At 40.4% G+C, this 224392-nt stretch overlaps 1 protein-coding gene across 2 annotated transcripts; it reads right to left on the bottom strand.

The window, feature by feature from the left end:
* Window positions 1-7356: 7356 nt before the first annotated feature.
* PTPRO (protein tyrosine phosphatase receptor type O) lies at window positions 7357-218302 on the bottom strand. 2 transcript variants are annotated; one of them, XM_059682293.1, is made up of 27 exons: window positions 217789-218302; window positions 106524-106797; window positions 97730-97888; window positions 95703-95855; window positions 93038-93481; window positions 91056-91217; window positions 87492-87688; window positions 78714-78834; window positions 78173-78366; window positions 77135-77246; window positions 72672-72823; window positions 71380-71500; window positions 55716-55855; window positions 53672-53804; window positions 51667-51787; window positions 44760-44828; window positions 42404-42487; window positions 37652-37687; window positions 33920-34001; window positions 25028-25118; window positions 23855-23931; window positions 23157-23291; window positions 22814-22936; window positions 19731-19885; window positions 15663-15798; window positions 10878-10997; window positions 7357-9598 (listed from the first exon to the last, which is right to left on the bottom strand). In XM_059682293.1, the coding sequence occupies exons 1-26, from the start codon at window positions 217861-217863 to the stop codon at window positions 10893-10895; spliced, it is 3651 nt and encodes a 1216-aa protein (XP_059538276.1). In that variant the 5' UTR covers window positions 217864-218302; the 3' UTR covers window positions 7357-9598; window positions 10878-10892. The 2 variants fall into 2 exon arrangements, with proteins under 2 accessions (XP_059538276.1, XP_059538275.1); XM_059682292.1 differs by lacking the exon at window positions 42404-42487.
* Between the last annotated feature and the right edge of the window lie 6090 nt (window positions 218303-224392).

Raw genomic sequence — 224392 nt, 5'->3', positions numbered from 1 at the left:
TGTTTTTTGGGGTGGAGGGGGTTACAGTTATCAGAAAAAAACCCCAAACCCTATCTTTTAAATTTATTGATTTTTTTTTTTTGAGAGAGAGAAATGTCAATCCATTGTTCCACTTATTTGTGCATTCATTGGTTGATTCTTGTATGTGCCCTGACCAGGGATTGGACTTATAAATTAGACGATTCTCTAACCAACTAAGCTACCCAGCCAGGGCCAAAACTTTCTTCTAATACCCAAATGTTCAGGTTTATCTCATCACAATGTAAAAGAAAGGTTATAAAATGAAAAGCTAGCAAAATTCCAGTAAGATAAAAGGAAATACTAAGAACTACACTGTTAGACTCTGAATTGGCGTAAGATATGGCTATCAGGGGCTCTGAGGCAGCTGAGGTACCTACTGAATCTGAATTTCTGTATCAATGGGGATATTTGAATCGCTGAGCTGCTGCCTGAAGAGCCTGAGGCTCATTACCTTTACCTGGTGCTGGGCTGAGGTGGGCAGTGAACCAGGGCTCCTGCCAGGCCCAGATGGTCCTGATCTGGGCTAGTCCCAGGGCTCTGTCCTTCCTGACTTTAGTCCCAGGCACGTGGCCCAATTCCTGCTGCCTTTTGGGGGCTGCCCTAGGTCGCCCTTGGCAGCAGTCCTGTCCCTCAAACCTGGCTGTGAGAGGAACACAGTTTCTCTGACTTCAGTCATTCCTGTCCCTACAAATGAACACACAGTCTCAGGTCATGGAAAAGTAAGGAATCACGCACATACGCACACATGATGATAAATTAGTACCTGTAATTCTTTCGCAGCTGTCTCATTTTAACATTTCTTCCTCTTAGCTGGTAATACATTAGGCAGTGGTTCTCAACCTTCCTAATGCCGCAACCCTTTAATACAGTTCCTCATGTTGTGGTGACCCCCAACCATAAAATTGTTTTCGTTGCTACTTCATAACTGTAATTTTGCTACTGTTATGAATCGTAATGTAAATATCTGATATGCAGGATGTATTTTCATTGTTACAAATTGAACATAATTAAAGCATAGTGATTAATCACAAAAACAATATGTAATTATATATGTGTTTTCCGATGGTCTTAGGCGACCCCTGTGAAAGGGTCGTTCGACCCCCAAAGGGGTCGCGACCCACAGGTTGAGAACCGCTGACATAAGGCCTTCTGCCCTCCCATCTATTCTCAAAGGAAGGGGAACAAGAACTGAACTCGTGTGCTGAGAAGTATCACAGGTACCCCCACTTTTACAGATGAAGGAATAGAAGCTCGGATATAAGGAGCTTATACAAAGTCACGGAGTAAGTGGGACAACTCAATTTAGATTCAATGCTCTTGAACTTCTATAGAGCCTACCAATCTCTCCTCTCAGATATCATAGGTTAGTGTGTGAAAAAATTTTAAGCAGAACACATTTTTTAAACATGAAATTTTTACATAGTGTCCCACTGTATAAGTTAGGTAAAATCAGAGTTTCTGTCATTGAAGGGGCAGAGCCTCATGGGAAATCATTGGTCCTTCTCCCCAGGTGGCCTCCCGTGAAGGCCCTCCAGGCCCATGAAGGTAGATGGGGAGCTGACCATCCATGGCAACATCAGACCCAGAAATGCAGTTCTCGGTCTCAACAGCCACTGACAGCTGTGGGGGATTTCAGAGGCTGGCCACCGCTTCAAAGCACCACCTGGTGTAGACAAGAAAATTACCTTTGGACGTCTTCTCGGAGGTCCACATTTATGCTTTGAAATAAAAATCATATAAAATACTAATAAATCAGGGCCAAAAATTAGCTGATCCTGGTGCCAATCTTCCCCGTGATAGCCAGGCCAGACCAGGAACAGACATGCATTTGCTCTGTGTTAATCTGCTTGTGGCTTATTCAGTAAACATGACAATGGCGGGGTCTCCAGCTCCTCGAAGGCTCATGCTAGTGATGAATGCGAGAGGCAGAGCTGTGGGACCACAGGCTAAGGCAGTGGCCACGGCCTGCAGTCCAGCTTACAAAATGCAGCCCTATGCAAGGTGAGGTCTGGAGTAGTAACAACTGTAGCAACCCAGCATCCCGCAGCCGTAAGTGAAAACACATTTTTACATTAGGAAACCAGCACAGAGAAGTTAAGTTTATTGCCTCTTCTCTACAACCAATCTTCCAGGGCAGCATTTAGACATTTGGGTAATTCATTTCATTTGTCTTGCAGCAATAGAAAAAAATAGGGAAATGAGTTCTCATTTTATGCCTTGGTGACAGCGCAATGGATTTACAAAATGCAAATTAAAATAGCGATCTGGCATTGCTTGGATGCTTCCCACTTCTTTCAGCATTCGTTAGATTGAGGAGTTGCCCGTAACTCACTCCATCAGACGTGTGCAGGGGAGGCCGTTCGGACCGCGTTGCTGACTCCAGGTTTGGCAGCTCTTAGCAGGGAAGGTGGTTACCGCTATACTGGGGAGCAGGCCTCATGGACGGCGTGCTCCATGATCGTTAGTGTGCCCGGGGGGATCCCGTGTGAAACGGGCATGCTCACTCTGGGGATGTCTTGGTGCTGGAATGAGTGGGAAGGAGTGGTGGTCTAATCGCACCGAGAGAGACTCAGAGAACCCTGCATCATTTATGTATTCCATGCCGACGCTGCCTGCCCTCCGCGAGTGCTTCACACAACCAGTTCTGCGTTTTACCACAACTCCACGAGGCAGATATGCCTTTTCTTTTCTTTTTGTGGGAGATGGCAGGTGACTTCTCAAGGAAACACACCTCAGTGTCAAAGCACAGGCTGCTGTGACTCAAAAGTCTGTGCTTTTCTGTGATGTCACCCTGCACCCCCAAACCACCAAGCACCACGGCAAGGGCTTTACACGTCACCCCAGTGCAACCCTGTGGAGGAATCGCTTCTTATTCCCCCTTCGAACAAGGACACCCGTGCGCAGAGGGATTCAATGGTGCTCACTGAATGTGACTCAGGCCCTGGCACTGCTTTGCTGGGAAACCCTCTAGCACGGCTCATGAGCACGAGACACGAAACTCACACAGAGTCCAAGCAGAAAGCCAGGCCGGGGCAGCCCAGGCCTCTGGGTTAGAGGGTCTGCTCCTGCTTTGACACCACTTGCCTGAGACACAGAGTCCACGCTGGGTCACAGGCTGCACCTGCTTTCTATTCTGAGGTCTGAGATGGGGGGGGCGGGGATAAGGAGGGATGGAGTTTCAGGCGTCACCATGAAGAAACTGAGCCAGTCCCGCTCTGGGACCAGCTTCAGATGCTCTTATGAAATTTCTTCAAAGATCCCAAGATGGCCCTTGGAGACGGTGGGAGGTTTGCTTGTACCAGGGAGCCATGTAATATAATACGTTACTCCACGTATTGTTTTCAGCCTCTGACACATTATCTGTTTTATCTTCTTAAAGCCCTATGAGAAAGCTGCCATCACTAAGCCCATTTCACAGATGAGATGACTGAGTCTCAACCAGGAGCAGAGTCTTCTAAACCGCTCTGCTGTGCACCGCTGCTGGGCCCTGCGCTGTACTGCTGCCCACATTCATTGGTTAAGGGAGGACATGACCTAGTTCGGTTTTGAACATGAAGGAACCCTTCCAAGACCATTCTGTTTTGTATTTGTAGTGGTGGCAGCTAACTGTTCCTAGTTGAAGCAGCCCTTGGATTTGTGGTGTTCTTAGACCTGCTTGTGTCAGCTGCTCTGAGCTCCTATCCACTGCCCTGGAATTCACCGTCACACACACAAGCCAAAGACCTGGCCAGCTCAGCAGCAGCCACATGCCAAGCCTCCTGGCCTCCTGGCCGTTGGGCTTTTATTGATGGGAAACCACTGTGGGGCCTATTGTTCATAGGAATCCGGGACTGATTCAGAGCCAATAGCCTTGCATAAGACTAAGACATCCTAGTGAGTTTCTTAAGTAATGGTCTTATTACGGGGTTTGGAAAGAGACATGAAAAAGAAAAAAAAGAGAGAGAGAGAAGGAGAGATCCAACTTGGAGGAAATCCACTTCTGGAGAAGCCTGCATTTATTTTAATAGAAAAGTTTATTTATTCAAAGAACCATCATTGTTCTGTGGCTTTTCCTGAGTCCTTGTTCGCATTGTGGGTTACCCTGACGCTGATCAGTTTCAACGCTCACCTGTTCTCTGGGAATTTTATTGGATAGTCACACACCACTGCCCCGAAGAACTCCCACCGTCCCCGAGACCGAACCTAGTTGTAAAGGTGTCCTTTAGCTGCCGGATTAGTTAAGGGCAGAATGACAGCCGGAGCTGGCAAGACCAGCATCTCAGTGCCAACACGACAGGAATGTGTTCCTTAATCACGTCATGGCTCAGCAGGCAGCTCTTCCTCCTGCAGGTGACTCAGGGACCCAGCTCCTTCCATCTTTTTGGCACCACCATCTCTGTGGGGGGGTGGGAGGGTGGGAGAGGAGGGGCCAGGCTGTGAAGTCTTACTCTAGCTTACCTTCCACTTGCCAGAAGTAAGTGCAAGTGGCTGGGAGAGGTGGCCCCAATGGGCGCTGTTACAGTCACAGTAAACCCAGGGGGGTCTGCAGAGTAACACATGAGCATCTGGGGAGGCTGGAAAGAAGTTGTCTCTCTGGTGTCAGCGAGGAAGAAAAGCCCCATCAGGCAGGGCTGACGGTTTGGTCATCCGCAGGGCCCGGTGCTTGGGAGGTGGGTGTTCTGCGAGTGGGTGCTGACGGCAGGAATGAGTGCATCACTGGTGTCCTTTAATGCGGCTCCGTAGTCTTTCACACTTGACTGTGGCAGGACGGCCTTTCCTGGACCTTCCAGAAGAAACTCGCCGTCCTTCTCTCAGGCCTCCATGGGATGCTTTGTGTGTTTCTGTCGCGGCAGCTGCAACACTTTGTCGCTCGTGGTTTCACTTCTGATTTCCCTATGAGGATGCTAACTCCTTAAAGCTAGGACCCGGTCTCACCCATCTTCATACCCCAGCCCCTCTTACTTTCTTAGAGGGTTAGAAATGTAATATTTCTAGCATTGAAAATGACCCTCTCTATTAAACACATTACCTAAAATGAAGCTGTCCTATTTTAGTTCATCAGTGGGAACTATGGATGAGAAGCAGCATGAAGTGGGGAAAAGCGATATTTTGGCTAGACAGAGCTAGGTGGGTACCCCCAGTGGCTGTTATAATTTACTTAACCCAACTGCCTCTTCATTTCTTCTCCTGCTAAAAGGCTACTCTTAAGAAATTAAGAGAATATGCACATAAAGAGCGTACTGAATTTGGAGAAAAATACACACCCACCATTTCTCCCCTGGGAATCAGGTGTAAATGCTAAAAAGAAAACCAGGCCTCTGTTTAAAGCTCTGGGCAGCTTTACTTTGATTATTAAATTTCATGCCCTGGGCAGTGGCATGCTCACAGCACCTGCCCTTTTACCAAAATGGGAAGTAGATTTGGGCTTCAGCCGATAGCCCAGCGGTTCTCAACCTGTGGGTCGCGACCCCTTTGGCGGTTGAACGACCCTTTCACAGGGGTCGCCTAAGGCCATCCTGCATATCAGATATTTACATTATGATTCATAACAGTAGCAACATTACAGTGATGAAGTAGCAACGAAAATAATTTTATGGTTGGGTCACAGCATGAGGAACTGTATTTAAAGGGCCAGAAGGTTGAGAACCACTGCTAGGATAGCCCATGAGAAGCATGAACACACAGCCTCAATGTTAGGTCCTTGGCTGCGTAGACAGGAGGAAATGCTCTCTGACAAATGAGGGGATGAGCTGCCCTGTGAGGTGGCAGTTCCACACCCTGGACGTGCGCAGTAGGAAAGAATCAGCCATCTGCCAGGGGTGTGCTTTGAGTAGGAGGTGGAATTTCTCATCAAGGAAGAGGCACTGAATCTTGGAAAAGACTTTTTTTTGTCCTTCCAAAAACAGCAACGAAACTCTGATTCCATCACACATTTTAAATAATCAGTACATAGCACCACTTGTGCTTCTAGTGCCTAGTATATTGCAAGTGGTGAGGAGTTCTTTCATTGGTGGATGGATTCACTCACTCACCATGCTTAGGTAAACAAACATTTGGACGGTGACTGACCGGCTGAATGGATGATTTCCTCATTAACACCCTCACTTTTCCCACATGCTGTCACTACGACTTGTCGTTTTCCACATCCCTCATGGTTCTAGTGACCCTGTCCTGGACAACCTTCAGTTTGTTCAGGTCCCTCCAGAGCTAAGCATTTAAGGGAGTGACACCGGGATCAGGCCTCGTGATGAGCATCAGTTGAAACAGAACACAAAGTCCTGCTGTTCTGGCAGGCCGGGCACCAGCGATGTCCTGGCTTACGTTTCCTTCACAGGCATCCGCACGGGGCTGTTAGGAAGCCAGGGGCAGAAGTTTGCCGTTTTTGCACGTGTTGTGTTTTTGTTTCTTTATCACCCCTTTGGCCAACGTGGGTGTTGTGTTGCGTCCTAGGTATGGCCCCTGGGCTCTGAGCTCGTGCCAAGTACCAGACCAGCGATCTGTGAGCTAGGAAACGAGCCAGCTCATTTGAAGCGCATGACATCACGTTTCCTGAGGCGGAGAGGAAGGCCTCCTTGCTAGAAAGCAGGGAGGATTTTGGCTCTTAGAGATTGGATTCAGTAACCTGAACTCGTTGGCGAAGGCCCAAGCCTCTAGCAAGCAGCTATCATATGGTCTGCAAAAAATCCAGATCCAGGGCCTCCCGCCCCGACTCTCCCCGTTGTCACCGCGGCCTTCTTTCAGAAACGCAAGCCTCTGGAGGGGCAGGGACAGCTTTTAGAAAAAGAGAGACACTATAAAATCTGATTAAACGTTTTAGAAGAGGTTAGATAGATTTTGATAAGAGATTTTTTGCAATCTTACTAACTTTTGTCATTTTAAATTTAGGGCAGTAGGGGCAATGCCGACTTCATAGTGGAAAATTGTAAAGCCTGAATTAGCATTCTGTCCAAAAAAAAAAAAATTGCAGTCCTCTACCACTTTCTTTCCCTTTCAAGTTGAGTAAAATCGTATAATGTGCAGTGCTGGCTCCGTTGGTGTTAACTATTCAATTTGTACATCGATTCTCATGGTAGTTTCTCTGTTAACTTCAGAAATTGGCTCTGTACCACGTAGACTGTTAGAAGCCGCGTGGGCCAGTGCCTCTGTGTTCAGTAAAAACAGTACGGAGATGATTTTAAAAAAGTAATTCCTAATATAGAGGCCCCCCAGCCGCCCCTCTGAATGCTTATCATTGAGTCCTGGGGTGGAAATTAAGCTGCTTAGAGTGGCCGTAGGAGCCATGAAAGAACAAGCTACAAAGTGCCGTTGGGGGGTTATTACATTTGATACTCTTTACACTCTCAGAATACGGAGCTGTTTTTAGTTTTTTCAAAAGTTTATTGACTGAGACTCAGGAGAGAGGAGTTCCAAAGTCAAGATTAAAACCCCAGGCTTCTGGCAGACCTCTGCTTCCTCACCACCCACTCACAAACGGGGGGGTGCAGTGTGCCCGTGCGGGGACAGTGACGGACGGAGAGCCTGAGGAACAGGACCCGGGAACGTGCTTGCGTGTGACCCTCCTGTCATCATCTAAACTCCGAGTCCTCGGTCTAAGTCTGGATACTTCATCTTCTCTTTTGGGAAAACCGATCTGGTACTATTTGATCCCTCCCCGAAGGGGTGCTGGAGAAAAACATGAAATATTGATGACGTGCCTTAAGTTTCAGGGGAAGGAATGTTCCCGCTTACGGAAATTGGAAATGGATTCCGGCACACCCACGCGGCTTATCGGCTCAGCCAAGGTGGCACACTTCCCTCCGGGCCTGTCTGTGTGTGAAAAATCTAGCCTTTCTTTAGCGGTGTGTGCACCTGAGCATGGAGCGATGCCTTATTCACGTGTCCAAGAAGGAAAGAGAGGGGCGAGGTGAGAAGAGGCGGTGGCGCAGCGAGGCAAGGAGGGGAGGAAGGGAGGCGAGTGTAACTGACAAGCCTGGGAGCCCGAGCTGCTAACCTGCAGGGCGTGGGCACCCCTGCGGTTAACCTGAACCTCGCTGGCCAGGACTCGCTGAGAACTGGGCCAAGCTCTGCTGTGGCCAGGTCCTCTCGGTGACAAGACGGTGGGGTGCAGAGCTGTTCACTTGGCACCCTTCACCATCCCCAAGGTCACTGATAAAATATTAAGCTGATCCTATGCTCACGGCTCCATGAAGATGATCAGGAATGGAGGGAGGCCAGGGCGAGGGGCACTGATCCCATACGCAGAGAGGGGCAAAGCCTGGCCAGGCCACGCGGGCAGGCTCGCTCCGGCCACACCACCACGAGGAAGCAGCCGGCGTGTGTTTCCTCTCCCTCAGAAGGTTTTCCTTTGCACACCGTCAGCCCTGATTCCTCGGGGACACAACGGAACAGGCCCCACGGTGCCATCTGTGTCCATTCTGACAGCGTTCATGTCACAATACACAATCATGGAATTCTACAAAATCTAAAGAGTGGGATAAAATGTTACTGGTTACACTGATTAAAACGAAACTGACAACAACAACAACAAAAACCCCCAGAAAACAAAAAGAAATCTCTGTTGATATTCACAGTGACACCTGACAATTAAAAAAAAAAAAGTGGCGGCCAAATAATTGTCCTAGCGCGCTGCAGTTCATTGCCATGTTTTCAGAAATCCCCAGCGGTCTGGGGGAAAGAAAGTGCGGTTTTCACATCCTATGTAGTTCTCACAGAAGTCGCTCCCCGTGTATGAACAAAAAAACAAAAACAATGCAGAGACTAGGCACCAAGCTTGCTCAGACCGCGGCGGAGTCTGAAGAGTCAGACTTCCGACTCTTCGAATCAGATCTGGTTTGTGGCAAAGGAACCTGGCTGGCGACATTAGTCCCAGGGGGCCAAGGAAGAAACACTTGACTATTAATACGGAAGAAAACCATCAAGAACTAGAACAATTAAGAATTAAATATTTTTTTCTACTCTACTTTGAAGCTGAATTCCAGCTTTTCGTATTTGGAAAAGATAGGTGGCTGATCTCTGGGTAGAACTGCTCTCTCTTCCCAGGTCCACCCTCCCTGCTCCTGATCCCATAGCTCAACATTGGGGTGCAGGTATCGCTGGTTCAATTTTCTTGAAGTAGAATCACCATTTCTTTATATGTGGCCATGCCTCTTTCTCACAATGAGGTATAATTTTAGACTAGCAATGCCTTTCCTTCGTGGGCTATGGGCTTGATCAATTGTGTGAGCAGGAAACAATTCAACGTTCTGATAAAATCATACACAGGCGAAAATCATTGCACTTGGAAACAGCAACAACAAGCTCAGCCCGACCAGAGAGGGGCCAGCAAAACTCTCGGGAAGGGGCTGTGCTTCCTGCCCTGGGCAGAGCGTCCGGACCTCTGGGTGTTCTGTCGAATTTGGTTTGTTATTAAATGTCCAGAAGTGAAAGAGTCCAAAAGACACTGTAGGCTCCTTAAGGCTAAGTCTTCCCGGTGCTTCTACGAGATACAGGATCTCCTTGGCCACATATTACAAAGCAGGGGCTCCTCTTAGCAAAATGGCTAGCAGGGGCCCCCAAAACTCTGGAAGCAAGGGAGGATGGGCGCACACCGTGTCCTGTCCTGTGAATGAGAGAGGGAAACAGTAAGCAGGCTGGGAGGGCAAAGCTGCCAATCAACAGCCCTGTGGCCGGAAGTACAGCCCCTTCCTCCCACTCTACCGCTTGCTCTCATTACATTCACCCCACAGCCTGGGCAGACGGGTGTGCAGCTTTCTCTGTGTAATTCCTACTTTCTGTGAATCTGAACCTCTTTCCCTCTACCTGCAAACTTGTTTCTCTCTCTCTCTCTCTCTCTCTCTCTCTCTCTCTCTCTCTCTCTCTCCTTATTCTTCTTTAAAAAATACACTTTTATTGATTTCACAGAGGAAGAAAGTGGGAGAGAGGGATAGGAACATCAATGATGAGAGAGAACCATTGATCGGCTGCCTCCTGCATACCCCACATTGGGTATCAAGCCTGCAACCCAGGCATGTGCCCTGACCAGGAATCTAATTGTGACCTCCTGGTTCATAGGTTGATGCTCAACCATTGAGCTACAATGGCCAGGCTCTCTTTCCTTATTCTTTATCCTTCCTGCCTCTTTGTGCTTTCTGTCTCTTTCTTGGTGGATATAAAGGCACGATGCTAGTCCAATCTTGCTACCCAGTGGTCCATATGCTACTTCTTCCACATTTCTCCCACAATGCACCCTGTCCTCTCCCACCCAGTCCGTGGTCCTGCCCGCTTTTGTACATTCTGACACAGTTCACACTCTGCTTACTGAGTTGAATGGGCAGATTACTTGTTACTTGAGCCAATTACTTACACAACTAAAATCTGACCTTCTAGTCAAAATTGGAGCACATGACATTGAATATGTTACTAATGTATTCAGGATGTTCTCAAGTAAGTGCTTATAATGGGTAAGATCAAGGTGTTTCTAGACTCTGCTATCCTGAACTACTGTCAATATTTTCTTCTTTGGGGTGTTCACTCCACCTCATGTCTTCTTTGTAGTCCCTTTATGACCCTTTTGTAATCAATAAACTACTTGCACAAAATGTCTACATAAATAGGGTGGATGATTATATCCTGATGTTATAGGCACAGAGCCAAAATCAGTAATTTAAGGTTCAGGGTGGAAGGGATGGAGGTCAAATCATCATGAGCTGCTGAAGTGCCGTCATGTCACGCCCACCAACCAAGGCCCACTGAAGCGCTAAGATCTGCTACAGTGCCTGCCTCTCCCTGCGCCCACCTTCCCTGACCACCTCTGTGGGGTCAGAGTCAGACAAGTGGCTGCTGCTGCCGTTCGCTGTAGCCCATCATGTCCCTCCCACGAAGGGCACTTCCCGACTTACTGCTCCGGATTCTGACTAGGACTTGCTGACATTCTCGTAGATGACGTCACTGATGCAGAACTGCTGCTTCTTCTTCGTCCATATCAGCTGCACACACTGATGGATGAAAATGTACTGCTCCTGCAGCAGAAGTCAGGACACGTGTCAGAGCAAGATGTTGTTGTACAAATATGTGCAAAGATAGTATGTTGATACTATGACAGTGTTAAATATTATGACCTCATGTCAAAGGAACAAATTTTTATTAAGTAGGAGACAATTTTATAACTAGAAAATCCAAGGGAATCAACTGAAAAAATATTTTGAATAATAATAGAGCTAAAGGCAATAAATATTCAATGTCTATATGATGGACTATTTTGAAAAAAAAAGTCTATTACCTCTTAATATATCAAAATAAATTCCAAGAAGTTTAATAAATTAAACTTACAAAAATATAAAGGAAAATATAGGTTAATGCCTCTCTGATTACTTTATGAAAGGGCTTTCTAAACTTCAAAGCCATGGAATAAATTAGAAATAAAACTTTCAACCTACTGTATGTTTTTTTAAAGTGAAAAGTCATTTCATTATGAATACAGATCCTATATAATAAAAGGCTAATATGCAAATCGACCGAATGGCAGTTGCTATGATGCGCACTGACCACCAGGGGGCAGATACTCAATGCAGGAGCTGCCCCCTGGTGATCAGTGTGCTCCCACAGGGGGAGCGCCACGCAACCAGAAGCCTGGTGAGTGCAGAGGTGGTGGCAGGAGCCTCTCCCGCCTCCGCAGCAGTGCTAAGGACTGCTGAGGGTTCCCGACCTGTGAGAGGGTGCAGGCCAGGCTGAGGGACCCCCCCCCCCCAAGTGCATGAATGTTGTGCACTGGGCCTCTAGTAATAGTAATAAAGTGGAAAATAATCTAATTTTATAACCTATACAAAGAAGAATGGTTTAAATAATCAATGGTATGTCTATAATAAAATATCCAGTCTTTAAAATGAAATTTATATAATTTATTTAATTTTGGGCAATTTGGTATAATACACATAGGAAATATTAAGTGAAAAAGCAGAATTTAAAATTAGCATATGGACACATAGCCTGTGGGCATAATTGTGTGAAAGTTATACTTGAAGGAAGGCGGGATGAAATGTGCTGAAATATTGAGAGTTGCTGTCTTTGTAACATAAAATCAAGATAACCTCGTGATCTTTCTCCTTTTTCTTTATTGCCCAGACTTTCTCCGTAAGGAATAGCATTAGAAATAACCTTTCCATCAGAACCAGTCAAGATGTCCCTAGGATCTTGAGCATTTTGTATGACAACTTTAAACAAAGGGTAAGGTTAAGACTTTGAACCTCACTGGGTTGATTCTTCAGCCTCACCTGTGTTTTTCAACGAGATTGGGAGAAAATATAGGCCCTTATTTAGTGGTAGTATCTCATTAATAACTGAGCTACCCGCCTCTCCTTATTGTACATCACTCTGGCTTCCAGGGCTGTGTCAGCACTGGGCATAATAAAGCAGAGACCTGGTCACCTGGTTTCTCAACCCAGAACTGACCAGTGGCCAAGCTTTGCCTAAAAAAAAAAAAAAAAAAGGAGCCAGACCACAGGAAAAGTAAATAAAGACTATTTATGGGCAGGTCCCTGAGGTCCCTGAGAAATCTAAGCTCTGATCAGGACAGGCTACAAAAGCAAAGCCCTACCTGACCTCCAGCGGAAGCCCATTAGAGGAAAATCAAACAAAGCATTTGATAAAAATAGAAGAGAGCCCCAGGGAGGCGCATGTTCTCCACACGGCCCACTTCACGCTTGGAAGCATTGCCCAGATTTGCCATATCACAGAATGTGTGCTTCACGGCAACAGCAATTCCTGAGCGTTGTCATTCACAGGTTACAGACGAGGAGTGGAGCTTGAGAGACAAAGTGAGTTGTGCAGTGGCCATGCGGGACCCAGGCCTTCTCCAGGGGGCTGGCCTGACAACCCTACTCTCTTTACCCTTTGCTGCTCTGTGGAGCGGCCATGGGAGGGGGTGGCGGGTGCGGGGAGGTTGGTCAGGTGAGAAAGGGGAAGAGGGCATGTTAACAATAGCCCACGCCACAGGTTGTGTGCATCTGAGGACCTGACCCACATAATCAGTTATGTCTGCTCTTTGTATTTATTTGTTTTTAGGGGAGAGGACAGCATCTCACCCCAGCCTGACTGGGGCTATGCACCTTCTGCTTTTATGGGGGGCTGAAAGTACACTGGGGCCTTGACTTACGAGTTTAATTCGTTCGGTGACGGAGCTCGTAACTCAAATTACTCATATGTCAAATCAAAAGTGAACGAGTGAGACACGTGATGCTGGGCTGATGTGGCGTTCATTGTGATGTTCGCTGCGCCAACTAGCGGTGGCGTATCTGAAGCTGGCTCGTAACCCGAATTTTAGCTCGCAACTCAAAGCAAAAAATTGGCCGAGAGACGGCTCATATCTTGAAAAACTCGTTAGTCGGGACACTCGTAAGTCAAGGCCTCATTGTACTTAACTTTATTTCAGCTATTTTTAGAAGGGGGTTGGGTAATAGAATCCAGGTGATGGGAAGTAATGGGATTCTAGTACACAATATATGCAGGTGGTCGATAGATATACACAGAGCCAGAAATCAGCTGGGGATCATTCCGGCCTATTGAAAACCATCAGTGTCACAGGGTGCCCCAGGATGAGAAAGCTCAGAAAATCGTGTTCCACTCTGCTCTTTACTCACAGCAGCAAAGTAGAAGGGAGCGGGACTGGGCTGTGAATGGGCTCAAGGAGGATGTTAGGAAAATCCTAACATTGAAAATACAGGTCGCATCGCAAAGAGGGCCACCACGAGGAAACACAAAGGGAAGGGGACAAGATGTTGCAACATAAATAAACAACTGAACTGGAGAAGACCTGCTGCAAAATCCCGAGGGAACTCCAGAATGAAGCTGGAACAGCTGGGGAAAATCAGTAACCTGTGGTGACCTCGCCTCTTTTGCTGACTTTGCATTTTCCCACCAGAGTTCAGGGAAGGGATATCGTCCTTAAAAAAGACTGTTTCCCTAGAGATGGCAACCTAAAATGCTGCTGTAAACAAAGAAGCCAAACATCCAAAGTTTGGGGCAAGAAAGTTAGGGGGGGAAGCAACATTTTCTCAGCCTTGCAGAGAGGCACATGGCCGACCTAGTGTTGCGTGATTACCACACCTGGAGAAAGATCCTGGCGTGGAATCAGATGGAGGGTCTGCCGGGGGAAGGTAGTATTTAAAAAGGGATTAAGGTCCTGTACTGGGAAAGTCAAAAGCAAACAGGCTATAATCAAAGTCTATAAAGTTCTAAAAGCTATAAATTAGGTCACTGTGGCAGACAATTGATCAAATCCAAAATACTTAAAATAAGGAGCCGCCCTTTGAAGCTGGGGATTAATACACACATGGGGAGTTATAATCACATACTAGGATATATAAATTTATGGAGGTGAAAGCCAAAACTATGGACCGATCCATGAAGCACTGTTTACTCATTAGGTAGCAGGCTTCTCTGGGAAATGAGGGCCTTTAAACAAGGCCACATTCATGTCCCCACAGCAGTGGAATCCAAGGCAGCAGGGTTGGGGCAGGAGTGGGTAAGGAAGTGAGGACACATACATGAGGACTTGCTCATCACGTGTGAGAGCTGAATGTGAATGGGCTGCTTTTCCGCAGTGGCATGATCCTGCTTTGGCTCAGAAAGAAACACACTGGAACGATTGTGCCAAGCCTTGCTCCGATGGGAGTGGGGATGCAGGAGAGAAGTCAAAGGGATGGTGAAGGAGAAACCCCCACAAGCCTTGAGACCTAAGCCATTACTGCAGGCTTTTGGGTTATACTGACATCTAGTGGTGATTCACATGAGAAGCACCAGGAAGACCAAGGCTGCATTCAATTCCTTGGAACTTGAGTAAGAAGTCTGGCCAGGATGTGTTCTACTCTGATCCACCCACACAAAGGCCTTCAAAAAAAAGAGATGACTCTACACCTGAAGCTGAGAAGCTTCGGGTATGGCTGGGTGACTAGGACTGTGCACAAGCGACGGTGCTTGCTTTTTGAGGCCCACGCAGGTGCACACCCACTGTGGCTGTGAGGTGGTGCGAGTCTGTCTGCTGACCCCAGGCTGCCACTCCAGCCCTTGGGCATTCCCAGACTTCCGGGAGGAGGGGAGCTGGGGGGGGTGGGGGGGAGGGGGAGGAGGGATGGATGTTTCTAGGCATGCTGCCATGTTGTTACAATGCTAAAGCCATTCATTTAAGTCAAGGGTAATGGACTTGTGGTAGTTTGGAAATCCTTAAAATCATAAGGGGGACAGAAAGTGTGAGTCCAATCCCTGATCATTATCTAAAGTGAACTGGGACAGAGACTCACATGGTGGACAAACTAGTGACAAACTTTTGAATGAAATCTAGCATTTCAAACACAGGTGAAATCACATCAGTCCCACAGCGTCCACTCAGTGGCATGGCCCCAGATGGCTGCCCCAAACTCTCACTCTGTTCAAAGAGGCCTTCGTCTGTTACGGATAGATCCACGTGCTCTGAGTTACAAAGGGCACATGGCACTAATAGAAGCGCAGGCACTGCACACTGAACGGATTTTAGAAACGAATATCTGTTTCTCCTGGACCGTGAAGCAGTTTGAATGCGCACAATAAGACGCTGGAAATAGCAGATGCAAGACTGAAACAGGAGGTGAAGTAGTAGGAAGTTTTTTTCAGTCAAGGTCAAATTTATAGATCCCTGTTGATTACATCCCTACCTCTGTCTGTACCATGGACATCCGGTATGACCTCATTTCTGACACCAGCCCTAAGATGTCCACAAACTCGTGCTCCCGAATGTGCTGCAAGAGCCTGTCCAGGGCGATGAACGTTCCCGTCCGGCCGACGCCAGCGCTGCAAGAGTGTGCAGACGGCAGGTTACTCACACAGTGCTTCCACACGGGGGGTGGGGTGGGGGACAAACTGGCGATCAAAAAACAAAACAGGTAGCAAAAAAAGAGAAGACTAAACTCCTGAGAATGTTTTCCACTTCATTTTAACCGTGCAATTGTGGTCGGTGTGTCTTCTAATATCACATTTGACTATCACTGCTGCTGCTCTTAAAGAGGTATGGGTCTGGTCCGGCCAGAGTGGCTCAGTTGGTTGAGCATCATCCTGGGCACCGAAAGGTTGCCGCTTCAGTTCTTCATCAGGGCATATACCTGGGTTTCGGGTTCGATCCCTGGTTGGGGCATGTATGAAAGCAACCACTCAATGTTTCTTCTCTCTCTCTCTCTCTCTCTCTCTCTCTCTCTCTCTCTCTCTCTCCTTTCCTCTCTCTTTAAGAATGTCCTCAGGTGAGGATTAAGGAAAAAAAGAGGTATGGGTCTGCACTAGTCTGGGCCACACCTCTCTCCTCCACCAGGAGCTCTCTGCTTCCTGAGAAAGGTAAGAAGTGCCCATGGGCCTGGCGAGAGAGCTGGTTCCTTCCCTCGGGGAACTCAACACATAAACAATTTCAGTCTTCTGAGCAGCCACAGAATTAAGCCTCACACCCAGCTCAGAAGTCTAGCTGAGATGCCCACTCCTCACCTCCAGCTCTGGGGCCAGACCAATTTTTGTGCCTTAAACCCTGGGTTGAGTTCACCATTCCAGACTTTCCTTACAGCACATCTCCCTTCCAGTGAGTTCTAGCCTGCTTCCATCCCCCAGTAATCTTTTAGGTAGTTGCCTCCAAATCAAATTTAATATTTGGACCCTATTCATTACAGCCCCCAAATCCTAGAGGGAAGTGGAGTGATTTGTGCTGACCAATTGCCCAGCACAGTTGTACATGTTAAGTCAGCCCTTCTTTTCTTCCAGTCATGCAGACTGTAGGGCCAAGAGTTTTCAAAGTCTGAATTATCATATGTGAGAAAAGAGGAAGCCAAAATTGATTTCTATGCAGAACTGGCTAGGAGAGAAATCCAACAGTAAAAGCCTGTAGCTCAGAGCCCTAGTTTGCTTTTTGTACTGGACGACCCTGCTCACCCAGGACTTATCTTACATTCTGCCCCTGGGTGAACACCTGTAAAGTCACATCCAGAGTTGTCCCAGCTGCCTGCTGTGAAAGAAACTGTGAGTTTGACCACATGGTTGAGCAGCTTCATTTTCGGCTCTTGGAAGGAACCATTGTGAGACTAGATCATTTTCATTTGGTGAAGCAAAGTTTTTAACCTGTGAATGCCGATGGTGGACTGATAGCAAGGGTCCTCTCCCTGGTCAGAAACTTGATAGCCTTCGAAGCATTTTTCTGTCCAGGGAGACACATCACATGCTTCTCTCTCTTTCTCTCTTTCTCTCTCTCCCTCTCTCTCTCTCTCCCTCTCTCTCTCTCTACCTACTCATTCTAGTTCACAGAGGCCCTGGTGCCAGGTAGGTCCAGGATTATAGATCTACTAGAGGCCTGGTGCACAAAAATTTGTGCACTCGGGGGGGGGGGTGTGGGTCCCTCAGCCTGGCCTGTGCCCTCTCACAGTCTGGGACACCTCGGGGGATGTCCACCTGCTGGCTTAGGCCCGCTCCCCAGGGGATCCACCCTAAGCTGGCAGTCAGACATCCCTCTGGCAGCCAGAAACCCTCAGGGGATGTCCACTTTCCAGCAGGGAGCAGGCCTAAGCTGCAGTCAGACATCCTTAGTGATGCTGAGAAGGTGGGAGAGGCTCCCACCACCACCACTGTGCTGACAGCAATCAGCCTGGCTTGTGGCTGAGCAGAGCTCCCCCTGTGGGAGCGCACTGACCACCAGGGGGCAGCTCCTGCATTGAGCGTCTGCCCCCTGGTGGTCAGTGTGTGTCATAGTGACCAGTGATTCCCAGTTGTTCTGCTATTAGGGTCAATTTTCATATTACCCTTTTATTATATAGGATAGAGGCCTGGTGCAGGGGTGGGGGTTGGCTGGTTTGCCCTGAAGGGTGTCCTGGATTAGGGTGGGGGGTCCCACTGGGGTGCCTGGCCAGCCTGGGTGAGGGGCTGATGGCTGTTTGCAGGCTGGCCAAGTCCCCCAGCAAGGACCCTCACCCTATGGGGGTGTGGCCAGCCTGGGTGAGGGGCTGAGGGCTGTTTTCAGGCTGGCCACACCCCCTTCAGGGTGGAGATCCCTGCTGGGGTGCCTGGCCAGCCTGGGTGAGGGGCTGATGGCTGTTTTCAGGCTGGCCACACCCCCTGGCAACCCAAGCTCCCAGCCTCTCCTTTTTTTGCAGGTATCTGGGATTTATTTATCTTCTATAATTGAAACTTTGTAGCCTTGAGCAGAACCCAGGTCTGGCTGGAAATGTGGGTTGCCCCTGGCAACCCAGGCTCCCAGCCCCTTCTTGAGTGGATGCCAGGGTGGCTGTAAGCAGGTATCTGGGATTTATTTATCTTCTATAATTAAAACTTTTTAGCCTTGAGCAGAGTCCAGGACCAGCCAGGGCAGGTGGGAAGCTTGGCTTCCTCCATCACTGGGGGCAACCCAAGCCTCCTGCTCACTCCAGCTCCATGGCTGCCATCATCTTAGTTGGGTTAATTTGCATAGTCACTCTGATTGGCTGGTGGGCATGGCTTGTGGGTGTAGTGGAGTGATGCAGTAATGGTTAATTTGCATATTTCTCTTTTATTAGTGTAGATTTGCTTAGGCTGACATGGCTGCCAGTGCTTCCTCTAACATATTTATCTTACTTCTATCTCTGATATACAATATGAGCATATTTATAGCCCCTGCTCTTCAGAGATTGCATACAAATTTTACTAAAATATGTCACACCAATGGATTTTGGTGAAGCTTTGCTCACTTGGTAGGAATAAAGCTTAAATCAAAGATAATTCTTCTGATAAGGAATTAGCAGGGTCCTCGATTTTTGCTAATACAGTAGGTCATAAGGACCCCTTTCATTTGAACTATCTGGAAATTTAAAGGCAATCTTGAAAAGCAACATAGCAACTCTGTTTATTTCAATGAGCTGAACATTCTCATTTCTCCTTTCCCTCACCTGGCTTTTATGTCTGTTTATATTATTCTGGGCTGTGGTTAGCTATTTTTAACTTGACCTTGCATTTGGCCATGTTATAAACCATCAGAGTCCTTGACAGGATAAGGTAAGACCATGCAGTGCTTAAAGTCATGGCCATGGAGAATGCCTGAACCCTAACTCCTCCAGGTTTGAGTTGCATGAACTTGTGTGAACCCCTTAACCTCTCTACTCCTCAGCTTTTTTCATTCTAAAAGGAGAATAATAATATCTATCTTAGAGGATATAAATGGCTATATTACAAGTAAATATCATGTCTAGGAAGACCTGAGTTAATCATAAAATTTTTTAAAAAATCATAATTCATTTTATTAATTCAATCTGATCAGCAGTTAATGGACGGGTGGACTTTTTCTTTCTTTTTTTAATTTTAGTTTTGTTAAGCATTCTATTATTTATTTATTTTTCTTTTTACAAATTTTTATTGTTGAAAGTATTACAGATGTCCTTTTTTTCTCTCATGACCCCTTCTAGTGTCCCGACCCCACCCCCAGCCTTCACCACCCTATTGTCTGTGTCCATAGATAATGCATAAACGCATATAAATTATTTGGTTAATCTTCTCCTCCCTTTTGCCCCGCCCCCCACCCCCCCCCACCAGCCCTTTCCCTCTGAGATTCATCAGTCTGTTTCATGCTTTTATATCTCTGGACCTATTTTGTTCGTTAGTTTATTTTGTTCATTAGATTCCACAGATGAGCAAGATCATGTGATACTTGTCTTTCTCTGACTGGCTTATTTCCCTTAAACAAAACCAAGTTCATGGTGCTTAACAGAAACTGCATTTGATGACGTTACCTGCAGTGCACGATCATGGGGCTTCTGCTCTTGGTAGCTTGCTGTCGGACCACGTGCACAAACTGCAGGATGCTTTCTGCTGCGTTGGCTGTGGGCACACCGTGATCAGGCCACGCAGTGTAGTTAAAATGCGTCACGTCCTGCATCTCGTCAGCCTTTAGGAGAAAAGGCAAAGCAAGCATGAATCTCGCAGCCCCCTGGCAGGAGGGCCCAGGCGGCCACTGCAGCTCACACGTGAATGGCACAGGAAGGTAAAACCACATTCCCCTCCTGGTCTGAACACTTCCCTTTCCAGATCTGAGCATTGTGTCTGGCACAAAGCAGGATCTGGAAAAAACATACTCATGTACAAAGCTTCAAATAGTAGGATAAATGGGCTAATCCAGGCCTGTGTAGAGATAAGAGTTTAAGCAGATTAGGGTTTGCATCCTAGCAATTTAGCAACTGCATCGGCTTTGGCCAATGAGTTAAACACTGTGGAAGGTGCTCTTGGTGCCCCTTGGGTCCCCCTTCCCAGCCGCTGCCAGCAGCATAGAGCTGCACCCTTCTCAGAGTTGTCCTCCATCCGGGGGAGCTGCCTTTCTCAAAAATGCCCAAGACCTTGTGTTCTACTGCTCCAGGCATTCTGCAGCTAACTGGTGGCTGATAACGGGGTACAAAAAGCCAGCCCCATTATGGCAGGTGGAACAACTAAGTCTACGGTGCCATTCATTCCCCAACACCCTCCCTGGGACCTGGCTGACGCTAGACTTCAGCTGAACTCCTAGCTGTGTGAGACTTCTTCCTTGTTCTGTCCTATCCTGCGTTCCTTGTTCCCTAAATCACCTATTTAACAACCCCGGTCTTGGTCTTTGATACTAGGAGGCTTGACCCAAGGCAAACTCACCGACACACTGTTCTCATATCTAAAAAGGGTCTTTTCAGATGTTGCAGGATAACCTCACCTGTAACAGGGCTGTTGTGGGGATGCAGTGTGCTCATGTTTGTGAAGGATGGTACCTGTGAGCTACCATTATCGTCACCTGCCATCATTCCTGCCATCACTGCAGCAGCCCAGGGTAGTCAGACGGTTGGTTCTGGGAATCCTTGTATGTGGAAATGTTTTGTATATTTGTCCTGTTCAGATTAACTGATAGGTCAACTCTACAGGTGTGGACAAAAGTATGTTTATTGTGACATTCTTTTGAGTTAATAGAGCTACTGCAATAATTATAACCTGCATGCCTTTTTCCATATGAACAACTGTAAACCTATTTTTGCCCACCCCTGTATTGTTCCCTCTGAACTGAGCAAATGTCAATTAGGATGTGGAGCCTTCAAATGTCACTCTTTTTAGTCCCACTAACTTATCAGCATAAAGATTTATTTTGCTCTTGTTATCAATCTTCCAAACCCAGGCCTCACAAGGAACTAATTCATCCCCCTTCCCTCAAACTTGGTCAGAGCCCAGCACCCACTGAGTGGATGAAATACTCTACCATCATTTGGACGAGTTTGGCCTGACTGTGAGTTTGGAACTAAAGTTTAGGTTCAGGTATTAAAGAGAAATGAATTCTAAAGAGTCAGTGGTCTTGGGCGGAGTAAAATTTGTATAAATAGAAATAAATGCATAAATGAAGTGGATAAACAGATATGTAATAAGATGTGTGTAAATATAACAAAATCAGCACTTACTAGACCCTCTGTCCCCTCGGCACCTAAGGCCATACACCCCCAGCTGTACGCAGAGCCTCCCTCACTGCAGGCTCTGTCCTAGACACACGGAGCCGGAAGTCTGCAAAATGCTGGCTGCCATTGCTGCTGTCTACAATAAGTATGGCAAGAAAGTAACCCAAGCATAATAAAATGTGCATCATTATTCAACACCATGAGGGTTTAAAGATACTCAATCACTAGATACTTTTAGTTGCCCAGAAAAGTTCATGAAAATGCTCATTCTTTTCAAATGCGGATGGCAGGCTTAGCACAAAGATTTGAACAGTGTTACATATTACAGTTGATCTGAAAATGTATGCAGCTAAAATAGTCAAGATCCTTCAAAAATAGGAAGCACTTAAATCAGTCTCTAGCAGCAAGGCAGGGACTTGGTATCAGGGTGACCCCTGCCAGCTGAACAGCAAGGCACACACCAAGGAAGTGAAGGGGTTAGTGCTGTTGTTTTTTTCTCCAATTCTTACTCAGTTCATGTCAAGTTTGAATACAGCAGGGATGTATTCTGCGGATGATGTCTGTACCTCGCCTGCACATGAACCTACTGCACATGCTCCAAGCCTGTCCTTAGAGAGGTGGCAGGAGGAACAGACTGTGCTGACATCCTAGCAATCAGAAATCAATGGCATTTCAAAAGAGATGTGGGACCATGATTAATAATGTCCTGAAGTGCCCTAGCCGGTTTGGCTCAGTGGATAGAGTGTTGGCCTGCAGACTGAAGGCCTCCAGGTTGAATTCTGCTCAAGGGCACATGCCTGGGTTGCGGGCTTGATCCCCAGTAGGGGGTGTGCAGGAGGCAGCCAATCAATGATTCTCTCTCCTCATAGATATTTCTATCTCGCTCTCCCTCTCCCTTCCTCTCTGAAATCAATAAAATAAAAATGCCCTGAACTACCTTTGAAATAATAAAAACCAAACCAGAACAAAATAAGGGGAAAACAAAACAAAGCAAAAACTAAACTACTACTAAATCATGGTTTAAGTGTTTAATTTAAAATGTAAATATGCCTTGCATATGCTAATTATACTCACATATGGTTAGTATAAGTCATGAGAGCATGCCCCTCCTCAGTCAGGCCTGGGAGCAAGGCCCACATGTCTTCTATTGCCCTGGATAACCTGCCATGGGCAGGGCAGTCTCTCCCCATCCCCTCAGGCCCTGCAGGCCAGCATTGCATCCCACCAGGCTCCATGACATGGGGAACAAGGATATTGAACGTGGGCTTTTCCTCTTGAAGGAAGCAGTGTTGCAAAGCCTGAAGTGCTCATGATCTTGTTTGATGGTGGGTTGGTCTCCTGACACCTGGGGGTGGGGGGAGGGGGAGGTTCCCTCAGCCTGGGGACAGCATCTGAACTTGTGCTTGGTGACTTACATAGATGATCCGGAAGTGTCTGCAGGCCCAGTCATCCTGCTCTTCCTCCGAGATCATCTCCACGGTGATGTCTCCGTAAGTGATGGGCTCTTCCGTGAACGGCCAGTAATGGTCACATTTCACCTGAGGTGGAAACCACACAACAGGATCAAACAAACAAGCCGGGGGAGGCATGAAGTCTGTGCTCTTTTAGGGAAAACGAAAGCACTTGTGTCTGAAGAAGTGTGCGTGACACTGTGAGGTGATAGGAAGCAAGAGCAGGCTCTGTGCGGGTAAGCACTCCATTCGCGGCGTGGCTGGTGCGGGTCTTCCTGCTGAGTGGGACAGTCCTGTAGGCACTTACCCTCCTTTTCTCATTGCACTGAGTGAGCATGACAATAATCTGAGACTTCTGCTGTAGGACCATCTTCCAGAAGTCATTTCTGGTTTCAGGCAGTGGCCCCTGTGTGGCGATATACTCCTGGGATGAGTTGTATCCCTGAAAGGTAAGTGACAGAGTTGTCACCTAAGGAACCAAGGCCGTTCTGCATAAATTGGGAAACAACTGAAAATGTACTGGCGATAAACCTGGCAACGGATCTCAGACCTCTGTACCGTGTTCCCCTGTTCCCATGGAAGAGGTCGTCAGAGTGACTGACTGTATAGGTCAGTGTGATTTTAAGCATGATCCTTGGGAAGCCTATAAAATCACACCCTCACTTTCTAAAATGATAACTACAATCTTTATAGATATTTTAAAACACAGGTGCTCAGGGGGAGCCCTTTGAGTTTGGCTGCCAAAAATATTTAAACACGAGAAAGATGATCTTTAATGTAATGACCTACTGTTTTCACTCGTCCTTTATAAGGAAATATGAACATAATTAATCTCTGGGATTCTTTGTTTCCTATTGTCTATTCTGAGATGGAATAATGGAAACTGTTCTCTAGTAGAATAGCTTTCTTTTAAACTGTTCGACGCATCCCTGTATCCCTGATGGGTTTTCCTCAGCCTGCGCTGGAATTTGGATGCCTGGTTTACTTTTTATTTCTTTTACTTACAGGAATGTAGTTGGCATTGATGTAGTCTGCTCCTTCCTCTTCATTCATGGAGATTAATCGCACTCGGCTAAAGTCATCTGTACAGAATCAGAAGAAAGGAAATGTTAAAAATTAGGGTGGAAGGAAGAATTGTCTAGATCCCGTCTTCCCAATATCAAGTCAAAATTATCAGTGACAGAGTAGGGAGATAAAGCTGGTCTTAGCTTGACATGTTAGCCATATCTCAATTTCAGTTTCTCGTTTAAACAAATATATAAATTTCTCTCCATCACTATTTTCTCCCACCAGCTCTCCTGTCCTTCGAAGAATTAGACCCATCTCTTGGGGGAGATTGTGCAGAATATTTACAGAAACTAAAAAATTTGGTAGATTGTATGGAAGGCTACATACAGCATGTATCCTAACTATGTGATTGCCATTTCACATAGTGACATCCTAGAATGCATTACCTTTGGGACACCTAGAAGAGAAAAGGGGGTTGCATGGGCTTTTTGTGAATGGAATTCAAATGAGAAAAGTAAATTCTGAAATGTGTACAGATGTAAGGTGTTATAATGATAATGCTGCATAAGATTATCCAGAAACCTTATTAAGGAAAAAATTATTTTTCTAGAGCTTTTCCACCCTCTTTTTTCTACTTTTCTATCCTGTCTTGGCTCCCTCTGGAGTATAGCAGAGAGGAAAGTTAAATCTATATTGGAATATATTTTAATTGTCCTGTTAGTTCTTCATTTTACTTTTTCTTTGAATGTTGCTTTTATTAAAAAATGCTAAGCAACAACAGAACTTGCCAGAAGTTAAAAAGAGGAGGCATTTTAACACACCGAGCTCCCTTTCCATTTGCCGCCTTCCATTACCAATGAATTGACAGAATTCATTTTATAAGAGCACAGGTTATTTTATTCCTAATTTGGCTAAGACATTTGATCACTAAAGGGCAAAATGGTCAGTCTTTCCTGTTCAGATGCAATTCATTTAAAAGCTTAATGATCACATCTTCCTACACACGATAGGATCAAATGACATCAGAGCACGGATTCGATCAGAGATGGCCTTGAAGATCCAGACCACAGCTGGGTCTGGCCAGAGATTGGTGAAACTGATTAATTTGCATTTAATCATCCTTCGACCTTTGAAAGATATGAGTCAGACCGGCACTATTGACAATCTTACATGGTAGGATGTTTGTATAACGATTTTTACATCGGTTCAGTGGAAGGTCTGCAGCAAAGTGTGGAATATCCAGTCCAATCAATTTCAACTCCTGTAAGTGACAGAGAATAGATTTGAGATTTCCATACATACATGGTGTGGATTGGATGTTCACTTTAGACCATTCTTCACTCCAGCCTATAACAGAATCATCACACCCCCTTTGCCATATGAAGCTTCAGAGCTCCCTTTTGGGATAGAACATACTTCTCCACCCCACTCTTGTCTACCTGCTTTGGCCAATGAACTTGGGTAGAATCATGTTCAATAAGAAGCTTTAAATGTGCTTGTTTGGTTTGGTTTACCCTCTTGTATTTCTGCCATCTGCTGTGAAAAGAACATGAGTAGGGAAGCTACAAGTCCCTAAGTGAGGAGACATGTGAAACAGTCCTGACACTGACCCATGGCTGGAAGCAGAACTGTCCCTGCTATTCCACAGACCTGCAGTGAGAAAATTAATTGTTGCTGTAGGTCACTGAGATTTTGATGTTGTTTTGTATATAATAGCATTATTGCAGAAACAGCTGACTAATACAATACATACATATCTTGGATAACCTGGTGATCATTTGGAGAAGGTAAGGATTATATGCATAATTCTCTGGGTGTGGAAAATCTGAAAACAAGTTTGAAAAGAAATCCATTTCAGATTTTAGGAGGTATATAGTAACTAAAATGTATGCAATTTGCACAAATATTTCCTATTCTCTGAGGAAATGTCAGTATTTCTCTTTTAGGCAATGAGCCTTAGAGACAGTGGTAAAAGAAAGAATGAGGAACAATGAAGGAGTATTTTCCATGTAACAAGATGTTGGATTGACAGGTACTTATAAATATACTAGAAGCCCGGTGCACAAATTTGTGCACAGGGGGTGGTGGTGGTGGTGGTGGGGGTGTCCCTTGGCCTGGCTGGCAATAGGGGCTGATTGGGGCTGGCCGGCCGGAGGAAGGGAACGTGGGAGGTTGGCTGTGGGAGCACACTGACCATCAGGGGACGGCTCCTGCATTGAGTGTCTGCCCCCTGGTGGTCAGTGCATGTCATAGCGAGCGGTCGACTGGTTGTTCGGTCATTCAGTCACTTAGGCTTTTATATATATATAGACTAGAGGCCCAGTGCATGGATTTGTGCACATTGAAAGGAAATTAATTAGAAGGTGGCTGGCAGGGCGGGACTGGGCAAGATGGGCTTAACAGGCCCTGGAGCCAACCTCCCATGGTCCCTCTCCAGCTGGCCACACCTGGGGTGGCTCCAGGGCTCATAGGGTGTCTGTGGAGTGAGCAGGGTCCCTCAGGCAGGTGGGGTCCCTCAGGCTGACCTGCGGGGATTGGGCTGAAATCTAAAACGGGCAGTCCAACATCCCCTGAGGGGTCCTGGAATGTGAGAGGGTACTCTGCAAAGTTGCTGTCACTTGGTAGCTCCTGTGTTGAGGGTCTGCCCCCTGGTGGTCATTGCATATCATACCTATGGGCCAGTCAGCCGGCCAACCGATTGGCTGGTCACTTAGCCTTTTATATATATAGATGGTAAAGAAACCTCAAAAATAAGGATGAATCAGTAGTGGGTAAGTGGAACCTGCAGTGAAAATAAGAACATCCAAATATCTGCCTGTGTGTGTCAGTATTCCCATAAATTCTATATCAGAAGGTGAATTGATAGAGCGATTTTTCTATAAACTGACAACCATCACACCTCAAAAAGTTATGCTACTGGACAGATGATTTCTAAGCTGTTTTGTCCTGTGTTTGGTAGGAAACAAGGGTTGTTGTCAAACCACTTAGATTTCCCTAGGGGCATCATTCATGCTGTGGTCTGTGTGAACTATGCTCCCTGGAATTGTATAGGCAAGACCAATGCAGCATACCTACTTATACCACTCAACAAATTTGCGGGAAATATTAGTAAACAGGGTGTGTAGCCATCTATAAGTGGGATTATCTATATAGTAATGCACTTTTTTATAAGACTATTAACTGAGCAACAGAGAAACCACTTGTACATTTTATTTACTCATATAGGATGTTAATATTGCAAACAAGTTTTACTTGTCATAATTATTCCCAATTATTCTTTCAATCATAAACTGGAGGAATACTTCTCAGAGAGAAGAGTTTTGAGAGTCTTTGAAAGACTTTCAAAGGGAGTTGGACACATTTGATGACATTTTGAGAGACTGAACAATGATCTCTCTTTCATGAATTTTGTCTTGATTCCAGTGCTCTTTGCAAAGCATATGCTTCTGAATCCAGTTCTTGAAGCTCCCGGGGCTTCCACATATGAAGTTCAGTGTGTGTGCTTAATGGCGTTGGGAGGCAAGCCTGTGGCCCACAAGGATGAACCTACCAAAATTGTCCAGATTTCTCGGTTCCTCTGCTCCCATCATACTATAACTTTTCTAGCTCACAGAATCTCAAGCTTTTTTTTTTTTTTTTTTTTTAACCTACATTGAAGCATTGTAAAGACAAACTATTGGTATACTAACTTTGATCCTCAATTCACAAAATTAGTTTTTCTATCTTAATCAAAACCCTTGCTTGCCAAATGCCTTTAAATGTCACTGTTATTACTGGTTTTTTCATTTTCAAGGGTTTTCAAATCATTCTTGTAAGAAATGAAACCTGGTTTTAGCAACTTCAACTAAATCAGTGTTAGGTTAGGTCCTTTTGGCAGCTATATGCTCATTTAAATGATGCTTCCGTTGTTTATTTTGGAAATCTACCTCCTTTAAAGAGTGCCTTTATAGCCTGGCCGGTGTGTCTCAGTGGTTGACCCATGCATCAGGAGGTTACCGGTTCCATTTCCAGTCAGGGCACATGCTTGGGTTGTGGGGATTGTATAGGAGGCAGCTGATCAATGTTTCTCTCTCATCAATGTTTCTATCTCTCTCTATCTCCCTTCCTTTCTCTCTAAAAATCAATAAAACCATTTTTTTTTAAAATAGCACCTTTATAGATAGCTTGTCAAAACATCTGGCTCATGTTGGGGCCCTGGAAAATTAGTTCAATTCTCGTTCACATCAGTTTAATTATTTGTAAGATAAGGCTAATAATTTCTCCACACCTCACTGGTATACAGTGACCACCAAATGGAATGATTAAACCCAACATATTAATGCAGCACTATGGATAATGGTTGTGAAATGTGTCTGTTTGCCTGGCCCCACAATTCTCCATCCTTTGCCATTTATACTAACAGACCAGCAACTCTTTCCCCAAGTCCCCTGCTTTGAGGACAGACTGATAAGCCACAGGAAAGGGCGTCAGATACGAAAGAAATGGTGGAAACAGATTGCGGCAGAGAGCTGGGGCACATATGGACGCTGAGTAGCTGATAGAACTTTAATTGTGAGTTGCCTCCCTGCGGTAAATGCCCTAAGTTGATAAGAGAGGTTTAATTGGCTGAACACTGTGAATGTAAATTGCCAGAGCTGAATTGCAGCAAAGCAGGAACCGCATGTACACACAACAGGCTCGCAATCTTTTGAAATTCAGCCTGTCGCTAAGTGGAAAATGGAACACACAGTTTCCAGCTCAGTAGCTTTGCAGTTATTTTCTTTCTAACCATATGGAATCTCCAGAGGCTTAAAGCTCCAGAAAGTCAAAGTATGAGGGGATGGCCTGAAACCAGCATAAATCATTTTTGAATTTTCTCTTGCTAGTTTTGACTCTAATATAATTTATCAGCGTGAGTTTGTTTTTTTCTAGGCCACAGAGTCACCATATGAATGGTGGTCCCCCCAGAAGATATGTCCACATCGTAACCCCCAGGACGTGTGAATGTGGCCTTATTTGGAAGGAGGGTGTTTGCAGATGTAATTACGTTAAGGATCATGAGACAAGTCCTTTTTGCATTAACCAGGTGGGCCCTAAATCTAATGACAAGTGTTCTTATGAAAGGGAGGCGAGAAGGACATATGAAGGTGGAGGCACAGATGTGAGTTAGGCAGCTGCAAGCCAAGGAATGCCTGGAGCCACCAGAAATAGAAGATTCTCCTTTGCAGCCTTCAGAGGGAGCATGGCCCTGCTAACACTTTGATTTTGGACTTCTGGCCTCTAGAATTGTGAGAGAATAAATTTCTGTTGCTTACAGCCACCAAGATTATGGTAATTTGTTATGGCAACCCTAGGAAACCAATAGAGCCACCAAGGCCCAATGGAAGTCCATCCTCTGTGGCTGTGTTAGAAGCCCGCACGTCTTGAAAAGCAAAGCAGTGTATGTGCACGGTGCTAGTTGTATCTCTCCAATCTCTGCGTTGTCATCACACGGCGGTCTCCTTGTGTCTGAATTGTCGCATAGCTGTCTTTTCATAAGGACTTCCACCCTACTGTAGTAAGACCTCATCTTAACTAATTATATCCACAAATGACCCTCTTTCCAAATAAGGAAGAATGGGGTGCAGCAGTGATGGGAGTCTTGGGCAGGTGATGGAAGATGGCTAAGAAGAAAGTCAACCTCAGGAGTGTCTAGCAATTGCTACCAGGGCTTTGGGCTCAAAGATGGGATTTAGGGACAACACTCCAATCACTGGACACATTACTGTTACAGGCACTTGGGAACAGAGGAAATTAGAAATGAGAGGAAAGAAAACTCAGGTCTGGAGCAATGTATGATCCCTGGTGTTGGAGAGGGTTCAAGGCAACATTTTTCAACAAGAACTGCAGGTAGGTCTCTAGTGAACTGGACTGAAACACGGGTAAGAACAGTGCAAATGAAAGCTACTCCCAAAAATCAGAGGCCATCCCTTGTGGACTATATGAGAAGTAAAGTAGTTTTGCTTTTATCTTTGTAGACACACATTCCACTAGCATCCCAATCAAACACAAAGCACAGAAAAATAATGACAGAATGAGCAGTAGGAGGTATGTTTCGTGGGCTCTCAAATTTCAAGCTCTAAAGCCTGGCTCTTCAAAACCTTCTCCAACTGAGACATAAGAAATGAGGAATTGAATCTAATCCCTGGTTCCCAAACTTCCCTAAGAAAAGATGTATATTTTTTGTTAGAAGGATAATCAGTCTTTCTAGTAGATGCAAAAATAAGATGCATAGTGAAGAGTAATTTATTCAGTGAATGCAAATTAGCAACTTGTATAGTTTCATGTATGACTTATGGATGTATTGGTTGTATATATAAATCTAGACATTAGTTTCAATTTGCATAATGCTTATAAGTGATGAAATTTCTCTATATGGGTGTGCTCTTTCAATGTCAGAATCAAAATGAATTATACAACTATTCAGCATTAATATAAACAGAACAAATAACTGTCCAGCCAATGGATTTAGCTAGACCAGCTGACTGAGCCATCTTAACACCCGCTCGGGTTTCCATTACAGAGGAAACATTTTTGTCCCTTAAACCTCAATTAACTATCAACCTCAGGAAAATTTGAGGGCTGCCATGTGGAAGGTCCAACATGCAACCTGAAGTCAGGTATGGGAGCACAATGTGTCTATGAAAGTAGAGGAAGAGACGATGAGGATGTAGGGTGGGTAGAGTTGGGAACTGGCAATATCTGGGAGGCTCTCAAATGAAAAAGGAAGTGAGCCGGACTAGTGGGTCACTGCTTGAGCAAATGTTAGCCCAAAACAAACAATCTGAGCTTGTGATTTACATAAATCAGACTTCTGGAGAGTAATTTGCATTTTCTCACCATGCCAAGACACCAAATAAATTATATATATATCAGGACTTGACACCCAATGAATTACATATATGACCAATAATACTCTAAGAACAAAGATATATGGGGAAAAAAACTTCATAATAACTAAAAATACTAAACACTCCTTCCAATCATGGTGTGATGGTTAATTTGATGTGTCAGCTTGGCAAGGTTATAGCACCAAGTTTCTTGGTCAGACATCAAGTCCAGATGTCCTGTGTAAGTATTTTTTTAGATGTGATTAACATGTCAATCAGGAGTAGACTTTGAGAAAGCAGATTAGCCTCCAAAATGTGGGTGGATCTTATCTAGTAAATCAAAGGCCTTAAGAGGAAAGATGGAAGTCCCCGGAGGAGGAAGGAATTCTGCTTCCAGACTTCAGACTTGAGCGGCAACATCACCTCTTCCCCAGGTCCCCAGCCTGCCCTGCAGATTTCACACTTGCTAGCTCTGGCAGTCATGTGAGCCAATTTCTTAAAATAAATCTCTCCATCTCAATTTCTCTAAATCCTATTATATCTATCTATCTATCTATCTATCTATCTATCTATCTATCTATCTATCATCTATCTATCTATCTATTCCATTTCTCTGCAGAATCCTGACTATCACAGGTGAGTATTAAAGCTTGGATGTATCCATACCTCACATTTAGTCCAGTGTTCTCAGGGGACTACTATTATCTTGGGACAATTCTTTGCTGTGTGAGACTGTCCCACTTATTAAAGAACATTTAGCATCCCTGTTTCTCTCCCCACTAAATACCACTAGTAGGTTACTCCCAAGCCATATGACAACCAAAAAACAAAAACAAAAACATCACCACCACCAACAAAAAGAACACTCCTACACATCCGCAAACCCTGCCTGGGGAACTGCCTGGTACTGGCCCCATTGAGAATCACTGATTCAGTGAAGCCTACCATTTTATAGATGAAGAAACTCAGGTGATGACAAATTTGATTTTTTCAATATTAATTAGTGGCAAAATGGTAGGGAGGATCCAGGTTTTTGAATTCTCAGTTTAGTACATTCCTATATCCTTTATAAATTCTATGAGATAAGCCTAGATGTGTTTAACATCAAAAGCCCTCAACATATTAAAAAGTGAGCATTTAGCACATAAAATTTACAATTCTACTTCTCACATTTTTGAAGCATCTGCAGCTGGGATCTAATCCCTCACTGTTTAGTTATCCCAGTGTCCTTGCTTTGAAAATAACGGTCTCCTTTGATTTAGCTTAGTGCTTCCAGTAAGAGCTGCTCTATTCTTAGGTGATTCTGCCCTCCTTGGCTGTGGTTGGTTTGAGTGGACATCATGACCTAGGCCAACCAATCAGAATCATCCCCTGTTAATTTGCAAAATATGAACAAGAGAGTCAAGTGTTCCCATTGGAAACCATGGAAACTATACAATAAGACATAGAGGTTTTTGGTGGCCATGTTTGCCATAGAGACAGAGGTTGGCTTACAGTGGAAGAAAGTGAAGCCAAGACAGAGAGAGAAGCAGAAGTGAGAAATAAAAAGAGGTCTCTGCAGGGGCGTGGCCTCTAGTTCCAATCATACTTTTGACAGGGCTGCTTCCCTGCCCTCCTGGTTCAGCTACTCATTCTTCCCTTTGATCACATGACATAACTTAGCATCCTTGGAATGAATTCCATTTTCCTTTGGTCTAAACTAGTTTGGATTGTGTTCCTGTCATGGACAACTAAAAGAATCTTTTCTCTTTACAAAAAATAAAAGACTAATTGAATTTTTAAAATAATAATGCATTTTAGAAGCACAGTAATAGTTATACCAAAGTTTGACAGGAGGTACTCCTCATCCTCCCAGCAAAGGCAGGGATGTAGCTGTGTCACTAAGGCCATATAATCTTGTAGAAATTAAGAGGTTGTGGCTTCAATGAGGTTGAAAGTGTACCTACATCATAATCTTCATCATTAGAACTATCTAGCTATTTATATTTTCTAAGTTTGGGCTTATGTTTTCTTATAAAACCCTCCTCCTTTCATTGATATACATTCTGAAATGACATCCTCACCATAGATCTCCAATTCAAATGGGATTTCTGCTCTTTGAGATACAGCGTTTGGTACAACATCTATAATTTCTTATGCACCTGCACGCAATGGCTAACTGAACCAGGCTCTATGTGGAATTTCTCATGACACAGGTGGTAGTTAGGGGCTTTGTATCTGATAACATCTGAAGTTCTCATCCTTATTGTCCCTGTTAGAATTTCCACACCAGGATTCCCCATTTCTTGCAGACCAAAGCTGTCCTTGGCTGATGGGTGGAAAGAAGAAATTAATATGAATAATGAGGAGGAAGGAACTACATTCTACAACCTGCTATTTCACAGGAAAGAGCACCTTTAAGGCTTTAAAAAAAATCCACAGTATTTAGAAAAGTCACTTTGTTTTTCCATTTTCTCTGACTCCCCTGAATCCTGGACCCCCCGTAGAAAGCTGAAGATGTGCCCGTCCAGACTGTGCTATGTGCTGTGAAACGCATGGGAAGAGAACATGAGGACCAGTGATAGTCCTCACACTGCTGGGACCCAGGCTTACTCATTCCCATGCGCTCTGACACATGGTCTTGGACTCAAACAAATATGTGTGCCTCAGAAATAGGAGGGGCTGACAACTCTTTTCTTTCACACAAACCATGTCTAATTCTCCCCAACTTCTCCAAGAAAAGGAAAGAAAACTTCACAAGGAAATATTAAGTAGAATGCCAAGAGTCCTATAGGCAGAAGAGCCCCACCGCAGACTCTTAAATGCCCATAAGACAAACAGGTCCATTTCACCCACCATACGGCCCAAGTGGCATGAGAGACACACTAAAAATCCCCTGAAAGTGAAATTCTGTTTCCAATTTCAGTTGTCAGCTTGCTTTCCCCTGAAGTCTCAAGCACTTCCATTGATTTTCAATGGAAGCTTCTCCCATAACCACGTTTGTTCACCTCAGTGCCTGCATCCCCTTTCCTTCATCTGTCCCCCCAGTCCTGACCTAGTATAAGAGCTGACATCCTACCTCTGGACCTGCAGATCAGACACTCCTGAGCCCATCCTGTTTATGATGTAACCTAATTCCAGGCGCTGCCCAGTGAGCAGGGACAGGACACCAACCCAAACCTACCAGTCCCCTTGCCCCATCTACCAGAAGGCAGGGTCTGCTTTATTCACTCACCTCGAATTGAAGAGAAAATTTATAGTCAGAGTCTTTGGCCATATCCCTGATGTAGGCGTCAAAGTCGTCCAGTTGAACCGGGCTTTGTCAAACACAAAGAGAAGTATGTTTTTAAAAACCCTATTGATAGGTATTGTTTAACACCTTACTTCTTAAACATGAACACTTTTCTTGGAGAAAATAGTTTTGCTTCTCAAAGGTTAGCACGCTGTTTTTTTTTTGTTGTTTGTTTTTTGATTAAAGTTACCAGTCCCTACTATATTGTAATTAAAAAGAGAGCCATCTATATGAAACATCCTTGAGAAAGGAGATATCTTTAGATTTTCAATTTACTCCAGCAGTAAAATAGTATATACCTGAAAACTCACACACATACTCATATGTGTGGTTTCTAGAAAATTCTGGTTTATGGGAAAAAAAATACGGATTAGACCCTGCAGACTTGTAGGAGTTATGGTTTTACTTTACTTTCTGTGTGATCTTGGAGAGTTTACCTAACTCTTCTGAGATTCAGCATTCTCAGCTATAGAATACTATTATCATACCACCTCACAAGGTTGCACACCATATGTTAAAGAACCTTGACAGTTTAAAGAAGCTTTACAAGTATAAGGAATTGGGCTGCTGATTATGCTGTCTCCTCAGGACAGAGGCAGGATTGTTGGTGGAACAATAGATCCAGAGAGCTGCCAGGGTCTCACTTTGAGAGCCATGCTTAGAGGTTTGCATATCTATCAAATGATATGCAGGTTCAGAGGTACCATCTAATAAGACATCCGAGCATCTGTAGCAAAGGTTGTCGCCTCTTCTCTTGTTTGTTTTTTTTTTAAAAAAATAAGCATTATGGCTTATATCCTGTAGGTTTTTTTAAAATATATTTTTATTGTTGATAGTATTATAGACATCTCCCATTCCCCCCCTTCCCCCCCTCTTCTCAGCCCCTATCCAGCACCCCATGGCTTCACTGCCCTATTGCCCATGTCCATGGGCTATGCATATAAGTGTATAAGTTCTTTGGTTTATCTCTTCTCATCTCCCCGAACTCCATATCGAGGCATGCCAGGCTGTTACATGCCTCCCTGCTCCAGGTCTTATTTTGTTGGTCAATTCATGCTCATTGGAGTCTACAAATAAGTGAGATCACGTGATATTTGTCTTTCTCAGATTGTCTTATTTCACTTGGCATAATATTTTCCAGGTCCATCCATGCCGTCTCCAATAGTTTTCTATAGCTGCTTACTGCACCTGTGCTCTACCTAGACTGACCAAGCTTCTGCAGCATGCTGTCCTCTGCCACCTACCCCAAGCCTTCTACTCTGTCAGGGTCCACATAGTTGCCCTTTCTTTGAGTCTTGTTGCAAGTTACTCAGCTTATGTCATCTACCTGTGGCCTTGTATCTTCATAGCAAATACACAGTTCTTAATAGCCATTTGTTTAAAGTTGTTGATTAGCTAATCTGATAGTTAACTTATTTTACTAGATTTTAAAGGCCATTATACCTCCCAGATGATACATTTAAACTTTAATGGTTTTTCTTAATAATAATAACAACACTAATGAGTTATATACACCTAAAATATTTACGTATGTTATCTTGTTTGATTGATGGTAAGATAGACATGGCCAACATTACCCCATGCTCCAGATGAGAGAGTCAAGGCTAAGAGAATCAAGGGAGTAGTCCAAGACCACATGACCACTGAGCCGTACAACTCTGACTGGAACCCAGAGAGAATGATTCCTGGTTAAAAGCGTTTGTACTTCAAACTTGCCATCCATCCCCCAAAATGGCTAAATGTGTGAGCATCAATAGAAACACCAAGTCAGAGAAAATAGTTCGGCGTTAGAAAAAGCAGAAGCAGGAAAAAGAAGGAAAAGAGAGAGACAGAGAAAGAACCAGAAACATCAGGGAGAGGATGATGAGGAGAAGGATGAGAAAAAGAAAGCTGGGAGGGAGCAGAGATGAGCAGGACAAAGATTTAGAGGGAAAGGGGGGAAGGAGAAGGTGCAGGAAAGGAGTGATGGGACGAAGATGAGTGCAGATGGAAAAGGAGAGCCAAAGGGATATGGTGGTTGGGGGCATTTGGGGTGAAAGAGGAAAAGTAAAAAGAAAGTAAATAGAAAGTTGGGGGGAGGGTAGAAAGCACCCCAATATATGGCTTTTGGAGAAGGAGATCGGATTAGAGAGAAAACGAGAAGAGGGAATGAGGAAGCTGGTTTGATGCAATGTTTTGGCTTGTGGGCAGTTTCCACCACCCCTAAACTCTACCCAAACTTCTGTCCACATCCTGGCTTCTCATTCTCCTCTCTGCCTGGGCCTTGGGAGGAGCAAACCCTGATGGCGTCTCTCTTTTTGGTTCTGAGACCCTGTCTATTAACTGTTCTAGCCTATGCCTCTCTATCTCATGTAACAACCCAATAGATAATTTGGACAACAAAGTCTTTCTGTTTCTGTCAAGTCATTCCTTCCCGGTGACAGTACCTCTCCTCTCTTCAGGCCAGTCTTGTGTCTCCTACATCACTTGGTATATGCCAATGGACGCATACTGATTTGAAATAGATTTAGGAAAAAATTATTCAGTTATTTACATGTGCTAAAATATGATGTCACTCAAGGCTATATAGAAATATTTTTGCATCAACTTTTCTTTTGTATTATGTGCTCTGTGACTTTGTCCTCATTGGCATAGATGTCATAGATCTGGCTGGAACCCCTAATTGCCTCAGATTAATTCAACAATATTCTGTCCTGGGCAAGTATCAAGGATGAGCTCTATTTATAGATGTTCCACTCTTTAGATGCACAGTTTAAGTGAAGGCCTGGAGGTGAACATCTAATTAGGCTTTTGAAATCAACTGATGGTTAATTTTCACCCATCAGAATCTTAATTCTTATGACTTAACAGTTCAGTAGCTAAGGAAAACCACAGGCTAGCAAGAGCAATTGTCTTTTTCTATTTATTACAAAGCTTTCCTGAGGCAGCACTTCCCAAAGCATTTATTATAACATCAAATCTAGTACAAGCCTCTCTGCAATAAGCACAGAGCTTCCAAGTACAAAATGACAAAGGCTTTTGTACAATTTTGATGTGGCTAAAAGTTAATTTTTTTCTAGATTTAGAGAAACATTTCCTTCAGCAAGACTTTGATAATTCCTAACAACCCATTCTTTCTCAGATTTCATTTGGTGATAATATTTTTTATTCCTGATATGGTTTCTGTGATACACCCACCTACTTAGTAGTCACTCCATCCATATGTGTAAACACACCAACACATACTATCTTAGCTATTTTAATACACAATTGCCTCTTTTTTTTAAAAAATCATTGTAAGAGTTTATTTGAGCCAAAATGAGGATATATATGCCTGGGAACAAGATCCCAAATGCTCCTCGCTACTTTCTTAAGCATCCCTTCTATTTGAAAGTAAACAATCTTTTTAACTTGTAATGTTAACACCATTATGAAGAACATTTTTAAAGAAAATACTTTAAAATGAAATAGTAAGAAAAACTTACTGTATTACATACTTAAAAATTGCTAAGAGACTAGACTTTAAGTGTGCTCACCACAAAAAGAAAATGATAATTATGTTACAGATGGAGATGCTAGCTAATGCGAGAGTGGTAATCATATTGCAATATATAAATCTGTCAAGTCAATACATTATACACCTTAAACATGCACAATGTTAAATATCAATTATATATCAATAACGAAAACACTTACTTAGTCAGTTTTCTCTTCTTTAAACCATTTTTACTCCTGAGAATTAAAAAAAAAGAGACAAATTTATCTGGGCGAAAGAATTGATTAACATAATGATTAAACTTGAAAAATTTTAAATAATTACATCAAGCGCCTCAATTTTATTTAATTTTCACTAAACATATCTCAGATTTGTTTAATTACTTTTCCTTAAATGAGAACATAATGATAATAATTTCAGAGTCATTTAAAAAAACTCTATTAGATTACAGGAACATACCTATACTTTATATTCAATATTTGCCAGAAACAGAAATCTGGAAATATATAATTTCTTGCTACTGGTGATTAAGTTGCTAAAGTCATTTTGTAAATACATAAAAATACCAACCGCCTGGATTCTCCAAGTTCTATAGGTAAGAAGCAAAAAACCAGGGAATAACAGTGAGGAATAATGGTGGGAGGGAGGACATGTTGGTCTCTTAATTAAAACTAAAATAGCTTTTCTGAACATTTTTGCTGGGCATGTGAATTTGTGCTACCAGTGTTGGCTTGTGTCTTATATAATTCTATTATGGCATTGTTTATATTCAATTATAAACTAGCTTTTAAGCTGTTTGAGGAATTGAACCAATTACCTGGTTGTTCTTAATTCATTACTAGTTTGTAAGTTCAACACAAGGTATGCTTCAGTTAATTACAAGGGGGTACTTTAGGGGAATAGTTTTCAATCAACAAGTAAGATAACTGACTTAGTAGCTAATGCTAAGATAGTCTGCTGAAGCACTTCATTATTATATTTTAATTTCTTACATAAGTAATACCAGGTATGATTGTGAGCAAATACGTTTTATAAGTATTTTCAAGGATCTTTGAAAATTGATGGTAGCAACCAAACTTTCAGAAAATAAACAATTTATACTAAATAACTTGGTGCCAAAATATTTATTTACATGAGAATTATGCATGCTTGGATACCTCCATTTCCAGAAGGCCTTCAGCAGAATAAAGCACTAGTTTCTCTGCTTGCACAGCGCTTTACTCGCGGGGCATTTCTCACATTGTCTGACTGTCTGTCCATCAGACTGCTAGTCTGGCTGCTTGACTATTCCTTCCCGCAGAGCTGAGCACAGTTATTGGAACACATAGTGGGTGTTAAATAAATGCTGATTTAATTCAGTTAAAACAAACAACTTTGCTATGTCACCCTGACCATTTTACTTAATGATTCAATTAAGAATTTGATACTTGGACTCCTGAGGTCCCATTGGAGAAATGGGACTTTCGGATGGAGAGAAAATAAGGCAGGACAGAAAATGTAGGGAAATGTCAGTAAGGCAAGTGGTATTTATGGTTTCAGGTAGGTTTTATTCTTTCCCAATTCTGAGTGAAGACAATCCATTCAATAATTTATGTCCTCATCCTCTCTTTGTCTTCTATACTTGGGATTTAAAGGGAATAAACATTCTAGTTTTTACTTTGCCTCTCCCTTATCCCCTCAAAACCCCACTTTAATACTGGCAGAGCTGTACCATATAAGCATTTGGAAACCTAAAGAAATGTCCCTTGAATAATATCCTACTCAGAGCTTGCAATGGTAATTCAGCTAACTTTAGGAATACCACATTTACTTCATGTAGCAGAATGTTAGCATAGATAACTAATGGTTCTGGCAAAGTTAGGAGGCTGCCAACATATTTTACGATTGGGAGTGAATTTTTTTTAAAAGAAAGAAACCTTTCCTTACCAAACAGACTGTAAGGGAACTGGGGAAGAAACAAGTGTATGTGGGAGGGTGACACTGAATAAATTCAGTGCTGAAATATTAAGCTGCTACTATTCACAGCTGTGCAGAAATCTGACTCATGGGGGAGAGGCACTGGTGTTTCTTTCAATCTCATTCATTGATTGAATGAACTTTAAACGCATGTGAAATTCTACCACATGCTTTAAGATGACTCACTGTCATACTCTGATCATCATAATTGTAGGTCTTCACAATTGTGTACAACTCTCATTGTTACACCTAGGTTTTGTTGAATTTCTATAGCTACCCTAAGGCTGTGGGACATGACCAAAGGACTGAATTATGAGACTCCACAGCAATACTGATATAATTATCCAACATTTGTAATTGCTGTGTTCATTCTAAGACTAACCTCACGGGAAATTCATTTTTAAGCATGTAAGTTAAGGCTTTGCTAACAATGTTAACTTCAGCACATTATGGAAAAAGCTAGTGTGTGTGTGCATGTTACAATGAACATGTTGGGTGATGCTTAGGGTATCATCCCATTGCAAAAGATTTTATGAATAACTGACAATAACCACCAGAAATATGGTATATGTCCATATAGAATGACACACTTCTTTTAATTTTTCCCTATCATTTATGTTAGGTAAGGTTCAATACCCCAATGATTTCAAGAAGCTAAGCTGCATTCTTGGTAAGTCCTTCATGGTATGACAGTCTTATAAAGCTAGCCAAATTGGAATTCATTGCAAAGAAGAATATAAAGCAATGACAGAGTATGGGATTCATGATAATTAAAAACAAATCCCTCCCCAAAGTCTAGACATTCCCAATTTCATAATCACTACTTACTTTCTCATGAGCTAAATGGAAATCACTCCCAAATCTTAAGAAAAGGTCTTTATATTACATCATCCTCTGAGTAGAGCATGCAATAACCATGAGCAAAGCTGAGCATTTTAAAGTAAATGTTACTTCATGCTTAGAATGTCAACAACTGTGGAGGACTTAGAACAGGCAGATGCATAGTCAGGAACAGTATGAGGGTGAATATGGAAGTAAGAAAAAAGAGGGTAATAACACTGAATCCAGACAGACGATCTGAGATCATGAACGTCAGAAATCATGGCAGAATACAATCCTTAACTAAGCCAACTGATCACAGGGGTTCAGCCCCGAATCTGTGAGCATCCTGGGAAAAGATTCCAGCGACACTATGAGAAAGAGAATTGATTTCCACACGAACCACTAGAGACATCAGGAGGATTTTAGAAAACCAATAGGATCATATCTTCTCGTGAAGTGGACAGTTTAGAGAAGAAGCTGGGCAGTGTGTTAGGTGGGGAGTGAGTTATTAGATGAAAAGGAGCAAACAGCAGGGAATTCGGGCAGCTTTCTGAGTACTGAGATAAGTTGGAGAAGGGACCATGAATTTTACTTCGATATTTGGCATGGCACAAACCTCAGGCTGAAAGCATAGATTATGATCAGTATATTTTTATTGATTGATCTGTGTGTGTGCAGTTTACTGAAAGTGACAGAAAGCATGGGGCTCTATGTTTTGCCTTCTGTTCTTGCCTGGAGAGAACCATTTCCTATTTCAGGATTGTTTTTCTACAAACTACTGAAGGGTATTTACCCCTAACTTGGGTCTCATGTTATTTGATTAGTACTGTAAATAGTGGACCTTGAAGGGTTGCTGAAATTTGATCTTGTGTTCACCAGAGGGACCTATTAAAAAAGACATGCAAGCCCTGGCTGGGTAGCTCAGATGGTTAGAGCATCGTCCAGATACACCAAGATTGGGAGTTCAATCACTGGTCAGGGCACACACAAGAATCAACCAACGAATGCATCAATAAGTGGAACAGCAAATCAATGTCTCTTTCTCTCTAAAATCAATAAAAAGTTATATATATATAACTTTTTATATATATATATATATATATATATAAAAGACATGCAAATAAGCATAGGCCCGCCTGATATAAGCTTAAAATGAATGGTGGAAAATGAGAAAAATCAAAGAATTAAGCAAGGGACACATTCGTATAAAGCCACATTCTAGTGCACTACTGTGACTTTCTGCGACCTTTTATCTTAACTTATATGCCATTTCTAAAAAAGTAACAGTTTACATGGAGGTATGGCATGACACTCAGGTACCAGTCATTCAAGAACAGTAGCTTATCAAGTGCTTAATTAATCTTCTTCTACCTATATTTCCATATCTCTAAAATGGGCTGACAATATCCTCTGCAGAGTAATGACAATGAAATAAGAAAGCCCTAGATGGTTTGGTTCAGTGGATAGAGCATCAGCCTGCAGACTGAAGGGTCCTGGGTTCAATTCCAGCCAAGGGCACATGCCTGCGTTGCGGGTTCGATCCCCAGTGGGGGGCATGCAGGAGGCAGCCAATTAATGATTCTCTCTCATCATTGATGTTTCACTCTCTCCCTGTCCCTTCTTCTCTGAAATCAATAAAAGAAATATTAAAATAATAATAAATAAATAAATAAATAAATAAATAAATAAATAAATAAGACAGTTATACAAAGAGGCTTGAACATGGTCATTTGCCCCATATTCATTAGGTTAGCATTCTTATACAAAAAAACCACGTGGAGGCGCCAAATGAGGGGGTAGTGCTCTGGGTTTCTCTACCTCAATGCATTTCTTCCTTCTTGGGAATATGGAGCTCTGCAATGGATGGAGATGGGAGGGAAACGGAAAGCATCATTTATCAAGATGAGAGGCCATTGGATTGCCTCGGGAAGAAACGAATGACGGGTAGTGCGTGGACGGAAAGCGTGCCAGAACATCGCAAGAAGAAAATTGAATCGGGAAACGTTTTTGTCAGCATCTCGGTACCATTCACTGTTTTAATTCATTTCACTGATGAATAATTTTAGATGCTGCCAACACATAAAATAATTTTTTTCTGTTTTGTTTACTCCCCAAAAGCTAACTTTTAAAGGCTGTGTTAGGTAAATAGTAAAAATAAAATAAAAATCACTTACCAAGGATTAATATAAAATGCCAAAAGATAATCAGTCCAAAGACATGAAGGTAGCAGGGTTAGGAAAGCAAATATACTCCTACGCCTGTGAGCATTAATAGATAAAGATGTAAAGGTGAAGAAGTGGCAAGAGTTAGTAAGATAAATTGTGAACAGACATCAGTACATTATTCACTGGAATCAAGTAAAATGAGCACCTTAATTATAATGAAATATCATTCCGTTCTGTGAAATTTAAACCTGAGGGCTGAAGTGCTATAAAATTGTCAAAATCAGTTTCATTCACACACAGCCTCTTATTGTAATCAGATTTCTTTTCTAACGTATTTTGTGTTAATTAGTCTGCTATTAGGTGATTGCATTTCGCATTCAGTGGAATGAAGCGCTTAAATGCCTCATTAGTTATCTCAAGTCTTCCTCTTGGGTATTACCCTTGCAGTGCATAACTAAGTCTATTTTAAGGAACCTGTAAAACATCATTTGGCAGCTGTGGGAGGGAATATAAATGGTGAGTTTACATGTACCGGTCCCGGTGAAGACTCAACGCTTTCGGGACACTTTCCTGTCAAGCGGCATTTTTAGTGCATTACTGTGGCTTTCTACGTTAATTTTATTTTAACTTATACGCCGTTTCTAAAAAGTAACCCTTAGCACGGAGGTGGGGCATGACACTCAGGTGCCATTCATTCAGGAACAGTAGCCCAGTCTGTGAGCTTAACCAGTACTCAGCGGAGTGGGAGCAAAACTACTGAGTTTCACTTTAATTCTTTTTCAGACTGTTGGTCTAAAATGCATGGTTTGAAACCAATTTCAAATATTCCAACCAGTTGTAACATAGAACATTCATTAATGCAGGTTTAAAAATATCGTATGGTTGCATCGATAGCTATTCTGAGAATTAGGGGGCAATGCTGTCGCCTTGTCACTTTAGTTTTTACAAATCTGCACTGAGATAGCTATGCTCAGCCTGAAAATGCTGGGCCTGGAAAACCTGTCTTTGCCAAGAGTTGAGAATTTTCTTGATTTTATAGAAAAGTCCTGAAGTGAAGTCTCTTTTGCCTCAGTTCTCCCGTAACGGGTCTCCCATATTTTAGAAGCTGTGACTGGTTGTGCAGTCAATACACAGCTCTCCTGGGTCATGTGTACAAATGAATCATTTCCAACTTGAGCCGCTCACCACCGCTCTGTGACTGGACCATTTTTAAGGATGGGCCAGGCGGCAAACAAGTATCAGGGCATTAGTCTCTTCATCTTACAAAATGTGGTAATATATTTGAACAAAATGTCTCCTAACTTTTCACCATCAAGGGTTTATGAATTTCTCTCTCTTCACCATTGGATTAGTCATATTCAAATAGCAAAATTCCATTCGGGCTAAAATTTAAAAATAACACAAAAGCATCCTATTCCAACTAGACTTTCAACCAGAGTGGGCCTCAAGTAGATAGGTGCCCACTCAGGGAGGTAGAGTTGATATTTTAAATAGAACCCTCCCTCCCTCATTGATTCTGTAGAGTAAAATTTCCAGTATCACATATTGATTTCTTTCAGATTAATCATTTGGGGGGATTAGTAAAAGCAGAACAAAGATCACTTACCAAGAATTAATATGAAATGTCTGTATGGTTGCTTGCACAAAAGCCAAACTAGCTCATGTAAGCAGCGCTGGCTATAGTAAATGGTTACTTAATTAGCCGTTTCATTGGGTATTGATTGCCACGTATCGTTAATTCTCACGTATCATTGTTAAGTACAATGTCAACCAATTGAATCCCCTGAAAGTGCTTTCTTAATTCTCAAAATACCTCCTCCCTCCAGGTCCTAAATACTGAAGAATAAAGAAAAATGATGCCATGTTTTCTCATGGAACTTTCTTGGCTTTGATATTTATTTACCCTTAAGTGGGAGTCGAGGGCCCTGGGCTGTATACTTCTCCTTGATGTTTGAACAGAGGTGGTGGTTCATGTCCCCAGGCACTGAGAGGTGAGTGTAAGTAGAGATGCTGTCTGTGCCACATGCTTCAGTGGGGTTTCTTGTCATGCCGCCAGCCCCCACTTGTTCAGTGTAAGCCCTTCTTGGGCACAGTAATGGGCTACTTGCCTATCTGATCATTTAGTCCTTTGTTTAATATAGTAAATACAGAGCAGATTGACACGTTGGCTACTTCATAATTGTATTAAACTAATTTATACCAATATACTCTGTGCAGATCTAACCTTTGAAAGTCCACTGTCAGAGAAATTATGAAAAAGGATAAACAGACAAAAACATTTATCCCCTGAAGATAGTAAAACACAGTTTCGAGCACAAACAGCGTAGCTAAGCGGTCTGGAGGCTTGTTCTGAAAGAATACGCACCAGTTGTACGGAAGCTTTCCATCCCTCTCCAAGGACGCAAAATTGACAAAAGTTCCCGCTCCACACTCCCTGTATGAAAGGAATCACAAGATCAAAGTGACTGCTTGACGGAGCACTCTTTTACCGCGACATATGAGTCTTTACGGTTCATCATCATAATGTTACATTTTATAAAGCTATAATGAGTTCTATGGGTTTCTCTTTGCATGAAATGTGAAATAGAAAGATAAAGCAAAACAAAACAATTTTTCACGAGGTCACACATCCCCACAGCAAGCTGAGGCCAAAAGGTTTCAGTTCACAATCCTTTCCAAAGGGCACTCAGGATCCTAAATAAATCTTTGAACTATTTGTGATTTAATATTTTTTACAAAGTAAGTTATAGCAACTGTTCTAGATAAAATGAAGGTTTCTTTCTGTTTGTTTGTTTGTTTTTGTTTTTAGCAAATATTCTTCACAGGGTTTTGTTTTTTATAGCATAACTAGGGGCCCGGTGCACGAAATTCGTGCACTGGGTGTGTGTGTGTGTGGGGGGGGGGTCCCTCAGCCCAGCCTGCCCCCTCTCACATACTGGAAGCCCTCAGGCGTTGACTGCTATCACCCTCCAATCGCAGGATCGGCCCCTTGTCCAGGCCTGATGCCTCTGACAGAGGCGTCAGGCCTGGGCAGGGGACCCTCATTTCCCCCCATCACTGGTTCTGCCCCCAGCCCAGGCCTGATGCCTCTGGCCCAGGCATCAGGCCTTGGCAGGGGACCCCCAGACCCCTCCGATTGCTGGCTCTGCCCCTTGCCCAGGCCTGATGCCTCGGCCAGAGGCGTAGACCCCCATCACCCTCCGATCGCCTGATCGGCCCCTTGCCCAGGCCTGACGCCTCCACCAGAGGTGTCAGGCTTGGACAGGGGACCCCATCTCCCCCCGATCACTGGCTCTGACCCCCGCCCAGGCCTGAGGCCTCTGGCCCAGGAATCATGCCTGGGTAGGGGACCCCCATCTCCCTCTGATCGCTTGCTCCACCCCCCCGCCCAAGCCTGATGCCTCTGACCCAGGCTTCAGGCCTGGGCAAGGGGACCATCATATCCCCCCAATCCCCGGCTCAGCCCCCCGCCCAGGCCTGATGCCTCGGCCAGAGGAGTTGACCCTCATCACCCTCCGATCACCAATCACCGGATCGGCCCCTTGACCAGGCCTGAGGCCTCCGGCAGAGGTGTCAGGCCTGGGCAGGGGTCCCCCAGCTCCCCGTGGTTGCAGGCTCCGCCCCTGCCCAGGCCTAACGCCTCTGGCCTAGGCGTCCGGCCCCGGCAGCGGGGACCCGCAGTGGCAGCGGCCCCGCGATCGTGGGCTCCGCTTTAGGCCCAGGCAAAGGACCCCTAGCTCCTGGGACTGCCAGCTTCAACCGTGCCCAGCTCCCATCGCTGGCTCCACCCCTACTTCCTGCTATCACTGGCCAGGGCGGAAAAGGCGCCTGATTCTCTGATCATGGCTGGGGGGCAGGGCAAAGGCGGCCTCAGGGCCGCCTTTGCCCTGCCCCCCAGCTCTTAGCTCCCCCCTGGGTTTCCAATCACTGTCAGTGGCAGGGGGCTTCTTCCTGCTTTCCCTTTCGCCTCCCTGCATTGTGCCTACATATGCAAATTAACCGCCATCTTGTTGGCAGTTAACTGCCAATCTTAGTTGGCAGTTAACTGCCAATCTTAGTTGGCAGTTAATTTGCATATAGCCCTGATTAGCCAATGAAAAGGGTAGCTCGTACGCCAATTACCATTTTTCTCTTTTATTAGTGTTGATGATTCCCTCTCTATAATGATGGTAGATCAAGGTGTATTGTTTCCTTCCACCAAAATTTTCCCCTCATGCTGTGGTCCCCATTGTATTCATCACTTGAGATGAGAGTAAAAGAAGGATACATATTAAAACAGATTTCCTGTGCAGAGCCTCTTATCCAGAATGTTGCTCATTAGTCTGTCAGTAGAAAATACTGTTAACCTTTTTTCTAGAATTGGAGTAAAAGGGTAAACATATTCTCATGCCTTCTCCATCTTTTGCTTAATATCATGCATCAATAATGTAGCTCACTGGGGCTCATGCATCTCATTTTCCCTCTCCATGAAATTGGTGGACTTATTCAGAATTGAAGCAGAAATTTTGACATTACTGGCACAACATGCTAATTCAGCTATTTTACTGTTCTTATCAGATGTTCTAAGAATAGTTTTCTTCTTTTGAAAAATACACAACTATATTATATCATACTAGAGGCCCAGTGCACAAAAATTTGTGCACTCGGGGGCAGGGGTGTCCCTCAGCCCAGCCTGTGTCCTCTCGCAGTCTGGGACCCCTCAGGGGATGACCACCTGCTGGCTTAGGCCCGCTCCCCGGGGGATTGGGCCTAAGATGGCAATCAGACATCCCTCTGGCAGCCCAGCAGCCCTTGGGGGATGTCCACTAGCCAGGGGGGAGCAGGCCTAAACTGCAGTCGGACATCCTTAGCGCTGCTGAGGAGGCAGGAGAGGCTCCCACCACCACTGCTGTACTGGCAGCCATCAGCCTGGCTTGTGGCTGAGCAGAGCTCCTCCCATGTGAGAGCAACCTGACCACCAGAGAGTAGGCCCTGCATTGAGAGTGTGCCCCCTGGTGGTCAGTGTGTGTCATAGTGACCAATCATTCCCAGTCTTTCTGCTGTTAGGGTCAGTTTGCATATTACCCTTTTACTATATAGGATAGAGGCCTGGTGCACGGGTGATGGCCGGCTGGTTTGCCCTGAAGGGTGTCCTGGATCAGGGTGGGGGTCCCACTTGGGTGCCTGGCCAGCCTGGATGAGGGGATGATGGCTGTTGTCAGCTGGTCACACCCCCTTCAGGGTGGAAGTCCCTACTGGGGTGCCTGGCCAGCCTGGATGAGGGGATGATGGCTGTTTGCAGCTGGTCACACCCCATTCAGGGTGGGGGTCCCCACTGGGGTGCCTGACCAGTCTGGGTGAGGGGCTGAGGGCCGTTTTCAGGCTGGCGGGTGACTGAAGCTCCCAACCTCTCCTTTTTTTCTTTTTATTATGGGATTTATTTACCTTCGATGGCTGTCACTGGAGCTGAGAGCTGGCTTTAGCTCTGAGGCTCGGCTCCAGCTCTGAGACCTCAGCTGCTGAAAGCAGGTATCTGGGTTTGTTTGGGTTCTATAATTGTAACACTGTTGCAGTCCTGCTTGCTCCAGCTCTGATGGCTGAAAGCAGGTTTCTGGGGATTGTTTAGCTTCTATAATTGTAACATTGTTTCTTCGAGTGCAAGCTCAGAGGCCGGCAGCAGCAGGCGGGGAAACTTGGCTTCCTCCATCACTGGAGCAGGCAAGCCTCCTGTTCGCTTCAGCTGCCTGGCTGCTGGCCGCCATCTTGGTTGGCAGTTAATTTGCTATCGCCCTGATTAGCCAGTGGGAAGGGTAGTGAAGTTACGGTTAATTACCATGTTTCTCTATTATTAGATAGGATTGTATTTTAAATTACACATCAATTGACTTTCCTTTGTCCATTTCCTATAATATATAGGAATTTATTTACATTTAACTTAGAAGAAATTTTTTTTACCCTCAAATTCAGGGGTTATTAAACTGGGTTCTAAGGATGGAATTTAGGGCTCTATGAAGATATATTTAGTAGTTTCTTCATTATTAGAGTAAGTAACAAGTCACAATAATATCATCAGTACTTGTGAGATTTGCTAATAACAGAAATTGCCAATATTTTTCTACAATGGCTTTTCTGCAGGTATTGAAATACTGTCTTTATCACTGTGGTGAAATATGAGAATTACTGTACACTTACTAAATATTGTTACCTAATGCATTAATAAAGAAGCACACAACACATTTGTTCTTTTACATACTTTGATGACCATATTTTAACATAATTAGTTTCTTTTTCAATCCTATGTATTTTATTTTATGCACTTAAAAAGAAAGCATCATTCTTGGAAGAGAGCCACAGCATCCTCAAACTTCCAGCAGATCATGGCACAAAAAATATTAAGAACCTCTGTCCTAATAACCAGCTGGCGGAAGTAGAACCACTTGTCCTAAATTTTTTTTGCTGTTTGCAGCATTGAGGATGCTCCTGCAATAACACCCTCATTAATACCACTACCCCCATTACCACATTACTGCCCCCTCCGCTATTGCTATTACGAGCTAGCATTTGTTGCACACTCCCTATGAGTTGAGTATTATGCTGTGCTATTATTGCATTATTGCTCCTCACTATCCACTAATGTAGGGGTTCTTGTCCCCTTCTTTATTTAAAAATGCAATTTTATTTATTTCAGAGAGGAAGGGAAGGGAAACATCAATGACAAGAGAGAATCATTGATCAGAGGCCACCTGCACACCCCCTACTGGGGATCAAGCCTGTGACCTCCTGGTTCATAGGTCAATGCTTAACCACTGAACCAGACCAGCCAGGCAGATATCCTCTTCTTGATATGCCTTGGCCTCCTCACTTTTAGTTTTCCTTTCATTCCACTGGATGTCTCGTGTCAGTTGCTCTTGCTGCTACCCTTTTTTTTCTCCATGAAAATCTTAATACTAGATTATTCTGGTGCTTAATCCAGAGATTTCTTTTCTAATTTCCACTTCTTGGATTTCATCCCCTCTACAGCTTTAACACCATGTATATACTAACAACTCCCAAATTTATATCTTCAATCCAGACTTCTCTTTTGAACACCAGACTTTTATGCTCCTACTCCACACCTGCACTTGCAGTCATCTCCAGCGTAACGTTCCCAAGCTAAAGTCTTGATGTCCCTCCTCCAAAACCCTTTCATGTGGAATCCTATCTCAGTTTATGACAATTCCATCTTTTTGGTTGGTAGGGCCCAAAACCTTGGAGTTATGCTTGACTCCTTTCATATTCATCCAAAATGCAATTTGTTAGAAAATCCTATTGCCTCTCTTTTCAAAATATATCTGGAATCTGATCATTTTCCCCTACCCACCATTACTACTCCTATGGGTTGAACTACTACCGTCTCGCTCTTGCCTGGATTATGGTCATGGCTGCCTCAGTTCTCAGGCCTGCTTTTGTCCTTGCCTTATTACAGCCTGTTCTACATAAAAGTCACAATGAAAATTTTAAAATGTAAGTCAGGTATTTTTAATCTCCGCTTAAATTCTGGAATGGCTGCCCATTTACTCAAAGTAAAGGCCGAAGTCTTTACGACTGTTTATGAAACCCTATATGATCTGACATCACCTCCTGCTGCTCCTCCATGCATTTCCGCTGCTTTAGCTACTCTTGACATCCAGCTAGTCTTTGAACCTGCTAGTTGTGCTCCTGCCTCCTCTCTTGGGTGCACACTTCCCCCAGATACCACATGATTAACTCTCTCATGTTCAAGTCTTTTCTTACATGTCACCCTTTCAGTGAGATCTACCTCCCTCCCAGAGCTCCTGTCCTCATATTCCCCAAACAGGTACTGCCAATCTCTCTTACTCTGCTTTATTATTTTTCTGTTACTGTCTGCTAACATATAACCTAATCTTTTAACTTTTACCTTTAGTATTTATTGTCTATCTTTTTCACCAGAAGACAAGCTGCCTGTTTTGTATACTGTCATATTCCAAGCACCCGGAGGAGTCGAACACAAAACAGGTGTCCAATGACACTTGTTAAATGAATGGATAAAGTTTCTGTGGGCTCCCCAGGGACACATAGGTTGTAAATCAAGATTTGACCCTAAGAAGTATGATTTCAGAACTTCATGTTCTAGCCACAGTGCTGTGCCACTACCCTCACTATCCTTCTAAGATTTGTTCTAATGCCAACATTAAGAAGCTTGATTTTTATATTCTTGACTAATCTCTTTTCTTTACTTTCATGTTATTCCATTTTTATATCCTTCCTAATGCAAGTCAGTTCATACCTTTCAATGTATTTATTTATCTACAAGTCTCCAGCTAGGCTCTAAGTTCCTCATGGACAGCTTGGATGCTTGGATATCTGATTTTTCTTTGACTATGCCATACATTTATTTAAGAATAGGTGAATGATAGAACTCTGAGAAAGAAGGATGTTGATTGATGACAAGTCAGCCAACTAACATTGGGCAAATATACATTTGAATAAAATTCCCCAAACCCCCAAACCTGTTAGTACTAAACTAGGTAACTGGTTGTGTGTGTGTGTGTGTGTGTGTGTGTGTATTTTAAGAGAACTTATAATTGTTTTGATAATGTACAGACCACATTGTTCTTGACAATGTGCTCTGATAAGAAATGCATCAGTGATCAAAGGAATAGGGAATCATCAAAATCATAAATCAAAAGGCTTTTCTAACTGCAAGAGAAATGAAACCGCCTGCAACTCTGAATAATATGAACAAAAATGATGGGGGACTTTTAATGAACCTAATCACAAACTCTACAAATAATTTATCATAAGACAGCTTCAACAGAACTAATGAGGAAGGGGATTTTTTCTTTCTTGTGGTCTCCACATATATTAAACTTATTTTATCAATCATTCTGAGTAGTTATAGATTTTTCTTTTACTCCAAAACAACTTTGAAATTATCCAAATGTAATGTATGGGCCACTTAAAATGACAAGATCCATAGATAAGAGGTCTGATTTTGTGTAAACCAACAATGTTTGGCTTTACCTTTCCAATGGTAATGTTTTCTAAAATCATATTAAAAGTCTTCTTAGAAATCATGACAATAGTATGATAAAGGCTGGGGGGGGGGCAGCAGTGAAGGGAGTCAATAGGGGGAAAAAGGAGGACATCGGTAATAATTTCAATAATAAAGATAAATTTAAAGAAGTCTACATGAAATAGAAGCAGACAACTTACTGCTATAAAAGCATACATGTATAATAAATAAAATGATGTAAAGGCTATGGGTAAAAGATTAACCAAACTTAACTTACCTAGCCATCTGCAGATGCTTTCTCCTGAGAATGATCAGGGTGACCAGCAGCAGTCCAATTAGCAGGGTGCTAAGAATGGCCAGCACTGAGATGACTACCACATTGGGATTCATCACTGTAACTAAACAGATACACCATACATTTCAGTTACAGCTTCCGTTACATGGACACCAACTGAACCCACTCATGGTTTTCCATCTGATTTTGAGAGCTATGGACTTGTGACAACAACAACAGGAACAATGATATTTCTCCAACCTGACAATAACCTCTTCCTGGTCAACTACAAGTTAGTGGATTGATCAAAAGTATTTAAGGCCTACATTCTGGATGTTCTATAAAGGGAAATGATAAACTGTAATTCCTGTGATATAGTTTAAATTCATTGGAAGCCATTATCATGTATTTTCATTCTTTAACTTTTTCAGAAGCTTGCAAACTCCTATTTTACACCCACGACTTTAAAGTCGGAAAGCACCACTGTCTATTTCACTCACAACTAATAATGTATATGAAAAAGGCATTAGCGAGCTGCCATCTGCTACAGCACTTAACACATCGCTAGAAGCAGGCATTCTGATGATCTGTAACCATATGCTGAGAGGTTTTCCATCTGTACAACTCAAGAGATTAAACCTTTTCATAAGTTGTAGGGCCCCTGAGAACAGAGGTTGTGTCCCTTTCATATACTTTATGTGATGATCGGTCTATAATGGCACTACACATTGCCTAGCTCATCACACTTCATGGGAGAGCAAGGTATTAAAGGTAGGAATTTATACCAAATGTTTTATAAAACTACTAACAGTGGGCCAGAGGAGAAGACAAGAATGATACCATCCTCTGTACTGATCATAACATCACAAAACTGGCTGGCATATACAATCTCTAAGTCTCTGGGTGTTGCCACTTCCCATTTGGGACAATGTGGCTCCAGTTCATGGGCAGAGTACTTGAGCAGAAAGAACAGTAGACTCATGGTCAGAAGAGCTGATTCAAGTTCACTTGACTACTAATTGCCATTTGGGGAGGCTGTTTTATCTGTCTCTCTGGACCTCATTATCCTCACTAACAAATAAGTTTAATAATATCAACTGCTTCTGGCTTGTTGTAGAGATGACAAGGAGTAATGAACAATAAGTTACATTTAGAAGAGTGTAAAAGGATATTAAAGTGAGATACTATTGATATGATATACTTATTAGGTCTATTTTTTCCCTCTCTTCTGAAAAAAGAAAAATTTAAAAATCCAAAGAAAACAAACCAAAAAAGCCTACATTATTCATCATTGGATACAGTGGCTAAATATATGATAAATGTCACAGAAATGAAAATGGATCCAGTAAAGGGTAATGTGATAAGAAGAGTGGTTTTATTACAGGCAGTTTCATGGGAGATCTCAGATTGTAGAATCAGACTCCAACAAAGAGGGGAATAAAACGGATAACTCAGAAAAAGAATAAGGAAACAGCATTATTTTAGACCTTTCATTATTTTTAAATTTCCCCACTCATAGTTTCTGCTTGATTGGAAACTTTTCTGCTCTGGCCCAGAAATTGAGTCTTGCCATGATTTGACAGCTAATGGCCAAAGCTGAACTAGATGAACCGGAGTTGGTTAGGGTACTGTGGCTACCACTGAAGAGGATAGTGACATTGATACCAACTAGCATTTAGACAGCACGTGCCAGGATTTTATGTCCTTTATTTCTAAGCCTCAAAACAGCTCAACAAGGTACATATTATTATTCTAGCTTGACGGATGAATAAACAAAGGTTCAGATATAGGAAATATCCTCCCCTAAATCACATAGGTATCGAAATTAAGCACTCCCTGATCTCAAAGCTTGGAATTTTTCAATAGAACAAGCATGGGTTCCATGAAAAGGATATATATATATATATATATATATATATATATATATATATATATATATGAAACATACAAAAATTTTGGAAAGATATAACTTTTAAAGACACCAGATCCCCCTATTGCATGTAGTTACCCATTGTTGAGACGGCTATAAATGTGGGGACACTGGGGCTGTCGTGGCTAAAGCTGGTGACACTACAGTTGTAGGCAGTGGCAGGAAGAAGGCTGGAGATGGTCACAACATGAGAAGAAACAGAAATCGGTTCCTGGAGATGCAGAAAATTAAATAAATGTTATGTAACCTTCATTTATTTTGATTTTTAAATTTTTCATAGTTGAGCTGGTAATGGAGGGACAGAGTAAAAAATTTAAAAGACGAGAAAGGATAGCAGTGAAAAATAAGTTATAAACAATGCTACAGGGAACATAACTTCACAATTATGGGAACATAAGTATATGTTTGCAAATACACATGTATGTATGTATATATATTTTCATATTCATGGCAATTAGATTGCTGGGTCAAAAGTTGTGTATTTTTAATTTTGAAAGTGTCCTCCATAGACATTTCCAAGTTATCTACCTACTATCAATGTCTGACAATGCCTGTTTCCCTACCTACCTCTAACATAGCATACTGGCAAACTTTGAGCTTTTCCAATCTTATTAGTGGAAACTATACCTCACTGTAATTTTATTTTGCATTTCTTTCTCCATGAGAGAAGGTTGACCATCTTTTCATATGTTTAAGAGACTTTTGTGTTTATATTCTGTGAAATCTTTGTTTTGGGTTGTTGGTCTTTATCTTTTTTACTTGTGGTACTTCTTTGTATATTAAGGACACCCTCCCCCTTCCCTTTGTCTGCATTCTCAGCTTTTAAGTAGCATCCACCAAAGGCATAGTGATTTTGCATTCTCAAAAATATTTAATATTAACTTATTCTATGCAGAATAAGTTGTTAATTTGGTGAGCCAATAGTCAGACTAGTGACAAGTATTACTGCACAAAATAAAAAGATGAGCCAGTAAAACAAGGACCTGAAAACTACTGCCTAAAGAGATGAAAGGCATCAGCACTATTTCCCACTCCCATCTCTCACTATCCTATAAAAGAGTGCTTCTAAGAAAAGACTTGCTAACAAGACTCAGTTATAGGAAGTAGCAGCCTACCCCTTGTTTTCGTAAAGAAAATATCACTGCAGTTCTAGAGAAGAAAAAAAAACCCCACTCCTGGCAGAGCAGTGGTTTTCAAAAAGGATTCTTAGAATGGAAAAAAAAAAAAGATTCGCCTGTCCAGTAGAGATAAAAAAGAGATAAGTTAGTAGAAGTCAATATCAAAAGGGAAAAGGAATAAAGCAAATTATCTTAACACTCAGTTGAGTATTAAAAAGATTTATACTCCCAGAAATCTTTTTTTTCAATCTCAAGAATTTCATTATTTTAAAAGCATCAATTATTCACTGTATTTCATGATATGCCTCACACTTTCCATTTTCCTTCCATGTCTGACTGTAAAATATTTTTGAGCTGTCAGACAACTCAGTGCTCATCATATTTGCTGTCTGTGATTCTAAAGCTTTAACAATCACCTCACCCATCCTACATTTTCCCAAACAAAATTACCTTCCTTCCTTACTAACTAGAGATGGACCCTTCTGTTCATTTTTCTTAGTAATATGCATCTCTCTTGTGGCACTTGTTTTAATTTCATTATTTCTAGAATAATGAACTATCCACAACTGTATGAAAACATTTTTTGAAGGCAGGTATTAATTCTGCCATTTGTGTTCCATACAGTGACCTTCACAAAATTGGAATCAGTTCATGTTTATTAAATTATGTTTTCCATGGCAGTGTCTTCATCCTCTCAATGGATTTAATATCCAAAAGGAAAAGTGAACCCCCTTAATCCTTCAGTCTGAACCAGAGGGGCTAAGGTTTAGGGACAAAAGAGAAGTTCAAAGTTGAAAAGAAACTTGGCAATTTGGCAACTTGGTTCTACAACCTACTTTGGGCTTGTTCTGAGCATATTGTTAATGTCTCTCACTGAAACACAAAACCATAAATGCAGTGTTTTCATTTTCTATCGGTCTAAGAAAGCAAAGGTGTTCATTTTGCTCAGCTAATTAGCCTTAATCAAAGGTAACTCAGAGAAGGAAGAGGAGCGTGTACGGTACCTGCAGTTTTGTTTCCTGACCAGAGCCAACTTGTTGACAGAAGACTTCAAAGAAATCAGCTACCCCCTCTTCCACCCACAGCAGAGTCACCGAAGTCTGGGTTTTATTCACTGCAAAGAGTGATTTTGGAGGAGCTGGTTCTGAGCAAAGGAAAAGTTTAAAAATGTTTAATTAAATGTAATGTATTCTTTCTTCTTTCACTGATCAGCAAGATAAAATGGCCACACACAAAAATCCAAATATAGGTAGTTAAGAGCGCCATGAAGATTTTACATTTCTTTTGAAATATCTCCTTTCACCAAGACAGTCATCTTAACTGCCTTTTTCCCTCTTCTATTTTATACTTCTCTTTTTGGAACAGTTCTGTTTCCTACTTCAGGTTTATTACAGACATCATCTATTAATAGTTTTTATGTCATCTACACTGGCGTTAGCATGGCCCTGATCATCCAGAGCTTTATGGGTAAGAAACAAGCACCTATACTCATAAGGCTGAGAAAATGAAAGTGATGTGTGTGTTCCCTACTAAGGAAAAGATTCAGTCTTGTGGTTAGTCAACAGCTTGCCCTCCTTTCTCTTGAGACTATTTAAAATAATTTAGTTAGGAATGATTTCTTGAAGTGATAGTCAACATTAAAAAGGGTAAAGCTAACTAGATGATAAGATTTCTTGGTTAAAGAAAAAGATTGATGAAACAGAAACAGACCCACAGCTACAGAGAACAGACTGATGATCGCCAGAGGGGAGGGGAGGCTAGGGGACTGGATGAAAAAGGTGAAGGGATTGAGAAATACAGATTGGTAGTCACAAAGCGTCATGGGAATGCAAAGTACAGTATGGGAAATATAATCAATAATATTGTAATAACTATGTATGGTGAAAGATGGGAACTGGAAATAACAGTGGGAACACATTTTCAAGTATATGATTGTTTAACCATTATGCTGTACACCTAAAACTAATACAAAATAATATTAAATGTAAACTGTAATTGAAAAAAAATTAAAAAAGAAAAATACCAATGGAAAGGGACTAGGTAGTTAATAAGTTGTTAGTGAACTGATTTCTTTATCTTATTCTTTTAATCATGATCAATAAATTAATTCATTAGTCATGTAAGCTGTGCTGTCCAGGCCCCTTCATGCTCATTTTCAGTAATGGAATCACTGACTTGTTGGCTTGAGACCAACCCCTGCCTGTTCCCAGTTCTAGGAAGTGGTCTGCTGTCTTGTTCCCCAATTCCTGAATCTCTGCTGAACCCCTCCCTGCGCCGCTGTCCTTGGGGCATTGCCTTTCCTTTGATGACATTCTGCATACAAAGGGCTATGTCTGAACCCAAGTTCTTAAACCAGGGTCCCTGTGACCTGCTGTCAGACTGCCTTGACCTTGCTTGCTTGGACATATCATATCTTGCTGTTGGGTTTACGTAACAGCATACTCTGCCCACCTGGGTGTCCCTGACAGACAACTGCTCCCACTTTTTGCTTGGATTTCCTTTTATGATCAGCCCCACTCTCCTAAGTCGGTCTCCAGTTCTTAGGTTTTAGAAGAGCTTGAAAAATCCCTGGAAGCCTTTCACTCCTTTGACAAGTGAATGTCTTTGTGTGGGAAGGTTTAGGCTTTCTTTGTAGAATATCATCATCATGGTCCTGTCCGGAACCCAAGAAGTATTTCAGAATCATTCTTGACATAATCTATTGCAGGTAACCTAAATTTGTGTCCAACTAAAAAGAAGTCTTTGTCCTTTCCAGAGTCAACTTGACAAGGGCAGGGAGAAGAGTTGAAGGAGGAAAGAGATGAGTTAGTCTTGGAAAAGAATAATTTACAATAGATGTCAGGAGCCCTTTCTCAATTGCAATGAATTGCCTACTCTTCCAGATACTGTATTGTCTCACTTTCTTTCTGATGAAGATTGTTGATAAACAGAGACCAACTTCCAGTTCCCACACTGCTAATAGGGTTATGAGTCAGAGAATAAATCCTCCAGTGATTCTGACTTGGGTAGAACTTGGACCTTTGAAAGCAAGTGTGAGGTTGTCTGGGGGTAGGTATGAATTACTTGTTAGGCTGAGCCTGGGTTATTTCTCTAGAAAAATTATACACCACTGAACTGCTCCTCAGAGTGTGTCTATTGGACAATGATTAAAATCCCTAGGACACCTCTTTATACATTTTTCTCATAGGTAGATAACATTAGTTTAGTTATCTGATATGAACATTGCCCAAATCCTTACTAATCTCCAGATCTGCCTTTTTTACACATGTATTTCCAATCTGTGCTTAATAAATATCTCATTATTACCTCAAACTCCATATGATAAAAATGGAACCTGAAGTCCTCGCCTTCTCACAAATCAATTCTAATTTCAAACTACTCCTGATTCTCTCAGGAGTACCACCATTCATTCAATCATCTAAGATAACTATATTGAGGCTCTCTTGCTGCTCTGTGCCAGACAGCACATCTTTTAATAATTGTTGTCATTTATTCCTTTTATCTATTCTTTTCATTATGTTGCAGGCTTTGTCATCACACATATCAGTCATTACAGTATCCTTTACTCCTTTTCCCCGCTTCTAGTTGGCTTTTTCTTCATTTGTCAATGACGGCTTAAGTCATTTCAAAACACCACTTTGCTCACGTTAAATCCTACCTGTGCCATGATCAATTGTGATCAATATCTATTGTGTCAAATCCAAATAGGCCAAGTGTTACGGCAGCCTTAGCAAACAAACTAATACAGTCTCTTATTGTTCAAAATATCAAATATAGCCTCGCTCATAAAGGAGAGGAATAGGCATACATTGTTCATGTTATCAAGAGTAAATGAGTTTTAAGATAATATATACAACAACACTTTATATAATATAAAGAGTCATGTAGATATTAGTTATAGAACATCTGATTACCATTTTCTATCTCTTTAAATCTCATTTTAAATATTAACTTATTCAAAATTGCCCTGATCCATAACACCAGCTTCCCTTTTGGTTAAAATAATTTCAGAGTCTATGATATATATTTTTACTTTATTGTCTAAAGTTTTACATATGTCTCCTTTTCCCCCAATTGATCCCCCCAACCCCGCCCAGTCATTCCCACCCCGGCAAGCCCCTTCCACCAGAGTCTATGATATTTGATGTGAGAATCTATGGATGTGGGTAATATAGACTATTTTTACAAAATACGGTATAGATGCAGGGTTTGCTTTTCAGTACTCTCTAAAAGCTTTCTACCATTGCTGCTGTTGCAGTGAACTATTTGGCCCTCTCCCTTTCCTCCTCTTCCCTCTTCGTCAATGCCTCTCCTATATGAGTTGGGAATCCAAGCTAATTTTATAAAGGGATCAAGTACAGTGCACAGACCACAGGCAGAATGGAAAGCTGAAAAGCTACCTCTACCATTTAATTTAGATTGGATTAGGAGGGGCTCAAGCTGTTGCACAGGCTCTCTGGAGAGTGAAGGTGACCTTGAGTGTCGGCTCTAGCAGCAAATCTCTTATTTCCTAGAGAATTCCAAAGGGAGCCAGGTGTAATATTTAGCCTTAGAGCAGAGTAGAATGCATTTATTGTCTAAAATCCATCTTTCCCAGACAGTTATTACATTGTTTCTTATTTTAATGTGACCCATTAGTTTAGCTGCTGATAGGGTGATGTGAATGAGGTCAAGATTATATCCATAAGGGTCAACTAGATTCATTCTGCTTACATTTCATACCTCTAAACTTGATGAGTCATTTTACAAATGCAGAACATTGGTGATAAGGGAAATTTAATAGAAAAACATTCTAAAAAATGATCAGTGGTGGCAAAATCTATTTTTAACCCTCAGCCTCACTGATAGCAATTTGCTAGTATCCTAGAATACAAACAATAGTCTTTAACATCTTTACCATATGTCTTTAAAATCTATTTTTATTTTCTTCAATGCAGGCAGTTCTACCTTAAGCAGAATAAGCTTATAAAGTTGGCCAAAAAAAAGCATCTGTGACTTAAGATGTAAACTGCATAAATTATGTTCAACTTAGTCAAAACATCTAAAAAAGAAAGCACTAATTTGAAAGAAGAAAAAAGAGATAGGTAAATTAATGAGAGTGAATTAAGATCGACATGCAATAAAATCAAGAAGAAGAAAAATCATACTAAAAAGCAAGAAACCTTTGTTAAACTACAGTTTAGTAGGCCAATTCTCTTGTTGACTTTGGGTAATTCTCTTCCTAGGTACATTTAATAAGTAGACCACTTAAAAACAACATTGGAAAATTTTAAAAAAAATTCAGGCAAATATTTAGCATTAAACTATAATTAGGCCCTATTCATAAACAAAACAAAATTTTAATTTGCTCAGGAATTAGAAATACCTGTCATTTCCATTACATTTTAAATAAATTCTTTATGGCTTAATAATAGCAAATGTAATATTCCCTTCTGTGAATCACTGAGTGTATTTATGGTTTTACCAGCTTACGTAAATTAAGATTGCTAGATTTGCTCAGAAAAAGCTCTCATTTAACTTTACTTAGTTTAGAAACAAAATTTCTGACTTCCTCTTTTTTGGTTCCAGAGATATGTGTTTATACTCAGCCTTTTTATTTAGTTAGGAGTTACATATTGCACAATTCTTAGGACAAAATCATTGCTCTTATGTATCATTAACCTTTTGCCTTAACTCTGAACTCATGCATGAATTAAGTTCTAAAACTTGAAGGAACATTAAAGACCAGTTAGTCCAGACCCTCATTTTATAGATGAGGCAGCTGAACTCCAGAGGGCCTGGGCCACTTTTCTAAGGTAACACAGTTTATCCCTGAGAGCCACAACTGGAATCCAAACCTCTGTACCCCTAGCTAAGGGCCCTTCATACTTCTAACCTCCTCCCCCCAAACATGGGTGTTTTCCATTCATTTCCATGTAACTGGGGATAATGAAGCCTCCTGAAAAGTTCCCTTGCCCAGAAGACCTACTTATCCAGACTGGGCACTTGCTTATTATGTACATAAATCAGTGCAAAATATCAGTCACTGCCCTATGAGTCCACCATCCAGATTCCTCTAACCTATTCAGAAGAAACTTGTGAAACATGCAAGTCATTTTTTGCTGGGCAGGAGAAACACTTTTAAGGAAGTACATAAGTTGTGTGGCTTAGCTGTGGGCAGCTGGCAAATTGCAGTGAAACCCCAAAGGCTGCAGTGGAAAATGGGAGAGATAAATGAAGAAGAGGCATCAGTCAGCCTCAGGTGCAGGAATGGAGCCATGGAACAGTGACATGCCTGACAGCCTAACGCAGAAAACAATGCTTGCATGGGGCTGCTGGCCCTGCGGGTCTATACAAGAGGAGTAGCACAGCAGTGATCCTCTGCAAAGAAGTCAATAGGAAAACCTTCCACAAACTCCCATCATCACCATCATCCTACTCATCTGCCCTATTAATGCCTATATATGCTATCATTCATCATCTTACTACATATTCATCCAGGTTATGGCCACCTCCTCCACTGATACCTTGGACCATGTCTTCTGGCCCAGGCAAGGATATCACTTGAACACAGCGGTTCTCAACCTGTGGGTCGCGACCCCTTTGGTGGCCAAACGACCCTTTCACAGGGGTCGCCTAAGACCATCCTGCATATCAGATATTTACATTATGATTCATAACAGTAGAAACATTACAGTTATGAAGTAGCAACAAAAATAATTTTATGGTTGGGTCACAACATGAGGAACTATATTTAAAGGGCCAGAAGGTTGAGAACCACTGCTCTAACAAGTTTCACCCCAACTATTCTGTATCATCAATTCTTCCTGTTCTGTTGAATCACCCTAATCAGTGCATGGACAAGCTGTTTCCGCTATTTAAGGAAATAAGAAACACAAACAAAGCAAAACCCAACCAAACAAATTAATACTCTTGGATACTTTCAGCTCCTGCTCATTTTCTCTCCTTTTTACAATAATACTCCTCACAAGTTTTGTTATTCCAGCTATCTTTAGTTTTTCCCCTTTCACACTCTCTTGAAATCCTTTTAATTATTTTTTTCTCACCACTCCATCCAAATGCCTCCTCCTCAAATCACCAGTGACTTCTGGGTTGTGAAGATCAATGGTCATTTCTTATCTTGACTTATCAGCAGGCTTGACAAGTTGACCACTGTACTCACTGAAGCACTTCCTTTGCTTGGCGCTTAGCACATCACATTTTTCTGGCCCTTATTTCCCTGGCCACTCCTCAGAATTTTTTGCTGGTTCCTGTTCACCACTTCCACTTCTTCAGGATAGAGTGCCCCTGGCCTTAGTCCTTGGACAGCATTCTTTTTTCTTTATTCATTCCTCAATAACCTCATCCGTTTGGTTTCCTGAAATTTGTATTTCCAATCCTAAAGACTCCAAGCTCCAGTGCCTACTGAGTATCTGCTCTTTAATGTTTAACTGACACCTTCAAATGATGACACACCCAGAACCTGAACTTCTGATTTTCCCCCCAAACCTGCCTCTGCCATAAGATTTACCAGCTCAATAAGTAGTACCTCTGTCCTTACAAAATAAAATTTCTATCACCTGCATGACTACCATCCTGATCCAAGCAAGTCTAATATCATATCTGGATACATGAAATAGCCTCCTAACTTTAAGGTGATCATGTAATTTATCGAAAGTGTCCAAATTAGCCCTGGCCTCTTTGGCTCAGTGGATAAAATGTCAGCCTGCGGACTGAAGGGTCCCAGGTTTGATTCAGTCAGGGCACATGCCTGGGTTGCGGGCTCGATCCCCAGTAGGGGGTGTGCGGGAGGCAACCAAGCAACAATTCTTTCTCATCATTGATGTTTCTATCTCTCTCTTCCTCTCCCTTCCTCTCTAAAATCAATAAAAATATTTTTAAAAGTGTCCATATTAAAATAGTTTGGGGAAGAAAAAGGATTGCTAAAGAGGTCAATGGGGATGGACAATCATCTTGTCTAGCTGCCTTTACCCTTAGCCCTGAACAGCCAACCCCCCTCCCCCCCCACCCCAAAGAGATCCTGTAAAACTTACCAGGTCATATGACTTCTCTGCTGAAACCATCCAAAGCAGTGCCATCTTACTCTGAGTCGAATGTTTTTTCCACGACCCTTCGTTATCTGCCCCTTTTTACATCTTGGCTCTTTGATTTACGACTCTTCTGTTTACTTCACTTCAGCCACACTGCCTCCCTGACATGTCTTTGAACTTGCCAAGCACACCGGTCCTTCTGTAGCTTTGCACTGTGGTTCCCTCTGCCCCGACAGAATCTCCTCCCGTTACACACAAGGCTCACTCCTTCCTCCAGGTTTTCACTGAAATATCACCTTTATAGTGCAACTTACCCTATTCCTCCCCTCCTACAAAAATTGCACCCCCTAGTCCCCATAACACTTCCCCCTTCTTGGCTTCATTTGTAATCAACTTATCACCTTTGGATATCTTATATTTATCATCCCTTTTTCTTCACTAGATAAGGGTAGAAGTTTTTTTTGTCATTTATTTCTGTGTCCTCTGCACATAGAATAGTGCATAGCACATAGTAAATTCTTTTTTAAAAAATACATTTCATTGATTTTTTACAGAGAGGAAGGGAGAAGAACAGAGAGGTAGAAACATCAATGAGAGAGAAACATTGATCAGCCGCCTCCTGCACACCTCCTACTGGGGATGTGCCTGGAACCAAGTTACATGCCCTTGACCGGAATCGAACCTGGGACCTTTCAGTCCGCAGGCCGACGCTCTATCCCCTGAGCCAAACCGGTTAGGGCTAAATTCTTAATAAGTATTTGTTGACTGACAGAATGAATTCATTTTTTAAACAGTATAGTACCTTAAATATTTTATTAGTTTCTTTTAACTAACTGGCAGCATATAGTATATATTCTTCCTTCGTCCCTTCCTTCTCTCTGTGTTCCATTGACACAATTTATTCTCATTCTTATTTTATTAAATATATTTTCTTTCTTTTTTGTGGGGTTAACGAGGATAATAAGTTATTCACTTAGTAGGAGAGAATTTAAGAAAAGCATGGGTGGATAGGGAGAGGAGAGGAACTTTAACTTCAGTACACTGTGACTCACAGCACTTTACTCACTTCTTACCAAATATGAGAACTGTGTATTTCCAAGCAACTATACCCAAAATTGTAAACTCAATGGCTTCAACATAATAATAAACAGATTTTCTCAACTGGGAGTGAGACCATAAAGGTTAGTACGTGTGATGACTGGGCTTTTATACAGTTAGAAATGACATTTCATCCAATTGTGTGTAATTATTTATAATCTGAAATATTATGAGAGAAAGTAACAGATTCTAATATTCCCCAAATTCCTAACATCTGAAAGTCTTTGAATTTTTTGGCCTATAGTCCAATTATGTTTTACAGATTCTTAATTTATATAAAATCTTTCATGACTGAGGTTAAAAAAAATCAAGCCAATGTCATTAATATCCAAGTTCTAAAACAGGAACCCACACAGATGGGTGTGTGTCTCCTCCCTGTTCTGTTAAATGTGTTAATAGAAAATGGAAGTTTTTATTTTAAAATAAAACCCACCCAAATGCAGGAAATCACAAGCAACAGATGGATATAAAGTACTGGATCACTGTTTCTAGACGCAGGCTCAACAGTATGTGGTGGGTCAAATTTCTCAAGGTTCAAGCTTGCTCAAATGAGGACATTGTACTAAATTACAAATCTCTCCCAGCACTAAAGTTACTTACTTCCTTATCTTGAACCTGCCTGAGCACAGCTATGATCAGGGTAAGGCAGACGTTTGGCAATGGTGGTGTAGACAGTCTTGTCTTTTGGCTTCCTCTGTTCCCATGGGCTGTTTCTCCTGTCTCTCTTGCTGGCTTCTCCTCCTCTGCTCAGTTTCTAAGTGCTGGGGTGCATCTTCTATGCTAGACCCAGGGCTTCTCTCCTCTATTTCTGCCTACTACTTGGTGATCTTATCCAGACACCCCCAAATTTCTATTTCCAGCCTAGAAGTCTCTCCTGATATCCTTGTATCAATAATCTCCTTACTTGACAATGGCACTTGGATGTTTTCTCAATATTTTTATTTCCAAGGAAGAAACCTTGATTCTCATCTTACCCCAAGTTTACTTCTCTAGATTTTCCAGTCTTTTCAATCTCAGCAAATTGTAACACCATCCACCATAGATGCTCAAGAGCAAAGCCCAGTATTCATTCTTAATTTCCCTGTCTCTCATTTCTTATTTTCACTCCTTCATAAAGTCCTGTGAACAAAACCTCCAAAAATAGCACCTGAATGTTGTCCACTTTTCTCATCTCTATTACTACCACTTTGGTCAAAGACACCATCATTTCCCATGGCACTTGTTTGATTTAGAATGCTGTTTCTTTTGTTTTGTTTTTAAATATGTTTTTTAATTGATATTAGAGATAGAGGAAGAGAAAGGGATAGAGACATCGATGAGAGAAAACACCAATCTGTTGCCTCCTACTTTGCGGGCTAGGGATTGAGCCCGCAAAGTAGGTATGTGCCCTGACCAGGAATCAAATCTGTGACCTCTTGTTTCATAAGTCGATGCTCAACCTCTGAGCAACGCCATCCAGGCTAGAATGCTGTCTTTAAAGATAAGGACAAATAGTCCCTTGATTGGTCTCCCCACCTTCATTATTGACCCAACCATCCTTTCTCCCTTGAACAACTAGAGGGATTATTTTAAATATGTCAGAATATTATTTTTAAATTCTCTAAGTAGCTTCATATTGCACTCAAAATAAAATCTCAGCTGTATGCCTTACAAGTCCTGTATAATCTGGCCTCTGCCTATTCCCTCTACCTAGCTTGCTCTGTCCCAACCTTCTCATGGCAGATACTTTCTTGTTGTTCAGATATGTGCTCATTGCTTCCTCAAAGAAAGTTGTGTTTTCTTTAATTACACAATTGCCCTGTACCACACTATCCCATTGTAATGCTCTATAAAGTACTTATTGTTATCTCTCCTTTTATTGGATCATAAGCATGTTGTGAATAGCAAGTGAAAAAGTCCTTCAGGTTCATTACTACAAGTACGCTGGCATCTGGACATTGCTGAGAAGGTTGTCAGTACATATTTGTTAAGTGAATGAATGAATGGCTATTCTATTACCAGAGACCTATTTTGTGGTATGTCCAACAATTCTCATTCCTGTTTCTCTTCTTGTCTTGTTTATCTGGAGTTTCAGATAGATTTATAAAGACTAGAAGTTGTGACTGGTTGCTGGTTGAAGCCACAGTTGCAATGCAGACCAGTGAGTTCTTGTGAATTAACAAGTCCTAGTGAAGATTTGATTGACACATTTATTGATCTCCAAAGGGAGCTATCATCACGTACCATTAGAGGAACCATGAAGCTTCTGGCAACCTAAAATTCTTAATGGGATGACTGGCTCAAAGCCCTGCAAACAGCACTACTATTGGTACATGCCTTCTGATGCTTAGCTATACTAATAAAAGGGTAATATGCTAATTAGACCGGGAGACCTTCCAGGAGACCTTCCAGACGTCCTTCTGGACAAAGCCATGGTTGTGGGGCTGAGGCAGAGGCAGTTAGGGGCAATCAGGCCAGTGTGGGGGGGGGCAGTAGGGGCCAAGCAGGCTGGCATGGGGGGCAGTTGGGGGCAATATGGCTGGCGGTGGGGCAGTTGGGGGTGAGCAGGCCGACAGTGGGGGGCGGTTGGGGGTGAGCAGGCTGGCAGGAGGGGTAGTTGGGGGTGATCACTCTGGCAGGTGAGGGGCAGTTAGGGGTGATCGGGCTGGAAGGGGTGCAGTTGGGGGCAATCAGGCCAGCAGGCAGAGTGGTTAGGGGCAATCAGGCAGGCAGACAGGTGAGTGGTTAGGAACCAGCAGTCCTAGATTACAAGAGGGATGTCCGACTGCCGGTTTAGGCCCAATTGTGAGAGGACATCCTCTGAGGAGTCCCCGAGTGGAGAGGGTGCGGGCCGGGCTGAGGGACACCCACCCCCGTGCACAAATTTCATGCACCAGGCCACTAGTCCTATATAATAAAAGGCTAATATGCAAATAGACCAAACGGCAGAACGACCGGTTGCTATGACATGCACTGACCACCAGTGGGCAGACTCTCAATGCAGGAGCTGCCCCCTGGTGGTCAGTGTGCTCCCACAGGGGGAGCGCCATTCAGCCAGAAGGCAGGCTTACACTGGCGAGTGCAGTGGCGGTGGTGGGAGCCTCTCCTGCCTCTGCCGCAGTGCTAAGGATATTTGACTGATGGCTAGCAGGACTAAACTGTCAGTTGGACAACCCTCAAGGGCTCCTGGGCAGCGAGAGGGCGCTGGCTGGGCTCAGGGATCCCTCCCTCGCAGTGCATGAATTTCGTGCACTGGGCCTCTAGTTGATGACATAATAATTGAAAATTCTTGGCAATTGTTTTGAAGGTTCTTTATCCTTACACATGCCACCTTGAATTAATTTATATTGTACTGGGTTCATTAATAGTTTGATTTCTTTATATATCTAATCTTGTCCTCCTTAATAGCAAGTAGAATGACTCCAAACAGGCCTCTGTCACAGAGAAATTGAATTAGGATTGTTAACCCAACCAATTTTGGTCTAGGTTCAGTAACAGCATTCTGATTCACACAAGCCCTCAAAATCTGGGTGCTGAAATTATATTTTTCTGTAAAGTAAAATTAATTTGACTTTCATGTATACCAAGTAAATGCTTTAAAGAAACATAAAATGACAAGCATCAAAGTTTTGTAAAAGAAAACATAATTTCAATTTAATTATTACAAAAGCAAAATGTTTTCATTTCTCTGAAAGGTGAAACTTATTTTGGTTAAATATTAATTGGAATACTATTTTCAATTTTGAGGTTGGCAATTTCAATTCAATTCATTCAGTATCTATTGAGCATCTACAGTAGGAAAGGCATTGTGTTACAGGAAATTGAAAGAACTTATAAAATACAGTAATGTGATGAGTAGAATAAAAAATAGACAAATGAATAGAAAGTAAGGTTATTTAGTTTTTAGGGTGGAGGAAGGGAAGGCTGAGAATAGGTACATTATATACAGACAATCTGGCTTTCAGAAAGAAAAAATAGAGGCAGTATACTATAAAGGCAATATTAAAATATCAACAAGGAAAAGCTTATTGGTTCTAAGGGTTCTGACTCACTAGAAATAATTTCTGTGGGAACTTGCCTTTCATTCTTGAAAAATTTAAAGAACTTTCTAAGCTAGTTTAAATAGCCCTGTCTGTTAACAGAGAGCTATGGAGGCCCAAAACCTCATGATAAGTTTGGGAAACTATCATGGTTTTTACTCAGACTCCAATGTAGTGTGAGTATAATTGTCCCGGTTTATGACTTTAACCCATACTTGCTTCATAGATCATCCTAAATAATAAAAGCCTAATATGCTAAGTGTCCAGTCATCTGGTAGGCCATTCAACCAATCAAAGCATAATATGCTAATGATATGCTAAGGCCTCTCAACCGCTCATTATGATGTGCACTGACCACCAGGGGGTAAAGAGTTGACTGGTCGATCAGTTACTATGACATGCACTGACCACCACGGGGCAGACACACTGACCAGTAGGTTAGCTTGCTGCTGGGGTCCAGCTGATGGGAACTGAGCGAGACAGGCCAGACACACCCTGGAGTCTTCCTGTGGTCTCTCCCCATCTGGCCAACCTCCTATGTCCCTCCCTGTCCCTGATCGTGCATTGATGGGGTCCTTAGGTCTGGCCTGCGCCCTCTTGCAATCTGGGCTGAGGGACACCCCCGCCCCCAGTGAAGTGCACTGGATCTCTAGCCCATAATGTCATATAAAAGTGACAGTGAAGCATGCAACAGGTCCACTGAATGCTATTTTGGTAAGAGTACCTCTGAACTTGCACTTTAAGAGAGACTAATAAATCAAATGAGTTGGGTACAGCAGCTAGGCCCTGAGAATCACAGCTACTGGTAATGATACAGCTTGGGGAAAGAAAGGCATGGGGAACGTGAGCATAATCTTTAAATAGTTACACTTTTCCAGAAATGAATTTTAAACTGACATTTATACATGGGCAAATTTTCAGGTAATGGTTGGAATTGACAGAGAGGCTATTTTTTTCTTAATAGGAAGATCATGAAATGCTGGTAACTGGTGATAGCCACATTTTTAGAATTCAAGTGTAGACTGCTAGGGAAGAAGAGCAAATTGCCTGTAGTGCCCAAAATTGAACTCTACCAGAGTCTCAATAGGCAAAGTACTGCCCCCCCCCCCGGAGGGTACTTTTGAAATTTACAGAAATGTTTTTATAGTTACAACAGAAGTTAACTGGACTTTTGTGAGCAGGACACAGAAATGCTAGATGTCCTGCAATGATGAAGAAAGCTCCGAACAGAAAAATTGTCCATATCCAACGTACCATGTGACTTTCTAATGTCACACCAGAATAAATCCATTATAAATATACTTGCAACTACTTTACCATGTAATATTGGATTTTTTTTCAAGGAGTTAAAATAACTTAGAAGAAAGCTGTCAGCAAGAAGGATATTCAAGCGGAATTAAGAAGTGATCTCAAAATTATGTAACAATTGACTTTTTCTGCCCATAGTGTTTATTCAATATGTTATGTATTTCCAACTACCTATTTAAGTTTAAAGGGTTTCAGTGCAAGAATTTAGTTTTGGGTTGCCAAATATAAGACAAAAAATTTAAGACTTAGTGCAATGAATTACAGAGAATACAACTATTGGGTAAACTAAGGAAATATTACGCTTTGTTTTCTTGGGAATATTCTAGGAGTCTTCTAAATGTCAGCCATGCTACTCATGGTATTTAAGCTGCTAACAAAAATACCCTGGATCCATATTAACTTTAGCTGCATGTATGAATATATGCAATAACAGTGATTATTTGAGACTCATGAATACACTCAGACACAGCTTAAAATCAGCAGACATCTGAAACAGTGATATCAGTGAGTTATGTTAAGTGCTTTAAAATGTTTTGCCATTTTATATATTTTAATTTTTAAAAAACAAAATAAGATCTCTGCTGTGAAAATTACATATTGAATTGGAATGCATTTATTTTGGGGGTCAGTACTCTTAAACTGATACTGTCCCTTGAGGTTTACCATACAACTTTTTGCTAATCCATCCTCTTTTGCCTGCTGCTGGTTATAGGATGATCATCTCTGAAGTCCCTTAAACTATTAGAAACTAAATGAATATATCAATGCATGGTACATTGTTGAATATAGAAGATGTGTTTATGTTGCACAGGGTCATATCTTAGTTGTGTTTCATAATATGGAAAATTATTTTGATACTACACTACACAATAAGTTTTAGCTCATTTTCAAGAATATCATACTTTCCTCATTTCCCCTCATCCACAGCCTATTATTTTTCTTGGCACGTTATTTCTACTTTAATTAAGGTATTTCCCTCTTTCTTTTATCAGATGAAAATATATCTAGTCTCTTATTACTTCTCTTAATTTTAGGTTTTATTCTATCTGTACTTATGCTTGCTCAGTTATTTATAACTAATCAATATAAACTTGTTCACTTCTTCATTTATTTGTATACTTATATGGAATAACTACTGATCCTTTTACTTCTTGTAAACTCCAACTTATTCATATTAATAATGTGTAGTCATCAAGTGATTTCATTATGATTTTTTTTAAGAGCTGTATCTGAACATATACATAGGGAATCCATATCAATTTATTATAAACTAGAGGCCCGGTGTGTGCACTTCGTATACCAGTGGGGTCCCTTGGTCTGGCTTGCAGGATTGGGCCAAAACCAGCTCTCTGACATCCCCCAAGGAGTCCCAGATTGTGAGAGGGCACAGGCCAGGCCTAGGGATCCCACAGGTGCATGATCAGGGCCGGAGAGGGACATAGGAAGTTGGCCAGCTGGGAAGGGGCCGTGGGAAGGCTCCAGGCGTGTCCAGCCCATCTCACTCAGTCCCAATCGGCTGAATCCCAGCAGCAAGCTAACCTACTGGTCAGAGTGTCTGCCCCCTGGTGGTCAGTGCATGTCATAGTGACTGGTTGACTGGTTGACTATCTGCCCCCTGGTGGTCAGTGCACATCATAGCGAGCAGTTGAGTGTCCTTAGCATATCATTAACATATTACGCTTTGATTGGTTGAACGGCCAACCGGATGACTGGACACAGCATATTAGGCTTTTATTATATAGGATTATTTTATTTTATCTTGATTTTATATTAAAATTAAGACGTTATATGAAATTTTAAAATATCAATACATGGGTTATTTTTCTTATGCATTTAATTGTAGATATTAAAGAGAGCATTACATAATAGTGATATGAAAAGGAAATGGCTTCTGATGGGTTGAGTACACTGCGCTAGATAATCTCAAAGAACCTTCCATCTTTAAATCCTGAGACTCCTTAGATTCTCTAAGCTTACTATGACTGATGGACACTCCTATCTCCCAATACAGTAAGCACTGCACTCACAGAAACTTATACTAAGATGAACATACTCTTCCGTTAGTATAAATGACTATTTTTCACTTCTAAAAGAGAGTGAACTGTTGTTTTGTGATTTCCCTGAGTTGAAAAGACCATGCTAAACCAAGAAATGCAAATACTAGTTTCCCCAGCATAATCACTTTCACACTCACACCTGTGCACTCATCTCACCTAGCTTGACAAGGCGGAGCATGGAGGTATTACTTCCTCTTTCAGTGCAAGCAGTTACAGAGAGATTGTAGATATCTCCTGGAGGCAGGCTGAGAATTGCAGTCATGACATTGCGTGTTACCTGCAAGATCATCAAAATCGAGGGTTTAACCTTCTGATCAACTTGAACTATAATACCATTCTAAACAATTACAGGACTGTCACAGATATGGCCTCTCTGTTCTGTGCTGCAATCTACAAGTGATTACAACCTTATGAATAAGTTATTTTCTCTAAAAATGATATAAATCCCTGATCTGAGCCAAATGCAAAGTAGCTCTAAATACGCATAATACATATCAGAGCATTTTTGCAATCGATTCCCTTGTCTGGAACAGGTATCACTCTGATATTTCCCCTCGTATTCACAGCAAATTTTATAAAAGGTAAATGCTGGGCTGTTCCTGATAGGAATACTTCTCAGCCCTGGAACACTCAGAAGAAACCTAGCCCCTGCTGGATACTTGGCTTCTTAATTGAAGACTGTATTTCCCAGAACCTCCCTGTAGCTAGAGGAAAGCATGTGATCCAATTCTGATCAATGGATTGTAAATAAAAGTCATGTGGGCAACGTATAGTTTCATTCACACTGTGTAGGTACCGGGCTTTCATGGCCTGTCTTTCCTGCACAGGTGATTCTAATGATAATGAAGGGTCACTTGTACAGATGAGGATGACATAGAGTCACAGCTGGAGCAACAGAGAGAGAGAATCTGAACCCTGGATGTTCCTTTATGGTACAGAAGAGGTGCCCTGTTAGTCTTGGGCTAGCATGAGAGACACATAAACGTTGATTTTCTTTGAGCCACTATATATTTTTTTAATTGAAGTCATTTACTCTTTACCCTAACTAATACAATGTCAAAAAGCTTATTATACCAGGAGAAAAGAAATCAGCATTACTAACATACCCAAATATTTAGGTGTTGGGGGATATAAGGACAAAATATTGAAATTTGTTAACTATGGTTTTCTTGAAAATGTTTAACATCCTGAAGAAAACACTCAAATCATAACACTCATAAGTGAAATTAATAGTTACAACTATTTCAGCTAACTAGTAAAGATTAAAAAGTAAGCTCTATAAAAAAAGGAATTTAATTTTTGTTCACGGTCCTATCTCCAGAGCATAAAACAATGCCAACGGGCATACAAACATTGGTTTAATGTCTCAGTACATTTTGCTTAATGGTTGTCCATAGTTTATGCAAATGAATGTTCAGATGCCCATGCTGGGATTCAAAGAAACATACGCTCTTTTTAATTTTCTTCTTTCCTTCTGCAACAACCATCCAATGCAGCATTCTAGAATGGGAGAGGTCAGTGGTGTCATCCCCATATGTCCAACGGATATATAACAGGCTGTTGAAATATTCCACAGAAGTGATTTCTGGAGCAACTGGGGCTATAAGGTAGAAAAGAAGAACACTTTAGTGTAAAAGATTACTAACAATTAACATGCTTATTCATACAGCATGAAATCCCATGTAAAGTTAAAGAACTAAAATTCACACCATATGATGGCCCTGGATAGACCTGGGACTCCCAGTACCACAGGGATATACTACAAGGTGGGCATTTGTTTCCTGGGACCTCACCTTACAGCTCAGACACAAGACAGCTCCATCTGAACCTGAGGGTATCAAGGTCTTTTATGTAAATACCAGTTACAAAATTCCTAAAATGTTCACTTGTTTGGGTACGCTTGTTGCATCAATTAATTAGTCATTAGGCGTTGGTGAACTTATTTTCAAGGAAGTATTGGAAGCTCTGGGGTTCTATAAAGATACGTCTTTTTTTGGTTATGACACAGCCAAGGTGCTTATGGGAGTAGGGGACAGTGGGAGTAGTGGGACAGAAAAGAAATACCGTTTCCATAAAACACAAGGCAACATCATTGACAGTGTTTTAGTCCAGTGCTTTGCAGAAAGTAACCTTTTAATAAATGCCTGTGGAAGGATTTTTTTTATCATAATGCAAAGTTAAAGTCTAGCACTAAGTTTATTAACGTATTTTATATTTTGATACATTTAAACTTTAAGAAAATTTCCAATTGGGAAGATGAGCTCATCATAAGCTTTATAATATATGACCCGTGAAAGCCTATCTCCATTATTTTTAAAGTAACTGATAATTCTGAAGATTTGAAAAGACAAATAAACAGCTGAATTTAAATTCCACGTGAATGGTGGTTTAAAGACAGGCAAGTTTTCTGTTCCATGATGCAGCAAAAACCAACTAAAATATTTGGAGGAGAATTTCTACAAACCATAAAGAATTATCTTCTTTAATTTGCTACTGATACTCAACACAAACATTCAGCACTAATGATGCTTTGAAATAATCCGCTGTCAAGATTTGTAGTATATAGAGTAAAAAACACATTTCTGTGTCATGTGAAATAGCAGTAGCATTTCTATATATTTGACAATAAAATCATGAAATATCAACAATGTATCTTAGCAAATAGCACAAACCCACATCATATTTCAGAATATCCTAATAAAGGATATGGACCCTGGCTTCTTTGTGGCCTCTTAATATATTCCCAATACTTCATTATATGCAACGGCCTATACTTATGTTTCTTCAAAGAATATTTTTTCATGTTCTAATTATCATGAGGAACACATTTAAAATTTCAAACCCAGAAGCACATATCCCTCTCACAGGTACAAGGTCTTCAGATTTTTGTGCTCCGTGTTGTTGCTTTAAAATCCAGCATAGTACTGAAGCACCACAAGATGTCACTATCTGTTTAGTAAGCATTGTTTGGTACACCAGCGTAATTATGAACTTGACTTGCAGAGGAAATAAGTTGCCTAACAGAGAGTAGACTTGAGGTCCTGATAAATCACACCTTATTAAAATATTTTTTTCCTGTTTCCTTTTATACTGCACAATTTGGCAGTTTGGGTCACAATGGAAAAGCATAGGAAAGTGAAGTTTGTGATCCTTATTTGCTTTAAAATGAAACGAGAGAAGAAAAAATGAGAAAAAAAAATAAGTTAGCTACCATTATGTTTGAATAGTGATTTACATTAGGTAATTTAAGCCTCACACTATCCTGTGGGGTGTTGTTATGTCCACATTATAGATGTTGAGAACTGAGACCTGTATCAGATAAGACTATGGACCGCCAATGTGAGCACAACTTAATAGTTTGTCCCAGGAAAAGATAGGAAACTACCAAAGATCAATTTCTTGAAGATAATAGACTGCCCACTTAGGCAAGTAGCTTGCTGATTAATCACAGTTTACCTATCCAGACTTGCTTTGTCAACCTAATTGTTACATCATGACCTTTGCCCAATCCCAGTCGCTTTCCGGTTTTGAAAGGCACACCAACCACTTGGGTCCAGAACTATGAATCCTATGAATGTTTCATGTCCCATGTGCCCTATGAGATGCTGCAATGACTGCAAGGTGGGTTCCGCCTCCCTGTGTGAGGTCTAATGCCCTGAGCTTGGCTCTCTTAGTCAGGTGTGAGGTAATATTCCGAGTGTTACCAATGAGAAAATAGAAGTCTAGGATCACTGAGATAATTCTAAAGCCAGAAATTAGCAGAGCCAGGTCTGTTCAATCAAATGTTCAGATGGGAAGTCTGGGCTTTTTCCAGTCCAGATATGGCTGGCTGAGAAGAGAAGAATACTCTCAGGGTGTTAATCCCAATAAAGTTAAACTGTATAAGTTATTAATAAAATGAAGTTTAATTATAATTAAACATGTAATTATTGATAAAGTCAACAGCATAACACAAAGCTTCTTAAATAATTGGTATTACCCCCTTTTTTTGAGCCAATGGGGAGTGCTAGACATTGGCTAGTAAGGAAAAGTGATGAACTATATAAGTAAATTGTGTAAGAATTCACATAGGATAAATTTCTTTCTTTTGTTTTTGAATTTATAAATTTCAATTGAACAAAGCTAGATGTCCAGTGAGGAAAACATTTTGCCAAAATTATTCTTCATCTAAAAATATTTTTTCTCTTTTCTTTTCTCAGTACAACTCTAATTACAGTATTAGAGTCCACCCAAAAGTTCCTGAAAAATCTTAATTCAAACAACCAGGGTTAATGTCTCTTTTATGAATTTCCCCTTTTCATTGTCACCTCTGATCACTTTTACCATCTCTGCTCTATGATGATAAACTACACAATTTAAAGCTCTGAGATCTAATATGAACAATTTTTGAAAGTTACTTAAACTTTGTACCATGTATTTTGCTAAGCAGCTTATTTAATTGAGAAACAATCATCTATACCAGCAGTTCTCAACCTGTGGGTCATGACCCCTTTGGCGGTTGAACAACCCTTTCACAGAGGTCACCTAAGACCATCCTGCATATCAGATATTCACATTATGATACTTAACAGTAGCAACATTACAGTTATGAAGTAACAAAGAAAATAATTTTATGGTTGGGTCACAACATGAGGAACTGTATTTAAAGGTCCAGAAGGTTGAGAACCACTGATCTATACTAATAAAAGGGTAATATGTTAATTAGACCAGATGTCTTCTAGACATCCTTCTGGACAAAGCCACGGTGGCGGGGGCAGAGGCAGAGGCAGTTAGGGGGTGACCAGGCCAGCAGGGGAGGGCAGTTAGGGGAAATCAAGCTGGCAGGGGAGTAGTTAGGGGGCAATTAGGCCAGCAGGGGAGCAGTTAGAGGGAAATCAGGCTGGCAGGCAGAGGCGGTTAGGGGCAATTAGGCAGGCAGGCAGGCGAGCAGTTAGAAGCCAGCGGTCCTGATTGCAAGAGGGATGTCTGACTGCCAGTTTAGGGATTGGGCCTACACCGGCAGTCGGACATCCCCTGAGGAGTCCCGGATTGGAGAGGGTGCAGGCCAGGCTGAGGGACATCCCCTCCCTGCATGAATTTTTTGCACCGGGCCTCTAGTCTCTATATATAAAAGCCCAAGCAACTGAATGATCAGTCATCTGGTTGCTATTATGCTCACTGACCACCAGGGGGCAGATGCTCAATACAGGAGCTGCCCCCTGGTGGTCAGTGCGCTCCCATAGCCAACCTCCTTCGGCTGGCCAACCTCCCCTTGGCCGGCCAGTCCTCTCCCCGCCTCCATCAGCCCTGATTGCTGACCAGACCGAGGGACCCCACCTATGCACGAATTCATACACCGGGCCTCTAGTAGATAATAACAGAGAATAGATACTAGCATCATCCCAATTTTTCACATTAAAAAACCACCAAGGCTTAGAAAAGTTGATTGCTCAAGGTCATATATGGCATCCAACAGAGGTGTGATTCAAACCCAGGTCTACCTGTCTCCACAGGCTTTTAACTCCTGCAGTGGACAACACTGCAGTCAGCCTGGGCTTTAAAAATGTCATAATTAATAATGACATGGAGGCCCTCTAGCAAATACAGCCATCAAACGGGCAAAGGCAATTGGATGCAGTGTGAAGCACATCTCTTTTCTGATCAATTTCAAACAGGGGCACACTATTCAAGGGCAGTGACTCAGAGTAAAAATGAATCAAGGGCAGGAACTCAGGATAAAAATAATACTTTAATTTTTAAAGGCCATTATTTAAACAAATAATGATTTTCCAGACTCAGGCATATGATCTCCCATGACACCGGGGCTGTCACTCCTGAGCGAGTGACCGGCACTTTCTGGAGATGTGTCTCTTCAGAACCTTCTGCAGATGGTGCTCTCTCCTCAGGAAACCGCGCCCTGCACACCACTCACCTGTTATGAAGCTGATGGTGGAACTGTCACAACAGCTCAATTCCGGGTCTCCCCAGGTCACCATGGTCACTCGGAAGTTGTAGTACCACGCTGGCAACAGATTAGCTATTCGCTAAAAAAAGCAAGGGGACCAAAGACAAAGGGGAAAAATCATATTTTTTTGAGTAGAATTGTTTGTATTTGGCCATGAAAAGAACTAATAAATAATTTTTATTTTATATTCTGTGCCTTGTTGTATTCACAAAATTTTCCACTAAAAGCACACACAACCACCTCTTTTTGTAATGAGGTGAGGTGTAAATAAAAAGCTATACAAAAATATAATGGAATTTAAAAAGTGGTTCAAAGGTATAGAGTCAGATGCTTCCAATATTGGTTTCATTTTGCAGTTTCCTAAGTTATATTACACAAGTGAAATAGTACTTATTTGCAAGTGACTGTAGATACACGCCTCCCTATTTCAAGCCAAATGACCTTTCATAACTCTGTATCTTCTCAGGTTGGACCATAGGCATGTGCCCTTGATGGGTGACAATTATGAATCATCAACTGGGTAGAGGGCAATTGTGTACTTCATGTGTGAACTGCAGGGAAACTGCACTTCTAAAATTATTTAAGGTTTAGAGAGAGCAGTCTTTACCCGCTCTCTAATGGCCTAACACTATAAGTACTTAACTGTTTTGTAGATGTCAAGAATCATCATCATGACAGTTAAGCAGTGTCAACTAATTATTAAATGAAAGGTAATCTCCTGTGTTTTTCTCCCCAGGAGCAGGAAGAAACAATAAGCACTCGGTAGCTCTACTAAAATATGGATTAACAAATAAACTAGGGGTGAAAGCCAGTTGCACACAATTCTTTCTCTCTCTCTCAAAACAACTAAAAACAATCCTAAAAACAACCAAAAAAACCCTTAAGAATAGCAAACTGTGTATATTTACAAAATGGTCTAATTTACAGATACCTTTTCCTGACATTAGGTACATATCGGCACATCTATTTACACAGGGAGGTGACAGATGGCTCAGGAAAGATTACCACAGATGCAGTTAAGGAGGTGGTCGCTGCTATTTCATAGTAGGTTGTCCACTCCGATGTCATTGTTGCGGGGTTGAAATAAAACATTTCAACCACATATTTTCTGAACACTCCTAAGTATGGTCTGTTCCAGCTCAAAACCACTGCTGTTGGGCCCAAGGGGTAGAGCATTAAATCCTTTATTCCAGTTGGAACTAAGAGGAAGGAGGAGAGGGGAGTGAAAAAAGAAAGCCAAGAAGGAATGTTTAATATCATAGCAACGGCTTCAAATGTCTACTTTATAACTAAGGTTTTTGCTCTTCTGATACCATCATTGAAAACTAAACATATTTGCCTCTGATTCCCACCCCACCCCCTCAAATAATAAATGCTAAGGATGCCCTCCAGCTATACAATTTCAATAGTTTACGATTCTGAAGGTAGGATATTGGGTGAACAAGAATGAGCCTCCCATATATGATGATAATGAGTTGAGCTTGGACATTGCACCCCTCCAAACAATATCTTGATAATGTTATTATTCTTGTACCTGGTGACTTACCAATGGCAAATGTCACAGGATCTGAAGGTGGTCCAATCAAAGGGCCTTTTCTTAGGTACATCACAACCTGGTATTGGGCACCAGGAACCAGATTTTCAATAATAGGTTTGCTTGAGTTCACCTTTAAACCAAACAGCCAATAAGATTTCTTTAGAGCTGAGCTTTTAGAATGTGACACAGAGGCTAAAATTGTATTCAGAGACTCTTTGTGGAACCACAGATGCCTTTGAAATCCAGAACCCTTTATTCATGCCCAGGAAGGTCAGATTTCAAAATTAGGATGATTTATAGTTTATGTGAACACTGAAGGAGGCCCAGAACATTCTGATTCTACGCCTGGATTTAATAAGCCCCGTGAAATGCTTTATACCCATCAGTGTTAATTGTAACTATGTACACAAGAGACACATAAACCTCTAACCATAATCAAATCAGCAATACCGTAAGGAGAGTCTGACATTCTAAATTGTAGTGTCACCCGATGGCATACGAAGATCAGTACAGGAATGCCTTTAGTCCCTTGTCACTGAGAAGCATATAATATCTAATTATAGAGATGGAAATGACTTCAGAAATTAGCTAGTCCAAATCTCTTAATAGATTAAGAAAGTAACGTGAGAGAATGCCCAAGGTCACATATTTAGATTCAGTGCTGGGACTAGAAGCCTAGTGTGTGACCTCTAATCCACACTACAGGCGAGTCACGGCTGAGCATAGAGATACAGCGGAAGTTTTTTTTATTTTATTTAAATTCTTTATTGTTGAAAGTGTTACATATGTCTCCTTTGTAATATGTCTTACATTGTCTTACATTGACCTCTCCCTGCCTGCTCCTACTCTCCAGTACATGCCCTCACCCCCCTACTGTCTGTGTCCATTGGTTATGCTTTATACTAGTACATGCATACAAGTCCTTTGGTTAATCTCTCACCCCAACCCGCCACCCTCCCCACATACACTCCCCTGCCTTCCCTTTGAGGTTTGTTGGTCTGTTCAATGCTTCTATGTCTCTGTGTCTATTTTGTTCATTAGTTTACTAGAGGCCCAGTGCATGAAATGCATGCACGGGGTGGGGGGTGGTATCCCTCAGCCCAGCCTGTGCCCTCTCACAATCCAGGACCCCTTGGGTACGGTTCCTAGGCTTGGTTGGTGATCAGGGCCTATCCCGCCCCCGCTGCTGCCACTGCTTGTCATCTGTGTGGCACTGCTCCTCCTCCCCACTACTGGTCACCTTCCTCTGCGGAGGACAGGTGTGGGGTGCAATAGCTTAGCTGGCTTGGGCTTCCTTCCCTCTGCGGGGTGATCACTGGCCGGCCCCACACACCTGTCACAGCATCGCTGGCCAGTGGCCTGGGCTCCCTCTGTGGGGCGATCAGTTGCAGGGCTCTGGGCTCTGTGATCGATTGCCCAGCAGAGAAAGGCCCTGCCCACCCAGCAGGGGCTCCACAATTGATTGCTGTGCAGAGGGTGGCCTGTACCTCCCTCTTTGGGGCAATCGATCATGGAGTCCCCACCATTGATCGCCCCACAGAGGGTGGCTTGGGCCTCCTTCTGCCTGGCGATGGGGCAATGGCGGGGCCCCTGACCAATCGCATCGCATCCGCCTTGTCTGGCCTGACGCCAGTGCGTGTCATAGCGTGATCATCCAAAATGTCATCCGACGGTCATTCTGCTGTTTGGTCAATTTGTATATTGTGCTTTTATTATTATAGATGTTGTCCATTATATTCCACAAATGAGTGAAGTTCTTTACAAAGCTATTGTGACTCCATGAAATAATGTTGTCAAGAACATTTCTTATTAGATGACTTCCTCTTTAAAAAAAAAAAAAGCTCTTGATTACATAACAAAAAACATATAGAGAAAAATAGTGAAAACAGATAATATGCGCCTATTTAAATTCAATGTTGGTGTGCATAATGATTGATGATTATGAAGTATGCTTTAGTGCTTCTGATGTTGACAGTCTTGCTTAATGGAGAGAACACAGGTATTCTGTTCAGACTGCCTGAGATCAAATCCTGACTTGATCCTTCATAAACATGGGAATTAATTGATAATTTTAATTTTAAAATAATTTTTACCCTGTTTTCCTCATTGACAAAGTATAAACTTTACTATTATATATCTCATAGAGTTCTAAGGATATTTAAGACAGAATATTAAAAAAGTTGACTCTTATTACTCATCAAATTTTTGGCCTCTAGGGTACATAAAATGGTAAAATTGCTGCAAAGGTGCTTAAATAAATGGAAAACAATATTGTTGACGCCTTACCTATGCCATAGTTTGCCAAAGTCTCATCACAATTTTAAGAATAAATATACGTTTAGTGATATAATACAAAGTAAAACCTTCCCAATACCAGAAACTGGTTCTACCCAGCAGAAATTGTACAACTTATATTGGCACAACTTGCTCTACACATAGGTGCCCCCACAGCATGCCCAAATTTATTTTCAATTAATTTGATCAAAATAAGGTTAAACTGAATTAATGTTAGCATTTCTATCTTTCCTTTTCTATTTACACATTATTTACTAGTATATCAGGGTTTCTTGCCCAGGTTTTAGAATTCACTTCTGCTGGAAGCCATCTAGACAAGGCCAGTCAACTAGATATCATCATTTGATAGAGCATTTATTGAAGAGATAAGGTATGAATAAGAACATGTATATTACACACAACTAAGCTATACTTTTTTATTTCTGTAAAATACATCTTAAACAGTAAAACTAATACTATTTGCTCACTGTAAAAATTATTCACATTGTAGGAAAGTAAATAAATTGGAAGTCTTACTGTCCTCCTTGCACCATTTCCAACATCTCAGTGGGCAATCTTCCAGACCTTCCTTGGTACATACATCCATAAATAATATGCTATTGAACCGTATAGGTGTCATATTATCAACATGGCTCCAAACTTTTCTTTTAAATTTCACAACACATTCTAGACATACTACCATACCTATGAATGCTGACCTAGTTCATTCCTCACTTGTTAAGCACATCAGAATAACACAGGACATAAAAAGTGTACATTGTGCCCTGACTGGTTTGGCTCAGTGGATAGCCTGCAGACTCAAGGGTCCCAGGTTCGATTCCGGTCAAGGGCATGTACCTTGGTTGCAGGCACATACCCAGTGGGGAGTGTGCAGGAGGAGCTGATCGATGTTTCTCTCTCATCGATGTTTCTAACTCTCTATCCCTCTCCCTTCCTCTCTGTAAAAAACCAATAAAATATATACTTAAAAAAGTGTACATTGTTTCAGGGTGCTGTTAAAGTTCCTTTGGTTTGATAATATTTTAGTCAGTAGTTGATTCTGACTATTCAAATGAGTACCTAGAATCACAGTCACTTAAATGTCATAAAAATGAATTTTTCCTAAGAAAATTATACATTTGAAGATTACTTGTAATTTATCAATTTTTAATTAAAATGAATGGCTATAGCTGGGCACTTTGAAATACCCATAAAAAGGCTTATGCTTTTGGATTGGACAATAGCCCTTTGGAAGGATTCTCCCAGCCCACTGGTGCCCTCAGAACCAATGTGAGAATAACCATGTGAATGTAGTAGTTTCAGGGACAACTTGAAATTATACTTTTAAAATAAAAGCATATATATATATATATATATATATATATATATATATATATCATAATACTAAAAAATAACTAGAGTAATGATATTGCAAATGACCTTAACAAATCATAAACACCAATCCCATCCCCAATTTTTGAATATTTGCTACCACCCTATATCTACACTTCTGTCCCTCCATGCCTTCTTATTTATCCTAGACCTTCTTATCTTCTTGGGGGTGGCTTGGAGGTAGGAAGAGGAAATGCTCCTTATTAAATAATTTTTTTATTCTCTAGAGGATCATTTCATACCCCTCCCCCAATTTCCACCCCATCTTTGCATTCCAATATTTCCTCTCTCCCACTCCTGACTAGCTTAGTCCTCACTGCAGAGAATTATATTGAGCCTAATGTTTCTCTAACTAGTCACCTTCTCAGCTAAAGAAATGGGAGGAAAGATGGACTAGACAATATAAGAAATACTCAATAAACTCAAATAATAGGTTGAAGTAGATGGTGGTGAGGGGTCCTTTGAGTCTGAAATGATCTTATTTCTACATTATGTAATCCTAGTCCACTAGTTCTTTTCTATATATTTGTTACAATTACTCAGGTTTTTCTGTGGAGAAACCATAGAATTGCTCTATCTCCCTCCCTTGATTAAAAAAATCCAGTTAGGTTTGTGTAATAATAAAAGCTAACAATTCTTTGCACACTTCTATTCCAAGAACTGCATTAAGCATACAAGCTTTGATCTTTAGTACAACTCTATGAGGTAGGATATGTTTCTCCTTATATTACAGATTAAGACACAAAGACAAAGAGATGAAGAAAGTTGCCTAGGGACTCATAGCTGGTAACTTAAAATCAAGTCTGATACTGGATTCGAAGCTTTTAGTCACTACTTTTGACCTTGTCAGGATGAGCAGTGAGGGTGACCCCCCACCTAGTGTAGCACATGTAATCCAACTGAAACAGCATTGGCCTGGAGGTCAGACCACTTAAGTCCTGGTCTCAACTCTAACACTAATCAGTGTGTAACTTTAGGCAGGTCCCTTAAATAGTTGGCCTTGTAGCTCTACCATTTCTTCATTTATAAAGCCAACAGACTGATTTTTCTGTCTTCTGACTTTGTCATTTAGTTATACATTCCTATAAATTGTCAAAAAACACTTATGGACCAAGGCACATCACATATAAAATATATATACATACATATATTGTATGATGCTTCTTAAGTCTGAAATTTATGATTGTGTGTGAGTCTTTGGAGAAAATGCCAAAATCACATTTGACTTCAGAGAATTGACTGGGCCCTTTCTGTAACACCAATTGAGCACTGACTTTATGTTAAACATATATTCATTTATTAATGAACTAGAGGCCCGGTGCACAAAAATTTGTGCTCTGGGGGTGGGGGGGTGGGGAGGGGGGATCCCTCAGCCCGGCCTGTGCCCTCTCGCAGTCTGGGACCCCTTGGGATATAACGACCTGCTGGCTTAGGCCTGCTCCCAGGTGGCAGAGGGCAGGCCCAATCCCTAGGTGCAGCCCCGGGTCAGGCTCAGAGCAGGGCCGATTGGGGAGTTGGGACGCCGCCCCCTGTCATGCACAGAGCAGGGCAGATCGGGAGGTTGCGATGCCACCCTTAGTCACGCTCAGGGTAGGGCCAATTGGGGGGTTGGGGCACTGCCCTCTGTCACACTCAAGGCAGGGTCAATGGGGAGGTTGCGGCGCCACCCCCTGTCACTCACAGAGTAGGTCCGATAGGGGAGTTGGGGCACCGCCCCCTGTCACACACAGAGTAGGGCCGATCAGGGGGTTGGGGTGCCGCCACTCTCACACTCAGGGCAGGGCTGATGGGGAGGTTATGGCTCTACCCCTTCACACACAGAGCAGGGCCGATCAGGGGGTTGGGGCGCCGCACCCTGTCACACACAGAGCCACAGGGCGATCATGGGGTTGGGGAGCTCGCCCTATCAGGCACAGAGCAGGGCTGATCAGGAGGTTGTGGCCCTGCCCCCTGTCACACACAGAGCCACAGGGCGATCAGGGGGTTTGGGCGCTGCCCCTTGTCATGCTGATCTCGGTGCCGGGAGGCTTCTCGGCTCCGCTGATCCGGGTGCTGGGAGGCATATTACCCTTTTACTATATAGGATAGAGGCCTAGTGGACGGGTGGGGGCCGGCTGGTTTTCCCTGAAGGGTGTCCTGGATCAGGGTGGGGGTCCCCACTGGGGTGCCTGGCCAGCCTGGGTGAGGGGATGATGGCTGTTTGCAGCTGGTCACACACCCTTCAGGGTGGGGGTCCCCACTGTGGTGCCTGGCAGTCTGGGTGAGGGGCTGAGGGCTGTTTTCAGGCTGGCGGGTGACTGAAGCTCCCAACCGCTCCTTTTTTTCTTTTTTTTAATTCTGGGCCAGCTTTAGCTTTGAGGCTTGGCTCTAGCTCTTAGACCTCCACTGCTGAAAGCAGGTTTCTGGCCTTTGTTTACCTTCTGTATTTGAAACAATGTTGGGATCCTGCTGGCTGAAGCCTGACAGACTAAAGCAGGTTTCTGGGGTTTTGTTTAGCTTCTATATTTGTAACATAGTTGCTTAGAGTTGCAGCTCAGAGGCCTGCAGCGGCAGGTGGGGAACGTTGGAGTCCTTCGTCACTGAAGCAAGCAAGCCTCATGTTCACTTTAAGCTGCCTGGCTGCCGGCCGCCATCTTGGCTGGAAGTTAATTTGCATATTGCCCTGATTAGCCAATGGGAAGGGTAGTGGTCGTATGCTAATTACCATGTTTCTCTTTTATTAGATCAGATAGCCTAAATGGATGTTAGGAGAGATATATCACAAAACTCCTTTTCCCATGTACAGTCACATAGAAACACATACATGGAACAAAAAAAAACCCGATATGAAGAACATATATGAAATGAGGACAAATTTAATTAAATTAAAACAATGTACCTACATGGAAGACCAGATGTTGAGCTTTGCGAACTTAAGGTTCAAGTCAAATTTGTTTTATTCCTAACATCTCACCCAGGATCCACCTACCACAAAAATCAGTGGAGTTGTAGGAGGAATAGGGACACGAGCAGAGAATCTCATGGATAATCTAGATGAGATATAAAGTAATGATCCTATGGTACAGTTGATGGTAGAGGCAAAATAGGGAGAATGAAACTGTAAAATAGTGAAATGTTACATTAATTGTGAATATGTGTTTGTCTTTAAAATCACACTTATTTTCGAGCTGTATTTTGATTTTTCTATTTAATGTAGTCACAGAACTACTGAATATAAAACTAAAGAAATATTGTTATTATTTTCTTTATGGATACTGATTGCTTTAGAACCAAGCCCAAGCCAGATGGATTCTGGTGAGAATGTCTTCTGGATTCCTTTGATCAATGGTCACGTGATTGTAGGTTGGTTTTTGAGACTTTATGAACTGATGTTTACTTATCTGAAAATGTGTGTGTGTGTGTGTGTGTGTGTGTGTGTGTGTGTGTGTGTGTGGTGGGATAATGGATGATGGGGGTGTAACAATAACAAAATCCTCAAAACATTCTTGTAGTAATTGAAATAACACCTAGCACAATGGTTTAGTTCCCACTCTCTATTTTAAATATTGGTCTCCTTGCCTATAATCTTTAATAGTTTCATGTTTGCACTTCACAAGGTGCTATCAAAGTGCACTTAGACAAGCCCTTTCTGGAACATTTATAATGTATACTATCTACCTACACTTCTAACCTTCTGTTTCCATGTGAAAAATACATAATTTGCATATTAGTTGGGGCAAGGAAGAATGTACCTTGGAGCAGTCAAGTTCTAGGTCACGTTCTGTAAGAGAAAAACATTTTCTATCAATGCCCAGCGTCAATCATCTTCGGTGTGCTCAGGGAGGAAAGCTTATAAGCTGCTCAGTGAGCAATGATGACTAGTTAATTGGTTCAGCATATTTACTCCTTAATTTAATTCCAGTCAAGAGGTGGCCTCAGCTTTAAGTGTGGGCTTATCTCGGCACACAAAGGCTTTCTAGTGCTCCAAAGACTACAGCTCCTGAATTCATCTTATCAATTAAAAAATTCTCCCTTTTTTCACTAATGCCTGACTTTTGTGGCATAAATGGAAGCATCCCAAATAGCTTTCATATAATAGGCATCTTTTTTGAGTATTATATTTCCAGTGTACTCCGCATGAATTGATACTTTTTTTCTTTTGCCTTTAGGGAGGTAAATATTGTGTTTTGTAAGATAGCAAGAAACAGTAAATTTGATCTAGTGAAATAATAAAAGGGAATAAGTAATAAAATGTAGTACTAAAACCAGGTTTTAGGAAAATGCTATTGGGCTCCAGCTCCTGGTAGGTATTCAGGACGTGGGAGAGCGAGGCCTGCTCTCAGCCGCTCTGCTTGGCTTCATTCAGGACTGCGGACAGGTGTGTGTACACAGCTGGGAGCCGCTCCCAGAACTGCTGATCTGCTCACTGTCTCCACCTGCCCTCTCTTGTGCTCAGCTAACTCCTAACAGCCTACAAAACTCTTCTCAGTTGTGATTATTGAGTTTTTTCCTTTATATCCTTTTAATTTTTGAATTATTTTTTCTTCAGTGAGCATGCATTACTTTTATACTTAAAATAACAAGGAAAAAAAGAGAGAGAGAGAAAACAAAAGAAACAAAATCTGCCCCAAACCCCCTCTCTGGTTGTCCACTCCCCTGGTGGAAAATTTTCTCACCAGTTTCCAAATCCTCTCTCTTCAGTGCATATTTACTCAGGCCCTGCTCCTCTCTGAACTCATCGCTTTCTGAGAACGGCTTCCTGGTCATTTTCAGCCTAGGCCTTGTTTTATACTCTGCAGTAATTCTATGTTCAGTTATCCATTGTTCTCACTAGATTATAAGCTCTGCAAGAGCAGGACGCATAAAAATTTCTAGGTCCCCAACATCTATCCTAGTACCTGGTACATCATAGGTGCTCAGTAAATTCTCCTGCACGAGGAATGATAGAGAAAGGAGACAGCCACCCTCAGAGGGAAAAGGAAGATGACTACGACCCAAGAGCCATGCACACTCATTCCCCGCTCCTGCCCGGGCTCACAGAGAACCAGAGACCTGAGCCCAGCTTCCCCCGTGGCCTCCCGCTCTGCCTGCGAGGCTGCGCTGCAGCAGGTGAGTGAGCCCACAGCCAATCCCTTCCTTTACCTGCGTGCAGTACTGTTTTTCTAGCCTCTGGCTCTCCTTTTGTTTCTGGCAGGTGAGGGACACCACAGACACGATGGTGCCATTGTAGTTCTCTTGGGAGGACGTCCAGGACATCAAGGCGGTGGTTGAGCTTAAAACATGGACACTCACATGTTGGGGCTTCTCAGTGAGCGCCTCCATCCACTCTCCCGAAGGACCTGAAGGTTTCAAAGGAGAGCACAGGCACAGGTCACCCTGAGATGGTTGAGACAAAAGGCTGGTTTTAAAAATCATGTTGTTTCCACTTTGCCCTAAAAAAGATATTCCAAGTAAGATTGGCGCCTGGCCCTGCCGGCGTGGCTCATTGGTTGAGCGTTGACCTATGAATCAGGTTATAGTTCCATTCCCGGTCAGGGTTGTGGGCTTGATCCCAGTGAAGGGCGTGCAGGAAGCAGCCAATCAATGATTCTCATATTGATGTTTCTATCTCTCTCACCCTCTACCTTTCTCTAGTCTATATAATTAATAAAAATATATTTTTAAAACACATATTTAAAAAAAGATTGGCAGCCTAACTGGTCTTGATATTGTCTGCCCAGCTACAGCCTGGCACTGTATCCCTCATCGTTGACCTAAACAGCAGCCACAGCAGCAAAAATACCCTAGTGAGCGATAGAAGCTTCATTTCCATTATGTGCATGTGAGTTAATTCTGGAAAATACTTCCCTGGAGCGAATTCACTTCTCTTTTAACAAAGAGTGGATGTAGCAATGTGACATGTCATCAGTGTTTATAATTTCTTTGTTGCTAGGATCTTTGGTCTCTAGAAATAATTACTTTGAGATTCAAACTAGCTTCTCCTATAGTTGTGTAAAAAAAAAAAATCCAAATTTGGTAACAGTAGGATGGAAGAGGCAGGGGGTGACTATATTAGAGAAGAAATAGGCAACAGGCTGGTTCAATTATAGAAGCTGGCTAAAACCTGGGGATAATTTGTGGACACGATGGGTTCTTCATGATAAAATATCTCCATAGAATTGCCCCCATTAGCTTCATTCTCTTGGGTTTCTAAAGGGGTGATTAGCACTGTGCCTGACTCATAGGAAGGACTCCAGAATTATTTAGGTGATTATTACCTACAGAGATTCCCTACTGCAATTCCAATGTGGAACTTCCTTTTATTTGCTTAGGAACTATTTCCCCATTCCTTCATAGAAAGCTGTCTTCCTAGGCTGGAACCCAGGTTAGGAGAGGGATGCTAGTCTCAGGTTCACCATAACTGGGGCAGGGGAAAAAACAATCATGATCACGGCAAAGAGATATGGCATGCATTACCTACTAGGCTCGATTTTGAGTCTACTAGTATATGTGTTTATAAATTTAATCCCTTAATTTCCATAACAAACCTGTGAGACAAGTACGAGTATTAATCTCAGTTTCAGACAAGGTAGCTAAGGCAAAGGGAGGGTAAATGAGCTGGCATTCACACACAGAAAGTCTGGTTCTAAAACCCACGCAGTGGCGCAATAAATATTCGTTGAATGTACAACAGAATTAATAAATAGGCAAATAGCATAATCCCAGGCTAGGATTTAATAGTTTGGTGCCAGAAGCAAGATGTATACACAAATAAAATAAATCTAGAAAAATACCACACTCGTGTTGTGTGCTATGAAACAGTAGAAACTCAGGGAAGGGAAGAGCCAGCATGGCCAGAATAGTTGAGGGAGTTTTCTGGAAGCCGTTTACACTTGCAGGGGACCCTATGAGCAGATAAGGAAATGTTTGGGTTAATGGAACATTGTTAGCCTCATGGGAAGAACTGAATAGTAAACCTTGTTCGTATTCTCAAGGGATGTCATGTCAAAGATCTCCCATCGTGGGAAGCCGCGGAAGGCAACTGTGACTCTTCTTTCTGCAGGCCTTATGGATCTTTCAGGCCTCTACCAGGGGCAACATTTTTAGTTTCTTAAGTAAAAGTTTATATGGGGCATTGTCCACATGTTTAAGCTACTAAATAAACTGATTTCTTCCCTCTGCCCTCCTCCTGTTGCCCCCGCCCCCCCACTTTTGAGGATTATTTGACGAAGGTGGTATTTTGCCTTTGCAGATGATGATAAAGTATATGGTGGTCATTCTCTTTGGAGAGCAATGTTTACCCTTCCCTTCTGTTTCTTCTTTCTGCTGATAAGAGGCACATTAACGTCCCGATGAGCTACAATTGATTTTTAGCCTCTAAATTTCTGGTAAATAGAGTCAGATTACATAAAAATGTTACAAACATGCACCATTTGTGCAACTTTTATTTCATTTATTTATTTTTTAAAATAGATTTTTATTAATTTCAGAGAGCAAGGGAGAGGGGGAGAGAGATAGAAACATCAATAATGAGAGAGTCATTGATTGGCTGCCTCCTGCAAGCCTCCTACTGGGAACTGAGCCCTTGATCAAAATAGAACCTGGGATTCTTCAGTGCTCAGGCCAACACTCTATCCACTGAGCCAAACCAACTAGAGCTTTGTGCAGCTTCTAGAGGCTACTTATTGCTCTGCTATTATTTTTTTTTTATAATCCTCACCTGAGGATATTTTTCCCCATTGATTTTTAGAGAGAGTGGAAGGGAGGATGGGGAAGGAAGGAGAGAGAGAGAGAACCAAAAAGAGAGAGAGAAAGAGGTGAGAGAGACACATTGATTGGTTACCTCCCTGAGCCGGGGATTGAGCCTGCAACCCAGGTATGTGCCCTTGACCAGGAGTTGAACCCAAGACCCTTTGATTCATGGGCCAATGCTCTAACCACTGAGAAAAAAAATGAGCCAGAGCTTTGCTATTACTTTTTATGGAATCAGTAGAAGCCATTCTGAGACATAACATTGGGCCTTTTAGGATGCTCTAGCTTTGTCTTTTTGTGCCAACTTTATGGTGACTTACTAAACTTCAACCTTTGTCTGTCTTTTGTGCTCTATAAGCTCAACATTCTAATGAGACTTTTCACACAGTCCAACAATATCAATTGTCATTACAACCTTAAACAAAAGTCATATTTCACAAACTGTTGTTCATGTCCTTTGAGAGTTTATTGTGCCTAGTGTGAAAGGTCAGCTTAATAAATGTACAATTAGCCCTAGCTGGCCTGGCTCAGTGGATAGAGCATCAGTCTGTAGACTGAAGGGTCCTAGGTTCTATTCCAGTCAAGGGCACATGCCCCAGTTGCCAGCTCAATCCCCAGTAGGGGGTGTTCAGGAGGCAGCCAATCAATGATTCTCTCTCATCATTGATGTTTCTGTCTCTCCCTCCCTCTCCCTTCCTCTCTCTGAAATAAATAAAAATATATTAAAAAAAATAAATGTGCAATGACTGCAATAATAAAAAAAGTCCTTAAGTTAAATCTGTAGGTTTGTGACTACTAAACATACATATATTTCCTCTGCTCTCAACATTTCATGGATTTGAGACTCTCTTGACCTTGAAGAATTCTCAGGGTCTCCAAGGTTTGATGAATAATTGATGCCTGAGCATCATTAATCTCACCAGTTCAATTGTTCTAGCTCCCCTGTAAGTGTAAAACTGTTTCTTTGGTACTTACTGATATAAAAACTGAGGGATTTTGCTGACTGACTTTTTCGAGTTTCACAAGATCCTGAGGAACTAAAGGTTGTCACAGATAACTTATATTTCCCAGGCTCCTTCAGTTCTGTAACAAATTCGTGTGCTTCTTCAGCGACTGTCAAATGTTCAGTAAAGTTTTCTAAATCATACATAAAAAGAGAAGATATATAAATGGAAAACTGGGAAGGCCTTGACTACAGACAAGTTAATTCATTAAAAATGTATTTTTGTATATTGTCTCCTTCCTTTTGTCAAATTCAATTGTACTTCTAAGCTAAAGGTACAATAATAAAAAGACGACAAAGGGTTCGAATTGATTTTCACAATAGTTTTAAATAACCAAACTACAATATGGTGTCCAAATCAATAAAATGGGGGTGAGTATACACAGTGTATTTTTAAGTATGGTTTCCCAACAAAACTACATTCACAAAATAGAAATAGAATGTTAGAAAATAGCAATAATTAACTTTGTCACCCAGATATAAGGGCTAAAAAGTAACCAGCAACAAATACCCTGTATGTTCCTTGCGGTAGCATTAAATATCCAGAAATGCCTTATAATATTTAATCATTTCTAACTAGAAATAATGATTTAAAAATTATTTCTAGTTAGAAATAACTCCTGTGGATATATTTTCTGACACTTGTAATATTTTTCTTTTATCTGTTTGCTTCTAGAACTTTTAAAAATAAAAAATAATTTTTATATTGCTTCAAAGTCTGTCCCTGCTGTTTATGACTTCCTTTGAAGTTATCATCAGTTGGTGATTTTAATAGCGTTCCACAGAACACAGTGCAGTGAGATAACAGCACATTTGAACCTTTACAGAAATAGGTATTAAAAAAGAATTCTGAGTCACAAGACCCTATTTTCCATAGGATATATTGAGGAACAGACAAATAAAAGCTAGAATAAGGAAGCTTAAAAAAACCCCACAAGTGATTCCAGGTGACTGTTACAACTTTTGACTCAGATAATTGGAAATGACTAAGGATTTCAGTGTTATACAGTCTAGAGGAATCCACAGATTTTGTATCTCATTCTACTAAATGAAATAGGGGTTAACAATATGTCATATATAAAATGACATGACCTTAATGTCCTAATCTGCAAATAAAGTTGTCATTGTTACTTCAAATTTTGACAACTTGGCAACCTTAACAACCCCTACTATGAGACTGGAAGGCATACAATGAAGTATGTTACTGTACAAACAAGACAAACAATGAATAACTATAATAAGCTACCAAACTACAGTTTAAATATTATTCGTGACTCAAATGTACTGAATGCCATGGCGTTGCTTTTTATAAATTAGTGGGCTAAAATATAAAGAACGACTCTAGGATGCTGGATAAGTGAATACAATCGATAATATGTTAGCTATAGTGAAAATACCAATTGCTGTGCATTTTCTGTTTTACTACCAGCTTCTCTTTGGAAAGATACGAGTGGTGTTGCGACCAGGGCAGCACATGCAAGGGAAATAATAGCTAGGGGAGCCGGCACAGGCTTGAAACTCTTGGGAAAATAGCCATTTTGTCAGAAAGATTCTTTTGCTGCATGCTTCAAAAACTAATGAAAACAGAAAATGTCTCCAGACTATTTTATAATTTGTGATGATGGTTAGACCTTTAGTTCAAAGTCATCCCAATATAAGGTTTCCTTTAGTAACCTGGGCCTGGGAAATGGGCAGTGGAACGTGTACAGTGGCCAGTTCTTGCAACTTAGGAACTGACCAAACCTGCGGATTCTCATCTGATGTGTTCGTTTTGTTTCCTAGTCTCAGTTCACACTGGATGCTTAATTACATTCCTGCCTCTCTCTATCATTTCTCTTTCGCTATTAACTGTCTCCCATCAGCCTTTCTTCCTAAACTTAAATTTGAGAATGTTTCCATTTCCTTCCCTTGGATTGTATCACTTCTTACTCCCTCTGATTTCCTGGTGCTTTACCTTCTCTTTCTATGTGAATATGGAACCCATCAAAGGCAGTGGGTGGCTTTGGTGGCAACCAACTGAGTATCATTTGCACCGGGAAAGAGGAGAAGGAGCCTGACGTTGGCTTCTCGGTCTCGCTGAGTGTGTCGTTATTTTCATATCCCAGAGGAAGCACCCTGGCAAAGCCATCTCCGCTTTCCGGAGTTGCAGATGCGCTGCCCCACCAATATGGCTGGGGTGTAGTTTCATAGTCACTGCTGTTAACATCAGGCCAACCAGAGGAAATGTTGCCAGAGGGAATTTCAGGAGTTTCATCTGTAAAATGGAAGAGTTTGTCTCTTCCCATGGTATCGTGTGGCCTCATGAAGGATTCCTCTGGGAAACTGCCACTCTGTTCTTCCCAATTGTTTTTGTTCAAGTTTATAATATGAACCGAGATGTTTCGAGGTGGATAAGGGGCTGTAAGAGAAAGATACATTTTTTAAAATTTTTTCAAGTAATTTTTAAACTCTATTATAGTGAATTCATAATCTATTAACGAGATGGATTTACAAAATAAAGTTTAGTTTAACTTCTATATTTCTATGTTCTCATTTATAACAAGAACAATTGTGGTTTCCAGTACACATACATCTAAGATTTTGTGAGTGATGGTTTGACATTTGTATACCACTAGTCACAAACTAGTATACCACCAGTTACTTTAACTTGTGATAAACTATGCTTGTCCAAGTGGTAATTTATGGCTTTACTCCTCACCTCTCTAAAATGAAAAATATGAGCACAAGATGTGTTTATGAATTATGGAAGGATACTTTTCTAGAAGTAGAAAATTATGAAGGCACATTGCATGGTCTTTACCTGCAATAATTTCCACCTATTGTTCAAATAGCAGCTGAAATATCACCTCTTCCATGAATGTCTAATGAAAGTTAATCTCTCCTTCCTTTGGGCTGTTATATAACGTTATACCTCGTTTATAACATTCATTGCACGTTGCCTTATGGGACATCTACAGAACATCTACCATTTTTGAGAACAGGAAACCTTTCTCACCAGTCTCTGTCTTTCTCTTAGTACTTAGAACAACTCCCAGGTAAAAGGATCTCAATGAATGTTTCTTTACTTGAATTGAATAATTAAAAATACAAATAGAATCTTAGATGTTGACATGAGTTAAATTGCATAGTTTCCTTGTCTTGGCCTAATTAATGAGAATCATGACAACTTACAATTTTGGATTGGAAGGGCCTCAGAGGTGATCTCATATAAGCCATTCCCAATGTTCATATGAATGGACCCTCTAGCATTCCTACTGAGTACTTAGGCATGTCAGGCACAGACAACTACGTTGTCTAATTATATTAGACACTTATGTTGGTATTGGTAATGGATATTTAGTAGGTGCACATTTGTTTTAACCATCTATTCGTCCACCCATCCATTCATTTCTCTATCCATCCACACATCCATCCATCATCAATGCATCCATCCCATAATAGTGTTGTATATTAGTTACACTACTAAAGTTAAACACTACAAGTTTTAGATACATCTGAATCCCAATATTCTCCTTTAATAATCTAAATATCTGTACTCAAACATCTTCCATCTGTTTTTCTGCTATATGGGCATATAGAATAAGTAATGTCTACTTGATCCAGTTAAGTTATTTAATTCTAACTTTTGGTTGGATCGTGTACATTTTAATTTAAAGTTTATACATCTCTGATTACATTGACATATTTTAGAGTTTCCTTATTGAATATTTTGCTAGTTTCCTTTTACACTGATAGAAAATTTGTTTTAGATTATTTAAATACTTTTAAAAATTATTTATTTATTTATTTTTTTAAAATATATTTTATTGATTTTTTACAGAGAGGAAGGGAGAGAGATAGAGAGCTAGAAACATCGACGAGAGAGAAACATCGATCAGCTGCCTCCTGCACATCTCCTACTGGGGATGTGCCCGAAACCCAGGCACATGCCCTTGACCGGAATCGAACCCGGGACCTTTCAGTCCACAGGCCGATGCTCTATCCACTGAGCCAAACCAGTTTCGGCAAAAAATTATTTATTTTTAAAATACATTTTTATTGATTTCAGAGAGGGAGAGGGAGAGAGATAGAAACATCAATGATGAGAGAGAATTATTGATTGGCTGCCTCCTGCATGCCCCCTACTGGGGACTGAGGCCACAACCCTGTTATGTGCCCTTGACTGGAATCAAACCTAGGACTCTTTTGTCTGGAGGCTGATGCTCTATCCACTGAGCCAAATCGGCTAAAGCTGTTTTAGATTATTAAAAATATATATTTAGCCTAACTGGTTTGGCTCAGTGGATAGAGCTCATCTTGCGGACTCAAGGGTCCCGGGTTCGATTCCGGTTAAAGGCATGTACTTTTGTTGCGGGCATATCCCCAGTGGGGAGTGTGCAGGAGGCAGCTGATCGATGTTTCTCTCTCATTGATGTTTCTGACTCTCTATCCCTCTCCCTTCCTCTCGGTAAAAAATCAATAAAATATATTTAAAGTATTTGTCTATTTATTTATTTATTTATTTATTTATTTATTTTCTTAGCTCTGGAACAGCATTTTTCTTAGAATGATAAAAAGTACACATAAAACATATAACTTATTACTTTTCTTTTCAGTAAATATAAATTTTCAGAACTTACCAGTTCTATGCTGTTTGGGTTCATGACTGACACCACTGTACTCCACAAGAGTACTTTTATTAAAAGTTGCCTCAGATACCAGCTGAAAGGTGATATTACTATAACATATTCCTGGCAGCCAATGATTAAATACTGTTTTTCCCTTAAAGAAATCTGGGAAGAGAAAAAAATCAATTATATTAAAATATTGAGCTTCTAAGTGACACACACTTTTAGGAAGTTGTAATCAAAATGATTAAATATCAATAAATAGTATTTCCTTCAACTTCTAGCATGGAAAGTAATAAAAATTTGGCATAAGGTTAGAGATGAAAATTTGAATTTTTAGAGTCAGCCCTGAAAAAATTTTTGTGCAAGAATTGTATATAACTGAAGTTGAATTTTGATCCAAGGAACACTTGGTGTATTAAGTAGAGAACATGTATAGAAGTTGTGGAGATTAGGTTTACATTAGCTATTTACTTTAAGATGAAAATGAAAGGTATTTTGCCACTTTATGACTTTGAAAAAAGTAATTTTGCAAGAAATGTTTTCTCTAGGCTCACTTGTAAAAACTAGTCTATTTTAAAAGCAGAACGTTTTTATCTGATAGTTGCAGACAGAACCTGCTAAAAAAAGTAAGAATTTAGATTTAATTTGGCAAACATTAAAGAAAATAACAAATTTAGAAATCCAGTCTAAGTTAGAAAGAAATGAGAAAAAGAAATTAAAAACACCACTAATGAAATTAAAAGCCAAAAATAATTTTAAAGTTAATTAAAAAAAGAGACCATATTCACTTATTTTTAAACTCATGGCTTTTAACTCAGCAAAAGTTCTAGTGACAGCTTGTACTTGCATGTAATAATAAACAAATAAGGCCCCATTTATTAATTTGCAGATAATCTGTTTTCATTGAAAATAAAGAATGCAATAACTTGCGGGATCTATGTTTATGCTTATTTAAATATTTTAAAGTTTTAAAAAACTGAAAAATGCACTATGTATGTTATAAAGAGTGCCTCACTTAAAAAAGAAGTCTATGGAAGAAAGGAATTTTTAAAAGCAGCAAGTTAAAATGATATCTTTCTGGACACCATAGACACCATGACCTATGTGCTTCAATATGCATTACCCCCTCACCAATACATGTTCTCAATTATAGCCAGTCAACTTTGACACCATCATTTAAGCCCTGGCAGAGAATTGTTATAGTCTTGTGTCCTGAATATATATATATAAAATCCTTACCTGAGGATATTTTTCCATTGATTTTTTTTTTTTTTTTTTTTTTTTTTAGAGAGAGTGGGAGAGGGAAAGACAGAGAGAAATATTGATATTAGAGAAACACATTGATTGGTTGCCTCCTGCTCATGCCCAGACCAGGACCTGAACCAGGGAGGAGCCTGCAACCAAGGTTCGTGCCCTTGATGGGAATCAAACTCAGGACCCTTTGTTGTGCAGGCTGACTATCCACTGAGCCACACCGGCTAAGGTATGTCCTGAGTATTTAAGTTTCTTCACTTCGATTCACCTTCAGTGAAGCTGAACGCCCTCTCTCCCTCCTTCTCTCTCTCTCTCTCTCTCTCTCTCTCTCTCTCTCTTTCTCTCTCTCTCTCTCTCTCTCTCTCTCTCTCTCTCTCTCCCCCCCCCTCTCTCCATCCTTTTCCCCCCACCTTCTAGCCCACCAAAGTCTACTGAGAATTTGGCTTGGTTCTTTTAAAATTATTAATTCCCCTGGGCTCTCTTCTTTCTCTCTTCTCCCCACAGGAAATAAATTCATGTTACCTTTGGCAAGAATAACATGTAAGTGACAATAATTTGAGTATTTCTTATGCTTATGCATGAAACATGACTTTAATGAACCAGATATTCTAAGACTCCTCATCACAAGATTGTCATGAATCAATAACTATTTTAATGATTTATTTATGGTCAAATAGTGAACTATAAAATATATTTAGAGCAAGAGTGAAGACCATTTGGCAAAAATCATGTAAAGAGTAATAATCAGTCATCATTTATTCATTCTTCCTTTTGCCTCTTACCTTTATATAACATTGTCCGGAAGTCTTTACCTTCCCAATAGCTTATGTTCACTCTTGTGAAGACATTATATTTTTCTGGATAATGAATTTCAAAGAGGACTCCTGTTTCAGGTGAAGGTTTATAGTCATATATTGAAACACTAGTTACAGGTAGAGGTTCTGCAGAAAAAGAGTAAATGAAGAAAGGGAAATGGCGCAAAAGGGCGAAAGGCCATTATCCATACTTGGGAGTACCAAGGAGTGTGCCTATCAAAACTTTACACACATTTTTATCACCTGCAAGCACGAAATTCCTCAGTACACATGAGCTGAGTGTTCTCCTTAGCAGTAATTAATAAAGTACATTTTATAGTGTTTCCTGCCTTTCAAATAACTTTGATATTTATTTTTTCCATTTGCCTGAATCTAAGAACAAACAAAACATAAAAATAATAACTCAGAACCTTCAATTTACTTGTAAAAGAAAATTTAACAAGTGTGTGGCAGAATCTACATCTCCGGATTCCTAGTTCATTTTTCTTTACCCCCAAGCCAATAAAATTTGATATTAATAACAGAGCAATAACAGAAAATACATTTGACTCTGACCAAGGGTAAATGCTTACATGAGCATTTATTTCTTTGTGTAAACTTAGCACTTATCTTTCTATGTTGAGTATAAGATTGCAAACCATCCTAAGTTGTGATAATTAGAGTTTATGGTGTTTATCAAACTACTCTTTCTATGGAAGTTTTAAGTATGTTTATTCCTATTTTGTTCAAGCTGTTAATTCATCACAAAACATTTTAAATGCTTATTTTTTTTTTAAAAAAAACTGTGGTTGGTGTATGTCTGTATTTCCTCTGCATCCCTCTCTTCAGCAAAAGCTTTGTAAAATGAGAGTTCCCCCATACAGCTAAAGGAACTATTGGGTAATTTTTACTTGAATAAAATTTATTCAAGAAAAATTTAAAAATAACTTGGTTTGTAGTCAATTATTGCATTATAGAGAAAAAAACCCAACTTTGGTTCAAAGTTTTAAAAATACAGAGGAATTTTAGACATAACCTACAACGAAAGGAAAGCAATAGCCTTAATTTAAATTTTACATTTTTTAAAATTTCAGTTTAATTAACATAGGAAACCAAAGAAGACTTAGTTCATTTGACAAGTAATTTATGGAATTCCTACTTTGCCTCAGCATGTAGCTAAATAACTTCCCTTTCGTTCCTCGGGATCTTAACCTGCTTTTGCTTTGCTTTTGATTGAAGAGACCCAGGAAGGACTGAAGTCACATGCTAAAGCTATGATTTTCCCTGGCATTTTCTTAAAAAAAACAAGCCAACATCTATAAACCTGTAAAGAGGCCTTTAGATTGCAGCATGCATTGTGCTCATTTCAATGTAGACTATGAGCTATATTCTCTGTTAAAATGTTTCTGTTTTATCTTTGCCCCCAACCCTGGTCTCCCCACTAACGGTAGCAGTTACAGAATGAACTCACTTCAGTGTCATGTAAACAAACAAAAACGCCCTCCCTCCTGAAGACTGTTTCCCGTAGATTAATCCCAAAGAAGTCTGGAGCCCTCTGAAGGTGTTTCTTTCAGCCCAGTCTAATTACTAACCCGGGGATCTACCAAGCCCAGCTATTGGCTCTGCATCTGAGAGAAACAAAATGAAAGCTCTCCGCAGAAAGCCGCCACAGAGCAGTAACTCTTCCATTGCTGCACTCCTGTTTCACATCCTCACCGGGATTCTGTCCACTGAGCAGAGGAGATGGGGGTCCACACAGTCTTTCCTGACCTGAGATATGAAGTCTGCACATCAAAGTACATGCAAACTTTGAAATTCAAGGTGCACATGAGGATTAGAGCACAGATATTTTATTTTGTGATTTGTTGGGCTGCAAGCCACTTGAATCTTAAACTAAGAGAATTTTGTAAATGCCCACATACATGTTTGCTTCTTATATTTCTCTCAGCTTCAGCACAAGTGACTCAGGTCAGTTGTCTATTCTGAAGTCCAAGCCCAGGCATTACTGACCCATATTCAATCCAAGAATTATTGCTTCCAATGGAACTCAAATGCATTCTTTAAAAATATTTTACTATCTTATTATTATTATAAAGTAATGGTTATTATTATTATAAAGAGCCATAAACCAGAGCTGATATTACTGTGTGTTTTTCAGTGATGACAAGGTTAAATCTTGATTTAATTCTTTACTCCTTTCTCTGTAGACACACTCTCATTTCTTGTCTTAGAATCCAGGCTGTACTAGACAGAGAAATTGAGTTATTAGCCAATGTAAATTATTTTTAACATTTATTTGTTCGTAGTTTGAGGTCTAACCTCTTCAGCAAAGTATTCTAGGTTGTTTCCAATTTTCCTAGTCACCCTTTCTGTTACTCAGCTTGTGATCTTAACTCCTTGCAGTTCACAGGTGTGCCATGCTATGCATGCTTCCACTCTGCACATAATTCCCTTTCCCTCTGTAACACTTTACATTCTCTATTCATTTGACAAATTTTCATTAATTTTTCAATGATTGTATGTTTCTGTGGTATCTCTCCAATGTTCTTTAAGAAGGCGAGGCACTCTCTCTTACATCATTCATGCATAGCATTTATCATATCTTGTAATGGCTTGTTTTCCACTTTAGTATACCACCTTTGAGTGTGGGTATTTTTTTTTTTATTATTGCTTAAAGTATTACAAAGGGTATTACATATGTATCCATTTTATCCCCCCGCCCTAGACAGTCCCCTAGCCTCCCCTATCACCCAGTGTCTTATGTCCATTGGTTATGCTTATATGCATGCATACAAGTCCTTTAGTTGATCTCTTACCCCCCTACCTCCTGCCCCCCAACCCTCCCCGGCCTTCCCGCTGCAGTTTGACAATCTGTTTGAGGCAGCTCTGCCTCTGTATCTATTATTGTTCAAAAGTTTATAATGGTCTCTATTGTCCATGAATGAGTGAGATCATGTGGTATTTTTCCTTTATTGACTGGCTTATTTCACTTAGCATAATGCTCTCCAGTTCCATCCATGACGTTGTGCCGGGAGCCGGTCCATGCTTGCTGTTTCAAGGGACCTGGCATATATGGCATACGGTTCTTAATATGTTTGCTCACCTTCTTGGCGCTGTGTTTTAACCAAAGTCACCTCTCTGAGAAAGGTTGAATCCCCAGGTAGGGATTTTCCCCTGAAGTTAGGGAGGGAATAAAACCCCTCAACTAAGTGCCAGGTGGGTAATTAATCCCTTTAACTACGAACAATCATGCTTAAACTACATAATCTTTTCTCCCTGGAATGGAGATAAGAAACGCCCTAACCTTTGTAATAGAGATTGATAGGATTGAATCAACTGGTATAAATACAGTTGTAACAAGACAGAAAGACTCAGAACTTAGAACAGAATCAAGAAGACAGAACCTACTCGGAGCCTAGAGACAGAGCCTAGCGGGAGAACATGGCAAGGGATCCTGGACTGAACCTGACTACAGAGATTGGCAGGAGAACCTGACTGGAACCTGGACACTGAACCTGACTGGAGAGCCTGGACAGAACCTGGCTGGAGAACCTAGCGAGGGAACATGGCTACAGAACCTCGCTGGAGATCCGAAGCAGAACCTCTCTGGAGATCCGGGCTAGAGATCCTGGCTAGGCTGCTGATCAACTGAACGCTGTCTCCGTGTCCTTCCTTCTTCGCCGACTCCGTCTACGCCTTTGGGAACCCCTGGACCTGCTGGGGTTGGACCCCGGCAACGTTGCAAATGGTAAGAGTTCCTTCCTTTTTACAGCAGCATAGTATTCCATCGTGTAGATGTACCACAGTTTTCTGAGTGTGGGTATTTTTATTGATTTTTATTTCTCTGGCACCTAGGACATGGCATCGAGAATGTAAGCAATAAATAAGGCAGAAGCTCATGAATTATTTTTATATATAGTAGAGGATTTGGGTAGAATTTCATATTTGTAGAGTGTTCGTGTGTGTGTTCTGCAGTATTTGAAACCACTATCTTCAGGACTACTAGCTGAGGAGACATTTCCCCAATCTCTGAACAATTGTTCTTATGTACCACTTGATCTATTGAGAAATGAATTCTTCTCTCTAAAGTGAGCACAACATACTGAAAGTTCTCAATCAGTTAAATATTAATCAGATGTCAGAGCCTAAGGGTTGTGAAACTCTTGAACTGGCCTAACAATCTGTTTGTGCTAAATTTATTCTTTGCCATGTTTCTCAGCTTTCTCAGAGAACGGCCAGACTCAGAACAACTACAGAGAAATATCAAAGGACTGCCCAAGGGCCAGTCCTTTGTCATTGCTTATTTCGTCAAGACAGTAAATGACTGCAACAAAGGTCCCGTTTTATTCTCAAGAGCAATGTGTCAATTCTGTGAGTAGACACTACAAATGTTTCCTCAACTTTTAAGGAAAGCTTCTCATTAGAAAAAATAAAGATGGCAAAATTATACCACCAACTAACAAATAATGATCATTTTAGAGCTCAAAATCAATCTTAGTCAACATGTATTTGAATTCCCTCTTTTTTTTGAGGAGAAAGCTGAACCCCAAATGTTACCTCATGCCTAATGTCATAGAAATATTTGTGCATCAATACACAGTTTTTATATTCCCAACCTATGACCCCTTTCGAAATCTGAGATGATGTAATTGAGCCTTTAAAAATGGGACAGAAGAGGAGAGACGGAAACCATATTTAGTTTTACTTTTTAGAAATCAATGCCAGTTTCCTTTTCTGCTTTATGATGTAGAAAGCTGCAAGTCAATCTCATTTCCTGACACCCAACAACAAGAAGAAAAAGCAAAATAATTCATGAGATCATAACTTTCCTGGCATCTCTCAGAGAGGTGAGATTGCAAGGCAACCAAACCAAGTAAATTGCAGAGTGACAAGCCCTCTGAGGACAGAAAGGACACAAGGTTTTAGCTAGTGGAGCATGGTAGGAAGAGTTCAAGCAGAAAAGAAGAAAGCAACTAAGATTTCAATGAATTAATAAGGATGCATATGTTCTCAATGACAGTTTAGAACTGCTCTGTCCAGGAAGTTAGTTACTAACCACTTACAGCTATTTAAATTACACTTATGAAAGAATCATTCAAAATGAAATAAAATTTAAAATTAGTGGCTACTGTACTGGATAATGCAGATATAAAACATTCCCATCTCCCCAGAGTTCTAGGACAGTGCTGGTTTAGAATGACCAGGAGTCCCAGACACAAGTTGAGTCCATGGTGTCTCTCCAGCTCTTCTCATGGGCCTTTATCAGGTGCTCATGAGAAATACTGAGGGCAAGAGAGCCACCCTCTGAGGCACAGGCATGTAGATGATGATTGGGCTACTTAAAGATCTGGGAGAAACCCTTTCTTAATTCCCAGGACCTTTCTTGAATACAAAACAGAAGCCTTAAGGCATTAGGGAGGGGCAGAAAGATCTTTCCCTCCCAGTTTTCAGTCAAAGATACCCCATTTTAAAAGATATCATTTCCAGGAGAGGGGCAGAAACTCTCTTGGACTCACTGTTCATGCACTGATACAGAGTCGAGTTCTGCTACCAGGGAGAGGAAGGAAGGTCTCTAACTCAAGACCTTCCCCAGCTTTAAGGTAGACTTTGGAGGCAAGGGTTAGGGATGCTAAGAATGCCTTACTTAGGGTCACAGGGTCTGCTTAAGGCTGAGGCTGGACCAAGAGAACCAAATCCTCCCCTACTCCCACCAAAATCTTAGCACTAGTGAGAAGCCACAGCAATCCATTGTTAGGGGAGGGGCAAAATCATGGAGCCCTTCTGTGGTGCAGGTGGGTGGGGCTCCCTGAACCCCAAGTCTATAACTGGAGACTGAGAAATCCCCAGGACCACTACTGGCACTCCCTCTGGAGGACTTTGAAATCCGCAAGCTAATGGTGGCTAATGCCTTAAACCCAGTTCAACTGAATTGACTCACCCCCACACTAACAGCTTGGCATTTCGGTAGGGTTAAACTTAACATTGTGAATAATTACATTAAGCATAAATGCTCTAAACTTGTATTATCAAAACTGGTAGCTGTTACCTACATAAGGCTATTGAGCACTCAAAATGAAGCTAGTGTAACTGAGAAAGCACATTTTAAATTTTATTTCATTTTAATTAATTTTTGTTTAAAATGAAAAAAAGCGTTATTTTGTTTGTATGTTGATTATGTTAAAATAATATTATTAACACAATGGATTATATTACGTTATTAAAATTAAGTTCACCTTTTCAAAAAGTGTTTACATTTTTCTACCTGAAAATTTATGGCTGTGTGATTAACATCCTATTTTTATTGGACAGTGCTGGTCTAACCACTTCAATTAAAAGGCAGAGACTTTCCAGGTTGGAATAAAGCAAGAGCCAACTCTATGCAGTCCACAAGAAACCTGCTAACATATAAAGACTTAAGTAGATTGACAGTAAAAATGAAACAGGTATACCATGACAATACTTAGTAAAAGAAAACTGAAAAGACTATATTAGTATCAGACAAAATAGACTTCAACACACAGCACATTACTTCGGATAAAGAGGGACACTGCAAACCATGGAATGCTCAGCTCAACAAGGAGACATAGTAATCCTAAAAGTGTTTGCACCTACAACATAACAACAGAGCATCAAAATATGTAACGCATAAACTAAGAGAAGTGGGAGGAGAAATAGACAAACCCGCAGAGGTAGGTGGAGAATTTCCCACTCCTCTATCAAGCATTGTTAGTCCAAGTAGACAGAAAATCAAGAAGGATATAGAAGATTTGAATAGTTAAACTGACCGAAGTGCTCACAGCATATACACCAATATCCACCATATTTGGGACCATAAAACAAATCTCAATAAACATCAAGTAATTGAAATCACACAAGTAATGGATCACACAGCATTTACTTAAGAATCACTAAAAAGATCTCTGCAAAATTGCTAAATTTTTGGTCATTCAATAGCACACTTCTAAGCCCACATGCCAAAGATGAAATCACAAAGGAAAATAGAAAATATTTTAAACAGAGCTCACTGCAGTTGCTAAAATTTCAATGAGATATTCTAGAAATATTCTAATCAAATACTTACTTAACAAGTTTCTTTATGAGCCATTAGCTGAAGGGTGACTCCTCCAGCTTTGTCTAATAAGAAATGGCCAAGGGCATGCTAATGAATGTTGAGTCAGCAAGTCCCTATCGTTTTATTTTGCTTTGTGTTTTAATCTTTTTTTTCCCCTGGTTCTTCCTCTTGCTGTTTGCTTAACTAAATTGAATTTAGTATTTACTGATCACCTATTAAGCATAAGGTTCATGCTAGATGCTTATGAAATTACTAGAGGCCTGGTGCATGAAATTTGTGCACAGGTAGGGTTCCTAGGCCTGGCCAGGGATCAAGGTCGATCAGGGCCTTTCTTCCCCCTGGCTGCCAGCCACCGGCTGGGGCCTTCCTTTGTTCCGCACCTCCCCCTGGTGGTCAGCACACATCATAGCGGGCGGTCGAACTCCTGGTCTGTAGAACTCCCAAGGAAACAATTTGCATATTAGCCTTTTATTATATAGGATGAACATGAGTAAGCCAAAGCTGCTGATTTCAAGGTGTTGTATTATAGGTATTATATATCTAGATCTGATGCCTGGACCTACTAACTACCAATTCACCTTTTCTGGAACTTGTTTAAGACAGCATTTTACCAGGCAAATGCTACCTTTGATTCAACTAGGTCCTAGATTAGTTCATTATATCTGTAAACCTTGAAGGTCTTGGGTCTGCGCCATTCCTAATTTTTAGGACTCAATATGGATCTTGGGACTCTGCCAAGTAAAACTTTAAAAAAGTTTTTTATAGACATGTTAAAAATATGTCCCCTAGCTTGATTCTGAGTTCTTGCTTCTTGGTGTTTCTCTACTTTATCCCAAATGAAAATATCACTATTTCTTTTTCCTTAACTATTGACAGAATTATCACATGTATTTGGTACTTTAAAAATTGCAGCCACCAAAATATTTGTGGTGAAGAACAATGAGCAAAAAGAATTTTGTTGAGCTATTAAATTACTCTAGTGATAAACTGTACCATATAATATATAACAGCTTTTTTCCACACCTCAACATATACAGTAGAATTGCATATTAATTTGAGATTAGGTATTAAAGTCAGAGTAAAGTGAACATCACATATAGTTAAAGCCAATCCTAAAAATTTCCTAATATCAGCACTAACTTTTTAAGGCACGGGCCACTGAAGGTTAAAATGCCAGTGATTTTTTCCCCCTGGCATTTTTCTTGGGCACTGGATGCCAAGGCTATAGTAAGGTGGGGAATAGTGACTGATAAATAATGGTATCTTTTTCTCTCTCTCAGCTAGAAATGTAAAATAGAATTTGAGCAGGCTAACTATGAGTATAAATTAATGTCTCAAAAACCAAATTGCTTAATATGAGAATAAATGTTATGGAAGACAAATAGCTTAATTATGATCATACTCTTTTAAGTTACATAGTAGAAAATTACATGGTCCAATTATGAATCTAAAATTGTCATTCAGTCTTAAAATACCTCATTAAGGCTTACTTTCTTTTAGTTTTAAACACTTTTTAATCAAAATATAATAGTGAAACTTTATCAAACTGTAGTAAGAAACTGTATTCTTAATATAAAGCAGAACTTTGAATTTTTGTGATTTGCCTTCCCTTGAGCTTGCCATTCTGCGCTGATTTCTCTTTTAATTAGAACCCTGTGAGAATACAGACAAAGAAGAAACTCAAAGGACAATATTACACATGATGCTTACTTGTTAACACAGTGATTGATCTGGTTGGCTTGGTAACCGCATGTCCATTTACCACTACCAGAGTGATGATATAATAAAGGCCATGATAAGTGGCCTTAAAGATAACAGGAGGAGGCAAAGTGCTGTTGAATTGCTCAAATTCGAAGAAGTAATTTTTTGATTCACCAGTAATCTTCACAACATACACAGATGATGGGCTCGTGACATCTGAAGCTTCTAAAGAGACAATGATGCTATTATCATCTTGAACAGTTACATGAAGTGTTGTAGCGTTCTGTTTAAGGAAAGAGAAAACACAGAAATGGAGGTCAAATTCAGATCAGCAATAAAATTATACTGAGATAATTTTTCCAAAACGAATGTGGTCAGCATTACTTTGTAAAATAGAGTTACACCGTATACAGGGAAAGGCAGAAAGAGAGGTTAGCTCTCTTCTGTCTCATGATTTCTCAGGGTTTTACTTTGAGGATTCTTTTTCATTGAAAAGCTGCTTCCAGTTCATGGGTTGTGTTATGTAATAAACACAAGATACACATCATGGAAATGAGTACATAATGAATGAATAAAATCATCGTGGCATTCAAATTCCAGAGAGGCCCTTGGTCTCGGCTCTGCTGGAGGAGATCTATTTTCCTTTGGAGGGGGAAATGCTGTGGCAGTCCTAGGAGCATTCTAGAAGAATGTCTCAAGGCAGCAAACTCCTCCCTCCCTTCTCACCTGTCAGCTCTAAATAATAAAAGCCAGCACTAAGACACCTGTGGTAATCCTCCTCATTAAAGGTTAGCCAGGCCTTGAAATAGAAGCTAAGATGCTCTTTGAAGAAGAGACCAGACTGAGGATCCACAGCATATATGGGAATGTCAGCCGGTAGAGGAGTGAAAGCTTTGCTTCAAGTCTCCAGGTAAATATTTATGGACAGCGTTTGGAAAAGCATTTGTGTAGTTCGTTTTACTATTTCTTCCAGATTTCCCCCCTACACTCCACAGGCAGGACCAGTCCTTCGGCTCTATGGTCTCAAGCAAGACTCATATACTTTGTACCACTTGCTGCTTTGTTTTGAATTTATCTTCTGGGTATGCAGTAGCCTGAGCTCTGAACCTTCTATGAACGTGGGACAGAAAAATTGCTGAAACTTGTTAAGGACTCACACAGACCAGATGCTAACTAAGCCAGGCAGTCCATAAACACGGTCATCTCATTAAGTATTCAAATAGCCTCATAAGATGCCATTATTATTTTCATTCTTAGCTCATAGTGGAGGAAACTGAGGCTCAGAAAGATTAAGTCACTTGACCAAGGTCACACTTCTTGTTTGAGCTCTTAACCACTGATTTACACGAATCAAAACTGAGTTCCATTATTGTTCCACATACATGTTTGCCTTCCCCTTTTGACACATTGTGTTTGACACACGGTTTACACTTATAAATGTTAGTTAAATGAATGGGGAAAATTGCTAATTGCATTAACTATAGGTGGGCATCTGCCTCTTAGAATTCATCTACTTATTAATTTTGGTACCACACATATTGTCAGAAGACACATCAACTGTACAGTACCTAGCAGTACCATAAATGAGACTATATAGACCTAAACAATGTATGACTATTTTTCTCCTTGTTCACTTTTTTTAGAAATCTAGTTCTTTTTTTTTCTTTATTGATTAAGGTATTACATATGTGTCCTTATTGCCCCATTGACCCCCCAACCCCCCACTTATGCCCTCACCCCCCTGTTGTCTGTGTCCATTGGTTAGGCTTATATGCATGCATACAAGTCCTTTGGTTGATCTCTCCTCCTTACCCCAACCCTTCCCTACCTAGAAATCTAGTTCTTACACGTCCTAGTACTTTAATGAGTATCTTGCTATGAACAGTTTGATTCTATGTCAATATTTAATAGACTTAATTGTGTTCATGATAGTCTAAGCACCCTAGACCCTAAGTCCTCTAAGGGCACGGACTGTATCTTATTTCTAGCTGCATATGTAGCTCCAGGACACACTGGGATTGCCCCCACTGCTGACAACGTGCACTCCCACATGCATGCGCAGCCGACCAGCAAGCTGGACTCGCAGTCATCCCCTGACACGTGCTAGGTGCTTTGTGACCTGGGTAATCCTTAACATTTTTAAATGTCCCTTTATCCACACATGTCATCCTCAGACATATGGGTAGGTTTTTAATATTGAGTTCTGTACTTGTTGGGGGAGGTCATGGAGAGGATGTGACCTCTGGTGACCCGAGAGCGGGAACCCTCTCCATCCCTTCCCCTTTCCTTGGAATGTGCATTCAGCTTATCTTTCGGTTCCCAGAAGCTGCCCCATGCTTACAGCATTGAGACAGAAATGTGGTGTTGAGACCATCTTAATGGTATATATGACTGACCCCACTGAAGGCCTCTTGTGTTCAGTATGACTGAACCCCTTTAAGGACTCCATGTAAATCTTTAGGATTTGGCGGGCTGTAAGAAGATCTACTCATCTTGTGTGGTCTAAGACAAGCTTCTTAAAGGTAAGACCCTTGCTTTTGAAACCTGTCACTCACCAGTCTGGGTAGTCTGCCTTTCTTCCATTTCTTCCTGCCCTCCCTGTACAGGGCTGGTTTCCCATCACACCTGGGAGGTTCCTGACCAGTTTGCAATCCAAGAGTATTTTGGGGCCAAATATAAAATGTAGCCCATTCTATACAGTCATGCACTGCACGATGATGTTTTGGTCAACAACAGACCAAGTATCTGATGGTGGTCCCATCTATAATAATAAAAGATTAATATGCTAATTAGACAGGACATCCTTCCGGACGTCCTTCCGGATGACCTTCTGGACAAAGCCGGGCTGTGAGGGAAGCCCGGGTCCCAGGTGCCAGAGGGAAGCTGGTGCTGGCAGCTGGGGGAAGGAAGACCTACTCTTGCATGAATTTTGTGCATCAGGCCTCTAGTAATATTATAATGGAGTTGAAAAACTATTGTCTAATGTAGGCTGTAGTTGTGTTGTGGTAGCCTTTGTAACATTGTAAGGCCTCAACATATTACTTATGCAGTAGTGTTTACACCACTACTGCATAAAAGTACAGCACACACAATTATGTACAATACATAGTACTTGATCATGATAATTAACAACTATGTTGCTGATTTATGTATATATTATAGTCTACATTTTATCATTATTTTAGGGTGTACTCTTCCTTTTTTAAATATTTTTTTTATATATTTTAGAAAAGAAGGGAGAGGAGGAGAGAGATGGAAACATCAATGATGAGAGAGAATCATTGATTGGCTGCCTCCTATACATGCCACACTGGGAATCAGGCTCGAAACCTGGGCATGTGCCCTGACTGGGAATCAAACTGTGACCTCCTGGTTCATAGGTTGATGCTCAACCACTGAGCCATGCCGGCTGGGATAGGGTGTACTCTTCCTACTTATAAAAACGTTTGCTATAGAACAGTATGCTGTGTAACACCAGCAGCAGCCTCACACACTGTGCTTGATTTACTCTGGTATTGTTTTGTACAGTAACATGCTGTACAGGCGTGTAGCCCAGGAGCAATAGGTTATACCACATAGGCTAGGTGTGCAATAGGCTAGACCATTGAAAACTGTAGGAGGGTACTCTGATATTTGGCTAGCAACAAAATTGCCTAATGACAATTATTTCTTCTGGTCATTAAGTGATGGGTGGCTCGCTGGCCAGTGGCCTGGGTGGACTGAGAGGCTAAACCAAGCACTGAATATACAAGAACGCTGAAGTCTGGCCTTTATTCATCATTTATTATAGGAGTTGATTAGCTCAGAAAACAATAAGTTTACAAGCATCATATTTATATTTATTAAGAACTTTTCACTCCATATTTTAACAGCCAATATCTGAAAGAATATTTATGGTAATAGAAAGAATAGATTCAATTTTGTAAAGTGTTTAAGAAATATATGCCTAACGTGTCCTGATGCTTTGTAGATAGTGAATCTTCCAGGGAAAGGAGCCAATCTTCCCAAATCAAAGGACAGCTTGGAGATTATTGTTATCAGCCGTGAAAATCAGCATTGGCCCCTGGCTCCCAGGTTGCTAAAAATAAATCAGGTGGGCTAATCAGATTCAGCCAGTGGCACTAATGAGAAGAAGACAGCAGGCCAAGTGTGATCTAGGCAGTGGGCCTAAAAGAAATGTCATCATGCTATTCTTCTCTGGCCCCTTTGCTCCAGCTTTTTTCTAGAATCTTTATTTAGGAGAAAATTCTGAATATATGCTGCAGGCATGTAATCCCTGATGAGATGTAGAACAAGAAGGAAGAGTTAAAAGTAACAGAAATGGATCTGACAAAATTAGGCAAGGCCAACACTGATTTATTTGTTGAATTAAAAAAATATTTAAAACTTTTTTCCCCCTGAGACTGGGTAATAGTGTTATTGCTTGTACTCTACAGTGAAAATAGTTCCATTAAAATTTCCTTTGCATAACAAACTTTAATATAGAAATTTCTCCGGTCCAACACCCTCATTTCACACTTGAGAGGTCAGTGGTGCAAATCAATGTCAGGACAAGGTCTGGGATCCACATGTCATTCGTACGACTCTTTCCTGAACTGTTTGAGGCAGTGAGAAGGGCCTGGTGTGCTTGGCTGCAGTGAAGGAGGAGGAGCCAGGAGCTTGCTACCTGTTCCATAGCCTGGAGGCTACAGAACCTACTGAGACAGAGTGGGCAGCACTTAAGAGGAGAAAAATACAGGATGAGTCTTTAGGGTTTGGGACAAGGAAGAGGACAGGCCACAGATACATACCAGTCAGAAATCCCAAGAAGTCCTCCAACATCCCTGACAAATGTAATGACTATTATCTATTGACTAGAGGCCCAGTGCACAAAATTCATGCATAGGTAGGGTCCCTAGCAGTTGCCGGCTGCCAGCCAGGGCCTTCTCCAGCTGCCGGCTGCTGGCTGCTGGCTGGGGCCTCCCTTCATTCAGCACCACCCCTGGTGGTCAGAGAGCATCATAGGGAGTGACTGAACTTCCCGTTGGTTGAACTCCCAAGGGGACACTTTGCATATTAGGCTTTTTTAATATATATAGATAACCTAATCTGGACCAGGCTTTGCACTGGAAATTTTATGTGTGTTATTTTCTTTTATTCCTTATAATAGTCTTCAGACACAAGTGTTACTCTCCCCATTTTATTCAGAGAGGTTAAACAATGGGCTTAAGAGCACAGCAGTAAACTTGGCATCAGAGAGCCTGAGTGTCTATTTCTTTTCTGCAATTACTTATTACCTGTGAGTGCTTGGGGAAGCCCAAGGACCTCCTAATTTCATCTTCTTAATTTATGAAAGAGTGGTCATTCCTATAACTCATGGGATTTTTATAAAGACTAAATGGCTTTTATAAAAATGATAACAGTATGAACTCAATACATATTAGTTGTATTTCAAAGGTGATTGTTTTAGTTAAGTCTCAAATCACTCACTTTAATTATAGAGGTTGTATACACTTTTATTGTACTAACTTCAAAACACTACAAAATTCTTAATTATGTCCACTGGATATTTTATTCACACAACATTGGAGAGCTGTCCATTCGTTAATTCAACAAGGAACCAACATTAGCTAAGTGCTAATTAGTGGGAAGGAGCTTTCTCCTCTAGTTTCAAGTATGTATGGATGCCAAGCTGGAGACACCAGTATCTATTATTTCTGTCCCATGAAGATCAGCTGCTGGAGGGAGAGGTCCTGATTTCCATCATCCTAAGGCCCAGCCACTGTGCAGTGTGGGGACATGAGTGAATAAATCTTGGCTTATGGTTTAAGTTTTTGAAGCTGGACTTTCACACTCGCAGCCAAAGATGCTGGTCAGTACAAGAGAATTTTTCAGTGCTGTAGACATAAAGGGAAGGAACCAATTAATTCTGCTTCTGCAGTTGGGTCTGAGGGAAGGCTTCTGAGTGGAAATAATGCTTGAAAAATACTCAGGAGTTTCCCAGGGGAACAAAGATCAGGACAGTAATCTGGAGAAGGGGAAAGAGACCCCACAGTCTGCCGGAGTGGCTGGATAGTGGTAGGATGCTCAGAGGAAAGGGTTGATAGCCCCCTCCATGATGTGCCTAGTTAAAGAATTTGGGTATTGTTTAGGCCAAAAGAAATCATGAATTGTTTCAAAGCAGGAAAGTGACATAATTAGCTAGATCACAGTTTAGAAAGAACAATATAGTTAGGAGTATGGGCCAGTAGAGCTAGGAATTGGCGGGCTGGGCCCATCGAAGGCCAGGAGACAGTAAGGAGGCCTTGGAACAGTTCAGGTGAGACATGATGAGAGCCTGAGCAAGTGCTGGGTGCACCCAACCTGCCTGCGTGACGTGCCTCTAGAACAGCGGTTCTCAACCTGTGGGTTGCGACCCCTTTGGGGGTCGAAAGACCCTTTCACAGGGGTTGCCTAAATACATCCTGCATATCAGATATTTACATTATGATTTCTAACAGTAGCAAAATTACAGTTATGAAGTAGCAACGAAAATAATTTTATGGTTGGTGGTCACCACAACATGAGGAACTGTATTAAAGGGTTGTGGCATTAGGAAGGTTGAGAACCACTGCTCTAGAACCTTACCAGTGCTCCAGCTGGCAACCCAATCAATGATTAGACTTATTAGAGGGCATTTCAGAAGGAACACTTAGAAAATTCTGTTGTGCTAAGGTTACCACATAAGATGTAATGGGATGCTCAATTTTTTTGAATGGTAATATTAACGATGTCCGGTGCTTACATAGCACTACAGATAGCGATGATCCTCTGCAGACATTATGTAATTCACCCACTTAACCTCCTGTCTCTCTCCCAGGAAACCTTTTGCAGCAAGATATTAATTCTTTTCAGTTCCTTCAGGAAAAGCCAAGTCCCAGAGCTGCCCTGTCAGGGAAGGGTTCCTCCTGGCACTTTCTTAGAATTATTCACAGTCTCTTTCAAAGATTGTCAGAGCAGAATTTGGATGTGAATCTCAAAGGCTAAAAATGGCTCCCTGAATCTTCCGTTTTATATGCAATTGTTCTTCAGATATGTTTTGAGCAACAGCTGTGTATCAGGAACTTTGCAGGACACTGGGGATGCAATTCTGTTTGGAAGTAAAGAGAAAGACAGGTCTAATGCGACTTTGTCCTTTCTAGAATTGTATCTGATCAATAATAATAAGGATGATGGTAAGCGTGACGATATAATAAAGACCATTAACTTATGTGGTGTTATTATGTGCTGCCAGGAACTGCTGGGTACCTCATACACCACGCCGTTGATAAATGCTTGCTAAATAAGTATGTTCACAATCTGCAGTGTAATGCCAGACTCCTGTATACATGTCCTAAGTGTATCTTTTCAGGGAGAGTGTGTCAGTTCTCTCCCTTTGCCTGAGTCCACATTCACGCCAGCTCTGCCTTTCATGTTTGATGTGCTCAGATACATTCATTTCTGTCTTAAGAGTTTCATAATGCAGAGCCCTCATCTCTTATGCCTCTCGTTTGGTAAAAGGGTCCGAACTCACATGTCTGGCAGGTGATGTACATGTGAGAAGCAGTCAAGTTTGAGAGGATTGAATGATGGAATAGTTAGCAAATGGGAGGTAGCTGCATTGTCTAAAAGCCTCGTTAAAATGCTCAGTTACAACAAAATAAAGCTATATTGGCCAAAGAAAAAACACATTTACGGGCAAGCCTCAGCCCATAGGCTGTTACATTACAACCTTTGCATTTTTTTGCATTGTCATTTCCTTGATCAAATAGCTCATCTTAAGACTTTCAGCTTCCTACTCTTTTGTTCTGCCCAGCCAGAGTGCAGAATGATAACTAAATTCTGTTACTCATGCAACATTAATTTAGAGTAAATACAAAGGATGTTTCCTTATCAAGTTGCTATATGTGTGTGTAAAATTATATATATATATAATATTTTATATCTAAACTAATAAAAGAGAAAAATGGTAATTGGCGTACGACGATACCCTTTTCATTGGCTAATCAGGGCTATATGCAAATTAACTGCCAACTATGATTGGCAGTTAACTGCCAACTAAGATTGGCAGTTAACTGCCAACTAAGATTGGCAGTTAACTGCCAACAAGATGGTGGTTAATTTGCATATGTAGGCACAATGCAGGGAGGCGAAAGGGAAAGCAGGAAGAAGCCCCCTGCCACTGACAGTGATCGGAAACCCAGGGGGGAGCTAAGAGATGGGGGGCAGGGCAAAGGCGGCCCTGGGGCCGCCTTTGCCCTGCCCCCCAGCCATGATTGGAGAATCAGGCGCCTTTGCCGCCCTGGCCAGTGATAGCAGGAAGTAGGGGTGGAGCCAGCGATGGGAGCTGGGCACGGTTGAAGCTGGCAGTCCCAGGAGCTAGGGGTCCCTTGCCTGGGCCTAAAGCGGAGCCCACAATCGCGGGGCTGCTGCAGCTGCGGGTCCCCGCTGCCCGGGCCGGACGCCTCAGCCAGAGGCGTTAGGCCTGGGCAGGGGCGGAGCCTGCAACCGCGGGGAGCTGGGGGTCCCCTGCCCAGGTCTGACACCTCTGCCGGAGGCCTCAGGCCTGGTCAAAGGGCCGATCCGGTGATTGGTGATCGGAGGGTGATGAGGGTCAACTCCTCTGGCCAAGGCATCAGGCCTGGGCGGGGGGTGGAGCAAGCGATCAGAGGGAGATGGGGGTCCCCTGCCCAGGCATGATTCCTGGGCCAGGGGCCTCAGACCTGGGCAGGGGCCAGAGCCAGTGATCGGGGGGAGATGGGGGTCCCCTGTCCAAGCCTGACACCTCTGGCGGAGGCGTCAGGCCTGGGCAAGGGGCCGATCAGGTGATCGGAGGGTGATGGGGGTCTACGCCTCTGTCAGAGGCGTCAGGCCTGGGCAAGGGGCCGATCCTGCGATTGGAGGGTGATGGGGGTCAACGCCTGAGGGCTCCCAGTATGTGAGAGGGGGCAGGCTGGTCTGAGGGACACTCCCCACACACACACACACACCCAGTGCACGAATTTCGTGCACCGGGCCCCTAGTATATATATATATATATATATATATATATATATATATATATATATATATATATATATAAAATGGGAGTCAGTCCCGGGTCCTGGCTGCCCATGGCGGAAGTCAATCCTGGTTCCTGAGGGCCTGCAGCGGGAGTCTGTCCTGGGTCGTGGTGCAGTTGTGGGAGGGAGCTGTGAGCCCTGGCCGCCTGCGGTGCGGTGGTGGGAGGGAGCTGTGGGAACAGAGCCATGCTGTCATCGGACTGGCCTCTGGGTCCCTCTCCCTGCCTGCAGGCTCCGGGGACCCAGGGCCATGCTGCCATCGGACTGGCCTTTTGGTTTCTTCCCCAGCCCACAGGCTCTGGGGAACCAGAGCCATGCTGTGATCTGGGAATCTTGGTCCCTCCCCCGCCTGCAGGCTCCGGGGAACCAGAGCCATACTACGATGGAACTGGATCCTACCTGAGGGGTCCCAGATTGTGAGAGCGTGCAGGCTGGGCTGAGAGACACCCCCTGAGTGCACGAATTTTCATGCACTGGGCCTCTAGTTTATAATAATAAAAGCATAATATGCTAATTAGACCAGACGACCTTCCGGATAAAGCCAGGGCTGCAAGGGAAGCCCAGGTCCCGGGTGCTAGAGGGAAGCTGGTACTGGCAGCCGGGTAAAAGAAGGCCTACTCTTGCATGCATTTCATTTATTGGGCTTCTAGTTATTATATAAATATAAATATAAATATAAATATAAATAAATATAAATATAAATATAAATATATAAATATAAATATATGCATATGTATTAATGCAGTAATTATGTTAGATTTCCAATATGGATTTGGGATGGAAGCTCTGCAGAACTCTTAATTCTGAAGATTAAACAAAACATGCTTGAGGGAAGACTTTAACCTGTCATTTTTAATTGAAAAGAAACTGTTGTGAGGAAAAAATGCGCCAAGATATTGTGACATATAGGATGATAATATTAACTGTATGTAACATTTTATATTTCATAAAGCACTTTCAAATACATTTTTCTCATTTGATCCTCAAAACATTCTATTAAGTTATTATCTCACTTCACAGATGAAAACACCAAGGTACAAAGAAATTAAATGGGTTTCTCAAGGCTTCTCTATTATAACATGGGGGAGCTGGCACTCAAGGCAATTTTTCAACTATACATGTTATGACTCTATTACTCTGCAGTCCCCAGACTGTAAGATCCTGGAGCCAAACTGATTTCCCAAATGATACCTTTCATATCTGTACTTAATTGATGGTGAGCTCCCTCAGCACAAAGCATGACTTATTTCTCTAGGATATGGTTGATAGATGCTCAGAAAATGAGATATCGGGAAAATATAAATTTGGAGCTAGAAAGAAATTTTGGAGATAGTCAAATCTGGGTTCAAATTCCCCAGGTAGTCTCTCATTTTAATTCCCTTAGCCTCACTTACTTGAGATAAATTATGGAAATACTAAAGCCTATTATGGTGAAGTTTTTGTGGGGGAACAAACAAGATTATCTGTGTATATTTCCTAGCCCAATGTGTGGTATCTAGTAGATCCGCCAAAAAGAATAGCTAACTGTTGTGACCAAATTTATGACCTATGGTTTTTCATTTATTTTCTTTGGGACATATAAATACTAGAAATTGTATCTTTTTAGGTCACGAACGCCATAATTCATATATCATTCAATAACCATTCATTTATTTAGTAATCAGTATTACCCGCCCTGTTTGTGGCATTCTGAACAAGAGCAGCAGGCATTTCTTTTGCTGTTATGCCTGTGTGTATCATGCCTGTGCCATATGCCTGAGCTAACCTGTTTGACTAAAGGTTACCATGGGAACAATTTCTGGGACCAACTGTGCTGAGAAGTTCAGGGACCTGTGAAGCTGTGCCTGGCTGATGATTGACTTGGGAGGAGGAGGGCCCACCCTCCAGGAAAGCACAAAATACATTTGTTCTCCACAGTTCAATGGTCTGGCAAATTCCAAAAACATGCAACATTTTTCTGGCTTAATGTGTTATGAAAAATAGGGGTTCCTGACAGGTTAATTCTGCCTGTGGAACAAGTGCTATTTTCATAAAATGAAGCACTGACGAACATAATTTTGCCTGATTTAAAAAAAAAATTCCCCATCCCCCTTTTCTATCCTTTGTAGTATTTATAGTTTTGCAGTATTTATAGTTTTACTTCGGAAAGATACTTGTAAAAATGTAGCTGTCCCACTTCTTGAAAGATACTGTGGAAGATGATGGTGCTAATCATTTATTTGAGAATGGATGAGTTCAGTCAAATTTCCCCACAGGCACGAAGTGTCTCTCCGACTGTGACACCAGTTAATTAAAAATCCTGATGAGAGCTGACAGAGAGTGCAGTCTCTTACCAACCATGCAGTTCTCAGCATATTGAGGCATGTCCCTTGTGACCTTTTGTAAGCACTGAGCTTTCACTCCCCTTCTTGTTGAGTTGTTAACGTCATCAACAACAACACTGTCAGACCTTTAAAGCAAATAGCTTCTTGTATCTTCCACCATCACTGGAATTTGATGATTTCTCCTAGGAGGCTGATCCCTCCATGCAGGATAAATGAAAGCCCAGATGTTAAGGGAGATGAAATGCAATATTTTACGTACAGGCTTTGCTCAATGTTGACCTTCAAGAAGTTCTCAAAAATTGAGTGCCTACTGTGTGCCTGATGCTAAGGATATAATGGTTAAGAAAAGAAATTTGGTCCCTGTCCCAGTAATGTGGGTAGTCTACAAGAACAGAGAGGAAACACACCATGATAAATGATTAAATAATAATGAGTGAAAAAAAGGCATTGTTAAGAAGTGCATGATGATAAAAGCTGGTCTAGCAGGAGGATCTAACCTAGAGGAAGAAAGAGACTATACAGGTAGCCTTTGGCGACAGTAAGAGCTGGCCTGGTGATGAGTTGGAGAAAGAATAGGATCTCTGAGGAACAGTGTATATGAAGACCTGGGGGGGGGGTGCAGAAAGCATAATGCATTTGAGAAACCAGAATAACCTCAGAATGGCCAATAGTGGAGATGAGATCATGGGATGCTTTGTAGAGCCTTCTACAAAAGTTGAGGCTTATTGTTAATGGCTATGGGAAGCCACTTGCGGGCTATTAAGCAGGGGAGTAAAATGATCAGATTTGCATTCTTTAATGGAAGAAACAATTATTATGTTAACTGTTGGCTCCCAAATTCCCACTGGGGAGAACTTTTGATGAAAAAATGCATGATAACGAACCACTTAGAATAGAAGTGAGCACTGACGGTGTGAGCAGAAGGATCAAGGCCAACAAAAACACACACCACCAAATTAGTTACAAATTAGTATTCAAGTTACAGAGAAAAATGGCTTTATTCCAGAAACTAGGGGGGCGGGGAGAGAGAAGAGGAAAGAGGCTAGAAAAGAACATGGAGAGAAGAGCCAGCAAGATGGTGTGATGTCGGGATAGAGAAGGAACAGTCAGCTAATGGAAATATCCAGATGGTGAGGAGGTCAAAGAGCATTTAAAACTGGAAATGCCTAATGTTCCATTGGAAGTGCATTTTGAATAGCAAACGCTTCTCCACCTCCTTAAACCCCAGTCTGCACTAGTGTTTGCTACACTCACAAATGCTCTGTGTGAGTGGATCACGTGTGAACTTTGCTGAAGCTGCTGAGATTCATACCCATGTGTTAGGGCACAGAAGCTATATTTGTGAGATTTGGAGCCTGAGGGAAGAGGGAATTGTGAGAGCGAAAACCTCTCCAAGTTGACAAAAACCCCAAGGGTATTTGAACTTCCATTAGAGATGGAAAGGGATTTAAAGCCCATTTTATTTAGGTCTCAAGGGAGCAGGAAAATCAAGAAGCTAGTTGGTGATGAGAGGCAGAAGTAGGTGTGATTGGAGTCTGCTAAGAGAGAAATGATGGTGGATAGGACCAGGTATCAGAAGAAATTTACAGGGTATAATCCTCAGAACTCAGTGAATTGAGATTTGATTGGTTGTGGTGTTGATTTTGTTCATACACACTTACCATTCTCCTCCTCCACCTCCTCATCATCCTCATGATCATATATAGAAAAGGTGGCAGGTGAGCAGATATTAACAGGATAGGAATAGGGGTGATATGTATCATTAGTTTGTTCAGTTTGATATGTAATGAGTATGAGATGCTTGTGAGATATCCAAGTGTAGATGCTAAGTAAGGTGATGAGTTATATGTGTTCAGAATTCAGAAGGGTGGTCTGGACCTAATATTCGAAAGAGATTGACTCAGAGATGGTTAGCTGGAGCCCTGGGAAGTGAGGAGATACCATAGTGTGGTAATACAATTGCTATTATCAATAGAATTTACTTGTATTAAACATCTATTTTGTGTTAAAAACTTTTTGTCATTACTTCAATCAATCTTCTTAAAAACCCTCTAAAATAGATATTATTATTATTACTTGCATTTTCATTTTAGTAATTGAGCCTCAGAAAGATTAAGTAACACACCCAAGGTCACATAGCTTTTAAGTAGCTTTTAATTTTAACTCCAGTGAGTTAAATCCATAATTCTCAGATTCCAAAGTTTGCATTCACATTGATGCTACTCTGCTCTAAAACCACCATGAACTGGGCTTCAGAGTATTATTCTTTTGCAACCATGAGGCATGAATGTCCCTTTAAGATCATTCGTCTTTATCACGTGAGGGGTTACAGGACATTCTGGTATGATGGAAAGAACAGTGACTTAAAACAAATAGAATTCCATCCCATACAGACTACCACTTAGAGCCCTCTCTGGACCTCAGTTTCCTCATCTATAAAATCAAAAATAATGTCTACCTCACAAGGGTGTTATGAGACTAAAATGAAAAAAAAAATGAAATTAAGATACATGACTTATGTTATGCCTTGCACATATTAAGCTTAATTTTGATGGTTTTAAAAAAGTGGAAATTGCATTTAATAATTTGGCTAAGGAAGCTCTTGTTTAGCTGCATTGCAAAGCTTTCTGAATATCATAGGAAACCTAATAGACAATAAAATAAATTTGATTTCATTTGTGTATGAACTCTCAACATCATAACAAATCTCTAAAATAATAATCATGCAATATTTTAATGTGCAGCCTTCAGGAATAGTGGTAGGTCTGATTTATTGTTACCTGAACTATTAGAAATGTAACTAAATTAGAAATATTATTTTTCATTGTCTTATTAAAATAATTTCTAAACTAGTCTAAGTCTTCTATTTCTCCCTGATTTGAAATAATGAATTATGAAGAGTAACATAATTATGAGGGTACAGGATCTTGGTAAAGCAATAAAATTATGAAAATGGGATTATAAATAATAAGGGGCATAAAATTTAGGGTAATTTTTTTTTGCTTATTAGATTATAGAACACACATAGGCAAGTTATTAGCATCTCTTAGATAGTTTTCTCATCTGTAAAACGAGGTCAATACATTTCCAACTATATTGGATATTTTTTGTAAACTACCTAGCACAGCTGGGTACATTCTAAGTGCCCGATGAAAACACAGTTCTGATCATGTGAATGTACTGGGTGGGGGAGGGGAAGTCACTGAGGTTATTTTATTTATGCCAAATAAAAAACAGATTCTTTAGCTTGACACTCAAACCCCTCCTCAATCTGTCGTCAGTAACCATCCCCACTTATCTGCCACTACTTCTCTGTCAGGAACCCCATGAACCCCACAAACTAGTCAAACTGCCCACTCCATATGCCCCAACTCTTCCCTGCTCTGTGCTTCTATTTAAGTATTCCTTCTGCCTGAAATATCTCCTCCCCCATTTCAGATATCCAATTCTGCCTGTCACTGCATCTCTATCAAATGCCACCTCCTTTGAGAAGCCTGTATGACCACAGAAAGAACCAGTTTCCTATAGCCCCACAGCCCTCTGTCTAAATCTCTCCCAGGACACATCACTGCACGTGGGATCATACAAATCTAGCAACAGGCAGATTGCTCTTAAACTAAGAGGTGGAAATAATTTTAAATAGCTCTTCACTCTTACCAAGCTCCTGCTTGCCTCACATTAAGTATTTATAACATCGACTTAAACCATTGGAAGTTAACATTTTGCATATGCACCTCCATTTCACAGTGTTAACTTTAAGTTGTCATCATTGCTTAATTTCCACAGCTTGAGTAATGTGTTCAGCCAGCACTGATGCCATTTTGAATTACAAGAAGGCTGGAACAACAATCTGATATTTATGTTTTATAAATGAAGCTCAAAAATACCTCTGTCTTTGGGAACAGCTGTAAAGGGACAGAATGCAATTTACTGCACCGAGTGAAAGGATGCCATTCTTTGGGAAAGGGTGGCATTTATAGAAATCAGGCTTTGGCATTCGGTAAGGAAGTATCACTACTTTTACTTGACATACTGCACTTACTGTTCATTGGCATTTCATCATTAAACATTTGCCTATTGCCCTGTGCAAGATATATTTTAAAAGGTGAAACAATAGAAATATTTGCACCATTGAAATGAATTTAAGAAGTGGTTCTTACCATTAGAAAATATTGATGGTATAGACTCTAACTGTAGTGGTGAAAATTTTCCATAGGATTCTTTACATAAATGTTTAAATCTCTTTTCACACCTTTGCCTGTTATTTTAAAGTTTCTGTTCTTAAAGGCAGCAGCTGTTCTTGGTGGCCTGAAACAGGTACTTTATGACGATTTGCAATAATCGACACTGTTGACATTGAATGATCTTTATTTATAAAGCTTTTATTCAAGTCATAATAAAGACTTAATTAATTAGCATGCAGTGCTTTGCCAGTAACGGAGTGTGGGATTCTTATGACTTTAAAATCAATGTCAATGTGCTTTTAAGTTCTGAAACATGCCTTTCCTATCTTGACTACCCTGAAATACAATACTTATAATCAACATTAATTGTCAACTTGCTAACTACTCTATTTCCATTTCCTCCTCCCTGAATAGGACTCCCCTTCTCCCTTCTTCTATACCTCTCCCCCCCCCCTCTTTGTATTGCTTCTCATAGTCTCCTTTGTGCTATGTTTAGTTAGTTTTGTATATAGATTTCCTGGTAGATCTTAACCCCCTACGGACAAAGAACCAGATCTCATTTATTGTCTATCATAAGTTCTAACACAATACTTTCTATTGGGAATTTAATAAATATTTGTAAACGTAAATCCATCCACCTACTTTACATTTATTTAGCCTTTCACTACATATTCTGACTGTGTGCATCAAGCCTATTCATATATATATATATATATATATATATATATATATATATATATATATATATATATATATATTACAGAAAGGAAGGGGAGGAAGAGATAGAAACTTCAGCGATGAGAGGGTATCATTTATTATCTGCCTCCTGCGCGCCCCCTACTGGGGATTGAGCCCACAACCTGAGCATGTGCCCTGACCAGGAATTGAACCGTGACCTCCTGGTTCATGGGTTGATGCTCAATCACTTAGTCCCACTGGCTAGGCAGCGTCCAGCCTATTCTTATGTGTCAGAGTATATATTATGATAACTCAGTTCCTGGATTATTAGTGCAAAGTCATATCACTGTATTATAAAAATAAAAGAATACTTGGCCAAACAAAGAGAGATATTAGGGAAAGGCAAGGAGGTAACTAGGTAGAGAGAAGGAATTCAATGAAGAGGAAAGACTAAAGGAATGTAAAGAAAGAATGAGTGGGAGAAAAGTTATAAATTGGGAATAAGAGTTATAGTGAAGGATAAAACATAACAGAATAAGACTGACATTTTGTATCTTTGTTGTTCATCACTCTACCTATTATTTAATACCGGATGGAGGAAAATGTCAGGTTAAATTTTTAATAATATCTCAATTGTTTCCTTATCCACAGTCCATCTTCCTTTTTTTCTCTTATGACAATGTTGTAATTTGTTTCTGACTTGCTGAGGATACATTCTTAAAGACTCATAGATAAACCATTAATAAATCATATGTTACTATGGGAACTAATAGAGGTTTGATCACCTAACTGCTCATGTAGAGGCCTTTCACCCACTTGGCTAAGAGGGTGCTGTGGAGATTCAAGACTGAACTTCTGGACCCCTTTCAATTCATAACTTTAAAGAACTGTGACTTAATAAATGCTGCACCTATGAGTAATTTCTAAGAATATTAAGAGGTGCGTGCCAGATTTCCTTTTAGGTCATAAGTATCCTGGATCTGTTTTCTTCAAAAGGACAATTTCTCCCGAGCCTTTTCCATTAGCTTAAGCTTCGAGGAAGCAGATGGTGGGACATTTACTGGAAGAATTCAATAATACTTTATGATAATTCAATACAATATTTTCCAAATCTATTGCTACATAATTTATAGCAAATATGATTAATTATATACATTTAGTACATAACAATATGATTCTCTGTTTCATTGGAATAAGAAACACCATTAACCTGATACATTTGTTTAGCTGATTAATGTGTCTGCTTCTTCGTGAATTCCCTTTAGCATTCATAGTGGGAAAGTGATTTTCAGTTCTCAGGTAATTATAATTAAGCCCATACAAACTGCTATAATTAGAGAAAAGAATGATATCAATAGTGATAGCTAGCATATATTACATGCCTAATATATCCCAGGGTTTGTTCTAGGTATTTTAGATTACTTATGCCTAAACCTGAAAACACTATTTAGAGTTTATTATTATTATTTTAGCAATATCTAGGAGCCTGTAGAGTAGGAATTTAAATAGGAGTCATTCAAACAACAATTTGGTCTTTATTTTAAAATGTTTTTCAATTACTCTTTACACTCAATATTATTGTGTATTAGTTTCAGGTAGCATAGTGGTTAGACAATCAAAACTTACAAAGTATCCCACTAAAATTTGTAATGCTTACTTGGTGTCAGGTACCAGAGCATGATAGTGAGCAGGGAGCCTGTTTCAGCTCTCAGGGAGGTTAATTCTAAATGAGCACTAACATGGAGAAGCATCAAATATTATGACAAGAAGCACGGAGCACTCCAGTGGTAAGAACACCTTTACCTGGTGATGGTGAAGTTGATGCTTAAAAGATGAGCAGGACTCAGCTGGGGAAGAGGCTGCATGTGGGGGACGTTTCAGGCAAGAGGCATGGGGAGCAGCAGTGGGTTCACGGACAGAGGACAGCACAGCTCCTTCGAGGACCAGAGAGGACCTTGAAGGTCACGTCCAGGTGTTTGGGCGCTACCTTGGTGCAGCTACAGTGTTCTAAGCATGATGGCCATGATTATATTTTCTTTTGAGAACAAAAGAACTAGTGGTAGGATGGAGCCCTGATTTGGGGAGGGCAAAAACGAAGCAGATAATCAATCAAGAGGCCGTAGCAATAATGGAGGCAAGACTTCCGGATTTCCCAGGGGTGAAAGAGATGAGGAGGACAACGAGAGAGCATTAAGTAAGTATTAATAGAATCCCAACAGTGATCACAGTGGGAAGGAGCCTTGGAAATTGCTATCCAAACTTCTTAACACAGATAAAGAAACCCAAGTCCCAGAGGTGGAAAGAGGCCTGCCTAGGGGTGTCTGGCTGGTCAGAGAAAGACTTGTTAAATGCAGGCCTTCTTGAACCCACTCCAGTGATATTTTCGTTACGATGATTTGCCTTCCCAAACTTGCTAAATCAATGATTTCCCTTCTGTCGTAAGAAATAGAGCTCACTTAGGTGGGCTTTCTGTGCACGCTGTAGAGGCACTTAGATGAAGGGTCAGTTACTTTTCAAGAGGCAATGAAGACTGCCTTCAGACTGACTTTTTTTTTTATAACAAATGAAGAAATTAAAAGCAAGAGACGAAGAGGTGTGTGTGTGTGTGCGTGTGCGTGTGTGTGTGTGTGTGTGTGTTTTAATTTTACTGCATTTAGCCACAAACATATATAATACAATTTATTATATTGTAAGAGAAGTACCTTAAATTCTTAAAGTGCTTTAGATTTGGGCTTTTTAAACTTAAAAGGCATATGAATTCAGGAGGTCTGGGCTGTGGCCTGAGGTTCTGCATTTCTAATAGCCCCTGGTGGAAGCTAACGCCCTGGTCCACAGAACTCACTCTGAGGAGCAAGGCCTTCCTTTGCAGTTTTCACTCACAGGTGCAGGAATGAAGACAGCAAGGCCCTGAGACATGAAAGCTAAGCTGGGCCTGAGCAAGTCAGTTCCTTTAACTGGGAGGAGTTGCAGAGTGAAAACAGGTGGCTGAGAGAACAAGATAACATTCTGATAAGCCACTGGGAAGCCAGCGTCAGCAGAGGATGGCTTCCCCACGGGAGAAGCACATCGATGAGACTCAGAGAAGCGTTAGTCTTGCGCCACCGCAGTTGACAAATCTTGACACCCTGGTGTCACCCTACGGCCACTAGACTGAGTTTGGTGCCTGCCTTGATGACCTGGTTAACCATTCACCACGTTTAGCCTTAGTTTTACTTAATTTTATGTTTCAATTTTTTAAAATTTATGTTTAGAATTATTCAGAGATGGTGATAAAAACAATATGCATGGAAATTGTTACATAGTAGGTGTTCAAAAGAATTAGAGGAATGTGTGTTTGAAAGTTATGTGTGTGACTCTTTCAAGCCTTGGATCTAAATATTATTTTTCTCACCCCAGGCTTGGATAATTCATGAAGCCACTTCCATATCGAGCAGTTCAATGTGGCTGTTTTCACATGGAAACGGTGTATTAAAGAGTCAGAAAAGAGGGTTGCGCCTGTCCATTTCTGGGGTTGTGTGGTGTGCGAATCATATTTAGATCTAGAAAGAGCAGCAGTAGTTAATAAACTCCATGTAGCAGAGGCAGAAAGCTTGCACTTTAAGAACTAAAATTTCATTGAACAATTATTGACAGGAAGACTTAAAATTTATGCACTTAGTGTAACAGCGAGGTTTCTGAGCAGCAGTCACATCCTTACCATCAACACAAGAAAAGTGCTGAGGTAGCAAAGCAGGGTGGGATCTGAATTAGGACCAGGAAAGAGTTGTTTCTCTGAGCTACTTCTTTCTGAGGGTTTCCAACACCACGGAGAGGAAAATATGGTAAATAAGCTACTGCATAAAAGTCCTGCATTGTCTAGGGCAGGGGTGGGGATTGTCCTGCCCACCGGCCTATGAAATCATTTGGTCTAGGGGCATTAGGGATGAGTTCATTAAATGTCTGACCAAATCTAGCAGGCTAATTTTTAAGTTGATAATTTTGTATGGCCCATGAATGATGATATAAATACCCAAATGACCCTTGGCAGAAAAAGGTTCCCCACTCTTGGTCTAGGGTGTTGCTTAGTAATTCACTGCAATCCAATAATCAGAGGGAGTGTTCTGAATGCAGGGTACTGTCATGGGGTTGTAGGAGACACAAGGTAAAAAAAAGATGCAACATTGCTCAGAGAGCTTGCAAATATAGCAGGGGACATAAGACACGGACACAAATATGTAACATGACATGAACAATAAGAGAAGGGAACTAAACAAGAGAGATTATATTCAGCTGAAAGAATCAAAGAATGTTTCATACAGGAAGTGGTATTTTCTTGAATTGTAGGCATTAAATTTAAAATTAGAAAGGATCCTGGCAGTAATTTAGTTTGATCCTCCGGGCTGGTGAAAATAGTGAGACAAGCTGACTAGAGGCAGACAGTATTAAGTATAAGGCCCATTCGGGTAAGTTCAGGTTTTATTCAGTGATATCACATGGCATGTGAGAAGAAGCAATGAGAGACAAAGCAAAAGGCTAGATTAGAGGAAATGAAGAAGAGTCTTGACTACCAGGCTAAGAATTTGAAAATTGCTAATAGGAAACCATTCAACAGGTGTCGGGTGAGAACCTACTGTGCGAGTCTGTATACAAGGGCAGGCAAACAAGGCCAATTCCCCATCCTAACTAGCCTTCCTTCAACATCAGTGCTTTCTGCTAGGCAGGGTAGGATAGAATAGGCAAAACCATAGCCCCAGATGGATTCTTTTAAATAAGATCTCATAAAGAAAACTCCTAGTATTAAAAAACAACAACCATCCTTTTTAACATATGCTGTAACCAAGTTACGTTAGGATGCGCTGAGCTGGGAAGGGCATATGTACGTAATGTTTGGCATTTCAATATCTCACAGGCTAAATAAATGAGATACAGATCATATGTTTCAGAGTAGTTCTACGTTGCTATAATACTGGTGCAGGTTTGTGATTCTGTTATGGTCACCACAACTAAACACAATTCGGAATTTTTGAAAACGGAATCATTCTTTATCTCAATGACAACGGAAACAATTTTCACTTGATTCTGGGAGGCAGCTCAATCGGAATTGTACTTTGAAATAAAATAAATATTCCCTGTGAAGCCTGACACGAAATCCACAATTTCTCCCTCATAAATGGAAATCCTTTTGAAATGAGCCTGATGTAAGATATTGAACCATTAGTTTCAAAAGAACCATCAGTCCAATGTATCTAAAACTGTCCTTTTTGTTTGAAGACAATAAGATGCAAACCACTTACGTAGATGGCAAATTTAGCTCTCAAAAACTTTGCTTTCAAGAGCTTGTGTGTGTGTGTGTGTGTGTGTGTGTGTGTGTGTGTGTGTGTAAAATAATAATTACAAGGCATAGTTTTGTGACAAAGTCCAGAATCAACTTTTAAATGCATCCATCAGGAATTTCACTAAGAACTGGTTAGTTGTCTTTAAGTTTAATAATTCCATCATTGGGTCTACTTACTCCTAGAGCTAATTTTGTGTCAGTGCTGCCTTGCTTACCCAAACCTCCATCTTTCTTGGTGGAGATCAATTCAGATCAGTGAAGGCTGGTGGTAAAATAGTTCATCATAAATGCAGGAGCATTCAAAGCTAAGGTGACAAATTCCCACCGAGCTTCATTCACATTGCATTGCCTTTTTATTCTCTGCAAATGGGCTGGGATTGAGCAATAAATTCCTGCTGTGATTTTGTTTGTTTAATTTAACCACAATTTTGGAAATTAATACTCATTATTTTATGACATTTATACTTTTTACAGCCTTTCTTTCTTGCAACCCATTCACAAAGAGTAGAGCATGGACATTTGTTGTTATCCTATTTCATTTTTGTGGTAAGAACCAACTTTTTAAAAAATTCTTTATTGTTTAGAGTACTACAGGAGTCTCCTTTTCCCCCCATTGACCTCTCCCCAGAAGTTCCCACCCCACAGCACATGCCCTCACCTGCCTATTGTCTGTGTCCAGGGGTTATGCTTATATGCATGCATACGAGTCCTTTGGCTGATTTCTTGTCACTCCCCCGCCCCCCACCCCGCCTTCCCTCTGAAATTTGATGGTCTGTCCGATGCTTCTATGTCTCTGGATTTATTTTTGTTCATCACTTTATGTTGTTCATTATATTCCACAAATGAGTGAAATCATGTGATATTTATCTTTCTCTGACTGGCTTATTTCTCTTAGCATAATGCTCTCCAGTTCCATCTATGCTGTTGCAAATGGTAAGAGTTCCTTCTTTTTTACAGTAGTATAGTATTCCATTGTGTAGATGTACCCCAATTTTTTAATCCACTCATCTGCTGAAGGGCACTTAGGCTGTTTACAAATCTTGACTATTATAAATTGTGCTGCTATGAACATAGGGGTGCATATATCCTTTCTGATTGGTGTTTCTGATTTCTTGAGATATATTCCTAGAAGTGGGATCACTGGGTCAAATGGGAGTTCCACTTTTAATTTTTTGAGGAAACTCCACAGTGGCTGCACCAGTCTGCATTCCCACCAGCAGTGCATGAGGGTTCCTTTTTCTCCACATCCTCGCCAGCACTTGTCGTTTGTTGATTTGTTGATGATAGCCATTCTGACAGGTGTGAGATGGTACCTCATTGTCATTTTTATTTGCATCTCTCAGATGATTAGTGACTTTCAGCATGTTTTCATATGTATCTTGGCCTTTTTTATGTCCACTTTCAAAAAGTGTCTATTTAGATCATTTGCCCATTTTTTGATTGGATTGTTTATCTCCCTTTTGTTAAGATGTATGAGTCCCCTGTAAATTTTGGAGATTAGACCCTTATTAGATATAACATTGGCAAATATTTTCTCCCAGGCATTGGGTTTTCTTGTTTTGTTTATGGTTTCTTTTGCTGTGCAGGAGCTTTTTATTTTTATGTAGTCCTATTTTTTATTTTCTCCTTATTTTACATTAGAGGTTGCAAATGAGGCATGGTAAAGATATTGCTAGGGCATATGTCTGATATTTCGCTGCCTGTGGATTCTTCTAAGATTTTTATGGTTTCCCGTCTTTTATCTCATCTTTGATCCATTTTGAGTTTATTTTTGTGTGTGGTGTAACTTTCGATCCATTGGGCTGGATCCCTAAAACCTTATTCTTTCCAGGCAGTCCTCTGCTGGGGGCCTGATGACTCACGGGCTGCATGTAGGTTGCAAGAAGCTAATATGAAAGGAGTCACTGGAGGTTGGGCCCCTCCTTGTGTGCCAACATGCAGGGAAGGGGGTTGAAAATCCCAAGCATGAGTAGTGTCCTTGAGTAATGTAAGTGTTACTTTCTGGGTTTTGTCTCTGATGATAAGAAAAAGAAAGGGGGAAGAGCAACTTGGACTGCTCGCTCCGAGCTTGCTTACGTAGGTGAGTGCTTTCCTTAAACACTTGCCACTGGTGCAGTGAGATGGGTCTTTGCCTACTTTGGCTTTGGACCCCAGGAAAAAGGAGAGGAAGGAAGGACTGCTGGCAGCTCCTGCTTTGAGTACCTCACCTCCCACCCCCATCTCTTTGGTGGGTGGGACAAAGGACTAATTGGTTTTGAAAGGTGTATTTTTCTGATTCTGCTTCAACTAATAATTTCCTTCACCCTGACCTGAAGATTTTAATTAGAGAGGTGAGGGTATATTAGTGAAATTTTAACCTCAACATAAAACATGATTTTTAATACAAATCCAAAACTTTAAAGGAAAAGCTTGGGATTATTAATCCCTTTTCAAATGAAAGAGCACTAGGATAATCTACTGAGGAAGTGCATGGCTATTTTGCCTTGTTGTAAACAGATTAATACCATATTAAAAAGGTACTAGCGCGCTAAGTATTTTGCCATTTAAAAAACCGATGCATTTAGTACTTTTTATTAATATCCTACACTTCCTACTTTACAAATATCAATTTCATAAGTGCTCTCTGTCCTAGAAGAAATAAATTAATCTAAATTGGATTTGGTTGATACATTTCAGTTGAGCTGTTTCTGTCCTCCCTATTTTGACATTTAGCTGAGTTTTTTCCTAGACATGCCAAGGGCCTGCCCTAGGGAGACAAGGATTAATTAATAAAGAACTTATGGGCATAGGATTATTAGTTATAAAAGGGGAAAATGGACACATTACTTAGATATAACTCCATTCAATGTTAGGGTAAGCCAGATGAAATTGCTGATATTTAAGAAAATTCATCTTTAAACTAAATACTTTGAAAATAAAACCAAATAACATCAACCCTTCCATTTCTAGACAATAAATGCTTGTTAGGTACCTACATTTTGTCATGTCCTAAGGCTGTGTACTTCATTTATGGAGGTTCTAATGTAGCCACTTATCAAAGCATATAGAGGTACAGTGATACACCTTGAATTAAAATATGAAAATATTGATAAATGATCAATTTAAAAATAGTAACCCATTCTATGAGCGCTAATATTTTAATAAAAGAAATACATGATCATGGTACAAAAATGAGGGTATCTAGATAAGAAAATATTAACAACAAAGGAAAAAATATCCATCATAAATTTGTCATCTGGAAGTAACTGTTTTTACACTTCCTGACTCACTATGTTATTGTTCGTTAATAAAAATGGGGTCATACTTCTTTCTAACTTTGACATGTCTCTGTTTTTCTTAATTAGTCTATGGGAAAGAAAGATCTCTGCACATGCTTAAATATTCTCTGCTAATATTCATTTAAGATGACTCTACAGTATTCCACTTTTGTGTACTTGAAACTTCAGAGTGTTTGCTTCTTACAGAGCCCACAATGAGATAAGCAGTCCCATGCTCCTCAGTCATTATCACTCAGAGAGTGGTCTATGGAACAATGCCAGTCTGAAAACTGTTTATTAATCATCTGTGACAAAGTAAGCACACCAATTAAGGGTAAGCATTGAAATTGTTTATAACAATTTGTCATAGTGGGCTGTGTCTGCTGTCATGTGATAATCATAAATAAATTGGGACCTGTATTTTATATGCCTGCTCTAACTTAATTTAAATTTTCATACATTTATTCTTTTTTCATTTCAAAAGGGTTTATTTTTTTACTGGCTCTTTGTTTCTTTTTTTAAATCTTTATTGTTGAGAGTATTACAGATGTTCTCCCTTTTTCCTCCCATTACCTTCCTCTACCCAGTTCCTGCCTGTGGACCAATATTTTCATAAAAAATAAATGTATGCAAAAATAAATGTATACAGTTATACATTTTTTAAAAAATATATTTTATTGATTTTTTACAGAGAGGAAGGGAGAGAGATAGAGAGCCAGAAACATTGATGAGAGAGAAACATCGATTAGCTGCCTCCTGCACATCTCCCACTGGGGATGTGCCCGCAACCCAGGTACATGCCCTTGACCGGAATCGAACCTGGGACCCCTCAGTCTGCAGGCCGACGCTCTATCCACTGAGCCAAACCGGTTTCGGCATATACATTTATTTTTGATGAAAGTATTGGTGCACATAGATTGGGAGTTGTTCCTTTAGCACAGATAGTTTAAAAAGAAAAAGAAATCTATATAATATGATTAGAACATCTGGGCCCAGAAATCACAGCCTGAGCCAACGGCTAGCTGACAGGAATGCTTTCAATGATATGGCAACTAAAAGTTGGGGGAGTATTTGGGGACACATGCTGTGCTCTCCATGGAGGGCATGGCTATTTCTTCTAACCTTGGATACCTGGTTACCACAGACCAATCTTTCTCAAAAATTCTGGGTCAGGAGAGAGAAGACAAAGTGGTGATAGAGCAGTGGGAACTATCGGGAAAAGAAAATTTGATAGAGTTACAGAGGCATTTTACAGAGAGGTTGCCAAGAAGAAAAATAGATGCTTGCTAATTCACTTACTAAGGAACTACAGTTAACCTTAGACAAACTTCCAAAAGATCAACAGATTTATATCCCATGCGGTGCAAAGCTGCATTGAGATTGACTTAATAAATACGTTCTTTTTGAAAGGATGACAGAATACTAACCAAGTGAGGCTGCATGACCCATATGTCATGTCAGTTCAGTTATGCAAAGATTCTTATAGGTTTTCCTCGCTTTAATTTTCAGTATAGATGAAAATTGCATTTTGTAAAACTATCCCAAATTATATAAATTCATCTGACTTTCTATTATGAGTCATTATTTGAATGGCATTTTTCACATACTTTTGAAAAATCTGTAATATGTTTGATCATTACAATTACTCTTATTCTTTGATAGTTGGGAAGGCCTAGTACCCCATATGAGCTCCCTGTCTACTGTTATGGTTATGGGAGATGCTCCATTTATTACAGTGACTGAAAAGCTGAACAGAGTGTCTCGGCTTTTGGAAGTAAAGTTAGAGAGAAACTAGCGACTCTGGCATCTTTGGGAGCTTTATAGAAAGAGACCCTTATGAAGAGAGGATGAGAGCTAGGGCTGTGTCCTACAACACAGCTGCTAATGCTTCTTTGCAAAATTCCTGTTCTTTTGAAATTGACTGTGTGGTTCTTAACATGTAAAAGGACATAATTATAGATGCATGGTAATTCATTTAATCAAATTCTTATTTTTATTTACTTAGGCTGCTTCACATTTTCACCATGATAATTAGTGATAACACTGGACATCCCTTTAGCTTTATGTTTGCACACATTCAATAGCTCTTTTAAATTTCAAAATATTTTTTGACATTTACTTGGTTGAAATTTTAAAAGTTAAGAGAAATCAACTCAGTTTTGTCAGCTTGTCAAAAGACTACTATAAATTAAATGTTTCACTCACCATAATAGCACCTACAAAAACTGGAAAAAATTCCCATGTATAGATGTGTAATACTTTCTATATGTCTGTAGAAAATGCTTGATGCTCAAATGTATTTTCAGACCCCAGACAAAAGCATTAAGTTTTCTCCTTTTCTCCAGGGAATATTGATCTTTGCTACTTTACTATTCACCTTGAGAGAAAATAAAGCACTTACTTGCCCTGTTTCTTTATCTTTATTTATATGTTGTATGCCACCAAAATTAATTTATTTTTAGTGTTACCTTTTTGTTTGTGAATCAAAACCAAAATGCTGAATAAAGACCTACATTTATTTTGAAATGTGATGTGAAATGAGAATTTAATGCATTTGAACATAAGGTTTCTCATTTGGGTCTCCACTGAATTTTACATTGTAAAGCAATAATTTTTAAGTTGTTGAAAGTGGTCTAGCAGTTGTTCTAATATTTGGTATGATTTGTGAAAGAAGTGAAAGAGATAATTCTGTGAAGGACATTTTGCTGGATTACTCACTTTCAAATAAGCAATCATTTTGCATGCTGGGTAAAAAGAAGGACCTGGGATATAGGCACACACAGAATTCAGTGGCTGCCCTGGGATTCAGAGACCAAGTACATATTTAGCGAAGGGAGGAGTTTTGCAGGATTTTGAAATGTAAGATACAGGAAAACATTTGGTCTTGAAAAGAGAAAAGAAGTTGCTGAGCTCAAGACCACAATGAATATTAATATAAATGAACTAATGATGCTCGAGTGACCACAGAATATTAGCTGAGGTTGCTGTGTGGTCATCTGCAGCGGGAATATGGAGAGAGACTAGAATGCTCTTCTAAGCTGAGAAAGCAGGTTTCAAAGAAATGATTAAGCAAGAGTAGCAAATAGTTATCGAAATACTATCTTGTCTTTTTGGTTAAGATTTCAAAACGCTGCACAAAGTTTTTTTAATCTTAATATTTTTCTAAAATAAGAAGCCAACTATACAAGAAATCACCCTTTGAAAAACCATGAGTCTCTTATTGTTTTCATTTGCTTTTATAGTCACATCCATAGAAAACCTATTTCATTGAACTATAACAATTATTAGAACCATTAACATTATAATTGCCTCTTAAAATAACTATAGGTATCTCTTAGCTTGGCAATTAGGTTATCCATCCACTTAACTATTTTAATTATAAAAGCAGGTTATTTGACGTAGCTTCTTAAAATCTTTGAAAAATTGAAGTGAGAGTAAAACGAAGTACTTCATGATATTTTGAATGGAGAGAAATAATTAAGTGGTATGGCTTTCCAAAAGGTAAAATTTTGGAAGGCAAAATCTTTCAATGTGAGTGAAATAACTAATCCTTTCTGAGATGATGAGGGTGACAGTCATTCCTCTTTCAAACCCAGCTCCATTCTTTTGGAGACAAAAGGCAAAGTGTTATTGGAACCCAGTTTCAGTTTTTAGAGTCTAACATTGTGATGGCTGTGTCTTACAGTCCAGGCAGTGTCCCTGAGGGAAATATCCATGTCTTTTTTAGTCAAGGACCACTTTTTTCTCTAAGTGATCTTTCCACTCCAGTCCTTCTTTGGGATAGTTTATCCCTATTCATAACTTGGAATAAGGACTACATTTCCCAGCTTTCCTTGCAGCAAGGCATGGCATGTGACTAAATTCCATTCCATGCTATATAAGCAGATATGTTATTGATCTTTTAGAGCGAGCATGAGAGAGAAACATTGATTTGTTGTTCCACTTATTTATGCATTCATTGATTGATTCTTGTAAGTGTCCTGACTAAGGATGGAACCTGCAACCTTGGCATATATGGGTGATGCTCTAACAATCTGATATACCTAGCCAGGGCCCATTTATTTATATTTTTTAAAAAATCGATGTGAGAGTGAAACATTGATCAGCTGTTTCCTGCACGCCTCCTACTGGGGATCTAGCTCACACCCCAGGCATGTGCCCTGATAACCTACTGGTGCATGGGACGATGCCCAACTGACTGAGTTACACCAGCCCCCTAGGGGGTATACTGTTTTTAGACATTGAGAAGTTTCCTTAAAAGACAAGCAGCATGCAGCCATTGTATTTCCCTATCCCCTTCCTCTACTTAGCTGTTTAGAATATAGAGTGATGGCTGAAGTTTCATCTTGAACCATCAACAAATGGATCATACCCTAATGATAGCAAGTAGGAAGATGAAGGTTTTCTTGTTTTTGATACCACAAAGCATTTTAGCTTGAAAGAAATACTCAGAATGTATTTCAGATTTGAAAATTGTGCTTTGAAAAAAGAGACAAAAATGAGAAAGGTAAGGAATTGCATTAAATAAATAAAATTTAAGTTAAAACATATATATATATATATATATATATATATATATATATATATATATATATATTTATCTTCAGAGCAGGTAAATTGTACCATCTAGTTTAAAAGGTTGGGATAATCCAACATCTTGATGGAAGGCTATTTGAAAGTTCATTTACACTCTCATTAGTACCTTGGGTCTATCCTAATATATAAAAAGCCAGGGGCTGTCACGACCAAAACAACTGGACGGACAACTGAACAGCAGGCTGCGTGGGGTGACCAGGCCGGCAGGGGGGTTAGTGAGGGACGACCAAATGACTGAACAGCAGGCTGCATGGGGCAACCAGGCCAGCAGGGGGGACAGTTGGGGTGACCAGGCCAGCAGGGGGGACAGTTAGGGGCAACCAGGCTGGTGGTGGGGGCAGTTGGAGATGACCAGGCTGGCAGAGGGGGCAGTTAGGGGCAATCAGGCAGGCAGGCAGGTGAGCAGTTAGGAGCCAGCAGTCCCAGATTGTGAGAGGGATGTCTGACTGCCGGTTAAGGCCCAATACCCAGGATTGGGCCTAAACTGGCAGTTGGACATCCCCCAAGGGGTCCTGGATTGGAGAGGATGCAGGCTGGGCTGAGTGGGCCCCCCCCCCCCCCCCGCCATACCCCCTGCCCTGTGTATGAATTTCATGCACTGGGCCTCTAGTTTTCATATATAATCCTTTTGTAAGAAACTGAATTATGTAAGTAAGGTTCTATATTTTCAATTGATCACTAATTCTTTTCTAAGTTGAATACAAAATAAGAAGACATCCTATTCCCAAAGATGGAAAGTAAAGCCATGCATGATCCAGTTGCCTTCCCCTGACTTTTTCAGACAATGCTGAACAGAGTGAAAGTGCTAAGGACCATTGTATTGTAATTCTCAAGCACTCCTGCAATAGAACCACCTGTAGTAATAATCATTTGCAGTAATTTGATAGTTATCAAGGGGTTCAGTTTTCCTGCCTCCTCCCACTTTCATAACAAAGAAAGGGCAGCAGGCCCAGAAATCATATAAATTTAATAGAAAATTTATGAGAATTTCTGAATCAGACCAGATTCAGAATTTCCAATATCTGTTTTTCCAGAAAGCAAGGTTAGAGAATAAAGGAGAATGAAACCCACAGTTTTTGTACTATTCTACCACATAAGCATTTTAAAACCTAAGGCACAAAACCAAATTAAGAATAGCTTTTCTGTGGGATAAAGTTAGCACTATGTTCAAGAGACACAAAAATTTTAAGATCAGTTTTCTGACCCAGTACAAAGTGTCAAAGAAATACTAAAAAAAAATTTCACTAAGCTGAAAAAGAACTTTAGTTCAAAACAGCCCACAAAGTGCTAAACAGTAGTAATAGTACTAACAACAACAACAACAACTTTAAATACCCAATAAAGACTATCCGATTTGCAAATAAAAATACATAGATTTAAGACAGTTTTATATTCATTGTTTACCTGAATTTAAATTTAACTGGGAGTTTGATGTATTGTCTAACCACCTTAACTCCAAATCCATATACATTTAGATGAAATATTTGAACTCCAAGGATAAAGACAACTCTAGAAATTAACAAGGAAAGGAGTGGAGAACCCTAACAAGCTACCACAATGGAGTGACTCAGATTGGCGTTAGACTTCTCTTCTGAAACAGGAGGCTGTGTTTGGCAAGATGCTAGAGAGTTCAGGCAAAGGACTGGAGACCTAAGGTTCAGTACTAGCCCAAGTGTCATGTAAATTTGTGGGTGAAATGAATTACTCTACAATAAAAATCAAACTTCTGTTTAAGACCATTCTAAATGATGAAACATTGAGAGCATTTCAATTAAAACCAGGAATTAGAAAATTAAGACTATTATCACCATTAGTTTGCATTATACATACATGCATTAAAAATGAGACACTGTAATTAAAAAGTATAAATATTGCAAAGAAAGAGGTAAAGCTAAAAATTTTCTTGGTATGATTGTCTAAGAAAAAATTCCAAGATAAATAATTTTAAAACTACAAAACTAATACGAGAGTTTAATACAGCAATTATAAATAAGACATGCAAACACTAATAGTGTTTCTGTGTATCAGCAGGATCCAATTAGAAAATTTAATGGAATTTGAGATCTCATTAAAGGTTAAAAAGCAATGAAAAAATTTAGGACTAAGCATATATTGTGCATGTCTTTTAAAAAGAAAATTAAAAATGGAGTGAAATATTATAAAGACTTTGGTAAAGGAAAAACACACTATTCTTTAGTATGGAAGAGATAATCATTTTCATGTCATCAGTTTTCATCAAATTAATTTATAAGTTCATTGCATGGACAGTCAAAATGCAGCTTCCTCAAAAGAAACTTCATAGCCCTAACTGGTTTGGCTCAGTGGATAGAGTGTTAGCCCGTGGACTGAAGGGTCCCAGGTTCGATTCCGGTCAAGGGCGTATACCTTGGTTGCGGGCACATCCCAGGTGTGGGGTGTGCAGGAGGCAGCTGATCAATATTTCTCTCTCATCGATGTTTCTAACTCTCTATCCCTCTCCCTACCTCTCTGTAAAAAAGTCAATAGAAAGAAAATATTAAAAAAAATAAACTTTATAGAACTTAAGAAGCTGATTCTATATATTTCTTGGGAGGAGTAAATGCATAAAAGTGACAAATATTTTGAAAAAAGATGACACTGTCATTTATCAGCCTCAATGCTATAAAGGTACAGTCATTAGAACAATGTGGTATTTGTAAAAGAAGGAACAAGTTAAACACTGAAATGAAACCAAGGATTTATAAAGACACCCATGTATATATGAAAATCTATTTTAAAATAAAGTTATTAATTCAACTCAGTGAAAGAAGTAGTGGCTAATACAATCTTACCGTAGCCTCTGGTCATTGGGAAACACACAGCAGTGAAATGACTGCAGCTTCAGGAAAAGACTACCTGATGCCTAAAGAAGAGAGACCGATGTAGCCCTCCAGCCTGTGAGGTGGCACACATCTGCATTAAATGGCCAGAATCAGGGAGGCCCAGCTCACTTCACCGTTACACTTGAGCAGTCTTGGTCTGGCAACCACTCCCTAAATACTCCACAGCTATTTCCTAAATACACACCTTCTTAACATCTGTCGATGTTTCTTCTGGCCACAATGCTCTCCTGTTTCTTCATCTGGGAATATTCTCTGTACTGGTATCTTTCAATCCTCAGCTCAGATGTTTTCTCTTCTGGGATATTTTCCTTAGCTTTTCAGAAGAAATCAAGTTCCCTCTCATGCACCCATTATTTTTTCTTTATATAACAACTACTAGAGGCCTGATGCACAAAATTCGTGCAAAGGGCTCAGCCCTCGAAGCCATGGCAGCTGCCTGGGCCCTGGCTTTGTCTGGAAAGTCATCCGGATGGTCATTCAGCTGTCCGGTCTAATTAGCATATTACACTTTTATTATTATAGATGGGTTGATCACCATCTTCAGACTTGTTTTATTCGGTATACATGTCTTCCCAGAAACTGCATGCTCCTTAAGGATCAAAGGCGTTTTATTTCCCAGAGTTTATTTCTTCTTGGAACAACACACAGTAGTTACTAAATCTTTTTAAACGATGAATAAATATTCATTTAAAGTGCATCCTTATTATTTTCATGAATACTTACAAATTGATTCCACTGTTCTTAACAGATATATTCCTACTTAAGACATAGTCCTATAACATGGAATGTTAAATATTTTTTTAAAATGGGACATTTTCACCATCAATCAATGTCATTTTTTAAAAAATTTCCATCTTCATATTCTAGTGGGAAAGCCTCAAGAAAGAAACTACCTTGTCAAATGTGTGAATTTTGATGTTCTATAAATACAAGATATAAAGTAGAATGTCTCTATATAAATAAGATATTTCCCTGAAAAGATAATATGTATGCTACATTTCATATTCTTGCAATACTTATTTGAGAATATTTAGTTACAACTTAAAGTGTCAGGAAAATGCCGATAATTGGAAACACTGTCCTGCAGGTCACAGGTGCGTGCCCTTGTAGACTGCATGGCTCATTAGCCTGTCATATCTTAAAAGGTTAATGAATTCCCCATGATGATCAGACTTTTCTCTTAACTTGTGCCCTTAAATTCTTAGCTGGAAGAAAAGTGAAAGCAGAAAGACAGATGGAACTACAATAAGTTCTCTCCCTGGCCTCATCTCCTATCATCAGTATTCATGGCATTGACTCTGAGTCACCTAAGAATGTTCGAGAAGTAATTAGAATATTGATAGGCAAAAGCAAAAAATGTGACCGAACTTATGATTATCCTGTTATAGTAGGTCCTCGGGTTACGTCAGAGATCCGTTCCTACAGCATGATGTAATGCAATTTTTGCCGTAAGTCGGAACCCACCTACATAAGCAGCTATGTCACTCACATGGAGCACATATACAGCAGTAATGAAGTGAAACAATAAAAAAATTTAAGAGAAAGATAACAATTCCTGACCTTTACTTGTGGTAAATAAATAATAAAAAACATAAAGCACATATGTACATACATTGAAAAGATGGAACTTTTTTTTAAATAAATAAATGGGAGATGGCAATGTAACCACGAAATGACATACGTCGAGTCCGACGTAACCCAAGGACTGTCTTGTACTCGCCTTTTCCAGGGTGATGCTAAAAGCAAAGAAGCACCTCTAAAACTAAATAAACCAGAGATGTCATGCACACCTGGAAAACAAACCAAAAAAGCCCTTTAAGTCCCCCAAATGATATGATAGGTCTTAATGAATCAAAACGTTTGCATTCGTCTTAAGCAAGTACTAAAATCAGGTTTATAGACAGAATGCTGAATAATATCTAATTTTCCAAAACTATTTAAAAGTGCTCAGCTATTTCTAGCTATTTTTTCCCCACAGGCTTGTCTAATATTGGTTTAAATATAACCGACCTCAGTTTACATTTCTAAAAGAAAAAAAATAATTAAAAATGAAAAAGATTTCAGGTTACAAGCTAATTCATGTTTTTTCATTTTACTTCTTTCATATTAACACTTTGCAAAGCATACATTTAAAAGATAACCAATAGTCTGACTGGCCAGCATGGCTCAGTGGTTGAGCATCGGCCTATGAACCAAGAGGTCACAGTTCAATTTCCGGACAGGGCACATGCCTGGGTTGTGGGCTCAACCCCCCAGTGTGGGGTGTGCAGGAGGCAGCTGACCAATGACTCTCATCATTGAGGTTTCTCTCTCTCTCTCTCTCTCTCTCTCTCTCTCTCTCTCTCTCTCTTCCTCCTCTCTGAAATCAATAAGAAATATCTATATATATATAAGCCTAAGTGACGACCAACCATCCAACTGCCTGGTATCTATTACACACACTGTCCACCAGGGGGCAGGCTTAATGCAGAAGCAGAAACCACAAGACTGTGTACATAGCCCACAAAAGGGTGCACCTAGAGTGTTCACCTCAGGTGATTGGGGAGGCTGAGCCACTGGGCCCTATAGGACACCTACTACACAAGGCCACTCTATCAACTCAAGGAGACTTAGCAGCTACCCAATACATAGAAACAAACACAGGGAAGCAGCCAAAATGCAGAGAGAAAGAAACATGTCACAAATGAAATAAATGGAAGAAAGCAAACTACTAGATATAGAGTTCAAAGGCACAGTTATAAGGTTATTTCTTCAAATAGGTTTTCAATATCTTGCTCTCTCAGACTACCCCTTTTTGTAGCAACTTAAACTAACTTCACATACAAAAGGAAATGTAAAAATGCTACTTGTTCTAAAATAGCCAACAACAGAGGACTAGTTGAATAATTACAGCATAGCTATAATTTAGAATATGAATCAGGCATTAAAAGCTATGTTTTTAGGAAAGCAATACCATATATTTCCCCATACATACATAAATTATTTGTGAAAGGTCTAAACCTGTATGGCACCCTAGCCGGTTTTGCTCAGTGGGTAGAGCACTGGCCTGTGGACTGAAGGGTCCTGGGTTCAATTCTTGTCAAGGGTACATGCCCAGGTTGCGGGCTTGATCCTCAGTGTGGGGCGTGCAGGAGGCAGCCCATCTGGCACCCCCATAATTTTGGATGTTGGTACACTTGAAGTTGTCCCAGAGGCTTTTTACACTATCTTCATATTTTTTTATTCTTTTTTCTTTTTGCTCTTCTGGTTGGATGTTTTTTGCTTCCTCATATTTAAAATCATTGATTTGATACTCAGGATCCTCTAATCTACTGTTGAATCCCTGTATATCATTCTTTATTTCAGTCAGTGTATGCTTAATTTCTGACTGGTCTTTTTCCTTTTTTTTTTTTTTCCATTCTCACTAAGATCCTTGAAAGTCCCTTGGAGGTTTCTAGAAGATTCTTGAGTAACCAGGTCAATTGACTGTGGGGACCAGCTGTGATTATAGTGGGAAAGATGCTGTGCAGGAGACACCCTTATGGAGCAGGACTTGCTTCAGTGGGGCTTTGGTGCTCACTGAGTCTGCCCTTTGAGTGTGTCACTTATGGATGCGAAGAGTTGCAATCTGTTATGGTCTGACACTGACCACTGGATACACTGGCTCTTGGGTTACCAGGGAGGTACAAAGTCAGTCACTGCCTCAGGTGATACAGCAGGAGCTACAGAGAGAGCTGTAGATTCCTCCTCTTTGAATGGGGTTTGGAAGTGCCCAGCTGTGAAGCAAGGCAGGTGCTGGTGCAGAGTCTCAGGCCTTTTATTGATAGGGTTGAGGCTCCCTGACCCAGTTGCAGCTTGTTTAACAGGTTTTAGCCTGAGAAAGGACAGGCCATTCATATGCAAAAGCTGCTGCGCACAGCTTGGATGGGGTTGTAAATTGGGTGGGGCGGGGTCTTAGGGAATCACTAGGGCGGAGCAAATAGAATTGGCTGCCAGTCAGCCCTGCAACAGGGGAGGTCCCAGAATGGGAACAATGACCACTGTGAGCACCTCCACCTGGAAGAAAGCTGCCTGTAAGTTCCTGCCCTGATGCCAGACATTCCAGTTCCTCGTCGTATGTGCCTGGGTCGCCCAGAGCCTCATCCGGCACTGGAGCTCAGGGGAAGTGGGAGCTTGTAAGTTCAGTTTGTGGTGTCATCCTTTTAAGATGAGAAGCTGGGTCTCCAGCAGCCTGTGTGTCACTCAGCCCCAATCCGCGCTGGTTTTTACAGTCCATAGTTCTTACTGCCTGTGGGGACTTCTTTTCCCAGCTCTGGGACCCTGGGCTGGGCGTCTGGTGTGGGGCTGGGACCCCTTGCTCCTTCAGGCGGCTTCCACAGAGGCAATCTCCCTCCCAATTAAAAAAGCGGCCCACGTGGTGCCAGACCAGCCCTTTCTGCACCCCCACACCTCCTGCCAGTCTCAGTGTGCTTTCTTCTTTACGTCTCTAGTTGTAGCACTTCCATTCAGCCAGCTTTCCGGTGGTTCTGGATGATGGTTGTTCTGTATTTTAGTTGTAATTTTGATGTGGTTTTGGGAGGCGGCGAGTACAGGCGTTTGCCTGCGCTGCCCTCTTGGTTCTCCCCAAGCTAGATTTTGACCCTAAGCAATGTGATGTTTGAACTTCATACTAGATATTACAAGGCTTTAAACATTGCAGTCCTCCAGTAAATGATATCATAAATAATATAATAAATTATTGATAGATACAGACTCTAAAATAAACACTCTGACACCCCTGTGATACAGAATGACACACTCTTTTATTTTTGCTTCCTTCTTCCCTACCTGGCCCAGGCAATGAAATAACAACCTGTTGGCAAATTGAGCCTGCCATTTCTTGGTCTCTCAGTCATCTCTCTAGGACCACAGCATTTAGGACCTTAGTGCCATTCAGGCACGAATTGTATGATATTGTATCTTTTAGTGTCCACTGTATAACTTCGTTAGGTGAGCCTCTTTTCTTTCTTCTCTCTCTTTTTAAAAAATACTTTTAGTATAAGGAGTGATAATGTTCTAGCCAGCGAGCTAGCAGCTAGGATGAATCAAACAGAGCCACAGCTTTCAGAGCTTAGGAGATGCAGGGATATGAATAAGTTCAATAAAATACCAGAGATACTAGTACAATGATGCAAGATAGGGGTGGAACGGGTATTGTGGTTCTATTGCAGAACTCATCATTTTTAGAGGAAGCGTTTAAAGGTAAACTGATGTGATGTCTGGAATTTGCTTTATAATACTCTAGTAACAATATCTAGATGAAAGAGGGATAGCTAAGTGAGACAATAATAACAACATTTGGTAACCGCTAAAACTGGGTAATCAATACATTATGTTATTGTTTCTATAATGTTATGTTATTGTTAACATTTATTGAATGCTTGCCATGTGGCATATACTAAGTATTTTTACTGTACAAACTCATTCAATTTTCACAACTACCTTGTGAGGTAGGAACTATTATTGTACCCACTTTACGTGCGAGGAAACTGACCAAGTGTTTCAGTAAGTAGGGGGGTCTGACCCTACAATTTAGTTGTTTAACCACTGTGTTATATTGTCTCTCAGCGTAGGGTAATTATTATAGCATAGTGTATAATGACAGTCATTGACTATTTTTAGACCCCGAGCTAAATACTTTACATACAATATTCAATTAATCCCTGTAAAAAACATGAGGATTTAAGTGTTAGAATCCTTTCCATGGTGGTGTGGATTGGTCCGGAAATGTGTTAAAATGGGAAAGAAGGAAATGATGCCTGAGCCAAGTTTTTAAAAAGGAAAGGCTATCTTCCCAAATGAAAAGGATGTGATCCCATCCCAGGCAGAGTGGGAGAATCCTAACCAGGTGCACCTGGTTGATTCAGACGTTTGTTGCAGTGGAGGGGGAGGAGGTGTGAGGTGGCTGGTACAAGAGTTGAGGAAGGTTAGATATTCAGGCGTACCTGGGGTCTGGTGGCTCTCAGGGCATGGTAGACAATTGGAACTTGTTCCAAATGTTGATTAAAAAAAACCACAGTTCTAAAAATTATGAAAGAGCCAGGTTAGAAGCAGGAACGTGACAATATCAGACTTAAATTTTTAAAAATCAGCTAAGGAGCCCTGAAGAGTGTGACTTTGAGAGGGCAATGTTCAATGAGTATCTGGCTCGGTTTATTGAATGGATGCTGGAATGCGCATTTATTAATCTGAATAAATTCTGCTCAATATTGGATTATTTCTCTTTTCTCTGAAGACACAAATGAAACAAACCACATTATCTTTCTCTTTTTCCTGTGCCCTTTCTCTCTCGTGAACACAGTGCTGCTTAAATGATATGCTCTCAGAGGGCATTATATCAATGTGATGCACCAAGTAACTTTATACCACAGTTTATTAATTATAAGAAAATATTCCCATAGGTCAAACTTTGAGGTCACCACTCTTTATCCTGTGACATGGATGAGATGAACTTCACCTGAACTGTTAGAAAAATGATTTTCTTTAGCTTTGGTTAAATATTTGGCTGCATTGCTCATGTGTAATGACAATATTTATTTCTGGGGATCTTGAAAAAGGGGGTAAGCAACTGAATTGCTTCATCCTCTGGTATGTACTCTTTTCTGACAGTTTAGAGATGCTATTTTTAATGGACCACTCTAGTACTACATTGACCGTTCTCTAAAACTCCCGAGTCTGAAAAATTAGACCACATCACTTAGTCCCTTTCTTATCACTACTGAAGCATCTTAAGATGATAAATGAACTTGTTGGCATGCATGAATGGAAAGGAGGTTTTTCTCAAGAAGCACATGAATACCTGCTAAAAATTACAGCTGATCTGTGCCTATTTGTTCTATGATTCAGATTCACCTTTGTCCTTTCAAGATTCCATCTATTTTGATTCATTTACTCTAGCTTGAAAATCTGATTTAATATGCATCAGTAATGTTCTAAATTTTACATTGTAGAAAATGTGTTATCTGACATGCAAGATTTTACTCTTGAAGCTTTCTGAGGTATCACAATATTTCTACATTGTTATAGCAATATTTGATACTTTTGTGATTGGTCCCTACAATCGCTGCTGCTGAAGACCCTATCAGCATGACCAACCACATGTTGACTTCAGGAAGCTCATGATCCAAGCCAGAAAAAAGAAAAGGACAACAGCAGTTGATCCAGGCACTTGGTACACTCAACAGACACATAATGAAGCCCATCTCTGTGCTAGATTCTAGGAATCTGGCAGTAAATACAATGGATGTTATAACATGAAGAGCTTGGAATGACTCAGTACGTTCACGTTACAACAAGTAGAGAGGCTGTCCGCACTTAATCTCCTTGCCTGAGCTACTTAAAGTTCTTGTCCATGAGGACGTCTGTGGGCTCGTGCCTGAATGAAAACCAACACACTGCTGCCATCATTGAGAGTCTTATTAAGCAATTAAAATTAAGAGTGTGCATTGTGATGCAAGTCATTCTGGCACAAGCTCCTTATCCCCCCCATGCACATGATACCAAGGTCCTTATGCTGCAGACTAGTAGGAAACAATTTGCAAATGGGCAGCCAAGCTTCTCACCTCATTTTGCATTGCATTGCTCTGCACTATAGTCCTACCTGGTTGAGAGCTACCAGCTGTAGACTCAATTCACAAAGGCTGTAATTTGAGTGCATACTTAAGGAAAGTCTCTAACCCTTAGTGTGAAAGGCCAAAGAATCGCCATTTAGAGTAGACTTTGGGAGCAGCACAGACACAAAAGAGAATGTGGGGCAGACCAGTGTTCCTGTCCTCCAATTGCATCCCTTGAATCACACTGGTTAAGACTCTATCTGTTTCTTTGTGAAAAGGAACTCGAGTGTGATCAATACGTACTACGTACTTGTTAGAGTAGTTTCTCAAGTATAATACGCCTACACATCTCCTGGGGACCTTGTTAAGAATGCGACCCTGATTTAGCAAGTCTGGGGCAAGCCCTAGTTTGTACATTTTTAACAAGCTTCCAGGCAATTCCAATGCTGCTGGACAGGAGCCACACTGAGTAGTGAGGCTTGGTGTTTGTGTTGTTTACAGTTCATTGCATACATCATTACAGCTGATTGGGTTCAGTCATTCTCAGTATGTGCCTTGGCTGTTTTCATTAAGATATGAATTAAAGATTCTTTATCTAACGGTTGTATTCAAGATGATTCTATTCAGGATTATTAAAAATGTGTAAATAAATGCAGATAATTCACACATTTATAATTGATTTCAGAGAGGAAGGGAGAGGGAGAGAGAGAAAGAAACATCAATGATGAGAAAGAATCATTGATCGACTGCCTCCTGCACATCCCACACTGGGGATCGAGCCGACGACCTGGGCATGTGCCCTGACTAGGAATCGAACCATGACCTCCTGGTTCATAGGCCGACGCTCAACCACTGAGCCACGCCGGCCAGGCCACTACCTTCTTTCTTGATATCTTATACCTCACACAGGCATTATTCATTCCTTTTACTGGTGCTGGATGCCGGGGTCCAGCCCCAGCGGGTCCAGGGGTCCCCAAAGGTGTGGACGGAGTTGGCGAAGAAGGAAGGACATGGAGACAGCGTTCAGTTGATCAGCAGCCTAGCCAGGATCTCCAGCCAAGTTCTGGTTCGGATCTCCAGCCAGGTTCTGTCCAGGTCCAGCCAGGTTCAGTCACCAGGTTCTAGTCAGGTTCTCTTGCCATGTTCTATAGTCAGGTTCAGTCCAGGATCTTTTGCCATGTTCTCTCCAGCGAAGTTCTTCTGTCTGTAGGTTCTGTGTAGGTTCTGTCTGTAGGTTCTCTCTTCTTAGTTCTGTCTCCTGAGTTCTGTCTCTTGCTGTCTTGTTACATCTATATTTATACCAGTTGATTCAATCCTATCAATCTCTATTACAAAGGTTAGGGTGTTTCTTATCTCCATTCCAGGGAGTAAAGATTATGTAGCTTAAGCATGATTGTTCATAGTTAAAGTGATTAATTACCCTCCTGGCACTTAGTTAAGAGGTTTTATTCCCTCCCTAACTTCAGGGGAAAATCCCTACCTGGGGAAACAACCTTTCTCAGAGACCTTGGTTAAAACACATAGTGCCAAGAAGGTGAGCAAACATATTAAGAACAGTATGCCATATATGCCAGGTCCCTTGAAACAGCAAGCATGGACTGGCTCCTGGCAGCTGGATAGGTTTGCATTTGGTTGACTGTGTAGAACTGAAGCCCTGACCTTTCCCAGAAAGTTGTCCAGATAGTTCCTCAAAGCAGGGGAGTCCTGTGGCTCTCAGGAAGGCACACATAGGGCTGAGGTGAATAAGAATCAGAGAATCTTACAATTATGCCCAATCAGTATAAGTGTGTATAGACAGGAACTTAATGTAAAATTTATACTTCTAGCCACTTCTCCACATCTCCTCACACACAATATTGATTTTATATTACTATTTGGCTCAGACCAACCAGTGACACAAGGGCAAATTCACAAAGGTAATGAAGAGAACGCCAGGGAGCTCAAGTGTTATTGTTTATAAACTTAGAGAAAAATCTGCAAAACTCAAATGAGTCATGGATAAGAACACATTAGCTGCAAAAAAAAAAAAAAAAAAGGAAGTGGTAAAGCATTCCAGGTATATAAACTACTCATCTCCTAGCAGAGGGCTAGCAATAAAAATCCTGGGAAATTGGATTAACAGAGAGGAGCCATGACTTAGCTTGATCATAAATCATGGCATGTGAGAAATGTTAAGTAAGCTTGAGACTCATGATTCATTCATTCGTTCAACATCGTGACAAGGACATGGCACTGGGAAAGGTTTCAGAGTCATAAGTCTGTGCCTTCTAGTTCCACTCAATCAAATTTGTTCAATGAATATGAGCTAGCACTGTGTGTGTGCAGGAGATACAAATATAAATAAGAAACAGTCCCCGGGCTCAAGTGGTCCACTGCTATGGGACTGACAGACAAATAAAGTAGGAGATTAAAATATACGAGAAGTGCCCTAGCCAGGTTGGCTCGGTCGATAGAGCATTAGCCTGTGGAGCAAAGGGTCCTGGGTTCCATTCTGGTTAAGGACACGTAAGTAGGTTGCAGGCTCCTTCCTGGCCTGGACCCTGGTCAGGGCACATGCAGGAGGCAACCAATCGATGTGTTTCTCTCACATCGATATTTCTCTCAGTTTTTCCTTCTCTCTTCCACTCTCTCTAAAAATCAAAGGAAAATGATCCTCGAGTGAGGATTAAAAAAAAAATTAAAATATATGAGAAGTATTACTTGCCCCATATCTGACTTGTACAAGCCCTGAATTTAAATAGGAGACTTTTGTTGAAATTCTGATTATACAAAAAACTCTTTAGCATGGTAGAGATTTTTTTCCTTGTGATTGTTACCTGTTGATATAATTGTGATTTTCTGTAGTAAAAAAGGAGACATTTGCTCTTACCTTCACAATAGCCTTTTAATATTGGAGGCTGGCTACCATAATTATATTTAGATAGTCTTCGAACTACACACCTATTCATTTTTTTCAAAAAATAATAGACATATATAGTTAATCATAACATATTACATGGCTTATATAATCAATAGAGTGTATAATAAATTCATTTCACCCAATTAAAATGCTGATTTATATAAGAGCAAGTAGAGAGAGAAGGAAAAGCTGGGGACAATGTGAAAACAAATGTTGCTTACTTTTTCTCTTGGTTACCTGGGAGAATGCAAAGAGGGCATAAGGGCATTTTGTCGTGGGGCAGTTAGATGTGTTGGCAAAGAAAACCATTTAGGGATTTTCCAAAAATCGGAGAAAATCGGAGTGTTTTTTGTGTGAAGTGTACAGAGCAGCTGTCTCTGTCTTTGCCTTTCCATCTTAGCTCCACCAGCTCTTCGCCATTTTTCTCATTAAGACGTCTCGCCCAAAATGCTTGCTAGTTTTCACATCATCTTGGTGGAATTAGCTTTTGAGCTTATTCTTGAAGAAATTAATGGGCAGTATTGGCCTCACACTCTCCATGGTAACATTATAGGCTTAAAAAATAATTAGGTAGATTTAGGCTAATTTAGCATACAAAAACAAGTACACATTCAGTCATTTGGAAAATGTATTAGAGGACTACATTTCCTTTGGGGGGGGGGCGGTGGGGGGGGGGGAATCACATCCATTTCCTCCTTTCTTTTGTGCTTTTTAAAATAAAATGTGAGTCTCTGGCCAAAGCGATTGTGAGGAAGAGAAGCCATCCTGAAAGGTAATTTACAAATGTGACTGAAGCAGCTTAAATAAATTAAAATCTAAAATAAATACTGCCAAAAGGATGAATCAGACCATTAGGACTCAGGATACTCAACCGAAATGGCACACCTCCAACAGAACAAACATACGTGCTCAGTTTATCAGGGTAAAATAAAATTTCTGTGTAGGACTGAGTTAGGGCGAAGGAGAATAAAGGGGGAGAGAAAGGAGCTGTCTTCTGCACCGGGACCTAGCTATTCTGATTGAGAGTGAGCACTGACTGAAGGCCTGCCGGATGGGACCCTTGCAGATTCTGAATGCTTTGCTACTCCAAGGCCTGCATAACAGCAGCCTTGGTGTCATTGTGATAAATGAATCTACATCTGCATTTTAACAAGATTTCTAAATCTCATTCATATGGAATTTAAGTTTGAGGGGTACACCTATAATGCAAACAGAACAACATTTCCCAAATGTATGTCACAAAGTGTTCAGTTACTTCTGGGTACCAGTATTTTATCAAGGGACCAAGGAGATCCTCATGATCAGACAAGTCTGATCATAAATAGTGAACTAAATAAATATCTGTACAAAGGCAGATGGGGTAAAGGTCAATTGTTTCCCTTCTAATTATTTTGCAATTTACATTTCATACTTATTAGATAAATGAAAATATTTAGCATGTTGATGCTTAAACTTTATTTTTTAACATGTTACTTGACCCTGTTAGTTATTTTAATTTTATTAATTTAGCTGTTGAACACTTTACTCAAATGAAATATTTTTGCCACCTAAAATAATCATTTAAAGTAAAAAAAATTTTAAGTCTCAAAAAGACTGGGATTTAAGAATCTATTAGTATATTCTTATTCAAAGCAGATAGTCATCCACTGTAAAAATCACACACACTCATTAGTTGATTAATTGCGTCAAGGACATTTGTCTATAGGCCTGTTATTTCTATAAGTACTAGTGGTGTTTTATAAAATGTAATACTATTTCTAGTAATTAATGGCTAGCACTTGAAAGCTTAAATCTTTCAGGAGAATGTAAAGACCATCAAATGTTCATTTACAAGAAGATACAGAATAAAACATTGTCCAAAACAATTACTTTGGGTTGCTTATTGTCATTTTCTTTTAATGACTCAACCAGTTATAAATAGGATGAAAAAAAAGTGATAGGCATGATAATTAAAGGTTTTCTTTATCCCGCAATGACCAGCAGCTAAACTAATGCTTTAACAAACAGAAAAAAAACATTCTTGGTGACTTATCCAATGACCCCATGATACCCTTTCTGACAGCGAAACATTTCATTTTATAGCACTTAAACAGCCAGGTTATAGAACTGTTAATAAAAAAGTCTTATTTATCTTGAAATATGTGTAAAATGTTGTAGCTGACATTGTACATTGGTTTAAGGACCTCTAAAACACTGGAGAAAAAAAAGTCCGATTTCTAAAGATTGGCTTTCAAAAGGAACAGTATCCCTTAGGGCAAGAAATAATAACACTCAGTGCTTTAAAATATTGTAAAGCATTTTTCAAATGCTATTTTCATTAGAAAATCTGGTATTTCCAGATTAAAGATTCATGGTTTTCACCATATGTGACTGACCCTAAAAACATGGCAATTTTGCTGACAGGCGGAGCTGACTAGGGTTCTGGGAGGGAAAACAATAAAGATGGTAGCCAATGGTCTTGGCAAAGCATCCAACATGCCCCTCTCAGAGGCTCGATGGCCCTCTCTTTTCTCATTCCGTGATAACTATTTAAGTTGTTTTTAGATTTATTGAAGCAAACTGCTTGGCCAATCTAACTTATTTCCCCACAAATTGTGGTAGGGCTAGGTTAAATTAAATAAAATGACCCAAAATAACGTCCTGAGTCTTTGTGGTAAATCATAGACTATGTGAGGATTAAGATGTTTTTTTAAAATGTCATAATATGAAATCACTTTCCAAGTAGGTTGTATTCTGATTGGCTAATTTAAACATCATAGCAGTAATTGGTATTGTCCTTCAGACTCTCCATCTTAAACTCTTAAATTCTAAATGTACCCACCAAGCTCTTAGGTCAGGGTTGACTATGCTGAAGTGTCATGTTCAGACTTGGGAATGATATGGGTTGTATTAAAATATTGAGTATCGATATAGTCACTGTTGATTACATTGAGATCCTAGAGCCTCGATACTTTGCTTTCGGCTTCCCCAAAGACATTCACACTTTTTCTGTTACCTTTCCAAGGGTAAGACATATATATGCCCAGGAGGAGCAAGGAAAGATGAAAAAGTAGGACTGCTTTCTCTGAAGCAAACTTGATTCGGTCACTAGGGAAAAAGAACTGCAAGTAACTCTATTTCATTTTTACATGAAACATAGCATTATGCGTTATGCATAGACAATGGAAGAAAATATCCAAAAAAGGTAGGCAAATAGTTAACTTGGACCATGTATACTTATCTGAATATGCCAATTAAGAGGCGGTGGGATTAAAAACCTGAATAATTGCTTTGACGCTGGAAGTAAAGATTTATCCTGAATGACCAACATCATCTTTCCTTTTTAAACTAATTTCTTAATAACGGAATGACCTAAAGGGCATTCATTATCTTTAAGATACAGATCAAATATCACTTTTAATAATAATCAACTTCACATTTCTCATAGCAGTTTACTTCCTCAGACTTTAATTTAGTGAGCTAACATTTTCTCATTACCAAAATATGCATAAATGTCCATGCAATTCCTTTAAGAAGTCAATTGCAGAGCATCCTGATCTCTGCTTAGAAACTCAGCTGTCAGGGACACATAACTTCTGTGTGCTTGGCTTTAAACTGCTATCTTTTCAATTCTATCATCAAATATGAAGAGCTTATGAGATGTGGAAATCAATAATAAACCACTCCTTCAGTAAGGAACCTGTGGCTTCCTCACCTTGAATGATCCTATATTCCAACCTCCTCACTGCAATATTCTCTGTCACATGCTTACATTTCTGTCCAGATGCAATAATCTATACTAATAAAAGAGAAAAATAGTAATTGGCGTACGACGATACCCTTTTCATTGGCTAATCAGGGCTATATGCAAATTAACTGCCAACTATGATTGGCAGTTAACTGCCAACAAGATGGCGGTTAATTTGCATATGTAGGCACAATGCAGGGAGGCGAAAGGGAAAGCAGGAAGAAGCCCCGCGCCACTGACAGTGATCGGAAACCCAGGGGGGAACTAAGAGCTGGGGGGCAGGGCAAAGGCGGCCCTGGGGCCGCCTTTGCCCTGCCCCCCAGCCATGATCGGAGAATCAGGTGCCTTTTCCGCCCTGGCCAGTGATAGCAGGAAGTAGGAGTGGAGCCAGCGATGGGAGCTGGGCACGGTCGAAGCTGGCAGTCCCAGGAGCTAGGGGTCCCTTGCCTGGGCCTAAAGCGAAGCCCACGATCGCGGGGCCGCTACAGCTGTGGGTCCCCGCTGCCCGGGCCGGACGCCTAGGCCAGAGGCGTCAGGCCTGGGCAAGGGGCCGATCCTGCGATTGGAGGGTGATGGGGGTCAACACCTGAGGGCTTCCCAGTATGTGAGAGGGGGCAGGCTAGGCTGAGGGACACTCCCCCCCCCACACACCCAGTGCACGAATTTCGTGCACCAGGCCCCTAGTATTTTTATAATTTGCAGGACTTTCCATTAATGATGATGATAGGCAGGTTGAACCTCATTTACAGACTACCACTATTTACATAGGATAATTTATCCTTGCATTTATACCTGGAAAATATTAGAGAAATCCATTTTTACCAGAAGTATATGCAACTTAAATTACATAGAATATATAAGATCATATTGAACTTCTACTTGGTTTTTCTAGCATAGTTTTGCTTCTTCCACTCTCAGTTTTTTTCTCTTTATAGAAAGAATAAAAAAACACGTGTCTTTATAAGTTACAAAGGAGTGATTTACACAGAATCACTTTTGTATGTTTGGGTCATGAAAATACCTTGAATATTTATGGAAAGCAAATGATACATAATAAATAATGCATATTATTATGTTGATATTATTATTATCTCAGTTTAATTAATGAATAGATACTGATACCTGTGTTTACATTAAAATCAAACTAAGCAAGAATAATTACCTTAGCGAATCTCTCATAATGCAATGTTATTTATGAACCTTGTTAACAATTTCAAAACCATTAGCATTACCCTTACCCCTCCTCCCAAGATGTAACCTAGCTGCTTAGTTGCTTCTTCAAAGACAGTCTTCAGGTACTATATGTATTGTTTCCAATGCAGACCATTGTTATTTTTCCAAATTTTAGATGTATAATTAAAAGCTTCCCCCCAACCTATGCCGCTCAGAATCCATGCACCCTTGTTCTTAGGGGGCATTAAACATACCTCAAACTGGAGGGTATATGGGGAGTGGGGTGACCTGGGCTCAGGGATACTCCACCCCTCCAGGCTTCATCCTGAAGGAAGGCGGTCCTTACACTTCAGAGGCTGTGATAAAAAGGCAAGTTCACAGTCCTGTCTTTGCTTGGTGCAAAATGTCCTCCTAAAGAGGATGCTCCTCGAGGCTGAGAAACTTGGCTTAATCACATCGTCCCACAGTCCTGCCCCCTTGGCCCCAAGGCCCCTCCCCAACCTTCTCCCAGGTACCACTCACCCAGGCCCCAGCCCACTTCTGAAACCAACAACCTCTTGTCACCCAGCCATATCCCATCAGCAAGGCCTTTGCATTCATTGTATCCAATACCTGGGCCTTCTTCCTTCCTTCTCCTTTCTGGATCCACCCTTCCCACAACTCCCCAGAGCAGATCCCCTTTATAGTTCTTCCAGCTCTCTAGTTTTCCCTCGAAGCACTAGCCCAGCTCACAATCCCAGCAGATAGTATTTGCTGCCCCTCACATAATTATCAAAATGCTAAATTTGATTATAACTCTTTAAGTCCAAAACTTCTATACAAATACAATGCAACAGGAGCCACCATATGGAATGTAAAACACTGCACATTTATTTAAAAATGCTCTTAGCCATCAGTAAGAAAAAAATCTTGATTACTACATTAGGGTACTGAGACTCAGAATAATTTGCCATGGCTACACATTAAGAAAATGAGTGAGAAAAACTTGATTCAAATTCAGGACTATCTATCTTTGCACACTTTTTTCTTTCCTCCAGACACACTGATTTACAATGGTAATGTGTTCAATAAAAAGTCTATTGATATAATTATGCATCTGTGAAAAAAATGGTTAGGGAGTTTAACAATTTTGTGACAATTCTGATTAACACTTGCTCTCATCTATATACATAAAAGCATAATATGCAAAGTGTCCCCTTGGGAGTTTGACCGACCAGGAGTTTGATTGCTTGCTATGACATGCGCTAACCACCAGAGGGTGGCACAAAATGAAGGAAGGCCCCGGCTGACAGCCGGCAGCAACTAGGGACCCTACCTGTGCACAAATTTTGTGCACTGGGCCTCTATATCAAATAAAGGCCAATGATCTCATATTTAGGGAACTGTTTTTCTTATGTATGCTCATTAGATGTGTTTATTGATTTGATACTTCTTGTGTCAAATTGTGCCATTTTTATGCAAGCATTATTTTCTTATGGGGTACATCTTCTTTTCCCCTTCTTTCAATCTGTCATCTCTCTTTTTTCATTATCCTTTAACTGGTCACTCTGGTGTACCTTAACCACACAGGCATTACCGTGAGACTCTCTCTTCTACTATATTTTCCTAAACTTGCTGAATCTGGTGGTCCCTAATCTGAGAGTAAGAGGGAGAGGAACAACCTTCTATAAGCTAGTTGATTCCCATGGTTGTCACTATAATAATCATTACTTTTACACTCTTGTCTACTATTTATAAGAAGTATTGATGTTGCATTGACAAATGAAAGCAAATACTCTCTTGGCTTGTGCCGTTTCTTAATTCAAAGTGCCAGGGAAACCTCCAGCATAAACCCCGTAGCACAGCATGAATCTATGTCAACTGGCAATACCTCTGAGCCCTTTGTTGTCAGGCGTCTCAAAACTGGAACATCTTAGGGAAAGAAAATTGGCAGAGAGAGACAAGGCCAGGCTTTGCAATCAGCTAAGTGTTTTGACACAGTTGTGATACTGACTGGCTGACTTCCACCAGGCTCTTTTTTTCCTTCGATGGATTCTAATGAGAGTTTGACTTAGATACATCTAACTTATTATTATTAAAGTATTATTTTAAAATAATAATTTCAGGAGCTTAATATAGAAACTCCATTTATTAAAAAAAAAAAGTCAGGAAGTGGAAATATAATTGTATTATCCTCAACTTTATTGAGAGTCTTCTAGTCACAGGGCACTCTGTTAGGTAGGTAAGTCCTTGAAAGACAAGGTGGCCTTATTTATCTATTGAGTTTTAGAATCTGGCTGGGGAGATTAGGCAAACATATAAAAAGAAAAACATAAGTACAAAGTAACACAGGTCAAAAGACGTCTGACAAATAGCGAGAAGTGGTAAGCATTCATTTAGAATGGGTAAGCATCACAAAAGGTTGAGTTTTCAGAAAAGATTTTCTAAGGGGAACCAGGACTTACATTTAACCTTGAAGCAAAAGGAGGCAAGATATTCATAATAATAGCAAGTACCATTTATTGGAAACTTAGTTCTTTATAAGTATCTAATGCTCTTAACCACCCAAGGAGGTTGATATTAATATTGCCATTTTGCAGGTAATAACAACAACAACACAAACGTGGGGCTAAGAGAAATTACAGTGCGCTTTATCACTTATAAAATGGAAAATAAGGTGCATTTTCTTTTATTTTCACACCTCAGAGATCATGTTTGTGAAGAAACAATCTACATAGCAAATTTGACTTCCATCAAGGTTAAAGCACTTTCTCAAGATAACATAAAGAAAGAATGGAACCTCCCATGACTTATCCACTTGGCCATTTTATCAAACACATCACATCATTGATCTTAGTTGAGGGGGGTTACTTGACAATGCAGACTTTCATAGAGTATAAAAATAAAAATGACCACATTTATCTCTCCTTTTCTAGTCTGGGATAATGAAAGGAGAATAGCAATGATTCTAGCAGAGACCTGTAATCACTAACATCAGTAAAAATCCCTCCCCGCCCCTCCCCCTCCCCCAGCCCCACCAGAGAGAAGCATCCAGGCATATCCAAAGGAGGGAAATAGATATGGTTCATATAAAATATGTATTCTTTCTTGGAGATAATCATGTCTCAATCTTAGAGACTAAAATTAAAGAATGATAAAAGAGAATACTTAAGAAAATAATCTTGAGCTAGAGTCCTAGATTTTAAAAAGATTAAATTCATCCTTTTTATCAAATGCCTCATCCCATCCCATCAGTGCCTACTCTCTCTCTCATCATTTAATGTTCTTATCTTGTAGAAGCACTCAACTTTGAAATTGCTAGGAGGGCACAGTGGATGAGGCTGATAAATAAATAGATTGTTTCAAGCCTCAAACACAAAGATCAAAGAAAAATTTGAAGGCAGGGTCACCTACATGTTTTCCCTTTTAGTTTGTGTTTTCCCTTCATTCTTCTTGAAATTCTGCTACCTGAAGGGGAAAGAATGCATCGTCTGCTTTTTTGGTGTCTCTCATGGGGCCCAGTATTGCCCAAAGACTAATATTTTGGAGTGCTTTTGGATTAGATACTATACTAACTTTTAGGGATTCAATCAATCAGATTGGGTGATCAACTGAATTGGGAAAAGAAACTAGTAACTTTGCGTTTATGTACAAAGTGAGTTTCCATGAGACTGGAAATACATTGGATTATGAATAGAGGGAGGGCATCCTAGGGTAGACTAACATTTGTCCTTAGATTTTTCTAAATAATGCTGAGTCCAAAAATAGCACTAGATTGGAGGTTAGAATATAACTTTACATTAACTGAGAGATGAAGCTTATCTTAAGGTAAATGTAGAGAAACAGTGGCATTCTAATTCCTATGATCCCAAAGATCCTGAAAATCACTCAGACTGGGACTGAATTAAAAGCATAAATAACAGTGGCTATAAACTACGTTACGTATCCAAGTTGCTGAGTTTTTCCACATCTTTGTTTTAGCTTCTATTTTCATCAGGATAATATCATGTAATCTCTATACCACTTTGGTGACTAGGAAAACAAATAAGGAAAGTGAAATATTGTACTATATTACTTTATGTTGATGCAAAATTGTTCTCATACTGTGATTTTTAAAGTCCTTATCCTGTAAGCAGAGAGTCAGAAAGTGAACAGAATATTATAATGATCCTTTCTCAGACTCATCATTTATGTGGCCTTCTGTGCACTCTCTATGAGCACAATTACATCAGGACACTTTGAATTGATAACATTTATTTTTTTCTGTGACCTGATTTCAAAGCCTTGAGGAGAAAGTCATAAGTAAACTTAACCTAAGACTATGTCATTATTATCTTTGCTTAACCAAGGAGGTTCACTGAAGAAAAAAGCATATAAAATAGCCTAATCAGAAAGTGAGCAAAGAGGCTATAATGCCAAAAGAAGATTAAAAATCAGCATCTAAATCACTTTTTAAAATGACAGTATTTCAAGGTGAATATTGGATGTAAAACTACAAGAAAAATTGATGATGATCAAAGCATGCTCTTGTACTAAAGTTTCTGTGTTCAAGATTAACTTGGTTGTTCCAGAAACACAAAATTTTATTTGAAGTTTCATGGCCCTTCTGGGCTTACAGAAGCCATTTCCCTGAAGTGTCCTTAACATGTGTTGTGCAATTTATTTTCACAACATCCATGTGCTATGACTGCATACCCAGTGGCCAGAAGATTGATTGTGTATGTAATTCTGAAAATTACAAATCAAACCATCCTCTGAGTTATAAATAGTGAGTTTTATGGTTAAAGAGTACTACAAAGGATCAGGGGACCCCTGAATTCTGGTCCCAACACTGTCACAAATTTCTTATGGTATGGTAAGCAAAAGACAACCCAACTGTACTAGAGATTAAAATAAAATAATTAAATTATACAATAAAAATTAAATATATTAATATCAAATGATGTTTCCTTTAGCAACTATACAGAAATTGTGGGGAAGCATGGGACTTGGTTGGAAAGTCTGTAAGGAGGATTCTCTTGGGGGTTCCTTGGCGAAGATGGCAGCCCCTGCCTTGACTTTTCCAAATAAGTCCGAGCCCCTGGGTGTTTTGCTGGAATCTCTATGTTTAGTCTTTAAACCTGACCTTGTAGAAGCATGTGCTTTCTCAAGGATACTTACCCTGCTGATTGTGTCTAGAAGTTAATTTTAGGTCAAGCTGTTGTTACAATAAAAGCCTAAGGAGGCAGGTGAACAGGGCTGTTTTGGTGCCTCCTGCCAAGCAGTCCCTTAGCCCCTCTTTCATAGAAACATGTATCAGAGTAATCCATTCATCCAATCCATTCATCCATTGCTCAGGGTCTGCTGATCAGTCCCAGCAAGAAATATGTGGAATTTGCACTTGATCCTACAATTGTCAGTATCATATTCATATCTCTCACACTTTTTCACTGTACCTCATGTCTTGCTCCTTCGGTTCTGCTCTACTGGTAAGACTGTATATATAGTTCCATCAATCTTGATGAAATGGAGCAGTTCATTATTAACTTATCTTCTAGTATGAAAGAAAAAGCTTGTGGTTGGTTCAGGATATATGATTTAAAATAGTGACAATTAATTGACTTTCAATAAATTAAAAATGAGAAAGTCACTTTAGAATCCTTTATTTTTTTTTCTTTATCATCACCTGAGGATATATCTACTGATGAGAGAGAGAGAGAGAGAGAGAGAGAGAGAGAGAGAGAGAGACAGACAGACATCTATGATCTTTTGCCTCTCGTAGGCACCCCAACCAGGGATGGAACCTGCTTATGTGCCCCGACCGGGAATCAAGCCAGCTACCCTTCGGCATAAGGGATGACAGGACAACATTCCAACCAACTGAGCCACATCAGCCAGGGAAATCCTTTATTTTTTTTTAAGTGCAGTTTAGTTAAATGAGAATAAAGATCATCTTGGATAATGGTTTACCAATTTTTTTTTCACCAAACAGAGTACTGTTGATTTTCTTCTCTTGTGGATTCTAAATTATTAGACATTTTGTCTACTTATAGAATGTAATATAAAATTTAGCAATCAAAATATATATAAAACTATAAAAATGATAAAATATAAATTGTCAATATTAATTTTATGAGGTAGATAATCTTTGCAGACACTACATTGCATTTGATGCATATACTTAGTACTGAGTATGCCAGTGTAGGCTTTTTTTGTTACATATATTCACACCAATCTTATTATTTGAGTGATTTTGAAACTATTCTTCACTTAGCTTACCATTTATGTTTCCCTTGGTTTGAATCCACTATTATAACCACTTTCTTTCATCCTATATGTCAATAGTTAGAATAACTATTTGGTTGGTGATAATGAAATAACAGACATCAGAATCTCTGAGAGGTTAGCACTCCCATATTCACTGCAGCACTATTCACAATAGCCAAGATAGGACATGACCATCAACAAATGAATAAAACAAGAAAATGTGTCATATATATGCTATGGAATACTATTTAACCATAAAAAAGGAAATTCTGAAATGTGCAAAAACATTTTGAGCACCATAGGCTAAGTGAAATAAGCCAGACATGGAAAGGCAAGTACTACATGATTCCACTTATATGATACATCTAAAATAGATTCAAAAAATGAAACATTGAAATGGTAGTTACCATTCCTATAAGGAGGGTAAAATGGGGCATTTTAACCAGCAGGCATAAAGTTTCAGTTACATGAAATGAATAAGCTCTAGGTCTGCTATGGAACCTTGTACCTATAGTCAACAATAACATGTTGTAAGAAGATAGATCTCATCTTGTGTTCTTACTACAATAACATTTTTTTAAAAATTCAGACATAGAGAAAATATCAGTATTTAGCATCTTGATTGTCTAGAATATTTTTATATATTTATTTATATGCATTTGAATTGTTATCAAATGGGAACATGATATTTAAATGTCTATGTAAATTCAGCAATTTACATAGAAAACTCTCATTCCTCCAAGAGTATCCAAAGGCTTCAGATGGGAAGCACTACTCTAAGGCATAGTCTTGTGGGCAGTTTCTTCAGAGAGGGGCTCAGAATTCTGTAGCTGAAAATCTCAGTAAGTAGAGGTAAATTTCATAAGAATCTTATACCCCAAGGAGGAATTCCTATTGCATTTTCTCATTGTTGTGGCTAAACCTTTTCATTTAAGTTCCCAAAGCTCCTTTCATGCCCAAAATTAAAGACAGAATTCAGTCAAACAAATACAAAACCCCCATCTGGGCATCAACGTAATCTTGACAATTCTTTCACTTCACATTGAAAGAAAATGTGAGGCCATTTCTGTGTTTAAGAAGCATGACCCATAATTAGGTTTCAATGAAATAATAAGATATAATTTATACCCTAATGAATTTTAATTAATTTTTAATTAAATATAGGAAATTGAATATTAAAAAAAAATACATAATTATTGTTGGCAAGGAGAGCAAACATGCAATAGATTTTGCTTTTCAGTCAACCCTGCAGGATATGTCTAAGTCTATGCCTTAGAGCAGTGCTTCCCATCTGAAGCCTTTGGACATACTCTTGGAGGAATGAGTTTTCTATGTAAATTGCTGAATTTACATAGACATTTAAATATCATGTTCCCATTTGATAACAATTCAAATGCATATAAATAAATATGTAATGCAAAAAGAAGAGCCATTGAACCAGTCTAGTGAAATCTGACCTATGAAACATTTTATAGTTCATTTAAAGAAATAATTTTGAATGTTTAGTGAATTCTCAGTTATTTGCCTATAGATATCTACTTTATATTTTGTGCATACCAATTTTGTCATCCTTGGTTGATTAATTAAACTATGAGAAGATGATGTACGCTGAAGCAATGCAAACTCATTTTATCATTAGCCTAATCTATATATACTTTTCATGTCATACGAACACATACAGGGGGAGCAAAGTAGGTTTATAATTGTTCTATAGGAAATAATAGAGTAAGTAATAATACAAGAATAAACTCTGTGTTTTATGTACTCACAACTCTAAACCTACTTTTTGCCCCACCCTGTATATTCCACAGACAAATTCACGTAGACTAAGAGACATGGCTTTTATTCATGTCACAGTTGCTCTTCATTGTGATTCAGTCATCATTTCCTTAAATATTAAATTCTCACTGTCATTGCCAGTAGTGACAGCTGCCAAATAATTATGGTTCCTTTTGGCTCCTTATGGTATATATAGCCAGGTGATTAACTGGCCAGTAAGTTGTAAGTGGAAGTGTTTCATGTACTTCTGGGTTGGAATATTTAAATCCTGGTTAATACTCTGGAGAGTTTTCTCTCCTTTTCTCTCTGGCATAATAACTGGCAATATTTGAGAGGATGGCTATTCTATTTAACTATGTCCCTGAATGATTGTGATTGGAAGATGGGAAGAGATTCAGTCATATCAAATGATTCAAAAATAAACCTGTATTGCTTTGAGCCACTAAAATTTTAGGGTCATTTATTTCCATCGTTACCCAGGCTATTCACACTGATAGAAACTACTAGTATATCTGGCACATTGTGCTATGTTCAGGGGATGCCTCTGTAAATAAGACAGATATAGTCACTGAACAAATAGTGCTTACATTTTCTTGAAGGCTCTTAGACCTCCACCGCTAAAATGGAAATTACAGGAAGGTAGATATCATTATACATTTTCTTCATGGCTGTATCTTAGAGCAAAAACTATCCAGTGCAGAGTAGATGCTGATCTATAAATACCTGTTGAACAACTGAAGAAGAAATTGAATGAGCTAATTAAAGTATTGATACTTTCCATATTGGAAATGTAGAGAGTGTGATCGCAGACTGTAGTGATACAAGGTGCCCGGTTCACCTAAGGAGAGTAGAGACAGTGGCTTTGAGAAGCAGGAATTAACTAGATAAGGGATGGCAGAGTGGGAAAAGGGAACATGTCCCATGCAAACGTGCTGGCATGTGCAGAGCCACTGACATGGGAATGTCTCTGCCAAGAAGGAGAAATGACTGTGACTTAGCTTAAGAGTGGGAACAACAGGCACAGTGGTACAAGGTGTGGTGGGTGAGACCACTGCGGGGAGGATCACGCAGGGCCTTGTGGGACTTATTAAGGAGTGTAGGTTTCAGTCTAGGAAAACAGGGGATTTGAGGGATTCAACGTTATACAAGCTGGTGTGAAGAAAACAGACTACGAAGATTTTTTTAAAAAGGAGTTTATGCAGGGTATTGTTTCAATGTACTGTTAATTCTAATTCAGAATGAAACACAATGATTTGGAGCTTAGCAATTTACCCCAATTTGCTGACTAAAAAGCAAGCACTGGTTGGTTCCAGAGGGAGAACCTGTAGTCTGCCCAGCTCCCTGCCCACTAAGGAGACTGGGTTTGGTGCCTTAGTCTCATGTTAAGAGGCAGTGCAGAGAGAGGGCACACAGAAGATGGAAGATGTTGGTCATGTCCTCACTAGGGTCTCTTTTGAAGACCTTCGGAAGAGATGTCTTCCTAGTTGGATACTAAGAATAAGTTTACTTCTCTTTAACAATATTCTTTTTGAATTTTAAGGACAGGACAAAATTGAAACAGATCGATTTCCCTTTTCCTGCGACAATGAAAAAGCTTAGGACAAATGTGTGACCCACTAGAAGTGCTTGCGTAGACCAGCCCTTGTATGTATATGAACCTATCTTGGTGGTGTGTTTCTACCCTTGGTTTTGCTTTTTGTTCTTATCTCCTTTTTAAATAATTAATTTGTTTTTATTTACTTTTGTTGTTGTTGTTGTTAATCTTCACTAAAGGATATTTTTCCATTGGTATTTCAGGGAGAGTGGAAGAGAGAGGGAAAGATATAGAGAAACATCAATGTGAGAGAAACGCATAGATTGATTGCCTCATACACGAGCCCAGACCAGGGCCTGGGCCAGGGAGGAGCCTGTTACCAAGGTACGTGCCCTTGACCGGAATCAAACCCGGAGGGACCCTTTGGTCCACAGGCTGATGCTCTATCCACTGAGCCAAACTGGCTAGTGCTGTTCTTATCTACTTCTAAATTAGATCTTCCTACCACGTTTTATGTATTCATGTTATGTCATCTTCAAGGTCTTTTGGTATTGAGTATAGTATAAACAAACATTTCTGAACCCCTTCTTACCTCTAATAAGACAAATAATAATCTTGGTATAAACATTAAGCAACACACTTTTCTATAAAAAAAACTTTTAAAAGTCATAAAAAATAGGGACCAGATTAATATTCAAATGATTCATTGGTCAGTTAATATGTGTCAGGTACCATAGGTTCAATGGTGAGTGTAAGCAGATATGGTCAGTGCCTTCATGGAACTTCTAGCTTAGTGGGACAAACCCTGAATCTATGAGAAACAGGCTTGTACTGTGTGAGGCCCTTGTACTGCATACTAGTCGGATGTTGAGCCGGACTGCCTAGGTTTGAGTCCCAGCTCCGTCACTTACTTGACCTTGGCAAGTCACTTAACCTTTCTGTGCCTTAGTTTCCTCATGTGTAAAATAGGAATACAAACAGTACTTAACTCATAGAATTGCTGTAAGTATTAAATGAGTTAATTCTTGTAAATAACTCAGAATAGTGTCTGGTAGGGTTATATTATATTAATTATATATATTATACTATACTATATCATATTATATTATATTATATTATATTATATTATATTATATTATATTATATTATATTATTAATTATATTATATTACTAGTGGCCTGGTGCACAGATTCATACACATTGAAAGGAAATTAATTAGAAGAAATATTTTAATATCGCTATTCGTTGCACCAGCTTGTTTCGGCTTCAGAGGTATGTTGTGCTAATAGTTGGTCTTCAGACATATTCTGTCAATGATGCCACTTTCTTTCAGCTTCAGAATGTCAACAGAAACAACCACATTCATGATAGACAATGACAGATCAAAACATGCGTGCGATTGGCGCCAGCAGGAGCTTTACATATATTGCACATGCACGAGTCAACCTCTATTTTTAAATTGAGTAGGTCAGTCGGATGGCTGGACAGATGTATGTACCGGCCAGTAGGTCAGTCGGATGGTTGGACAGATGTATGGTTGGTCAGTTAGCCTTTTAAATATATATATATATATATATATATATATATATTTAGATATTATTACCTATAAAGAAAATTTATATACTTTATATAATGCTCGAAGTGTCCCTGTGAAACTTGCAATGGGAAATCAAAGGCTCCTTTTTCTTACTTGCTTCTAAATAAAGCACTATGTGCTGTTTAGAATTATGAGATCATTGAGTGAAAAGAGACCTGGGGAATCATCTTGAGCAATTTTCAACTAATTTAGAAATCTCTACCACATTCCTGATGGATGCCTCTTTGTTAGCATTTGTAGAAATTTGGAGCTTACCTCTGAGCTTGCCAATCTATTCCATTGTGGGGCATCTCTAATGGTTAGAAAGCTTTTCTGGGTTTGAGCCAAATGCTAAAGAAAAAAAGAAAACCCTGAGAAGACTGGGTTTCCTTCCTGAATTAAGACACTAGTGGTGGGATCATTTGATATGCCTAAAGATGGTAACTAAGTTGTACATAGTTCTTTCCTTAAGTGCACTATATTGAAAATATTTGAAATATAAAATATGAACATCCAATCCACAGGTATTTATTGAGGACTCACTTTCATTTTTTTTCTCTCTAAAACATACTTTATTGATTTTTTACAGAGAGGAAGGGAGAGAGATAGAGAGCCAGAAACATCGATGAGAGAGAAACATCGATCAGCTGCCTCCGGCACATCTCCCACTGGGGATGTGCCCACAACCCAGGTACATGCCCTTGACCGGAATCGAACCTGGGACCTTTCAGTCCGCAGGCCGACGCTCTATCCACTGAGCCAAACCGGTTTCGGCAAGGACTCACTTTCAATCAGAAACATAGTTACTAGTAAAATAAAATGTTTATAAAGGACTAGAGGCCTGATGCACGAAGATTTGTGCAAGAATGGGCCTTCCTTCCCCTGGTTGCCGGCACTACCTTTGCTCCGGCCCAGAGATGCCTTTCTGCCTTCATTCAGGCCCGGAGCCGCTTTTCCACCTTCCCACGCTGCCAGGAGGCCTAGAGTGGCTGGGGCAGTGCAGAACGCCTGCGTCGTCACCATGGTGATGACGTAAGTGTCCCGGCCACTCGGCACCTCCATATGCAAATTGACCCGCCATCTTTGGTGGGTTAATTTGCATACTCACTCCTGATTGGCTGGTGGGTGTCACAAAGGAATGGCCAATTTGCATCTTTCTCTTTTATTAGTGTAGATTAGTCATATAGTGTTGAAACAACAGATATTCCAAGGTTTTAACTAAATTTACTAAATGCCTACCTATATGACAGGCAATTTAAATTAAATGTAATTCTCACCACCCTCTATTGTTCTTAGAATAAAGATGAAGTTTCTAAGAAACCAAGATTCAGAGAGTCATTTTTCTGAAGAAATATAGCTATAGCTAGCATATAAATAGAAGACCTGGAATTGGAGCATATCTCTGTCAGTTTTTTCCACTGTTCCCAGAGGATCAAAGAACAAAAAAGAAAGTAAAACTGCACATGGGAAGAAACCTTGGTTTCAGGGTGCCCAAGAACCATTATCTAAAAATAGTGTGCAAAAAAGGGGGTTATTAAGCGACTATTTCTGAGCACTTGAACAATGCTATGGTTCCTATGACCAACCAATTTCGCCAGTACAATAAGCACTGTATTTAATGCGCTGCTAATGATATTGTTAGTATCTAAAGGGTTCACCATCCCACTTACGCCGGTCCCACTGTGATCACTTAAAATTTCTCCTTACTCTCTTATATTTATCTTCACATTAAAGATGGGAGCAGAACTGCATTGGGAGCATCAGTTAATTCTTGCCTTGCTCCCATGCTGCCTGTTTTGTGGCTATTGGTTTTGATTTAGGGTTTATTCCTTTTACTTAATTCTTCAGGGTAACTAAAAGCAGGGTTTAGGGTCAGGGGAGGTAGTGCATTGCCATAACAATGCATATTTCCAACTTCCTTCAAAAGGATTTTAGTTTTCAAGTAGATATGTGTTTGCTTATATTGGTCAATTAGTATTCAGATATTTTTTGTATATTATCTGTATTTACCCCCTCCCCCCCCCCCACAGAAATCAATAGAATATAATATTCTTCTTTTTTTTAATTAAATCTTTATTGTTCAGATTATTACATTTGTTCCTCTTTTTTCCCCCCATAACTCCCCTCCTCCCAGTTCCCGCCCCACCCTCCGGCCTCACTCCCCACCCACTGTCCTCATCCATAGGTGCATGATATTTGTCCAGTCTCTTCCCGCATCTCCCACACCCCTTTCCCCCCCAAGAATAGTTAGTCCATTCCCTTCCTATGTCCCTGATTCTATTATGATCACCAGATTATTTATTCACTTGATTCTTAGATTCACTTGTTGATAGATGCATATTTGTTGTTCATAATTTGTATCTTTACCTTTTTCTTCTTCTTCCTCTTCTTAAAGGATACCTTTCAGTATTTCATATAATACTGGTTTGGTGGTGATGAACTCCTTTAGCTTTTCCTTATCTGTGAAGCTCTTTATCTGACCTTCCGTTCTGAATGATAGCTTTGCTGGATAAAGTAATCTTGGTTGTAGGTTCTTGGTATTCATCACTTTGAATATTTCTTGCCATTCCCTTCTGGCCTGCAAAGTTTCTGTTGAGAAATCAGCTGACAGTCATATGGGTATTCCCTTGTAGGTAACTGAGTTTCTTTCTCTTGCTGCTTTTAAGATTCTCTCTTTGTCTTTTGCTCTTGGCATTTTAATTATGATGTGTCTTGGTGTGGTCCTCTTTGGATTCCTTTTGTTTGGGGTTCTCCACGCTTCCTGGACCTGTAGGTCTATTTCTTTCACCAGGTGGGGGAAGTTTTCTGTCATTATTTCTTCAAATAGGTTTTCAATATTTTGCTCTCTCTCATCTTCTGGCACCCCTATAATTCTGACGTTGGTACGCTGGAAGCTGTCCCAGAGGCTCCTTACACTATCTTCGTATTTTCGGATTCTTTTTTCATTTTGCTTTTCTGGTTGGGTGTTTTTTGCTTCTTCGCATTTCAAATCTTTGCCTTGATTCTTGCGCTCCTCTGGTCTGCTGTTGGGAGTCTGTATAGTATTTGCTATTTCAGTCCATGTATGCTTAATTTCTAGTTGGTTCTTTATCATAACATCGAGGGTCTCATTAGATTTCTTGAGGATCTCACTACATTTATCGGCGGCTTCTAGACAGTTCTTAAGAGCCTTAAAAGTGTGGTTCTGAACTCAATATCCTCCATTGACAGTTTTGTCCTGTTTCTTTGTCTCCGCATTTTTTATGCTTTCTTGGTGCACCCCCTAGTGGTCTTTGTGCGCAGTCTTGTAGTTAAGCCTTGATTGTTGTAGCTAATACTATGGGGGATTTGACCTCCAGGCCAAGTGGCTGTGAGAATCAGCTGTGTCTGCAGTGAGAGAACTTCTGTCCTCTAGGGAGGTGCTAATCTGGCGTTTGCCTGAGGCTATCCGTCAAATGCCTCTGTGCAGGGCTTGGGCGGGGCGGGTGGGTCACACGGGATCAACAGGGTGGGCCGGAGAGAGCAGTTATGGCTGCTCTCAGTCCTGTCCCCAGGGGCTTTGCCTCTCTGAGTCCCAGCAACGGCTGCAAACCTCAGAGAGAAAGCTGCCCTCGCTCCGACCGAAGCCAGACATTCCCGCTTCTCCCGTTTGAGTCAGGGTCCCTAAAGACTCGCCCGGATCTGGAGCTCAGAGTCTGAAACTCCCTCCTGATTGAAAACAACAACCGCGCCCTCCGCCTCCAGCCCACTCCGCGTGCACTCCGCACCTTAGTATTTCACTTCAGCACTGCGCCTCCTCTGAGTCTGGGTATGATATTCTCTTTCCTCCTAGTTGTAGAATTTCCACTCAGCCAGCCTTCCTGTGGTTCTGGATGATGTCCGTTCCGTCTTTTAGTTGTTTTTTGAAGTGGTTGTTCGAGGCAGCAATCTCCATCGTTAACCTATGCCGCCATCTTGGTTTTTCTATCCGAATATAATATTCTTGAGAGCTAGAACTTTTTCTGTTTTGTTCCTAGTTCCTAAAATAGTAGATTGCACATATTTGCTCGGTAAAGGTTGGTTAATGGATGAATAAACTGAGACCAAAGCCACAAACCCTATCCCCTGTGGCCCATTTGGTCTTCTCAATGGACTGCCCTGAAGGTTATGCATATTCATGTTCTCACAGGTGAAGTGAGTTTGCAAAATCCAAGTTCAATGATGTGTGGCTGTTTCAAAGAACACTGGCTGGATAACTGAGACCAATTCAAAACAACCTCACTGAAGTAAGTCTTCATTCTCTCTGCAAGCCCAAGGTGGGCTTTTAAATCATAAAGATCAGGCTTAGAACCTAACTTTTTCATTGTACTGTCTATACTATGGGGATAATGGTACTAATCTCTTAGTGTTATTTCAAGGAGTAAACAACACATGTGAAAGCATATTTCACAGAGATTGGCACATAGTTGTTGCTTAATGAAAGCCTATTTCTGTTCTTCTTTTGTGCAAATGAAACACAGTTATTAGAGATATAAATATTATCAGTTGCTTCAATCTTGGTGGCTAAGGATAGCAAATCTAATTAAGAAGAAATGTATTTTTTGAGTTAGAAATTTTGATGATAGACCAATGACTAAAGTATTATGTTATTTCAGTACCTTCTTATTGAGGACAAATGCGGTATGGTCTTGGTGATACTTTATAAATAAAAAAATATATCCAATAACTCATGTTTTGCCAAGCCCCTGGGTATCCCAAAATAGTGAAATTCTCCAAGATCACCTCAATTACAGCATTCCTAGAGCTCAGCCACCTCCTGGCGGAGTAGTTTCTAAAAGCACTCTATCTTCATTGTGTGTGGTCCTCCTGCAATTCCGTTTTCTTTCGTTAGGCTTCGTCTGGGTAGGCAAAAGATTAGGTCTGTTTTATGGTAAATGCTCAAAGGAAAGGGCTATGGCAAGAGGAGTAAATGACCTAATAAAAAGGCTTCCTTTACTTCCATTTTATTTTCTTCCTCTACAGAATCATAAAAGTCCATACAATGTCAAAGAGGGAGCCTATCTCAGATGAAAAACGTAACAGGGAATGAGCCCGTAGATATCAGCTCTGGCACTATGGATTTCTATTTTCAGATTCTTTGTTCAATAAAGAGTTTCCTTTTGATTTTTCCTTAATTACACGTTATCATCACATCATGTTAAGAATCATATTTTAAATCCAATTTTTTACAGTTAGTTTTTAGCTATATAAAGAGTGCTGACTCAAAGCAATTTTTTTGCAATAACTCCAATTAAAAATATAGTTACTTAGTAACATTTAAGTCTATACTATCACTAAGGAGATCTGTGTTTTTCTCAAAATTAATTATACATGCCTAATTGAATTATTTTCTCATATTTTTAAGGGATTTTTAAAATCACAATTGAAGAGTCAAGTGTGATTCCAATAAGTCCAGCACCTATGTTTAAACCTTAATTTGCACTTGCAAACATACAAATGTATACACCAAAACGTATACTTTTAAAGTATATGAACCTGTATATTTTTGTGTATATTGGCACACACATTTGTATACATCACATCACATATTTAAATACATTTCTATAAGAACACATCCAAAGAGGCATCCTCCTCATAAAGAGAAATAAAAGAAAATAACTTCTATAGAATACAGGACCTTCTAGAAATGGTATACTACACACACACATACACATATTGGTATCTGTGTTCTCAATGGTAAAAGGACTCATGAGGAATTAGACACCTGCTTTTGTTTATAACCTTAAGTAGTCCCAAAGGCCTGATTGCTTTGACAGAACCATACACTTGTCTTGGTTCATTGTTTAATCAATCTTTTCAGGCACACCAGAATATCCCATTTTCCAATACAATGGCTTTCATCATCAGTGTGTGATCTTTAATTCTGTAATGCTGTCATATATTAAGAGACAATAAAAGGAAATGGGTTGTTATATCTTAAAAAAGCACTAGTAATTCAAATTTGGACAGCTTCAATTTAGGCAAGATAATTGTGGAAATATGCCTTCCTTCTCTCATGCTGCAGTCTAACATTTACTAGTCTTGCAAATCTTATTGAACTAAGCTACAAGCAATAAGAAAATAAAATTAAGATGTTGGTCATAAAACTAGCCAATATAAAAGACTAAGGATTCAATTCCAAAGGGACTATGGAAAGATTTTTTATTATTCACATTAGAATTGGAAGAACAAAGGTTTTTAGGGAAAGAAGAATCTTTTATCACCCGTTTATATCTTTGATTTTTCTCTGTCATCTGACTAAAGTTCTTTCAGACCTGTCCCAATCCTAAATTACAGCCACCTCCTTGTCTGCTTCCTCCTCCCCTTCGAGCCATCATCCGTTCACTCTTTGTCTTTTCACAAGCCAACTAATTAAAATAGTGGAAACCCATTGCCTGTGCTTCCCTGTACTTCTCAACCCCATGAAACTTGGCATCTGCCCCTGCTCTTCTGCTTCGATTGCTCAAACAAAGGAAAATAGTCTTCCTATTTTTTATATCTATTGGCCTTATTTCATTCTTAATTTCACTGTTATATTGGGCAGTATTTTGCACTGATGACCTACCTCTTTAAAATATTTTCTTCCCTATTTTGTTGGCTCTTACTCTCGCTTTATTCTCCATTTTCATCTCTGTTTCCGTGTCTCTTTTACTGCATGTTTTCCCTCTGCATCCCTCTTAAATGTTAAGTGTTATCATAGTCCTTATCTGTTCTATTATGTGTGATTTCTTCTACTCCTGTGGTATCTTCTGCAGGTGATAAGTAGACTTGGGGTTCAAGTCCATCTCAAGTGGACCTGGTCAAATGCTGGAATTATTTCCCCAGGCTCCTGAATATATAATTAGGGTGGTGACACTCTGTGGTTAGAAGAACTCTCACATTGGCTACCTCATTAGGGAGCACCAGCAAGTGTGGTAGGAAAGGCCATGTAAAAGCCCTTGAAACTGCATACCCCTCATCACCTCCAGCAAAGATAGCAATCAGACATTGAACTTCATGTCAAAATGAATTTCAGACATTAACACCATCATTAAAAACTATAGAGTTGCAGCCTGCCTAGCATGGCTCAGTGGTTAAGCATCAACCTATGACCAGGAGGTCACAGTTCAATTCCCAGTCAGGGTACTTGCATGGGTTGCGGGCTCGATCCCCAGTGTGGGGTGTGCAGGAAGTGGCCAGTCAATGATTCTCTCTCGTCATTGATGTTTCTATCTCTCTCTCCCTCTCCCTTCTTCTCTGAAACCAATAAAAAATATTAAATATTAAAAAACAATGAGATTCCCCTCATAATGCCAATTAATTGATTTTTCTGGGCCTTGCATAAGCCAGATGGATCATGGCAATATGACAGTGAACTATCAAAATTTAACCAAATGCTAAGCCTAATTACCACATGTTGGAGCTGGTATGTTTTGGGGAGCAGATTAACTCAGCCTCTTGTGCTTGATAAGCGGATACTACTGCTTTGGTGAAAGTGTTCTCCTCAGTCCCCCTGGGTAAGAGAAATCAAAACAAGATCAGTTTTACATGGGAAAGACAGCAATATATATTCATTGTCTTGCCTCAGAGCTGCGTTAAATCTGCTCTCTGTCACTATATAGTCTGCAGAGACTTCGATTGTTTTTTATGTTCTGCAACACATCATCTTGGTTCCTAATACTGGTGAAATAAATGGTAATTTGACATGATTAGCAGGAAGTGGCCAGCATTCTAGGCAGCCTAATAAAGGTAAGACCTCAATAGGAGACTCATAGCAAAACCCCTATGGTACCAGAGAGAACAAAGCCATGCCTTCTGTAGCAACATTTGGAAAACATAATTCCTGTGTGATAATGGAACATAGTAGAGGGTTAATGCTCAATCTTGGAACACCAATTTACTATTGGAATAAAGCTGTATATTATCTAATCCACTGAGTCACAAGTGTGGGCCAAAAGAGAAGTAAGTGATTTATTGTAAATGTATCATAGGACTGGGCCTGAGAAGTTTCAGATGACACAAGTAAATTACATAGTTATGTAATGCCTAAATCAGCTGTGTGGTACCAATCCTTCTCCCACAACTCATAGCTATAGCATCATAGGGTGCCCTATAACTAAATGACAAAGGAGACAACAACTGAGGCCTGAGTCATAGATAAGTTGGTGTCATTTGTTCATGTTAACTTTACTGAATAATTGGTACACTCTAGGCTCACTTAGGGATGGCTCTAAAAGACATGATGATGGTAGTAAATCTTCAAAGATAACATTTGGAAGTTCACTTTCCATAGGAGGATAAGTGGTCTGAGTCTTGGGTTTCTGGACAGAATGAATGGTTTAGCTACTTGTTCAGGACTCAGAAGAAAGACAATTAGAAGATAAGCGACAATAAAATCTTAGGAAGATGCATGTGATTGGATCTATGGAAGTGGACGCAATGTGTATGTATTTGTTTGTGTCTCATGTTAATACCCATCAGGGAACATTTCCCTGAGAAGAAGCAACTCAATAACCAAGTAGATAGGAAGACTTGTCCTATGGATATCAGCTAGCCTCTTTCTTTAGCAACCTCAATGAGCAATGACCACAGTGGCAGGGGTATAGTTATGTGGGCTCAATCACAGGGCTCCCTTTCTCTAAAGTTTATCTAGCTACTGCCATCTAGTCAGGAACAGAGAACAACACTGAGTTCACATTATGACACCATCCTTCGAGAAGGCCAGTCAGCACTTGGTGGTAGGTTGATTTTATCAGACTCAATCTCTGTAGAAGGCGCAGAAATTCATCTTTTATGAATGGACACCTTCTCTGCATATGGATTTGCTTTCTCTGCCTCTAGAGCCACTACTAACATTGTCATCATCCTAGGCTTAGGGCTTACACATTATCTGATACGTATTTCCATGGTTTTTCACACTAAGTTATCTCAGTTTTATGATTCAGCATGAAGAATGGGCACCAGAGAACAAGATTAAAATACAACTTGAAAAAGTTTTAGGAGGAAACCTTTATTTGGAGACTCTCTAGAAACATGAAGTGAAGGGGAAGCTGAGTCCTAGCTATCAATTTCTTGAGCCTGGATAACCAACTGGCTGTGTCAATGGAAAACAGGCGATGTTGTGAGGAGAGCTTCTGATTGGACTGGAGAAATTAACAGCTTAATCTCAAATTGTGAAATTGAATATGGAATTCATCTACAAAGCATTGGGCATTGCAAGCCTGGATTTAAGATGAAAGGATGGAATTGGATGATAGTCAAAGCTGTGTGAGAGGATGAGCTTATCATATTAAATCGACACTCTAAAAGCAATTTACTAAATGTGACAGCAATATTCGGGGAACATGGTTAGACTAAACCTCTTCATTAGTAAACTGAGCTCCCTGAATGTGAAACTGAGGAAAAGTTGTTCTGAATGTCATTCTTCATTTTCACATTCACTGTACCATTCACTCTGAGATTCTTGTTACCTTGCTATTGAAAGATTCCTTGGAGGGAAAAAATAACTGTCAAAATAGATCTTTCTGTAAGAAAGAAAAAAATAGGCCTTTTTCTATGATCAGTCAGTGAGAGCCAGGAAGGAGGTCAAACAAGAGTACATGTTTTCTAGGAAGAAGAAAAGAACAAATTCCTCTTTTGAATTGTTTCCAAAAGGATACAATATGTACTTATTAAATATTAAGACCATCTAGTCATTTATAGCAACAATTTCAGAGAATAAAATTATTTAAGGACCTATACTGTTAACACTTGATGGATATGCTCACTACTAAAAAACTTTTTAACTCCTCTGAAAGTAAGTAATCAGATAGCATTTTAGAGTAACGGTAAAATTTTCACTGAATTACATTAAAATTAGACATGTTGTTATCTATCCTATTTAAGAAAGCACATGGTATAGTTATTAGTCACCACTTAATGTTGAATACTAAACATGAATTATTTCCAATTAAAGAGTTATTCAGCCCATACACTAGTACTTTATCATTTTAGGTGTACTATTACTATTATTTTGGCATTTGCTAATGACAGGACTCTGGTTGTCACCAAAGGTTTTCCAAATCTTATAATTTCTTAGCAGTTTAAAGTATGGGGAGAAAGAAGTCTCAATATCTTAATTAAAATGCAGAATTTTACAATATAACTGAGGATTGTTGGATGGATATATCTTCTCTATTACCCAAAAGAACTGTACAAAATGTAAGTGTAATGTTTATTCTTGAATTCACGTAATTTTTCCTTGAATTTGATTTAAATATTGAAACTTTCTTGGGTAATTCACATATTGTTTCTCACATGATGGAAACTGATCATACTTCTACTAAGAGGACAAATCTGCACATAGCTTTTCACAGTTGAAAAATAATTTATGCTTGCAAGGAAAAAATTCCCTCTCTCGTCTCGCACTCCCCAAGGTCCTCTGCACTGGCCTGGCTACAGATTGTTCTGTAATGAGCACTGTTTGCAGCTAAGTGGATCTCTTTTGCTTTCCTTATAGTGTCATAATTCACATAAGTCAAATTGTGAGGGCAGGGGAATTATCAGCCCTGTAGATGAACAGCTGTAGGCTCTGGAAGAATCAGGAAAAAACCTTGAATTCTGGCATAACATCAGTAATACAGAAACTGTTCTGAGATAGGCATCATCAGGGAGATATGCTTTTGAATTTGGAAATCACTGCTTAAGATTTTTCTGTTTTGTTACTCAGTAAAACATTAGTATTCCAGCCATATTTCCCTTATTTAAATAATTTGCGCATTATTGGCCTCTTATTCATTTGTTTGTTAGTTCATTCATTCATTCATTCAGCAGAGATGTATAGTACCCAGTTATGTTCTAGATCCTGGCATACTCATATCCGTGACCCCTGCCCAAAGTGACTTTATGGTCACATGGGAGAGGCTGGCATAGACATGAATGAAGTATTAGGGGAGCTTTAGGAACAAGCATCGAACTATGCTGAGGATGCCGAGGCATTTGAAGAGGAGGAGGAGGTGTCACCAGGTGGGTGAGAACAGCCTGTAGACACAGGAAGGGCATGAGAGAAGGCGTGGGGGTCTGGAACAAGTGTGCATGTGTGGGAAATTAGGAATTTTGTGGGGTAAGGTTAGTCCCCTCTCCCACTGTTTTCAACAAAATCTTAGGGAGTTTGGACTTTTTCCTGGAGGTAGTAACATTTTTTTACTGGAGAAGGCTAAAGATCAAATTAATTTTGGAGGTGATAACAAATGTTTGTACCAATTATCAGACATATTCGGAATACTCATGCCTTTTCTTCAATCAATTGTTCTTTGCATTTTGGGAGTGGTAGAATCTTTGAAAAAATATGATGTATACTATGGGCTCTCACCCCCAATATATACATTTCAGTACAAAATTACATACTTAGTCTCTAAGATTACTCTGGAACGCAGATTAAGAATTCTCTTTTAGAACTTTATACTAAATTTGTTTGTAATCAATTGTTCTTCTGTTTTCTAACATCTTTTCCTCTGAACAAATTTATCCTTGGTAGTAAACAAGAAGAATAAAATCAACATTTATTTGAGTGCTGATTAAATGTCAGTCACTATGTTATAGAAAATGATTTTGCATAATAGGTGTTTAATAATTATATTTTAGTATGTGTGCTGCTGAAGTGAGCACAAATGATAATTATATTTAAATAAATACTACTTTACCTATATCATTTCAGCATTCCTGTTTCCTCAACTTTTGACAGATCAACATTGTCCCGAATAAAAAGCTAGAAGAGTTTGATAATACATTACACTCAAGAAGCAGCAGCGTGGTGGGGGGAAAAAGATGAAAAGTAAAGCTGAAATTGAGAATAGATTTAAAATGACATTGGGAAGCTTTAGAAACCTCTCAATTTCCAGCATTCTTAAGATATTTTTCTCCAAAATATCCTTCATATAAAACAATATAAAACCAATGATGAAGATTCATTCTCAGGGGCCTCAGTTGTGATGCCAATCTTAGCACCCAAATTACTTTCTCCTCCCGTTCTATTGTGCATCTCTCACAGAACAGTTTGCCATCACTATGGTAGCATTAACAGTCCAAGGCAGCAAAGCCTGTGTTCAACTGTGTGACTCCATAATTACGTTTGTTTCTACCAAACCCCTTTGCCGACTTCACTTAGCATTTTAGCTATGGATCCGAATATGGTAACAGCTTCTCATAGGCACTATAATTAATTCTACTTTAAATTTTCCATGTATTTTAATAAGATTCCATGTGAAAACATCTGGAGACACTAATTACTACCTACCCTATGAACTCACACTGTACTCTGCCCTTGTTATTGTCATGTCATTAACTGACTCAGCACCAACTCTAATTAGTCGACTGACAAATATAGATGGTCCGTTTGCACCAGTTTTAGTCTGAATCCAACACAACATCCTCTGCAATGCTTCCTGTGAAAACTCTTGGTACTGGTAAGGCAATCAGTTTATTTCTCAGCCTAAATGATAAAGGAAAACTGAGTATTTTCATCATATTTTAACATCAATATCTGGCTTACCTTTCATGGCAGGTTCAATTCACAAGCCAGTAGGGAGAGTCCTATGGATCCTTTCATGCCCATCCTACACGCCAGCAGTTTACTAATGAACACAAGCCAAGTTCTTGCATAGTAGTTCACTTTCAAGTACTTGGCTTTACTCTTTTGGCTACATTCTAATCTGTGTAATTGCACTGTTCTTCCTCTTAAAGAAAAATAAAACCTCACCTATTCATTGTGTTTTAATCAGAGAAGTTTTTTTGTTGTTATTTTTTTTCCCCCATTGCCTGCTTCTTTCTTGCTAATCATATCCTGCCACTTTATACCTCTGTCATCTTGGGCAAGGTAGCTAACCTAAATGGACTTTGGCTTTCTCTCTCTAGAGAAGTTACTCTTTACTTCCTCTCTTAAGACCATCAAGAAACTATCAAATTGTATGGCCAGATAGCCACTGTGGTCAAACCAGAGGGGCTGGGTTTCATAATCAGTAAGAATCTCCTCATTAGTTCCATAATTGACATTGATTCTGATTAATGGCATTTTGGAACTAGAAAGTTATACTTCTGTACCAATGGCCTCTGCTATAGACAGCAAAGGGTGAAGAGCTTCCTAGCTTATTCTCCTTAGGCTCCAAGATTTATATCAATCAAGCATCTCAAGTTCTCAATTGCATCCCGAAATGCTAAAAGGCAGAAAACATCCTCAGCACATCTGAATGGGTGATTCATTAGGAATATATATCAATATCTATATCTATATCTATATCTAGCCTACCACACATACTTGACACACAGAAGGATTTTATGAGGAGAATTTGGTAAACAAAATGTCTTTTATGAAACATTTTGCAAAGTCCAACTCCCTTAAAAGACATTTATTAGCAACAAATTTAAAAGCAAAAGTCTAATTCCTCTTAAATCTTACTCTGGGAACCCTGCTTCCTTCCTTGCCCTTCTCTGAACTTTGTCTCAAACTCAGACTCTGTACTGAAATCTCTCCCTTTCTATGCCGGTGCTCATGTCCCAGCAACAAGAAGGGTTCAGCAATCTGGAAAAGGGGCTGCTCATAGATGACATAGGAATCCAGAGACTAAAAAAGAGTCCGGAGACGAGATATAATTTTGAAAGGCATTGGGGGTCAGAGGACTGTCAGCTAAAGGAACCGAAGACTCCCTCCTTATCTAGGACCCTTGCTTTTATTAACACAATTTGTCCTAAGGCTAAGTGGAGATAATACACTTCAAAGGGTAAGGTTTCAAAGGGTACAGAGGCATTGTCAGTTTGGGGAATAGCCTACGGCTGTTCAGGTGTTTGGCCAGTAGGAGGCAATAACATGCAGATTAAGATGCCCTTTAACTGTCTGGCAGCCACAATTAGTTTACTATTCAGGTTTGGGGAAGTGCCTTTAGCCATTCCCAACAGGAGACTACATGTGTGACTCAACCCTGTTGAGTCCCCAAGTTTCATCAACCTTTTGATGAAACTCTTGAAATTATGGCATGCTGGAATTGGTCTACGGCATCTTTCCTTTGCCAAAAGGACAAACACCAGCAGTCCCAATAGCCAATAGCCAAAAGCAGGATTTGGTAGCAAGCTCAGAGCTTGCCATTTTCCATAGGAGGGCTTCCCACTTTCTGTGGGAGCCACAGAAACTTGAGAGAATGGGGAGTCCTAGGCAGCAAGGGGAGCTGGCTGCTAATGGAACTCGGCTCATCAGATGAGAGTGAGGGTGAAGTGTATCTCACCATTTAGGCATTTGCTCAGCTACTTGAAGCTATTTTGGTCTTGTCTAGTTTAGTTTAATAAATTTACCTTAAACTGCCTTTTCCTTTCATGAAAATCTATTACTTAGATAAAACACAACTTCTATGCATTTCCATTCATCTAAGGTAAAGTATTGCTTTTCCACTTATTTTAACACCATATCTCCCTTAAGCAAACAAAAAACCCTGTGGCAATAAGAACATTTTTGAATTCCAAAGACCTAAACATATTTCAAATGATAAGATTTGAAAGTCAGACTCGTTCTTACTTTTGAAGACAATTTTTTCTATACTTTTGTTTGAAACCCACATAAGTTGTATGATCATGTGGGTTGGCCAGATTTGGCTGGAGGGTATGGCGATGAACGAAGGAGAAGACAAAGATTCAGAATTCTTGGCAAAGATAGAAACAAATGGTCAAAGTTGGAGAATTGATGCAGAGCAGGGACAAAGCTTAACTGTGAAAAGGAAACGAGTCCAATTCAGAAGGAGAAAGGAAAAGGAATAAGTCGAAATGCAAAAGTCAAGAGATTTAGCAATCAACCCATTAAAAATGGCATTATTTTTGGATCTCAGGCCGGAAGTCTCTAACTGCAATGACTTCATATTAGAACAGCAAATTTTGGTATATCTGTTTCTTCAAAGAGCATGTTCATATTTTTCAATGAATGGGACCAGTGATCCAAGGGTTCAAGTGTATGGCTCAGCAATACCAATATGTACCAAATCCTTTGTAGAACAAAATCATTCAGTCTTTTCGTTATTCAGCCAAATGTCTATAAACACTACAAAAAATTCAGAGAAAGTTTTGGGGCAGTTATCCAGCATTGCTGCTAAAACTTAATAAGTCCTGAAAACCATCCCACTTCCTTCCTTGTCAAACAAGGAGGACTCCCCTGTAAATTTAATTACAGTCGTGAACCTGCATTGCTGGGTGGTGTGTGGATGTGTTTTTCTCCTTCTAACACAAGGGCTCTTTTGAGACAGCACTGCTTTGACCTGTCATGATATAGTAATAGAAAACCCTGTAATTACAATGAAATAGACAGTAAGATGATGAATGAGGTTTTGGACGAAAGCATTTAGGAACCCACAGGAATCAATTATGGTAAATATTTCCAGAAAACCCACCTGTCACTCCTTTGAGAGTTTTTACTACAGTGATTTATTTGTAGAAAGGGAAGCCAAGAAAACACTTTTTCCACCTGGGAAATGTACCAATTCTATAATAACGAATATTCATAAAGGCACATATGCTTTGAGGTGTCGTCTATCTCCTGGCCCATGTGTCCTATTGCAATCTTATGTTCTGGAGTAAAACCTCAAAAATGTCCTATAGGTCATTTTCCTGGATCCTCTTGTGATTCTTATGTAGATTAAATTTTCCCTCTGTATTGTATGATGATCTGTTTGTCAGTGTTTGCCAGAATTATGAATGTAATGTGGATTTAACAAGTGTGGCATAAGCTAAGCCGATAGTTCTCCAATGTAAGCTCATTTTATCCCAACCTTGTTTTACTGATTTATGTATGATGTATATGCTAATATTTTAATATGCATAATCTTCTGATGCACCAAGTGTCTACTAGTTTACAATTTCAGTCATAAGAGGAATTCTTGGAGTTTTAGCAAAGTGAACATTACGTAAGTCAGATTCTCTGATCGCTTTTTAAATGAGCTTTAGCAGGGATGGCATTTATTTGCAAAGAGCCTTAAGTCCTTTGCAATTACTTTTTTGTGTGTCGACCTAAGTTAGGTCTTGGACATGATTGCTTTTGCTTGTGTAGTATGAGTCACATTGGTGTTTTTTGTTAGTCAGATCAGATCACTGACTCATATTTAACTGCTTGTCAAATAAAGCTTCTAAATTTTGTGGGCTTCAATTCACTTTCCTATTCTGTTGCTGTTAAATCAAATCTTTTCCACCCTGAATTTTCTCATTTGGTTTCTTGGACCCAAGTCTAAGCTTTTACATTTATCCATGATCACTTTCATCTCCTTTTCAGCCTACAGCTCTGACATATTAAAATCTTTTTGAATTCAGATCCTATCACCCAACATAGTCATTATCGCTTTAAATCTAGGAAAGTTGAAGGAGGTGTGTTTAATTTGTTGCCCAGCCCGTGTTGCACAGCTGTTCTTCGAAAAATAGAGCATGATTAAACACCATGTGTGGGAGAGGTAATTACTTTCTTTTGTCCCTGGAGAAGATACTTGCAAAGTCTTGCAAAAGTAAGATATTGAAGGAGCTCAAGGAATTAATCTTCTAAATATTTACTTTCATTCCATATTAATTTCAAACTTCATTCCATACAGAAACTAAGTCCTAGTTTATTTTGCTAAGGGATTGCCAAATTTCCTCCCTAGACAGACTCGAAGTCAGCACAGAAATTAAAATTTCTGCCATCTTGAATTTGTAGCCCATTCCTTCTTATATGTCTCATTCCCATGACATTTTGCAAGGTATTTCAAGCTTAGGTTGAGTAATTAACTTTTAAAAAAGTTCAAGTAATAATAAAAATATATAATGTTTTAAAATGTTTCAACTGAAAACATTTTGGTATATAGGTTTCATTTTTGCAATTTGGAATTAGAAAGCTCTGTGTTTTTAGTCTATAATAATCAGAATACTTACCTCAGATTGAAATTTTTTAAAGTTTCCTGTAATTTATTAATACCTGTTGAACATGTATGTCATAATTCACTTTTTGGAACTAGAATTTATATTATAGTTTAAGTCACTTTTACAGTAAGGGATCATTCCTTTTGGTGTATTGGTTCCTATTTTGCTCATAGTTCCTAGTCTCCAATTTATTTCCTAGTGAACTCCAAGACTTTATAAACTATATCATAGAAGAATGGGCATGTGATAATATGATACATGAACTTGAGAAAATGCTCTGTAAGAAACAAGTATTTCCTATATGCTCTTTGCTCTCTAAAGGCCTAACATGTTCAGGATAAATGTAAGAACATATTTAGAAGCATTTAAGAGTAGATGAACTTTTAATATCAAAATTATATTGCATTTGTAAAATAAAATAAGTACGGCACTATTGTACAAACCCTGGCATCTAGCTCTGATGCATATGGACAAGAATAATGCATATGGACTCAATACTCAATTCCTTATTTACTGTCCAATCAGGGTTATTTCACTTTGCATTGTTTCCTCAGTAGTTGCCAGTGGCTTTCACAGTTTCTGGTGAATCTGGAGTCCTCAGTGATAATCAAGGATGCTTCAGAGGCGTGGAGAATGGGATGCAATAGCAGTTTGTTCCAGTAATAGTAACAAACATGACAAACATAGAAATGACCATGAATGGGGTCCATGGAATAGTTTGTGCTTATGGGTTTTCTGGTCCAGAAGACCTTGGCATGAATATAGGGATAATGAAGGGGGAGTTATTCTCTAGATAGGAGTTTGATTTCATGTTGAAAACTAGTGGCTCTAAAGTATATTATAACACAGCCTAACATCTACATGGTGACAAAATTCAAAGGATTCTTTTAAACATCCACAAAACAAATTTAAAACTCATTCATTCAGTCACTTGTGTTTTTTAACAAAACCAGGTACCCTGCTGGATATTTTTGATTCATCTATTTGACGAATCAGAATAACTTCTTTTTCTCCTGCAGATGTAAGGTTCACTGACAGAACAATTTGTAAACGCACCTTGACTTGACCAAAGAGACCCGGTTCTTCTCCTGTTTTGAGTTTCTGAAGCAAGTGATTCCTGATCTATTTGCTGAATATTTATAATATATTCTCTTGTGCTGGCATATTTTTTTAACATGTAACTATATGTTGTAGGTTAAATATGTATATGAATAATTAACTGATAAACTTTATATTTTGGAGGTTAATAACATGTTGATTTTGGGTTGTTTCTGCATAGTACCTTGAGACAGTACTAGGAACAGAAAATCTTGCAATTTTTCTTTGTTATGGAGATTCATTTTGATTACATAATATCTGCGTTCTTGGACAGTGGATACAAAATGAATCAATATATGCTTTGAAAGTGTATCTTCTATGCTATAACCAGAGATCTTTAGCCTCAGACCACTCTTCCTGTCATCATTTTCTGAACACCTACGATTTGTCAGACACTAGCTCAGGTGCAGAGGAGACAATAGTGAGCCACACTGAGAAGTTCCTTCCCAGATGAAACTCATGTTTTAGTGAAAATGCATAAGTAAATAAAATAATTCCAGCTTGTGATACATTCTATGAAGGATATAAACGTGATGCTGGTGATTTTAGAAAAGCAAATGAAATAGAAGGCCCACTTTTGACTGTCTGGTCAGGAACAACCGCTTTGAAATGTTGATTTATAAAAAAATATATTCCTATTGATTTCAGAGAGGAAGGGAGAGGGAGAGAGAGATAGAAACATCAATGATGAGAGAGAATCATTGATTGGCTGCCTCCTGCAAGCCCCTTACTGGGGATTGAGCCCACAGCCTGGGCATGTGCCCTGAACTGGAATGTAACCCAGGACCCTTCAGTTCGCAGTCTGGCTCTCTATCCATGGAGCCAAACCTAGTAGGGTTGAATATGTTGATTTTTAAATGGAATCTTAAAAATCACAGAGCTGAGCTGGAGAACATTTGAAGCACATGAAGCAGGAAGAACCAAGACTCTGAGCAAGGGAAATGCTTGGAGAATTCTAAGAACTATTTAAGGTCAGTGTGTTGAAGCAAAGCTGGGGGATCGGCTAAACAAGATGAGGTTAGGAGGTAGAAAGTCAAACTCTTTAAGCTAAGAGGAGAGTTCTGCAGTGATGCTGGACACAGGATCGACATTTTAAAAAATCACCTCTGTTTCAGTAAGTCAACAAAAACAACTTAGGAAATGATTCACAACAGCAAGCAAACTTTGATATCTGAGAATAAATCCAACAAAGGCATTGAAAATTGATCAAACAATAATGAAGGGCCAGAAAGAATGCCTGGATATAAGTGAAAAGATCTATGTTTATATGTGAATGAGAATCCATATAATTATAAACTAGAGGACCGGTGCACAAAATTAGTTCACGGGTATGGTCCCTAGGCCTGGCCAGCGATCAGGGCCGATTGAGGCCTTCTGGCTGCCAGCCAGGGCCTTCCTTCATTCCACACCCAAATCTATCCATTAAAATACAATTTACTTCTAGTGGTCTCTAAGATAATGATCTCCAGTGATCTCTTTCTTTTAGAACTAGCAGGTTGGATATTCTGGGAAATACATGATGTTTTTGCATCTTACTTGTATCAAACTTACTTTGGAGTATAGCCCAGTTTCAACTGAGGTTTTATATTGCAGAATTAGAACAAATTCTGGGTCACCTAATATTCAACTTTGAGTGCACAAATATGTAAACTGTACATGATCATTTTGGTCTCACTACACAAAATATATCAGGAAGGATTAAATGAATAAAAGTGATGTAAAAATGCCAGGGGCCTTTTGGGAGAGGCATACAATCTTTAGCAGATGTAATTAAAACTGAGCAGAAGTTCTGGCAAGGACAAACTTTCCATCTTGGCCTAGGATTTCTACCTGCCACTAGTCACATCTATCCACATTCTGAACTAACAGGTTAAAGATACAGGCCATAAAGTGAGGCAGAAAGCATGTTAGGTCAACAGATGGGAAACCTGCTTATTTGTTCTGTCTTTGCTTTAATCACCGTGGGAACCTAAATACTTTGTTTAATGTTGAGTTTCTTTCATTTATGAAACTTGCAAACTGGATTAAAGATTCTCTAAGACTCCAACCTGACTGAGCAGAGTTGACTGTGTCTAGCAGGAAGGAAGCCAGGTCATGGTTGAAGTCCTGTCTGAAATGTTTGGAGACTTGGGGGAGTAGGTAAGAGTAGGGATGATTGAATAATTGTCTTCACCAAGATCAAGTAAGTTAGACTCAAGAATGGATAGATAGTCTTAACTAAAATTTTGATGTCAGTTCCTTTTCCCCCTTTCTTATAACCTTTAAAAGGATGGTTTATTTCTAAAATTTTATTATCCTTAAAAGCATAGTTTAGAATGCTGCAGTAGATTTAAAAAGAACAACAGTAAAAACAATGAACAACAGGTAGAGTGCCTATGGCATGAACTTTAGAATCAGACATCTGGATTCAAAGACTAGCTCAGACATTTGCTAGCTCTATGATTTGGCCATGACCCTTAAGGAATCTGAATCTCAGTTAGTTTTTCAACTGTAAATGAGACCCAATGTTTAGTGTTATGAGTTCTAAATGAGAAAATACATAATACATGAGCATAGTCCTTGGAACATATAAAATGCCCAGTATCTACTAGCCAATTTAATTTAATGTGTGGGTCTTGTTTAGGTCCATTTCCCCTTATACAGAGTCAATCCACAATGAACATCTGCTGATTTGATAATATTTTCTTAATGCTCATTTCCATTCTGTTTAAACGATTCAGCGTATTGAAGTGAATCAGTGAAGTTACTGCGCACACCATTCCAAGGGGGGAAGGCAGGATGAGTAGGACTCCCTTGAGCACAATCTGAAACAATCACCCAGAGCCATCAGCTGTTGACTAACAGAATACATTGGCACACAGTAATTAGATATGGAGAGGCACAATTTCCACTAACGTGTTCTATCCTTGATGTATTTCAGCAGCAGAGCTGCCAAGAGAACAAAGACAGTAGCCTGTCTGCTTACAGTGAATTACTGAGCCAGCAGGACCTGTTTATACTCTGCAGTAGGCCAGTGTTCACACCACATGCGCTGTGCAGAGCTGCTGTCACCAAGGTGACGGCGCCCCCACACTGACTGCGTAGAGGCACCAACAGAGGAATGAAGGCAACAAGGAAGCTGGAAACAGCTCTTAGCCCCAGCCTTGACCATGGCTCCTGGAACCTCTGTAACCAAAACCATACCCCCTACCTGTCTAACACTGCACAGAAGAGATCTATCTGAATAAAAGAAAAGAGATGATTAAAAAACAATCATAGAGGAAAGACATACAAAATATATCATTTTGGAGCAACCAGTACATTCAGGATTTAAACACAGATTGTCCTCGTCCATCCTTACAGAAGACAGAACTGATTTTCAGAGAGGTTTTAAGCACCTTGCTCAGGTTACAAAGAAGATTAAACGTTTTGTTTGATGTAAAGCCTAGGGAACATTCTGCGACGACATTCAGCTGTTAAAGGCAGGAGAGCAAGGGGAAGAAGAGAGCCATGTCCCCTGAAGGAGGTGCTGCTTCATTTCTAGTGAGTCCTACCTTCATGGCACTTAGAGGGGCACAAAGTCCAAGGCCAGGGGCACCCCCCTTTCTACTTAGGAGCATTTCTACACAGCACTAAAAACAGAAAAGTCAGCAGATACGCAATATATTTTCTTCAGTATTCATAGAGCACTTAGGATAAAAATTTAAATTGGGAGCGACCTCTTTGCATAGAATGGAGAGGAAAATGGGGGAAAGAATTTAATTCTTAAAGGTGTGTCTAGAAAACTTAGATATGTGCAGCATTTCTTTCTCCAAGACAAAGACACATGAATGAAATATTAATTTCATGTAAAGTTCAGTACTAGAGGGTTACTGTGTGCCCCAATTTCTCTATAAGTGCTACACTGAGTGTATTTACATTTTATTTGGCTGTTGAAAATTATGAATTTTACTTTTATTTTAGCTATTAACGTCAATAAAATGTTGACACCAAGAAAACAAAAGGCTACTTATTAATTCAAAGAGCCTCTGAGCCACATTTTCGCCTGTAACAATATCAGGCAAGGCTCCAGTCACAACTTACGCCTGTCATTTTCTGTAATTAAAAGTACACAGTCATATTTATGCCTCCTGCCTCCTAGCAGCTGCAGTTAGATTAACTGTGAACAAAGAAAACATTTTGACACAGTTAATTATATGGCAGTTCTCCTCTGCTAGCAAATACCAGCTACCTCCTCAAATGAATCAAAGTCCTTTTTTGGTTATTTTTGTTTTGTATATTAAAAATAGCCATGAAAAATTTCAGTTTATACTTATGAAGAATTTTAATCCTAACACTTCAGCCTAAAAAAAAATTAAATCATCTGGTAATTTTATTTTACTTATTTATTATTTATTTTTATTTTTAAAATATATTTTTATTGATTTCAGAGAGGAAGGGTGAGGGGGAGAGAGAGAGAGATGAAAACATTAATGATGAGAGAGAATCATTGATGGGCTGCCTCCTGCATGCCCCCTACTGGGCATCGATCCTGAAACCCAGGCATGTGCCCTTGAAGGGAATTGAACCTGGCACACTCCAGTTCGAAGGCCAATGCTCTATCCACTAAGCCTAACTGGCTAGGGCTCATCTGGTAATTTTAATGAAGGTATATGATTATCAGATGAAAAAGATCTGACCAAAAATTTCACCAGTGGGTCAAGATTTCAAGCATTTAAAAAAAATATATGATTTTTATTGATTTCAGAGAGGAAGAGAGTGGGAGAGATAGAAACATCAATTATGAGAGAGAATCATTGATCATCTGCCTCCTGCACACCCCAACCAGGGGATCGAGCCCTCAACCCGGGCATGTGCCCCGACTGGAAATCGAACCATGGCCTCCTGGTTCATAGGTCGACGCTCAATCACTGAGCCATGCTGGCCAGGCTTCGAGCATTTTTTTTTTTTAAACTTCAGATGAGGAGAAAGATGAGACTATGATTTAGTTTTATCTTTGCAATAAATTGGAGATAACATGTGTTCCTATGTCCTGGTCCTGTGTAGGAGTGCAGTCTGCTTCTCAGGAAGAGCCCCGCCCACCAGGCTATATATGTCCACATGGGCAGAGTTTTGTTTTCTTTCCTTTGATCTTCTTTTTAAAATTCATTTTTAATTTATTTTTTTAAATTAACAGTTGAGGCACAATATTATATTTGTTTCAGGTGCACAACCCATATTAGACATTTATATACTTAGGAAGCGATCACCCCAATGAATCTTGTACCCATTTGACACCATGCATAGTTATTACAGTGCTAGAGGCCTGATGCATGAAATCTGTGCAAGGGGCTCAGCCCTCGCAGCCCCTCGCAGCCCCAGCCAGCCCTCACAGCCCCTTGCAGCCTCAGCCAGCCCGTGCAACCCCTCGCAGCCCCTCACAGCCTTGGCTGGTCCTCGCAGCCTCGGCTTCATCTGGAAGGTCATCTGGACGGTTGTCCGGAAGGTCGTCTGGATGGCCGTTCTGCTGTTTGGTCTAATTAGCATATTAGCTCTTTATTATATAGGATTTGACTATATTCCCTATGCTGTCCTTTACATCCCCATGACTATTCTGTAACTCCTAATATGTACTTTTTTTAGAGAGAGAGAGAAAGAGGAAGGGAGAGGGAGACAGAGAGGAACGTCCATGTGAGAGCAGAACCTCCTTCGGCTGCCTCCTGCATGCCACCTACTGGGGATCGAGCCTGCAACCCTGGCATGTGCTGTGACTGGGGATCAAACCAGCTAACTTTTGTTGCACTGGACAACGCCCAACCAAAGGAGCCATACCAGCTGAGGTGAGTTTCTACTTCTTAATTTCTGCACTTTTTTTACTCAGCCCTCCAGCCCCCTCCCCTGAAAGTGTTTTCTTAATTGTGGGAACTAAAATTGCTCGGGAAGAACTGGGCTCTTCCTGCAGAGAAGGGAGATTGGCAGCTGAGTTATTCGCCTAAGACTGTGAGATAAACATGGAAATCAGGGGAAGAGGGAGAGGATAGTTATAATTTATTACTGCAAACCCAAAAGGAGCTGTGACTAATAATGAGAAAGATCCTTTTTGGTCACTGTCTTCAGTTCATAGTAGGAAAAGGGAGTTGGGAGTAAAGCAGTGAGAACTGCGGGACAGATACTCAACCCAACCTAAGGAAGGCCCCTCTCTGATGACAGCGCTGGAAGGAAGCAGAGAAATGCCTCCAACATGATTCAGAGTTGCTTCATTTCTAAATCCATATTCATCTGTGTGCTTCTCTCTTCGTATCTCTCTCCCTTCATCCTCCCTCTCCTAAATTTCTTTACTACTGAGAATTTTAAAAAAATATTAAAATTGAGAAGATCAACTTAGACTAAAGGAAAGTGCATTGGGGGGAAATGTATAGAGCAGGGAAATGGCCATGCTTAGAGAATTTTGGTCTTTAGATATCCTTTAATAAATTTCCATTAAAATATACAATCGCCTGGCTGGTGTGGCTTGGAGGTTGAGTGTTAACCTATGAACCAGGAGGTCATGGTTCCATTCGGGGTCAGGGCACATGCCCAGGTTGCAGGCTCAATCCCCAGTGTGGGACATGCAGGAGGCAGCTGATCAATGATTCTCTATCATCATTGATGTTTCCATCTCTCTCCCTCTCCCTTCCTCTCTAGAATCAATAAAAGTATATTTTAAAAATATATACAAGAATGTACTGAAATTTACTCAATGGTTATGAGAACAGGCTTTGGAGTTAGTTCATCCTCTTTGCTTGGGCACTTCATATCTCTGAAGCTTGTTTTTCTCGTTTGCAAAATGGAGGTCAATTTACTTGTCTCATAGGGCTATTGTGAATATTCAGTAAGACTATGTATGTAAGGTGCTTATAGCAAGTCCTCTTTAAGCGGCCCCCTTATTATTAGTAGTAGTAATAAATAAATCACACTTTAAAATGGAAGAAAATGAGCTTTATTTTTACCACTATAGTAACTCAATGCTTGCAATTCTCTTAGATGAGTAAAACTAGTTAAACTTTAACCGTTTTTAGCTTTATGGTGTGTGTGTGTGTGTGTGTGTGTGTGTGTGTGTGTGTGTGTAGTGAGAGAGTGTTCTAGGTCTAATGGATACTGTAATCTGCATATAAATAGAAGTGCTAAACTGAAGCTGTCCTATTTTAGGCACATCATGAAAAGGCAGGTTTCTTTGGAAAAGACAATAATGCTGGAAAAAATAGAAGGCAGCAGAAAAAGAGGGAGACTGTGTAGAATAAGCCACAGGCATGACTCTACAGGAGCTGAGCGGGGCTGCTGAGGAAGGACATGTGGACATCATTCACTCATGCCGTCGCTGGGAGTCAGTCAATGGCGTGTAACACATTAAGGTGAATATCTGGAAAATTAGTTATTACATGTTAGAAAAAGCATGTTGATAATGATGACGGAAGTCAGGCCACGCTGAAAGCAAACAATATCTTCAACCATCACATTTCTCAGGAAGTAGATAATAGAAATTTATTCCTAACTATATTTTCTGAGTGACTGATGGAATCTACCTCCCAGAGAAACTATTAACGTGTATCTATTGTTTGCTGAATGAAGGTAAATAACCTGTTTTTGAAAGCGCTTCTTCCCGTTCATGTGTATGAAGGCTGAATCACATTTCCTCTATCTTTAGGTTGGTCTGAGCAGCACAGCGTCCCTCTGGGTTTTGACATTTCTGAAAATCCCACCCACACCTTCCTTCTCTGAAAATAGTAGCTACCAATGAACAGTTCCTAACTCTCTCTAACAATGGCACTCAAATAATTTGGGGCAAACTGATGTGATGATGGTAGCTGATCTAGCAGAGTGAGCCCTGTAATACACTCTCCATAGTGCCAGATCCATTACCAGGGCTACCTGCTGCGCTTACATCCCATCAGGGTGCTCACTGGGCAGGATCCAAGAGCCAAGACAATGAGATGGTTCCTCAAAGCACATCCATGGAGAGCGACCTCCTCTGGCTTCCTTTTCCCTATGGAACAAAGAGGTGGAGACAACTGCATGCTTTCCTTCTCTTTCAATGTGCAGCTCATGCACAGTAACGTGTAGGTGACATGTTCCCCCTGAGGTTACCAGTATTTTTTAGAAAAGTTTCAGAATGTATGGAACTGGTAGAATACAAATGTTTGCATGGGATGGAAAAAGAGATTTTGTAAAATCTCTATAGGTTTTAAGTTATAGAGACGCAATTCAAACCAGCTTACGAATACAAGGGATGGATTTTCTTTCATATTGGGAAAATCCAATAAGGCATGACAGGATCCAGGGACTTACAGGATATCATTAAACAATGTCTTCACTTTAATATCCTGACTTTCCTCTCTGTTGGCTTCAGTATTTGTTGTCAAGTTTTCTCTAAGTGGTAGAAAACTGTTCCCAAAGAGGGAAACGTTCTGTATTTTTTCATTGTCTGATCTCAGGTGCCTCTGTTTCCCCTGTTATCTTTGAAATGGCATGCACTGATTATCTTTCCTTGGTTCCTATGCCCACCTCTGGATCAGTTTTTTGTGTCTAAGGGATTGGATACCTCAATTGCCTGGCCTGACATGATGTACCCTTATCACAGAGGCAGGAGTCTTGGTGAGAGCAGCCCCAGGTCACCTGGACTGGAGAAGGAACAATTCCTATATGAAAGTACTGAAGGTACATATTCATGGCAGGCTTCAAATATTTACCAAAATGTGTCCTTTGCAATATAAATGTTGGACTTGAGAATTTTATGGGTTCAAAGTTATTTATTTATTTATTTATTTATGTATTTATTTATTTATTTATTTATTTATATTTCCAGGGTGGTTGTGAAGTCAGACTCTCAGCCTGTAGCCTGGGGACTACAGCACTTTCATGAAACTATTTTGTCAAGTTTCTGAACCCCGAAACTTGGAAAGTCTCAGTTTCTTCAAGTCCCTCCCAAAGTTTATTCTATGCAAGGAACCCATCCTCAGGTTTCCATTTTGTATGGCACGGCCACGATAATAAAAAATGTGTGTGGGGAGGGGAGGGAAGGAAGCAAGAATTCTTCTCTAAAAGCTCATATGCTAATGGACCCACGTTTGAAGTTGTCAGAGTGAGCAAAAGAGTGCCAAGCCTCGTGGCGGAGCGGGCCAAGTTCTGTTCTCAGCCACATGCCTGGAGTTTCCATTGAAATCAATGGGAGTTGTGTGTGTATGTTAACTGAGGACAGAAGCTGGCTGTGTATAAATAGCTCTGCAATGGTGAAAATCTCTTCTTGTGTGTCTGGTACAACAGAGGTAGTCTTTTGCAGTTCGTGGCTGCTTCTCCCTCTAATAAAGTAACTGGGCAGTTTCAAGAAATTTGATACCAGAGTATTTGATGGCAACTATTTCATTTAAAAGATTTTGATCAGGGATATGAAGCAGTATTTACCTTAAATGTCTCTCGTTTCCCACTAGCAAACTCAAGCCAGGTTTGACAGTTCTTTGTAAAACCAGGCTTCACTGTTCCCTTGGCTGAGCTGTCAATCTGCCAGTTGACTGATAGGCAGCTAACTGGGGGTTGGGATGGGAAGTCGGTATGTTCACTAAGGGGTGGCAAAGTTATCTGAAGCAAAGTGCTTAAATTCAAGCTGGCTGCCAATGCATCAGAGCTGGATGGCACAGAGAGTCTTCCATGGGAATAGGGCTCTGGCCACAGCAGGCAGGACACATGGGTCCAGCCTGAGACCCTGAGGTCATCTGCCTTTCCACCAGCAGCCCCAGTCTGGAATTCAGCATATTGATGTTAAGCTGGGACATCTTCTAGCCTCAGATGAGAATATTTTTCAGATCAGAGTTAAGAATAAGCTCATACACTATGCCCTAGAAATAAGAGATTTCTCCTAGATTTTTATAAACAATGTCCTAGTTGAGGAAAGTTACGTATAAGTAGCTTTCATCTTCCATCCATGTCCTCGTTCTGAACTTCAGACGCACTGGCTTCTGGACATCTCTACTTGGATAGCCCATTCATACTTTGAATTTATCCAAAATGTAACTTTTATCTTACCCTGTCCCTGATCCAGAAAATGTCTACTGTGGCCTCATTATCTAACAGCTTTAATCTAATAATCCAAGTCAGAACACTGATAGTATGCCTTCGCTTCTCTCTTTTTCCCTGTTACCACATCTAATCAGTCTGAGCCCCGTTGATTTCACCTATTGAATTTCTCCATTCTACCCTCCTCCCATGCAGATGGATTCCAGCGCAGGTTTTAATCCCACTAACTCCTGGTTTCAGTCACATTTTTGTTACCTCCTTGGGGAGTGGGCACATGTTTTTGGAGGGCACATGTGGCTAAGCTTTGTTTTTTAAATCTGTGAAATGGAGAGGACATCTACTTCACAGAGCTGATTAATAGGAATTAAATTAGATTAGATGTGTAAAGCATTGGTATTCTTGTTGACACATAACACATTTCTGGGAATGATATCTATTCTGAAGCAGAGACTTCTTCCTTTCTTACTAAGAATATTGTAGCGGTCTCCTCAAATAAAGTCCTGCCTCTTCTTTATTCTTTAGGCTACATATGGTGGCTAGAGTACACTTTCTAAACTGCAAACCCTTTCACATTATTCACCCCAAAATATTTTGTACAATAAATAAGTCCTTGTGTCACTTACCCATCTATTTGCTTCATCTCCAACAGCACCACTTCTTAGCCCAACATTTTACCAACTGGTGCACTGCCCATTTACCCAGCCACCCAATTGGAAAGCTAGCATTTGTCATCTTAAAATTGCCTCTTCTCTGAAACTTTCTCTGATCTCACTCCAAATAGAGTTATTTGACTCCTTCCTTAATTCCTTCATGGTTTTTTGAAGTATGAAACATATATATTTATATTATAGATTTAATTGCACTGCATTGACATTACAGTATTTGCCCATAAAGTTGTTCTCCTGACCAGACTATTCTGTGGCCTTCAAATATGCTTTGAAGGAATACTGTAATTAAAGTATGTTTTAATTATTGTTATCTCCCAAGAGTGTATTCTAATGCTGTATTAGTTTTCCATTGCTGCCATAACAAATTTAAAATAATACGCATGTATTGCCTTGCAATTCTATAGGTCAGAAATCTGGTGTGTATCTCACTGGGCTAAAACCAGGTGTTGGCAGGGTTTTCTTTCTGGAGACTTTAGGAGAGAATCTCTTTGCTCATTCAGGTTGTTGGCAGAGTTCAGTTCTCTGCAGTTATAGGATTGAGGATTGCATGTCTTTGCTGGCTGTCAGCTGAGGACTATTCTTGGATTCTAGAGTCTGCTTGAGTATCTTGACTTGTGCCCACTCCTTCACCTTCAAAACCAGCAATGGCAGAGTCTCTCTTACTGTGTCCTGATTGATTGCTCTTCTACCTTCTTCTCCTAATTTTAAGGACTCATGTGATTAGGTTGAACCCCACTGGAAATTCCAGGATATTGTTGCTCTCGTAAATTCTTCAATCTTAATAACATTTGCACAGTCTCAATTGTCCTATAAGGTAACTTATTCCTAGGTTAGAGTGCAGGCATCTTTGCGGGACCATTATTCTGCCTATAAAAAGTGCCTGGCATATTTTAGGTACCTGAAAGAATAAATATGACTTTTCCAGATGGATATATAAGCATGGAATGGGAAGAAGCTCTAGAGAGAAGGGGAAAATGTATGCATTTCTGCCTGTTTGGAAGGAGAGAGAGTCAGGAATGCATTTGTAGATACAAAGTCATCTTAGCTGAGACCTGGAGGATAATTACACACTTGTATGTTAGGGGAAGAGTGTAGGAGAAAGGAATTTTTGAGGCATAGAGAATGGCATATACAAAGGACTGGAGGGTGGTGAGAATGAGTGTCAGGTTTGAGGCACTAAGGAAAGTTCAGAATGACCACAGCACAAAACGTGAAGAATGGGGAAGAAATGATACTAAAGAAGTAGTCAAAAACCAAATCAAGAAAGACTTTTCAGCCAATGAAGAATTTTATCCAAAGGACCAAGGAAAGCCAGTGACGTGTTTTAAACAGGAAAATGAGATGACAGGTTTTATCTCGCTCCATTCCTTTATCCTTTGACTAAATGAATTAGTTGGCCATTCCCCATCCCTATGCCTGAACAAATCTGTTCTTTCTATATCAAGAGATTACTCTTTCATTGATCATCACGTTTCTCTTTTTTATACAAAAAAAAAAATAGAACATGCAACATTGTTGGAAAAGATTGGCTAATGTCCTTCTAGTCCACAAAGTCACTACAAGCATTAGGCTTGTCTGTGATCAACACCAGCTTGGGTTGAGCAGAGGCTGTGCTCTCAAACTCCTGCCTCCGCCAAACGGTGGACAACTTCCTGTGGCTTCGCAACTGAGAGAATGAGAAGTAAGCCTCCACATATAACAATGAGGCAGGCACACTGTTATCCTATCCAAGTTGGGGAGGTAATGGGAGAAATAAAATAGCACACAAATAGCATTTTGAAAACTTAAGTAAAACGGAAATTAGAAATAGAATTTCTGGAGGCAAAGCTCCATGTGCTACGGCTTGTTCTTATGGTGGTGGCACATTTATGACAGTAAATTACTGTTGAATGAGAAGAACAACATAGCAGGTACTTAGGTTTGATAGTCAAAATAGGGGTTTGAGGATATGGGGGCTTTATATGTTTATCAGAGAATACGGAGGCACTGGAGCCTGAAAGTCAAGAGAGACAAAAGAAAGCAAAAATCTAGAAGCTACAATCCAGTATGTTCAAAGAAAGATGCTCTAGGCCCCGGAGAAATGAGACCTGTCATATTTGTGAATGGATACTTTGTTCTTAAACACAAAATGGCTGGGATAATTGGTAAAATGTATGAGAGGGGTTCAGAGGGGAGAAGAAGGGAAAAGGAATAGGAGAAGATATTCAGGTCAGATTTGCTCTCTAAACTGAAAAAAAATTAAGAGTGCTTTCCATGCCTCTGTCCTTTGTGACTTCTCTTGTGCCTCCCAAATATTTATAAAGACGGAAGGCAGAAGGGACTTAAGGGCCTCTTCACAGGCAATCACTTTTAAATATGTGGTTATTCTAGAAAATAATTGACACAGGCAATTACATTTCTTGTTACAAGATATAATCAAGCTGCCTATTAGAGTCAGGAAGATATTATCTCCCACACAGAATTCAAACCTGTATAGTTCTTTTCTGATGTGTTAATGTGTATGCCCCAATGATTATATGTGAGTACTAGTAAAAAGAGAGGAAGAAAGGACTTTCTCTATATAAAGTGTAAATAATAAAAGTATAGACCAAGAGTGGAGAGGAAGGATGGAGTAAGAAGAGAAATTATAGAAAGATGGGATGATAGGAGGGTGATGGGTGTGCACAGCTGGAATTTGCTTAATTTCTCTGTGCTCCAAAAGAGTTTAGCACCCAATGACAACCATATCCGATTTCAATCTTGGGGGATGAAGTGGGCAATGATTAATCTTCATGCCATGAGCTGTGGCATTCTTCCTAAGTAGAAACATTGTAGCAAAGCATTCCAGGATTTATCATGAAGGTATGGTGCCATGGAAGTGAGAGGTTGGTATGGGAGGCCATCTGGTGAGATGCAACTTGTCAATCTCCCAGATGGTTTGTGAAAGAGAGAGACTTGATATTGAACTGAGATCAGCATATGAAAAGAGCTATGAAATCACAAACTTAAACCCCATTTTTTATATAGCATTTTGGAAACATTGTTAAGGAAATATTATATACATTTTATCTGATCTGAAAGACCACATATGAAAGTTTTAATTATAATATGGAATCATTTCAATATTATATACCACATTTGCTTTTACCTCTTTTTAAAAAAAATCTTCATTGGTGAAAGTACAGTATTACAGATGTCCCCTTCCCAGGCCTTCCCTGCACTATTGTCTGTCCATGGGCTATGCATATATGCATAGAATTTATTTGGTTAATCCCACCCCCTTTCCCTCTGATTCGTATGTCAATGTCTCTGGATCTGTTTTGTTCAACAGTTTATTTTCTTCATTAAATTCTACATATAAGTGAGATGATGTGAAACTTGTCTTTCTCTGGTTTATTTCACTGAGCATGTTTTCACCTCTTTTAATAGGTGTTTTATTAATCTTAAGTTATTGAGTTGGGAGAAAGAAATTGCTGTTATTTTCATTGATTTATTTGCATATCTCTAAGTTTTATAACACTTCTGTGGAAGGAGGTCTATGGGAATAAGGTTGGTGCCTAATGTACAGATGGGGTCAATTGCTCTATAATTAGAGTTATTACTGTAAATATGTACCCATTTGTACCCACAGATGAGTGAAACTCAGAAAACAGTGAATGATCAGCACAGTGATATATATTTGTTCCATAAATGTTCATTGAAAAAATAAATGAATTATGGTTGAAAATAACTTATGAAATAACTTAAGTGATCATAGACATAAATACTGTATGAATATAATGCCTGACAGAATTATATTCATGAAATTGGGTGAACATTATTTTTTATGGGAATGATCTGATTGGTAGGCCAGAGGCGGAGCTGAGCTGAAAATATTTTGTCATTAGATGTCAATATCTTATAAATATTATATATTAAATCATTCTAGTCCCATAAGCAAGCTGTGATAGGTCAGACTTTACTGTTTTTAAATTTAGAGTATGTACTGCAGTATTAATTAAATCCCTCTGTGACACTACACACAGGGACAGATACAGGTAAATGTGGAGAAAGAAACCACCTCTATACCAAAGCGAATGAAACAAAGGAATGCAATAATTTTGAATAAGGTAGTGTCATGTATTTAAATTGTGCTTTACAGTTTACAGAGAGCTTTCACAGATTATCTCATTTGGACTGCACAGTATTCCCGTGAAGCAGAAGTGATTATGATTCTCATTTTTCTAGGAAGGTGAAGTGCCTAAGCCACTGTGGGCAGATAGTCTTTCCTCTAGGCTGTCTCATTTCATTGATAACTCTAACATCATTTTTTTTTTCATCAGGTACTTGGTTTTCTCTAACCTGAGGCATATACTACATTTTATAAAATATCTATTTAAAACTTAGAAAATATGCTCATTCAAAAATTCTTCCCAGCTGTCAGTTTGCTTCAGAGTGATAGAAACCTACAAAGACAACACACCTTTAATAATAGTACAGCACATTTAGTCATGAGCTGTCTGTTTCTTCAAAAATTACCATGAAACAGATTGAGAGCTAAATATGAAATGCTGAGCTCTCCAGTGCAAGCAGAGACCTCATTTCATTCAGATCAACTCTAGACAGATCAGACAGAAGAAATGGCTGAACAATCATTCCTTGTTTTTTTTCAGTCATAGTAGTATACTTCCCAGCTCAAGGTTGAGACAGTTTATGGGGGAGATGGTATGGCATAGTGTGCTTTGTTAATAACTTTCTCAGCAAGACATGTCTTAAAGAGATAATAGTCACATTCTGAGGCCTTCCTTCTGCAGAAGCATCTCTACAGAGTGTAGTATCTCATGAACAAACAGAAAAAAAAGAAAAATAACATTCCCTCAAGCAAATGATATAAGCTCCTTAAAATTGTGTTAACAGTTAATGTTGTTCTTTCACATCTTTTTGCAAATACTCCAATAAATTAAATTAAAAGAGGAAAACAAATACAACTGTTATCTTCAGGTATGCTTTTTCTTTGCAAAACTAATTTCACAGAACAGTCAGATATGTAATAATGGGCCTCTTGAGGATATAATTTTTTATGCAACTTGACATGCAAGTCGTGAGTAATTCATTATGTCTTCTATTTACACTTTGTCAGATAAGAGTATTAAACAGAAGAGCTGAGAGGAACACAGAACACTACCATTAATCTGTTTAAATTTGCAAATCTAATGCAATCTAAAGGAAGAAATTAGTGTTAAAATTGTTTTCTGTCCAGGTGGTATCTTTCATGGAGGGAAAGGCATGCCTGAAATGCAAAAGTCCCGTAAAGCCAGCAAGCCATGGAATCTCATTCAGGCTTCTGAAGCCAGGGCAAAATCTTCCTGGGTACTTATGTCATTGACTATAAAAGCTCTGGACGTACGAAAATTGACATACAGTTTATCCATGTTAGGACATGACATTACACTCAGCTCTGTGCACTTATCTAACAAAGTGCTACAGCCCCCGGTCCATTAAACTGAAGAAGGTGAGGACCAAAGGTACAAGCCTGACACTTGTGAATTTATAGGAATCTTGTGACAGTCAGCAGGCTTGGATCTGGGACTGTATGACTGACAGATTGACAGAAAAGAGAAACTGCAAGAAAGATTTTGGACAAGCAAGAGCTAACTGTCCCCAGGAGTAACCTGTACTTTGTTTCTGTCCAAATGACAGTCCCCACCAAGGAGTTAGAAACTGATTCAGTCTGCTGTGTGGCAGGATGTTTCCAGAGGAAGAGGAAGAGGTAGACATTGTGAGGTAGGGAATGGGGAAATAGAAGCTGTGTCAAACGACCAGAGTTTCATTCTTAACTCCTTCAGGGCCTCTCTGAAACTCAGCTTCCCCCATTTTGAAATGATGATAATGATACACAGGAGTATACAAGAACAAAGTAAGTTCATGTGTGTAAAGTCTCTGAGACAGTCCCCGATAAACAGCAGGCACACAGTAAATGGTAGTGTCCTCACCATCATCTCCAGTAAGGCAGCAAAGTTTGGAAGAATTCTCTTCTCATTTCTGCCTAAGATAACTGTACAGTTTTTTTCCTTTGGGACATATCCTATATAATAAAAGCCTAATATGCAAATTGACCAAACAGCAGAAAGACCTGCAGAATGACTGGCAGAACAATTGGTCGCTATGACGTGCACTGACCACCAGGAAAAAGATGCTCAACACAGGAGCTGCCCCCAGCCCACAGGCGCCAGGTCAACCAAGTGGGTGTCAGCGGGGGGCCCCCCTGATCGCCCCACAGATTGGCCAGGCCTAGGGACCCTACCCATGCACGAATTTCGTGCACTGGGCCTCTAGTCTTATATAAAAATATGGCACTATTGATAGAACCTTGATTGCTGATTTGGTAGGATATTTATGTATATAACAGACCAGTTTAGATCTTCTCTTAAGTTTTGGCTAGCAAAACAGTCATTTTTACTTGTATTTTAAATAAAGTGTAAAACTGTAGAAGAAATTCTACAAGGATGAGGCATATAAATGTGAATTATAATTACTGTAATAGACATGACAACTTTTTAGTTACATGCGGCAGATATAAATTTGAAAGTACACTGACAGTTACAACTTGTCTCTGAAAAATATCCATTTATTTTTTCATTTCTCTCTAAGAGTGCATAGAGATTCATGCATAAACAACATGATCCAGGGGAGTTGAAATCTAGGGACTAATTTACTAAACTACCCAAGCAACAAAGGATTATTTTATCTAATTAAGACAGAGCACACATACTTAGAATTAAGCATTTGCATTTAGCAGCAAATTCAGAATTATAAAAGCAATTAAAGCTAAAGTGAGGTGTGATAATTTTTTTCCTGCACACCACTGCTGAGCTAAAGCTCATTTGAATGCTTGCCTTTGCAGCACTGGTAAAGAGGAGGTTATGAATAGAAGCTCATGTCTGGGCAAAACAACCTTTTCCATCTCACTTCCAACCAGGCATCCTCCTCAGGACCCAAGCCCATCCTCTCAGTTTTACTCAAGCCTCTTAAACATGACTTACAGTTTCTCACATTCTTACTTTTAATCTTCTATTCCTCTAGTCTGAAATGTTTTTCTTAACTTAGTCCATCCATCTGAACTCCACCAGACAAGATTCAGATAGAAATGTGTCTTCCTTCATAAAAACAGTGCTTCTTCAAGCGTAAGTGCTCTCCCTTATGATGTAAGAGCAGTTCACTGACTATAGTTGCCTGTCTCATTCATTCGCAAATTAAAATATTACTACTTCAGTCTTCTCCGATATTATTAAACTAGAGGCCCCATGCATGAAATTTGTGCAGGGGGGAAGGGTGCCTCAGCCCAACCTGTATCCTCTCCAATGCAGGAGACCCTGCGGGATTGTGCCTAAACTGACAGTTGGACATCCCTCTTGCAATCTGGGACCTCTGGCTTCTAACTGCTCACCTGCCTGCCTGCCCTAACTACTCTGCCTGCCAGCCTGATCCCCCTAACTGCCCTCCCCTGATGGCCTGGTCACCCCTATTAACTTTTTAAAAAAATCTTATCTCTTTCACACACAATTGTATTTGACTTCCTTATTGACTTCTCCCTCTCACACAATTTTTCTCTGTCCTTTATGTAACACTTTTTCCTACTGACTCATCATTTATAAACTTTTCTTTCCTCCTTATTTCCTACTTCTGTTCATCACCCTTCTTTCCATCTTTCTCCTACCCTCCCTCCCTCCCCACATTCCTTCTTTCCTTTACTTTTACCCCTGCCATCCCTCCCCTTTTCCTTCCTTCCCACCTTAATTCTTTTCTTCACTTCCTCCCTCGGACCTGCTTTGCTCCCTGCCCCATTCTTCCTTCTTCCCATTCTCCTTTTAAACTCTACCAGCTCCCCTTTAAAACTTTTCTTCCCTCCCTCTTTCTCTCTCATCCTACCTTTCCCATACACTCTTCTCTACTTCTTCCACTGTTTTAATATCTATCTATGTGCCTAATTATTCACTATCATTTATCTTTTTTCTTTTCTGACTCCTACTTTTAAAATCTGTCCCCAGTACACAACTATACTTGATTTTCATTATAGCTCCTACAGTTCACTCATACATCTTCTTTCCTTCTTTAACTCTGCTCTCTACTGACTCCTTTATAAAGTTCTTCCCTCCCTCCTTCCCTTCTTCCTCATCTTCCCCCCTCCTCCCTCACTCTTTTGCTCTTTTTACAGGCTATTTAAAAATTCTATGCTTTTCATCCTTACTACTGACTGCTTTCCTCTCTGGGATCTGTAGCTGCCTCTGTTTGGGCACTCGAGCCCCTCTCCCACCGGCTTGGAGGGGCGGAGCAACGACATAGCTGTGTCTCGCCTACTGTGGCCCGCGCCTCCCCACTCTGAGTTGGGGGAGAACCCAGCCCGCCGGGGCCTGCGTCCATCTCGGGACCGGGGACCACTGCGTCATGTGCGGGCCGCATGTGCATTCATGCGCGTGCGAGGCTTTTCTCCCACTGAGTGTTGAGTGCTGGCATGCCCGCTCCCACGTCTCCAGCGGCTCTCCCTCAGCTCCCTTCCAGAATTCACAGGCATAATTGGGCCCGGCTTGTCCTGGGGGCACTCCGCCCAGGATGTGAGCTCCCATCTGGGTCGGACTGGGAAGATGAATGAATGGACGACTGGAGAAAGCCGTGGTGGCTTCCCTGTGGTGCGAGGGTTGCCTGTGCACTCTGTTGTCATGCCCGGCCACACCCGGAGAACCGGCCTTCTGCTGTGCGGGTGTCACCCCTTCCGTGGGGGGTTGGTGGCGTCCCCAGGCAGAGTGCTCTCCCATGGGGCGCGTGCACCCAGGAGAAAAAGAGGACTCCAGCCAGCCTCACGCAAGTCCCCCTGCTGCTCACGCGCTTGCTTGTCTGTCAATGTGCAAATTGGTTGTTACTCAGACACTGTAATGGACAAATTAGCATATTCCCTCTTTATTATGTAGGATCATATATTGTCCTTTAACTTGCTGCATGCTTATATTTTCCCCTATATTACAGACTTCCTGATGGCATACTTTGTCTTATTCTCTTAAAAATGATGAAAGCAGTGCCTTCCTTACATGTCCAGTTTAATACATGTTTGATGATTGACTGGTTGGAAGATTTAAATATCTATTCACCTTCATATATCTTCCACTTATATCTCCTGTTTTACTCAAGTCTTTGAGCTTGTCTTAAACTTTATATTTCATTCTAATTTATTTATATTATTCCCAGATGTTACTTAATAATTGCTAAAAGAATGGAAAAATGACATTATTTCATCAATCAATATAGTATTTTGTCCTTACCTCCCACAATGGTAATTTCCATGACTTCATTTTTAACTGATTCTCTGAAAAGTCATTAAAATGTTGTATTTAACATTGGTGTTATGGGAAATATAAATGGCAATGCCTTAATATTTAGTCATTTCCAGAACTCAGTAGATAAATCTCATTAAGACTATAGTTCAATATGTAACCTTCCTCATAATGCATTTGCGTTTGCAGCTAATGGTGTTTTATTGAGGTTCTTGTGTATTTTCCACATTTGCTTAGATAGCTTTACTTTCCCTGCAGGAGTAATTATTGCCTTTTAGAGACAGTCCTCAAGAAAGAAGCTATATCTGTCAATCAGTCAGAATACTTAGCAGAGGGCCAGGCACTCAAAAGAAGTTTTTAAACATTTTTGAGGTAATTATACATTTATAGGAAGTTCCATGCACCCTTCACCCTGCCTTCCCAATGGGGACATATTGCATATCAAAAGAAGAAAATACCCCAAACCAGGAAATATCCCAGCTACAAAATTGACATGGGTACAATCCATAGAACTTACTCAGATTTCACTAGTTATCTATGTGCTCCTTTGTGTGTAGTTCTATATACCTCTATCACATATCTAACTTCTTGTAACTACTCCCATGATCAAGATACACAACTGTTCCATTGTCACAAAGCTACTTCATGCTATCCCTCTATCACCATGCATACCTCCTCATCTCCCCCACCCAATTTCTAGTCCTTGGCAACCATGAATTTACTCTCCATCTCCATAAATTTGTTGTTTCAAGGATGTTTCTTAAATGAAACCATACAGTAACCAACCTCTTGATATTGGCTTTTTTCACTCAGCCTAATTTTCCTGAAGTTCAGTCAAGTTGCGGTGTATATCAATAGTTCATTCATTTTCATTGCTGAGTAATACTACATGGTATGGAAGTGTCAGTTTGTTTACCTATTCACTTATTGAAGGGCATTTTGGTTATTTTCGGTGTTTGGCTGGCACAAACAAAGCTGGTATGAACATTCCTGCACAGGTTTTAGTTTTGATGAAGATAATTACAATTCATTCTACATGGCTAATTCATCTTGTTTGAGGCAGAGGTTCTCAGAGATGGGTGAGATGGATGAAGAGCTAGTGACTGCATGCTGCATCAAACGTGCGTTAGTATATTCAAGAAAGAGTAACCATTTGCCCTGGTTTTTTCAGAATAGATCGATTGGTGTCTGTTGGCTGGCATAATGATCTCTCACTCTTGGAAGTGCCCTGGCTGGTTTGATAGATTATATAATCACTCTGATTCAGATTACTTAAAGATTCCAAGGATTGCTAATATGCTTTCTCAGCTATGATGAATTGAATTGAATTTTGGTAGATGGCTGTTTTGTAGTCCAAGTACCTGTGAAGTTACCTTAAGGTCTGAGAAATGTGACAGTCTTCTTGCAGTGTAAGTCTCTATTGTTCCTACCTCCTCTGCTAGAAAAAGGTTTTTTTCTTGTGAATCAGATTTATGACTGGGGACAACTTCCAAACTCATGTCTTAGTGCGACTGGAAGAGAGGACTGCCCCACCATTGCCAATTTGAAAACAATTGCAAGGATAAATTCCTAAAGATCCTAAATTCCTTAAGGATAAATTGACTTAGATCACATGCCAATCTCAAAGACAGTGATCAGTGAGATGCAGGCCCCAAATGGGCTTAGCTTGGGTCACAGTTCATCCTTTGACTAACCACTCTGTCCAGGGCATTGAGGTCAAGTAGGAGGATGGTATCCCTTTTATAAACTATATGAATCAAAAAGGAGGATATTTCCTCAAAGGATAGCAGGCAGTGGAGAAGATGGTAGACTTTACCATTGGAGAAATGGTGACCTGGGCAGCCACTGTCATTTGTGCCTTCTTTGAAAAAATCAGTACATTGCCTAATGCCATGCAGCTAGCAAGGAGCATAGCCAGAATTCAATCCTCTATCTTTCTGCCTTGAAATCCTTTATTCTTAAGTTTCTTTTTACATAGAATTTAGTTGTGGATAAATACGAAACAAATGCCTGTCAATAAAGCATCTGAAGATTTTCTCTGTAATTAACCGTCACACTAATGAAAGGCACACATATAGGTTATAATCCCCAATACTTCATAATTATTATCAATATATATGATCATCCATGTCTTAACTGAGGCAAATACAATTATGAATTGGATTAATTTTACCCACAAACCTATGGCTTAATGTCCTAAATTGCAGAAGGCTAAAAATGTCCATGTCTTGAAAATTATCATAATATATTTAAGTGAAAAGAGCAAGTTAAAATAGTAAGGCAGTTCGCTACTGTCTTCCCCCTTTTTACATATACACTCAGATACACAGTCATAGGAAAAATTTGGAATGATAAATCCCCAAATGGTAGCTATTTTGGAATGAAATGTATAGGCATTTATACTTTCTTCTTCTGCTGCCTGCTGTATTTTATACATTTTCCACAGTGAATATGTATTGGTTTTCTAATTCTCAATAAATTTTCATTAAACGCCTCTGTATGATGATGCATATCTGATTGAGAGAAAGATGTCAGTTTAAGAACTCCCTACTTCACTACCACAAGAAACCACATAGTAAAAACACTAATTGAAGGCCTCCGCATAGCAACAAGAATTTCAATAAAAAGATCTCATTAGGTTCTCAATTAATCTTCAAAAAATAAAATAAAAAGATGTTGCAGCAATTAGATGAAGATAGACTTTAAAGACAGCTATCTTTTCTTTACAGTTGCAAATACAGTTGGCCTGTGAACATGGGTTTGAACTGAGTGGGTCCACTTATAAGCAAATTTTAAAAATAAATTGCAGTTTCTCTTCCTTACAATTCTTAACATTTTCTTTTGCTTATCTTCTTTATTATAAGAATCCAGTATATAAAACATACAACATAAAAATATGTGTTAATTAAATATTTATGTATCAAGTCTTCCAATCAACAGATGGATGGAAATTAATAAAATTATTGGGTAGTCAAAGTTATACATGGATTTTTGACAGGGGGTCAGTGCCTCAACCCCCATGTTGTTCTAAGATCAACTGAATACAAAAAAGTGAATTAAAGAAAGCAGCCTGGAACACTTATAAAGAGTGGCTGATTTTTAGCAGATTCAACAGTTTTAGCTAATTAAAAAGAAACAACTTATTACCTAAACTTTTAGAATAAAGTGCATGGTATTTAAATCTAAGTCCTTGCCATCATTTTAGCAGTTTTGACAGTACCAGAATTTCCATATTACAAATCCCAAATATCTAACTAGTTTCAGCGAGGCCTATAGTCATTTCTGAGAGACTAATTAAAAAGTATAACTTAGGGAAAATTATAAAAGAAATTCTCTATGATGCTGCAAAATAAACTCAGCTAAATCATACATACATATCTATCTATCTATCTATATATAGATATAGATATAGATATAGATAGATATAGATATAGATCTAGATATAGATATAGATGATATAGATATAGATAGATATAGATATAGATATAGATATAGATATAGATATAGATATAGATATATCTCCTATCTAATAAAAGAGAAACATGGTAATTAGCATACGACCACTACCCTTCCCATTGGCTAATCAGGACAATATGCAAATTAACTGCCAGCCAAGATGGCGGCCGGCAGCCAGACAGCTGGAAGTGAACATGAGGCTTGCTTGCTTCAGTGATGGAGGACTCCAACGTTCCCCGCCTGCCGCTGCCTGCCTCTGAGCTGCAACTCTAAGCAACTATGTTACAAATATAGAAGCTAAACAAAACCCCAGAAACCTGCTTTAGTCTCCGGGCTTCAGCTAGCAGGATCGCAACATTGTTTCAAATACAGAAGGTAAACAAAGGCCAGAAACCTGCTTTCAGCAGCGGAGGCCTCAGAGCTGGAGCCTCAGAGCTAAAGCTGGCCCAGAATTAACAAAAAAAAGAAAAAAAGGAGCGGTTGGGAGCTTCAGTCACCCACCAGCCTGAAAACAGCCCTCAGCCCATCACCCAGACTGGCCAGGCACCCCAGTGGGGACCCCCACCCTGAAGGGTGTGTGACCAGCTGCAAACAGCCATCATCCCCTCATCCAGGCTGGCCAGGCATCCCAGTGGGGACCCCCACCCTGATCCAGGACACCCTTCAGGGCAAACCAGCCAGCCCCCACCCGTGTACCAGGCCTCTATCTTATATAGTAAAAGGGTAATATGCCTCCCAGCACCGGGATCAGCGGAGCTGCGAGGCCTCCCGGCACCGGGATCAGTGTGACAAGGGGCAGCGCCCAAACACCCTGATCGCCCTGCGGCTCTGTGTGTGACAGTGGGCAGGGCCACAACTTCCCTATCCGCCCTGCTCTGTTCATGACAGGGGAAGGCGCCCCAACCCCCTGATCAGCCCTGCTCTGTGCCTGATAGGGGGGAGCTCCCCAACCCCCTGATTGCCCTGCGGCTCTATGTGTGACAGGGTGAGGCGCCCCAACCCCCTGATCGGCCCTGCTCTGTGTGTGACAGGGTGCGGCGCCCCAACACCCCCGCCCCCCACAGACCCTGCTCTGTGTGTGACGGGGTAGAGCCACAACCTCCCCATCGGCCCTGCCCTGAGTGTGACAGGGTGTGGCGCCCCAACCCCCTGATCCACTCTGCTCTGTGTGTGACAGGGGGTGGCGCCCCAACTCCCCAATCGGCCCTGCTCTGAGCCCGACCAAGGGCTGTACCTAGGGATTGGGCCTGCCCTCTGCCACCCGGGAGCAGGCCTAAGCCAGCAGGTCATTATCTCCCGAGGGGTCCCAGACTGCGAGAGGGCACAGGCCAGGCTGAGGGACCACCCCCCCCCCCCGAGTGCCCAAATTTTTGTGCACCAGGCCTCTAGTATATATATATGAATAACTATATTGCATTGCTGCACTTCATACTAACCAGGCTTTTTCTATAACCCATTAAGGGAGGACCAAATGGCTTACTGTTGAATAATACATTACAGACAATATATAATTCCCTTGGCATTTTATTATTCACCTTAATCAACTTAACATTCAAAAATTTTAGAAACCAATTTTTCTTTCTAGATAAAATCTAAGAATTTTAAGTACATTCAATAATGAGGTATTTCTTATGGTAATAGTGTTGGCACTGCACATATACAATATATGCTTACACTTTGTGGCATTTGGCAAGAACACTCCCATTTTTATGATTATACTTTAGTTTTCAGCACACTATCAAGGTAATATTACTAGTATGTCTAGTTTATGGATCACCAACTTGACTTAAAAAGGAAATTCCTAGTTTAGCTGAGAGAAAGGATGATGTATGACAATGAGCTTAACTCTGATGCAACAACTCAGAGACAGAAAGAGAGATTTATAGATGTGTTCTTAGAGATTTCTGAAAATTTTGATTTATATTTTAAAAAATTATTACACTTAAGAAAAATAATTTATTAATCATAGATTATTAATGTTATCTTTATATTATCCAGATAAACTTCTCCTTATCATAAATTCGTGGAGGAAGGGACTTCATTTTAGCCATGTATATGAGTTTATAAATAATCTGATCACAATGTCCCCCCTATTTTTGGTTGTAAAGCAAATATGGATTTATCAATAAACACAAAATTAAAGGCACAGAAAAAATGACAACTAACCCAAACTCCCTCATTTTACCAGTACAGTAGCAGACTGGCTATAGATTAGCATAAAACAATGTAATACCTTGGGTAGACTGAGACAGTCCTATCCTCAAGTAGCTATTATAGCCAGGAAAGAGAAGAAAGGGTAATAGGCAGAAAACGTGGGCTGGTGCAAACAGCCGAAAGAGGTGTGATGGAAATTTGAAGACAGGACAGTGAGATGACAACCTTTTCACATTTGATCTTTATAACCTGTCAGGCCTGTTGGCAAAGCAGTTATTCTTAACATTTAAGAAAGCAGGAACTATCACAGCATAGTATCTCCTAACATGAAATGGAGATACAAATAATGTGTGAAAGCTACAACCAGATGGTTTCTGTCAAGACCAAATCAAATAGCAAAACAGTTGTCCAAGAATGGAGCAGCCACCTCTCAACTGTTAGTAATTTCACCATGTAAGACCAATTGGCACTTAATATTACAGACAAGGTCTAACTACCAGCTTAAGTTTTGAACTAGATGATTTTTTTAAAAGTATAGTTTTATGATTCAATGAAATAATTATACTGAACAAAATATATTGTTCTCTTGTTATATATTAAGACTAGAGACCCAGTGCATGAAAATTCATGCACTGGAGAGGGGTCTCTCAGCCTGGCCTGCCCCCTCTCACAGTCCGGGAGCCCTCAGGGGCAGGAGGCAACCCGGCAATCAGGGGAAGGCGACTCCCCCATCACACCTCTGCTGCTGCCACTGCCAGAAGTGCAAGCCTTGGCTGGCCCTGGTTACCTGAGCCTCCGGCAGCCCTGGTTGGCTGGGGGACTGAGGACGGGTCTGGCCTCACCATGTGCCTGCTGCTTTCCCCCGCCCCCAGCGGGGCTGAAAAGACTGGGTGACTCCGGCGGGGCTGAGGGGACTGGGCGCCACCATCATGTGGCGAGGGGCGCTGCCATCTTTGTGATGATGTGAGGGTCAATTTGCATATTCCCTCTTTATTAGATAGGACAATATTGGAAAATAGTGTTAAAATGAATTTTCCATCTCTTTAATAGTCAAAATCCAAAGAAATATTTTGTACTAGTATGTACAATGATAAAAATAAGTAGCACAATCCATAAAATAAGGAGAATATGTGCATTTTTTCTTACAAAGGAGTTTCCTGAATATTAGTCCTTGATAAGAAAGTTGGGAATAGTTGCTCTCCTCCATGCAACTTCTTCTGATTCTGAAATTTAAATTATAATTCATCTTGCTGCTATTTTTTCCTTACCATCAAGGTTATACTTCTCATTTTTAAAAAGAGAGAGATAAATAAAAATATACTTGGTGTATAAGTATAGGCATTGCTTCTTAGAGTATATTCACTATTTCCATGAATCACTTTTAGAAAAATGATGCTACAGTCAAACTTGGGAAATGCTATCATAGTTCTCTTTTGGAAGACAAAATGCATATTAACATACTAAACATTCTGAGAAATCCTGGTACAAAAATAATAATAAAATAATACTAGTTTAAACAGAGTTAAACAGATTATTGCCCTGATTTATGCCATTACAGAAGTGTTTGTTTTCAATAACACCCGCTGACATTGCACATTTTGGAAGATGATGCTCTATACACATTTTTATTGTTCTACTTACTGATTTTGCGTTGGCAATTTTTACTGTCCTATTTCTTTTTCCTCTTTTTTATTTTTGTATGTAACACTTACTGAGTGCTTACTGTATTCTAGACACTGTTTAAAGTACTTTATGGTTATTATACCACGTATTCCTGACAATAATCCTCTGAGATAAATATGTAACAGATTGTCAAAGGGGCCCCTGAGAGTTGAAATAACTCTTCCCCACTTCCTGCTGCTGGTAAGTGGCACAGCCGGGAGCTGAGATGAAATTGGGTCTCTCCAACCTGCTGCTTATGCTCTTAACAAATAAGCAACCAGCTTACTCTTCCACTCCCAGGAGCATGCTACTGCTCCCAAGCTCCACAGAGTCCAACAGTCTACCTAGTTCCCAACCCAACAATACTTTCCAGACCTTAATTTACATGACCCTTCTTTTGTATCTGAGGTTGCTGGCCAATCCCTCCCACTTGAATTCTGGGTTTCCTTGATTCTGCTTTCCCTGTGTACCTCTCAGGCTGTTTCTTCTTCATCTTTATAGATTTCTTGTTAAATCTTGGTGCTCCTCAAGCCCCCATCCTGGCTCACTGCCCTTTTCCCCTTTTCCCTCTGCTGGAATAATATGGAACCTGCTAGAGCCAAAAGCACCAGGAGGGAAGAGGACAAGAGCTGTGTGTTCTGCCTCCCACCTCATCCCCCCACATTCACCCTCTTACTAATTTCTATTTTTGCTAAAGTAACCTCAAATCAATGTCCCAAGTTTGCAAAGAAGTCTCTCACATTTATTTAAGCTGAAAGAGGTGGTACAGTGGATCTGTAAGGCCACCATAGATGAATTCTTTAAGGCTATGCCCTTGGATTAAACACCACCCATACAGATAACTAAGACCAGGGTGTAAAAAAGGTCTGATCTCTTAAGGGTCAAGTTCAGGCAAAAAAATTAAAGGGATCTCTACTAAAGTAATGCAGAAATCTTTGCCAGTTGGGGTTGGCAGTAGTCATAAAAGAGGGATAAAATAGAAGAGGAAGCAAGAATATTACCTGCATATATGAGTATTGCCTGAAGTTGCAGGTCAGAAACTGACTGTCAAAATTTGAATCCTCTTTATTAAGCCTCTGTTATTGCCTAATACCACATATTAAGTACAGTAGAAGATAAAAACTTACAAAGGAAATTTCTTTATTTCAAAAATATTCACAACATATTTGGAGTAATTAAGTGAATACATTACGTGCTTTCCAGTAAAGCTCATCATTGCATTGGGGCTATGCTTCTGAAAATGCAACACCACTGGAAGTATGTACCTAAAGGCATTAACTTAGAAAGAAAATGAAAACCAGTATATACTGGTACATGGTCATTGCTGTTAAGTTGCTGCTAAGCCTTCTATTTTGGCAAACAGCTGTCAATCACAATGGTTTAGACACAACAACTGTATTTAACACCAAATATTCTTTGCACACCCTCAAGAGTCAATGTGCTTATAAGTTTAAATAACTTTAGTTGTATATTTAGATGCTAGATATAGTGCTACATTTAAAATAGGTGTAATTCATGTATATAGATGTATATTTTTATTGACCAAAATGAAGCTGAGGTATAAAGTGAATGTTCTATTCTTCCATAAAATAATAATCGTTCACACAACAAAGAGCAAAAGCAAGTGGATGTGCACAGTGAAAACTATTACCACCAATCCCTTATGGAAGACCAGCCCAATGAATCTTCTCCAACTTATTGGGGATGTCACATGTATAGGGTTTCTCTAAAAGGTTGGAAGCAACATTTATCAAAGGAATCAGTGTCAGAGGAGCAAACTTTGTTCCTATGAGGATGGTCTAGGCTGCTCTGGAAAGATGAAAAGATTATGGTTCATGTACCAATCCTATATAATAAAGAGGTAATATGCAAATTGACCTTCACACCCTCGCACAAGATGGCTGCCCCCATGTGGTCACAAGATGGCTGCCACAAGATGGCTGGCAAGAGAGGGCAGTTGGGGGGGACCAGGCCTGCAGGGGAGGGCAGTTAGGGGCGACCAGGCTGGCAGGGGAGGGCAGTTGGGGGAGACCAGGCCTGCAGGGGAGGGCAGTTAGGGGCAATTGGGCTGGCAGGGGAGGGCAGTTGGGGGCAATTGGACCAGCAGGGGAGGAGTTAGGCATCGATCAGGCTGGCAGGGGAGTGGTTAGGGGGTGATCATGCTGGCAGGTGAGCAGTTGGGAGCCAGCAGTCCTGGATTGTGAGAGCGATGTCCGACTGCCGGTTTAGGCCTGATCCCACACCAGCAGTCGGACATCCCCCGAGGGGTCCCATATTGGAGAGGTGCAGACTGGGCTGAGGGACACCCCCCCCAGTGTACAAATTTTGTGCCCTGGGCCTCTAGTCTATATAATAAAAGCCTAAGTGACCACTTCAGCAGAACGACCAGTCACTGTGACACATACTTACCACCAGGGGGCAGACACTCAACACAGGAGCTGCCCCCTGGTGGTCAGTGTGCTCCCACAGGAGGAATGCTGCTCAACCAGAAGCTGGGGTCACAGCTGGCAAATGCAGCAGCGGTGGTGGGCGCCTCTCCCGCCTCCACGGCAGCGCTAAGGAACAGCGAGCCCAGCGGTAAAAAGCAGTGAGCAAGAGGGTGGTGAGGAGTGAGGGGTCCCAGACATCCCCCAAGGGATCTTGGACTGCAAGAGGGCACAGGCCGGGCTGAGGGACCCTTCCTCCAGTGCACCAATTTCATGCACCAGGCCTCTAGTATTGCAGATGAACCTTCAATGAGGAATGTAAAAGTGTGTGTGTGTGTGTGTGTGTGTGTGTGGGAGAGAGAGAGAGAGAGTTGTGTAAGGGAGAAAAAGAAAAGGAGAGAGGAGGTCATATGGAAGTGAAGAAAGGCAGACAGACCTTGGGAGGCAGATATTACTCCTGAATAGGAGTGCTATGGCAAGCATTATAATGCTAAACATAAACCTCTTTCAGAGAATATAATTAAGGCCTTCTTTTCAAATTTGATGTTCTTTGGCTATAAGTCAGGTAAGAGCAGAAATGGAAAGAAATATAGAAAGGAGGTTAAGAAAGAAAGAAGGATTCATGCCAAGCCCATGAGTTTAGGGAAACATTCCAGTTGACTACTAATGAGCATCATTTCAGGGAAGGCAGAATTTACATTCCTCTGATGTCATAGTCTACCATTTGCATCTTACTTAACAAAATCCCAATACAGAGTGAACTGATATAGGAAACAATTATCAGATAAAGGTTTAGTGAAGATATAATAGATGACAGAAGTTACATTGTCTTCAAGGGGAATTATGGGAAGATGCATAAGAGGGAGACTCAGCAGATAAATACTCCATTTGCATTTGTATGTGGATAGAAGATTTTAAGATTGGTAGGCTCCCAGTATATTTGATAAGCAAAGTCTTTTTCTTTTTCTTTTTCTTTTTATATATACTATCAATATTGACATAAATTTAATATTTTTATAAACAGCATTGTGCTTATGCAACACTGATAATGCAGATATTCACCTTATAATATACAGTGGTTGGTTCAGCGGTTCTCAACCTGTGGGTCACAACCCTTTCACAGGGGTCACCTAAAACCATCGGAAAACACATGTAAATTGCATATTGTTTTTGTGATTAATCACTATGCTTTAATTATGTTCAATTTGTAACAATGAAATTGGGGGTCACCGCAACATGAGGAACTGTATGTATTAAAGGGTCATGGCATTAGGAAGGCTGAGAATCATTGGTTTAGATGATATGAGGTGACTGATTAAATGTGTACATCACTAAGCCATGGATAAGGAATGATGGACAAAGACATCATGGCCAGGCATGCTTGGACTACCTCAATGAAACTGGTTATGGCTGATTCAAATATTCAGATTTTACTACCACTTAATTTGTGAAACAGATAAACCCATCACAAGCCTCATACTTGAGTTTCTCTGTGGTTTTTAGAGATTTTCATTTTTATATGAGGATACTTCAAATTGGGAAGTGAAAGACTTATTGACATTAGAGATCTACAGAGATTTGGGAGTGGGGTGGAGGGATGGTTTGTTTCTTAACACATAGACCTTTTTAGATCTTATCATTGAGATTCAATTGACAACATGGTATTTAATAATCGCATTTTTCTTCATGTTCCTGTCACCACCGGCATATTAAACTTATTTTACTGACATATATTCAGGACCTTAAATGCAAAAGTTTCTCCAAATTGTAAAGAAATTATACTATGTACCCAATTTACCATGTAATATACTATTCCTTAAATGTAGAAGCATAACCCTAGATGCCCAACTTGCCACTTTGAACATCTCTTGTCAAATATAATAAAACTAGAGGCCCGGTGCACAAAATTCATGCCCAGACTGCCCCTCAGTCTGGGAGCCCTCATTGGATGTCCTATTGATGGCCACAGTCTGGCAGCAGAGGCTCAGAGCAGGCGTCCCGTGTGTGTGTGTGTGTGTGTGTGTGTGTGTGTGTGTGTGTGTGTGTGTGTATGTGTGTGTGTCCCCGCTGGGGGTCTGCCCCCAGCCACACTGGAGGCTCAGAGTAGGCTGTGTGTGTGTGTGTGTGTGTGTGTGTGTGTGTGTGTGTGTGTCTGATGGGGGCCTGCCCCAGCCACACTGTGGAGGCTTGGCGCAGGTGCCCCTCTCTGTTGATCTCTCAGGCTCCTGGCCTCCACTGCGTCTTGTACTCTCCCTTGAGCTGTGGCCAGGGTGGGGTGCTGCCTGCAGGCCATGCTTTCCTGCTCACGGATCTCCACGGCCACCCAGGAGCAGGTGCACACGGGGACTGCCTGCAGGCCGCCCTTTCCTGCTCTGGGATCGCTGTGATGACCCAAGAGCAGGCCTTGCTGGGTGTTGCCTACAGACCACACTTTCCTGCTCACCGATTGCTGGATCACCAAGGTACCCGGGGTCAGGCCCTGCTGGGTGTACCCTGTGGGCGGCACTTTCCAGCTCTCTAGTCGCCATGGTGTCCTGGCCGGAGGTGGGGCTTAGGCAGCTCAGGGCTTAGGCAGCACATAGGGATCCTGGATGGGTGCAGGGCTTTGGCGGCACACGGGGGTCCTGGCTGGGGGTGGGGCTTAGCCCGCCTAAGCCCCACCGCCCAGGGCTGCACACAGGGCCCAGATGGAGGCTCGCGCTGTCCCGCCCCGCCTGTGGTATGCAAATTAGTCGCTATCTTTGTTGGTGGCTAATTTGCATATCGTGCTGATTAGCCAATGGGAGGTGTAGTGAACTATGGTCAATTACTATCTTTGTCTATTATTAGATAGGATAGGATTAAATGAAATAGCAAATGTGAAATGCCTGGAAGACTGGCACATAGTGTGTGTTCAGTATATATCAGGCTGACTGGCACATAGTGTGTATTCAGTATATATCAGGCTGACTGGCACATAGGGTGTATTCAGTATATGTCAGACTGGCACAGAGTTATCCTTCCTCTGGTGTACTTTGTATTCAGGTGACATAAAACACTGCAGTTACATAAAATAAAGGGCAGAGCTTTACAAAATTGTTTGTCCCATCACAACATTTACTTAAACGACAAGCTCTATCAGTGTATTTACTATGTGATGACGTTTACCATAACTGCCATCAATCTGCATATGTGCAGAAGTGCAGCTACTGTGTGGCACAAGGCGAACCTCTATCCCAGCCACTGAGGGTGCCATTATGTTATCATTGACCATTTCCTCACTCCAATATATCAAGTTTTTATTTGAACTTTTGCCACATATTTTAGATTTTAATTGCAGCACCCTATGCCCTCTCCCATTTCTGGGGTTCTGCCCCCATTACAGAGAATTCAAATAAAAACCTGCAGCTGTGCCAAAGGTTGGATTTGGACCAGGTGTCATGTGTGTAAGTCTTAGCTGTTACTTAGTAAAATGTGTGGTGACTCCATCTCTCACTTCGGATGCATGGCAAGTGTTGCATATACAAAGAGTCATGACAGAATTTGACAGATAGAAAAATTAATAGGAAACTTAACTCTAATACATTGTGGTGTGTGCGCATAGAGTTTCCCCTGGAGTGAAACCATATTAGTGAGATTATTATTAACCAGATTCTAAGTGAAATTATTATTTAAACTTAAGAACAATGTGAAAACATAGTAAATGTAATTTAGAATCTTCTCTATGCACTCTGTTGCTGTTTCTCCCTGAAACTATTTTTCCATTAAGATAAATGAAAATATGGAATATTTAGAAGTGACACTGTTTTCAACCCATTGGTCCCGCTCCGCAGTCTCCTTGTCAAGCATTCATAGTCAATGGCGCATGTCAGCAAGAAGTGACGCTTTGATAAGAAAACATTTGCATCCATCAATGTCTCATCCATTTCTGAGGAAGATAGCTTGTGGTGCTGAAAGAATAGCTCCCCGTGACCAGCAGACATAGTTTGCTTTGGGGAGAATGGACAGGAAGGACTCAGGACAACACTGAAGTAGCCCTACTGAAGACACAAGTGGTAGGCAATTACCTCATAACTTCACACCACTTTCCAAGAAAACATCTAGCTAAAATGTCTAAATTTTTATGTACAGTATAGTTGTCAAACTCGAATTTATTTATTTATTTATGTATTTATGTATGTATTTATTTATTTATTTATTTATTTATTTATTTATTTATTTATTTATTTATTAAGCAGCCCTCTTCTTTTCCTCAAAGTATAACCCTGGAGTAGGATATTCCAAAGAAGACACAAGAAAGTAAATTACACCGATTTTTCTGCCATTGGAATGTGGAGGTATCATTCTCTGTACATACAGTTGGGAAAGTCTGGAGACTTTGTAGAGGGTTTTCTCAGGGAGCGAGGAGTCCTCTCCAGGGTCAAGCTGACACTCTTTTTCCAAAGAAAACCATTCTCCCGACCCACCCCCAGCAGCCTTCGGGCAGCCGGGGAGCTCAGCGCCCGCCCCCGGTGTAATCCCGGCAAAAGGTAAATTAAGACAAAGCAGGCTCGCACTCCGCTGGGGGAGGCGGGGAGGTTAGGCAGCATCGGGGCGCAGCACGTAGCGGCCAGAAGAAGGGAAAGTGGGCTCACTTTGCCGGAGGAAGCATTATCCAACAAGCCCACCTGTGAGGTGGGTAAAAGAGCACAAAGGTTGAAAGCTGGAGAGAGCAAACTTCCCCCTTCTCCCACCACGTCCCCTAAGAGCGCGGGGCACGCGCACCCGCCAGGACAACAAAGCATGCTCCCCGCTGCACAGCCTGCGCTCCCAGCCGCGCGGCCCTCGCGTCCCGGGGCGCCCAGGTCCGTGGCGGCAGAGCCGGGAGCCGAGCTCGGGCGCCGGCTGGACCGCGGGCGGGGTGCGAGGCTCCCTACCTTGAGCAGCACAAAGAGCCCGAGCAGAGGCAGGAGGCGGCGGCCGCCGCGGGTGCTCGCGGGCAGGTGCCCCATCGCGGCGCGGACGGGGACCCAGAGGGGCGGTCGTGCCGGCGGGAGCCCCGGTGGCGGCTCACAATGGCGAACTGGGGCTGCAGCTTCAGACCTTGGGCGCCGAGGCAGCTCCCGGAGGGCGCATGCTGCCTTTCCGGTCTCTCCGCGGCGGCTCTCTTCCCGGTATCGCACCCGCGGTCCTCCAGGAACGTGCCAGGCGCGGCTGTTCTTTAGCAGCGAAGGATGGAGAGGGTGGGGATGGGAGTGGGTGAGGCTCTGCCGCCACCGCCGCCGCTGCCAGAGGAGGCGCGGGTCCGCGTGGCGAGCGAGAGGAGGGGACCCTGTCCCGGCTCGCCAGGCTCTCTGGCAGCAGCAATATTCTCTGGGCTTCGGATTCGTAAAGTGACAGCAGCCTCCCAGCCCTCCCAGCAGGGTCCGCCCGCTGCCTCTAATCGCTGGACAGCCCCTCGCCAGGCTCCGCCCCAACCCCTTCCACAGTCTCAGACGTGGGAGTTTTGTGCGGTTTCCTGACTTCTCTGGACCAACTCGTGACCAGATCCCAGGCCCCTCTCAACCTCCCCACATCTGCTCTCAGTCGTGGTTATAAAGGACCAGTAGTAACTCCTGAAAGGGAGTGGTGGTTGTGACTAGCTATGGAGTGAGTGCATGGTGTGTGTGTGTGTGTGTGTGTGTGTGTGTGTGTGTGTGTGTGAGAGAGAGAGAGAGAGAGAGAGAGAGAGAGAGAGAGAGAGAGAGAGAGAATGAGAGAACACAACCCTTTTCTCTTCCATTCTCCCTATCCCATTTCAACACTCTCCTACTCTCCATCCCACACTCACCAAGAAGGATATAGCACAATTATACACATTTTCCATTTGGAATCAGGAGTTCTTGTAAATTTCAAGGGCCACCCTTGGATACCATTTATCTTGTAAATGCAAAAAGAACTTTCACCGTGATGCATATTTTTATATGATTATATTTTGCTATGTTGTCTTTCTATTTTTTCTTCATCACTTCTTTCAGATTTGCTTAGCTTCTTATGCCTTTATACACACGTACATATGGAGCACTTTGGGGAAATATGAACAGTAAACAGTAAGCAGTAAAGCATTCTTCATTAATTTGCATTATTAATACTCCATTAAGAACCACTGTGATTAGATGCCCAAAGACTGTAGGTATTATTTCATAACCACAGAAAATTTTCTCTCCGTCGTAAGGTATTTTACACAGCTCTTGCAAGACAAAATAGTTTTGTTTGTTTTTATTGCACTTAAAACAGAAACAGTCTTGTGAATCTTCCTAGGAGAGACTCCCAGAGGAATGCGAATGCTGTATCATCAGCATTTCCAATGCAGTACTTCCAAAGTATGCTAAACCGTGCTATGCTATTTTCAAGATTCCAAATCAATAAGAACGGGCATTGGCAGCAGAGAGTGCACATAGTAACGTGTGCTTCACCAACTGCTACAAAATGTTTGTTCTGATTTCATTATCCCAGCAATTCTGGTAGGTAAAGAAGGCTGAGGTCGTTATCACCAACTACACTGAGTGGCCAGATTATTATGACCACCCCATCAGTACAATGAAGTGAATTGGTTATTCAAATAATAATAATAATAATAAAACCTTGAGAGTATTTGCTTAGGAAGTTTTCAATGTTCAGTATTTTTGGAAGTGTCAATGAAGTACTAATGGGGTGGTCATAATAATCTGGCCACTCAGTGTATTTTGCTCGGAATGCTGTTTCTCAGAGAACAGATGAATGCAGAAAAGCAGAGCCTTGTATTGTATATGTCCTAAGACAGGCGTTTAACATGAATCCTCACAAGCTGAAATAAAGCTATTTCCTCTGGAAATAATAATAAGGCTTTTAATGATCAAGAGGCTGGAAGATCCTTTTTTAAATCTGCAGGAGGCTTTATTTTTGTTAGGCAAAGCAACCTTTGCCTAAATATCTGAAAATGAATATGCCTGTATAGTTCACACTAGCTCTCCTGTAGAAAGAGGAGCGGTAGCAGCCACGGAGCGGGAGCTTCAATCCCTAGGAGAGGCTTAATGAGGAGTCAAATGGAACTCTTCCAGTGCCCTTGCCAATGAGGCTGAATTCTGTCCTCCAGGGACCAACTCTAATGTAGTTCAGTATGTTTAGTCCTGGCTTCCCTGCTGAAATCGCCTACAAGGCTGTCAGCGCTTGCAGTATTAGAGAGTTGCATTTATAGGGGTTGCCCAATGACAAATGCTTTGCTTTATATGGATCGCAGGAAAAACACAAGCCATTGATCCACTTGAAAAGCACAGTAATAGCCATGTAGTTTGTCACCCATATCTCACATGCTACAATTATGATCACACATGAACTCTAGATTATGTGTAGAATGACCAGGCAGTGTTTCGACTTTCCATGTATTTGAACATTTGCTTTAGTTTTGCTCTTGATGAACACTGGGTTCTCGCCTAAAAGACGTGTTGACAATTCATAAATCCTGTCTTTCAAAATCAGGATGATTGACAGGCCTCAGGTGAATAGCATGTTTCAACTGCCAAGATATATTATTCTTGTCACACTTGAGAAACAGTGACATTTCCTACAGAAGGTCATATTTGCTTTTACATGGATACTCATTTCCCATTGCCTCTTTTTTTTCCTCCTAAATAATGCCTATTGAGGGATCTAACTTTTTTTAACTTGACTCTTACATAGTCTTAAGGAAAATCAAATAAAAATACTGTAACACAGGGCATAGTTTTATGACGAAAATCATCTTCTTAAAAGAATAGGCAAGCCTGAGCAGATACTTATCAGTGGACACAAACTGCAGGCTATGGAATGAATGAACGATCCTAAAATAGGGAGGCAGCTTGGCATTTTTAGATACTATTCCCTCTAGCAGTCAGTTATATACTAGGATTACTGTGTATTGTTCACATGTCCTTTGCTTTTCCTAATTTTAAAAAAAATACATTAAACACCCCTACATCATGCAGTTTTATTTCAAAGCTTGTTTATGTGTGATGCATTGGCTAATGAACTTTTATAATATTTTTTTCTGAACCATTACAGACATTGTTATCATCTACTCACCTAGCTGTTCTTCATAACTAGGTTTCTTGACTAATTATAATTTAAAGCATCCTCATCCTGCATGAGAGGGTTCACTTTAGCCTGAAAAAAAAAAAAAGCATGACTAGAACTTGTACATGATATGTCAATAAAGCAAGACAGATTGTTTGCTCAGTGAAAATGGTGCCTGCTGATACTCCCTTTTCTTCTTACTTCCCTTCAAATTAAAGATGTAATGCAACATTTACTATCTATCATGTGTGACAAAGAGTCTACATATGCATCACTTAAAAAGTGGCTGCAGACCTGTCGGGTGTTTCTCAGTGATTAGGGCATAGGCCTGTGCACCAATGACTTGCGGGTTCAGTTCCCTTGATCAAGGACACACACATGGGCTGCAGGTTTGATCCCTGGCCCCGATGGATTCCCTGCCCCAGTAGATCCCCAGCCCCCATCAGGGTACACGTGGGATGCAAACAATCAATGTGTCTCTCTCCTATCGATGTTTCTCTCTATCTCTTTCTTCCCTTCCCTCCCTTCTACTCTCTCTAAAAATCAATGGTAAAAATATCCTCAGGTGAGAATTAACAAAACAAAAAATGGTTGCAAATGTATAATTATGGAAAAATTTTCATAGTGATTTCAGGTACTGGAGAAACCATACTGCATGGCCTTAAAAGCGAAGGATTCTATGAGTAGGCATAATAACTTTGCAGTGACAATTTCACTTCAAATCAATCACACTAAATCGATTTTCATGCTAAGAATTACAAAGTTAATAATATTCTCTACTCTATGAGAGAGGCGGTGAAGAAGTCTATAGTCTGAGGAGGGCAAGAGGATACCAATGATAGATTGGTGTTATTAACTGTCTTAGCAGAACAATCTAGAGTAAAATTGTTTAAGAAAACACGAATGTTCTTGGGAGAGATTTCAGTGTCCTAGAGAACATCCGCTTTATGAAGGGACATGAAGAACACGCATAATTGGGAAGCTGTACGTTTCTAGATACACTGTGTGGTGTAGATATTACTCTTTGACCCACGCAGACCCATAAAACTAACAGCACAGTGGACTCTCCCCTTCAACGTTTAAAACAGGTTGAACTTTAAAGGCCTACAACTGAACTCATAAAAATTCCCCCATAATTCCCTATCTCCATAATGTACCAACACCAAACTGAGGCATACTTGCAGTCTCCTTCTCCCCACCCCCAATGGCACCATTTCAAAGTGGTTCTAATTCCTGTCATTTTACCTCAAAAATATTTCTTATATCAATTCACTTCTCTCTATCCAGCCGTGGGCAAACTACGGCCCGTGGGCTGGATCTGGCCCGTTCGGCTGTTCCATCCGGCCCGCGGAGCTCAAAGAGCGGAGGGTTCTCTTGCTCTCCCCTCCGCTCCTTCACCAGCAGCAGTGTTAACATGTATTAGTTCACACAAACACTCCATCCATGCTTTTGTTCCGGCCCTCCGGTCCAGTTTAAGAACCCATTGTGGCCCTCGAGTCAAAAAGTTTGCCCACCCCTGCATCCCAACTACCTTCATTCTAGTTCAAAATTACCATGACTTTTTGTTGAACTGTTTGTAACCTTCCTAATTGCAAGGGTCTACCTGTAGCCTCTATGGTCCCTTCTACTTCTCCCTGAAGCATGATAGGGAAGTATTTCCATTTGCAGCCAGTTGGAACCAGTTATTGAAACTCAAATCTGATCACTCTGACTCTTTTACATAAATCCAACCAATAGCTTCCAAACATTTCTAGGATGGTGACAAAATCCTCAGCATGGTCCACAAGGTCAGCTATCCCTTATCTGCTTCTCAAGTCTCTTGCCACACCTTCATCTCCTTTGCTCTCTGAATTTCTAAAACTCATGCATAACATGTTTCCTCCTAACACTGAGATACATGTTGTCCTCTCTGCCTGAAATGCTCCTCTCCTCTTTTTCATCTGATCTCTGCTCAAATTTTACTTTCTCACTCTAACCCCAAAGTTTAAGGTTTCAAAGCCCATCCAGTATTTTTATTATTGATATCTTATTTTTATCACTATTTGCTTAATGAGTATCTCATTCATTAGATTGTTAATTCTACGAGCATAGGAATTATGTCGAGTAATTGATTGCCATTTTCTCCAGAGCGCCTAAGTCATTTCCAGGAATAAAGTAGGTCCTCAGAAAGCATTGGTTAAATAAGTAGTGTAGTATAATTTTCAATGATAATTATACTATCAAATATCAAAATATGAAATATTTATATTAATGTTTTGGTTTTATTTTTTCAAGATAGGAAATCAAACTCTATTTCAAGTACACTCCTACTTTCTTTAGTGGGCAAAAAGTTACCCATATCTGCACAAGAATTATCCTGGGGAACCTTGTGCAGCCTCTAAGATTGGTGAATGATCAGAAGAGAAACATGAAAGAGAAAATTATTTTTATTAGGATGATAATTTTACTCAAAATTAAGCAATCCTTCAACTTTTGAATGGATGAACAAACCATGGTATATAAAACCAATAGAATATTGCTCAGGAAAGAAAATAAGTGATCTGATACATGCAACAACATGAATGAATCTCAAATACATTATGCTAAGTGAAGACAAGTCAGATTCAAAAAGCAACCCACTGTAAGATGCTATTTATGTGTCATTTCAGAAATGACACAACTATAGGGGAGAAAAGTAGATTAACGGTTGTCAAGGGCTGGAAAGATGGGAGGATTGACCATAAAGGGACTTTCAGAGTGATGGAAATGTACTAAATCTTGACTTGATTGTTCATTATGTGACATATACATTTGCCCAAACTCATCAAATTTTACCATAAAAAGGACAAATTTTACTGTTTTTCAATTTAAAAAATTAAAATAATAATTCCAGGTAAGAATTAAGTATGGACAAAAAACACCCAATCTTTTAAAAACTTGTTTTTTAAAAAGACAATATTGCTTTATGTTTATATACATGAGTTTCAGCATTTTAAGAGTGTTTAAAGGTGCTTAACAATAACAGTATTTTAAGACAAATTTCAGCTTTCTGATTATGTGATTGCCTCTCCCATATTATCTTGTGACAAAATCTCAGAATTAAGCTCATGAAATTGCTTAACTCCCCTTTTGTCTCCTGTTAGCTGAGATATCTACATGGATGGTTCATTGAGTCACTCACCAGCCACATATTTTTCCATTCTTGCCATGCTGGGCACAGCTCAGATAAGATACAGATGTTGACCTCCGGGAGCTTGCAACCTAGTTGAAAAGATGGTATGCTAAAAGAACTACAAACAAGATAAAATATAGTAAGTAGAAGCAAAGATAGAAACCAATGCTAAAAGCAATCAGGGAAGGACAGAGAACTTACATATGTAAAAATCCTGGAAGCTGGAAAGCCCAAGGCATGCTCTAAAATAAGAGTACAGTTAGAGAAGTTGGAGTAATAAGATTGACATACACAAAGTCCTTTGCTCACTAATAGCCACA

The sequence above is a fragment of the Myotis daubentonii genome, chromosome 2 (assembly GCF_963259705.1).
Source record: "Myotis daubentonii chromosome 2, mMyoDau2.1, whole genome shotgun sequence".
Classification (NCBI taxonomy): Eukaryota; Metazoa; Chordata; class Mammalia; order Chiroptera; family Vespertilionidae; genus Myotis; species Myotis daubentonii.
Note: the sequence above shows the minus strand (reverse complement) of the source record. Positions and strands in the feature narration are given on the sequence as shown.

Bases quoted from the DNA above. Each gene is read 5' to 3' on its own strand.
- PTPRO (XM_059682293.1), bottom strand. From the start codon at position 217,863: ATGGGGCACCTGCCCGCGAGCACCCGCGGCGGCCGCCGCCTCCTGCCT. The intron at 93,482-95,702 runs GTAAGTTCTGAA...TTTCTCTTACAG, and splicing joins ACCCAAACAGCATAGAACTG to CCCCTTATCCACCTCGAAAC. The intron at 78,835-87,491 runs GTAAAGGAAGGG...TTTGGTTTAAAG, and splicing joins AAAAACAGTACTGCACGCAG to GTGAACTCAAGCAAACCTAT.